This window comes from Brachycentrus maculatus, unplaced genomic scaffold, assembly GCF_059751285.1.
Source record: "Brachycentrus maculatus isolate JH-2025_06_01 unplaced genomic scaffold, ASM5975128v1 h1tg000198l, whole genome shotgun sequence".
Classification (NCBI taxonomy): Eukaryota; Metazoa; Arthropoda; class Insecta; order Trichoptera; family Brachycentridae; genus Brachycentrus; species Brachycentrus maculatus.
This window is the reverse complement of record NW_028280949.1, coordinates 92,412-320,751: the sequence shown is the minus strand read 5'-3', so window position 1 is coordinate 320,751 and position 228,340 is coordinate 92,412. Positions and strand designations below refer to the sequence as shown.

The 228,340-nt window shown below is 34.2% G+C and overlaps 7 protein-coding genes, 1 long non-coding RNA gene and 4 pseudogenes across 27 annotated transcripts; 5 read left to right on the top strand and 7 right to left on the bottom strand.

Moving 5' to 3' along the window:
• Positions 1-2,358: 2,358 nt before the first annotated feature.
• LOC148307526 (uncharacterized) lies at positions 2,359-7,188 on the bottom strand. Its single transcript, XM_088263299.1, has 3 exons — positions 7,003-7,188; positions 3,816-3,907; positions 2,359-2,578 (listed from the first exon to the last, which is right to left on the bottom strand). The coding sequence occupies exons 1-3, from the start codon at positions 7,033-7,035 to the stop codon at positions 2,461-2,463; spliced, it is 243 nt and encodes an 80-aa protein (XP_088119425.1). The 5' UTR covers positions 7,036-7,188; the 3' UTR covers positions 2,359-2,460.
• A 14,172-nt stretch (positions 7,189-21,360) lies between these two features.
• LOC148307525 (uncharacterized) lies at positions 21,361-25,029 on the bottom strand. Its single transcript, XM_088263328.1, has 2 exons — positions 24,860-25,029; positions 21,361-21,993 (listed from the first exon to the last, which is right to left on the bottom strand). The coding sequence occupies exons 1-2, from the start codon at positions 25,001-25,003 to the stop codon at positions 21,688-21,690; spliced, it is 450 nt and encodes a 149-aa protein (XP_088119454.1). The 5' UTR covers positions 25,004-25,029; the 3' UTR covers positions 21,361-21,687.
• A 9,016-nt stretch (positions 25,030-34,045) lies between these two features.
• Positions 34,046-44,611, bottom strand: shrb (charged multivesicular body protein shrub). The gene is made up of 6 exons (XM_088263327.1): positions 44,233-44,611; positions 42,277-42,454; positions 41,309-41,459; positions 39,478-39,583; positions 38,902-38,962; positions 34,046-35,218 (listed from the first exon to the last, which is right to left on the bottom strand). Exons 1-5 carry the CDS (start codon positions 44,411-44,413, stop codon positions 38,907-38,909), a joined length of 672 nt encoding a protein of 223 aa, XP_088119453.1. The 5' UTR covers positions 44,414-44,611; the 3' UTR covers positions 34,046-35,218; positions 38,902-38,906.
• A 1,120-nt stretch (positions 44,612-45,731) lies between these two features.
• Positions 45,732-49,090, top strand: LOC148307523 (uncharacterized). Its single transcript, XR_015837833.1, has 6 exons — positions 45,732-45,781; positions 45,860-45,940; positions 46,230-46,453; positions 47,192-47,281; positions 47,380-47,468; positions 47,613-49,090. It is a non-coding gene; the product is annotated as an uncharacterized LOC148307523 (long non-coding RNA).
• Positions 49,091-49,487: 397 nt separating this feature from the next.
• Positions 49,488-52,759, top strand: LOC148307522 (uncharacterized). Its single transcript, XM_088263326.1, has one exon. The coding sequence runs from the start codon at positions 49,727-49,729 to the stop codon at positions 50,207-50,209; it is 483 nt and encodes a 160-aa protein (XP_088119452.1). The 5' UTR covers positions 49,488-49,726; the 3' UTR covers positions 50,210-52,759.
• Positions 52,760-53,858: 1,099 nt separating this feature from the next.
• Positions 53,859-155,173, bottom strand: LOC148307521 (uncharacterized). Of its 2 annotated transcripts, none has more exons than XM_088263318.1 (3): positions 154,906-155,173; positions 56,782-61,614; positions 53,859-56,102 (listed from the first exon to the last, which is right to left on the bottom strand). In XM_088263318.1, exons 2-3 carry the CDS (start codon positions 61,612-61,614, stop codon positions 55,074-55,076), a joined length of 5,862 nt encoding a protein of 1,953 aa, XP_088119444.1. In that variant the 5' UTR covers positions 154,906-155,173; the 3' UTR covers positions 53,859-55,073. The 2 variants fall into 2 exon arrangements, with proteins under 2 accessions (XP_088119444.1, XP_088119445.1); XM_088263319.1 differs by lacking the exon at positions 154,906-155,173 and adding an exon at positions 140,666-140,716.
• Positions 155,174-158,604: 3,431 nt separating this feature from the next.
• Positions 158,605-227,455, top strand: LOC148307515 (vanin-like protein 2). Of its 8 annotated transcripts, XM_088263304.1 has the most exons (12): positions 186,600-186,659; positions 186,741-186,831; positions 201,334-201,433; positions 204,446-204,517; positions 209,545-209,664; positions 217,080-217,226; positions 217,637-217,809; positions 218,769-218,983; positions 221,089-221,283; positions 222,014-222,190; positions 225,121-225,262; positions 226,131-227,455. In XM_088263304.1, the coding sequence occupies exons 3-12, from the start codon at positions 201,368-201,370 to the stop codon at positions 226,573-226,575; spliced, it is 1,752 nt and encodes a 583-aa protein (XP_088119430.1). In that variant the 5' UTR covers positions 186,600-186,659; positions 186,741-186,831; positions 201,334-201,367; the 3' UTR covers positions 226,576-227,455. The 8 variants fall into 8 exon arrangements, with proteins under 8 accessions (XP_088119428.1, XP_088119434.1, XP_088119431.1 ...); XM_088263302.1 differs by lacking the exons at positions 186,600-186,659; positions 186,741-186,831 and adding an exon at positions 158,605-158,646; XM_088263305.1 differs by lacking the exons at positions 186,600-186,659; positions 186,741-186,831 and adding an exon at positions 158,769-158,783.
• LOC148307520 (phenoloxidase 2 pseudogene) lies at positions 162,733-166,352 on the bottom strand (annotated as a pseudogene). The gene has a single exon (XR_015837832.1). The product of XR_015837832.1 is annotated as a phenoloxidase 2 pseudogene (transcript).
• Positions 166,647-170,682, bottom strand: LOC148307519 (phenoloxidase 2 pseudogene; annotated as a pseudogene). The gene has a single exon (XR_015837831.1). The product of XR_015837831.1 is annotated as a phenoloxidase 2 pseudogene (transcript).
• On the bottom strand, positions 174,798-198,477 carry LOC148307516 (juvenile hormone epoxide hydrolase 2-like). 8 transcript variants are annotated; one of them, XM_088263315.1, is made up of 7 exons: positions 187,200-187,318; positions 183,201-183,278; positions 180,183-180,374; positions 177,667-178,056; positions 176,619-176,967; positions 176,013-176,247; positions 174,798-175,063 (listed from the first exon to the last, which is right to left on the bottom strand). In XM_088263315.1, the coding sequence occupies exons 2-7, from the start codon at positions 183,252-183,254 to the stop codon at positions 174,847-174,849; spliced, it is 1,437 nt and encodes a 478-aa protein (XP_088119441.1). In that variant the 5' UTR covers positions 183,255-183,278; positions 187,200-187,318; the 3' UTR covers positions 174,798-174,846. The 8 variants fall into 8 exon arrangements, with proteins under 8 accessions (XP_088119441.1, XP_088119435.1, XP_088119440.1 ...); XM_088263309.1 differs by lacking the exon at positions 187,200-187,318 and adding an exon at positions 186,939-186,996; XM_088263314.1 differs by lacking the exon at positions 187,200-187,318 and adding an exon at positions 184,162-184,515.
• Positions 188,583-194,133, top strand: LOC148307518 (phenoloxidase 2 pseudogene; annotated as a pseudogene). The gene has a single exon (XR_015837830.1). The product of XR_015837830.1 is annotated as a phenoloxidase 2 pseudogene (transcript).
• On the top strand, positions 195,659-198,010 carry LOC148307517 (phenoloxidase 2 pseudogene; annotated as a pseudogene). Its single transcript, XR_015837829.1, has one exon. The product of XR_015837829.1 is annotated as a phenoloxidase 2 pseudogene (transcript).
• Positions 227,456-228,340: the final 885 nt, after the last annotated feature.

Below are 228,340 nucleotides of genomic sequence, written 5' to 3'. Positions count from 1 at the left end.
TTAAAAGATTAAGAAAGTGTGTTGAGATGGTTTGGACATGTGGACCGAATGAGTAAAGAAAAATGATAGGTGAATGTAGTTGGACATAGGAGCGGAGGATGACCGAGGAAAAATTGACATGAATAAGTATTTCAAACACTTGTAATGGTCAAGTCAGGAGTTGGAATAATTTAAAAATCATAAATGGGAGGCTCGACAAAATTCTATTTCATATATACAGCAAGGCAGGGGTTAAAAACCATGATTTTATATTATTTTTCTGACAATATGAATCTAAATTTGACAAATTTGATCAGTGTATTATTATTAGAATTATCATTTTAATACACTATTTAAATTCATCAAATTAAAATTCATTTTGCGAGAAAACTTGTATAAAATAATGATTTTCAATCCCTGCATTATTGTTTATATAACTTTGTTATGTATACAACATTGCTTTGTATATTATAATGATAATAACATATAAGTTATACCTCCCACCAGTCTGATGATGTCGGTAACGACAAAACCCGGTCACTGATCAAATTTAAAAAAAGTAGAAATAACTAGGTGTTATTTTAATGTGTCGGGTTGTGGTCTCGTGGTTAGTGTTGCGAAGTCAAAGTTTCTCAGTTTCACTCACTCTACCACAATTTGATACCTATTTCTAATAATGAGCCGCCTAGGCTCACAGAAATAGTATAAAATTGAAACATTTGTGTAAATAATAAAAACACAATTTTTTCTTTTTAGAAAATATTCAATACTTGTTTTTAATTAATTATTTTTACCATGGAAAACAATATGAACATTTATCAGAATAATGAATGGTAGTTTAATGGGAAGAATGGTGTTCCTACAGTTATATAAATGAAGTTTCCATCTAATTTAATGACAATAGAAGTAACACGCTTGTTCAAGGGGTAATTAGAAATCTCCGTGAACAATGTAATTGATTATTTACTTTCATTTTCATCTACCTGCAGATTTAATCTAACAATAATTTTAATAACTAAAATCCACTTGAATGAAAAACCTTGGTAGTGTAATGGTTAGCATGTTTGCTACCATGCTAGAAGACCCGAGTTTGAATCCCGGGGGAGGGTCAAAATAAATTCACACTAATTTTTATTTCTGCTGGTCCAGTCTGCCGGCCAGTTATGGTCCGCCTCCGTGGTGTAATAGCTAGCGTGTTTATCTACCGTCCCGGAGGTCCGGGGTTTGATTCCCAGGGGGGGTCAAATAAATAAAAAATTACACTAATGTTTATTCAATATTATCCTGGACTGGTACCTTGAGCGGACGGCTGATCACCTTTCTTTCATGAGACGATCTAGAAAACACTGCGTTTATATGATGCAGTACCCTATGCACCATTAGAGTGCGGATGGTTTGATGAAGATAGAGAAGAATTATTATTTAATATTACCCTGGACTGGTACCTGAATCACAGGGTTGATCACCTTACCTTCGTGTTGGTAAAGATCCAGATATCATTGCATCAGTATGATGCAGTACCCTATGCATCATATTATACAGATAGGTTATAAGGTTAAGAAGGTAGGAAAGGAGAATGTGTAATAGCTAGGACTCTTGACACATTGTTGTCGGGCGATTTTCATCAACCCCGACCCTAATGATACCCTCAGTATACTAATCACAAGTAACCGCAACACCCAATTCCCATCTGTACAGTATTTTTTGGCATCTCTTGTGTTCTACCAAAAGTAAGCAAATAGATCACTTATAAGTCTCTCCTGCTGTCTACCAACAGTATGTAAAGACACTTTTAAGCGTTACCGCAAACAATGTATTAACACATTTTGGAGGGGTATTTTTTACACCTGCGAACCACTGGCAACGGGATTTCATAATTATGTACATATCGTGGTCGTACAGGAGAAAGTGACCAACTGACAAAACGTTAAATATTCAGGAGGGCCATTTAAGTCACTTTTACTTGGCAAGAAAATAAACATCAATGCAGTTAGTCATTTTTTATACTTCTAATTTATTATACTTCCATGTTTAAAATCCTTTGGGATTTTTTTCTGGGAAATATAAAGCTAGTAAGATATCAAATAGTCAATGATCACGTTATCCTGTATAACTACGATATATGTAGTTAAAACCTTAATAAGAACATTGGTACATCATATTCATACAAAAACATTGGATACTTCCCTCTTTTCTGCCTTTGAAATGAGGCCTGTGCAGAAGGTAAATATGCCCTTCCCGTCCTTAAGCATCAATCGATCGAACGGGTAGAAATACCTTTCCAGTCCTAAGTGTATAAAGGTTACATACTTATACTGGTTTGTGTTAATTGAACACTGTTAATATATACGAATCCCTATGAAATTAAAAACCGTGTCATCTGATATAAAAGATAGATTCATTTAATTCTTAACATATTTGGCATTTTATTTACAAAACATATAAAAAGGTCAGACTTATGATAATATATAAATTCTACAATCAATGGATTCCTTCTAGAGGGGTGTAGGTCTTGTATTGGTAAAGATCCGATCCTCCGTAGCCGTATAACAGTTTTCCTTTTCCGTTCTCATCGTAGTAAGGATAGCGATACTTTGGCCTGAAATAAAAAAAATACAAATATTTCAGTACATATTAATAATTTTGTTAGTATAGTGTAGTATGGAGTATTTTCACTCAGGAAGCAAGTAAGATTTAACTTAATTTAGATTTCACAGCAATTTGAGTGTGTCCTAATACCTGTACACAAATCTGGGTTATTTTACATTTTTGATTTCCAAAAATGTAAAATAACTCCTTAGTGATTCTCCATTTAAGGTGGTGCAAGATTATTAAATCTGGCATACAAATAAAAAGGTCATTGCTAAATAAAAGCTTTCTAAATCCAATCATAGATGGCTGTTGTAAACTCAATCACGGAACATGAGATTGATCATATACATACGTATGAGACTTCCAAAATTTGAGTAGTATGGTTGTCAATCATGGGTAAAATGGTGAATGTTACATGTGTGTAGAATGATCATTTAACCAGCCTATGACAGTTCGCAAGCCCTGTAAATACCCAGACTTCCATATTATTCTTCATCTTTGTTGAGATGTCAAAAAAGTTATGTAGATTTATTTTGCGTTTGTAAAAATTAATCGTTTCTCGCATCATTTTCATTTTCAACACTCGTATGTCATTTTAGTAAATTTTTGACATATTGCATCACGTATGCATTTTTAAGGCCAAGTATTAGTTAAGTCGCAGCTTAATTTTCTCTAATCCAGGTAACATTTTACGTAATTGATTTCTTTACTTAACCATTTGCCAGTTTATCCCTCACGTGACTCGGGCAAGGAGTTTGTGTTGCATTGATGAGTCCGAGTGCTGCTCGGGCAAATCGTATTCCAACTTGGTGGTATTGATTTGCCCGACCCAAATATATTTATGTATTTGTTTTTATTGACTAACCCGAGCGGTGTACGGGTAGTCCTGTTTCCAGTTGTTAGGTGATGATTTCCTGCACTGACCAATTTTTTAGCCGAAATTCGACTATTAGGTGGTTAAAACACCGTTTTTGTATTGAAATTTTTTTTTTGAGTTTTTCTTCTAAAATAAATATCTGGTTTTGAAAAGAAAAGAATTATTGAATGGTACAGGGGTAAAAAAAAAAATATGTTTTCTTTGTATTTTCTAAAAAAAAAATTAATTCCAAATACATATTTTTTTTATACCAACCTCTTGCGTGGTCGTTCGCATTCTGAAATTGAAATCTGAGAATTTCCCCTTTAAAAAGCTGGTAACAATACTATTTTTTTCTCCAACACATCAACAATTGAAATGGATCTACCTTTCAAAATACTGGAAGTTTGGAGCTCGCGGTGTAATGGTGGCATCCGTGCTGCTTATGGAGAATAAAAGCAGGAATGCAACCTGTAAATACTGAAGAAAAAAAATGTTTTAGCTTTTAGTTCATACATATTCAGCTTATAATAATAATAATACCTTTATAGGTAATAATTAATAAACGCATTTATGGTGTCCAGAGTCAATTATTGTAACGGTATACACAGGTCTACCAAACAATAAAATGACTCGACTGCAATTAGTGTTAAACGCTGCAGAAATTTATAAATTCAGTCACATCACCCCACTACTTCTTCAACTGCACTGGTTACGATTTCCCAAAAGGGTTGAGTATAAACTCTGTCCACTCATGTATAAAAATCAACACATATTCAGGTTATCTTAAAGTGCTGTGTATTCCAGACGGATTTGTTGATAGATGTCTTACTCTTTGATCGGCTATAACAACTGCTATGGGCAAAGTTATCTTACCAGCTCACTAAATTTGCTGTTGCAGGAAGATGGCGTGGAATGCTCTTCCACCAGCAGTTGGAAATAGTGAGAGTGAGATGATCTTTATAAATAAACTAGAAATGTATTTGTTTGGTAAATCATTTCCACTACATCCTTTCACCCATCACAGTGAAGCGCTCTTGAGGTAGTATTTTACGAAAATGGCTCTATATAAATTATGAAAAATATAACGTATTATTATTATTAACAAAAAATATATGGTATTCAGAGAAGTGGTTATTTACAAAATAAAAAGTGGTTTTAACTGGATGAGAGTAAAATAGAATGTTTTCATGGTTGACACTGCAACTTTACTAGAACCAATAACGAACAACAGAATATAAAAAGAAAATAACTAATTGTTTTAGTTATCAACATTTTCAATGCCACTTTTATTAAAAAAATAATACATACTTGCTTTAACACCATCGCTTAAGTTTATATATGAAAAGTGAATATTCCAAATTTGCTTTTTTTATATCCCAAAAATATTTCGAATTTCGGATCTTTCAACTTCGAAATACCAAGATTTTACTGTATTGTAAATTACGCTAAATGTCATTTAAATACGCCTGAATTACGGCAATTATCCGAGCAGATAAGCGTGTTATAAAAAATCAATAAGGCGTTTACCTCCAAATCTCACTTTGAAGATTTCCTTGACCGATATAACATCTTTGTATTTTTAATACATATATCGAAACAGTAACTCAATACAGTTAGAAATCAATTTAAATTTTCTCACAATAATGAATTAGCGATTAAAAATACGAAATTTCCCATGCTCTTTAAAATGTAAGCCAACGAAACTTTTTCAAGATGGCGTTTCGTTAAATTTAACGAAAATATGCTCTTCAACTTTACGCTAACTCAAGTATATAATCGTTATCTTGGAAAATTTATACTTCCTATTTATACACGTATGCATATTCCCGAACAGGGATTAAAGGCAATTGCTTTAAAATTGCCATTTAACTAAAACTTCATTGCCAAACAAAGAATCATTAAAGACAGTTTGGTGTTGCGTTCTATTCTCTTTGCCTACCCTTGCGGGTGGGTGATAGTTATTTAGTAGACAGGCGACTGCGAAACTGGCGTCGCGGGTTCGATTCCCGCCAATTTCAAAATAAATTTTAAAATATTTATTTTCAATTGGTCTGGGTATGTGTGATGTGTCTTTCACATTTACTCGTACTTTCCCTGTCCTAAGCATCCTACCTGCAGAAAAGCCTTTTAAAAAAATAGTGGTTCTGTGGGATAATCTTTCAAATAAAAAATCAAATAGTCTTGCAGATTTTTTTTAGTTATTGGTAATTTTCACACAGGTTTTTTGTTTACAAATAATTGACACTATTTTATTTTCTGAACAAGTAAAACGTGTTTTTCCGTGTGCCCTTTTTTATGTGGGACACTTTGGTGACATTTATGAACAGATAATAAAAATTCCTACTTGATTTTTCTGGGTTATCATGCCTATGCCACTTCCGCGAGCCACAATAACCCAGAAATGTATATTTGCAGCTTCCGTTATCTGCCCAGATGGACACCGAGACTCATCGTTAAACCGAAACGCAAATATACGTTGGTCTTGCAAATATTCAGACGGGAAATTTCAATTTTCAAACTAGTTTTTACTTGGCAAATACCACTATTTCTTATAATCTATTGCGATGCGTATATCGATGCATTCCACATCATTTTCAAACACCGTATGTGAAACTAAGTCTAAATTTTACAGTTGTGTCCTTGGGATGTGGAAGGTTGAAATGGGAGTAGGAGGTGTTTCTTATTTGTATCTTAAAAAAATGTTTTGTAAGTGGGAACATATGGTAGACAATACAGGGGAATCTTTGGGCATTGTCATATTTTCGGAATATTTTATGTTAAATATGCATTTTTTTGTTTATATTTAAAATGTTGTTATTATAATAAACTAAATAAAAAGTAGTAAAAATGGAAAAGAGAGAAAATAAAATGCACACATTTCTAATATGTTTCACAATGCTTATAAAGTATTGAATTTATAAAAAATCTATTAAACACAAACAGTAATCGAAAACATAAGACAACATGTCTAAAATTTTAAGTGACAGGAGCTGTCAATAAGCACGTTGTCCTCCATGAGCAATATGTAGTATTGCGTGTGTTGCTGTTAACGTTACACAGGTGGCGCTGCCATTGCAATAAATCGTGTGGTTTTCATAAGTTAAGTGTTTTTGTCACTGTAATATTTTTTTCAACATAACTTGTAGCGGAGGGATGATCACCTTTCCTTCATAGGTTAACGATCAAGATAACACTGTGTTTATATGATGCAGTGCCCTATGCACCATCAGGTGAGGATAAAGGTTTAAACAAGAAGATAATATAAATCAATATTCACCATGGTTTTTTAATATTCATCATGAATTTTTAATCTAAATATAATATAAAACAATATATATGTGGATTGAAAAAGCCCAAACGGGAGTCTAGGAAAGTGTAGGAAAATATTAGAAGAAGCCTACATCCAGCAGTAGAGAGACGGCTAACAAAGAAGAAGAAAATATATATCAGAATTTAACATACCTACATGTGTTTATGTAAAATTAAAATCGTGGATTACATAACGCATTTCTTGATAGAAATCACTAAACCTGCACATATAAAGTAATTTAAAATATTCAAGTATTACATACCGCCATTAATAAGAACAGTTTATTGGACGACATCTTATGTTGCTGGCACCCTTTAACGACAACTCAGAAAACGATAATGTTTATTTATATTTATATTATTTAACTCTCACACGTAATATATTCGATAACCTTACAAATTTGGTCGACGTGACGGTTGTCAGCGAACGCGAATTCTTTTCACAGACTAAACCGCTCCAACATACGAAATCTGAGGTCTGGAGTTGTGAAATCGTGTCAGTAACAAGGCTTAATTCAGAATGTTTAATCTTAAATAATAATGTAATCAAATGGTAGTGTAAATGATTAAATTTTTCTGTTCTGTGTCTTTGTATTGCTTTCATTTTCGAGCTTTATTTGTTTGGTGAGTACAATGGTGAGATCAACGCAGGGATTGAAAACCCGTTATTGTGCTTAATCTGAGTTCATCGAATTTATTTTCAACATTTTGAGTGTGTCCAAATACTTGTTCACAAAATCTGGATTATCTCCAATTACAGGAGTTATTTTCATATTATTTTTTGACATCTCATCAAAGATGAAGAAGAATATGGAAGTCTGTAATATAAGAGTTTCTGTTTAATAAAAAAGCTTCTTTACATCTCACCAATAGATGTCTCTAGTGAAGTTCCAGTGATTCAAGAACAAAGTTTCTAAATTGGACCACACTACTCAAATTTTTGGAAGTTCTATGTATATATATATATATATATATATATATATATATATATATATATATATATATATATATATATATATATATATATATATATATATATAAGGTAAGTGGCTATAATACTGACCTAGTTTTTGTCTTAAGCCGGTCCATATTTATAAAATATTTATTTAATATTAAAACGGCTTGATAATTTTTTAAATTTATTTTTATTTTTTAATGGGATAGTTTTATCCTTACAAAGTTAAAAAAATAATAGTCAAAAGTCAAGTGCATATATTAAAATCCACGCAATAAACAGTTAAAGGCTTTGTATTCAATACTGACCTATTCGAAATGGATTATTTCATAATACTGACTGCTGTTGCCCCTATTACTGACTATGAGTGAAAAAGACAACTCAATTCATATTTTAATATATTTTACCATATGTAAACTGGAGTAAGATATAAGTATTTGTAATGGAAATAAATGTAAAAGTAAGTACTTATGTGACAATTTATTATTTATTAAAAAAAACATATTGGTTAAACAAAATGTATTGTTAATGTATTTTTTTAAGCTCACTATAAATAAGTAATTCTGGAATGGAATAATTTCCTCTAGCATTTAGTCACACCGGTTCTGGAATTGTTTTTATGATTACTTCTTAAGTATACTATATAGTATCCTGTTTTTCTGGCACTTCCAGTTCAGGCATACCACGACCTTGATCAAAGCGGAACCATCCTTTTTGGGATTTATTACAATTCCTAAAAAATTCCCCTTCCTACTTTTACAATACAGGACTCATTTTATTTTAGTTTTTACGAGGAAGATTTTTTGAAGACCCTTGGTGATTTTCAGTTTTTTTTCTTCTTTTCTGCCACTTTATCTTCTGGCACACAGAGACTGCTTAACCTTTCCTGTCCAGAGTAAAAAAAAAACAATCCGCGGGTTCCGAAGGGGGTACTGGCAATACCCCAAGTAAAATGCTAAAAATACAGGTTTTTCACAAATTCGGCTAATTTCAAAATGTTTATTATGCTATTGTTATTCTATTTTTTCCATTTAAATTTGAATTTTCTGCAATAAACAATAATTTTCAAAAAAACATAGTTGTGAAGAAGTTCTCTACGGAAATGACATTCAATTCCGCCCAATGTTTAAGCATCACTGGACACTAGGCGCTTCGGCCGGAAACGATGCAAGCGAGAGGGGGTGAGGAGAGAAAGAGAGAGAGAGAAGCATACTACTCGGTACATACTAGCGGGTTTCTAATTTGTCGTATATTATGGTGAAAAAAAAAACAAAGAATGGTAAAAAAATCAGATAGCGAGAAACAATACAAAAATGACATTACGTTGTATGAACAGTTTGGACTTGGGTTTGGGAATATCTGTCCATCTGTAGCCTGATTTGGAAGTGAACGAATTTTCTTCATTTCTACTGTTGTCTACCATATGTACGGGCTTGACGCTGTTAGAGTCAGATTCATCAAGTTCTTGGATTATATAGTTATCTGAGTCGGCGTCGGAAGCATAATCTTTATTTTCTAACCCTAAATGGAATTCATCATCACTTATATACATACATCAGTGTCCGTATAGCTCAGAAGTTGCTCAATCATATCATCTGTCAATTATTTTCCACTCATTGTTAGGGTAAAGTAAATATTAAAATTATGACAATTTAATTAGTGTAAAAAGGTAGATATTTATAAAATAAATATGAAAATGCAATTGCACCAAGAAATTTCAGTAGATAATTTAAATTAATAATAATTCTTATTAGAAACGAATAAAAACACTCTGTATTTGCCAAATAACGTTGCGTATTGAGAACACGATTCACACGCGTGCAAATTTGGGGATCTACCGCCGATGGTTAAACTGTGGAGATAGATATAGCGCTAGTAAAGAAATTGATATCCCCTTCGGAACGGGACAGTTAAACGCTGTTAGAACATTTAAGATCGTGGGATTTGGAGGTTTACAAGGAGTAACCTCATTTGGGTGTGCAACATTAGAGCATGATGGTAGTGTGCCTGATATGTATATACATATATATATATATATATATATATATATATATATATATATATATATATATATATATATATATATATATATATATATATATATATATATATATATATATATATATATATATATATATATATATATATATATTTATATTTATATTCTACTAACCCTTATCCGCACCCGATGGTGCACTGCATCTGCACTGATGTTGTATTGACGCAGTGTTATCTCGATAGTTACTTACATGAAGGCAAGGTGATCACTCATGCGAGTATAGTGGAATCAGTTTATGTTTATAATAAACAAAGTTTTTTTTGTTGATATTATGTTAAAAAAGAAAAAATAAATTGTATTTTAACATAAGAAAAATCACAAAAAGATGGCTCAGAACGAAACTCCTTTTCTGAAATAGTATGTGTTTATAATACTGATCTAGATTCGTTTCTATTACTGACCGCTGAAACTATTTATTATAATTATAAAACCAAGCAAAAATATATAGGTCAGAATTAGGCCCCCATAATCCAAAAACTGTATGCTATCCAAAGCACGCAAGAAATTTACGTATTTAAGAATTTTCACAAATTTATGTAAACTTTAAAAATGCTCTCGTCTTACTCATTACTGACCTATAGGTCAGTAAAGGAAACTAATGAAATTTCGGGTGAATGTAATACTGACAACTTTTATTTTATAAATGTATTGTATTAATCATATGGTTATTTCACAAATACTTTGTTTTTTGTAAATTCAATACACTAAACTAACTAACACATATAAAATATTAGTAAATATCAATCATATAAAAATAATACACCTTTAAAATAAAACTTGAAAGATTAGGCTTGTCTGTTAAGGATTTTCCGTGTGCGCGCGCTACTTGCCAGATGTCCAAACTATAACTGATATTTCAAATATGAAAAATCAAAATATTGACTGTAAAACATTGTCATCACATAACACAAGCATGGCTGCAGTGTTGGTAATATTAAAAATTAGTAATAATTGAACCAGTGTCTTATTATCTGTTGTTTCTTTGAAATAGGTCAGCAATAGGGGCTAGGTCAGTTTTATAGACACTTACCTTATATATATATACATATATATATATATATATATATATATATATATATATATATATATATATATATATATATATATATATATATATATATATATATATATATATATATATATATATATATATATATATATATATATATATATATATATATATATATATATATATATATATACATAGAACTTCCAAAAATTTGAGTAGTGTGGTTGACAATAATGGGTAGAATTGGTGAATGTTACACGTGTGTAAAGTGATCACTTAAACCAGCCTATGACGGTCGTCAGCCCCGTAAATGCCCAGACTTCCATATTCTTCTTCATCTTTGATGAGATGTCAAAAAATAATTTTGAATTTATTTTCGTTTGTTGCTAGATTTTTACTATTATTTAAAAAAAATATATCATAGTCGATGATATAAGCAACAAATTTTCTTCAATACAAAAAAAAATTACACCAGTAAACATTATTTATCGCAACATTGGCAATTTTGACATAAATCATGTTTTGATAGAAGTCACGTCATAAATTATGTTTTTTATTGGTCGTATATATACGTCCATACTCCTGGAAAGGTTAATTTACTAGTGCTCCGCCGATAATACAGCGTGCGGCAGAGAAAAACCAAGATGGCGATTTATAAATTTATAAATAAAAAATTAATAAATATATCGCTCACTCCTTTCAAGAACGTCATAAATCAAAAACCTTGATTTTTCAGGAGAATGTTTTTAAAGTTGAAAAATATAATACAATGTATTAAAAATAAATATCAAGCCACTTATTAAACTTTTTACTGTGCAACAGATCTTTTTAGGTAAAAACTGAAGGTTTTTTCTCCATTTGAAAAATATTTAGTATATTTGAAAAAATAATTAAACAATACCTCTTCTTCAAAATGCAAAAACAACACTTTCTGCCCTGTAGCAGGTAAATATTAAGTTAAAAATATGCCTCTTTTGCTGGGATATAGTACATTTTCTGGGCATTCCGAAAACATGCAAAACTGAAAATTGACAATGTTTGATTTATGACGTTCTTGAAAGGAGTGAGCGATATATTTATAAATTTATGAAAGATTTATATATAATATATATAAAACCCTTATCCGCACCCCAACGGTGCATAGGGCACTGTGTCTTATAAACGCAGTGTTATCATGATCGTTTTACACATGAAGGAAAGGTGATCAGCCCTCCGCTTCAAGTACGAGTTCATGGTAATATTGAATAAATATTACAGTGAAAAAATTACTTATATTTATTTTTACCCCCCTTGGGAATCGAACTCGGGACCTCCAGAACGGTAGCCGAGCGTGCTGACCATTACACTACGGAGGCGGACAAATAAATCATAAAAAGTATAAAAATGCATTTTAAAAAAAAACTCACTCCTGGGCAGGTTAAAAAATTAAAGGAATACGTTTTATAAACATTTATAATGTGATAAGAAAAATGAACAGCAGGTTGAGCTCACCTGTGTAATAACAAGGCCCGTATAGAAAGTGAAAATGCCAGGAGGAAGGGGCAAAGCCTTGGTTTGAAGAAAAGGTATTTGAATGTTGGTAATCTTTTGTAGAGTGTCCATGTTTTATTATCAATTTTAATCAAAGTTACATTGTATGGCAAAATAATCAACATAGTTACATATACATAGTTTTTTTTACGCGCTACCTCACTAAGAGAGCAGATTGCTCGTGTTTAGAGAGGGAGTTCGCTTACAGGGTTTGTACATATATATAAGAAGTTAAAATAAGAAATAATAAATGGTAATCAAACGGGAGTTTGCCTTATATGTTTTTGTAAATCATTTTTGAAAGATTTTAAATTGATTATATTTTTTATTCTTGCAGGTAGTTTATTAAAATGTTTTATTCCTATAAATGCACTAGTACAGTATCTACTCAATGAATTAGGGCCACCCATTATTTTTTTGAATACTCTGAAATCTTTTGGATTATTATATTTATTTTACATAAATACTTTAAGTTTTCTATTGACATCTAATATCATGTATATTACCTTCAATAATATGTAAAATATACCTGGATTATTTAACCCTTTACAAAATTTCAAACCCTTTTTCTGAGAAAGGTCCCTAATTAGCACAGGTAGACAGATAGTTGAAAGTTCAAAAAATAGTCCTATCTCATTTATTAGTGAAGTTTCTTGAGTTCTGGTTGTTGTTTTGTTCAGAGAGGTTATATAGGTATCGTGTCTTGTGAAAAAAACTTAATTTATAATTTTAGTTCATAGAGTATATTTTTTTTTTTGTAAACACAAGTGTTTTTTTTGAAAAGGACGAAATGGGAAAAAGTAAAGACATTTCTGAGGAAAAAAAGTCTAGTGTTATAGTGCTACTGAAATTAGGAATACTATCTAATAGAGAAATTTCAAAAAAAGAAAACGTTTCTCGTCAAACAGTGGACAGAATTTCAAAATCAATAAAAAATCAGTCACCCGCCACCAGCAATCGGCGAAAGAACTGTCGTAGGATTAGAAAAACAACACCGAGGACTGATCGAAAAATCGTTCAAAGTGCCTTAGAAAACCGTAGTGCATCAGCAAAAACATTAAAAATAAAATTGGAAGAAGAGGGTATAAATATATCGGTATCAACACTGAGGCGACGTTTTTACGAAGTAAATCTGAAATGCAGGCGCCCTGTAAAAGTACCAAAATTGACACCACGAATGAAAGCAGATCGATTAAAATGGGCCAGGCTACATCGAAATTACTCGGTAGATGATTGGAAAAAGGTATTTATTTAAACTGAATTTTCAACATATCATTTTAGTAAATAAACTTATATATTTGAATTAAACTTAAATTTTCATTATTTTTCAGGTCATCTTTAGTGATGAGTGCCGGTTAGAAGCCGTGACAGAGAGCCGTCGATTCATCAGGAGAACACCAATGGAACGTTACAATGAGGCCTGTGTGGTAAAAGTTATCAAACACCCCCCTGCAACAATGATTTGGTCATGTATTATTAACAATTTACCTGGGCCGTTGTTTTTCGTGGAAGGAACAATGAACCAAAATTCCTATAAGCAGGTCCTCGAACGAATTTTATTGCCCTTCTACCACACTCGACCCAACAGAAGGTCCATACACCTTCATGCAGGATGGGGCACCTTGCCACCGGGCTAAATCAATAATAAAATTTTTGTCTAACAAAAATCTGCCTTTGCTCCCCTGGCCTGGAAATTCTCCGGACCTTAATCCTATAGAAAACGTATGGATCATGTTAAAAAATAAGGTATACTCATTTCCAAATCCGACAGTAGACTGTCTAAAAAAAAATATTCAAAAAATTTGGTCAGAAGACGAAGAAATAAAAAACATGATAAAACAGTGCATTTTAAGTATGCCAAAAAGAATTGAGGCAGTTATTTCTGCCAAAGGTGGAAATACTAAATACCAACTATATTTATATGAAAATATATGCATAATTTAAGCGTAATAAAGTGTTCATGTGTAAATAAAATTCAATGTTGTTTTATTCAAGGTTTTCTCTGAGTTATTCCTGTTTGAATTGAGAAATTGCGCGAAATTCTGCGTGGCCCTAATTCATTGAGTAGATACTGTATTATATTTTGGGGTCTTTAAGTTATTTTGTGATCTTGTATTTCTAAAAGATAATAAAGATAACATAGACGTTTATTTCATGGTGATAGCCCATTACTCTATTTATTGATGTGGCATCATGGTCATTTTGTTGTAAATATATCTATTTTAAAATTTAACGTTGAGTCTGTGTTGACACCACTGATTTTTATACTATATTTTGACAAGTGTTTTAATGCATTTAACTTCACACGGTTTAATAAAGACACAAGATATGGTGCCTTAATCGAGACGAACCATCTTTTTACATGAAGAGAATATGGAAAGCTGGCATTACAAGACTTACGACCTGCATTGGCTGGCTGAAGTGACCATTTTTTATTTATGAAATTTCCTCTTTTAAATCATATGAAAAACTTACTTTTATCTTCAATATTTTGGACCTTTTTCCTAAAATTTGTTAGATTCTAAACCCGTCTTTCTTTTTTCTTTCACCCTTTTACATCGCCTCCCTATAGAGCCTTTAATGGATCTTTGTCAGACGGGAGGAATATCTAATTTAACATACACAACCTATAAAGAATTGTATTTAGTATTAAACTCGTGAAGTGTTTATAACAGCCGATATAATCAATATTTTCATTTATCATTTTCATTTGGTAAATTCGCCTTCGAAAAAACGTTATTTTTGTAAGTTGGCAATGAATGACGTCACAGAAACGATGGAGTTATTTTAATGTTGGTGTCATTGCTAAATTATTGGCGGCTCTATTTGTCGATGTCTATGGTCCACCCTCCCACCCCCTCTCCCCTCATATTTGTATAACACAAATGGTAGTGTAGTGGTAAACAAACAATTCACACTACTACTGTTACAGCTCTATAAACCATAGACAATAAACCATTTGACGTCATAAAACGTTCAATGACGTATTTGATGACGTATGCGAACTCACAATTTTCCTTTTATTCAAATATCTAAAATTTTAAACTTTAATATCTCCCTTAGCTCCCAACAGATTACAATAAGAATGCTATCGATAGTCTTGTGATTTTTCATATTAATTTATTAGCCAATAATCCAACATCCTGACAAAGACCTGCGCACTGAGAAAGATTAGCTCTTAGGTCTGAAATAAGCACTGTGTAATTTGTATTAATTTACCCACAATTGGTTTAAAAGCATGGGTTTTTTTTCTACAGAAAATACATTTTCGTTTCTAATGCATGGTTACCAAATTGGAGGTAACTGTATTTCGATCGTACCAACATCCTCCACTTTCACTTCGGATTCATATTATTACCGACATCACCGTTTCCACCTGCTGCATACACTTCTGGTAGGTACTTGAATAACGCGGACACGAAAGGATTGAATTTTATCATATATAAAGAGCTACCTACTTTAATAAAGGTACCTAGTACCTACGTATCTTTTTTTCATTATGTAGGTAGGTACTCCCTAAAGACTAATAAGATAGATGTCCCTTACAATTTTTGAAAGTGTCTTGACATATCGCTCACTCCTTTCAACAACATCATATATCAAAAAACTTTCAAAAGATTTTTCAGGAGATCGTTTTTAAAGTTTAAAAATATACTAAAATGTATTAAAAATAAATATCAAGCCACTTGTTGAACTTTTTACTGTGCAACAGACCGTTTTAGGTAAAACCTGACTGTTTTTTCTCCATTTGAAAAATATTTTGTAGGTATATTTGAAAAAATACTTAAACAATACTTGTCTTCAAAATGCAAAAACAACACCTTCTACCCTGTAGCGGGTAAATATTCAAGGTGATCACTCCTGAGCATCAGGTACCAGTCCATACGATAATTTTTATCCAAATTTTACGATTGTCCCTTATTAAGGTACCTGCATTAAAAAAAGTCCCGTGGTCTAAGTTCAAAAATTGAAAATGACGAAATTTCTTCATAATAATGGTGCTAAATTTCAAAATAATAGTGATATTATGTATGTGTTACAGCTTACAGCCATTGTGTGCATAGAATTACTAATAAATACTGACGCAACTGGCAAATATCGGCGTTTTTACCTATCAACTCGGGATTACCACAGTAGATTTTAGGACATCGTTTGCGCGTCACATTTCCTTTTAGAATTCCTCGAAAGAACAACAAAAAAGAGCTCTCCTATTTCTTTTCCGCTTATGCCAACCCGTTTGAGTCGGGTTGTGGTCCCGTGGTTAGTGTCGCGGATTCTTGAAGTCAGAATTTCAGAGTTCGAATCCGCTCTATCGTGATTTAATACCTATTTTTAATGAGCCGCTGAGGCTCACAAAAATAATATAAACTTAAATTATTTTTGAAGTAATAAAAACACAATTATTTATGTTTAAAAAAATATAATTATACATGTTATCTAATCGTGATACGTGTTCGATTATGTTTATCGATGAATTATAATTTTCGGTTCCCAGGAAGGGGAAAAATAAATATTAGTGATTTTATTATGAGTAACGATCAAGATAACACTGCGTCAATATGATGCAGTGCCCTATGCACCATTGGGTGCGGGTGAAGAATGGGTTTGAAGAAGAATTGTAAAATTTACGACGGTAAGAACAACCCGTTAAAAAAGGGTTAGAAGCAAAAGAATTTCCAAGCAAAGGAGATTATTGTTTGCTAGGAATACGGAAAATGAATAATGTGTTTTGTTTTTTTTTTATGTATTAATTTTTAAATCAAATACAGATTATTTGAGTCTACTAAGTTGTAGTCCGCCTCCGTAGTGTAATGGTCAGCACGTTCGGCTACCGTTCTGGAGGTCCCGGGTTCGATTCTCAAGGGGGGTAAAATAAATATAAGTGATTTTTTCACTGTCATATTTATTCAATATTACCCTGGACTGGTACCTGAAGCGGAGGGCTGATCACCTTTCCTTCATGTGTAAACGATCAAGATAACACTGCGTTCATATGACGCAGTGCCCTATGCACCATTGGGGTGCGGGTAAGGGTTTTATTATTATTATGAGTTGTATTTTATTTAAAAAAAACACATAAAAGTTAATATTGTGACAATTGTTTCGCCTGCATTGCATTTTCATGGGATTTTCAAACGAATGTCTTCTGTGTTTCTGTGTTTGATTTAAAAATTTGTACATAAATTAAAATAGAGTTCTACAAATTAAACGCAAAATCAATAAATACATACTTTGTTAGTTGTTTTCGTTTCTAGATTAATAATTTTAACTCTGAAAATAACATATGTAATATTTTTTACATTTCTTGTAATGTTTGAAAGTAGTGACCTTTTTTGGTGTCAAGAACATTGTCTAGATCACGATTATACTTACTCCATTACTCTTTAGTTAACTGTAATCTTCTTCTTCTTCTTCTAGTAGGCCTTCTGACTTGTTTTTAAGAGGAGATATATATATATATATATATATATATATATATATATATATATATATATATATATATATATATATATATATATATATATATATATATATATATATATATATATATATATATATATATATATATATATATAAAACTAACTAACCATCACGCCGCTTCACCGCAGGGGTAGGGAGAGAGAATAGAACGCTACACCACTCTGTCTTTGCAAATAATCTTCGCCTCTTCAACGTTCATGCATTTCCTCATACATACCGAGATAAGTGTTTAAAATAAATAAAACATCTCATTTTAATGGTAAACATTGTTTTATTACGCACAAAAATTCTACATTAAAAATATGAATGTAATTTAAGTACTCTTTGTAAGAAATCATTAATACTTGTGTAAGACCACTTTTTAGTTTGCTAATGCAAATACGACTAGTTTCGAGAACATCTGCAGTTCTCAAAACTAGTGGAAAAATGGTCCTACTCAAGCGTTGTTTTAAATTTAATTATTTGAATAGTAATATTTTCATTTGGAATTTTAAAGCTCATTTTATAATAAATTTTATTTTCACGTCTTACAATAGTTTAATGTCTTTCTGTATCTTTTTCCTTTCTTTGTTTTAAGTTTAAGACCTTGTAAGGATATCGCTCACTCCTTTCAAGAACGTCATAAATCAAAAATCGTCAATTTTCAGTTGTGCATGTTTCCGTAATGCCCAGAAAATATACCATATCCCAGCTAAAGCAGCATATTTTTAACTTAATATTTACCTGCTACAGGGCAGAAAGTATTGTTTTTGCATTTTGAAGAAAAGGAATTGTTTGATTATTTTTTAAAAATACTAAATATTTTTTAAATGGAGAAAAAACCTTCAGGTTTTACCTAAAAAGATCTGTTGCACAGTAAAAAGTTCAGTAAGTGGCTTGATATTGATTTTTAATACGTTGTATTATATTTTTAAACTTTAAAAACGTTCTCCTGAAAAATCAAGTTTTTTTATTTATGACGTTCTTGAAAGGAGTGAGAGATGTATCAATTTAAATATGATTGACAACTAAACTACTCAAATTATGGATTTTCTTTATATATTCTTTAATTGAAAGATATCCAAAATTACATCTCAACAAAGATCAAAAAGAATATGGATTTTAGGGTAAAAAGTTGCACCGTAAAAAGTTCAATTAGTGGCTTGATATTTATTTTTAATACGTTGTATTATATTTTTAAACTTTAAAAACGTAAAAATCAAGTTTTTTGGTATATGACGTTGTTGAAAGGAGTGAGCGATATGCAAATTCTGTCTCAAACATTCGATTACATTGTCCTCAGCTATAAAATCGCAATAATAAGTTTTTAAAAAATGTAAAGAGGTTAGGAACGATCAAGAGATAAAATAGATTTGTTTACGGTTGAATTTATATGTTAATAATATTTGGTGTAAGGTAATCGGCTTTTCGTCACAGTAACAAGATAAAATATGTCAAGACATTTAAGAACACTTAATAAATTAAATCGATTTGGTTTGGGTCAATTAATTAATTAATTCTTTTTATTGTAAGCTCAGCTAGCTAATATTTTGAATATTGAAAGCATTAACTTTGTGGATCATATTGATATATTATTTCGAGAAATAAAAATACTTTGTGTTCTGATCCACTGACATTTTTATTAACCAACTAGTTTCGGCAACAACCTGTTGCCCTCTTCAGGGTTTAATTTATGACTAATGGGTTTAATTTATTACTTTGTGTTCTGATCCACTCACATTTTTACTAACCAACTAGTTTCGGTAACAACCTGTTGCCCTCTTCAGGGTTTAATTTATGACTAAACCCTGAAGAGGGCAACCGGTTGTTGCCGAAACTAGTTGGTTAATAAAAATGTGAGTGGATCAGAACACAAAGTATTTTTATTTCTCGAAATAATATATCAGCTAGCTAATTTTGTCCTAATTTGACAAAATACATTAAAAGAGTTTTTGAATCATATTTTTTAATAGCCTCAGAAAATTCTCCTTGCCTATTATGAACAAGGGTATATTTAGGTCATATGTCTTGAAAATTATAGTAAATGTGTTTAGTTAATAATAAATTAATAAGGTTGATCCCTAAAAAACAATACAATACAATAGATACAATGGATTCAATATCTTATATCAATCAAAAATTTTCACATGCCTCATTTATTTGTCTTATTAGTCTTGTCATATTTTCTAAATAAGATACCACTAATCTGATAGGTTTTTTTTTTTTAAATTGCATTATAAGAGTTTCAAAAAATAGCCATAAAAAGCGATGGGGAACTTCAAATGAAGAGTCTTGAAGAAAAGAAAAAATGGCAGCCCTATTAAATAATTCCAATATTTTTATTTGTTTACTTATTTGAACATATTACATACATAAGTCACATATATGTATATAATATCCCCGATGAGTAATTTCCTTTACTCATTTTGGAGACATGGGATTAACGTTAACAAGACTGAAAAAGAAATAAGAAAACACTGGGTAAAAAGTGAAATATAAAGCAATAAAATGTAGAGTAAATCGGCATAGAAAAAACATAAGGTAAGGAAGCATGTTTAAAGGAAAAAAAATATATAAAATATAATTTAATCACTGACACAAATATATTTCCATAATTTTTCTCAGTTCATTCATTTTTGATCCCTGATTGGGTTCTATTTTATATTTGTGGAGGTCCTCACCAAAACGTTACATTTCCATTATAAATTATTTTAAGTTATCAGGAATTCTAGCTTGTAAAATAGGTACGTTTTGGTACGATTTCATATTAGTTTAACACAGGATTCGTCACGTTTTGTAGCAACTTTAATTGAGATTTCGATAGCATACAGTAAACAGAACAGATTTGCATTTAAAGGATCTTTTTGTGCAATATTGGAAATATATTTTTTTTGGTGAGGACCTCCACATATCGCTCACTCCTTTCAACAACGTCATATATCAAAAATCGACCATTTTCAGTTGTGCATGTTTTCGGAATGCCCAGAAATGTACTATATCCCCAGCAAAAGAGGCATATTTTTAACTTAATATTTACCCGCTACAGGGCAGAAAGTGTTTTTTTTGCATTTTGAAGAAAGGTATTGTTTAATTATTTTGTTTTAAATATAATAAATATTTTTCAAATGAAAAAAAAAACATTCAGGTTTTACCTAAAAAGATCTGTTGCACAGTAAAAATTTCAATAAGTGGCTCGATATTTATTTTTAATACATTGTATTATATTTTAAAACTTTAAAAACGAGAGGTCCTGGTTCCAACTCTAATGTATGGAAGTGAAACATGGAGTTGGCAAAAGAAGGATGAAAGTAAACTGAATGCAGTCGAAATGCGATCTCTCAGAAGAATGTGCGACAAAAAGATGTATGATAGATGTTCGAATAGTGAAATAAGGAAGGAATGCAAAGCTGAGATAAGCATTATCGATAAAATTAAGAAAGGTGTGTTGAGATGGTTTAGACATGTAGAACGAATGAGTGAGGAAAGAACGGTTAAACAAATTTATGAGGCGAATGTAATTGGAAAAAGGAGCTGAGGAAGACCGAGAAAAACATGGCACGATCAGGTATGCCAAATACTTGAAAGTGGTCAGGTTAGGAGTCGTAACAATCGGCGGGTATGTATGAGGAGATGCATGAACGTGGAAGAGGAGAAGAATGTTTGCCAAGACAGAGTGGTGTGGCGTTCTATTCTCTCTGCCTACCCCTGCGGGGAAGCGGCGTGATGGTTAGTCAGTTAGTAGTTTTTTTTTTTAAAACGATCTCCTGAAAAATCAAGTTTTTGATATATGACGTTGTTGAAAAGAGTGAGCGATATGTCAGGCAGCAGGTTAATTTGGGTATAGGCAGTATATAGTAAGGAACTTAGTTGTGTTTATCGGCTCCACACACATGACAACAATTCAAATATATATTTAATTGGATGTCTATGGAAATCTATGGTCTATAATAATTAAGTCCCCCTAAATGGCCGCTGTCTCTTTTCCTTTGTTTCATCAGCCGTTCGTCGGCATTTCCGTCGATTCCCAAGCCTAATCTCTCTATGAGCTTCTCTCCCTTGTTCCCGTTGGTCTCTTCCCACAGTTTCCTTCTCTTGAGAGACACGTCCGGGTCGAACTTCCACGACGACGTCTGATGGAAGACTGGATAGCCCAAGAGATTGCTGTGCAGGAACTCCCGAACGCCGCCCAGTTGACAGTTTGCCACTTGGAACGTCGCTGACAGCAGCAGAACGGCGGCAAACTGAAATTTGAATTTTTGAAATTTTATTATAGTGATGTGTCGACAATAATTTCTATCGATTCCAAAATTTTAAGTGTCTACATATCGCTCACTTCTTTCAAGAACGTCATAAATCAAAAATCGTCAATTTTCAGTCGTGCATGTTTTCGGAATGCCCAGAAAATGTACTATATACCAGCAAAAGAGGCATATTTTTAACTTAATATTTACCCGCTACAGGACAGAAAGTGTTGTTTTTGCATTTTGAAGAAAAGGCGTTGTTTAATTATTTTTTTAAATAAACTGAATATTTTTCAAATGGAGAAAAAACCTTAAGGTTTTACCTAAAAAGATCTGTTGCACTGTAAAAAGTTCAATAAGTGGCTTGATATTTTATTTTTAAAAATAAGTTTAAACTTTGAAAACGTTCTCCTGAAAAATCAAGTTTTTTGATTTATGACGTTCTTGAAAGGAGTGAGCGATATTTGTTATTTGTTTTAAAAAATGTTTTTGGCAGATTATTTTTAATGATTTTTTTACTTTTTTATAACATTTTGAGTGTATATTAATACTTATTCACATATCTGGAATATATTATATCTAGATTATTATGTTTATATTCAATTAGGTTTTATTTTTTACATCTTTTTTAATAATTCTTATACTGTTCTTTGTCCGCCTCCGACGTGCAGTCATTAGCCCGTTTGACTTCCGTGCTAAAGGTTTCTAATTCGATTCTCAGGGAGGTCAAAATGAATATCAATGATTTTTCACTGAAATATATATTTAACATCACTGGTATCTGAAGCGCATAACTGATCACCTTGATCACCATTAAGTAAACATTGCGTCGTCGTTTAGTCCGCCTCCGTAGTGTAATGGTCAGCACGCTCGGCTACCCTTCTGGAGGTCCCGGGTTCGATTCCCAGGGGGGGTCAAATAAAAACAAGTGATTTTTTCACTCTAATATTTACTTAGTATTACTCTGGACTGGTACCTGAAGCGGAGGGCTGATCACCTTTTCTTCGTGTGTTAACGATCAAGATAACACTGCGTTTATATAATGCAGTGCCCTATGCACCATTGGGGTGCGGATAAGGGTTTTATTATATTATTACGTCCTGACAGAGTGCTCTAGGTACCATTAGGTACGTCAGTAAAATAATAATTGTTTATAAGTATATATTTTAAAAAAACTTTAGGATGTTTATTTTCAACGATAATCTTGACTATTGCATTTTTTGTTTATGAATACTAAGAGTACCTAATTAAATAGCATTATGCTTTATTCACGTGAAGCAAAAAATTAACAAAAAACCCCTCTTTATTAATCCATCTAAAAATGGCGGTCATTATAAGTACGAGTAAAAAAAAATTGTTTTAAGTTGAAAGAAGGACATCATTAATTTGATGGTAAAAAATAACACCTCCTCTTTTTATGTACGATATCTTAATCTTTGTGAAAACCCAGTATATTTATTTTCCTTTTGCGATAAAATGAATCGAGAAGTGTCGCCGACACTTTTTTATGTATTATAATAATTTGATATTTTTTATAGATTTCAATAGTTTTCCTGGGATCACTTATATCATTATGAACTATTAGATAGTTAAATATTACCTCATGCACTTAGTACTTACTAATTGCTATTTACATACTTTTAAATCACTTGGGTTTTAAATCATTATTCATTCCTATTAGTATTAAATGAGTTTCGGCACCTTTTCGCTTGCAAACAATTACTTTTTTTCGTAAAATAAAAAATATATACAAATGTATAAAGTCTAGATACTAAGAAAAGCGATTTGATATTTTATATATCTAAGTTTTATGTCCACAATATTAAAATATTAAATGAATAAGAGCGTTGTTTATTATTTAACATTGTTTATTATATATTCAATCTTTTTTCTCATTGTTACATTTTTTTATTTTAATGAAATACTTCGAACGGTTTTCGTAAAATAAAAATCGGCACGGGTAAACTCTGTAAAGGCACATTATTATAAATTATTATTTGTGATTACATTTAATATGTATGATGTAAAATAAATGAATGAACAAACGATGATTTTATAAATTTATTCTTTAGTACATAATGTAACACTCTCCTTAACGTTCATCGTTCACTTTGTGTAATACTACTTAACAATATTACTTCATAGCAACCGGTTTCGGATAACCATCCCATCAATTGTCTACATTGTATTTGTCTAGATGTCTTTGACCTGATGATGGAATGATTATTCAGAAACCGGTAGTCGTGAAGTAGTGTTTTTAAGTGGTAATACACAAAGTGACCAATGAATGAAAAGGAGGTACATTATATTACTATACCACGAAGTAAGAATGGTTTTTATTTACAAAATATATTAAAATAATGTAACTAAAATATATTCAAACAAAAATAATGCCATAGTATAAAAATTATGAAAATATAATGATTCGACATATGCGAAATCATTACAGTTTAATTGTATGTATATTTTTAAGACATTTATTTGTTAATTTTTTTTAAATAAAATCGTAGGAAAATAGAACATTTAATCAGTTTAATTTCTGCATATTTTTAAAACATGTATTTCTAAAATAATATTATTTCGTAGGAAAATATAAAGTATAATTAATTTGTTTTATGCGTATTTTAAAGCATTTATTTGTTTATTAAAATTTAAAATAATATCGTAGGAGAATATGACAAACGGTTTTTAATTTGTATTTAAAAATACCCGTATCAAAACAAAACAAAACATATTTTACTTTCTATTTCAGGCTTGAAATAAATTAATTAAACTTTGTTGTTTGGGTTCCAAGTCATTATACTGCATTATAATAAAACACTTCATTGAAAAATAATTTTATATTAATATTGTCTAAAATACTTACAAAGTATCTCCAAGTATACATTTTTAAATCTTTTAAACAACGCACAATTACTTTGGACGCACTCTTATTGGTCGCGTGACAAAGTGTAGGTAATACTACAATATATTCAGACTGAGCTTTCCCACTACATTTCCGCTGGGTCATTAGTATTTCACTTGTACACTCAAGGTGTACCTGTTACATCACTATTATATTACGGTATTCAGGTGAGTAGGTACTCGCGTACTACATTTTGATGGATATTAATGACATCTGTGAACAGCCTTAAAAGCTTTGTATGAAAAGAAACATTTGGCGCCATCTTGCACTCGGCGAGTGTTTTGCCTGGAATTTTCAATTATGAATTATGTATTTGAAATTATTATTTTTTTTTTATTTTTTAAAAGATATTAGAGATAGGTATTATACAGGTATTTTTAAGATATTAGAGATAGGTATCAAATTGTGGTAGAGTGGGTTCACATCGAGGAACTCTGACTTAAGAGTCCGCGACACTAACCACGTGACCACAACCCGACATAGTCATTTTAAGCATTAAAAGTAGGCATACGTTATAAAATTAAAAAGTTATTGTCTAAGTAGGGCCATGATAAGCGGTGTTGCATTAGCTGTAGCTAGATTTCAAATTCACCTGGACGTTAAGGAATTCAAAAAATCATCTTGCAGGCATATGACATGTATATTAATATTGATTTTTATTGACAACACCATATATTTAAATGAATTTTTTAAAAATGAGATAGAAATATGGAGGTCACACCATTTACGGGGCTAACGATCTGTCATTGGCTGATTTAAGTGGTCGCTTTTTTCAATTTTCACCCTGTTAAAAAAACTTATACTACTACTAATATATAGGTAGAGGAAATGAAGGAGTAATTTGGGAAGGTAGGTACAACAAACAAATTGCCTCATGAAAAAATGATATGCTTAGACTCTTGAAGACTGAGCATTTATAGGATTTACAACATGCCATTGGCTGGTTTAAGTGATCTCTTTATTTCATTTTCATTAAATACATTAAAAAAATTCTACTACTATTACGGAAAGGAAATAGAGGAGTTATAAAGGAAAGAAATTAGGACAAATATGGTATAGAGTTTCATAATGAATATTGTACACTTAAAACAAGCAGTTTCTTTATTCACAAAATTTTACAATATTTTTGAGTGTGTCCAAATTATTTTATCACAATAGCTGGATTCTTATTCTACTTTTGAGCTATTTATATCAAGATTTTTATCGACATCTCAACATAGATGAAGATGTCTTTAAACCATAGATTACGGGACATTTTATAATTTGCGACGGACATCCAATTTGTGGGGAGCACCGAGGCAAAATATGTAAAGAATGTGGTGACAACTACCATGTATCTCAATTTTTTCTGATATTTATATTTGTATTTTATTTAAAGTTCTCAAAAAACATGTAACACTTACTTTTTACTATGTTTTTAGTAAACATTTTTGGTAATATGTGAATTTCTCTTAATGTCGTACATTTTACGATAGTCACGTTTAAAGGTAGTCACAAGATAGTCACATTGAAACAAGTCCCATGGTCTAGGACTAAGTTGGTGATATGTGTCGCTTACTTTCAAAATCTACCATAAGATTTTAAAATAAATACTTTATCGGAATGCTAATTGTGAGTTTTATTGTTTAAAATACTTACATACTTGAAAACCCTGCTAAAAAATAATTAAAAACAGCGTTGTATTTCAAATTCCGCTATATTCATGGAACTTGCCTTCTGACCCACATCGGCCAATCAGAGAGCGGGGATAGGTTCAAAATTAAGATGACGTCATTATCGGTTTGTGTCTCGTGTTTTTTTTTTTAATTGAAAAAAAACTAATATTTTTTTAAAATTCTTTATTTCATAATATTTTATCTAAAGATAGACAAATCTTTTAAACATAAATGTTACCCAGAAAGTAGGCGACACATATGTAAGTCTGGGTAATTGTAAGGCTATATTTTAAATATTGAAAGCATTAACTTTGTGGATCATATTGATATATTATTTTGAGAAATAAAAAGACTTTGTTTTTTGATCCACTCACATTTTTATTAACCAACTAGTTTCGGCAACAACCTGTTGCCCTCTTCAGGGTTTAATTTATGACCAATCAGTCATAAATTAAACCCTGAAGAGGGCAACAGGTTGTTGCCGAAACTAGTTGGTTAGTAAAAATGTGAATGGATCAAAAAACAAAGTCTTTTTATTTCTCAAAATAATATAATTGTAAGGATGTTTAAATGTTCACTTTATGAACTCCGTAACATCAAATCTTGAATGTTACAGTGTATAAAATGATCACTTTAAACAGCCAGTGACACTTTGTAAGTCTTCTAAAATACCCACACATCCATATTTCCATCTCAATGCATACTGATACTGAGATACTGATCAAAATGTCAATTGAAATCTTTAATACATTTTTTGCTTGTGTTTTCTGAATACTACAAATTTATTGGATATTTTCACTAAGACACCGCATTGAACCTTTTAAGTTCGGCCATTGAATATCCTGCTCCAAGTGCTGCGATCAAATTTTCTCCCCGATATCCGTATGTTTTCTGAAAAGCAGGTGAAAGTTTGTCGGATTGGTACGGGTCAAACGGCATACCCCTGACTTCGGTATACCTCGGGTCTCCTACCATCAGATTCCTCCCGGTTCTTAAATACCTCCCAAGATTGAGAAAGTCCAACTGTTGTAGTGTTATCTGAGCCGTAGTCGAGTGGAGAATGAAGCACACTGGTAGTATCTGGAGAACATAATTTCATGAATAATTTTCAACAGAAGCATAAATAAGAATTAGTTTTTTTATTATTTTTTGACATCTCATCGAAGATGAAGAAGAATATGGAAGTCTGGCTATTTACAGTACTGACAACCGTAATAGGCTGGTTTAAGAGATCACTTTACACACGTGTAACATTCACCAATTCTACCCATTATTGACAACCACACTACTCAAATTCTTGGAAGTTCTATATATATGAACCAATTTAGAAATCTTGTTCATGAATCACTAGAACTTCACTAGAGACATCTATTGGTGAGATGTAAAGAAGCTTTTTATTAAACAGAAACTCTTATATTAGTATGTAAATTAGTTTGATGAAATGTCAAAAAATAATATGAAAATAACTCCTGTAATTGGAGATAATCCAGATTTTGTGAACAAGTATTTGGACACACTCAAAATGTTGTAAATTAGTTTTCTTATTTATTTTCATTCATTCAAAACCTTATCCGCACCCCAATGGTCCATAGGGCACTGCATCATATAAACGAAGTGTTATCTTGATCGTTAACACATGAAGAAAAGGTGATCAACCCTCCGCTTCAGGTACCAGTCCAGGGTAATATATATATATATACATATATACCTTCAGTGAAAAAACACTTATATTTTTTAGACCCCCCCCCTGGGAATCGAACCCGGGACCTCCAGAACAATAGCCGAGCGTGCTGACCATTACACTATGGAGCCAGACAAATTCTTATTTATTTAGAAGAATCAAGAGGAAGACCAAAAAATTATGGATGCTACAGAAAGATAAGATGATTCGAAGGCATGACCTAGGTGATATTGTATATGATAAAAAGAACCTACAACCTGAGGAAGAGAAGAGCTGACCGTTACAGTCTACAAAGACGATAAGTTGGGATGGAGCAAGAAAGAAAAGATATTCTCAATTTTTCATTGAATTTAAGTTATAGAATTCCATGACCTATTGTTATTATCATTTTTGATATCTTAACATAAATGAAAAATGGAAGCCTAGGTATACAGGGCTTACAACCTGTCATAGAATGTTTAAGTGATCATTTTACACACATGTAACATTCACCATTCTACCCATGATTGACCCACAGTACTCAAATTTTGGAGGTCAAACATATCGCTCACTCCTTTCATGAACGTCATAAATCAAAAAACTTGATTTTTCAGGAGAACTTTTTTAAAGTTTAAAAATATAATACAATGTATTAAAAATAAATATCAAGCCGCTTATTGAACTTTTTACTGTGCAACACATCTTTTTAGGTAAAACCTGAAGGTTTTTTCTCCATTTGAAAAATATTTAGTTTATTTAAGAATAAAAATAATTAATCAATACCTTTTCTTCAAAATGCAAAAACAATACTTTCTGCCCTGTAGCGGGTAAATATTAAGTTAAAAATATGCCCCTTTTACTGGGATATAGTATATTTTCTGGGCATTTCGAAAACATGCACAACTAAAAATTGACAATTTTTGATTCATGAAGTTCTGTAAAGGAGTGAGTGATATATGATCAATCTCGTGGCGTTCAATGATTGAGTTCACAACAGCCATCTATGATTGGATTCTGAAAACAAAGTGTAAAGTGATCACTTAACCAAATACTTGTTCACAAAGTTTAATTTATGTATTCCAGTTTCATTACGTATTTCAGTTATGTTTAACGTATCCAGTAAATAAAATTTGCACTGCATAGCCAACCCTAAAGTAGACGACTCTCGAGCGGACCACCAAAGAGACGGATTGACAGCTGGGAATCAACATCGCAGGAGGCTAACCCCTCTTAAAAACAGGCCACAAGGCCTACACCAAGAAGAAAAAGGAGATAAAATATGTATAGTCAGCTTGATTGTAAATAATAACATTAATTTATTTTACTTACCAAAATTAACAACTTCATTTTAGAATCACAAAATGATGAAATGATAATATATCCAGACAAGCTGCAAAGCAACACTGAATTGATAGTTGTAACAATTAAACTGAAAGTGAAACTGTCTTTGCAGTGAGGTTTACTTAGTATTCTGAACAAGTGTGTCCTGTTGTGTCAAATATTTATGAAGTAACATCCAAATACTTGCATAAGCGCCTATTAGTGCATGGAATTTTATTAGGTAGCTATTATTTCATAACATGAGGTCATGCAGTCATTAGCCGAACAACAGGGTCACATGAAGTAAGGATGACATTTTAAATGTTACATTTAAAGTGTTTTATGCTACAGATTTATTTATGTTCAGAAAGCGAGTGTCTTTTTGGTCGGTGGCAATTCTCTTTATGAATAAGCAGTATGTTTTCCGTAATACTAAAATCCCCTTGGTTCCGCAATATCAAAATACCTAAGCTTAATGTGTCCCTTCTGTGCAGGCTGAGGATCGGACATACTGTACTTGCATCCCACCTCAAAAAAATGAACATCCTAACTTGTTCATGCGCGTGTGAAGAGGAGAATGAGACTGCTGATCTCGTATTATTTAACTGCCCCTTACTCCCTAACCTTGAGTTCCTTCAGGACATACGCTCGGAGGGTTTGTCCTTCCCGCTGAATGTCCAGCACCTCTTATCAATGAACTCCCAAAATGACAATAGTGCGGTCACAAAGCACTTTAAAAAGTATGGCAAAAACGATTAATATCTTCAAGTAAAATCATTAAAAAACGTTTAAGTAAAATCATTATCATGTATTGAAAGGTGGCATGTATCACTCAATTTTGGGTGCTTTGCCAATTAAAAAAAAAGCAGTATGTTTAATGTAAGGTGTATAGTGTGTGCAAGGAAAGTGATGCTGATGAATGTTGGCAAATCTAAAGTCATGGTTTTTGAAAGAGATGAATGTAGATTTTGGTGTAAAATACAGTGAAACCCTTGAAATTTGAACTCTTTGGGGTTGTGGCCTGTTCACATTTGGGAAAGTTTGAATTAACCGGTATACATCACTTCGCCAAATGAAGACCATCGATTTTAAGTGAAAATATGTAGAGTAGCATTTGTGTGTGTTCCTTTTATATTTTTTTTTGTTCATTCAGCTCTAATGTTAATGAAGTACTATATGATATTGTTTCTTTTGAGGTATATGTACATTATTTGAAACTTTTTATATTTCAATATAATATTACAGTACTTGAGTAGCAATACAGGTGCTGTACACTTTGTTTTATTAACCTTTCCAGGAGTACAATAATTGATGTACGACTTTCTCTGGGAGTGGGTTCTTTTTACATGAATTTTTTTTGTTAATTCACGAAATCTATGCATAACGAAGATAGAAATTTTATTTATTGTGTCGGCATTAACTTTGTGGTAAGACATGTTAAATAATTAAAGAAAACACTTCGTTTTTTACCACTTGAGTTTTATTATAGACTACATGTTTCAGAAGTTAAACTTCCATCATTCAGGTCTGTATAATAACTAAAATATAAAATATTTCTATAAATAAGGAGAGAGGAAAGTAAGGGGAAGGGGTTAGTCAAGGAACGGAGTTTTCCTTTGTTTTCAAACTCCGTTCCTTGACTAACCCCTTCCCCTTACTTTCCTCTCTCCTTATTTATAGAAAAATTTTATATTTTAGTTATTATACAGACCTGAATGATGGAAGTTTAACTTCTGAAACATGTAGTCTATAATAAAACTCAAGTGGTAAAAAACGAAGTGTTTTCTTTAATTATTGTAAGATAGAAATTATTTCAAAAATAATAAATCTCAACATCTCATTTTTATATTTATGACAAAAAAACATACAAATATCCACGGATGACATTGCTATGCAAGTTACATCATACCAACTGACAGACGGACTTCGACGTTCATTAACGTCGATACTCCTTTGAGGAAAATTTTCACCGACATTCATTTACGTCCATACTCCCGGAAAGGTTAATGAGGTCATAAATAATAATTTTATGTGATATCTTCAGTATTTGCATGTTTTTCTTCAAAATCTTATTCAGATTTCCGAGGTTCCACTGTATTAGTGAATGGGAAAATTATGAAACATATATAGATGATTTTGTGTTTTTCAGATATACATTCTCTAGGATGGAAAGATTCAAATAAGAGTGAATGCTGGGTACAGCGTGAATGGTGTACTGAAATCAGTTATAGCAGATAAAAGCCTAACATCAAAAGCTAAACTGGCAATACACAATGGAGTCCTCGTACCAGCGCTAATGTTTAAAAGGGAAATGTGGAGTTGGCAAAAGAAGGATGAAAGTAAACTCAATGCAGTCGAAATGCGGTTTCTCAGACAAATGTGCGGGAAAACGATGTACGTTTCTAAAAATAAAACTGTATTTTTGCTGTTGTTACATATTACATCAATGCAGCAATTCTTATTACCTATTCTTCTCATTTTGAACTCTTGAACTTCTTGATACATCACCAAATTTACTATTCCCTTTACTTGTGAAAAATAACCTACTTAGGCTACCCTACTTTTCATTCTTCAATCATTCTACAATGTCAATGATATAAAATTGTCCAAAGTATAATAATTTTCAAAAGTAGCTATTCAGACACAATTCTCTACATAGGAGATTTCACCATTAAAAGACGATATATTTTTAAATATTTTTATTTATTTTATTTACTTACATCAAATATTTTTTTATCTATAAGCAACAATCAATATTGGAAAGCTCATATAATATACATTCTTTGTTAAGCAAAATAATGAAAAATCTCAAATCAAATGCGTCCAAAAAATGTCTCTAAAATTCCAGAAAAAAATCAAGCTGAAAACATACATATATTCTTCTCATTACCATTTAATATGAAGTGTGGAAATCCACATTAGATAATCTGAAGACAAGGTGATCAGTCTTACACTTCAAAGGTGATCAGTATTACACTTCATTGTCCACAACAGGGTAACATATTGACACAGCAAATGTACAAGGGCATAAAAGATACTGCATTAATTTTTTTTATTTATATTTACAAAGTTTACCTAATGGAGAGTGTGGACGAACCTTATCGTCTAAATGAAAGTAGTCCCAACGCAGCATATACGAGATAAGCTTATAATTCAAGAGAAAGAGGACTTGAAATGCCATCTGTGGAGTTCTACAAAAACTTTTTTAAATTTTTGGTCCAATATCTGTAATACTGGCTCCACAATTAATGAAAAAACCAATTACTTAGACTCACTGTTAGTTTTATAAGAAAAACTCCTCAAATACAGTACAGTTTACTTTATACTAACTCATTCCACAGATACAGTTTACTTCAGAAGAATTACTTCTCAAATACAGTTTACTTTACAAGAACTCACTCCTTAGATAGTTTACTTCAGATGAACTAGCTTCTCAAATACAGTTTACTTTTTAAGAATTCTCTCCTTAGATAGTTTACTTCAGAAGAACTCGCTTCGCAAATACAGTTTACTTTACAAGAACTCACGCCTTAGATACATTTTATTTCAGAAGAACTCACCCCTCAGATACATCTTACTCCGCAAGACTTCACTTGCCAAAAAGCTTAGATTAGATTATATTTTTACATCAATTTATCTAGTTTTGTGTGATGCTGATAATTTTTGCAATTATCTAAGATTGAGATGTGATTTTAAGCACTATTTGCCTCGTGAAATTGGTCAAAATTGACCATTTAATGGCGTTTTTTCCCTGTCCCTACAACGGTCAATATAGCACATACATGTTTAAGAGAAAAACCATAAATTGACCCAGCCAGGGGTCAAGCCGACTCCTCAAGAGCAGCTAAGGTTATCAAAAACATGGACCTACCTAAACAGCGCAACGCGAAGACATGATACACATTCTTAAGGCCTCAAAAATAAGGCATCTCATGATTTGTATTAAGAACAACATTAAAAAGTAAAATGTTTTATTAATTTAGTTATATTTTGGGTAAACAGCACAGTAACTAATAAATTAAAACATTTATGAATAAATTATAGGTTTTTTTTCATCAATAAAATAGGAAGAAGCGTATTCTAAATCGTTTCAAAACCAGTTGCATAGGTTGATGGAAGTTGGCACAATCGTATATCTTTAGTTAGTTCACCATTGTGCATTTGCGCTATGGAAAAAATATGTTAATTAATTCATAAAAGGGTACTTCCACTATTCACTGTTATCAGTAAGAATATAATATTTTGTTTTTATCAATTGAAAATCATGGAAAAACGGTAAAAGCATTAAAAATAATATATATTGAAAATAAATCCTGTAAAAATATGGTAACTATATAATCACATAGCAGCAGAGGTAAAACCATAGATTTATTAAGAAACATCTTTGAAAATAGGGCATAGACAATAATGGACAAGATCCAAAAAGATTTGTCTGCACAGTGTGAGAGGTGTTTTGGATAATATACACATTCTTAAAGTGGATTGGTAGGTACTTTTGTGTTGTTGTTGATGTTTTTATTTAAGGGAAATATTTGTTTCTGTATTATATTTGTGTTCTTAATAGAAGGTCGACAAGGTGTGGGCAGAAGACAGATCTCCTGGCTCCGGAATATGAGATGGGACGGGGATCAGAACTGTCAAGATGCTGTTTATAGCTGTCCAAGATAGGGACAATTAATCTCTAGTGTTAGTCGACTAAGGGGATCTGACATGGCACACAAAGAAGAAGATATTATAAATACAAATATTTCAATTTCATTCTATTGTCATGGGCCTAAGCAACCAATTACTAAAAATAGGAATGGAATTATGCAGAGTAGGCTAGAACCTAGAAACACTGGTTCAGAATCTGTAATACTAACCACGGGACCACAGCCATACTAGTGATAATTTAACTTGTATTTAGATACACCAATAAAATATGTATTACACGTAGTATCACTAATACTTAGACAAATGACATTCGTATTAACCCTTTCCGGTCCCCCAAAATTAAAAAAAATATATAGGTAGACAGTTACATTCCAATTGGAAAAAAAAACTTTTGTCCTCTGCTCCACATACTGTTGTAATAGATACGAGTGACAAAAATGTAAGCTTGGAATTGAAACAAATAATACTAATGATGAAAAAAATGTCGAATAACATCCGACATGGGACCTAAGAGGAAAAAATCGATGTCGAATGAGATTTGACATTGGACCAGTAAGGGTTAAGATTTAGTTTATAAAATCTTTTTTAAAAAGGTATAAGAAAAAAAACATAATATTTTTAAAACTGTTTGGAAATAAATATTATATTATGTGGTTAGTTACAATACAGTTTACCCTACACGAGCAAATTCCTTTTCTTCTTCATTCTGGAAACATTTGGTGGAAGCATTTATTGATACAAATGTTAGATCAACGATTTAATAATAAAAAAATATTTGAAAACAAAGTGACTTTCTTAAAACAATCATTAAGCTTATTGATTTAACTCCCATCCGTGTAAAAATAAAAGATTAAATAGTAGTTTTGTGTACGGAATATGTTTATGTACATTTAGTATTTGGAAATAAAAAAATACAAGGTATTTTTATTTGAAAACAACTTGGTATTAGACAGTTAAAGCGATATGATAATTTATAAAAAAAATAAAATAATAAAGATGGTAAAAATTCCTCGACAGATGAACACCGAGGATCTGAAAGAAAAAAAAACACATTTGAATTCATTTATATTTGAAGCACTAACTTCATTTTTTTGTGATTTTCCATTTTAAAATTAAAATGTAACTTTATTTTCTTCTTCTCCGTCTTAATCCTCATTGCTGAGGGTTGTGACCCTTGCAGAAGCAATGACTCTTCTCCAGTTATCCCTTGACTGCGCTGTTTGTAGCGCTCCAACCACTGAGGTGCCTGCTGCTGCCTTAATTTGATCAGTCCATCGTGTGGGGATCTTCCTCTCCCTCTCTTTCCCTCCAGGCTACCGATCACAACTAGTCGTTCCAGGCTAACCTCGTTGCCACGCGTAACGTGTCCAAAGAACTGGAGAATCCGTCGGGTACAGATATTGGCCAGATTCAAGCCATCCAAGCGTAGTTCAAACTTTATTTTAAATGAATATAAATATTTTAATAATAATAATATAATAAAAACCCTTATCCGCACCCCAATGGTGCATAGGGCACTGCTTCATATGAACACAGTGTTATCTTGATCGTTTACACACGAAGGAAAGGTGATCAGCCCTCCGCTTCAGGTACCAGTCCAGGGTAATATTGAATAAATATTACAGTGAAAAAATCACTAATATTTATTTGACCCCCCTGGGAATCGAACCCGGGACCTCCAGAACGGTAGCCGAGCGTGCTGACCATTACACTACAGAGGCGGACAAATAAATATTTTATTACAACTTAATTATAATGTCTACCGGTTTCGAAGCTAACAGCTTCTTTATCAAGACTGGTTAATACTAAAACACTATCTACTAAACAATATTCAAAATATTTTGACGGTTAAGGAAAGAAGCCTAGGTATATCTCAAGTGGCTTTATTTTTTTGTGTTGATTTGCAGTCACAGGCAAAAGGGATCAGGGATGAGGCGAAGAATGTTTGCAACGATATGTGGAACAAATGAGTAGATAAATAACAGTAAAACAAATTTATGTAGCGAATGTAGTTAAAAATTTATGTCGCGAAATAGGAGCAGAGGAACATCAAAGAATACTTGGCATGATCAAGTGTGTCAAATATTTGAAAGCGGTCGAGTCAGGAGTCTGAATAACTGGCGGGTATGTATGAGGGCATGCATTAATATGGAAAAAGCTAATAATGTTTGCAACGACAGATTGGTGTGGCATTCTATACTCTCTGCCTACCCTTGCGGTAAGCAGCGCAATGGTTAGTGAGTAAGGTTTTGTTTTTTTTTTTAATATTTCTTAGATCGTAAATAAATCGAACAAAGCATTGGATTTTATCTGGCTAGGAGACCAGAACATTGATACATTGCACAGCCTTTATTTAACTTGTAAACCATAAGTATTGACACCTAAATAAACAGAATGAAATACACAGTGCCTAATTGATAAACAAAACGTTACTTGGAAATGTGACAAATGATTTGAGCACACATCACAACAGTCTTTTAACCCTTAGTTCTGGAGTGCCGTGATAGAGGCAGCTAGAAAATAAAATCTTTCATTCAATATTTTTACTTTTAAATATTTTGACCAAAGCGGTACTAGGCCTGTTCAATTAATACGAAGACTGGCGTCATAAAACAAAATGTACTTTATTTAGAAGTTACAATACATGTCTGGGTCCCCTTCAAAGTATTCACCTTCCCGACGCACACACTTATCCCAACGGTGTTTCCACTCTTGGAAAAAGTCCTGGAACGCTTCTTTTGTTCACCTTCAGCACTTTTCTCGCTTTGTTTGTTTGTTAAGTTATTAAATTTTTAAATCTGACAATCTATAATTTCATTAACACACTAAGGACGGGAAGGGTATTTTTGCCTTCCCGGCCTCATTTCAAAGTCAGAAAAGAAGGAATTACATATTTAATGTTTTTATATGAATATTATGCACCAATCTCTTCCGTAAGGTCTTAACTATATGTACATAATTATCAAATCCCGTTGCCAGTAGTCTGCAGGCGTAAAAAACACACATCCCAAATCGCTCACTCCTTTCAAGAACGTCATTAATAAAAAGCCCTCAATTTTCATTTGTGCGTGTTTTCGGAATGCCAAGAAAATGTACTATATCCCAGCAAAAGAGGCATATTTTTAACTAAATATTTACCCGCTACAGGGCAGAAAGTGTAGTTTTTGCATTTTGAAGAAAAGGTGTTGTTTAATTATTTTTATAAATATACTAAATATTTTTCAAATGGAGAAAAAACCTTCAGGTTTTACCTAAAAAGATATGTTGTACAGTAAAAAGTTCAATAAGTGGCTTGATATTTATTTTGAATACATTGTATTATATTTTTAAACTTTAAAAACGTTCTCCTGAAAAATAAAGTTTTTTGATTTATGACGTTTTTGAAAGGAGTGAGCGAAATGTGTAATTATCTATAGCTTTGAAATTATCTATACAAATTCAATGTCATGAAAAAATATCATCACCATGACTAATTTATTTGACGAAATTCCTTATCTTTTCTGCGTTTTTAAAGGATTAACGATTTTCTATGCAAATAATGGTGTGTCATGTTATCATCAGTCGTAACCATTTATAAACATTCTGCTAGTTAAGTTTTGTAGAGATGGAAAGATTGATAAAGATATAGGAAGGGGAATGAATGCTGGGGACAAAGTTGATGGTGCACTGAATTCAGTTATAGCAAATGAAAATCTAACAGCGAATGCTAAACACAATGGAGCTGATGTATATAAGTGAAGCATGCAGTTGGCAAAAGAAGGATGAAAGTAGACTGTACGCAATTAAAATGTGATATCCCAGATGGATGTGTGAAAAAATGATGTATGATAGATGTTCGAATGGTGATATAAGGAAAGAATGCAAGGCTAAGATAGGCATCATTGATGAAATTAAAGATATGTTGAGATGGTTCGGGCATGTAGAACGAATGAATGAAGAAAGAACAGTGAAACAAAATTTATGAGGCAAATGTGGTTAGTAATAGAGGCAAAGGAAGACTGAGGAACACTTGGCATGATCAATATTTCAAAAACTTGAAACCGGTCGGGTCGTCAGGAATCTATACGAGAATAATCGGTGGAGAATAATAATATGTATGAAGAGATGCTTGAATGTGGATGAGGTGAAGATTGTGTGCAAAGACAGATTGGTGTGGCATTCTATTCTCTCTGCTCACCCCTACGAGGAAGTGACATGATGATTAGTTAGTTAATTAGACCATATCCGCTCCCTAGGTGGAGCATATGGAGTCCACAAACTGTCTCCAGGCTTTTCTGTCGGCTGCCAGCTCCCTTGCTTCCTCCCAAGTCAGATCCGCGTCCCGAAGTTCTGACGAGAACTGCCGACGAATTGTCAGCAGTGGTCGTCCTGGGCGGCGCGAACCTGATGCCTTGTAAAAGAGGCAAGCTTGATTAAGGCTCTCAGGAGGCATGCGGAGTACATGGCCAAGCCAACTGAATCGCCTTTTCTTGACGTCAGTTGTGACCAAGATTTGCTGCGTCCTACGCCTTATCTCTTCATTCCTCACAAAGTCAAACCACCGCACGCCTAAAATTCTCCGCAGACACCAGAAGCTCAGTACACGGCTGCTCTGGGCCCTTGTAAGGTGCCAGATTAGTTAGTTTGTGAATATATATTTTTAAAATTTGGTCCCTGTAGATTAAAAATATGTAAAAATCCCTCGGAAAATTAAACAAGGATTATTTTCAACTTACTCGTTTTACTGCGACCACATCTGTAGCTGTCTGAGGTCGGGATCATCCTCTTCCACAACAACTGAAAATATTTAAATACACATCAGTGAAATTTTGGCATAAATACAATACATATATTATTATTTTTATAACACATGAGAAAATAATTTTATTAAAAAAAGTATGTTATTTAAAAAAAATAGAAATGTGTCAATTGTTTATGGTTCTATCACTTGGCCATTAATGAACAAGCTCTATTTTTCCTCCAGATCACCCTCATAGCGACATCAATATCTAAAACCAGCAGTGACTTCCTGGTACTAACTTTTGATGAACAGATTGATTTCTAAATTAAGTTTTACTTGGTAAATACCACTATTTTTTTAATTCTATTGTTATACGTGTTTCGATGCGTTCCGCACCATTTTCAAACACCGGATGTGAAGCTAAATCTAAATTTTAGAGTTTTCCTTGGGACGTTGAAAGAAAAAGGGGTAGAAGCTGTTTCTTATTTCTATATTTATCTGGAAAATAACCCAACACAGGTGCATTAATAGCATCACATACTGAGATGGCGAATACATGTAAAACACAAACCTTTCTTGCTCGCTTTCGCTTTTGCAGCGGGGGCCAGTTCTCCAACCGGGACGTCTGGGAGCTCTTCTGTCTCTCCGACTCCCAACAATTCTTTGTCCAGTTCTTCCTGATAATGCAAATCAAATTTGAAATCATTATTAGTGTCAGAAATACGCAAGACTGTCCATGAACCGTGATTAGGATGTTGGGTGTGGCGTACGCGCCAGATGCGTACATCTAACGTTTCCCCTGGTATGAAAAACGCGCTAGGCGCACGTGGCTGATAATAATGTGTCAAATATCTTAAAAGTGTTATTGCTTAACCAGATCCACGCGGCTCGCATAACCGTATGTGTTTTAATAAAACATGTCCCATACGCGGCTGACATAACCATATGTGTTTTTACTTTGCTCCAAGTTTCGAACCTCAGTTCAACTTGGAGGGATTTTTTCATGGTGTGGAACTTTGGATAAAATAATACGTCAATCCTTGGCCTTATGATATCTGTTGAAATATCTGTCTAATAATTTTTAACATCACAAGGATAAATAAAAGAACAGATCCCTGATTTTTCTTGCGGTCGGTAATTAGTCCGCGCCATAATCGTGCCCTATATCTGTCTCACTCTCGACGCTACGCATCGCCAGTGGGTAAGAGTGACACACGATGCGTGCTTTGATTTATTTATGTTACTATGTGTATTATAGAGTACCAAAAAGGCGCAATGAATCCCATTGAACATTTTTGTTTAGGAAAATAAATCGTTTCTTAACTAAATACATGATAAAAGTAATCATTTTAAAAACGGCGAAATACCGCCGCGTACGGGCGTCTCTCAGGAACAAAGTTGACGCGGTTAAAAGGTTAATTTAAAGTATACCCTTACACTCTTAACATTATATTTTATGTCAGAATGTAGAAATAAAACACTTTTCTCGGTAAATACCACTATTTTCCAAATTAATAAAAAAAAATCATAGTTTGAATGCATTTAGCTTCATCATTTATAAATTATGACCGTAATTCTAGAATTAGGTTCAGGAAGAAGGATGGATACTCGTGTGGTGAGTTGAATTTCTGCCTGTGTTAAGGTGGGGACTGAACGGAGTATTTGGTCATAACATAACATTCTAACGTTGCTCGTGGCGAACATTCGACTATGGATGGAGCGCTCGGTTCACTGTACCGACTATACGAATGCTTGCATCGTAACGTGTTACGTTACGACGAAATGGCTCCGGTCCCACCATTAAGCTATTTAGAAAGTTCTCCTTCTCTGTTGTGAGCGGACACTGAAACTTATGGTTTGCATCCCCTATATCTTGTCCACATTCGCAATATGATATCTTATCATAATAACACGAATTCAGTTGCAGTTATACTGCAAAAAGGGTTGTCAGTATTCAAGACAAATGATACTCAACCCTTAGAGTGCGAACCGTCGATAGATTGACTCTCTATTAATGCGTATAAAGTGCAAGTGTAACTTTTTAATAAGTTAATAACATTTATAAATAACCACTTAAAAAATTTGCTGTGAATTTAACATTGAACTTTCTATTTTTTTAAGTAAAAGTTTTTTATTTCTACCACAAAATGTCAAATTCGTCAAGTAGTGATGATAAAAAGCAATTAGCAATTTATGCAAAATATGTGAAAATAAGCTCAGCACTATAAGGGTTAATTAGATATGGTTAAGTACTAAGGGAAATAAAAAATTATCAAACAATTATTAATAGGTACCGAAAGTTAAAAGGTAAAAATGGTATATTTTTATATCAGAAAACGTACTATTTAGGATGAATGGATGTGAAATATTAAAATTAGTGGATGGGTGGAGACGCTACTAACCTGTTCCAGCTCTTCCAACTCTTTCTCCAATTCGGATTCATCAATATCCTGTCCAAAGGCGACGGGGTTACTGATGGCATCACTGATCTCTCTGGCGACATCTTGTTGCTCCGCAATATCGTCCATCATGTCGTGTACTTGGTCAACATCCCTGAAAATAGAAAAATACATATATTAATATTAACACACTGTTGTCGGGCGGTTTTTCCATCAAACAGACCCTACTCAGATACTCAGACAGTCTGCTGCCTGACCCTCAATACACTAATCACAAGTAACCGCAAACCCAATTCCGATCTGTACAATGTTTTTTGGCGTCACTCGCACTCTACCAAAAGTAAGCAAATAGAACGCTTATAAGCGTCTCCCGCTCTCTACTAACAGTATGTAAAAGATGCTTTTACGCGTTTGTCGCAAATAATGAGTTAATAGTAATTCACAAAACTAACACAATATTAAGGACTTCCTGACACTTAAATCATACTGATAGAACTGAGTATTATTTTTGTAATGAGTCAAATTAAGCATTCTTTCATTTATTCTTATAACTGTTTTCATTACCAAAACATTTGTCAAAAACGTGTTAAATTATATATCTTGCGATGTTTTTAATATTAATGATGATATTACAATGGGATGAGTCTAAATTATTATTGGGAATGATAATTATGAATACATATATCTGCTTCGTTAAAATCTTTTTTTTTTTGGAATCTGAGCCCGCCATCCACCCGCAGCAGTTATAGAGTCCTGAGGGATTCTCTGTCGTTATTATTATTATAATAAATAGGAAGTCTCACATTAAAAATTGTATAATTTAACGGTAGTCTTCATATTATAATTGACAAGCAAATCAGTGATTCTAGCTGATCAGTGATGAATGAATAATAATAAATCGTGGTAAATTGCATGTTTTTCTTTAATTAAAATTGAGAAACGCTATAAGATATGGGGTGTCTCTGACTAACATGTGTTTGTGTGCGGCCTTCAGTGCGTCTGCTGCATTCTTCATGGTGGTAAGGACGGCCGTGTTGGTGTTGGCGCCCTCCAGCGCCTCCCGCTGCATCTCCACGGTGCTGAGCGTCCCATCGATCTGCTGCAGCTGCTTCTCGTATCTCTTCTTGCGCTTCAGGGCCTGGATTGCGGCTGTGACACAAACGTTCTGTTATTCATTAACCCTTTCAATGCCGGAAGGTATTAATATGGCCGTACCCAGCAGGCCGTGAATTTTTCAACAATAATAAAACCTAAAAAAACATATTTTTGTATACAGATATCGCTCACTCCTTTCAACAACGTCATTTATAAAAAAAAAAAAGATTTTTCAGGAGATCGTTTTTAAAGTTTAAAAATATAATAAAATGTATTAAAAATAAATATAAAGCCACTTATTGAACTTTTTACTGTGCAACAGATCTTTTTAGGTAAAACTTGAATGTTTTTTCTCCATTTGAAAAATATTTAGTATATTTAAAAACAAATATTAAACAATGCCTTTTCTTCAAAATGCAAAAACAACACTTTCTGCCCTGTAGCAGGTAAATGTTAAGTTATTAAAAAAAATATGCCGCTTTTGCTGGGATAAAGTACATTTTTTGGGCATTTAGAAAACATGTACAACTGAAAATTTACGATTTTTGATATATGACGTTGTTGAAAGGAGTGAGCGATATGTATACAGACAGGCGATTTGGCGTAGTTGGGTAGAAGCTCAACTATGAAACTGGCGTCGCGGGTTTGATTCCCGCCAATTGCAAAATGCATGCAAGAAATATTTATTTTTAATGGTCTGGGCATTTGTGATGTATTTTTCATATCTACCTTCCCTATCCTCACTATCCTACCTGCAGACAAGCTTCTAAAATAGAAGCTTTGGGGGTTATTCCTTTAAAAAGAAAAATAATGAAAACATACCAAATATATACACCGTGTGGCGTTTGAGCTGCCATTTACCCAGAAAAACAGTTTAAATATTCAGGGTTGTCACAACTTGATACAGAAAACACTTTTACTTATAAATATAATATTAATAATAAAACCCTCATCCGCACCCCAATGGTGCATAGGGCACTGCGTCATATAAACGCAGTGTTATCTTGATCGTTTACACATGAAGGAAAGGTGATCAGCCCTCCGCTTCAGGTACCAGTCCAGGGTAATATTGAATAAATATGACAGTGAAAAAATCACTTATATTTATTTTACCACCCTTGGGAATCGAACCCGGGACCTCCAGAACGGTAGCCGAGCGTGCTGACCATTACACTACGGAGGCGGACAGGCGGACTTATAAATATAGCAGAATATAACTGTGTCTATAAAAAATATTTATTTATTTATTTATTTATGTTAACTTAGATTAGAAAATAGTTAAAATAAATGTTAATATTGCGTGAAAATATAAAGTCATTTAAAAAAAACTGTAGTCCGTAACCCTGTATCAAAAACATGCATTTAAGCATTTTCCACAGTAGAAAACTTTTACGCCTTAAGTTTCTAGTCAGACAATAGAGAAAAATACATTGTAATATTTTTTGTAAAAAGGGCTGGTGGATTCGTATAAGAATTTCGAATGACAGCTGCACACTGCAGCTGTCACCCACAGCCAATAGAAAGTCACGAAAGAATATTTTTAGAAATCAAGATCATATTTGCCACAAAGTCTGTCGTACTCGCACTAAGCGCATACTGTTTACAAAATTTGACATCGTTAAATAAATCATGTCAAAATGACGTCATTTGATCGGTAAAAAATCACTCTTGCGAACAAGACAACGAAATTAAAAGTAAATTAGATCAAATTAACTTCTCTTGGACAAAATTGTACGATAATAAAACATGAAGGTCACATGGCGTATTAAATAATCGCTAAGGAATGAGGAAGGTATTTTTGACAGCAGGAACAAAAAAGTTCGTTTACTGACCCCGTTTATTTTTTGACGCGTTTTTCTTGGCTAATTTGATCTCCTCTTCTATTTTGGCTTCTAAAAATGTTTGTTTCTTAATTAGCATCTCTTCCGTGTCTCTTAATTTCTGTATTGCCTCTCCGGTTGTCATCGCCTTGTCCTCCTTCTTGCCTCCAAAAACTTTGGCGAAGAAACTCATTTTGAGGGATTGTTGTACACAATTACGCACTTAATATTTCTTCCGTTAGCGGGCGTGTTTTATCATCACTACAAGCGAACACGAAATCGCGATAAATGGACAATTTTTATAGCAAAATGTCCGGAATTACTGACAGATTTACGTTGAGCCCATGAAAATACAGATAGACGTCACAGTTCACAGAGAAATTTCAAGTATGCGTCACTTTAACGATGGCAGTGCTGCCATGTACTTAGGAATTAAGTATTGTTAGCCGTACAAAATGGTATCTACTCAAAAATATATCATTTTCAAAAACCGTTTTCAAAAAAAATGTAATTTTGGCTTTAAATTTTTTTTAAACATATATTTAAAGGGTCAAACATGTCTAATTGGGAATTTAATGATGTTCCGTTATAACGAACCTCATTGGATTTTTTTCTGGTATCGGAAGTTAAGTTTTTTTGGGTAGTAATGTAATATCACACGTTAACGTCAATAAAATAACAAATATATTCCCTGTACCCACATGCTTTCAAAGTCAATGGAATTAACTAGGTTAACTAAACGACCCCCTTTTTATTTCAAAAAGAATTCTGTTTGACTAAACACTTTACATTTTAACAATTTGATTTCTGTAACGTTACTTGTGTTGAAATCTAATAAAAAAGTTTACGTTTTCAATAAGTTCATCTCTCTCTCTGGTCTCAATCCTACGAATTGGTCAGTAGCAACAGATGACATCTCTTTCGCCATTCTCGCCTATTTTCGGAAGTCCTCTTCAGCTTCTTATACGACGAGCAGCCCATGTCTTCGTAAAAGTCGCTTAGGTATTCGCTGGCGGCGTCTATTCCTTCGATCGTCCCCTCTATTATAAGTTCATATGAATTATTAATAGCTCCGGCATAAAAAACACAAAAGTGTAATAATTGTATAAATAACAATTTACTTATTTAATTTATTTAAAAGGTTTAAATATTCTAAAATATTTTCGATAATGGGCAAAAACAAATAAACAAAATGCTTATTTTCAACAAAAAAAATCTTTTCAACCAGTTATATGATATTTTTTTGAAAATGGTATTACCAGCCTGTAATATCTCGCGGCCATCTTTGATTCCTGCAGTAAGAAGGGTATGAAGGGGAAAAAAATAAATTTTTCGACAGACCTTGCGCAGTAGCTATTTACCGAATGACGTATCCTTGGACCTAAATTGGCTAAATTATGACGTCATGCGCAGAACTAGACGAGTTTAAAAATACCTTCTATCATTTCAACTGTGGTTTACCCCCACCCCAACCATCAAAACATATGATTTCGGTAGGTAAACAAAACTTCACCAAGATGGCCGCTTTCCCGTCGGCTTGCGGACCGTTCCATTATCACGGGTATTTTTTTTGGAATCATTTGAAATAAAGTGGTTTATACAAATATTATTAGTTTATATCATCTCCGATCTGTTTCAGGTGTAAGATTTCAAGTAGGCATTCTATATCAATCCAAAAGGAATCCAAGTTTCACTGCCAAACAAATATTGTGCAAGAAACGTAAGTTTAAATTATTTGCTGATGTTTATCATTTCTGCATTATCACTTTCATTATGTTGTGTAACGTTAATATAATTTTTTTTATGATTATTTATAGGTTGTACGTAACTTTACATTGAAAGTAATCTTCAAAACTTCGTATATTTAATCTTGAATTCAACCGAATTTAGACGGCCATTTTAAACGTTTTCTACGCACTTCTTCAATTCTAAAACTATTCAAAATATTACATATTTATGTTATTATATTTTAATTGTAATGGTTTTTACAAATCTCTATTTTATTTCAGAGTGTATGGATAAGATTTCAACCAGGCATTCTACAATATATCAAAACGAATCATTTGTTTCGAGAATCCAAATCAAGAATTGATGTTTGATATACACATTTTCCCTGTGAACGAACGAAGGGATTTTATTTAAAATCAGTGCGCTAGATTTAAATTTATCACTAATTGGATCCTTCCTCAACCTGCCTCTGCCAAACGAGTATTCTTTAGCAACGAAATACGACGTAAGTTAATTATCTGTTGATGTTTATTATGCTTATTTTATTACCTTTTTTTTGTACAATGTTACAAGGAATATATATACAATGACAGATTTAAAAGGGTTTGAAGTTCCTGATTTCTATAGGACAAAACATAATAACAGTGCCGAAGTGGTGAGGAGGATGTTTTACAATGGGTAGTTGCAGTCATCAAGAAGTACTTCTACTTGTATCATGATTGAATGTGAAATAGCAGAAAAAGTGAACCTTAGAAAATATGATAAAAGCGAAGATAGCGAAGAAGAAACAACACTGCAAAAAATTATGTTATCAGTGTTAAGATCGCATCTCGATGATCCAATAACATTTATCAACTATTTGTCAGATAACGAAGTTCTACTATATTGTACGCATTTTCGTAATTTTAGAGGGTTGATTATAAAAAAAAGGTTGTTGTTTTTTAAAAGAGTGCAAACAAAACATTTCAAAGCAGGATTACTTAAAGCGTGTCGATATCAAACAGCAACATCACTTCACGACGAGTGTTTGAAGACAATATTTTTTTTTGAGTTTTGCATTGTTTATTTATATCTAAATACAGTGTTCATATTTTGAAGAAGAAAAAAATGTTAATTATAAACCTATTTTCTAACCTGTTCTCTCCAATTAGTCCATTTTATCGAGTTTTTATTTCTCATGCATGTATATAAATTCTTGTGGCTCTATTACATACCTAATATTAATTTAATTATATTCTTACAGCTCTTCGTTCCGAGTTATCTAGTGCTAGTGGAACTCTCTAATTATTATGACCAGCTAGCAGAGCCTCTTTGTTTACCCTTGAACCCTGGTGTATGTATCTTTTTCTTTGGTGGAATCATTTAATTTACTTCAATAATATTTTAAAATCAATGTATTATGTCTTGGTATTCATTAAGTAAATTTTTCAGCTCTTTATTCCGTGTTACCGAGTACTAGCAGAGCTATCCAATGGAATCAGCAGCTAGCAGACCCTTTTTATTAGCTACTGAACCCTGTGGTATGTATCTTCCCATTAATGTAATTATCAAATTTCTTATTCATTCATTCTCATACACACCTTTTAATATTATACACATTTCTGTGGAATTCTAAGTAAAAATATTTTACTTTTTTACATTTGATGCAATATATTTTATTTTAGGAGTACAGCCACCCGTTTTGTCAATTTTATTGGAGAATCGAGAGTTTCTAATCTGACTCCCAAGGAATCAAAAGCTGAACATGGGCGATGAAGACGAAGAAGCAACTTCGATATGTTCAAAAGAAATCGACAACATTTGAACAATGGCACAAGGCTGCTCGTAGATATAAAGAGGGGAAAGTATTAGTACAATACCTTTCGTTGTTAAATCTGATTCCTTATAGATTTATTAAATGTGAGATCAAACAATCGCATCGCCATAAAAGGTAGATGATATATCTGAAAAGATAAAGCTCTTGCTGTCGCTTTATATACAGAAGGACCTAAGGGCTACAGGTTACTGGCTAAACTCTGCTTTGCCTTCTCCAGTAACCATTAAAAAATAACTTTACTTAATTAGGCTGAAACCCGGCATTAATGACATATTATTTAACAATTTAAAAACAAAAGAATATGAAATTATATATTATTATGATATATCATAATAATGATAGATCAGTAAAAACTTGTAGCTGTTATATTTGATGAAATGAGTCCTCATGTAAATTTCAATTCACGAAATGGATTTATCGAAGTGCAATGTTTTCCGATCACACATTAACTATTAGGATAAAAGGGCTTTACACACCTTACAAGCAACCTCAATATTTTTCTTTTTTTTTAAAGTGGTGCTAAACATGCAGATCTGAAGGGTATTATACTAACTACAAAGAAATTTATTTTATTTGGCCTTAAGCCTATAGTTACTGTATATGATCAGGGTACCACTATGTTATTCTAAAATTGTTTAAATGAGGCCGATCTTATTTATTTATAACTAAAAGTACATTTCTATAATATATAGGTCCAAGAAAACTCTTTAGTATTCCTGGTGACTTTACAATTTGATATATGTATTTAACAAGATTTTTTTATTGATAAGAAACATAAATACAATATTTGGTAATGCCTTAAGCACTTTCGTTTAAAGTAATGCACATTAGTTGTAAACGAGTAGATTTAAACAAGAAGGCTTTTTGGGACCTAGTTTGAGGGTTTGAGCACTACACAGAATTTTACTGTCCGGCAGTCAGGTTAGCATGAAAAAACCGATGATTGGCTTGTGCACTTGTCCATCTTTCTCCGGATCGGTGCGCTCGATCGGTGCACGATCATGGTGCGCATGACTCGACCACTAAAGCTAAACCGTTAAAATCATTTTTATTTGCAATAACCGGACTGCCGAACAGTAAAATTCCGTGTAGTGCACAAGCGCCCCTAATGTGTGTGTAATTTTAAGTACAATAATAATTTTATATATTCCTGTAATATTGTAATTGATCCAGAAGGTTATTTATTTAATGAATTAGTTTTATCACAAATTGAAAATGCGGAGTTTTTTAGAGAACTAAGAGTTCTTCTAACAACTCGAGTATGTGATTGGTTCACCTTCTGGTTCAGACAAAGTATGGATATAATAAACCTTTTTACCAGCGAAATGATTTTTTCATTTTTCAATTTCATTGAATAATGTCAAAATCAATATAACCTAAATATGTCATTAACATAAAACTCTGTAAAATGCGTATTTTGCCATTTTCCTGAAAAGGCGGGAAAATGACAAAATGCATCTTACAGAGTTTCATGTCGATGGCATTTTTAGGTTATTTTGATTTTGACATTTGAACTTCTTCTTCCTTTTTGTCTCTTTAAGGCTGTTGAGTGCATCGATCAGCTGATTTTTCTGCGTAGGTTATTTTTTAGTGTGAATAGTGAGAATATTTAATTTTCTTGATTTTTTTCAACATGTATAATCATTTACCATACTAATTTGACTGAGATATCAATCTTTACTAGTATATAATCTTTGGGTATTACTATCATAGACAATTTTACTTGACAGCTGACACTTGGACGAAGTTTAAAAAAGTTAAAAACTGAGATTTATTTACTTGCTTTTAAATTTCAATAAATAGAATTTTCGACAAAAGAAAATACATAAAATACAAAATGCAAAATGGTGTATTGAAAAAATAAAGCTGATTTTTTCGAAGCCAACAGTACAATACAGCTTACTATAATATAGTGGCTCGATTTTTCCTGGCGTAAAAAAAATAAAAAAAATAAAAACAAAAATGGATGTGAAAATTACCAAGCATTTGAAATCTCTGGGGTGCAAATCCAACATGAGCATTGCACTGGCGTACCAAGTTTACATAGAACTTTTTGAGGTTAAATTGATGTACGACGTTGACTTTTCGTATAATACTGATTTAGAACTCGTATACCTGACTGCCAAGCCTTCTAAAAATGCGAGTACGCACATATTTGTGCCTTATTCCACCTCCAAAACATTGAATATCAAAACCGTTTGTAATTTACAAGATAAATTGTGTGAAAGCGGTAAAGACAAGTGTATTACTTTAGCTTGTGTCGAATCTGATTCTACGGTCGTTTTGTATTCTTTCACTAAAGGTCTTATTAATGTGCAGGATCCTGAATATTTGACAAGACATAAAACTAGGGAGGAGCGCAAAGATTTCCTGGATAATGAAATCAGGAAAAATAGATTCTCTATACTATTAGGGGCACATGCACAAAGTGTCATCGATGATTAACTGATTATTTTTAATAAATAGGCCATATAATTCTTCGCAAACAATCTTCGCCTCTTCCACATTCACGCATCTCCTCATACATACTTACTTACTTATAACCCTTATCCGCTCCCAATGGTGCATAGGGCACTGCACCGAATTGACGCAGTGTTATCTTGATCATACTTACATGAAGGCAACGTGATCACTCTTGCGCTTCAGGAACCAGTCCAGGGTAATATTAAATAAATATTACTGTGCAAAATCACTAATATTTATTTTCACCCCCCTGAGAATCGAACCCGAGACCTCCAGCACGGTAGCTAAACACGTTGACTATTACACTGTGGCAACCCACACATCTACTATGGCAACTCAAATTGAGTGAAATACCGAACACCCTACGGAGCCCGCAACGAGCGGAAACTAGCCCGTCACATTTCGTCACCGCCCGTCCTCCGATCGACACGTATTTCAACTGTTCTCATATTAGAATCACGCTATTATTCTTAAGTATTCCTTGATTGTAATTTTATAGAACTGAATAAATTTGTGTTAAAAGTAATCCGCTTTCATCTTGCTTCCCTTCTGTTAAATTAAATTGGTATTCAACTAGAAACCATAACACCACGGAGGCGGCCTCATACGTACCCGCCAATATTCCTCCTGACTTAACCTTCTTCTTCTTTTTGTAGATCCTAAGGATCTGTTTGTGCCTCCGCTTGTAGCTCTTGGCATGATGACTCCCAGCTGTCTTTCCACCTTTTCGACGGTCTGCCTGGGGGTCTGCGTCCTTCAGGGATTCCTTGAAGGGTGATACGTGGAAGTCTGTCATCTGACATTCTGTTTACATGATCATTCCAGTATCGCCTTCGTTGTCGTCCCCACCTCACAATATCCTCCGTCTTACACATGCTTAACTGATGATTTTTAATAAATAGGCTATAAAATTCTTTGCAAACAATCTTCGCCTCTTCCACGTTCATGCATATCCTCTTACATACCCACCGATTATTCAGACTCCTGACCTGACCACTTTGAAGTATTTAAAATACCTTATCATACACACCAAGTTTTCCTTGTCCAAATTGTTTCAACTTAATTTTTAATTTGTAGCGTATTGGAAGCTTGTAATATTATTGTTGGAAGGGACAAAGTAGAAAGTGATGTAATTAAAATAAAGTCCAGGTTTAATTATTTTATTGTAAAACCTTTATACTGTAAATTGTTATTGTATCTATTGTATGTAATGTATATAATCTAATAATTAAAAAAAAAAAAAAATTATTAACATTTAAGTATTTCAGCTCAACACAGGCCATGCCTAAACTGACCATTTATTTTTGCCACCAAAACGGGACATATACCAATTTTTATGTAATAGTGTGTTTATTTAAAAAGAATCATATTTTTTCATAGTTTTTATGTATTGATAAAAAGAAAAGGAATGTTGATATAGAAAAAAAGAGGAATAATTCATAAAAATATGAATGTTTTTTTGTTGTTTTATTGTTTATATAAAGAGTCGGCGGTCTTTATTAGTGCGAGTGTTTTAGCCTAGAATTTTCACTCATGAATTACATGAAATTATAGTAACTTTAAACATAAAGATTTACATCCACTCACAAGTAGGCATAGGCTATGAAACTTATAAAGTTGAAGCCTGAGTAGGGACATGATAAACGGTGTTGCATAAGCCGTAGCTAGATTTTAGAGTCACTTGGACGTTAGGTAATTAAAAAAATATATAATTAGTTAGTCTTTGCACATGACTCACCAGCCACCTGCTGTAGCCATATGCACCGAAATCTAGCTAGGATTTGTTCAGCAAAGTTGAAAAAAATGAAACGGTTATACTACAAACTATCGTTGATTTTTTGCAATTTTTTTTATTGTTAACGTGTGTTGCTCTTTTTTTGAAAACGGGACATTTCGACGTCCCGAAACTTTACTTGGGGACAACGGGACAGGCTTTCTAAAAACGGGACGGTCCCGTTCAAAACGGGACGTATGGTCACTTTAGCCATGCCTAAAGAGCCGTAATACATATCGTAAAAAAAATGTATGTATCTATGAAATAAATAAATACTGTCCACCTCCGTGGTTTAATGGTTAGCACGCTTGGCTACCGTACTGGAGGTCTCGGGTTCAATTCCCAGGGGGGTCAAATAAAAATAAGTGATTTTTCACTCTATTATTTATTCAATACTACCCTGGACTGGTACCTGAAGCGGAGGGCTGATCACCCTTCCTTCATGTGTTAACGATCAAGATAATACTGTGTTTATATGATGCAGTGCCCTATGCACCATCGGGTGCGGATGAGGGTTTGAAGAATATTGAAAAGAAAAAATCTTATTTACATTGCATATTATAATGTTTTGTATTTGGCTTTTTAGTCGCGTAATATAAATTAACATTTGATTTGTATGTATTTAATTTGCAGTGTTTTTTGCTGTAATTTGATGCATAATCATTGTCAACCTTTATAAAGTTCTATGATAATTATGTATATGTGTGTATTATTTAATATGTTTCTATGTATTTTTTGTTATTTTAATTGTTATATACATAAAAAATAAATAAATAAATGAGAATATATCTTTTATTCATAAGTTTCATTAAAAATCAAACATGATAAAAACCAAACATAATTCATTTCTTCTCTTCTCCGTCTTATTCCTCATTACTGAGGGTTGTGGCCCTTGTGGAGGCAATGACTCTTCTCCAGCTATCCCTTGACTGCGCTGCACGTAGCGCTCCAACCACCCAGGTGCCTGCTGCTGCCTTAACTTGATCGATCCATTGTGTGGGGATCTTCCTCTCCGTCTCTTCCCCTCCAGGCTACCGATCACAACCAGTCGTTCCAGGCTATTCTCATTGCCACGCGCAACGTGTCCAAGGAACTGAAGCATCCGTGTACAGATATTGGCCAGAGTCAAGCCATCCAAGTGTAGTTCCTGGCGAACGGACTCGTTGGTGCGTCTAGCTGTCCATGGAATTAGGAGCATACGCCTTCAATACCACATTTCGAAAGTGTGAATTTTTCTCCTTTCTGCTGCTTTTATGGTCCATGTTTCAGCAACATAGAGAAAAATGGAGTGTTTTGAATATTGAAAGCATTAACTTTGTGGATCATATTGATATATTATTTCGAGAAATAAAAATACTTTGTGTTCTGATCCACTCACATTGTGTGAGAACTCATCACACTCAAATGTGAGTGGATCAGAACACAAAGTATTTTTATTTCTCGAAATAATATAAAAATGGAGTGGACCAAACTCCTGACAATCTTTATCTTGGTGTTGTTAAAATTCATAGGGAAATCAATCTTATAGACCATGGGTCGGCAACCTTTTGTTGTAAAAGGGCCAAATATTTTTCATGGGGATCAGTGCGGGCCGCACTTGCAGTAGGTATACATACAATATTTATGTACAAATATTTTAGTTTTAAAAATAAAACGCTAAGTGTATATTTTAACGACATTTATTGTATTTAATAAAATCAATGAGATTCCCTTCGCTCCCTTTCTCGCTTCCTTTCACTCGATTGTGTGTAAATATCGTCCGTCATGTGCGTTGCGGCGAGAATCTCGCGGGCCGCACCAAGATGTCTCGCGGGCCGCAGGTTGCCGACCCATGTTATAGACAAATAAAACACAGAATTAAAACAAGAGTTGTTGTTTATTATATTTTTGTTTAAATATAAAATTAACACAATCTGTATAAAAATAAATTACAATTATCTTTAAGGTCCTTAATTATGGTACCTTTAAGTTACAGCTTAAAGTTCACAAAGATTCCATTAAAATTTAATTATTCTAGATTACTTAAATTTTATATACAATAATGTTAAGTACAGGGAGTATTAAAATTAGAGACTTGTGTCTTCTAAGTCAAGGTGATTTGGAAACGTAATTATCTAATTATTTATATTTGATATCAATCCGATACAAATGTTGCTTTATTTACAATTATAAAACTACAGAAAGATAGTCATTTTAAACTGAGTATTAAATAAATAAAGATGGGTCTGTCTTGTATTATCCGTAATACTGTAACGATTTGATGTTGGGATGTTTTTGCTAATTTTTATTTGGTCTTTGATGCTCTGATGGTATTTACCAAGTAAAACATTAATTAAAAATAGATAGATTTTGCCACAAAGTGACTGTCGAATCAATTAGTGAAATTCTTTTTATTATTTAAACATTAATGAAATGCGTGGAGCTTCAACATTGTGTAAAAAAAGAAGAATATTAATTAGTTACGTGAATTAATAAATAATTTTTGCAATTAAATTAGATAAAATGAAGCGACGGAAGAAACTCTCATTCATTCTTTGTTTTCATTCATTCATAACACTCAAAAAGACTTTTTACTAACGAATTGATTTTGGATGAATAACCGCGGTTATCCTTTTAAACATATCAGGCACTTGTAATTTCAACTAATCATTTCGACGTGCCCTACGTAAAGTGCTCTAAATACATTTTTGTCAATTTTGAGATATTTGGTGTATGTTATCAACTGACCGTTATCTACAAACATAAACAAACAAAAAAATATATTAAATAAATTACGCCTAGTTTTCAGGCGTATAAGACGCTATCTACATCAAATTTTCAAAATGAACTGAACTCCTAAGACGCTTGCTACTTAATTTTGACAAAGCATAAAGTTTTAAAACGATTTAATACATTATTTTATCGTGTTTTTGAATGTATAATACTTGTTTAGAATTTGAGATAAAACCGTTAATTAATAAAAAAGAATATGTTGAAAAATCTTCTAAGCTCTCTCCCGTAATATAACAGATTTGCAGATAGAGTACTTTACGTAGGGGCCGTCGATTTGTTCCTTACACTAGTCAAGGTTTATCATTGGTTGGGTTGAATTTTGAGGTCCTGGTTTTTCGTTTTGACGCATTTACCGCGATAGCAAATCTCAGTTTCTTGCGATACCTCTGACGTGACTGAAGTGCTGATGATTGATCTAGGATCCAGGAATTTGAAGTTTGATTTGTTTTCTTCCGTTACTTTTGGTTCTTCGCTTTGCGGAACAACTGTCTCGGTGATTTTTTCTTCTTCTTTTACGGATTCCGGTGTCGTACTAGGTTCTTCGGATTCTTTCATATTTTCAACCTCGGCTAGTATTTCTTCCATCGCTTCTGAGAAGCTCATGATTTCTTTCGGGTCTTTGTCATCTTCCTTCTTTTTCGGAATTTCGGTTGTTTGACTTTTGGGAATCTGTGTTGTAACAGTAGATTCTTCTTCTTGGGACTCGGTTTTATTGACCACAGTCTCTGTACTTTGCATTATAACATCCTCCATAAACTGTTCAAATGATTTCTTATCATCTTTAGATTCTGTTACATCTTCAACTTCCTCTGTTTCGTCTGCTAGTGTCGGTATAACTGTAGGACTCATTAATCTTTCTGTTTTCATTTCAAATACGGTTGTTTCTTCCTTGGGTGCTTCAGTTTGGACGGCCAGTTCATCAATATTTGGCAGATTTATTTCTTGATTAGTCACTTCCATTGCAATCAGATCTGGTACTGCTGTTTCTTGATCTACATCTTGGTTTTTAATATTTTCTGTTACCATTTCTTTGTCTTCGTAACTCGATAGCATTGTAGTTTGAGTTATTCTCATGCTTTCTGGTTGATACGAAACAGTAGTTTCGATGTCTTCCTTGGGTGTTGTAGTGGGGTAAGTAGTTTCGAGAGGTGTTTCTACTGTTTTTTCTTTATTTTGTTTCCTCGTTTTCTTTATATCATTATTTTTAACGAGTTCATTTCCTGAATTTTTGTAGAACTGCGATTCGGCCGTTTCAAACACATCTTTATTGACTGGTCGAACTTTGCGCCAGAAACCTCTGCGGCGTGGTTTTCTTACAGTTGTGCTTTCCTGAAATATGAAAACATGTCTTGTATTCAATTGCGGTAATGTTCATGAATAAATAAATTATTTTTTGACATCTCATCAAAGATGAAGAAAAATATGGAAGTCTGGGCATTTACGGGGCTGATGACCGTCATAGGCTTTAAGATTAATTTTTGATGAGATGTCAAAAAATAATATGAAATTAATTCCTGTAATTGGAGATAATCCAGATTTTGTGAACAAGTATTTGGACACACTCAAAATGTATGAAAATCAATTGTTAGCACTATGAACTGACTGAAGACTTTAAAATGTGGCTACATTGTAGAATGCTATACATTCCATGGTCCGATATGGTAAGAAACGCAAATGTGCTCCAAAGAGCAAGAACAGGGAGACAGTTGCTGACTGATATCAAGGTCCGAAAGGTGTCCTATCTGGGGCATGTGTTAATGCTAATCACGAAAGGTAAAAAATAGAGGGTCGACGAGGTGTGGGCAGAAGACAGATCTCCTGGCTCTAGAATATATGAGATTGTATGGGGATCAGGACAGTCAAGGCGCTGTTTAGAGCTGAACAAGACAAGGACAATAACTCTCAAGTGGTAGTCGACGACAGGGAGACCTGACATGACACAAATAGAAATAGAAGTTCATAAATAAATAATGGAATTTTAGAAAAGGAGTTGTTTATTATAACGCACCTCAATGACTTCTGGAGTAGTTTTGAAAGAGCGGTCCGCAAAGGTTGTCTGGCTCGTCGATGCTGTCGGTGGAACATCAGGCGAAGTGATTCTCCTAATCTCCGTGTCCAAATTTATATCTGAAAGATCTTTGGAGTGAATAATGGTTTCTGCTGTCGATTCTGGTGGAATTTCGCCTATCTCTCCGCCTTCGTGCTTCATCACCGCCACATAATCTTTGTTGTATTCATTTTCATCTTGCTCCTCTAAGTTTCTCATCACTTCCTCGAGGACACTTTCAAAAGTCGACGTAGCTTCTGAAATCTTTGAACTTTTCTCTCTACGCAAATCTGTTTTGGAAGTAGTAGGTATGTCATTCTTTGTTTCCTTGTTTAAATTATTACTTGCGGGTGTTACAGAAATCAGGACATCTTCGTAAGGATTTTTGGCAGTGATTATATCCGGTTCTTCCATATTGATTTTCGTACCATATTCAAAGTCTTCGGGTTTGAGAATATTAGGTATAACATTTGGGGTAAAAACTGGTTGGAACGAGTTGAACGAAAGTTTTGGCGACCATTGATTATCTACTTTTCCATCAGATTTGTACAGATAGTCAGTTTTTGAGGTGTCTTTGTATTCGACAAATTTAGGCCTGTGGATAGAATCGTACGTTTCTTGATCTTCATCATTTTCTGCGTTGTTTTGGTTTCTGTCTGACACGGGTGCGGGCCTTTTGAAGTATTGTTGAGTCGGTCGTCTGCCTCTGGAATATTTTTGCGATACTGTTCTTCTTGTTGAGATTGGCTCATCCGGAGAGCTGAATGCTTGTTGGGATTCTTCATCACTGTCCGCACCGCTGACTTCGATCTTCTCAGTAGTTGTTGGCCTAGCACGCGTGCGTTCGCGCACTCTTATCCTTTTATTTGCTGGCCTGGCAGTAGTCGACTGACTTTCTGTTGTAGTTTCTACGGAGGCAGCCGCAGTCGGTCTGATGGGTCTTCTCCTGATGAAATGATTCCTCTTTGTTGTCGGGGTAAAGTCGTCATTTTTTCCCGAGGGCGGGATTGCAGATGTAGATTCAGGAATGTATACAGGGTGCTTTGAGGTTGTAGGGCGAGAATCGGCTCTAAGCTGCGTTCTCTTCGATTTCAATTCTTCTTCAATCTCTTCGATTCTCATGGTAGTTCTACGATTGCTGAAGAGCGGTCTGTAGGTACTGGGGTTAACAGCAGATGACTTTTTGGATATGAAACTGTTTTCGGTAACAACTTCGGCTCTTTTGCTAGTTGCAAAGGAGTCTGAATTAATGGATTGGTATTCTTCTTCATTTTGTTTGTTCAAAGATTGAAGCAGTTTTGGGCGCTGACGCAGTTTGCTTCTAAATTTAGGAGCAGGCTCTTCAGTTACTGGTATCTCTGGGGAATATGTGGCTGTAGATACTGAACTCACGTCTATTTTAGTGATTTCTACATTTGTCATTGATTCTGTGTTTTGTTCGGTAACTGTCTCCGCTATTTCTTCATAGTGTGGACTCGAGCTGACTTGTACTCTCTGTGTCGAGCTATCTTGTTCCGGAGAGAAATTATTTAATGACGGTGTGCTCGGTTTATTTCCATTAATTTCAACATACAGTTCTGGTTTTGTGATATATTGTTCAGGTTCAGCTTGGAAAACCGCTTCATTTTGGTACACAAAAGGTGCTTCAGAGGATGACACTTCTTGGATGGAATATGGCCTTTGAGTATTGCTTGTAGTTTCGTATATTTTTATGTTTTCTTTATCACTCGCACTTCTCGGCATAGCTGTCGTTGTTCGAACTTCTAATGTGGTCCTTCTTTCAGATACGGTGACTGGATAATTTTGATGTAAAACATCTCTTTGGTACGCGATATTATCTTCTTCGGTCTTCACCTTCTTTTTAGGCACATAATCTGATCCTTCGGTAGCCTTGAAGTGCGTTCTCCCTCTCATCCTTATTCTGGTGTTTCTGCTGGCTGATGTTGGTCTCTCAGTTGGAGATTCGGTTGTCGTCTTGACTTCTGAGTCTTGAACTTTGCTACGGTTGTACTGCCTCGGTGAATGTTTCACCTGATCTCTAGAAGTTGTTCTTGCAGAATCGTAGTTACTTGTCGTTTCTACAGTGGATTCTGTCGTGGTAGATGTCGTCCTGGAGTTTTCCAATCTCGTGCGGAAAGTATTCGGTTTACGTTCTCGAATCGGAGTTCTCCTAGTCGTACTTCTGACGGTTGTCACATCTCCGTCGTCTGGTCTCGGAGTGGTCGACCTGGGACGTCCTCTGGAATGGATAGGTCTACGTCTGATTGTAGACTGAGTAGTTGTTGGAGCTGCAGTAGTGGTAGTGGTTGTTGTAGTCGTTGTAGGTGCATATATTTCCTCTGTAGTCGGGACCTCAGTTTCGTATTGATTTTCCTGAGTTACATCAAACTCTTCAGCTTCGGGACTAGTATATTGATTGACTTGCGAAAACGAGTCTTTTTGTTTGACTCTGTAGGTATCGTACTGTCCCGGTGATGACGATTCGGTAAATTGGGGCGCCTTGGTCTCGGTGATCGCTTTGGGGAAATTTTCAGTAATATACGGCCTAGGAGAATAGTCACTGATTGAAGAGACTCCAATGTTAGGCCTTTGTTGATTAGAGAATTGTGGATATTTCTGTTCCGGTTGAGCAAAGGCGTTGAATAAATGCTGATCAGTCAGTCCAGGCTGTCTGAAGTTGTTGTTATAATGTCTGATTTCGTTTCCTCGAACGCTCGTCCTGAAATCGGTGGGTTCGTAAGGATTTTTCAACGGGAATGCTTGGTTAATGGAGTAGGAGTTTTGAGACTCGTATTTAGGTGATGACGGGGGGAGAGGGGATGTTTGCTGTTGGGTTATAATATCTCTGTTTGTCGTGGTATATTTAGTGGGGGTTGAAAGATCTACAGCCGCATTAGTAATGTAGTGACCTTTGTTTTCGTAAACCGACGGTTTTGCGGAGTTTGTCGTGGGAGTGGTGTTTATATCTGGCGCCGGGAAGCTAAAGTAACTCACTGATGGTCTCGCCGAAGTGGAGAAGAATGCATTTTGAGGGGGGAAAACTGAACTGATAATGGTCGGTTCTGGGTTTCGAGTCGATTGCTGAGGTCTATACTGGTTGAATTGAGTATTTTCAAATCCAAAGTTCGGCTTGGATCCAGACTGAGTAGTTTGCTGAAAGTTATTTGGTCTCGGGGTCACTGAGGGGAAGAAGTTGAAGGAATTTTGTTCAGTTGGAATCGGTTCACGAACCGTGTTTCGGAAAGACTCCGTGGTCGGGTTGTATGAGAATGCGGAGTAAGAACTCGGAACGGTCGTTTGAAGAGTGCTAGCGGAGTCGATCATGAAAGGATTGACTATAACCGATCCTACGTGTGGTGCTGGGAAGGGGATTTTGGCAAAACCTTCCGGTGCCTTATAACTAAGAGGAGCAACAAAGAATGGCAATTGCATAACTTTGCGCTGGATTCTATTCCCATCAATACTGGATAAGTACGGAAGTTCAAATTTGGCATATTTTTCCGGCGCCCTCAAATTTGATGGCCCAATGAATACATCGGGAGCGTTGGGGATAATCGTATCTAAAACAGAAATACTCTTATATTCCTTGAGTGTTGATAAAACATCAGTCAGTTTTGGGTTTGTTTGACCCTTTCGAACTGTGAAAACTGCCAATGGTGGCTGATGGGCTTTCAACTTCTTGGATCTCGGTGTAGTGATCGACGGCGAAGGATAGGACTGAGTGAAAGGAAGTGCCGTTGGAGAGGAGGTTTGTTGATATTTTCCTTGTCTTTGATACTGATTTTGAAACGATCCTTGTAAATTCTGGGTATTTAAAGCTTGCTGCAAAAGATCTTGTTGAATGTTTTGCAATTGATTCTGCTGTCGTACATAACTCGGTGTAGTCGGAGCGAACAGTTGATTGATTTGAACGGGTGATCCGACAGAATCGACCAGATTATTCTGTTTTTGCGAGCTCTTTAAGAATTCTTTCACGTCAAACTTCTTGTTTTGAAGAGTCTCCAAAGGTACGTATAGAAGTTGAACTTCTTCTTTTTCCACTGTGGTCGCAGATGGAGTAGTAGGTTTTGGGTAGTTTGTCGAAGACCTGTCTGACATGACTGGAGGACTAGAAGGAACCGGTGAACTTTCTACAATTTTTTCTCTAAGGCTCGGAAGAGAAGGCTTTTCCACATTTGAGCCTAAAAATAACCCTGATACATTCTCTACTTTGTAACCGTCTACGTATCTCGGAGCGTCTTGCTTGACTGTATTTTCAACCGGCCTTTGGAAAGAGTTGATTTGCTTCGTTTGTTCATTGTTGACTCTGCTGTAAAACTGGTTGTTGATATTTTGAGGAGTCGGCTGTTGGAACTGTTCTTGGATGCTTTGATGGAAGTCATTGTAATCTTGAGCGCGAGGGATAAAACCCTGTGCTGACGGATTAAACCGACCTCGCAGCGTCAACTGTATCGGTTGGTTGATAGCATTCCCTTGGTTGATGAAGCCTTGCTCCGGGGCCGGCTGTAGGAAGATTTGCCTGGCCGCTTCTTGAGGGATGTAGTCTTGCTGGAAGTTTTCTGTCGGGTAGAAGTTGGAAGGCGGCAGAGGTTGGAACGGTGAGGGGAGATTCAGGACTCGCGGTGTCGCCTGGCGCTTGTTGACCGCCGAGGACTGCAGCGGGATCCAGTCGCTGTTCTCCCCGGTCAGCTGCCTCGACCAGGACTCGGCAGCTTCAGCCGAGATGACGAGGAAGATGAGGGCGGTTATGCTCCACATTATATTGGCGCCTCTCAACCGCGCCGTACGTGACATCTGAAAAGAAAACAACCATTATTATTTCCGATATTTAGATTAAACAAAATTTAAAACAAATGATTTTTGTCAGATTCGGTTGGGTTGAGTAAGGAATGTTTTTCTTTTTACAAATAATTCCCACTTTCCTCAAAAATAGAGGTGCAATTTAACTCCACCACGGGATTTGTTTCAACGTACCTTAATACGGGACTAAAATACGCGTAAAAAACTGAAATTTTATTGAAACATTTATAAAAAATAAGTGCAACATGTTTTTTAAGAACCTTATAAAATACGAAGATAAAATATCGGTAAAAAATTCAGATACATGCTAGTTGTCACTACATTCTTTACATATGTTGCCTCGGTGCTCCCCACGTAAATTTTATGATGTCCGTCGTAAATTTTACGAACGTCCCGTAATCTAGGGTTAAGTACCGCATTTTTATAAACGATATACAATAATAACACACAACCTTTTACAAGTCGATATTTTAAGAATATCGTGATGGATAATAAAATATAATAAGTCGGAAGAATTAAATTTATGCATAATTATTACAAGTTACCTTTGGAATACCCACGGGCATCGATAACATCAACTTTCTTCTTCTTCTAATTGTGCATAGGGCACTTCATCGCATGGACACAGTATTAAATTGATCGTTAATTATATGGAATCAAGGTAATCAGTCCTGCGCTTTAGGTACCTGTCTAGGGCAGGAGTTCTCAAACTTTTTTGACAGCGGAAACTTTTTGAAACACTATTTTATAATGGAGCCCTAAAAAGAGCCAATTTTGGTTTTTTAAGCATTATTTTATTTAATTTTTAAAATTAAAAGAGAAATATTTGTGTTTTTACTATTTACATAAATATTTCAATTTCATACTTTTTCTGTGAGCCTAAGCGGCTCATTATTAGAAATAGGTATCAAATTGTGGTAGAGTGGATTCGAACCGAGAAACTCTGACTCTGAGTGCGTGACACTAACCACGGGACCACAACCCGATAAAAAAATGGTTTTCATCGATCTACCAGTCTGTGGAGTTTTCTCTTCTGCGCATTTGCGCAATACTCCATTACTGTGAGTACCTATTTAATTTTCTCTAACGGAAAATAGGCATCTTCCGCATTGCCTCAACTCTGGGACATATTATGCACTCCTGGTCAATAATAAATTCAATTATCTAATAAGCCACCTCGTATTTGATCCACACGTTGCATAAGTGAATCGTATTACATGTTGACAGATTACATAACTCCTAGAGCTTATTTATTTGTCACACATTGATAATCAACTATCGGTATGGGACTCCATACATTGGGAGTGCGCAATTTTCAAGGGCGCGTTACGTTAAAGCCTAACTCCCATCAATAAAACTCAGTTTGCTTCCGGTAACGCATAGAGCGGGACGTTAGACCACGCCATTTTTTTTTTAAATAATTTATATGGAATTTATGTGTTTTTTGGTTTTTATATTTTTCTCTATATATTTTTTTTATAACTCATTACCTTTCAATAATTCTTTTCTTTTCAAGACCATATATTTATTTCGAAAAACTTATTTTTAGGCCTTAAATCCCAGTATTCGTTAAGTCGCAACTTAATTTTCTCTAAATCCAGGTAAAACATTTTACGTAATTTATTTTTTCTTAAAGTACCGTTTTTGCATTGAAATTATTTTTCACATTTACCTTCCCTATCCTTACTATCCTGCAGGCAAGCATCTAAATGTACATGTTTTGCGGGTCATTCCTTAAAAAACTTACTGATATAATTAACTCACATAAAATGTCTGCATGGGAAAAATCCTGAGATGAAGATCGGCAGCGAAATCAAGATTTACAAAACTTGTGTCCGACCCATCATGACGTATGGAATCCAAAGTAGAGTGGACACCGTTAGCACAAAAAACGCGCTTAGAGTGTCAGAAATGAAGACTCTAAAAAGCATGTATGGCAAAAGTCTTTGAGATAGAATAAAAAACGCCAGGATCAGGGAAATATGCGAGATCGAAGATGTCGTTAGGTGGGGAAGGCAACGAAGGAGACAATGGTATGCGCATGTGAGGAGAATGGAACCATCCAGACTCCCCCACATCGCACTGTACAGCTAACCCCATGGTAGACGACTCCCGGGTAGACCACTAAAGAGATGGGTTGATAGCTGGGAATCGACATCTCAGGAGGCTAATCTCTCGTAAAAACAAGCCACAAGGCCTACAACAAGATGAAAAAGAAGAGAAGAAGATATAAATGTCATTAATTTTGTACATATCATACAAACCTATGTCTTATTTATTAATAATTATTGACGAAATATTTAAGCAGGGGTGCTTGATCAAAAAAAGTTTAAGAATCTGTTGTGTGGAGTGATATTATGGGAACGGTTTCCAATAGTGTTATACGATTCTGTGCATTGTTCTCAGGGGTTTGCGGGCGATTAGCCTCAATATTGTATGCTAATTAATAGGCAGTTATAACGAGGTTGTCTGTTGTCTGACGGTCTCAATAAATATACCAAATACGTAATACCACTCTTAATAAATAATTCGCCATTTTAGCAGGAAATAGACGTAATTAAAACCTAATTAGAAATATCGGTGACGCAAAAGCCGGATAATAGGGGAAAATTTATTGTCTTTTCAAAAATTATTTATTGTGTTTTTATTAACAGCATTTTAAGTGTGTCCAAATACAGTGGAACCTTTCATGACGAGCACCTCGCATAACTAGCAAAAAAATGTTAAAAAGATGCTCCTTCGAACGACATTTTGCATAACTAGTTACAGAGAAAGGACGAATTCCTTTTTCACGACATTCTCTTGCGAGCTGGAACTTCCGCGCCAGTCACAACAAAAATTTTTTCACTTAACGAATAAGATTCTGGAACGAATTGTGTTTTTTTTAAAGGAATAACCCGCAATGCGTCTATTTTAGATGCTTGTCTGCAGGTAGGATAGTAAGGATAGGGAAGTTAAATGTGAAAAGCACATCACAAACACCCAGACCAATTAAAAATAAATCTTTCTTGAATTCACCCGAGCGATTCTCTATCTTATGTGGACGCAGTTAAAAAAGTATATGTAAGTAAACCAAGACACACACTCATAATATCATCAACTGATCCAAAAGACGATAGCAGCGAAATTGCCAAGGTCATAAAAACAAATATTAATGTATGTGAACTAGGCGTAGGTGTGGAAGAGTTCAGGAAAACTGCCAATAAAAAAATTATTATGAGTTGTGGAAGTAAAGAGGATAGTAAAACGCTTAAACAAGCCATTAACAAATCCACAAACAGTAAGATCAAAGTGGAAGAAGCTAATCAGAGGAAACCGTTGCTGATTTTTAAAAATGTTCTAAATGACACCAAAGAAGAAGATTTTATAAATTATTTGATAAAACAAAACAAACAGTCAAAAAGTATAAGTGAAACGGACATTAAAATTAAATACAAAAAACGCACTAGAAATGATCTATTATGTCATGTTGTTGCTGAAACTAATCCAACTATTTGGAAAGATCTTGTACAGGCGGAAAAGGTAAACATAGGATTCCAAAGAATCACGGTACAAGACGAGACGCCACTGGTGCAATGTTTACAGTGCCTAATGTACGGACATACTAGACGATTTTGTGAGCGCAAACTGACGTGCTCGTATTGTGCAGGGGAACATAAGGCGCAGGAATGCAAAAGCAAGCAAGATGCGGCGACATCGCCAAAATGTGTAAACTGTGCACAAGGTCTAAATGGGCACACGGCTTTCAGTGCGGAATGCCCGTTGAGGAAAAGGATGGAAAAAAGGGCGAGAGCAAAAATACAATATTGCTAATATTGACAATTGGTTATATGACTATATGGATGAGGCAGAAATAAGTAACCTGAAATACGAACGATCAACTTGTCTGAATAAATGGATTCAAAATACTCAGAGTAATAGTATCACGTGCATTCAATTAAACATAAGATCGCTTGCTAAATATTGGGATGAATTAAACGTTATTTTGAATAAATGTATAAATAATATTAACATTATTACTATATGCGAAATATCCATAAAAGAAACTGATATTAACTTATTTAATATTCAAGGATTCAATACTTTTTACTACTGCAGAAAAAAAAGAAAGGGTGGTGGAATTATTATTTATATAAAAAATAATATAATATTTACTCAAACAAAATATGATCTCGAAAGTGAGTATGAGTGCGTAGGGGGCACATTAACGTTAGAAAACAAAAAAACTTTTACTTTGTTGTCGATTTATAGGCCACCCAAAACGAATAAATTAATTTTCATCAACAAAATTGATAACCTGTTGAAAAATATTAAAGAAAAAGGAGATATAATATTTATTGGTGATATCAACATAAATTTGATGGACTCTAAGGATGCCGTTGTTATGACATATGAAAATATGATGGCATCACATGGCATGACAAGATGCACAAAGGACACAACTAGGGAAGCTGCCATACAACAGATCACGACTAGCTCGTGTTTGGACCATATTTATGTGCGTGATAGGGAGTGCGTACTACTACAAGCTTGTGTTCTGGAGTGCGCTATTGCTGACCACTACATGACTGCCGTCTCCATCTCTTCTTCCAGGAAAAAACAAGAAAGTAAACACGAACAGTATGTATACCTCGCGGAAAAAAATATCGATTTAAATATGAAGAAAATACAGTGGCATCTCTTATTAACGGAAACTGATCCAAGTATTCTTTATAATAAAATTAAAATATTCTTTAATGAAGTATACGAAAATAGCAAAATAACATTGAAGAGCAGAAAAGATAATAATACAGGAAGAAAAGCGTGGGTAAATCCTGATTTAATAGAAAAAATCAAAATAAGAGATATGTTATGGAGAAGATGGAAAAATTCACCAAAAAACACAAGGTTTCAAGAGCAATACAAACTGTATAGAAATAAAATTAATAAGATTATTTTGAAAACAAAAGCTGCGTATTACAATGAAAAATTTAAAAACTGCTATAGTAACATCAAAGCTACATGGAATGAAATAAACGTAGCGATGGGAAGAAAAAATAAAGCGGACTGTGACACTGTCTTAGAAAAATATTTTATGAAAACGAAGTCAGCTGTGGAAGTAGCCGAAGAGTTCGCAAATTTCTTCGAGGAGGGGGTTAATAGTCTAACTCATCAATGTGTAATTAAAACTAGCAAGATGGAACTCGATCATAGACCACACTCCATGTACTTGCCGAGAGCCAAGGTGCCCGAAATCGCAATTATTATAAAATCAATGAAAAACACAAAAACAACAGGTATAGATAACATTAGGATGTACGACATTAAAAAATATAATTTATTTCTAGCTCCTATTATAACTCACCTTATTAATTTAATAATGGACAGTGGTCAAATTCCAGACGAACTAAAATATAGTATAATAAGACCTATACATAAAGGAGGAGACCACTCATGCGTAAATAATTATAGACCAATTTCATTACTATCGTCAATTGAAAAAATTTTGGAGAAGTATGTATCGATTCATCTAGACGTATATTTGGAAAAATTTGAAATAACAGACAAGTATCAATTTGGATTTCAGAAGAAAAACAGTTGTGATGACCTGCTGCAAAAATTCTCCGATAAAATTAATTGTAGTTTAAATAACTTAAAGAACATTATTGTTATTTTCATAGATTTTACTAAAGCATTCGACACTATATGTCACGCAAAACTGGTCAGTATATTAGAATCAATAGGCATAAGGGGAAAATTGCTAAACTTCTTTAAAAATTATCTTACGGGGAGAAAAATGAAAATCAGAATCAAAAATGTTCTCAGTAAAGACAAAAAATATTTATCTGGAGTTCCACAAGGTTCGATTTTAGGACCAAAACTGTACATAATATATGTCTCACTGATGAAAAAAATATTTAAATATGTAAATAGATTTGTGTTCGCCGATGACACAGCTTTAGTCATAGAAAGTGAAAATCCATTAGAAGCTAAAGAAAAATTACAATATGATTTTAATCAGCTTTTAAAATGGGCGCATGATTTTGGACTCTTAATCAATTCAAAGAAAACTAAATGTATGTTTATTAGTTCACCTCACTTTGCAAACAAATTTGCACAGATAGGTAATATTATTGCGCACAATTTTGACTGTTTGCACAATAAAAAGCAACAAAATTGTAGTTGCGATAGGATTGAATTTGTGGGCGAATTTAAATATTTAGGTTTATGTATAGATAATAAGTTCAAATGGGATGCGCATATTATAAAACTCTGTGATCGTCTGCGGGCTCTAGGGAGTACTTTTTATAAGTTGTACTTTATCCTGCCTAAACCAACCTTAAAGATTATATACTGTTCTTTAGTAGAATCCTTAATAAGATATGGAATTAAGTCTTGGGGACATTCGACGAAAACAAATTTAAAAATGGTTCAAAATCTGCAATATTCCATAATCAAAAAAATTGTACCCAGTCATATATACAATCAAAGGGACAATCCAATCTTGTTATATAAACATTTAAAATTACTGCCGGTACGTGGAATATTGTGGATGAGTATCATCGTTGAGCAACAAACTAGACAAAAATATCAAAATCTTCTAGTACACAACCATGATACACGATTTACACAAAACGAAGGTCTGATAGTCCCAAGAATCAACAATAAATATGGAAGTCGAACACTGCAATATATCGTTCCGAACATTTTTAATTTGTTGCCGACGGATGTTAGAGGTCAAAATAAAAGATGGAACAAAGGCAAAATAAAGGAATGGGTAAATGATCAAGAGTTAATTTTATGAACATTGTAAAAAAGATTATATTGTTAATTTTTCTCCTTTTTTGTGTGTACATATTAGGTTAAAATGGTTAAAAAACAATAAAAAAATGTATGCAAAAAGAACTCCACCGACAAGACACACAAGGTGGCTTGGTGGGTCTCTGCAAAATAACTTTTTATTTTTATTTTTAATATATGTTAAAAATTGTGATTTATAAAAATAAATAAATTCCGACTCCTGATTTTGCAATTGGCGGGAATCGAACCCACGACGCCACGGCGCCTGCCATAATTTCTTGTTATGAGAGGTTTCAAATCTGGATTTTCTCCACTCCCAATGGTGCATAGGGCACTGCGTCGTATAACGCCGTGTTATCTTGATCGTTTACACATGAAGGAAAGGTGATCAGCCCTCCGCTTCAGGTACCAGTCCAGGGTAATATTGAATAAATATTACATGAATAAAATCACTTTTTTCATGTAATATTTATTCAATATTACATGATAATTCACAATATTTACTTGACCCCCCCCTGGGAATCGAACCCAGGACCTCCAGAATGGTAGCCGAGTGTGCTGAACATTACACTACGGAGGCAGACAAAAAGAAATATATATATATATATATATATATATATATATATATATATATATATATATATATATATATATATATATATATATATATATATATATATATACATATATATATATATATATATATATATATATTTATATATATATATATATATATATATATATATATAGATATACATATATATATATATATATATATATATATATATATATATATATATATATATATATATATATATATATATATATATATATATATAATATACACATGTATATAGTATTACGTATCTTCATACATGTTGATATACTGATGTAACAAAAAACACCTATGTAGGTACTTCTTTCTCAAGATTATGCAAGTGTTACAAATGCTTCTTTATTTAGTATTAGCTCTTTTACAAATTATTTCCGCGTTTGATTTAGTTAGGAGATAAGCAGTACTAGACTGCAATAGGTGAGCAGTATGTAATTCATTGTTTTGTTAAACACAACACATCCTTCAAAGTGGATATCTGATATTTTCGACCCCACCCGCTCCTAAATGGTGCAAAGGGTACTGTGTTGACTCGACACGATGTGTTACTAGTCGTGTTTACATTAATAAACTTTAAAAAAGTGGTAAAAAGGTGGGTACATTAGCAATGGTCTTGGATTCCTTTCATATACTAGTTCTTATTTGATAGATTTGGAAGTATTCCTGATATGCCACCAGTTGAGAAATTTTCAAAGCAGGCTCCATTTTTTAAAGTATCAATAGTTTGATCTGCCTACAACTAACTAACTACTTACCCCTTTCACTGCATACACTGGGACACTTCTAGAATCTTGGTGGTGGTTTCAAAAACTATTTATTTAGATTGGCAGTGACAGGGACATTGAAAGCTATTGAATGTAAAATACACAGTAAAATCGGGAGAAATTTCGTTTAAAATTTTCTATAATTTTCGCAAATTAGTTCATAAAAAATGCTTTTGCAAGAGAAGGTCTGTCAGGAAGCCTAGATGCTTCTGTGTCAGATCTGGGAATGCGGTTGGGACAGCTTTCAATGATCTGCCCAAACTTTTTAATATCACCATTAAAGATTATTTTAGAATATGTTGAGATCTTTATTATATATTTAAATTTCTCTCACGTAGCTGTAGATACAAAAAATATTCTGATAAAGAATTACATAAATATAGGTTCATTGAGTTATCGAAGCGTGTCAAAGCCTTCTTTAGCTGCAGAATGCATATATACATCTTATTATGTTGCCTATATTGTTTAAGTACAATCTTTCCGGCCAGTGATTTCTGTAACTGAACTGTTCATCGGACCGATCACTCAAGAATTGGTTCATTTTCCGGACTAGCTCTAAAACCCGTGATTTCCGTTATCGTGTATTTTAACGGCCCCACTGTTTTGAATTGCAAATATTTTGACGTATCGACTGCTCCGCTGAACAATACCATATGAATTCTAATTTATTTTTATTTATTCTGTAAATCAAGCAAATTAAAATCTTTTTATATTCAGTATTCTTCTTCCCGACTCCATCCAAACTTATCGTCTTATTAGACTATTGTTATTAGCTCTCCTCGTCCTCATGTTGTAGGTCCTACTATTATGGATAACGTCATCTAATTCATGCCTTCAAATCATGTTATCTTTCTGTAACATCCATGAATTCTTTGGTTTTCCTCGATATCTTTCGAAGAAGATCCATGGCGATTGCCTGGTTCATAATATGATCAGGTTTTCTGCGTCCTATGTGCCCATACCATATCAATTGCCTTTCCTCTACCTTACTATTGATGTCTGTTACACCCAGGCTCCCACAAATGCCTGAACTCTTAATTTTGTCTCCAAGAGACATTCCAGCTGACCTTTTTTTCTATATAATATTGTACGAGTATAATCAAATTACTTCGGAAAAATCTTGAAATTATATTTGTCGCAAAATGACATACGCCGAAACAATCATGTCCTACATCTAGCACTAGAGTTTGAGACATAATGTCGTACAATTCGTGGACTTCACCTAGCCGGAGCAATAACAACACGGCTGTCCAAACTTAAAACACAGTAAGGGAATTTTTTTTGTGGTACGTTTTTTTTGCATTTTTGGGCTAAGTACAATCAACTTCGTTCAAAAATGCAAAAAAAACGTGCTACAAAAAAATGTCCCTTACTGGGTTTTGAGTTTGGACAGCCGAACACTGCCAAAAGTAAAGTTATCTGTAGTAAGATCACATCTCGACGATCTAATAACACTCATTGACTTTTCGTCAGATAACGAAGTTCTACTATATTATACGCATTTTCGTTATTTTAGAGAGTTGAACAAATAAAACAGCAAAAATCAAAAGTTCAAACAAAACTTCCTTTTTCAAAGCAGTATTATCGAAAGTAAGCGCGTCGATATCAAACAGCAATGTCACTTCACGAGGACTGTCCGAAGACAATAAATAGAATTTTGTTTTTATTTTGTATTGTTTATTTATATCTAAATACAGTGATCATATTAAAGATTTTAAAAAAAATTTAAACCTATTTTTATAAAATGGACTTTTGGTTTCAATGGCAATCCGTTATATCAAGGTTTTACTGTATTATACGAGTATAATCAAATTGAATTTATATTTGAAGCACTAACTTTGTGATTTTCCATTTCATAATTAAAATGTAACTTCGTTTTAAAATCACTATAAATATTTTATTATAACTTAATTATAATGTCCACCGGTTTCGAAGCTAACCGCTTCTTTATCAAGACTGTTAACTTCGAAGTAATTATAAAGTAGGTTTCGAAGCTAACAGTCCTGACCAGTAGATATTATAATTAAGTTATAATAAAATATTTATAGTGATCTTAAAATAAAGTTTTATTTTAATTCATTCATTCATTCAAACCCTTATCCGCACCCCAATGGTGCATAGGGCACTGCATTACACAAACACAGTGTTATCTTGATCGTTATTAACACACGAAGGAAAGGTGATCGGCCCTCCGCTTCAGATACCAGTCCAGGGTAATATTGAATAAATATCACAGTGAAAAATCACTTATATTTATTTGACCCTCCCTGGGAATTGGACCCGAGATCTCTAGTACGGTAGCCGAGCGTGCTGACCATTACACTACGGAGGCGGACATTTTAATTATGTAATCAAATTAATTGGGTAAAATGGTGGAATTATATTTGTCTAAAAATGTTATACGCTGAAATTTCTGAATGATTGATCGTTGCCGTTTGTTCAACAAGCCAACTGTTTATTGGATGATTTATGTTGACATGGAATCGGTACTACACACACACACACACACACACACACACACACACACACACACACACACTCACCCCAACCAACATAAGAATAGCATTATCGGAGGATTTTTTTAATTGGCCATAGTTTGGTTAATTAATGTTGTATAATATATTGTTTTGGCTGTAAAAATCCCAAATAAAATAAAATAAAATAAAATAAAATAAAATTTTCTCTTTAGTAATATTTTATGGTCTGATGCCGGCTCAATAATACACTATCAACTTTTTTGGCGTTAGACATGTCGATATTTGTTCCGAATCGGACGATGATGCAGCACATTTTTCTGATATAATAATGTATGTAATAAGTTCTTTACACACTTTTCATTCATGCCGTAAGTAAGTTAACACAACATCTGTTTGATACGAGTATATTGGGTAATGCTATTGAACATGGAAGACCCATCATTATCATGTTCTCCTGGTATAATTATCCCAACATAATAGTACTATTGTTATGTAGCGGCAACGTTATGGGTTATTGAATTAAAACTATCATCACGCCGCTTCCCTACAGGGGTCTTCTTCTTCTACCGCACCCAATTTTCAATTTTTTTCAATTTCAATTTATTCAATAAAAAAATAATATATACATAACAAACAATATTCAAGGCGTATATATTAAAAGTAAAAGTAAGTAAGAAGACTTAAAGGTGTAGAAGAATCCCGCTTCGAAAAACTCCTTCGGACACATGGAACAGATCAATATCCAATGTGATATTGTTCAACATAGCGGTAGCTCTTCCTACAGGCATAACCATCGGCAGGTTGGTCCTGTGTATAGGAATGTGAAACAATCTATGCCGACGCTGTCTTAGGTAACTATCGAGAACATACAGACCAATGTTCCGGATAATTTCAGGATTATCGATCATACCGCGCAACAATCGATAAAAATGGGTAATTAAATACACATTCCTTCTAGTCTCTAAACTATTGTAGCCAAGCATACCCTGGAGAAACTGGGTCGGGTAGAGCCAAGGATAATAGCCGTACTCTCTCATGTAGAGATACCTCAAAAACTTCTTTTGAACTTTCTCTACCATAAGAGAGTACTTAAGCTCGTGTGGCCCCCAGATCATCGAGCCACTCTCGATGATCACCAATGATGCATAGGGCACTGCATCGTATAGAAGCAGTGTTATCTTGATCCTTAAATACACGAAGGAAAGGTGATCAGCCTTCCGCTTCAGGTACCAGTCCAGGGTCATATGAAATAAATATTACACTGAAAAATCGCTCATATTTATTTTGACCCTCCTGGGAATCGAACCTGGGACCTCCAGCGTGGTAGCCTGGCGCGCTAACCACTACACTATGGAGGCGGACTACACTACACTACAGGGGTAGGCAGAGAGAATAGAACACCACACTCTTCTTTCTTCTGTCTTTGCGAACAATTTTCGCATTTTCCATAACCATGCATTTCCTCATACGATTATTCCGACTCCTGATCTGATCCCGCCAAAGTATTTACAATACGAGATCATGCCATGTTTTCTTCGGTTTTTATCTGCTCCTAATTCCAAATACATTCGCCTCATAAAATTGTTTAACTATCCTTTCTTCACTCATTCGATTCACACTCCCAAACCATCTCCACACACCTTTCTTAATTTTATCGATAATGCTTATCAAAGCCTTTTATTCTTTCCTTTTTTACCATTCGAACATCTATCATACATCGTTTTGCCGTACACTCACCTGAGAGATCGCATTTCGACTGCATTCAGTCTACTTTCATCCTTCTTTATCAAACTCCATGCTTCAATTCCATACATTATGGTTAGGTTAGGTTAGATTACCAGGACTTCGTTGTATATTGCCAATTTAGCTTTCGCTGATAGGGTTTTATCTACTTCAACTTATTTCAGTGTACCATTCACTCTGTACTCAGAATTAAATCTCCTTTATATATCTTTAACAATCTTTCCTTCCCTAGAAAACATACATACCTCTCATATATCGACTCTTTGTATGCAAGGTCCGATTCTTTGATTAAATTCACACACTTGAGACCCGCCTGAAAACATAATTTTCAATTCTTCTTCGTCTATGTTGAGATGCCAAAAATCTTAAAATATACTAAAAGTGGAGATAATCCAGATTTGTGAAGAAGTATTTGGACACATTCAACATGTTGAAGTTAGAAAAGAACATCAGAACGTGTTTCGTGGTAAGTATAATAGAACGAAACCCAGAAAACGTATCATTGATTTTGTATGCCAATACGTTTATAATTACTAAAAATGGTTGTATTAAAACATTTAAAAAGTTGAAAAACAGCATTCTAGAGGAAATTAATGGAAATGAACATTATGCGCGATGAAAGGTATGGGAGAGTGTGCTACAAACGTGAATTGTACCTATTGGAAAATAATTAATACAAGTTTATTAAATACATTTTAAAAATGTTCGTTTTGGATGTAAAAAAGTTGATAGTTAATCATTGAGTCGGCATTGGATCAAAAAATAATAATATAATGACTTTTCAAAGTTTAATAATTAGAAATATTAACATAAATTGTATAACATTTTGAGTGTGTCCAAATACTTGTTCACAAAATCTGGATTATCTCTAATTACAGGAGTTATTTTCATATTATTTTTTATTTATTTTCATATTATTTTACATCTCACCAATAGATGTCTCTAGTGAAGTTCTAGTGATTCAAGAACAAGGTTTCTAAATTGGTTCATATATAAAGAACTTCCAAGAATTTGAGTAGTGTGGTTGTCAATAATGGGTAGAATTGGTGAATGTTACACGTGTGTAAAGTGATCACTTAAACCAGCCTATGACGGTCGTAAGCCCCGTAAATGCCCAGACTTCCATATTCTTCTTCATCTTTGATGAGATGTCAAAAAATAATATAAATTGTATACATTTAAAAATTAACTCTTGATCATTCACCCATTCCTTTCTTTTGCCTTTGTTCCATATTTTTTTTGAACTCTAACATCCGTCGGCAAAACATTAAAAATGTTCGGAACGATATATTGCAGTGTTCGACTCCCATAGTTATTGTCAATTCTTGGGACTATCAAACATATCGCTCACTCCTTTCAAGAACGTCATAAATCAAAAAATTGAATGAAATTGAGATCGTTTTTAAAGTTTTAAAATATAATACAATATATCAAAAATAAATATCAAGCCACGTATCGAACTTTTTACTGTGCAACAGATCTTTTTAGGTAAAACTTGAAGGTTTTTTCTCCATTTAAAAAATATTTTGTATATGTACAAAAATAATTAAACAATACCTTTTCTTCAAAATGCAAAAACAACACTTTCTGCCCTGCAGCGGGTAAATATTAAGTTAAAAATATGCCGCTTTTTGCTGGGATATAGTACATTTTCTGGGCATTTCGAAAACATGCACAACTGAAAATTGATGATTTTTATTTATGACGTTCTTTAAAGGAGTGAGCGATATAACAAATATAATTTTATGAGTTTTCCGAAGTAATTTGACAATAATTGTATAATATTACACAAAAAAATGGTCAGCTGGAGTGTCCCTTAGAGAAAAAATAAAGAGTTCACGCATTCATGGAAACCTGGGTGTAACAGACATCAATATTAAGGTAGAGGAAAGGCAATTGAGATGGTATGGGCACATAGGACGCAGAGAACCTGATCATATTTTGAACCAGGCAATCGCCATGGATCTTCCTCGAAAGACATCTAGAGGAAGACCAAAAAAATCATAGATGCTACAGAAAGATAAATGATTGATAAAATGAATGACAGGCCGTACATTACTGTTGAGAACATTTCCTATTTATGAGTACAAGCGCCATTGAGGTAGTATTTTACGAAAATGGCGATATATAAATTTTCCAAATTTATTATCATTATTATCTGTAGTTGTCGAAACTATTCGTGTTTACATTAATAAACTCAAAAAGTGGTAGTGTGCAAATATTTTATTTTTATATTTAAATTATCACGTTATTTCACAAATTTACTGCCGAATTAATAAATGACTGGATTTAGACCATGATTTTACCAATCTACTGATAAGACATTATATGTAATTAAGTTATAATAAAATATTTGTAGTGATCTTAAAATAAAGTTACATTTCAATTCATTCATTCATTCAAACCCTTTTCCGCACCCCAATGGTGCATAGGGCACTGCGTCATATAAACTCAGTGTTATCTTGATCGTTTACACATGAATGAAAGGTGATCAGCCCTCCGCTTCAGGTACCAGTCCAGGGTAATATTGAATAAATATTACTGTGAAAAAATCGCTTGTATTTATTTTACCCCCCTTGGGAATCGAACCCGGGACCTCCAGAACGGTAGCCGAGCGTGCTGACCATTACACTACGGAGGCGGACATAATAGTTAATGCAATTCCGAATCCACATATGTTAGCACATTGCGACTGGGCTGTACATATAAATTACAAGACGAAAGTGTCTATTACCTTTCTAATATCTTTTGATCTTATTTGATAGTTTATTGTTTCAAAAGGAAGTTGATCTAACATTAATAGTCGCTTCGGCACCGCTGGATATCGAAAATGGTCATTATTTTCACGTTTTTATCTAACGATCGCTTCATTGTATTTTTTTCCATTTCAAACGTGGCGCGTCACTATCGAAAGTGCTGGAGATTTGAAACTCTTCGTATTGTTGACGCACCCATTGCTAACTGAGTATTATGTGTTTTTTTTTTACATTTCTATGAAGCTTTAAAGGCACCGCGTGTGCTACTTAGGCTGGACCAATCACTATCGCTTTTCTTCAATTCAATGGCGTCATAATAGTAGAATCCTATAGCTATTTTATGGAGAATTTCTATTTTGGGAGAATAACTATTTTATGGAGAAAAACTATGATTTTTTTCGTATTTGACAACTGATAATTGTTAGACAATTAGAGTGGAATTTCAAGAACGCGACACGTTTATTGGGCACATTTCGTTACACGAGAGAGAAGATATGACGTAGAGAGGCTCAAATCAAGAACAAAAAATGTTTAAAAAAATTGGTTCGTATACCATAAATAGAACTACCAAGAATTTGAGTAGTGTGATTGTCAACATTGGGTAGAATTGGTGAATGTTACACGTGTTTCGTGATAAGTGATCACTTAAACCAGCCTATGACGGTCATCAGCCCCGTAAATGCCCAGACTTCCATATTCTTCTTCATCTTTGATGAAATGTCAATTTTTTTTTACTAACTAACTAACTAACCATCACGCCGCTTCCCCGCAGGGGTAGGCAGAGAAAATAGAACGCCACACCACTCTTTGCAAACATTATTCGCCTCTTAAAACGTTCATGCATCTCCTCATACATACCCGCCGATTGTTACGACTCCTAACCTGACCACTTTCAAGTATTTGGCATACCTGATCGCGCCATGTTTTTCTCGGTCTTCCTCTGCTTCTTTTCCCAATTACATTTATAATAATTTAAAAAAACGAATTATTTTTGGATCACTGAGTTATATTTTCAATTCAATTTCAATTTCAATTTTCAATTCAATTTATTTATTTATAGTTAACATACACATTACAAACTTAAATTTAAATCGTAAACATTAACAAAAATAGAAAATAAGCAAGAATACTATTGCTAAAAGTGTAGAAGAATCCCGCTTCGGAAAACTCCTTCAGACACATGGAACAGATCAACATCCAATGAGATATTGTTCAACAACTTCTATTGTATTTACATATTTTATAACGTCTGTTGTATTTAATAATAAAACCCTCATCCGCACCCCAATGGTGCATAGGGCACTGCTTCATATGAACACAGTGTTATCTTGATCGTTTACACACGAAGGGAAGGTGATCAGCCCTCCGCTTCAGGTACCAGTCCAGGGTAATATTGAATAAATATAACAGTGAAAAAATCACTTATATTTATTTGACCCCCCCTGGGAATCGAAGCCGGGACCTCCAGAACGGTAGCCGAGCGTGCTGACCATTACAAGTGATTTTTCACTGTCATATTTATTCAATATTACCCTGGACTGGTACCTGGAGCGGAGGGCTGATCACCTTTCCTTCATGTGTAAACTATTGAGAAAACGCTGCGTTTATATGAAGCAGTGCCCTATGCACCATTGGGGTGCGGTAATTTTTATTAATAGATGTTATTTTTTCAAAGTTATTTTTATATTTTAATAACTAAATACCCAATCAAAGGTCATATGACTCTTGTGAGGAAGCGATGTCCGTGTTTGCTCAGAGAATAAACAAAATGAAATAGAAAACTGGAAATATGAATATTGATTTGGCATTAGTCATGGATTAGGCAACACTTTCTCCGTTCCCATGGATTTGTAGGTCTCGGCCAGTCCTCGGTAGTCTATGGTATGCAGAATGTAGAGGAAGATACCGGCGCTGACCTTTGATACGTATATTGAGGTCAGATACATGCACACATGACGACTTCCGTGGCTTTCCTCCGAATATCCGGCCAGCCCACAGATATTAATATACAGAATAACGTCAAAGTTAAGCATCTTATCGACGTGACCTACGTAAAGTGCTCTAACTACATTTTTGTCAATTTTGAGATATTTGGTGTATGTTATCAACTGACCGTTATCTACAAATATAACCAAACAAAAAAAATATATATAAAATAAATGACGCCTAGTTTTCAGGCGTATAAGACGCTATCTACATCGAATTTTCGATATGAACTGAACTCCTCAAACGCTAACTACTTAATTTTGACGAAGCATAAAGTTTTAAAACGATTTAATACATTACTTTATCGTGTTTTTTAATGTATAATACTAGTTTAGAATTTCAGATAAAAACGTTAATCAATAAAAAAAATACGTTGAAAAAATCTTCTAAGCTCTCTCCTGTAAAGTGACAGATTTGCAGATAGAGTACTTTACGTAGGGGCCGTCGTTATTATACAGATGAGAACATCTCGTCTGTCCAAACTCAAAACACAGTAAGGGACATTTTTTTGTAGTACGTTTTTTTTGCATTTTTGTACTAAGTAGATTCTACTCAGCCCAAAAATGCAAAAAAAACGTACTACGAAAAAATGTCCCTTACTGTGTTTTAAGTTTGGACAGCCGATCTGTAGTTCTCGAAACTAGTCATGTTAATATTATTTTTTAACATCTCAACAAAGATGAAGAAGAATATGGAGGTCTGGGCATTTACGCAGCTTACGAGTGACATGGGCTGGTTTAAGTGATAACTTTACACACGTGTAACATTCATCAATTCTGCCCATGATTGATATCCACAATACTCAAATTCTTGGAAGTTCTATATACATATGATATTTTCCAAATGAAGAAAAAACCCTCAGGTTTTACCTTAAAAGATATGTTGCACAGTACAAAAGTCCAATAAGTGGCTTAATATTTATTTTTAATACATTTTATTATATTCTTAAAATTTAAAAACGTTCTCCTGAAAAATCAAGTTTTTTTTTATATAAGTATATAACGTTGTTGAAAGGAGTGAGCGATATATAACCTGTAATCTGTAAACCGCAAAATCGGTACCTATTCATATATTATTTAAATCAATTGGTATCAATGTCATTCACTTTTGCATGAATTATGTATAATGTAAATTATACATAATTCATGCAAAAGTGAATGACATTTTTAGTGTGCATACATGGCTTAATAAACTTTCCGTTATTATCATTGGAAGTGAAATTTGACAGCTTAAATTATTAAATCACCTTTAACTATGAACATAGACCGCATTACATATGAATTCATTATGATAAACACCTCAAACCGCAAATCAAAATTTGATTTCAAAATATTTTCATCAATGAAATATGATGACATCCCAACATAAATGAATATATCGTAGTCATACAGGAGAAAGTGACCAAGTGCATTTTTTTTTTCAAAAATGTGATCATTGACTATTTGATATCTTACTAGCTCAATATTGCCCTGAAAACATCCCACAGGATTTTAAACTTGGAAGTATAATATATTGACTTGTTAAAAATGACTAACTGCATTGATGTTTATTTTATTGCCAAGCAAAAGTGACTTAAATGGCCCTCCTGAACATTTTACGTTTTGTTAGTTGGTCACTTTTTCCTGTACGACAACGATATATGGACATCTGGGTTTACACGGCCAAGTGGTTAAAGTGATCATTTTACACACGTGTAACATTCACCGTTCTACCCAGGATTGACAACCACATTTCTCAAACTTTTGGAACCTCTATACATTCTTTAATTATGAATTTAAATAACAACTATCTACTTTTTTCCACACACATATTATTTCACCAGTTTCGTTGTTTCTGACATTATCAGACTGGTGGGAGGCTAGACAAAATATTTGTATACAACAAGACAGGGTTAGAAAACCATGATTTCATATATTTTTTCAGATAAAATGAATTTAAATTAAATTTAAGAAGTGTATTATAATAATACCTAATTACATTTAAGTTTTATATGTATATATATATATATATACATATATATATGTATATATATATATATATATATATATATATATATATATATATATATATATATATATATATATATATATATATATATATATATATATATATATATATATATATATATATATATATATATATATTTGGGAAAAATCAGTGCCTGTCAATAGAAAGTCTATGTGTCCGACTGCATAAAATAAGACTATATTATATTTTTTGTTAGTATTTTGTTTGTAATATCACACCCACAAATGTCAAACCGTCTAATCTAATATAATAAAATTGACTACAGTCATAAATATCGCGATGTAAGCTTCAATTATATGGGCTATTGGCGACAGATTACCAGTGGCCGTTACACCACATCGCGCTTATATGTAACGTTCTACCGCGAGAAAGTGTCGAGAAAAGTTCAAATTACCAAATTAACATAATATGTAGTACCCTGTCGTCAATTACGCATTGGAATTCTTGCGTAACGCGTCATCGTTCAATTCGGCGTACAGTTCAAACACGAGTGTCTTCAAATTAGTGTAAAATAGCGAGTGTTTTTGCCTATAATTTTCACTCATGAATTACATGAAATTATAGTAACTTTAAACATAAAGAGTAAATCCACTCACAAGTAGGCATAGGCTATGAAACTTTTAAAGTTGAAGCCTGAGTACGGACATGATAAACGGTGTTGCATAAGCCGTAGCTAGATTTCAGAGTCACTTGGAAGTTAGGTAATTCATAAGATAAAAAAAAAAATTGCGTAAAATAAGTATACTGAAATGATGTACAAACATACACCTATGGATAATACTTTTTTATTGTTCCCGGTCGAATCACCAGGACAATGGATCTTTGTCAGACGGGAGGAATATCTAATTTAACATACTCAACCTATGAAGGATTTTATTAGACTCGTTTTGTATTTATAACAGCCGATACAATTAATATTTTCTTTCATCATTTTCTTTTGGAAAATTCGCCTTCGTAAAAACGTTATTTTCGTAAGTTGGCAATGCATGACGTCACAGAAGCGATGGAGTTATTTTAATGTTGGTGTCTTTGCTAAATTATTGGCAGCTCTATTTGTTGATGTCTATGGTCCACCCTCCCCTCATATTTGTATAACACAAATGGTAATGTAGTGGTAAACAAACAATCCACACTACTACTATTACAGCTCTTTAAACCATAGACAATAAACCATATGACGTCATAAAACGTTCGATGACGGAATTTGATGATGTATGCGAAAGCACGTTTTTCGTTCTTTTCAAATATCTAAAGTTTTAACTTTAATATCTCCCTTAGTTCTCTCCAGATTTCAATAAGTATGTTATCGATAGTCTTGTGATTTTTCATGTTAATTTATTAGCCAATAATCCAACATCCTGATGAAGGCCTATTGAGACCTAAGCGCTTCCCACGAGTAGAACAAACTCTAAAAAAAGTTTCCATATTTATCGTTCATCAAAATTGGTCAACGATGAATATGGGGATTTTGTTGTTCTACTCGACATTATCAGCACTTGCATTGTAGGTCGATATTCATATGGTGGTGTGTCCCTATTTTCACATAATTTGTATTCTACTTGAGCTTTCATCTTTCCGTTTTCTCCTTTTCCTCCCTCCCGTCCCTCTTCCAGGTATTTATGCGAAGAAAATTGATTAAATTACATTAAAAAACACTTAAAACTGCACGAAATAAATTTTTAAAAGATGTCCACGTGCTGAAATAAAAAAAGAGACATCTTTCTTGCTGAAACACGTCCGCATTTTTCGTCATACTTGTGCCGAGTTTAATGTTATGTACACCTGCTTAAACCTGTTTGAGAGGTTCACTTTCTTTCTCGATATTGAGTATTTCTTTAAGCAAGAGTCGATGGGCAGTGGACATCCCCTCGGGACATACATGCATCTACGTACTCGCTGTGTGAACGCCGCATTGGAAAAACCAAGAGTCACCGATTGTTACGCAACGCAGAGAACAGACCTTAAAATGACATCAGATATAAATCATTTAAAAAAACATTTTTTTTTTTTAAATAATTTAAATTTGAGGCACTTACTTTGTGATTTTCCATTTTATAATTAAAATGTTACTTTGTTTTAAAATCACTGTAAATATTTTATTATAACTTAATTATAATGTCTACCGGTTTCGAAGCGAACCGCTACTTTATCAAGACTGATTAATACTATTATTATAAGTATTAATCAGTCTTGATAAAAAAGCGGTTAGCTTCGAAACCGGTAGACATTATAATTAAGTTATAATAAAATATTTATGGTGATTTTTAAAAAAAAGTTACACTTTAATTTTTTATATTTTATTTTTTACTCATGTAAAAGACATTTGTGGAGGGTATTAAATTGAAAATTAAGACACTTGTTTATTACCACTTGAGTATTATACTCGTATATGTGGAGGTCCTCACCCAAACGTTACATTTCCAATATAAATGATTTTAAGTAATCAGGAATCCTAGCTTGTAAAATTGTTACGTTTTGGTGCGATTTAGTGATTTCATATTGGTTTAACACAGGATTAGTCACGTTTTGTCGCAACGTTACTAAAGAATTCGATAGAATACAGAACAGATTTGCATTTAAAGGATTTCTTGTGCAATATTGGAAATGTAACTTTTTGATGAGGACCTCCACATTTATTTGAGCACTTACATAAAAACTTTTGACATTCTCCCAACATATGAGATAACAAATACTTATTCAAATCATAGTGCATAGGGCCCTGCATCAACGCAGAGTTATCTTGATCTTTAACATATGAAGGAAAGGTGATCAGCCGTCCGCTTCAGGTACCAGTCCAGGGTCATATTGAATAAATATTAGAGTAACAAATAAGTAGAATAAAAACACTGATATCTCTCTTTTTAGAAAAATAAAATAACATAACGTATTCATCGAAAAATTTCCCTTTTTCTTTCGAAGATTTATGCTTATTCCCGCCTTTTTAGCTGTCATCTCGCAAGACATGGCCGCCAGCGCCTGCGCAGTGCGCAGTGCGCAGTCTGCGAGGATCGGGTTTCGCGGAGAAAGTGGATATTATATACTGTGGTTATTATTATCATGGTTTACGTATGGGTGTGTGCGATTTTTTTCTTTAAAAAACGTTCGTTTTCACTGGCGAACAATCGCAATCACATCGCCATAAGGACATCCATATGTGTCTTTTTCTTTCAACCAAATACCTTACTTTCAGCAGCAGTAAAACTGTCAGCGGCGTGCATAGAGAATGGATAAATATCACGATGTGTGATTATTGGCTAATAAATTAATATGAAAAATCACAAGACTATCGGTAGCATTCTTATTGAAATCTGTAGAGAAATAAGGGATATATGAAGGTTTAAATTTTAGATATTTTTATAAAACGAAAAAAGTGCGTTCGCATACGTCATCAAATTTACGTCATCGAACGTTTTATGACATGGTTTATTGTCTATGGTTTATAGAGCTGTAATAGTAGTAGTGTGGATTGTTTGTTTACCACTACAATAACATGTGTGTTATACCCTGGACTGGTCCCTGAGTGATCACCTAGCCTTCATGTAAGTAGCGATTAAGATAACGCTGTGTCAATACGGTTCAGTGCCCTATGCACCATTGGGTGTGGATAAGGACTAGAAGAAGAAGAAGAGTATAAATGATGTGGGATATATCGCTCACTCCTTTCAAGAACGTCATAAATAAAAAAAATATATTTTTCAGGATAACATCTTTAATGTTACAAAATATACAATAACACAATGTATTAAAAATTAATATTAAGACACTTATTGAACTTTTTACTGTGTAACAGATTTTTTAAGTAAAACTTGAAGGTTTTTTGTCAATTTGAAAAATATTTAGTTTATTTAAAAAAATAATTTAACGATACCTTTTCATCAAAATGCAAAAACAACACTTTCTGCCCGTAGCGGGCAAATATTAAGTTAAAAATATGCCGCTTTTGCTGGGATATAGTACATTTTCTGGCCATTCCGAAAACATGCACAACTGAAAATTGACGATTTTTTATTTATGACGTTCTTGAAAGGAGTGAGCGATATGTGTTAAGGTCAATTCATATACAAAGTCAATGCCCCTGAACTATTTGAATTTACACATAGCAACACTGATGTTTATAAGTATATGTTTTTTTATTTCAAAAGTTGGGTCAGCCACAGTTTCACGTAAAAGTGTATCAGTAAAAGTCAGCGTTTTCAAACGTACGAAATTAATAATAGATAATCGCAATCTACTGCACGATTCAGAAAATCCATCGCAATTTTTGACACGGACTGGCTTAATTGGGACATAACTCAACAGCCCAGTATTATTATTAATGGGTAGGTACCTACCATAGACAAGAGCGAAATGGCATCTGGCCGAGGAAGTGAGATTTCTACATCTTCCATATATTTCCCGGAAAGAGGTGGGTACCTAAATACGATAAAAAACAAAAGCAAAAAACGCAATAAATATTAGATGGCTTGTTTTTAACCATTATTAATATTTAACTAACTAATTAAATACCGCTTATACAATGCCTGCATTGCTCCTATTCTCTTATACGGCTGTGAAACATGGCACCTTACAAAGGCCCAGAGTAGCCGTGGACTGAACTTCGAGAATAGGGGTTTGACTTTGTGAGGAATGAAGAGATAAGGCGTAGGACGCAGCAAATCTTGGTCACAACTGTCGTCAAGAAAAGGCGATTCAGTTGGCTTGGCCATGTATTCCGCATGCCTCCCGAGAGCCGCCATCGAGCTTGCCTCTTTTACAAGGCATCAGGTTCGCGCCGTCCAGGACAACCACTGCTGATTTGGGAGGATGCACAAGAACTGGCAGCCTGGAGACAGTTTGTGGACTCCATATGCTGCGTATAAGGAGCAGATATGATTAAAAAAGAAGAAGAACCAACTAACCATCACGCCGCTTCAATTAAATAATTATAAAAATACAAGTATGGAAGTGAAACATGGAGTTGGCAAAAGAAGGATGAAAGTAAACTGAATGCAATCGAAATGCGATCTCTCAGAAGAATGTCCGACAAAACGATGTATGATAGATGTGCGAATAGTGAAATAAGGAAGGAATGCAAAGCTGAGATAAGCATTATCGATAAAATTAAGAAATGTGTGTTGAGATGGTTTGGACATGTAGAACGAATGAGTGAGGAAAGAACGGTAAAACAAATTTATGAGGCGAACGTTAGTGAAAAAAAGAGCAGAGGAAGACCGAGAAAAACATGGCACGATCAGGTATGCCAAATACTTGAAAGTGGTCAGGTTAGGAGTCGTTACAATCGGCGGGTATGTATGAGGAGATGCATGAACGTGGAAGAAGCGAAGAATGTTTGCAAAGACAGAGTGGTGTGGCGTTCTATTCTCTCTGCCTACCCTTGCAGGGAAGCCGCGTGATGGTTAGTTAGTTAAAATACAATTTTATAAATTTGTTTATGGTTATCGATTTTCAAAAATTGTTCAGTTCATGCATCTACCAATTTTGGAAAAACCTTCTTTAGAACGCACTTGCATTTTAGAACGGCATCCATTCTATCACCGTTACAATTAACACCGCTAAGAGCAATTATAAAAAAAATAAGTAATGCAACGTGTAAAAGTATTTAATTAAAATAATCATTAAATAAACAATAAATTATTTACAAACAACTTTCATTGTCAAAGTCGCCTGAGAGTGTCGACAATTTATTTTAGAGTGTCATTGACCGTGAAGAGACCGCAGAGTTTATTGTCAACAACACTTTAGTTTTATTTTAACGATGTTGAAATTTGACATTTGTTGACGATTATCCGAGAAGAACTCGGATAAAAGAGAGCCAACCGCCTAACCCATTGGCAACGAGGACTTTTAGGGTTACTATGCTAGAAATACCACAATTTAAGCATACATAATTCAAAAGTAAAATGTGCTCGATAATTTACAAATAAGAATAGATAAATACAAATACGATAGATAAATACACTCCGTGCCATTATTAAAAAAAAATTGTATAATACGACTGGTTGAGTTGTGTTTGATTATTACACGACAAGTTTTGAAAACTACAGTTGTTTTCATCAACAGGTGATTTCAAAATAAATCGGGTATTTATTGAGGTGGATGGGGTATTAACTAGAGAAAGGGGAGTTTGTGAGAGTGTGGGACTTTGTTAAATGGGAACATACATAGATAATAATGGTGACGTATTTTAGAAAAGCGTTATGTTAATTACTGTTTTATCAGAATTAAATATTTTATGTCAATATATATATATATATATATATATATATATATATATATATATATATATATATATATATGTGTAATAAAATACCTAGGTACCTACCTATCGATTTTATTAAGTACTTACATATAGTACCTACATAAAGCAGATCTACCACCAGATGTCGCATGCGTCGCACTGAATGAACAAAAGACATCAGATAGAAAAATATAATATTATAAACTGTCAGAATCAGATAGATAGAAAAATATTGTAAAGATTAATTAAGAATAAACTTTTATCGTCGTTTCTTTAATTAAAAAGCAACACATTGTTTATTTTATTATTATACACCCACTTTACATATTATTTACACCCATTGAAAAAAAAAAAAAAAAAATATATATATATATATATATATATATATATATATATATATATATATATATATATATATATATATATATATATATATATATATATATATATATATATATATATATATACATATATATATATATATATATACATTATTACACTCAGTCACATAAAAAGCAAAGACATAAAGAATTCAGAAAATTTAGCTATACATAAAAAAAATATTCGGAATAAACGTAAAATCAAAAAATTCAATTACGCGGAACCTAGGTTAAAACAAAATTAAGTTGCGGGCTAACGACTGTCCTTTAAGACGTCCCTTAAGACTGTCCCTTAAAGACTGCCTAAAGAAAATTAAATTAAAATGAAACATATTTAGACGGACATAACATACCTACTTATATTCTATATATACCTATACAATATATGCCATCTCAATCATATATCTGTTTAAATATGCCACAGAGATACAATAATTAGTAGCACATGATCGATCGGCAGGTATGTGTATGCATATGTACATACATAATGGTATGGTAAGATCAAGGTGCGTTTCGACAAACACTTTCGATTTTTCTGAATAAATAAATACCCAAAGTAAACTTGCGAAATAACGTAATAACTCGTAGAAAGTTGGCGTGATGTAAATCGACACACAGATATGTGAAATTATACGACATATTTTCAAGTTTGCATACCATTTCATACCATTCGTTAGAGATTCCTAAGGCGGGACAATCGACAGCCCGCAACTTAATTTTCTCTGAACCCAGGTGACATTTCGCAAATATGAAGCCATTTATTGAACTTTTTATTGTGCAACAGATCTTTTTAGACAAAAACTGAAAGTTTTTTCTCCAATTGAAAAATATTTAGTTTATTTCAAAAAAATAATTAAAGAATACCTTTTCTTCAAAATGCAAAAACAACACTTTCTGCCTTGTAGCGGGTAAATATTAAGTTAAAAATATGCCTCTTTTGCTGGGTTATAGTACATTTTCTGGGCATTCCGAAAACATGCACAACTGAAAATTGACGATTTTTGATTTATGACGTTCTTGAAAGGAGTGAGCGATTTGACATACTTGAAATTTTAGCTTAAAACACCGTTTGTGTATTGAAAAAACTTTTCCTCCTAAATATAAAGGTTTTGAAAAAAAAACAGTTATTGAGAGGTTAGCAGTTAAACAAAAGATAAAAATTTGTTTTCTTAATAGATATTATAAATAAACTTATTTTTCGCCTCTTCCACGTTCATGCATCTCCTCATACATTCCCGCCGATTGTTTCGACTCCTTACCTGACTACTTTCAAGTATTTGGCATACCCGATCATGCCAAGTTTTTCTCGGTCTTCTTCTGTATTTCTTCCCTTATTTTTCCATGTATATATATATATATATATATATATATATATATATATATATATATATATATATATATATATATATATATATATATATATATATTATATATATATATATATATATATAAATATATATATATATACATACATACATACATATATATATATATATATATATATATATATAAGTATAAGTAATTTCTTTCCCTTCTAAGATTTTTTTAAAAAAAAATCTTTACACTACATACCTCCTTTTGTACTACATACCTCCTTATTGATCTGTTTCATCTATTTTCTTCTATTTTCTTATATTTGTCTAACCTCGCTACCATAAAAAGCTGATAAATATAAATATCTGAAGCTATAAATATAGAATGAAAAAAAATCTGAAAACGAAGATCGAAGGTAATTAAAAACCTTATGAACAGTGTATGAATTTATTTGCATGTACTCGTATATCTAGAATTATTGAAGTACCCATTGGTAACAAAGTTTTTTTTAAGGTAACGTAGGATCCACTTAGTAAGATAGGTTTTACACTATTTGTCTGACTTTAACTTAGTCAATTATGACCTCAATGCAATTGAGCGTTAGTTTTTACAGTCACGACTTCCTTCAGACTGTGAACACAACATTCGAGATGATAATGAAATATTCAAGTTCACTGTGTTCTTCGCTTGCTATCCTTAACGCTAACACTTTCTCCTTCGCGTGGTTTAATAGTTTATTAATAAATAATCACAATAAAGTGTGTTCCACAAGTGGCAATTTACATCTTCGTGATAAAACCTCTCGCTATCTGATTTCTAAAATGTTTTACACGATCTGCTGCCATGGGCTCGCTTCTTCATTAGATACCCACATAAACAAATTCAACGAATATTAATCCAATCAAACTGCGAAATTAATATTCTTCATTGATCAAAAATGCGCATTATCTTGTAGCAAGAGCACGCACTTAAGTTTTTGAAATTAGCATCATGGCACCGAAGATGCTAGACTATGAAACTGGCATCGCGACGCGTCGGAGGTTCGATTCCCACCAATTTTAAAAAAACGATTAAAGAAATATAGAGATTTTTTAAAATAAAACAACTTTATTTTAACCACTTTTTATTAGGACACTTTATCCAACCGGTTTCGACAAGAACCTTGTCATCATCAGGTTTTATGTACTAAATTCTAAAACATTGAAATACTCATAGTTAATTAAATATTTTTTTAACCATATTTTCATATGGAGTACGGAGTGCGTGGAAGTTTTTGGTAAGGGAAGGATAATTATCGCCTTATATATAAATCAGACAAAGAAATTGTATGGCATTATAACAAAAAAATTTAAACAATATTTATTATTATTTAAAACGTGTCTATATAAGTATATTCATTTAAAAAAAAACTAATTTAAGTTTTACTTATTAAATATCACTATTTCTTAAAATCTATTGTGACACGTGTTTTTATGCATTCCGCATCATTTTCAAAAACAGTTTCTAAGTAAAACTTAAATTAAAAATGATAGATTAAATAAGATAGATTAAAAAAATGATGATAGATTTAATGGATATCAAAGCTCCATACATTTAAATATTGAAAAAATATACAAAAAATACTATTATATATTTTATTATATAACATTAAACCACGAGAGTAAGTCCCTTTCCAAGCACAAGAGCACAGACTCTTTTATGGAGAGGCACAGCGAACCGAAATATAAAAGTTCTCCATATGTATAAATGATATAAATGTATTATGTTATAAATAAAAATGTAAATATATTAAATGAATAAAAAAAAAAGAATTTACCACAAAGTGACTGCCGAATCAATTAATGAAGAAAAAAAAAACAAAATATTTTAAAAACTATTTAGGGAGACGTGGTAGCATAAAGTTTGAAAACTGTTGGTCTACAGCAGTGATTCCCAAAGTGGTCTATATCGACCCCCAGGGGTCTATGACAACTTGCAAGGGGTCTATGTTTTAATTTGAATTTAAAATATAAATGTATAAAATCTAACATGTGTGGTTCAAAGTGAGTAACACTACATATACCGGCTGTCAAAAATACATTTGAAGTTAATGAATTTGATAAAAATCAATATCAGGTAAGGCAAGGGGTCTACGAGATAAAAGAGTTTGGGAACCTCTGGTCTACAGGAAACACAATGTATAATGAACATCCGGAAAATGAGCGAAAAAAAATGTAGTCATAACAATTTGTGAACCCGGTGTTACTTTCAAATGTTTCGTATATTTGTTAGAATGTGTTTGTATTGTTGCAACAGAAGTATAAAATAATCTGTTGCATAATCCAGGTGTGAACATTAGCGAGGTATTCTTAAATACGTAACAAAGGTGAGAACTCGCAAATATATACTCTACACAGCTTTAAAATTAAATTTTAAGACTGCTAACCCCTTCTCGTCGAAGTGTATTTTTATTTTTAAATGATGAAATTCATGAACAACATTTTAAGTGTGTCCAAATACTTGTTTACAAAATCTGGATTATCTCCAATTACAGGAGTTATTTTCATATTATTTTTAACATCTCATCAAAGATGAAGAAGAATATGGAAGTCTGGGTATTTACGGGGCTGAAATGCCCAGACTTCGATATTCTTCTTCATCTTTGATGAGATGTTAAAAATTAATTCATGAAAATGCAATGGTAAAAAAAAATAAAAATAAAACGAAGTGCCTTTCATACATTTTTTGCGACAAAATGTTAATATCAACTAATTTATTTCGTTTTTTTTGGCAAAATTTGGAGAGTGTCCTAAAACATCACAAATATGAATTATCTCCGCTTAGGAGTTATTTTTTAAATTATTTTTTGACATCCTCATTCCACCATAGATACCTGTTTTGAACGAAAAAAAATAACATTTTTGCCATCTCAAAATAGATTAAAAGGAATATGAAAATGTGGGCGTTTTACAGGGCTTACGATCGTTTCGAAGATTCAGACTTTGCATACAAATGGAAGGACATTTTGCTTAATAAAAGCTTTCACGATTCCAGCATAGATGGCTGTTGTGAACTCGTGTATACTGTGTCACGGGTTAATATATTTAGAAGTTCCAAAGTTGAGTAGTGTGGTTGTCAATCAACAAGTATTTGGACACACTCAAAATGTTGTAAATAAATTAACTGGTCAAATTATAAGCTTAAATAAATATTAGTATGTAACCACTCACCATATATGCACTAGGTGCATGTTTAACCTCAGCTCGTAACGCATGTTTGTGCTGAAAACCTTTTATGCATGTTGTGTATTTTTACGTGTGTAAATAGTGCTATGGTAGTGTAGGGTAGTATTGTTTGCATGCTGTGCTAGTGATTGTCCCGACGAAGAGACGGGTACGTCTCGAAACCGGTAGACATAAAAATCTCGGTGAGTGGTTTTTTGTAAAAAATTAAGTAAAATTGACTAACCACAAAGTAAATGCTTTAAATATGAATAATATTGGGAATGATAAAAAAAAAATTAAATTATTTTGTAGCGTCTCTTAAGTATATGAATATAATCAAGATGCCTCATACCACCATAAATGTCCCTCCTAAAATCTATTGAATTCTAGAACTGTATTTCGAGTTTATTCAATATATCTAGAAGTTACAAAACTTAAGTAGTGTGGTTGTCAATAATGGGTAGAATTGGTGAATGTTACACTTGTGTAAAATGATCACTTAACCAGCGAGTGTTTTAGCCTAGAATTTTCACTCATGAATTACATGAAATTAGAGTAACTTTAAACATAAAGAGTAAATCCACTCACGAGTAGGTATAGGCTATGAAACTTAAAAAGTTGAAACCTAAGTAGGGTCATGATAAGCGGTTTGCATAAGCCGTGGCTAGATTCCAGAGTCACTAGAACGTTAGGTAATTAAAAAAAAAATCAGTTAACCAAGCCTATGACGGTCGTAAGCCCTGTAAATGCCCACACTTTCAAATTCTTCTTCACCTATGTTGAGATGTCAAAATGTTAATTTATTTCGTTTTATATTAGCTAGAACACTGATATTCTTGTCAATAAGCTTGTCAATTTATATATAAAGACTGCCGTTAAATTGTACAATTTATAATGTGGGACTTCCTATTAATTATAACGATAATAACGAACCGGATATACGTATTCATATCCGTTAATATTGATGTTTAATTAAGGCCGGGAGGCTTAAAAAATAATTAACAATTTAACTTTTATTTATCATATCAGACACTGGATTATTCACCCTATGGATGACATCAAAATATTTTTTTTGTTTTTTTACAAAATACATATTTAAATAATATAAAATAGTTAGTAAATATACAAAATATTTTAAATGTAACGTTTCTACCTCTCTAATAAAGTAGATACTTGTGTTTAGAGAGGGAGTTCGTTTTACAAGCATTCTTTTTTTTTTATAAACAATTACTACTACTACTACTACTACCATCACGCCGTTTCCCCGCAGGGGTAGGCAGAGAGGATGGAACGCCACACTCTTCTGTCCTGACATACACTCCTCGCCTCCTTCACATCCATACATCTAGTCATACATGCCCTCCGATTACGCAGACTTTTGACACCGCCAGATTTTAGGTTCTGATTGATCTGATCGTGCCAAGTCTTTTTCGGTCGTCCACGTTCTGTTTTCCCTCTCACATTCGCCACATATATTTTCTTAGTCATTCTCTCGCTATCCATTCGCCTCACGTGTCCATACCACCGCAAAGAACTCTTCCTAATCTTTTCAATTATTCCTCGTTCAGCCTTACATTCCTTTCTTATATCGTCGTTTTTAATTTTTATAAACAAAGTAAATTAAAAATTTAAAAATTTAAAAAATCTTTGGTATGAAGTCTAGGTAGGAGTGCGTCTTATATGTTTTAATATTTAGTTTTAAAGGTTTGATAATTTTTTGTAGATTTTAAGTTTTCCGGAAGTTTATTAAAGTTATTTTACCTACGTAAATATAATGATTTAACGCTGCTGTTGCTTTACATCTGTGCCATATTAAATTATTAGAAAATCTAGAGTTCGTGAATTTTGCACTTCAGTTGTTTTTTCTTTAAATGTTTGTTATTGATAGAGGCTTTATTAAAAATTTCTTCAACTACTGGTACATTAAGTTGTCAAATACTAATTATAGGTGTCTTAGCTTGGTATGAAACATCTAACGTTAATGAAAGAAGATCGGGTTGTGGTCCCGTTGTTAGTGTCGCGGATATAAGTCAGAGTGTCTCGGTTCGGACCAACTCTTCTACAATTCGATACCTATTCTAAAAGGAGCCGCTTAGGCTCATAAAAATAGTATGAAATTGAAATATTTGTGTAAATAATAAAAACACTAATATTTCTCTTTTTTTTTTAAATAAAAAAAAATAAAGATGCGTTAATAACGCGAGTAAAAGGTATATAGGTTTATTATTTTAAATTAAACGTTTTACAAACCAAATTGGATGCCTTAGCAAATAAAATTGGACGTTTTATTGTATTTTATAAATAAAGTTATAATTTAAAAAATGTTTAGCTCTGAAACCTTTCGTTTTTTATACCATTAACCATTTATAGATTGAACAACCGCAGCGACACTACACATCCCTGTTTAACACATTTAATCAAGTTGAAAATATTTTTTTTTACATCTCATCATTTCTTCATCTTTGATGAGACGTCAAAAAATAATATGAAAATGTAATTGGAGATAATCCACATTTTGTGAACAAGTATTAGGACCCACTCAAAATGTTGAGGTTTTACTAAAGGTTTAAGCTAGTTTATTAAGGTCTAGTTTATGAAACAAGTTCTTAGTTTCTACCCCTCTCTATCAAAAACCAGGGTTTTTGATGTCTTCTGATATTCAATCATTTTCATTTTAAATCGCACAACTCCTGTCTTTTCTTTTAACTGCACCACAAAGCTCCTTTTTGACCTTCCTTTTCATCTCCTTCCTTCTGTTTTCCAATATATCTCTAACCCTATAAGTCATAGTGTAGTTTGTGCTACCTTAAAGGACTATAGACCTCGATCTATACATATAGTATAATGAAAAAGCAGAAAAAAAGCATTTTTACCAGTAGGTAAGTTTTACCTGAATCGTGACAATCAGAATGTTGTATGGAAATCATGGTATACTGTCTTAACTAACCTGAAACAAAATAGAAAATAATTATTAATTTTTGCACTCAAAACACATATTTTATTATATTTTATGTTTTATACATAATAGACAAAAAAGATGAAATATAAAGTTGTTTGAATAATCCAGTTATCAATAGTATTGTTGAATTTTTAAGCTTCATTATCGAACACTGTCTTTGATAATTATATTGAATGCATCGAAACACGCACTGAAACACATTTTAATCAAATTTAAAATGGCTAGATATCACCACAAAGTAACTGACAAATCAAATAATTAAGTATTTTTAACGTTTAACTTGTCGTAGGGATAAAAATGGAAAATAAATATTGAAATAAACATTATTTTTTGACATCTCAACATAGCTGAAGAAAAATATGGAAGTCTGGGCATTTACGGGGCTTACGACCGTCATAGGCTGGTTGGTTTAAGTGATCACACTTTACACACGTGTAACATTCACAAATTCTACCGATGATTGAAAACCACGCTACTCAAATTCTTTATATATGAAACATAGTGCTTGAATCAATAGAATTTCAATAGAAACATCTATTGCTGAGATGAAAGAAGCTATTTATTGAGCAGAAACTCTTTCATTTGTATGTGAGGACCGAATCCTAGATTATAACCACATACATTTCCTGTCCTTTCCTTTTCTTCTTTTCCTATCACTGCCATCTCCTTTTCTCTTTATCCCATCCTTGTCTCATGTCTCTTCCTTTATATAGACTCTTATGCATAGTTGTGAAGAACTATAATTGGTACTCATGATTTTATTTTTTGTATTCTGTATGTATCATATATTGTAACTGTTGTTCTTCCTTCCAATAAAATAAAATTAAAAAATAAAAATAAAAAAATACATGAGAAAATATCATTTTCATTTAGGCCCCGTAAATGCCCAGACTTGCATATTCTTCTTCATCTATGTTGAGATGTCAAAAAATAATATGAAAAATAAGTACTATAATTGGAGATAATCCAGATTTGTAAACAAGTATTTGGACACACTCAAAATGTTGTAAATTGATATAAATATTAAAAGAAGATTGATTTCGACCGTATATACTATGTACTCGTATATGGGTGTGTGTGAGAGAGTTTGTGTGTGTGTGTGTGTGTGTGTGTGTGTGTGTGTGTGTGTGTGTGTGTGTGTGTGTGTGTGTGTGTGTGTGTGTGTGTGTGTGTGTGTGTGTGTGTGTGTGTGTGTGTGTGTGTGTGTGTGTGTAAATAATTTACTCAGTTAATAAATTACTTTCGAGTTCTACCAATCACAAATAATATCAATCAATCAAATGTATTCGTTTGGAAAATTGATATGAAATATTAATATTTATTATGTTTCCGGATTTAAATTAAATTAAATTAATTCACTTGTGACCTTATTTTTCATCTGAGTCTTCTTCGTCTCACACTTTCACTAAAGAAAAAGTGTAAAATCTTGAAAAAAACACGTTTTTCATAATAAAAATAAACATTTGTCGCTGTGCTATATTAATTAAGCATACTTAAATTATCATTTCTAATTAAATGTTTTAATGAAACTAGAAAATATTTTTATGGTGTTAACTCTAAATGTTAAGCTATTTTTTTTAAAAGTTTATATTTACACCTGTTGATGAGAATATCTGTAGTTCTTGAAACTAGTCATGGTACAAAAATAAACTCAAAAGTGGTCTCATATAACGCTCACTCCTTTCAAGAACGTCATATATCAAAAATCGTCAATTTTCAGTTGTGCATGTTTTCGGAATGCCCAAAAAATATACTATATCCCAGCAAAAGCGGCATATTTTTCACTTAATATTTACCCGCTACAGGGCAGAAAGTGTTGTTTTTGCATTTTGAAGAAAAGGTTTTGTTTTTTTTTTTTTTTAAATATCCTTAATATTTTTCAAATGGAGAAAAAACCATCAGGTTTTACCTAAAAAGATCTGTTGCACAGTAAAAAGTTCAGTAAGTGGCTTGATATTTATTTTTAATACATTGTATAATATTTTTAAACTTTAAAAACGATCAACGACTTTCGGCTTTTAACGAACACCACCTTCCCCAATTATTTCGTTATATCGAGGTTTTACTATATTTTTCAAAAGGCCAATCTGGCACAGAAATGGAAGTCTATAATCGGACACGAAAAAAAAACTTGATATACCGGACACGAGGTTGCCAATTTGATGGACTTTTACTCACCAAACTGTTCGGATAAGATCTTTTTTGCAATGTTTTACACACTGAGCTTAATTTATCTACCATCCGGCAGTCACCCCAGTTATAGAATTCAAGTTTAAGACCATACTAGCTAATAACACTATTCAAGTTACCGATCGTGACGCGTGAAAAGCCTGAATTATGAATTCAACTAGATTTTTTTTACCTAACGATAATTGGAACATGTTGTACAGAAACCATCCAATCCACAAATTGTCATACTGGATTTTTTAAAAGATTAACTTGTAAAACATCTATTTCAGAGACTGCAGAAAGGATAACAAGGATTCTTTTAAATCCTTATCCGCACATCGATGGTGCATAGGGCACTGCATCATATAAACATAGTGTTACCTGCCGTGATCAGCCCTCCGCTTCAGGTATCACTCCAGGGCAATATTGAATAAATATATTAGAGTGAAAAAATCACTTATACTTATTTGACCCCCCCCCTGGGAATTGAACCCGGGACCTTCAGTACGGTAGCCGAGCGGGCTGACCATTACACTACGAAGGCGGACAAATAAGGTAGGGGATGACAAATATAAAGTAAGGATAAGGAAGGTTAATGTGAAAAAACTAACCTTCCCTATCCTCGGCTGTCCAAACTTAAAACACAGTAAAGGACATTTTTTTGTAGTACGTTTTTTTTGCATTTTTGGACTAAGTAGCATCTACTTAGTCCAAAAATGCAAAAAAAAACATACTACAAAAATGTCCCTTACTGTGTTTTGAGTTTGGACAGCCGTCCTTGCAAACATTCACATCAATTGAAAATAAATCTTTCTGGAATTTATTTTGCGATCGGCGGGAATCGAGCTCGCGACGTTAGTTTCGCAGTCGACGTCTACCCAACAACGCCACAGAGCCTGTATAACGTAGTTGCTCAGTTAATAATTGCACATTTTGAGTGTGTCCAAATTGCTTACAACTCTGGGTTTTCTACATTTATTAATTATTTTTACATTTTGTCAATGAAATGAAATGAAGACTCTACGACCCATTGCAGGCCTAACACTTCGCGACAGAGTAAGAAACTCAGATATAAGAAAAATCTGCGATGTTGAAGATGTTGTGCGATGGGGAAGAGAAAGAAAACGTTTCTGGAGAGATCATGTGAGAAGAGCGAGTTCGGATCGAGTGGTGAGGGTGGCAGCGGACAGCATCATAGGCGGGATCAGACCCCCAGGAAGACCACCTAAACGATGGAATGATAGCTGGTCTTCCACCTCCCAGGAGCGACCCGAGAATGACAGGACCTAGTCCTAAAAGAAGAAGAAGAAGAAAAAGACATTTTGTCATCTCAACATAGATGAAGAAGAATATGTAAATCTGGGTAGATACCCCATACTTCCAAATTGTGGCTTGGATGATTTCCGCATAGCATGGTCCAATTGTTTTGAAATGAACGTTCAAACTCAGTAAGAATTTCATAAGTAAGCTATATAGTTAAAACCAATCATGAATTTATTAATAACACTGGTTTATTCGTTCAATGAATATTGGAAAAATATATACTCATATGTAAGTTCAAGGCCATTTGAGACCCATTGTAAATCATAATTAAAGCAGTTGTAAATTATAATTAAAGCAGTTGTAAATAACAATTTATGGTAACCATTTTTCAGGTACCAGTCCAGGGTAATATTGAATAAATATTAGAGTGAAAAAATCACTTATACAATTTGTTGACTGTAAGAAGATGTAAATATATAAATACAATGAAACCTCTATCTATCGTTTTTAAAGGGACCTATTAAATTAAACTATGAATGCGGGAAAACAATGAATGCGGGATTAAGAGGTCAATACGCAAAAAGATACGACCCAATAAAGATACCGTCCTCGTAATCTGAAATTCTAAGAAGAATACATGTTTCAGATGCAAATGTATTTATTTAAAAAAATACAAACCTGAATAAAAAAAAATTTAAACTTTTGTTTTTTAACTGTTTTATTTTCGTAAGTCAATATATATGTAAGTATATTTTTCGCTTTGCAAATAGTATTTTTTTCAGCATCGGTTATTGAATATGCGCTGTAGAAAGTTTTCTTTCAAAGACTGTGCACGCTCCTGGAAATCCAGGTACAGGCAGCGGCTCCTTTTCATCAATTTCGACCTCTCCTGCTATCGGTTACACAAGCTTTCGATAGTTTCTATCCCATACGTTGCCGTTGAATGTAAGAAAATTGGAAATACACACACACACATATATATATATATATATATATATATATATATATATATATATATATATATATATATATATATATATATATATATATATATATATATATATATATATATATAATATATATATATATATATATATATATATATATATATATATATATATATATATATATATATATATATATATAATATATATATATATATATATATATATATATATATATATATATATATATATATATATATATATATATATATATATATATATATATATATATATATATATATATATATATATATATATATATATATATATATATATATATATATATATATATATATATAATATATATATATATATATATATATATATATATATATATATATATATATATATATATATATATATATATATATATATATATATATATATATATATATATATATATATATATATATATATATATATATATATATATATATATATATATATATATATATATATTTATATATCGATGATGTAAATAATAGTTTATTACTTCTTCTTCTTCTTCTTTTAGGACTAGGTCCTGTCATTCTTGGGTCGCTCCTGGGAGGTGGAAGACCAGCTATCCTTCCATCGTTTAGGTGGTCTTCCTGGGGGTCTGATCCCGCCTATGCTGCTGTCCGCTGCCACCCTCACCACTCGATCCGAACTCGCTCTTCTCACATGATCTCTCCAAAAACGTCTTCATTCTCTTCCCCATCGCACAACATCTTCAACACCGCAGATTTATCTTATATCTGAGTTTCTAACTCTGTCGCGAAGTGTTAGGCCTGCAATGGGTCCTAAAGTCTTCATTTCCGATGTCCTGAGAAGGCTTTTTGTTCTCCCGGTGTCGGCTCTTGTTTCCGTGCCGTATGTCGAGATCGTTCTTACGCAGGTTTTATAGATCCTCACCTTACTCTCTTTCAGCATGTATTTGCTTCTCTACACAAAATGTTTTAAACATCCACTATAGTTTATTACTTAAGAAATAAAAATAATAAAAATCTAATACTAGACGTATGACGTGATTATCATGACCTCTATAAATTGTTTACATGCGGCGGCACTTGAATTTAAGCATTGAGTTTTTATTTATTTTTTTTCATTTTACCGGATTTTCGTCTGTTTATATCCAACGTTTGTTAAATACAGGTCCGTTATGTCGAGGTTTTACTGTAATTGGGTGTAATTAAAAATCTCAGCATTTTCTTAGTTAGCTGAGAGAAAGGTTCTGAATCTTTATTATCCAAAAATGACTTGCTTTTTCCGCGATCACTTAATTAATTAAAACTTTATCAATTTTTTTTATCACCTTTACAGCTTTTTAAAATGTAGAAAGTTTAGTGTGTTTGAATACATTAATTCCTTCTTTAGGTGTACGAGTGTCTAATATTTAGAGCGTACGGAGATTACAATAATTTTAATTTCGTTTCAACTCCAATCTTAGTTGCATATACCATTCCGAGAGCCGAGAAATGATTCTACATATCGCTCACTCTTTTGAAGAACGTCATAAATCAAAAATCATCCATTTTCAGTTGGGCATGTTTTCGGAATGCCAAGAAAATGTACTATATCCCAGCAAAAGAGGTATATTTTTAACTTAATATTTACCCGCTACAGGGCAGAAAGTGTTGTTTTTGCATTTTAAAGAAAAGATATTGTTTAATTATTTTTTTTAAATTTACTAAATATTTTTCAAATGGAGAGAAAACCTTCAGGTTTTACCTAAAAAGATATGTTGCACAGTAAAAAGTTCAATAAGTGGCTTGATATTTATTTTTAATACATTGTATTATATTTTTAAACTTTAACAACGTTCTTCTGAAAAATCAAGTTTTTTGATTTATGTCGTTCTTGAAATGAGTGAGCGATATACGAGTATGTATACTACATAGAGATTACAAGGTGTTCCGTAAATATAACTCACCAACTAACAAACAAGACATCACACCGTTTCTCCGCAGGGATAGGCAGGGTGAATAGAACGCCACACCACTCTGTCTTTGCAAACAATCTGCACCTTTCTACAGTCATGCATCTCCTCATACATACGCCACTCCACATACATTCTCACAGCTGACCTGACCATCGTGCGATTTTTTTTTCGATCTTCCTCTGCTTCTATTGTACTGTCAACTAGCTACATTCTTCTTATCTTTTATCCGTACCTAATGGTGCATAGGACACTGCATCGTACCGACGCAGTGTTATCTTAATCGTTACTTACATGAAGGCAAGATGATCACTCCTGGGCTTCGGGGACCAGTCCAGGGCAATATTAAATATATATTATAGTGTAAAATCATCCCCTCCCTTAGGAATCGAACCCGAGACCTCCATCTCGGTAGCTGAACACGCTAACCAGTACATCACGGAGGCGCACTAGTTACATATGCCACATAAATAAGTTTTACCGTCCTTTCTTCGTTTTTATTGACTTTGTGTTTTGATATTCTGAAAGGTCATAACCAAAGTTCCAGAATACACTGTAGTTTTTTTTAACAATTGCAACACTAGGTTGAGATATGTTGTGATAATTGTGGCAACGCATGCGTGTAGAATGTGTCACTTTTTATTAAACAAGGCGATGAAAACAGTTATCGTGAAGCATAAGGTACAACCACAAACTAAGATTTAAAAAATGGTATGTAAATAAATTGAAGCGAGAACTCGGTATTCGATAGTTGGACGAAAATTGAGCGTGAAATTTTAAGGAAGCGTCACGTTTATCAGACACATTTCGTTACAAGAAAGAGAAGAAAGATATAGTGAAAGAGATAGAGAGCTGTACATTCTGACGCCACAAGAGTGGAACAAAAGAGAGCGACGTATACACAACGATACGAAGCGATTGAATAGGATAATGTCACTCGGGAACGCGTTGTAGATGCCCACGTTATATGCTTTATCGGTAGTGTAAAGGCAAAGGGGTATATCTGTCTCAGACCAAATTCTACAGGAGAGCAAAAACAAATTTGTGAAACTAAATATTTTGTTCGGATGGCATATGAACATATCTTAATAAAACTAAATAAGTATTGCAACTACAGCTTTATCCTTTTGCTAGATTATGTAATACACTATTTTAGACATTTTGTGGAACAAACTTATAAAATGAAAAATTTGACAGAAATACCCGTTTGCCATTACACTACCGATATATATGAACAGGTGAGGTATCACACGTTAATATACGAGTAAATTAATTTTCTTCTTCTTGGCTCCATCCCATTTTATCGTCTTTGTAGACTGTTGGGGTCAGCTCTACTCGTCCTCAGGTTGTAGGACTGTTCTCCTCTGTCGTGGACAACGTCACCGAGGCCATGCCTTCAAATCATGTTATCTTTCTGTTTGTTTAGTCTTCCTCTAGATGTCTTTCGAGGAAGATCCATGGCGATTGCCTGGTTCACAATATGATCAGGTTCTCTGCGTCTTATGTGCCCATACCATCTCAATTGCCTCTCCTCTACCATACTATTGATGTCTGTTATTCCCAGGCTTCCACGATTGCGTGAACTCTTTATTTAAGGGACACTCCCGCTGACCATTTTTTATGTGTTATATTATACGCGTATGGCCAAATTACTTGGGAAAGATCATGGAATTATAATTGTCCTAATTCCATACGGCAAAACGTCTTTATATTATTATTTTATGGTCCAATGCCGACTCAATGATTTACTGTCAACTTTTTTTATATCTAAAACGAATCATTTATCAATATATTTAATATTATACTTGGAAAATAATTAACTTGTATTAATTATTCTCCAAGATATATATATATATATATATATATATATATATATATATATATATATATATATATATATATATATGACGTGGTAATATTTTTCTTTATAAATTGGGTGTAAATAATATGTAAAGTGGGTGTATAATAATAAAATAAACAATGTGTTGCTTTGTAATTAAAGTTTATAATTAATGCTTATTCTTAATTTATCTTTATAATATTTTTCTATCTATCTATCTGATTCTGACAGTTCAGAATATTATCTTCTCTATCGGATCTCTTTTGTTTAATTCTGTGCGACGCATGCGACATCTGGTGGTAGAACTGTTTTATGTAGGTACTATTTGTAAGTACTTAATAAAATGTATAGGTAGGTACCTAGTTATTTTATTACATATATATATATATATATATATATATATATATATATATATATATATATATATATATATATATATATATATATATATATATATATATATATATATATATATATATATATATATATACATATATATATATATATATATATATATGTATATATATATATATATATATATATATATATATTTATATATATATATATATATATATATATATTATAAGTTGATTCACTGCATACATACCACATTCTTCACACAAGGACTATTCTATTTCTGTTATGCCCACATTACAGAAATTACGTAAATTGCAAAGGACAAATTTTTATTATTCACCATTTCTTAGTGTGAAAAGCGAAACACACTTTCGCAAGACGTGATTCTTACTGCTAGCCTACGATGGGAAATTGCGGAATTTTAGAAATTCTTCACTTAGTAAAATATGCATCCAGCATTTTACTGCTAATACTATTTTAAATGCAATCTAAATTAATTACTACCACTTAAGGCTGGTAGAATAATTATTTAGGTTTATCGTAAGTTAAGAGGGGAGTCATCAAGAGACTCGACATGTCGGTAATTTCTACAGGTCCGCCTCCGTAGTGTTGGTCAGCACGCTCGGCTACCGTACTAGAGGTCCTGGGTTCGATTCCTATAGGGAAAGGGGGACAAAAAAAACCCTGTATATATCGCTCACTCCTTTCAATAACGTCAAAAAACGTGACTTTTCAGTAGAACGTTCCTAAAGTTTAAGAATAAAATTAAATGTATTAAAAATAAATATTAAGCCACTTACTGAACTTTTTACTGTGTAACAGATCTTTTTAGGTAAAACCTGAATGTTTTTTCTCAATTTGAAAAATATTGAGTGTATTTAAAAATATAAAAAAAACAATACATTTTCTTCAAAATGCAAAAACAACACTTTCTGCCCCGTACCTGGTAAATATTAAGTTAAAAACATGCCGCTTTTTCTGGGATATAGTACATTTTCTGGGCATTCCGAAAACATGCTCAACTTAAAATTGTCGATTTTTGATATATGACGTTGTTGAAAGGAGTGAGCGATATGTATATATTCAAATTTAAAAAATATATATAGACTCTTAACGTTTTTAAGTAACCGTGGTCCGCTAGTGAAGTACCCTGCGTTAGTGCTGTGCCAGTTCGCCATTCTAAAACATCAAACTGGGGCAAATAGTAATCTTGTCACTCGGCGACCACTTGGTCTACTGTCCACAATACAGCGGATTATATCTCCGTGTTGACAATAATCGCTTGTGGCAAGATTAAAAAAACTATTTGTAGTGATAGTAAAGTTTATAAGTGTGTAAAAGTAAACAGCAAACATTTCTTGAATGTTTTTCGCAGATACATTGTGGCACATTTTATAAACTTGAAACAAATTTTTTTTAACCTCTTTTTTATTATTAGTACACCTTGACCTACCGGTTTCGACAAGAACCTTGTCATCATCAGGGTTTATTAAATCCTAAAACATTAAAAACATTAACATACTCATAATTAATTACATTCCCGTACCAAAAACTTCCACACATTCCGTAAAAATTCTAAATGTTATTTTTGTTATTTAAAAAAAATTCAATTATATTTAGAATTTTTACGAGTGTGTGGAAGTTTTTGGTAAGGGAATGTAATTAATTATGAGTATGTTAATGTTTTTAATGTTTTGGAATTTAATAAACCATGATGATGACAAGGTTCTTGTCGAAATCGGTAGGTTAAAGTGTACTAATAATAAAAAAGTGGTTGAAACTAAGTTGTTTATAAATTTTATAAACAGCAAACATGTTAATACGGGTTTCTGCTCAATCATTGATGTTGCCGAGAACTCACGTATGAAAGAAAGTGTCAGTTTATAGGGTGATAGGATTGGTCAACGATGAATATGAATTTTTTTATGTATGTATAGATACACACACAAACATACTATATTTAGAACAGCTCGCTATAAAATGCTTTTAAGAACTTCCACTTCCAAATAAGAATATATTTATATAATTTCATACGTTTGTGTGATGTTTTGTTTATTTATAACTAAAAACAATGCTCATATTTTCATTGAAAAGTCTATTTATTTATTTTCAAGTCACAATCTTTATTCAGAGTACCTGTCCTTCGAACTAATTATGCGCGGAGTTTACCTATGTTTCGAATGGCTAGCGAGCACAACTCATGTTTTAGCCAATTCGACATTTTCAATTGCGGAAAATCTGTGTTGAAAGTCGAATGGTGAGCATATTTTCCTCTCAGGATCTTTAAAAACTATGCTCCTCTGCATTGTATGTATGTCCCTACTAGAATCAACATCACACACACACACACTCTTACACACTTCACACATGCACGTTTTCTCTCATAAATACATGTTCATTTGCTAGATCTACACTAAATATTTTGTACTAATCTTTATGTTTCTGTGGTTAACTATAATTGGCTTGTTTAACGTATATCTTATAATGTTTTGTTCTACATATCGCTCACTCCTTTCAACAACGTCATAAATCAAAAATCGTCAATTTTCAGTTGTGCATGTTTTCGGAATGCCCAGAAAATGTACTAAATTCTTGCAAAATATGCACATTTTCAACTTAATATTTACCCGCTACAGGGCAGAAAGTGTTGTTTTTGCATTTTGAAGAAAAGGAATTTTTATTTATTTTTAAATAAACTAGTTATTTTTCAAATGGAGAAAAAACCTCCAGGTTTAATCTAAAAAGATCAGTTGCACAGTAAAAAGTTAAATAAGTGGCTTGATACTTATTTAAAAAAAAATTGTATTATATTTTTAAACTTTAAAAACGTTCTCCTGAAAAATCAAGTTTTTTGATTTATGACATTCTTAAAAGGAGTGACTGATATGTTGCCGTTGTTACCCCAAATAAATTTATGTATAAAAAATAAAAAATAAATAAAATAAATACTTTGATGAGAAAAACGGTTAAAACTAAGTTGTTTTATTTTATAAAGTTTATAAAATGTGCCGCAAAGTATCTGCGAAAAACATTCAAGAAAAAAAATAATAAATAAAATATTAACCTTTTTTATACGTATAACTAACATTCGGATTTAACGAACACCCCTCCCCCCAAAGTAGTCCGTTATATCAAGGTTGTACTATACTTACAATAGGATGGTATATTTTTTTTTTTTTTTTTTTTTTTAACTCTTTATTCCAGCTTGACTAAGTGGTGGGTGCAATACTTAGTCAGCCATATATGTTTTACAACATTTTATTTAAACAATGAAATTAGAAATAAGAAGGAAATAAGAAATTGAAAGAAATATTAAAAAATAAAAATAAAATAAAATAAAAATAAAAATAAAAATAAAAATAATAATAAATTTGGAGAGATGTAGACGAAAATTAGCTCGCTGGCAAACGCAGCACTGCGCTCCAATGCCGCCACATGTCCAGCCCCCATCTGTGCTCCACAAGCCGCTTTATGATGAGGTTGGAGCTCTTCATCAGCCTCTCCCGGAAGCCTGCCACTCGGTGCCTTAACAGGCCATCCCAATGTGGTAGGCGTGCTGTGGCAAACATACCACTCGCGCTGCAGTGTCGGGGTAACTTCATTAAAGCTCTGTAGCCGTTATTGTAGCATATTTTCATGCTCTTTAAGCTTCGTTGTGTAACCTTACACCATAGTTCGCTGCCGTATTGCTGCGTACACAACACTTGGAACAGTCTATTTTTTACCTGCGCGGAGCAGTGGGCAAAGCGGCGTGTCAGCATATTGGACCGCACGCAATGAGCACGATACTGGCGCTTGATGTCCTCATCATCCGCACAGTTCTCCTGTAGGATATGTCCCAAATACTTGAAGCTACTTACCCGCTTAACTTCTTGTCCATTTATAGTTATGGGCGGTACCTTTAATGAGTAATTTTTGGGTTTAAATACCACAAGCTCACATTTTTTGGCGTTGTACTCTAGGCCGTTTTCTGTGGCATAACATTCACAAATGGCAATAAGTTTACGTAGGCCAGCTATCGATGGTGCCATCAGGACCATATCATCGGCGTATGAGATGGCATTCACTCTCCCTCCTCCTATGGAGCATCCCGCATTTACTTGGTTTAACCTATCATGTAATGCATCCACGTAAAGGTTAAATAGGCTAGGAGATGTGATTCCACCTTGTTTGAGTCCTCGCTGAGCTTTAAACGGAGTTGAGGTTTCGGTCCCCCATTTTACTCTATAAATGAGATTTTCGTTCCAGTTTTTTAACATGCATTTCGTCGTAGGACATTCAATTGATTTTTGTATTTTTTCTTCCAAAATGTGATGTACTACTGTATCATATGCTTTCCTGAGATCCATAAAACAGGCATATACTGGCGTATTTCGGCGCACATATATATTTATAGTATTTTTAACAGCGAAGACAGCTGTGTCCGTTCCCGATCCTTTTTTAAAACCAAATTGGTTGTCGGTCGTTTTTAGGTTTTCAACAGCTTTCTCCATCATTATGTTTTCTATGGTTTTTGCCGCCATGGTGGAAATCGCTATTGGCCTGTAATTTTCTTTTTCTGTTAAATTTCCCATAGGATTTTTTGCAATAGGTATAATTATTGACGTACACAGAGACTCAGGTATGAACGAGTGCCGGAACATTGCTGTGAAAGCTAGCGCCCACAGTACGTGTATTCTCGCGCTAGCATATCTAAGGTACTCAGCACAAATTTCGTCTCCTCCGGCGGCTTTATTACATTTCAGTGACCTAATGGCAGTCTGGATTTCCTTCACTTGTATAATGCAGGGACTCAGTGGATGCATATTGTTAGCATTATTATTGTAAATATTACAATTTTCCGCACTTCCTGTTTTCTCATACATTGAACTGAAGTGGGCTTTCCATAGTTCGCTGATTTTTCCGTCACCCGTTATGTTATCAATTTCTGTGGGTCTTGTAGCTTTGGACGATCTCATTTTATTTGTTTGTTTCCAGAACATTTTGAAATCAGCAGTAAGCATATTCTTTGCCAATATATCGGCTTGTATCTGTTTTTTATTCTTCACCACCGTGCGTAGATTTGTTTTGAAAATACTTCGCGTTTCCGCTCTCCTCTGGGCAACTGGTCCTGTAGACGGTTTTCCCTCTATGAGCCACGCTTTGAAGGCATTTCGTGCATTAATATGGCTTTGTTTTACTTGCTCATTCCATCCTGGAATGTTTCCTGAATTTTGTTTTCCGCTTTTGGGCCCCCCTGCATTCACTTTAAATGCAAGTTGTGCGGCATTTCGCATAGCTTTTATCGTACTTTCGTAAAATTCTTTAATAATGAATTTATGATGTGGGTTTATACACTGTTCACATGTTAAAGCTTCGTAAGGAATTATTATTTTCTTAAAGAGCGACTCTGTCTTATCGTGGTATTTCTTCAGTTGTATTTGACTGTATTTGTTCCAATTAATTTTTTCCTCATTTATTTGAGTATTACTTTTAGATGTATATTTACACTTCATCTCCACTTGTATGTGTAGTGGAAAATGGTCGGACATCTGTTGGTTGTCGTCAATATGGATATTTGTGATCCGCTGTTCGAGCGTACTGGATATTATACAATGGTCCAACCAAGAGGTAGTATTATGCGCCTCACTGAAGAACGTAAAGGAGCTGATGTCGAGTTTTTTCACGTCATAGATACTATACTCGTTTTCCTGAGAAAAGGCATCTAATTCCTCCATGAATCTACTGTGTATGGGCGCATTGAAATCTCCCATACAAATTAACTCATTCACTTGAGTTTCATCTACGATAGCTGTAACTCGGCTCAAGATGTCCACAAAGACAGGCAGGTTTTCGTTGCAACATACTGGCATATAAACATTTACCAATAGAGTGACTCCGTGGCTATGTTGTATGGTTATTGCCGCCATCCGATCGTCACCACATTCGATAATAGTTACATTAGCAATTTGCTTCCTTACCAGTATGGCTACGCCTCCGTGTGGTCTTCCCTGGATTATTTCCTCGGAAGAGTTCATTGCTGATGTTCCAGTGGCCAGAAACTCCTCGTGGATACTATTCAGGAAGTTTAAGTCGTCCTTCATCAACCAGGTTTCTTGTAGGAGAAGAATGTCAACATTGTTGCAAATTTCGTGTATACCCGGTGCTATGCGATGTACTGATTTACAGTTGTAGGAACATATTCTAATGGAATTGTTCATGATGAAATATTAGTTTTTTTTTCGCTATAAAAAAATCGTCGTACAAAAGAGTACTGTGGCCAAATATCTCCGTTTAGTGTGGTACTATACATGGATTCAGGAACTCCTATTTTAAAAGTCTTATAATCACCCGATTTTGTTTGTAACTCCTCACATTTATGAACGTCCACATCTTTTGTTTTCAGAAAGTCAATGATCATCTCACAATTCGTTTCTAGACTTAATCTCGATACCACTAAATATTTAACATTTTCTATTGCCTTAAGCCCAGACGAGACATTACTGCCTCGTATGGCGTTTTTATTTTTGAATTTTGGGCGTTTATTATCGTTATTATTGGAGTTATTTTTACTCTTTGCATTTTTAACGATTGTCCACTGGCTAGAAGATTCAGTAATATTATTTACATTTTGAGTTTTGTTTTTAGTGACATCTGTCAATTCATTTCCAACTATTTCGCTATAGAGCGTTGGTGGCTTTGGGTCGCTGTTCACAGATGGCGTTATCTCTTTGTTCGGTATGAATTTTTCATGCTGTCTCCTACCTACATTATGGTGGTCGTTTACGTTATGTTGACGTTTAATTTCTGCCACTTCACATTTCAGAGATTGGATCGATTCCGAATTCTTTGGCGTTTCAATGTTTAACTTATGGATTTCGTTCTTAAGATATGTTAACTCTCTAAGTAGAGAACTCACATCGATATAGTCAAACGTGATGGGAGGCAGTCTATTGATGTTTAGCACAGCGAATTTGGGCAGAGTATCTGGGTCTGTCTCTCTCAGAATTTTAATAATATCGTTGATATTACGTTTCTTCTTACCTTCGCCCACTCTTCTGGTTTGTGCAGCAGGCACGTAGGTTATTAAGATTGCCTTTGCGGCATCTATTTCGTCTTCCTTGAAGAATTCACAAAGTTGGCACAAACTGACTTCGTCCATAACATCCATTTTCTGCTGGATAAAGGCCAACACCTCGTTCACCACAATTCCACAAGAACATCGCGACGTCTTGTCGTTCATTTTCATGTAATTGTTTTTGTTTTTACTCGTAAAAATAACTTTTATTTATTGATTTCGCGGGACGATAAAATAATACGTGTTGTGTACGCCATCTACCGACCGATATATGTACTATATGTCATTGTTTAAACACGAACAGTTGACATTTGAACAAAGATGCGGATATAGTTTTTTTTTAATCATTTCGTATCTATTACAAATAGCCATCAGATTCCTTTTCAAGAAGACAGAGATAAGTAGGTAGAGATGGAATCGCGATCAAATTCGTGATGCGACAATTTCACCATAAAAACTTAGCAAAGAAAAGCGAGCATCAGATCGGCGTAACAATGTTTCAACGGATCAACTAAACCGGAGCATTAGAGACGTTTTTTTAACGCAAATGTTGAACTTAATATCATTTCTCACGATCAACGCGCAGTGCTGGATTTGGAAAATAGATTGAAAAACCAAATTATTGAGAAGTTTAACCGTTTAACTTTTTTTTTCTTAATTGTATAAGTACATACATGGTTGTGTATGGACATGCAGATAAGATAAGACGACAATGTCATCTTATCTTATCTATCATGTTGTGATCAAATGTCAAACACTTACGCGCGTCCCGGTGTTGGGTAGTCACTACACAATAAAAAAATAGCAATTTTAAAACGGAAAAATACGGATATTCATACCTAATCCCCTTCATTAATTATAAATAAAGTAAAAAAATTATAGTAATTTAGATTTATTTGCTGAAAACATTAAAAAACCATCTGGCAATGCTCACGGAACAAGCATAGGTCCTCTCAAGTTGGAAGCTCAAGAGCTACTGCCGAGTGCCGGAGCCGAGAGCCGGAGGAAAACTGAGAACATTGAGCTTTGAGCTCCTCGCCTTTGCACAGTGCAAGTATGCAAGAGTGAGATGCGAATATAGTGCCACGCTTCCCGCACGCTCTTCACGCGCTGTTTATACGCGAATTTGTATCCGATATTCACAAAATACCCCCGATGTACCCGATTAATTCTGATTATTATTTTTTTTTAAATAAATGCATAAATATGCCATGGAGGTATACCTAAAATCTTAGCCTTGCATTTATTATTTTTATAGAGATATTGATGGTTATTAGAAGCAATGTGTACTAGGTACACAACACCGGGAAGGGAGGGTTGATTACTTTTTATTGGTACTTTCAAATTTTGATTTTAAAAGTACCAATAAAAAGTGTTAAAAAACAAAGTCGGTTTATTTTATAACGTTTGTAATTTTATTTTATTATTTATCATGGAGTCCAACCGGCCCTGTTCAAAGCTATTTAGATATCAAAGTGTGACAGTATTTATTTAGATTAAACAAGTGCTCAAAATACATCCGTAAAGAAAAACTATAGATCTATTACAACTTTTTTACAACAAACGAAGGTTAGTTACATTGTAAAAAGTGTCATATTTGATCATTAACCATTAAGAGGCACCGGCGCATACACATTGTATACGAATGTTGATCTTTTAACTGTATGTAGTATGAAAATGATGTAATTTATTTTATTGATTAATAAAATTTTGGGTGTGAACAAATTCTTGTTCAAAAATCTGGGTAGGAGTTATTTTTTTAATATTTGTGATATCTCGACAAAGATGAAGAAGAATATGGAAGTGTGGATAATTACAGGGCTTGCGACCTGTCATAGGGTGGTTTAAATGCTCATTTTACTAGATTTATATTATCCACTGACACTTCGTGATGGAATTGCATTTTTAATTTATTATTAGATTAAAACCAATATTTTTAGCTTTTCCACTTTTTTATTTGACCAGCGACCGGGTTTCGTCGTTACCGACATCATCAGACCAGTCTGATGATGCTCATTTTACGTGTAACATTTACCAATTCTACCCACGATTGACAACAGCACTACTAAAATTTTCGGAGCTGATGTTGTATATTTACGACATTTTTAGTGTGTCCAAATACTTGTTCACAAAATCTGGATTATTTCCAATTACAGGAGTTATTTTCATATTATTTTTTGACATCTCATCAAAGATGAAGAAGAATATGGAAGTCTGGGCATTTACGGGGCTGACGACCGTCATAGGCTGGTTTAAGTGATCACTTTACACAGTTAAAATGTTGTAAATAAATTATCTGGTCAAATTATAAGCTTAAAATTAAAAGACATCAGAAAGAAAAAATAGAATATTCTGAAGTGTCAGAATCAGATGGATAGATAGAAAAATATTATAAAGATAAATTAAGAATAAACTTTAATTACAAAGCAACACATTGTTTATTTTATTATTATACACCCACTTTACATATTATTTACACCCAATTTACGAAGGAAAATATTACCACGTTATACATATATATATATATATATATATATATATATATATATATATATATATATATATATATATATATATATATATATATATATATATATATATATATATATATATATATATATATATATATATATATATATATATATATATATATATATATATATATATATATATATATATATATATATATATATATATATATATATTTATATATATATATATATAAATATATATATATATATATATATATATATATATATATATATATATATATATATATGTATATATATATATATTATATATATATATATATATATATATATATATATATATATATATATATATATATATATATATATATATATATATATATATATATATATATATATATATATATATATATATATATATATATATATATATATATATATATATTTATATATTTATATATATATATTAGAAATTGTTATATTACCATACCACAAAGTTAACAATGCTATTAACGCAAAAAATATAAATAAATACAACTCAAGTGGTAAAAAACGAGTGTTCTTTTAAATTTCATCACGTTTTACTACAAAATGAATGCCGAAACAATAAATAAGGTATAAATGTTCACTGATAAAAACAATTGAATTAAGTCACTATATTTAGTAATTAATCAACTTCAATGGGTATCTTGAATCTTAATGCAATAAATCCTGTAAACAATGTTTTCTTTAATTATTGGTCAGAAAAAGATTGCGACGATTGATATTCTTGTGAGTTCATACAATCAATTATGCAAAAACAAAATATTGCATTGTTTATTGAATTTTATGTATTTTTGTGTATTGTTAATTGAAATGTTTTATAATCTGAGAAAAAAAATCTGTAAAAACCTTCATTCACTTTTTAATGATTTGGGTTCTAACAATCAAAATACATTGTAATAATAAAATAGGATTTAAGCGGAGATGGAGAGAGGGAAAAAATAATAACAATTTTCAACTGAAATTAAGAAACATTTTGAGTGTGTCCAAATACTCGTTCACAAAATCTGGATTATCTCCAATTACAGGAGATATTTTCATATAATTTATTGAAAAAAAAAAAAAAAAATTATATGAAAATATCTCCTGTAATTGGAGATAATCCAGATTTTGTGAACAAGTATTTGGATACACTCAAAATGTTGTAAATAAATTATCTGGTCAAATTATAAGCTTAATAATAAAAATGAAAATGGTATTTTCTGGCGTTTCTCATGTGTGTGATTATAATCCAGGATTCGGATCTCACATACTAATATAAGAGTTTCTGCTTAATAAAAAGCTTCTTTACATCTCACCAATAGATGTCTCTAGTGAAGTTCTAGTGATTCAAGAACAAGGTTTCTAAATTAGTTCATATATATAGAACTTCCAAGAATTTGAGTAGTGTGGTTGTCAATAATGGGTAGAATTGGTGAATGTTACACGTGTGTAAAGTGATCACTTAAACCAGCCTATGACGGTCGTCAGCCCCGTAAATGCCCAGACTTCCATATTCTTCTTCATCTTTGATGAGATGTCAAAAAATTATATGAAATTAAGAAAAATGAAAAATGAATTTCATTAATTGATTCGGCAGTCACCTTGTGTATTAAACATACCGTGACACCGTATAAACATACCGCGTTTGAAAATGATTCTAACCAATACCATTATTAATACCAAAAATAACATTATTTCTTCATAATCTATTCGGCTGTCCAAATTCAAAACACAGTAGGAGACTTTTTTTTGTAGCTTTTTTTTTTGCATTTTTTGACTAAGTAGATTCTACTTAGTCCAAAAATGCATAAAAACCGTACTGCAAAAAAATGTCCCTTACTGTGTTTTAAGTTTGGACAGCCGTATTGTGACAGTGTATTCCGCATCATTTTTAAACACCGTATAAAAATACAGTGTTTGAAGATGATTCGGAATGCATCAACACACGTGTCAAAACAGATTTTAAGAAATATTCGTATTTGCAAAGTAAAACTAAAATTAAAAATAAAATAAGTCAAAGGTTTTAAGAAATCTTTAAAAAATCATTGAGCGATCAGAAAAAAACAATACTACTGGATAGAAAATTCATCAAAATAGATATTTTTACTGCTAATTTATTATTATTTGGACATCTCAAAATACATGAGGAATAATATAAAATATAATTTATATTTGAAGCAATAAGTGATTTTCCATTTTATAATTAAAATTTAACTTTGTTTTAAAATCACTATAAATATTTTATTTTAACTAAAGTATAATGTCTACCGGTATCGAAGCTAACCGCTTCTTTATCAAGTATTCATCAGTCTTGATAAAGAAGCGGTTAGCTTCGAAACTGGTACACAATTTAATTAAGTTTTAATAAAATATTCAAAGTGATTTTACATTTTATTATAATAATATAAAAGTCTAGGTTTCCCGGAACGTTCTTCTCAGACATCCTCGGCCTCTAATCACCGTAAAAGTTTAACCATTCGTAAAATGATACAATAATTATTAAATAATTTAATGGTAGCATTGTTTACACTGTTAAAACATAAATTTTATTGTTCTTTTTGTCTCAGGTATGCGAATTTGTGATTCTCAAGGCTGTTTTTAGGCAATATACTCTACTATTTTATGAAAAGCAACAATAATTGAATAATATGTACGTCATATAGCTCACTCTTTTCAACAACGTCATATATATATTAAAAATCGACAATTTCAGTTGTGCATGTTTTCGGAATGCCCAGAAAATGTACTATATCACAGCAAAAGCGGTATATTTTTAACTTAATATTTACCCGCTACAGGCAAAAAGTGTTGTTTTTGCATTTTGAGGAAAAGGTATTGTTTAATTATTTTTTAAATATACTAAACATTTTTTAAATGGAGAAAAAACATTCATCAAATGTTTTTTCTCCATTTGTAAAATAATAAAATATTTTTAAAAAAAATTATAAAACAATACCTTTTCTTCAAAATGCAAAAACAACACTTTCTGACACGTAGCGGGTAATATTGAGTTAAAAATGTGCCGCTTTTGCTAGGATATAGTACATTTTCTGGGCATTCCGAAAACATGCACAACTGAAAATCAACGATTTTTGATAAATGACGTTGTTGAAAGGAGTGAGCGATTAGTGTTACGAGAAGATTTCCACGATCTTTGCCTAAAATGATATTTTCTTTCCTTTACAGGTAGATTTTGTTCCTTTCCATCCACACACTTCTCCCGGGTAATGTGTTTGCGTATTACTAAGACGAGCAGCCAAGCAAGAAGCAGATTGAGTGGACTGACTCCGAACTCATTAGTATTTACGGTCTGATAAGCGTGGCTCTGCGGTTTTACCGAGGAATGGTATTTTTTTACAAGATTTATCTCTTTTATTATAGCTCTAACCCACTTACTGACTAACTGACGTCACGTTCCGTTCAATACTGACTTACTTTTGACAACGATGAATGAACGATGGAGCAACCCGATTGAAATGCGTGCTGTTATAGAAACTATATTCCATCTCCGTTTATCATACACACACATACACATTTATATTTATACATATATATGTAAATCAAATATCTACAGATTTGATTAAATACATATAGTACCGACTCTCAATATTGTGACAGTCGGTAAAGCAGATCGCGCAAATCTACCACCAGACGCGCATGCGTCGCACTGAATAAACAAAAAACCTCAGATAGTAAAATATATTATATTGGGTGAACTGTCATATTGTATTCAATTTATAAAATATTAAATAAGAATAAGCTTTTATTGTCGTTTCTTTAATTACATACCAACACATTGTTTATTTTATTATTGTACACCCACTAATTTACAAAGCATACTACCACGTTATTTTTATATATATATATATATATATATATATATATATATATATATATATATATATATATATAAAAATATATATATTTATATATATATATATATATATATATATATATATATATATATATATATATATATATATATATATATATATATATATATATATATATATATATATTTATATATATTTTTATATATTTATATATATTTATATATATATACAATATAATTTTGCTTTGTAATTAAAAAAAAACACAATAAATGTTTTTCATATATATGATTTATGATTTATGTTGACATGGAATAGGTACTACACACACACACACACACACACACACACACACACACACACACACACACACACACAAACACATACACACATACACACACACACATACACACACACACACTCACCCCAACCAACATAACTTTCATAAGAATAGCATTATCGGAGGATTTTTTTAACTGGCCATAGTTTTGTTAATGTTGTATAATATATTGTTTTGGCTGTAAAAATCCCAAATAAAATTTAAAAAAATAAAAAATAACAATCTTCTACAATTCATATATTATATCACACTTTCACCAAACATTATATTTTTTCATCTGAAGTCTCTTGTTTTGCCCTGTGCGAAGGTCTTTGTCAGATCCGCACTTCTCTGTGGCTCCGAATGCTGGACGATGTATAATACCTACTCTAGGCAACTAGAAACTGCTGAAATGCGAATGCTTAGGTGGTCAGCTGGAGTGTCTCTTAGAGACAATATAAACATTTCAAGCATTCGAGGAAGCCTGGGTGTAACAGACATCAATAGTAAGATGAAAGAAAGGCAATTGAGATGGAATGGGCATATATGATGCAGAGAAACTGATCATATTATGAACCAGGCAATCGCCATGGATCTTCCTTGTTTTAGAAGAAGATCAAAGAATTCATGGATGCTGCTGAAAGATAACATGATTCGAAGGCATGGCCTGTAGACTTTGTCCATGACAGAAGGACCTACAACCTGAGAACTAGGAGAGCTGACTCCAACAGTCTACAAAGACGATAAGTTGGGATGGATCTAAGAAGAAGAATGTAGTAACGTACAAATTAGTATTTTTTACAGTGTATGGAGTAATAGATCTTTGAAACACCGTGTACGTACGCGTCTTTAATTTCCTGTATGTAAAAGCATTAAATATTGGCCAATTGTAAGTACCGATTTGCGATTGGGAAATTAGATTAGAAAACTTAATACTAATAGTACATTTTAGACCGGATACGGAACTATGTTATGTATTGTAGATATATTGGGAAATGTAATTATACGAATACTTCTTTTTGGTGATATTACTATTGATTTAATTATACATGTTACTTATGTAACCCGTATGATAGTAAGGAGACTTTCTACGTTTCATTATTTTATAATTTTTAATCCTTTTTCTGTGATAACGAAATAAGTTTAAAACGTATCCCTGTGAAAAATTTTCGATGTATCATTTTTAATTCAATTTATTTATTTCAATTGATATATAGATTACAAACTATAAAAAGTTTAAAATAAATTAAAATAAAATATATGCAAGAACTATTGCTAAAGGTGTAGATGAATCCCGCTTCGGAAAACTCCTTCAGACACATGGAACAGATCAATATCCAATGAGATGTTGTTCAACATAGCGGTAGCTCTTCCTTCAGGCATAATCATCGGCAGGTTGGTCCTGTGTATAGGAATGTGAAACAATCTATGTCGACGCTCTCTTAGGTAACTATAATTGTGTGGGCCTTGTGACCAGTTTTTAAGAGGGATTAGCCTCCCGCGATGACGATTCCCAGCTGTCAATCCATCTCTTTGATGGTCTGTTCGGAAGTCTTTTACCTCGGTTTTGGCCATTCAATGCAATGTGGGGGAGTCTGGATGGTTCCATTCTCCTCACATGCGCATACCATTGTCTCATTCGTTGCCTTCCCCACCTAACGACATCTTCGATCTCGCATATTTTCCTGATCCTGGCATAACTTATTCTATCTCGAATAAGTTAATATTAGTAACCACAAAGTAAATGCTTTAAATATTTATTATATTGGGTATATATAGCATGATTTAATTAGTATTAATAAAAGAGTTTCTGCTAAACAAAAAGCTTCTTGTCATCTCACCAATAGATGTTTCTAGTGAAGTTCTAGTGATTCAAGAACAATGTTTCAAAATTGGTTCAAATATATAGAGCTTTCCAGAATTTAAGTAGTGATGTAGTCAATAATGCGTAGAATTGGTGAATGTTACACGTGTGTAAAGTGATCACTTAAAGCAGCCTATGGAGGTCGTCACCCCCGTAAATGCCCAGACTTCCATATTCTTCTTCATCTTTGATGAGGTGTCAAAAAATAATAGTGACAGTGTTATCTTGACAGATAATATGCTCCTTACGTCTTTATTTCTGAACGTCACTGTAGTCTGTAAAGGTATCAGGTTCGTTTAAAACTAAGCAAGTATAGTATGATTTCATTATACTTTTAGGTGCGATACATCGATAAGATAAATCTTGTAAATGTGAATGGTAAAAGTCAAGGGCGTATAGACAAACGTGACACATTGCAAAAACCATGTGACACGAGATAATTGGAGCAAATGAATTAGGTAATAGAGCAACTATTTTAAGGGAGCTGTCAGTCGTGAAATGAATCACTTCTATGTCGATATTCGTAATAAGGCTAGCCCAAGGAAACATGGATATGTATTTACAACATTTTGAGTGTGTTCAAATACTTGTTCACAAATCTGGATTATCTCCAATTATAGGAGTTATTTTTATATTCTTTTTTGACATCTCATCAAAGATGAAGAAGAATATATTACTATATATAATACTAAGAATATATAATATAATACTAAAAATCAATCTCGTATTTTAACATTAAAAATAAATTAAAATGGAGTTTTGCAAATTTAACGCATAATCCATAAATAAATATTTATTTTTTTTGACATCTCATCAAAGATGAAGAAAAATATGGAGGTCTGGGTATTTACGGGGCTGACGACCGTCATAGGCTGGTTTGAGTGATCACTTTACACACGTGTAACATTCACCAATTCTACTCATTATTGACAACCACACTTCTCAAATTCTTGGAAGTTCTGTATACATGAACCAATTAAAAACCTTGTTCTTGAATCACTTGAACTTCACTAGAGACATCTATTGGTGAGATGTATTGAAGCTTCCGGCATTAACTCCTATAATTGGAGATAACCGTGATTTGTGAACAAGTATTTGGACACACTCGAAATGTCGTAAGCAATATATTTCATACTTAACATTTCTAATGGCAGAGAGCATGCTTCTTGACTGCAGCTGTTATCTAGCGAAATTCCAACGACAATAATGACGCCATTGTTAGCTTCCTCGCTACAGTCACGAAAGAAGAGTGATGAAGTATGAATAATAAGTCAATCACGTCGGAGAAAGGTCAGTTAATCCACGAATAATGAACGATTATTGACTTTTGTTATGTCACAAGTCGTTACGATAAATTACTAGACCTGGACACGTGAAAATAATCTTAATATTTCTACTCAAAGGTTTGCTTTCTTAGCTGCGACAGACGCTCCCATTTGCGAATGAAGGGATTATACGATATCGCTCATTCCTTTCAAGAACTAAAAATCAAAAAACTTGATTTTTCAGGATAACGTTTTTAAACTTTAAAAATATAATGCAATGTATTAAAAATAAATATCAAGCCACTTATTGAACTTTTTACTGTGCAACAGATCTTTTTAGGTAAAACCTGAAGGTTTTTTCTCCATTTGAAAAATATTTAGTATATTTAAAAAAAATTATAAAACAATACCTTTTCTTAAAAATGCAAAAATAACACTTTCTGCCCTGCAGCGGGTAAATATTAAGTTTAAAATATGCCTCTTTTGCTGGGATAAAGCATTTTCTGGACATTCCGAAAACATGCACAACTGAAAATTGACGATTTTTTATTTATGACATTCTGGAAAGGAGTGAGTGATATGTTAACCCTACTACTACTACCATTACCATCACGCCGTTTCCCCAAGGTGTAGGTAGAGAGGATGGAAAGCCACACTTTTCTGTCCTGACATGCATACACTCTTTGCTTCCTTCACATCCATATATCTAGTCATACATACATTCCCTCCGATTACGCATATTTTTAAAACCACCAGATTTTAGATTCTGATTGATCTGATCGAATTTATATTATCCACTGACACTTCGTGATGGAATTGCATTTTTAATATATAATTAGATTAAAACCAATATTTTTAGCTTTTCCACTTTTTTATTTTATCAGCGACCGGGTTTCGTCGTTACCGACATCATCAGACCAGTCTGATGATGTCGGTAACGACGAAACCCGGTCGCTGGTCAAATAAAAAAAAGTGGAAAAGCTAAAAATATTGGTTTTAATCTAATAATATATTGATCTGATCGAAGTCTTTTTCGGCCTGCCTCGTTCTGTTCTCCCGCTCACATTCGCCGAACATTTTCTTTTAGTCATTCTCTTGTTATCCATTCGCTCCACATGTCCATACCGCCTTAATCTTTTCAATCTTTTAATCTTCTTCTTAATCTTTTCAACTACCCCTTGTTTAACCTTACATTCCTTTCTTATATCTTAATTTTTAATTCTATGTGTTAACTCAAATATACAAATTTAATGCGTGACCGGTTACGCGAGAAGCCGCACGTGTTGTCCACGCATAATTTTATTTCGAAAACTAACTAACTAACCATCACGCCGCTTCCCGCAGGGGTAGGCAGAGAGAATAGAACGCCACACCACTCTGTCTTTGCAAACATTCTTCGCCTCTTCCACGATCATGCATCTCCTCATACATACCCGCCGATTATTACGACTGACCATTTTCAAGTACCTATTATATTTGGTATAACTGATCGTGTTATGTTTTTCTCGGACTTCCTCTGCTCCTTTTTCCAATCACATTCGCCTCATTTGTTTTACCATTCTTTCCTCACTCATTCGTTCTACATGTCGAAACCATCTCAACACACCTTTCTTAATTTTTTCGATTTTCTCAGCTTTGCATTCATTCCTTTATTTTGAATATATTTTGAAATTTAGCGAATTGTGATTTTTCATTTTTTAAACTCCTTACCTTACAATAACTTATTTGTGTTCAAAACCGTATATTTATTTCGAAGAAAAAACCTCTTTTATCTGTGCGTCTGACGCTCGCTACTATCGCTGATAAGAATGCCAACCATTAATCCAGTTATATAATAAAAACATCGTATTGTGTCTAACGCAACAAACGATAATCGTTAAGACTTCTTTCATTCCTAGAAATGAAGTCCTTACGTAAGTATTTTTTTTAATGGCGTACTTTATAATATCTTTTGAATGTCAACATTTAAGTAATCATTAAGATCCGGTGTCCTATGCACCATCATTAATAGATTTATATTATCCACTGACACTTCGTGATGGAATTGCATTTTTAATTTATTATTAGATTAAAACCAATATTTTTAGCTTTTCCACTTTTTTATTTGACCAGCGACCGGGTTTCGTCGTTACAGACATCATCAGACTGGTCTGATAAACCAGTCTGATGATGTCTGTAACGACGAAACCCGGTCGCTGGTCAAATAAAAAAGTGGAAAAGCTAAAAATATTGGTTTTAATCTAATAATACACCATCATTAGGTCGAGAAGAAGGTGTTGCATGGCTCAACCTTGGATTACACAAAATGCCGAACCCTCTTCTAGTGGAACGGAAGATCTGTTGACGATAGTCAGCAGGTCATAAGGATAAATTAGTGTGGGCCAATCAGGAGCAATTGCTCATTGCTGGGAAAAAACCACGACTATACTTATTATAACGTTGCATTTTCTCCTTATTTCACAATTCGAACACCTATCATACATCGTTTTGCCGCACATTCGTTTGAAAGATGGGTTTCGACTGTATTAAGTCTACTTTTATCTTCTTTTTGTCTGAAAGATGGAATTTCGACTGCTTTCAGTTTACTTTCATCCTCCTTTTGTTTAAAAGATGGCATTTTGACTGCATTCAGTCTACTTTCATCCTCCTTTTTCTGAAAAATGGAATTTCGACTACATTCAGTTTACTTTCATCCCCCTTTTGTCTGAAAGATGGCATTTCGACTGCATTCAGTCTACATTCATCCTCCTTTTATCTGAATAATGGAATTTCGACTGCTTTCAGTTTACTTTCATCCTCCTTTTGTCTAAAAGATGGCATTTCGACTGCATTCAGTCTACTTTCATCCTCCTTTTATCTGAATAATGGAATTTCGACTGCATTCAGACTACTTTCATCCTCCTTTTGCCATCTCCACGTTTCACTTCCATAAATTACGAAAATGACGCTACATAAATTATCTAAAATTATTATTTTAACTTGTTTCGAAGGTCGGTTCATGACTGATTTCTTGTAATTGCGAATTCCAATACCATTAGGTATTTCTATGACGAATCCAAACGTCCTTCAATTACATAATTACTAACTTTGGAAATCATTCAGGTCTTAGAATTTCGTCACGAAGCTGATTCACCGTGACAGTTGCCCGTGGGTGAAAATATCTAAATTAAGGTTATAGGTGTCTCAACTTGATATCAAAACATCTTCTTCTTCGTGGGTTACAACTTGTGTGATGATTGGTTTGCTTTTGTTCACCATTCGACTTTTCAACACAGATTTTCCGCAATTAAAAATGTCAACATGGCTAAAACATGAGTTGTGCTCGCTATCCATTCGAAACATAGGTGAACTCCGCACATAATAAGTTGGAAGGTCAGGTACTCTGAATAAAGATTGTGACGTGTGACGGGTACGGTAGCCGGGTATATTATACGTTATTTCGGAAGTCAAAACCGGACTATCGATACGTTCACTTATTATATCCTGGAGGATTCCCATATCCAATAACAAACGACGATTTTCAAGACTGTGTAATTGGTATTTTTTACAAGAAGATATATAGTTTAAGTCTGCTATCCAGCTTCTCTAATTGAGATTACGTATGAATCTCCCCTGATTTTTTTCGATTCTTTGTTTAAAAGTAACATAATGGGGAGACCATACACAGGAGGCATATACTTTACATATCGCTCACTCCTTTCAAGAACGTCATAAATCAAAAAACTTGATTCTTCAGGAGAACGTTTTTAAAGTTTAAAAATATAACACAATGTATTAAAAATAAATATCAAGCCACTTATTGAACTTTTTACTGTGCAACAGATCTTTTTAGGTAAAACCTGAAGGATTTTCTCCATTTGAAAAATATTTTATATATCTAAAAAATAATCAAACAACACCTTTTCTTCAAAATGCAAAAACAACATTTTCTGCCCTGTAGCGGGTAAATATTAAGTTAAAAATATGCCTCTTTTGCTGGAACATAGTACATTTACTGGGCATTCCGAAAACATGCATAACTGAAAATTGTCGATTTTTGATTTATGACGTTCTTGAAAGGAGTGAGCGATATGTTTAGTTGTCCAATATGTAGTATTAATATTCTAAATAAAAGTATCTACTCATTATTTCGTAACTCTTAAATCTCATCATATTGACGCAAAGTATTCTTCACACATTCTTGTTATGTTATATTCGGCTATTCAATACGCACTCGACAAAATGATAGATTACATTTTTTGTTGTGTTTAATTGCATCATAAATAATAGGACAATGATAATTTACGACTTCCAACATCTCGTGGGAATTTCGTAGAGAAAATAAATAAATTATCAGTTATGGTTTCTAGTTGAATACCACTTTAATTTATCAGAAGGGAAGCAAGATGAAAGCGGATTACTTTTAACATAAATTTATTTAGTTCTATCAAATTACAATCAAGAAAATACTTAAGGATAATCGCGTGACTCTAATATGAGAACAGTTGAAGTACGTGTTGATCTGTGGACGAGTGGCGACGAAGAGTGGTGGGGTCGCCCGTTCCGTTCTTTTCTGGTCTCGTGAAGGTAGCTCGCTACGTTGAGCTTGAGTTGCCATATTCGATGTACATTATGTGTGAAGGTTGCCACACAGTCTACTGCGGTATACATATACATGGGCGATATAATGAAAAGTAAAGACCTAAAAATAAATGTTATATTTCTATTCAAATTAATAAAAAGTGTAGGGAAAACTCTTCTAATACCGTCCGACAGCTCGAAGATTTGAAATATCATACTTGTATTTTAAAAGCATTGTTTACTTTGTGGTATGGTAGTATGACACTCTCCTTATCGTTATAAAATAAAACTGAAACATTGTTTAACCCCTTTTATTTTTGGTCCTTTTTTCTTCTGGTTTCGACAAGCACCTTGTTACCTTCTGGGATAGATATGCACTGTATCCATCTCATCTACAAATAAGTACCAAAAAGTGGTTATAAACAAAGATTGAGGTTTATTTTGTTACGTTTATTATATGTGCCACTAAGCATCAGCAAAAAAAAATCTCCTCGTCATTCATCATTCACATTGTAAAGTAACTTTTAATAACTCAACTTCAAGACCACTGGTCCCTCATAAGGTCAACTATTGTGTTTTTGTTCCATAATGTAGTAATTATTAACAGTTTTTAGCCGAGTAATCTCTAAAAACCATTTATAATATATATTTTTAAGCGTATAGATCTCCCTCATACTTTTCACCACTATTTTTGTACTGATGTGATTAATACTAATATATCTGAAAATTAATGTCACCAATCTCAAAATTCTTCGCCATATACTGTCCAAAATATATACCATCAAATATTAACAAAATCAATTTAAAATATAGTCCAAAAATACAAAATTAACTTACCCAAAGGTGACTTATAGAATAATACTTAAAATAAAATCCAAATTTCTATATTGTGTCTGCTTACCTGAAAAAAATGAGAAATGCACAATTAATTTCAAACTTTAAAATTAGGACTCATCGATTTAGGACAAAAAAAACACACAAGTACCTACCTAAAAATATCACATGTATATCATTCGTGATATTGTAATTTTAGACGGATGGTTCCAAGTAATGAATCTATGAATTTACCCAAGCTCGTAACACGTAGGAACACTGCTGACCTTATTTTCCTTTATATTTTTTTTTAAATAATTATGTAGATTGCCCAGAGATTTTATCACTTATGCAGACCAGAAACAAAACATTATTTAAAATCCCTAAAATGTATACCAAGTCCCACCAAAATTCATATTTAAATCGAACCTGCGATATGTTCAATGTAATGCTTAATGAAATAGACATCAATAATGTTTCCTTAAAATGGTTTAAGAGATTTGAATATTCTGTTAGTTTTCCAATGAGTAAATAAACATGTATATATAGATTTAAGTTCCTTTTTCATTTAGCACATGATCGCTAGCTTTTTACTTTTTTACTTTGTCATCTTTTTTATGTTTAAGTTTTAATTTAAAAAAAAAAAAAAATTGCTCACTGAGAGTCAAGTATTTTTTTGTATTTTTTTTTGTATTTAAATTAAGTTTTTTGTATTTTGTATTAACTAAATATACTTAGAAACCTATACCCTTATACCCTGTACTATGACTATTTATTTTGTATACCCACACACAGGCCGTGCTTTTGTGGGATCTTTTTTGTATTCATTTTTATCTTTTATAAATATTTTTTGTTTTTGAATTTATGTAATGCAAAAGAATTTTAAATAAAGAAAAAAAAATGAACAATTTATAAATGAAAATAAGAGAAATATAATTCATAAACATTCGAGGACCTAAGCTGGTTTATAGTTCTCTGTCAGATACGACCGATCCGGCGCTAGAAGCTGTCCGACTATACAAGACCTCCCCCTACCAATCACGCACTAATCACATCATAGCCTGACTAATTTCGACGCCAACTTACAAATATGTCAGCTGTCAATTACTTAGAAGAATTTCTGTTGAGTAATATTACTCATTCACATTTTTCACCAGCCGTTTATGAAAAACTCTCAGTTCTGTGATCTTAGTTCTGATCTTGACACGCATTTGCAAGTTTATTCACATGAGAGTTGCCATGTTAACACATCTGAGTGAGAGACAATGGTGCACTCGACTCGACTCGAGTGCAATTTCCCAATGACACACATATGATTTTACGTGCATAATTGCATTCACAACATTGCCTGTGGTTCAAACCAATCTTATAACATATGTACACAAGTAAACCAACTAGGTAGAGGAAAGGCAATTGAGATGGTATGGACACATAGGACGCAGAGAACCTGATCATACTGTGAACCAGGCAATCGCCATGGATCTTCCTAAAAGACATCTAGAGGAAGACCAAACAAACATGATTTGAAGGCAGGCCTAGGTGACGTTATCCATGACAGAAGAGCCTACAGCCTGAGGACGAGGAGAGCTGACCCCAGCAGTCTACAAAGACGATAAGTTGGGATGGAGCCAAGAAGAAGAATATTAATATATGGCTCACTCCTTTCAACAACATATATCAAAAAACTTGATTTTCCAGGAGACCGTTTTTAAAGTTTAAAAATATAATACAATGTTTTAAAAATTAATATCAAGCCAATTATCAAATTTTTCAATGCGTGACAAATCTTTTTAAGTTAAACCTGAATGTTTTTTCTCCATTTGAAAAATATTTAAAAAAAATATTTTACAATACCTTTTCTTCAAAATGCAAAACAACACTTTCTGCCCTGTAGCGGGTAAATATTAAGTTAAAAATATGCCGCTTTTGCTGGGATTAGTACATTTTCTAGACATTCAGAAAACATGCACAACTGGAAATTGTCGATTTTCGATTTATGACGTTTTTTAAAAGAGTGAGCGAAATGTCAAATACGACTGACGTACAATGTCATTTGCAAAAATTAAAACATCTTCTGATAGGATGATTCATTTTGCGCCACCCTGTAGTATCGTGAATAACTTTGATTTATCCATGCGATCTGACCTTCTTGTAACAATTTATGTTAGTTGAATTCAAAGAAACCTGTTAATTATTATTAAATACTTGTCAAAACCTAATGTCTCCTTAGTATCAGTGATTACTAATATTGTCATTGTCTAATAGGACTTCTGTAGTGGGCCGTGTCGTAAATCATCCAATGAAACATGGACTTACGTAACATTTACCAGCGGAGAGATCCGTAGGCTATTTTAATAATAAAATTTAATATATTGCCTTACCGTGCAGTATACCACACACGTAATTTGAATTGTTTAAAGACCAATACGTAAACATGCCGCAGATTTTCATTAAAACTTAACATAAAGTCGTAAATTTATTTTATAATTGGAAATGCGAAGTTTATATACAGTGAAATCAATTGCGTTTCTGTCAATTTTACTAATATAGGCAAGATTTTCCGAATATAGGCAAGATTTTCTAAAGCGCCCGCTTTAGAATTTAAATTATTTTTTTAATTGAAAATTTATTAGAACCTAAAAAGATCTGTTGCACAGTAAAAAGTTCAATAAGTGGCTTGATATTTATTTTGTAAACATTTTATTTTATTTTGAAACTTAAAAAACGATCTCCTGAAAAATCAAGTTGTTTGATATATGGCGTTGTTAAAAGGAGTGAGCGATTTGTGAACTTGAAAGCTGCAGTGGTATTCCGAGTGAAGTGAATTTAATGAAATGCAGATGGCTCCTAAAGTAAATTATGACCTATAATTTCTGAATAACCGAGTCAAAATATCTGCTTGTAAATATTTACCCACTAAACAAAAAGTATTTAAGAACGTGTGCTCTTTGTATTTGACTTTTGAAATATAGCGATAAATATTTTAAAACACTGAACAGCATTTTGCAATTATGTAAAAATAAATGTCATAAAAATAATATATTCGCGTTTTTTAAACATTTTCTTTGCATTAAGTCATTATTAACAGCATTTTTATAAAAAAAAATAACTAACTAACTATCACGCCACTTCCCCGCAGGGGTAAGCAGAGAGAATATAACGCCACACAACTCTGTCTTTGCAAACATTCTTCACCTCTTCCATATTCATGCATTTCCTCACACATCCCCGACGATTATTACGACTCCTGACCTGAACACATTCAAGTATTTGGCATACCTGACAGTGCTAATTTTTTCTCGGTCTTCCTCTGCTCCGTTTTCTAATTACATTCGCCTCATTAATTTGTTTTACCGTTCTTTAAGCATTTTTATTTTGAAGGTAATTTTTCGTTTTACAACACTTCAAGTCGCTCAAATTTTTGATTTAACGTCGCCATCTTGATTTTTCTCTTGCACACTATTTTATCGACAGAATACTGTTAAAATCACAATTTAAAATTTAAAGTAATACATTTCTTAACATTTATTATTTTCTTATTTTACGGAGTTTGTGGAAGTTTTTGGTAAGGGAATGTAATTGAGTAGGTAATTTAATGTTTTAGAATTTAACAAACCCTGATGATGAAAAGGTTCTTGTCGAAACTGGTAGGTTAAAAAGTGTACTGATAGTAAAAAAAGTGGTTAAAACAAAGTTGTTTAATTTTATAAATAATACATTTCCTTTACATATTAGTAAAGGCTTGGAATTCTATAACTGTCTACAAAAAAAAAACAGATTGCAATTGATTTTTAAATTGTGAGTTTCAAGGATATAAATAAATATATATACGTGGGTGTACACACGCCCTCCGACAATATAAAAATTTCAAAATGATGACACTTTAAGTAGGTAGTTTTCGTTTGTTATTGAAATACAACATGAAAGTCATAGACCTCCTACCTACGTTTTTTCTATAAATAATAATCTTAAGTAATATAAAAATTGGTAAAAAATATACATATAATATGTATGTGTGAACAAAAAACATTGAAATTTGCCACGTGAATTATGATTACTTTGTACTTTCAAACCATGTATACTTTTTCACCAATTCTACCCATTATTGACAACCACACTACTCAAAATCTTGGAAGTTCTATCTACTTATATGAACCAATTTAGAAACCTTGTTCTTGAATCACTAGAACTTCACTAGAGACATCTATTGGTGAGATGTAAATATGGTATTTCTTTTTTATTTACAAACAAAATAATAATAGAAAATAAAAATAACAATTAATATAAAATATCATAGTTTACACAAGTGTATTAAGCGATCACTTAAGCCAGCCAAATGCCAGGTCATTAGCCCTAGGATGCTCAGACTTCCATATTCCTTCATTTAAAAAATGATGTTTCATCTGAAATTGAGACATCTATAATATTGTCATCCATAGGGTGAATATATGTCTTCCGTATGGTGAATAATCCAGTGTTTTATAAAATAAATAAATAAAAGATAAATTGTAAATAATATTTATAATTTAAACACCTATTACTTGGCCAATTACTAACAAATGATGACACTGGCCAACAATTTACAACTTTTATTTTGTAACTGGCATGAAAATACCTGATCTTTATGCACTTTGCATAGCTGAATTAAAAAACGAAAGCAAAAAAAATTTAGCACGTCGGATTTTTTAGTTATGGATATTTTAAATTCTGATATTTACTTAAGTATATCTTATTATTTATGTATAATTATATATAAACATACAGTATAATGCTAACATATTCAATATATTTCCACTGTTACTTCATAATTATCAATCCTTTTTTTTAATCCCTTAGACCTTAGACTAAAGCATGTTTAGATACCAACCACTATTACGGTTTGTCCGCCTCCGTAGTGTAATGGTGGTCCCGGGTTCGATTCCCAGGGGGGGTAAAATAAATATAAGTGATTTTTTCACTGTAATATGTATTTATTTAATATTACCATGGACTGGTACCTGAAGCGGAGGGCTGATCACCCTTCCTTCATGTGTAAACGATCAAGATAACACTGCGTTTATATGACACAGTGCCCTATGCACCATTGGGGTGCGGATAAGGGTTTTATTATTATATTATATTACGGTTTCAACGTATGGGGTCCATACAAACAATAATATGACTAACATCAAAACTTGACGTGATACAAGCTTGTCACAATATAGACTTTGAATAAGAACGATTAACTTAGTCCAAATCAGTCATCGAAATTTCAGTTACAAAATCATTGTTGGCCAGTGTAATCAGAAATATAAATGTTTTTCTATGGCTAAGATGATCATGACCCAGAAAGAAAAATGATAAGCTTTCTTCTATTTGGAACGCCCGCCTTTTTCTATGGTAATTCGAATTCGTTTAAAATAATCCAAAATGTCCGCAATTTTGACAGCCGTAACGAAACACAAAAAATGATTCGCAAATTATTTTAAATACAGTTATTTGAACGTGAAACTGGCATTCGTGTTAAAAGTATGGAGATTTGAATCAATCCGTGTTATTATATATCTCAAACGGCTCTTAGAATATAAATAATAAAACTTTAGTTTGGCATCTAAATTTATTTTCGACCGTTAGTTTTTCGTTCACTTTCTATCACTTTTAAGTTAATTGTTTGATAGTATCTTTTTTATATACCTACATTCATTATATTATACTTTCTTTGATTAACGCTTTGGAAAAGTATGCACACACCATTTTAACTGCTCAAAGGAATAACGTATTAAACATTCTCCATATAAGAGTATAAAACTCCATTTAGTATATATTTTTTCCACTTCCGTAGGTAGTGGTTAGAGCGTTTGACTACCATGCTGAGGGTCCCGGATTTGATTTCAGAGAAAGTGGTAGTCATACAACCGATAATATCCGTATTCGATCTTAAATTAACCAGCTGCCTGACATATCACTCACTCCTTTCAACAACGTCATATATCAAAAATCGTCAATTTTCAGTTGTGCATGTTTTCGGAATGCACAAAAAATGTACTATATCCCAGCAAAAGCGGCATAATTTTAACTTAATATTTACCCGCTACAGGGCAAAAAGACTGGTTTTTGCATTTTGAAGAAAAGGTATTGTTAAATAATTTTTTGAACATACTAAATATTTTTCAAATGGTGAAACAACATTCAGGATTTACCTAAAAAGATCTGTTGCGCAGTAAAAAAATCAATAAGTGGCTTGATATTTATTTTTAATACATTACATTATATTTTTAAACTTTAAAACGATCTCCTGAAAAGTTTTTTATTATTATATGTGACGTTGTTGAAAGGAGTGAGCGATATATAAAATGGAACCCAGTCAGGGATCCAAAATGAATTAACTGAAAAAAAATACTTTATGGAAAGATATTTGTGTTAATGATAAGTAATATTTTATCATTTGTTTCCTTTTAACATACTATTAGCTTATGTTTTTATATGCCTATTTACTAGGCTAGTTTATTGTTTTATATTTTTAATTTTGCCCCGTGTTTTCATATTTGTTTTTCAGTCTTATTAACCTCAACCCCATGTCTCAAAATAAGTAATGGAAATTACTCATCGGGAATATTATACGAATATATGTGACTTACGTATGTTATTCGTTTAAAAAATATATATAATATGTAGGTAGGTACAACATACAATACTATTTTGTCATTTGAAACGCATACGTGTTTGGTATATAAAATCGCGATAATTAAACACTACGTATGGCAAGGAAGTATGTCAGAGGAGATAAAAAAAAGACGAAGAATTCAAGTATTATTTGTGGAAAATGGAAAATCGACCTTACTTAGCGCCGGTTCGTTTAACGCTTCATATTGGCACGCATTATCCGAACTAAGCGGGGTATTACTATATCATTTCCCTTCGGGTGTGTCTAGACGCTAGGCCCGAGACAGTCGATATGTCAGGACCAAATGACTTATTGCTTGTGGCGTATGCAAATAAATTTGTTGAACATTATCGTGTCTGCTTACGAGTGTGGCCAATTATATGCTAATATGCAGAACAACAGCCGACTATTGTGAAACATCCGGATAGTGTAGGATTCACAATAGGCCGTGTTTTCCGTGACAGCGGTGACAATGGGAAGAGATTGACGTAGAATGGTGGGGAGGTGATGGACGGTGACGAATAAGAAGAGATTATCACGAAATATCAACAAGAAAAAAGTGTTTTCACAAGATAAAATAGTACTGTATCTATTATATATTTAAATATATATTTATATATATATATTTATATATATATATATATATGTATATATATATATATATATATATATATATATATATATATATATATATATATATATATATATATATATATATATATATATATATATATATATATATATATATATATATATATATATATATATATATATATATATATATATATATATATATATATATATATATATATATATATATATATATATATATATATATATATATATATATATATATATATATATATATATATATACCTATAAATCATTCATATTTCATACCAATGTTCCCTTTGTGCCCATTTTCTTTTCAAGTGTTTAAGTACCTACCGCGATTTTTCATAAAACAAGCGATTTTTGAAAAAATCTCGGTAGGTACTAAAATACTTGGATACTTTTGCCTAACGTCATATAGCCATAAAACAAGTGATTCTAATATTTTTGAATTTCAATTCGAAAAGCGGATCCTATACGATCCTACGCCTTATCTTTTCATTCCTAACAAAGTCAAACCACCGCACCGCACGCCTTAAATTCTCCGCAGACACGTATTCTCAAAGCATCGAAGTATAAAAAATAAGCAAAGTATAAAATAAACATTCTTATGTATGTAGTTTATTTCTTCTACTTTTTGACATTTTTCCACGTAGAAATTCACGTGTATCGCATCGTGTACACGTGTGTCCGAATTACAACCTACAAAAAGATGAATGAAGTGAAAGTACAGTATATATAAAACCTAATTTTATACTTTATACTATTAAATCGTCTTTACATTTGAATTCTTTAATTTTCCTCAACTTTCCAAACATTTTTTTGTTGTTTGTTCAACATTTTTGTATTCAGTCACCGCTATTTCGAAACGATTACTAAACACAAGTATGTAATTAGTGTACGTCTTTTTATAACGAACAAATGGCTTCTTACTAATCCAGACGAATCAGACATGAACCTCAAAATATATTTAAAAATAATAATTTTGGAAAGTGTCCTCACAAAAGTCCCATCAAGTGTCTAGGAACACATTTGAGGATTTTTTTAGATGGGAGTTGCATTTTTCTTTGATATTGCTTTTTATATACAAGATTTGTGGATACAACATTTTGAGTGTGTCCAAATACTTGTTCACAAAATCTGGATTATCTCCAATTACAGGAGTTATTTTCATATTATTTTTTGACATCTCATCAAAGATGAAGAAGAATATGGAAGTCTGGGCATTTACGGGGCTGACGACCGTCATAGGCTGGTTTAAGTGATCACTTTACACACGTGTAACATTCACCAATTCTACCCATTATTGACAACCACACTACTCAAATTCTTGGAAGTTCTATATATATATGAACCAATTTAGAAACCTTGTTCATGAATCACTAGAACTTCACTAGAGACATCTACTAAATGCCCAGACTTCCATATTCTTCTTCATCTTTGATGAGATAAAATAAAATAAAATAAAATAAAAATAGATATATAGATCTTGTTTCTTCTAATCTTAATTTCTTCTAACTTGAAAAAAAAGATGTTTTATTTTGTTCTGTGTTGGGAACAGGAGGGATATTAAAAGCTGTCCTACAGCATTCCCAGATCTGATACAGAAGCATCTAGGCTTCCTGACAGACCTTCTCTTGCAAAGCAATTTTTTATTGTCAATATTATTAATATTTAAAGCATTTAATTTGTGGTAAGTCATTTTACTTATTTATTTTTTTACAAAAAAAAATGTAATATTAGTATATAACCACTCACCGCGATTTTTATATGATATCTGATTATTTTTTAAGTTGCGAAATTTTAGTTTCACATTTTCAACAGGAGGGATAATCTATCCAATGTGACGGCCAATCAGGAACTTGTCAGCATTTGCTCATTGCTGGGAGGAAACCACGTAAAACTCCTCAGGAGAAGCCGGACTGTTGACTGTCGTTAACAGGCTTTCTTTGATATATGAACAAATCAATTTATTGTTAAATGAAACAAAAGATATGATAGAATAAAAAAAACACTTATTTTCTAGTTTTTCCCACGTGAATTTTATTTGATCAGTAACCAAGTTTCATCGTAACCGACGTCATCATACTGGTCGGTTACGACGAAACCCGGTTGCTGTTCAAATAAAATTTACATGGAAAAAACTACAAAATAGTTGTTTTTTTATTCTATAAAATGCAGTACAACAAAGAAATGTCAGTACAAAATTTAAATCTAATGTAATACAAGACAAATAGGAGAATTATTTATTTCATTTTTTAATATCAATCAAATATTGATGCTGTAAACCGTCTCTGATTCACTGCCGAGATGATAAATCGTAAGAAAAAAATCATTGGAATTTGGACAACTTTTTTTTATTCAAATTCTTACCGTGAATAATTTCGACAAGCCACTTTCTCTATATTATTCACTTATGCGACAAGGAACAGTGGTTTCAAAGATATTTTAACATATTCATCAATTGAGATTGATTGGTACAGCGATCTCTTGTGAGTATTTAGTCCGTTGCACAATACGGCAGATACAGCCCTGCCCACACTGTTCGATGACAAAAACACACTTATAACTTATTCAAGGTCTTGTGACCACGCATTCTGGCATTTAGTTAACTCTCGAATGGGCATGAGGGTATTTTTAACACCAAATAATGATTAGTTTAAATATGTATTTAATTTTTTATTTGCTTGTGTCTAAATATACTGTTATTTTATTATTATTAGTACCAGGATTTATTTTCCAAGTAACGCGGTGGAAAGGCGTTCTGGCACCTTTTCCCACGGATATATAATACAATATTTTAAATTTTCCAAATCAATTAGACAAAACAATGTTTGTGCTTACGTAATTACATTATATATTTACATAATTCATCAAAATAGTAAAATATGTTATTGGAATGTATATATATATATATATATATATATATATATATATATATATATATATATATATATATATATATATATATATATATATATATATATATATATAAATATATATATGTATATATATATATATATATATATATATATTATATATATATATATATATATATATATATATATATATATATATATATATATATATATATATATATTGATATGTATATATACATACATACATTATCAGTTCTAAAATTACATTATTATTTATTAGGATTAGCGATGTTACAGTAAATTTTAATAAACGTTTCACTGAATTTTTTTTTTCGAAGTAGAAAAATGGAAAACTTAAAATATAATAAAATAAACGATTATTTGATTGCTAATGTGTGCCCTTTGTTCTTTTTGTCGCCAGCTTCTGTGCATGTATTTTTATGTTTGATCTGACGTTGGAGCATGCGATATATATCCATGAGAAAAACATTTATTTCCCAAGTCCAAGTCGAACCCATCGAAGATGGAATATATTACTGTTTTGGTGAAACTAAATAACTCATACTCGATAGTAAAAACATAAGGCGTTGCAAAGTCCTATGGCAAAATTTGCATGTTGAAAAATCATTAATGGTGAACACTCATTTTTAAGACAAAAAAGAGGTAGCAAAACCTATTAGAATGTAGATCTAGATACTAAAATATTCAACCGGTTTCAAATCTGAATTATTTAATCGCGAAGGTCATGGAAACTGCGGACGTGAGTGGATTCATAAAAACAACAACATTTGCTTCTTGTTTATACTTCAGAAAACAATTGTTTATGTTTCCTCTCATTTTAACTTCGTTTTAAAAAATAATAATGAAAATTTTGACGAATATATATTTATTTATTGTAACTGCAGACCGTTGGTAGAATATTATTTTTGACATCTCATCAATGATGAAGAATAGGAATCAAAATGATTACAAGAGATGAAAAAAAGCTTTTTATTTAGCAGAAACTCTTATATTACTACGTGAGATCCGAATCCTGGATTATTATCACATACATGAGAAACGCCAGAAAATATCATTTTAATTTTTATTATTTTAGCTTTTTATTTGACCAGTTAGTTGGTTGAATTACATATTGAATCTTTGGGTAATATATCCAAAATTAAACACGGTTATTGAATTTAGTTCTATTTTAATTTGCATATATATGCTAATATTTGACGCATTTCGTCTTATTAAGACATTATCTGGTTTGTTTGATAATGTCCTAATAAGACGAAACGCGTCACGTATTATCAAATATATGTAAATAAAAGTAGAATTCAATCCAATAACCGTGATTAGTTTTGGATATATTACACAAAGATTCAATATGGATTCTACCAACTAACTGGTCAAATAATAAACTAAAATAATAAAAATAAAAATGATATTTTCTGGCGTTTCTCAAGCAGAAGAATTGAATATCGAATTTTCTCGTTTAGTTTAAATACATCTGAGTATTGATCTTCATACATCTTGTGAGAACGAAGTTCATAAAGAAAACCATTAAATAAATAAAGACAAGGGTTCTTGGTATGTGAAAGTAGCACTTAAACGTTTATTTAAGTGCTAACACAGCTCTCGAAGCACGGAACTTAACGATAATATTATTATTTGCGAAAGGAGAAGCAGACTTCAATTCGATGTTTAAGGCAAATCTTTCGAGAGGCATTGGGCATTCCAGAATCGTCTTCACTGTTTTTAAAAGAATAACCCGCAAAGCTTCTATTAGAGACTTGTCTGTAGGTAGGATAGTAAGGATAGAGAAGGTAAATGGGAAAAATACATCACATACCCAGACCAATTGAAAAAAAATATTTCTTGAATTTTCTTGAATTTCTGTCTTCCCCATCTGACTATATCCTCCGTACTAAACATATTCCCAATTTTCGTGTTTCTTATTCGGCGGTCTCTTAACGTGTTTCCGGTAATGTACCTCAATGCTCTAATTCATTCTTTACCATTCCATCTTTAGGTCTACAGTTGACCTGATGGCGGAGTAATTATTCCGAAAGTGGTAATCATAAAGTGGTCTTTTTAAGTGGTATTATACATATATGAATGATGAATGATAAGGAGAGTGATAACAATATTCTGTTTCATATTATTTTTTGACATCTCATCAAAGATGAAGAAGAATATGGAAATCTGGGCATTTACGGGGCTGACGACCATCTTAGGCTGGTTTAAGTGATCACTTTAGACACTTGTAACATTCACCAATTCTACCCATTATTGACAACCACAGTACTCAAATTCACTAGATTTCGTGAACAAGTATTTGGACGTTGTAAATATTCTGTTTATTCAATATTTACACTATCATTGATGCTTCGATTGATGATACTCAGTGGCGTGCACAGATAATTCATTAGGGTAGGCAGTAAAAGTAGGTTGTAAGGTAAGCTGGTACTGCTAAGTAAGGTAGGGTTAGTAATGGTTGCGTTTTTATGTCAGTATTTTTATGTCAGGTAAGTTATGATAGGCACTGCTTTTCTGCCTGTATGAAAGGCACGCCCCTGGTGATATTAATGTTAATGGTTTGTGATAGCAAAAATATGAAACATATTTATGCCCGTGATTCGATATTTTCGAGATAATGAGAAAACATTGTATCTATTTAATTATGTTATAGATCAGTTGGTTTTGTTGAAAAAAAATGAGCAAATGAATGTATTTGTATAATTTATATTTGAAGCACTAACTTTGTGATTTTCCATTTTATAATTAAAATGTAACTTTGTTTTAAAATCACTTTAAATATTTTATTATACTTAATTATAATGTCTACTGGTTTCGGAGCTAACCGCTTCTTTATCAAGACTAGATAATATCATAAAATTAAAATAAAACTTTGTTTTAAAATCACTATAAATATTTTATTATACTTAATTATAATGTCTACTGGTTTCGAAGCTAACCGCTTCTTTATCAAGACTAGATAATATCATATAATTAAAATAAAACTTTGTTTTAAAATCACTATAAATATTTTATTATAACTTGATTATAATGTCTACCGGTTTCGAAGCTAACCGCTTCTTTATCAAGACTGTATTTGTGTGCGAAATATTATATATTTTAAATTAATAAAATATTCAAATTAATCTACAAAAACATTTTAATCGTTCACCCGCCTCCATAATGTCGCGAAAAGGCGGACTGGTAATGAAATATTATATTTGACTGTCTGACATTTCCAACGTTAAAATATTGATCACATAGCGCTTTTTAAGATAATGCTTTCAATCCAGCATATATTATACATCAAAATAGAGGAAGACTGAAATACACTTGGCGTTATAAAGAAGTTGAATTATTTGGGCGTGGACGATTTAGGAGTCGGAATAATAGGCTTGTATAAGGTATGAGGAGATTGATGAATATTTTAGAGGCGAAGAATGTATGCAAGACTGTGAAAAACAGATGAAAGAAAGTAGTCAATTAGATATTCATAGATAGATGGTCATACAATATTTTTTATTTTCTTTATTTGATACATAATTTTTCTTATAAAATATAATACCAACTTAGAGGCGAAGATTGTTATCAAAGATATATTGGTATGGCGTTCTATTCTTATTCATTAAGGTATGCATGACGAAATGCATAAACGTGGAAAAGGCGAAGAGTGTTTGCAAAGACAGAATGGTGTGGCGTTCTATTATCTCTGCCTACGCCTGCGGGAAGCGGCTTGATGGTTAGTTAGTTATTCATTAGTAGTAATAATGATTTCACTCGCTTTTATACAACATACATATGAAACAATCAAGTATTTTTTTAAAACAAAAATGTTCCCGGAACTCACTTCATGTCAAGCTTTTTACTAAAAAAATATATTGTTATATCTTTTAAGTATTACTTACAATACTATATTATGACGAATTTTATAAATAAAGATTATAATTACGTTAGCACAGACAATTTAAAAGACAAATTAAATATTTTGAACAATAAAAATAAACATCTCGCTCACTCCTTTCAAGAACGTCATAAATCGAAAAACTTGATTTTTCAGGAGAACGTTTTAAAAGTTTAAAAATATAATACAATTTTTTTAAAAATAAATATCAAGACACTTATTGAACTTTTTACTGTGCAACAGTTCTTTTTAGGTAAACTGAAGGTTTTTTCTCCGTTCGAAAAATATTTAGCATATTTAAAAAAAATTAAACAAAACCTTTTCTTCAAAATGCAAAAACAACACTTTCTGCCCTGTAGCGGGTAAATATTAAGTTAAAAATATGCCACATTTGCTGGGATATAGTACATTTTCTAGACATTCCGAAAACATGCACAACTGAAAATTGTCGATTTTTGATTTATGACGTTCTTGAAAGGAGTGAGCGATCTGTGAAAAAGGATGCTGGAACGCCGTTTCACCGTGTTACACGCGATACAGTTTATTTATTATTTATTTTTATTATTTTTTAAATTATGTTTTTTTTTTGTATATCATTATGTTGTTGACTCCTGAATTAAATAAGTCTGGTTTGGTTTTTTTCTCAAAATAATATAGCAATATGATCCTTTCAATATTCAAAACATAAATAACTCGACACTGGCTAGAACACCCAAGAAGCGTGAAAAGCCATTAAAAAGAAGAAGAAAAGATTCCTGAATTAATGAATTTACGACAAAACTTGACATCGACAGCTTAATTACTACCACAAAATTGTTATGTAATGTCATAAATACGATTTATAGTGTAATTATTTTGGTATGCATAACAAACTTTATTATCAGCACACTTGATATTTAATAGTTATATTTATATAAAAGTCACTGGCCGATTAATGTACCCAATAATCGATCAAGATAATAAAATTGGCAAAATATCAAACAAGTTTGTCACGTACCTATTTTTTGTTGGGAACAAGATACTTCCGTTCTCTGCAGGTAACAGCTTTGGGTTCTTGGACCAACTGTCTAATAGAACTTAGATGAATCTGTTGATGCTACTGCCCACTAACATACCATGCAAGGGATAGTCAACATTTTAACCTTCACTTTTTTACAACATTTTGAGTGTGTCCAGATACTTGTTCACAAAATCTGGATTATCTCCAATTTCAGGAGTTATTTTCATATTATTTTTTGACATCTCATCCAAGATGAAGAAGAATATGGAAGTCTGGGTATTTACGGGGCTGACGACCGTCATAGGCTGGTTTACGTGAACACTTTACACACGTGTAACATTCACCAATTCTACCCATTATTGACAACCACACTACTCAAATTCTTGGTTCTATATATATGAACCAATTTAGAAAACTTGTTCTTGAATCAATAGAACTTCACTAGAGACATCTTTTGGTGAGATGTAAAGAAGCTTTTTATTAAGCAGAAACTCTTCACTTTTTTCATTAAATAGTTCGGTAGTCACTTTGTATAATAGTAATTAATTTAAATTTTACTTAAAACATTTTAAATGTGTCCAAATACTTTTTCGCAAATCTGGATTATCTCCGATTAGGAGTTATTTTCCTGATTGGAGATAATCCCGATTGTGAACAAGTATTTGGACACACTCAAAATGCTGTAAATAAACTGGTGAAATTATAAGCTAAAATAATATAATGTAAATAACATTTTATAGCGTTTCTCATATATGTCATATATCAAGGATTCGGACCTCACATACTAATTAAAGAGTTTCTGCTCAATACTAATCTCATTTACTACTACATATTTTATTTTACACCCAGATCTAAATTCATCTCTCATTCGGATTTGTCAACAAACCAAACGAATTTGGATCAGCAAACCGCAGACCATAGGAGAGGTCACATCGCTCACTTCTTTCAAGAACGTCATAAATCAAAAATCGTCAATTTTCAGTTATGCATGTTTTCAAAATGCCCAGAAAATGTACTATATCCCAGCAAAAGAGGCATATTTTTAACTTAATATTTACCTGCTATAGGGCAGAAAATGTTGTTTTTGCATTTTGAAGAAAAGGTATTGTTTAATTATTATTTTTTTTAAAACTAAATATTTTTTAAATGGAGAAAAAACCTTCAGGTTTTGCCTAAAAAGATCTGTTGCACAGTAAAAAGTTCAAAAAGTGGATTGATATTTATTTTTAATACATTGTGTTATGTTTTTAAACTTTAAAAACATTCTCACGAAAAATCTAGTTTTTTTATTTATGACGTTCTTGAAAGGAGTGAGCGACATGTCTGTTAACGTCCGATTTTCAAAAAAAGTGTACATTAAATAATTGTTTTGTTTTTCAGAAAATACATAGAAATAAAAATAAACCTTTAACTTTCAACTCTTTTCTTTTCAAAACCATAAATCATATTTATTTCGATGAAATAAATATATGGTTTATAAGGCAAGGCCTTGTGAAGCTGTGAACGTTTCACTTTTCAATGGTTTAGGTCCTCTGGTACAGGTAGAATAAATATGGAGAGATAATAATCTGTTTTCACTTTTTTATACGAAGGCGAGTGTAGAGGATTCAGTGTTCCTGTTACAAACAGGTTTCGTGCTTAGCGCGCGTCTCGATCTAAAGTATGAACCGACTTTGTAATGAGAAATTTCTTTTGTTGACTCATTCCCACAATCAAAGTGCATGCAGACGCATATTTCTAACATTAAGTGCATCCTATCTTTATATTTTCAGACATATCTTCCACCATAAACTCTTTTATTTATTGTTTCAGCATTCACTTTGTGGTACGACATAATTAAATTATGATTAAAACACTTAAATATAAAAACCATAGCTTTATTTTACTAAAAATTAGTTTCTCACGAAAAAAAATTAATTGCTTTGAAATTTTTACTGAACGTTGCATTCGAATACGCGCATGTTTTTATAAATACTTGTGACAAGTAAAAACATATTTATTTTAAATAGCATTTTTATCCTTATAGCAGCGCCGTCTGTTGAACGCATTAGCGACGCTGATTTCGATTCCATTGTTGTTTGATACATTCTTTATATAAATACATATACATATGTTTTATGTCAAATAAATACTGGAATCAAATTAAATTGATTTTTTCACTGTAATACTTGAAAAGAAAATGGGCACAAAGGGAACATTGGTATGAAATATAAATGATTTTTAAGTTTAAATGAAAATTAGTTGGTAAAAAAGAATTAAGCATTAGTGAAAATTAAGATGTATATAGTTTGAGAATAAAATTTTAAAAGTTGAATATTTCAAATAACACAACAAAAATCATCTTCACAATTCGTTTGACAATTCGCAACACACAGAATTATGTTGTGTTGAAATCGTAGAGTACAAGAGACTTGCAAAATTGACTTTTCTAATTCAGAGGTTATGTTTAGTTATGCGTGCTATAAAAATGATATAACTCCGTTGTGTTAACTTTGATTTGCCTCATCTTTACATAAGGAAGTTAACAATGGAACGGAACAGCGAGTGGTAAGTCACTCAGTTCCGTTCCCACGAAATAACATTAACGCGTTATGTGCGAAGGTTTAAATTTAAAGCCTTTTTAACAACATTTTGAGTGAGTCCAAATATGTACTTGTTCACAACTTTCGATTATCTCCAATTATAGGAGTTATTTTTCATATTACTTTTTTATCCCTCAACATAAATGAATAAGTATTTGGATACACTCAAAATGTTAATAAATTATCTGGTCAAATTATAAGCAAAAATAAAAGATAAAATAAAAAATAATGAAAGGGATATTTTCTGGCGTTTCTTATGTATATGATTATAATCCAGGATTCGGACCTCACATACAAATATAAGATTTTTATGCTCAATAAAAAACTTCTTCATCTCACCAATAGTTGTCTATTGTGAAAATTCTATTGATTATTGTACAATGTTTCGAAATTGATTCGTATAAACAGAAATTCCGAGAATTTGAGTAGTTTGGTTGTCAATTAAGGGTAGAATTTGTGATTGTTACACGTGTGAAAAGTGATCACTTAAACCAGCCTATGACGGTCGTAATCCCCGTAAATGCCCAGTCCTCCATATTCTTCTTCTCCATCTATGTTGAGATGTCAAAAAATAATATCCATAATGAGTTTGTCGTGATGGCCGATTATGTCGTATCTAACAGGCGGGTATGTATGAGGTATGAGGAGATGCATTAATGTGGAAGAGGTGAAATTTTTGTAAGAAAGATTTGTGTAGCGTTTTATGCTCTCTGCCTACCCTAGTGGTTAAGCGGTGCGACGGTTAGTTAGCAAGTGTAGATAGTTAGTAAGTGTAATAGCTTTACTTTTATAATAGACTAATTGTACCCGCCCATGCGTTGCATGGCTTAGTGTGGTAAAATGGAAAAGACAAAATATGTAGGTACAGCAATTAGACAAAACAATGTTTGTGCTTACGTAATTACGATATATCTTTATATAATTCATAAAAATGATAAAATATGGTATTGTAATGAATATTTAAATGATATTTGAATACAAATCTTGACATGAAGTGATTTCCGGGATCTGTATAAAAGTGAGTCAAGTTATTTTTCAGATAAGGTTCATTTATGATCGAAATATGTAATATATCTACGTACATATGTTCTTGAATATTCTTCGACTATAGTTCAGAGAAGACTTCTAGCACTAATCTAAATAATCACTACTAACCCAACTACCCATTTAGCAAATAGGTTAATAAGTGAACAATTTTCAAGGTCGTATTTGAATTACCTTTTCATGTCTAACTCTTCATAGTCTATTGAGACCAGAGTATAGTGAATGCACTGACATACTCCTATTGAACTGTTACGCTTGCATTCTCTTTATACTCCTCGTACTTATGCACTCCCGATCAACCGCTATGAGCAGAGAGATCTTAGTCGATTCCAAGCGAAGTAATCGCTTTAACTACGAAGTGTTGGCACTCATAAAATAATTATTTAGGCATGATACTGGACGCTAAATTGATCTTTGACAATCATATGAACTTCATAGTCTCCAAAGCCAACCGCACGTTAGGTTTTATTTTTGGATAAGAACATGCAAGCCTTTTCGAGATATCAATACTATAAAAACCCTGTATTATGCTTATATTAGAACATTAAGAGCATCCTTGAATATGGATACCAGGTGTGGAATCCTAGTTATGAAATCTATAAACGAATAAATGTCGGTTAATGGTCCCTTGGTTAGTGTCGCGAACTCTCGAGTCAGAGTTTCTAGGTTTAAGGAGCCGCTAAGGCTCACAAAAATAGTATGAAATAGGAGTATTTTTGTAAATAATAACATTTAAGAAGTATTTTTGAAGTCATTCATTCCATAGTCCTACATTTATGTGGAAAAAACTATATTGTTATTTTATCATATAAAATGCAGTTCCACAAAGATGTGTTAGTACAAAACTTAAATCCAATAAAAAGTAAATGTAGTAAATGGACGAAGAAGGCAAAAAGAGAACTGCATTAGAAGGAGTATTTTCATCTTGAAGTCTTCACCGACGTGGAAGAGATCAATAACCGAGAAGATACGGTCGACCAGGGAGGCTATCTTCATCTCTTCTTCACCAGGGACGCCGTCTTCGATCTCCCATTGTTTTCATTTAAGCGGTTTATAACATACTCTTATCATCGTTCGACTTGTATCCGGTCTCCATTCAACATGTGTAATTATAGGCCTAGTATTAATTTATTCTTATCCTCCGTGGCGTAATGATTAGCGTGTTTAGCGAGGTCCTAGGTACGATTCCCAGGCGGGGCGGGGAATAAATAATAGTGATTTAACGCTATAATATTTTGTTTTGAATATTGAAAGCATTGAATAGCAGGTAATAAATTAAACCCTGAAGAGGGCAACAGGTCGTTGCCGAAACTAGTTGGTTAGTAAAAATGTGAGTGGATCAGAACACAAAGTATTTTTATCTCTCGAAATAATATACTATATTATTTATTTAATATTACCATGGACTGAAGCGCACGAGTGATCATCTTGCCTTCGTGTAAGTATCGATCAAGATAAGACTGCATAAATACGATGCAGTGCCCTATGCACCATTGGGTGCGAATAATGGTTAGAAGAGAAAGATATTTAAAAACTAATCATCATAAAAAATATGGAGGGTAAACAAATATTTTGATAAATAAAGTTACCTATATTATTTTATTGACATCTCAACATAGATCAAGAAGAGTATGGAATTCTGGGCATTAACGGGGCTTCATTTGCCCATACTTCCATATTCTTCTTCATCTATGTTGAGATGTTAAAAAATGCATATAAAAAGAATAACTCCTATAATTGGAGATAATCCCGATTTGTGAACAAGTATCTGGACATCTTAAAATGTTGTAAATAAAGAAAGTTAATGATAAAACGAACAAAAATGATAATTTTTCTTGACATGTTTGCTTAGCTAAGTACATTGTAAACCCACGAGGCAGCATATAAGCCCTGTCACACATACACACATTACCTCGACAATTTGACCGCAATCTGGTTTACTTAGTAAATTTACAAGAATTTATGTATATACTTAATGTTTTTTTATGTTTTTTTTTTAATGTTTATTACATAGTTGTCTTAGAATATTCTCCTTGCCTATTATGTACAAAGATTTATAGCATATTTAGTTTATATGTCCGTCTCCGTAGTGTAATGGTCAGCACGCTCGGCCGTTCTGGAGGTCCCCGGTTCGATTCCCAGGGGGGTCAAATGAATTTAAGTGATTTTTACACTGTAATATTTATTCAGTATTACCCTGGACTGGTACCTGAAGCGGAGGGCTGATCACCTTTTCTTCGTGTGTTAACAAGATTACACTGTGTTTGTATAATGCAGTGCCCTATGCACCATTGGGGTGCGGATAAGGGCTAAATAGTTTTTATGTCTTAAAAATTATATTGGATGTGTTTAGTTCGTAATAAATAATAATAAAATGAATAAGGTTGATCCCTAAAAACAGTATTTCATTTATTTTTATATTCTACGTAATCTATCTTAATTTCTGTTTTTTTTTTGTAAAAGGCAGAAATGCCGTAAATAAATAAACACTAAATATACAACAATACAACAGACACAATGAATTCAATATACTAAATTAATCACGATTTGTCACATGGCTAATTTATTGGTCTTATTCGTCTTGTCATATTTTCTAAACAACTACTACTACTATAACCATCACGCCATTTCCCCTGCAGGGGTAGGCAGAAAGGATTGAACGCCACACTCTTCTGTCCTGACATACACTCCTCGCCTTCTTCACATCCAAACATCTAGTCATACATCCCTCACACCTTTCAAGAACCTCATAAATCAAAAATCGTCAATAAATCAAAAATATATAACACTCTCCTTGTCATTCACCAAAGTGAAGAAATCGCTCACTCTTTTCAACAACATCATAGATCAAAAAACTTGATTTTCAGGAGAACGTTTTTAAAGTTTAAAAATATAATACAATGTATTAAAAATAAATATCAAGCCACCTATTGAACTTTTTATTGTGCAACAGATCTTTTTAGGTAAAACCTGAAGGTTTTTTCTCCATTTGAAAAATATTAAGTTTATTTTTTAAAAAAAATTAAACAATACCTTTTCTTCAAAATGCAAAAACAACACTTTCTGCCTTATAGCGGGCAAATATTAAGTTAAAAATATGCCTCTTTTGCTGGGATATAGTACATTTTCTGGGCATTCCGAAAACACGCACAACTGAAAATTGACGATTTTTGATTTATGACGTTCTTGAAAGGTGTGAGCGATATGCCCTCCGGTTCTGATTGATCTGATCGTGCCAAGTTTTTTTCGGCCGTCTTCGTTCTATTTTCCCGCTTTTCTAAACAAGACACCACTAAATCCGATAGATCTTTATGTCCTATTGTGTCATCAATTTTTGTCAGCTGAATACTTTCTATGAGTGAATGCCACCTGAGAGCATCAACCCCTCATGTGTCTTCTTCCAACCCCGAGGATTCCGGCGCCCCGGAAGGCCGCTGACGACCATTCACCAACTATACTTAGCGGAACTTCGAGACGCCAGACTGACCTGGGAGGAAGCCAAGGAGATGGCGCGTGACAGAGTGACTTGGAGACGTCTCGTGTTGGCCATATTGCTCACTCCTTTCAAGAACGTCATAAATCAAAAAACATGATTTTTCAGGAGAACATTTTTAAAGTTTAAAAATATAAAACAATGTGTTAAAAATAAATATTAAGCCACTTGTTAAACTTTTTTACTGTACAACATATCTTTTAAGGCTAAACCTGAAGGATTTTTCTCTATTTGAAAAATAGCTAGTTTATTTTTAAAAAAATATTAAACAATACCTTTTCTTCAAAATGCAAAAACAACACTTCCTGCCCTGTAGAGGGTAAATATTAAGTTATAAATATGGCTCTTTTGCTGGGATATAGTACATTTTCTGGGCATTCCGAAAACATGCACAACTGAAAATTGACGATTTTTGATTTATTACGTTCTTGAAAGGAGTGAGCGATATACCCCCTTATGGAGTGAACATGGAAAGAAGAAGAAGAAGAATACCTTCTTTTGCACACTCTGTTTTCAATTTAAATCTTTCTTTTTTTACTCTGTTGCGAGATTAGCATTTAGTCTACGCTAATCAAATCTGTTATGTGCGTGTTGCTGGCTGTGCGTGATTCGCCCGCAGAAATGAGTTGAATACTCTGTGCGAAAGTGCATTAGAAACTGGTGTAGAGATATATATGAAATAATTATTTATTATTAGCGGTCAGGTTTGCGATCTGACGTTTCGAGGAATATTAGTGTAATTACCAAACTAGGGAAACTTGCTTCAAAATCTAGGTCTGCGTATCGATAAAAGTGTAATTTGTTTATTTATACAGCGCCAGCACTCTAATCCGAACGCTCCGTAATCCGAACGCGCTATAATCCGAACGATGCCAGTTTGTAAAAATTCCAAAATCAACATAATCATCAACTGGGCTGAGGAAGTCGTGAATGTGATTATAATATTTTACACGTGATTATAAAATTTTCAGTGTGTCCAAATACTTGTTCACAAATCTGGATCATCTCCAAGTAGGAGATATTTTTAACATTTTTTTCTTCATCTTAACACACACAGTATTGTGGTTGTCAATAATGAGTAGAATTGATGAATGTTACGCTGTGTAAAGTGATCACTTAACCAAGCCAACGACGGTCGTAAGTCCTGTAAATGCCCAGGCCATATTCGTCTTCATCTATGAGATGTCTTTAAATATTATGAAAAATAACTGCTATAATTGGAGATAATAAAGATTTGTGAACAAGTATTTGGACATACTCAAAATGCTGTAACCTCTTTTATGTTAAATTAATTTTAAAACGCAAAATTGATACACGTTCTGCAGATAGGTACTTAGTTGAAACTGTTTCATCTCGATTTTAATGCGATTTTTATCCGTAAAAGTTTTTCTCCCATTCGGATTTTATTCGAGGCATTAAAATATTATAAATTCATTAGAAATCGTGTATTTTGACAGGTGAATATGTCTCGCTGATTGTATAAATTTGAGGTGCGGTTGTATTCATATCGAAGAAGACTACATTAGTATGTAAATGTTACGAAATATAAGAAAGTGGCCATAGAATTATCTTACGAGTGCAGAAATTTTGACTGTGTAGTGTGGGTGAGAGTGATCTCTTGCCAGATATGATACTATATATTTAAGAGCACATCTGACAAGAGTCTACTAGATAAAATAAGGAACACCAGATACACAGGGCTGAATAAAAGCCAGCAAACACGGAATTTAATCACCGGCTGGCTGCCGGAGAGGCCTCTACACGCCCGATTTTTTTGAAAAAAAAAATGGTTTTTTGTTTTTGTTTTTAAGAATATGTATTGAAAATAATATTTTTATAAGAAAAATCACTCCTTACCTTTCAATAACTCTATTTTTTTCAAAGCCATATATTTATTTCGACAAAAACTAATTTTTTCAATACAAAAACGGTGTTTTTTAAAAAAAAATACGTCAAATGTTACCTGGGTTTAAAAAAACTTAAATTGCTTTTTAACGTATGTGGGACCTTAACCAACCTAAAACTTTTTATTTCTTCTTCATCAACACTGATATGTCAAAAATGTCTTATATGCAGGGCTTTTTTATGTAATGCGGTGGAACGTTCTGACACCTTTTTTCACAGATTTTTGTTTAATTTTCACCATCAATTAGACCAGGGGTTCCCAATCTTTCTCAGCCCGCGGCGCACTTACAAGTTTAGTATTTTGTCACGGCGCCCTACTTTAGTAAGGTATTTGGAAAAGACAATGTGACTATATAGGTATATACATATATTATAGTCGAAAAAAAAGGTAGGTACCTACAATAATAGTAGTCGGGTAGAAAGATGCTAGCTCTAAAAAAAGAAATTGTTGCTTTATAGGTACCAGAGAATATTTGTGGTTTTGGATAATGATAGAGGATCGACTCACGGCGCCCCTCTTTACTTTGTGCGGCGCACACTTTGGGAACCCCTGAATTAGACGAAACAATGTTTGCGCTTACGTAATTACAATCTATATTTATATAATTGGTCAAAATGATAGGAAAATTGCTTTAAATTTCATTTAGATGATATTTGAAAATATTTTTTTTGAGTGTTTTTTTGTTGTTGCTCACAAATCTGGATTATCTCAAAATATAGGAGTTTCTGCTCAATAAAAAGCTTTTTTAATCTAACCAATAGATGTCTCTAGACAAATTCTAGTGACTCAAGCACAATATTTCCAAATTGTATCACTTAAACCGGGCTATGACGGTCGTAAGCCCCGTAAATGCCCAGAATTCCATATTCTTCTCCACTTATGTATGTCAAGATGTCAAAAAATACTATTTAATATATTTTGTTTTAGTAAAAAGCTTGACATGAAGTAAGTTTTGACCTTTTTCTTTTAAAAAATGCCCTGGCTATATGTATTTTAGTTTTTTGTAGTTCTTTTAGTAATTTTTGATCTATTTATCTCAACTAAGTCAATTGTCTTTGAAACAGAAACGTTTCTCTTTCAATGCGCGGTCTCTGCTTCATTATTTGACTTCTCTTGTCTTTTATTCCTTTTTGATTATCATTGCTTCCAGTTTTCCATCATTACACGTATTCGTAGATAATCAACCATCTCAGATTATACTCGTCCCATTAATTTTCTTAACGCCATCTAGATTTCTCTCCACTTCGTACCGCACTACATTACTCTTTACCATGTATAACGGTGTGCACCACACGAGTGATGTTGGTTTATAGCATGGGTGGCCAACCTTTTCAGCAGCCGGGCCTAACTAACTAACTAACTAACCATCATGCCGCTTCCCCGCAGGGGTAGGCAGAGAGAATAGAACGCCACACCACTCTGTCTTTGCAAACATTCTTCGCCTCTTCCACGTTCATGCATCTCCTCATACATACCCGCCGATTGTTACGACTCCTAACCTGACCACTTTCAAGTATTTGGCATACCTGATCGTGCCATGTTTTTATCGGTCTTCCTCTGCTCTTTTTTCCACTTACATTCGCCACGTAAATTTGTTTTACCGTTCTTTCCTCACTCATTCGTACTACATGTCCAAACCATCTTAACACACCTTTCTTAATTTTATCGATAATGCTTATCCCAGCTTTGCATTCCTTCCTTATTTCACTATTCGCAAATCTTTCATTCATCGTTTTGTCGCACATTCTTCTGAGAGATCGCATTTCGACTGCATTCAGTTTACTTTCATCCTTCTTTTGCCAACTCCATGTTTCACTTATTGTTTTTTAAGAAGATATAACAAAAATGAGAGTCAAACATATTTATTAGATTAGAGTCGGGCAATATTGAAAGTAATAATAAAAAATAAACAAAATTAAAAAAAAAATTTAGTGAGACGTCTGATTTTGTTCGTCTGAACTGTTTCGTTGATAACGATTCACCTTGTTGATTCACGCAAACAGTTTGCCAAATGCTTCAAATCAAACAATTTTGTCACGGGTCGTGATTGTTCGTTAAAACGGATATTGGTATATAGAAGAAATTGTCGCGATAGTGAGATACTTCCATATATGGGATATGATACGAACTACGGACGATGGAATTTTCAATTTCAATTTCAATTTATTTAATAAAAAAAATAATATATACATAACTAACAATACTCAAGGCGTATATATTATAATAAAAGTAAGCATGACTTAAAGGTGTAGAAGAATCCCGCTTCGGAAAACTCCTTCGGACACATGGAACAGATCAATATCCAATGTGATATTATTCAACATAGCGGTAGCTCTTCCTACAGGCATAACCATCGGCAGGTTGGTCCTGTGTATAGGAATGTGAAACAATCTATGCCGACGCTGTCTTAGGTAACTATCGGGAACATACAGATCAATGCTCTGGATAATTTTAGGATTATCGATCATACCGATCGATGTTCTTTTGGTGGTTTTATGTACACTCAAAGAAAAAAATGTGTGATATGCTCCGCGGGCCGCAAGAAGTCACCCGGCGGGCGGGCATGCGGCCCGCGGACCGCGGGTTGGCCACCCTTGGTTTATAGCAAGAAATCAAATTTGATCTAAAATACGAATTATGTCGACTACCGGAGGCCGACAAATTCGTTATACGAAACGCATTTTCCTAAGACATGTTGAAAAAAAATGTCCGCCTCCGTAGTTTAACGGTCAGCACGCTCGGCTACCGTTCCGGAGGTCCCCAGTTCAATTCCCAGGGGGTTAAATAAATTAAAGTGATGTTTTCACCCTAATTTATTTAATATTACCCTTAACTGGTACCTGAGGCGGAGGGCTGATCACCTTTTCTTCATGTGTTAACGATCAAGATATCACTGTGTTTATATGATACAGTGCCCTATGCACCATCGGATGCGGATAAGGGTTTGAAGATAAGAGTATCACTACCTACTACTTTCTGCTATTTATTAGATAATTGAGTAGAATAATATAACAACTAATTTTTTATTAATGTAATTTTTTCCCATATGAATTTTATTTGACAAGCAACCGGGTTTCGTCGTTACCGACATCATCAGACTGGTCTGATTTATACTGAAATTCTATATTTATTCTAAAAACAAATAAAAATCCTAAATACATTATTTACAAAAATCGGGCGTGAGCAGACATGTGACCTCTCCAGTGGTCTCCGGTGGAATGAATGCGACTTAACGAATGCTGTGCTTTAAGCAAAAAATTAATGTGTGCTATATGTTACCTGGGATTAAATAAAATTAAGTTGCGGGCTATGAATTATCCCGCCTTTGAAAAAAAATATGATTTAAAAAAAAAATGTATTTTTTTTCAAACCCTTATCCACACCGATGATGCATAGGGCACTGCTAATATAAACGCAGCGTTATCTTGATCATTAATACATGAAGGAAAGGTGATCAGCCCTCCGCTTCAGGTACCAGTCCAGGATACTATTTAATAAACATTAAAGTGAAAAAATCACTTAATATTTATTTGACCCCCTCCTGAGAATCGAACCCGAGACCTCCAGAGCGGTAGCCGAGCGTGCTGACCATTGCACTACGGAGGCGGACAAAATTTTATTGTATAATAAAAATAAATGAGAGTACTTTTTTAATTAGTGGGTTTGACTACATTAAGAGAGTACTATCTATCTAATATCTGTAGAAAGTAGTTTTACTTAGTTACCGGACTAATTAATTCTTAAAAGATAATATTAAAAGTTTATTTTAATGTCTTAATCATAACCTACATACATTAAAACACTTTTACTATGTTTAAAATTTTCGTCCGCCTCCGTAGTGTAATGGTCAGCACGCTCAACTACCGTATTGGAGATCTCGGGTTCGATTTCCAGAGGGGTGGGATCAAATAAATGTAAGTGATTTTTTCACTTAAATATTTATTCATCATTACCCTGGACTGGTACCTGAAGCGGAGGGCTGATCACCTTTCCTTCGTGTATTTAACGATCAAAAAAACACTACTTCTATTCGATGCAGTGCCCTATGCACCATTGGGTGCAGATAAGGGTTAGAAGAATGTTTAAACTTTATTGACGGCTTTTCCCTGTCTCTGAAGCGCAGGAATGGACACCTTGCGTTCATGTAAGTAAAGATCAAGATAGCACTGCATCGATACGATGCAGTTCCCTATGCACCATTGGGTAAGGGAATGAACACCTTGCGTTCATGTAAGTAAAGATCAAGATAACACTGCATCAATACGATGCAGTTCCCTATGCACCATTGGGTAAGGGTATTGGATAAGGGCTAGAAGAAAATATGAATACATTATTTTTTATTCGGGCGTGAAGTGACGACCGACTCTCAGCGCAGCTGGACGCTTTATGAATTATCACAACGATTGTGCGAGTAACAAAGAGGTGAAAAAGTCATGCATTTTGTAAATTACACCATACGTATTAAAGCAAAAAATATATTTTTACTGGAACGTACGTATTACATTCTTTAAAAAATATTTCTTTATAAAATATATCAAGGAAAGAAAAATCTATTAATTGATTCGCCAGTCAATCTGGAAATTATGCGATAGATATCAAAATGTGTCGGGTTGTGGTCCCGTGGTAAGTGTCGCTGACTCTTGAGTCAGAGTTCTTGGTTCGAACAAACTTCGGTACAACAATTTGATACCTATTTCTAAAAATAAGCCGCTTAGACCCACAGAAATAATATAAAATTGAATTATTTTTGTAAATAATAAAAAATACAAATATTTATCTTTTTAATAAATAAAATAATATAAATACGTATCAAAACAGATTTCAAGACACAGTGGTGATTGCTAAGAGAAATTTAAAATAAATAGTAAAGATCATTCCTTAAATGCTTGTGATTTGTTGCATTTTGTTGCGAAATAGTGGTATTTACCAAGTAAAATTTAATGGTCAGCACGCTCGGCTAATTTATTGGGGGTCCCAGGTTCGATTCCCAAGAGGGGGTCAAATATTTATTTGATTTTCCACTCCAATATTTATTCAATATCACCCTGGCCTGGTACCTGAAGCGGAGGGCTGATCACCTTTCCTTTATGTGTTAACGATCAAGATAACACTGCGTTTATATGATGCAGTGCCCTATGCACCATCGGGTTCGGATAAGGGTTTGAAGAAGAAAAATATATTATTTTTAATGAAACAAAAAAAAACGACTTACCTTATTTTCTTTGATGAACCCCTGGTCGAATATTTAGTTGATTTTGTACCAATTCACAAAAATACCGGCAAGACGCACCACCGCCAACAAGGATTATATATTAAAAAATATAAAATAAGATAAAAGTCTATAAAATCACACACATTTTTGTATAAAAACAAAAAAAATCGTAGTGTCACTTTTATTATACTTTTGACTCAGCCCTCTTCAAGCGTCTAGGGGAGAGTCGACAACAGAACTGCGCACTCCGGTTTGTTTCGAGAAAGTGAATCGGTGGTCTGACTGCGGTCTGTGTACAGCTCGCCTAGCTTGAGCGAGTGTTTGGGGGGCTAGAACGCAGATTGGTGTCGTCGGTATGTCGGTATGGGATGACAAATGCCGAGTTGATCGAGAAATATTTTGAAAGAATTTATATTTTGCCTTGTTAGTATTCGTTTTGGTTATTTAAAAAAATGTTCATTTATTATTTGTGTTCCAGTCTTGTTAACCTTAATCCCATGTCCCAAAATGAGAAATAGAAATTACTCATCGGGAATATTATATGTATAAGTATATGATTTATGTACGTAATATGTTTTTGAAATAAATAAACAAATGAATATCGGTAATAACACTGGTCAACGATTTACAACTTTTATGTATTTTGTAACTGGCATGAAAATACCTGATCTTTATGCACTTTGCATAGCTGAATTCGAAAAACGAAAGCAAAATAACGTAGCACGCCAGATTTTTTTAGTTATGGATATTTTTAATTTTGATATTGACTAAAGTTTGTCTTATTATTTACGTATAAATATATATATAAACATATAATGCTAACATATTCAATATATTTCCACTGTTACTCCAGAATTATTAATATTTTTTTTAATCCCTTAGACCTTAGACTAAAACATGTCTAGATACCAACTACTATTACGGTTTCAACGTGTGAGGTCCATACAAACAATAATATGACTGTAACATAAAAATTTTACGTGATACAAGCTTGTCACCATATAAACTTTGAATAAGAACGATTGACTTAGTCCAAAACAGTCATCGAAAATTCAGTTACAAAATCATTGTTGGCCAGTGTAATCGATTTAAAAAATGTCCAGGATGCGCTTGATACCTTCATTGAAACGTATATTAAATCGTGGGTATACAGGGTCGTAAAATAGTATGTATAAGGGTTTGAAAATAATGATGAGATGCCTGAATGTAATGTAAAAAGATAAAAATATATATATGATATAAAATGAGTTTAAAAAATAGTTTATGTTAAATGTAATAATCTAAGCTAAATAAAGAAATAAAAAATAAAAAATACTGGCAAAAACATTAGCTCTGAAATCCCTGTTATTTAAAGCTTTACTAAACTTATATTCGAATTTATTTTAAAAAACCACATACGACATTTTAAACTTCTTAGTGTATTTTGCTAGTTTATAGAACGTTGAAAACATTATAATGCTGCACAGCAAGTCAAAATATTATATTTTCGAGTTAACGTTTTTTGCCAGTACACCTACGATATAATCTGTTCATTTTATAATGATATTATATAAATATATAATTAATATTTATTTTAATATGTAAACTTATGTTGCATTATATTGCTGTAATAGTATAAAATTATTTCCTTATATTGTGCACGTAAAAGCCTTTCAGGCGTATGTACCAATAAATAATAATAAAATCCCGGGAAAGGTCCCGAAACACGCTAAAAAAATTAAATATCATTTAAATATTCATTCCAATAACATATTTTACCATTTTGATAAATTATGTAAATATTGATTGTAATTACGTAAGCACTAACATTCTTTCTTTCTTTATTTAAAATTCTTTTGCATTACATAAATTCAAAAACAAAAAATATTTATAAAAAATAAAAATGAATACAAAAAAAGATCCCACAAAGGCATGGCCTGTGTGTGGGTATACAAAATAAATAGTCATAGTACAGGGTATAAGGGTATAGGTTTCTAAGTATAATTAGTTAATACAAAATACAGAAAACTTAATTTAAATACAAAAAAAAATACTTGACTCTCAGTGAGCAATTTTTTTTTTTAATTAAAACTTAAACATAAAAAAAGATGACAAAGTAAAAAAGTAAAAAGCTAGCGATCATGTGCTAAATGAAAAAGGAACTTAAATCTGTCTCTTTTATAAATAATCTAAGCAAATTTTTAAATTTACACGAACTTAGGGAATTAACATCTAACAAATAGTCTTTGTGGAATAAGTTGAACAGTTTTGGAGCTATGAAAAATGAGTGTCTTTGCGCAAGTCTGGATTTACAAAAAGGGATTTCTAATAAATTATTAATTCGTTGGCTAGATCTATTATTATTTTTAGGAAATAAATGTTGGCGCAAATAAACATATTTTAGACACTGTTGGCAAAAGATTTCTCGTAATAATATAAAAATAAATATATCAATAAATATATATAATAATAAAATTAAAATAAATATATCCTTGAAAAAGGTGCCGGAATGCCGTTCCACCGCGTTATATGAAAAAAGCCCTGATAATAATAATAATAATAATAAAATAATTTATTTAAACACAAACAAATACAAAATATTTAGGGTGAGAAAATATCCTACTTCTTCATTTTATAAAACGCATGTTAATTTATTAAAAAACGTAACTTGATGGAAAAAAATAGACGTATTCACACAATTTATTATTGTTGCGATCATTTAAATAAATAATAAATTATGTACGCTGAAAATACAATTTTATTATTAGGCTCTCACGGAGGTGTACATAACATATCATTTCATATATATTTATATAGTCAAACCACGATACAACGGACCTCTATTTAACAAACTTCGAATATAACGGACGAAAAATCTGGTCTTAAATATTATTCTAATCTATCAAAAAAAAAAAATAAAAGTATCTTATTTGGTATATGTGAGTTGTAAAATTTGAGAAGTGTGATTGTCAATCACGGGTAGATCGGTGAATGTTACAGTGATTCACTTAAACTAGCCTAAGACAGGTTGTAAGCCTTGTAAATACCCAGACTTCCATATTCTTCTTCATCTATGTTGAGATATAAAAAAAACATCTATAATAGTATTGTTTTCACTTATTGATGACCTGCACTGACAATTTTTATCAAAATGAATTGACGTGACAATATGAATTCCTGTGATAACAGGAAAAGTTTATACTCTGGATTCGAACCAGGGTCTTCTGATGTCCGTTAAGATGCTCTTGTTCTCTGAGCTAAACAGTCCTAACCTTCACCTAAACCGAGAAATTGAGGAAAGTCCATTTGTAAAAGTAGTCAACACCCTCTAGCGACGACCAAGAAGTCTAACCACCTTTGTATGTCCTAAGACCCAGAACGGGTGAAAAGCTTTCACAAACCGACTGAAGATGGCGGTATGAGATACTTTCCATATATTTTTTAATGTATTACGCAATCTATATATATAAAAAAAAAAGTAAATGTTTGTTCAAAATCTTATATATCTCATGATATATCCAATTGAAATATCAGTGAGGGCCACTTTTGTATTTTTTTATTATGTGTATGATGAAATATAAATAAATAAATACCAATAAGGGTGGTGACTGACCGGAGCCATTTCCGAACCGGCCCGCTGTACTAACTATACGAATGCTCGCATCGTAACGTGTTACGCTACGATGCGAGCATTCGTATAGTCAGTACAGCGGGCCGAGCGCTTCATCCATAATCGGAGCGACGTTACGACGAAATGCTCCGGTGAGTCATCACCCTAATATAAATAAATTTTGTTTAGTTTTAAGTGTGTAAATAGTGCTATTGGTTGCATGCTGTAATAGTGATTGTCCTGACGAAGAGACGGGTACGTCTCGAAACCGTTAGACATAAAAATCTCGGTGAGTGGTCATGTACTAATATTACTACCATTATTGAAAAAAAAATAAGTAAAAATAAATACCTACAGCATATTTGTCTTCATCTATGTTGAGATGTCAAAAATTTTATAAAATAACTCCTAAGCGGAGATAATCCAGATTTGTGAACAAGTATTTGGACACTCAAAATGTCAAATTGATATGATTGGTTGTGGTTCCTATTTATTTTATTTTTTTGTACTTGAGTTGTGTCCACAACACTTCTATCTTCAAATCTATGGTAAATCTAGGAACTAGAACTGTCAAAATAATTTAACCTTAATTTTTTTCTTCACACAATTAATGTGTTTTTTTTTATATTTTATAATTTTGGTGTGATCGACAGACAAGAAAGCACGTTAACCATATAGTAAAGATAACTTTAACTGGTTATACCGCCATTAGGTGGGACAAAGTTGGCCTTGGTCGAAAAATGTCTATAAAACGTTTGCGATGCCGCAAATTCGCCCCTTCATAGCGCCTGCTCGCCTCACTTGAACAAAAATTGTTTTATTGTGATATCTTGGCTACGCCACAATTCTCACTTTTTTTACAGAACTCTATTTGTCTCGTCCAATGATTACTGAACGCTGAGACTGCTATTTGACCAGAAAAAATAGTTGTTTTTGTTTTCGTTAAGTTCTTAACAAAATGATTGACGACAGGTTCCAAAGTATTGCGTAGTTAACGCACAATTAGAGAGTCTGTGGTCTGGGGATGCAACGAGTGGCCGCTGACAACTGGTTTTTCATTAGATTGTGTCGGGTTGTGGTCCCGTGGTTAGTGTCACGGAAAGTCAAAGTTTCTCGGTTCGAACCCACTCTACCACAATTTGATACCTATTTCTAATAATGAGCCGCTTAGGCTCACAGAAATAGTATGAAATTGAAATATATGTGTAAATAATAAAAACACAAATATAAATATTTTTCTTTTTTGATAAAAAAAAATGATTAGTAAGAGTAGTTTCATTACTGAGTTATTTACTAGTTTCAGAATAAAATAACAACTATACACTGGTCACACCCAGTCTGATGATGTCGGTTACGATGAAACCCGGTTGCTGGTCAAATAAAATTTATGTGGAAAAAACTATAAAGTTGTTATTTTATTGTATAAAATACAGTTTTACCAAGAAATATCGGCACAAACGTTACTAGTTTTATATAGTAGTGTACTAAATACACCTTTAACCTTCTCCTCCCGGTGATATGTATTTATTATAACTCGACTTTTCAAATGAGAATATCAATATAAAATATAATAGATACGGGCTCAGAATTTTTGTATTCCTCTGTAATATAGTCATATATTACATGAAAGTATTATAATATAATATTTATTGTTTCGGCATTAACTTTGTGGTAAGACATGTTACAATGATTAAAGAAAACACTTGTTTTTTACCACACAACATACAATATACAACATAATTTTACAACACAAAATATACAACAATACAACAGACACAATGAATTCAATATACTAAATCAATCAAGATTTGTCACATTGCTTATATATTTGTCTTATTCGTCTAGTCATATTTTCTAAACAACTACTACCACTATTACCATCACGCCGTTTCACTGCAGGGGTAGGCAGAACGGATTGAACGCCACACTCTTCTGTCCTGACATACACTCCTCGCCTCCTTCACATCCAAACATCTAGTCATACATCCCTCACACCTTTCAAGAACGTCATAAATCAAAAATCGTCAATAAATAAAAAATATCTAACACTCTCCTTGTCATTCATCAAAGTGAAGAAATCGCTCACTCCTTTCAACAGCATCATAGATCAAAAAACTTGATTTTCAGGAGAACGTTTTTAAAGTTTAAAAATATAATATAATGTATTAAAAATAAATATCAAGCCACTTATTGAACTTTTTACTGTGCAACAGATGTTTTTAGGTAAAACCAGAAGGTTTTTTCTCCATTTGAAAAATATTTAATATATTTAAAAAAATAATTAAACAATACATTTTCTTCAAAATGCAAAAACAACATTTTCTGCCCTGTAGCGGGTAAATATTAAGTTAAAAATATGCCGCTTTTGCTGGGATATAGTACATTTTCTGGGCATTCCGAAAACATGCACAACTGAAAATTGACGATTTTTGATTTATGACGTTCTTGAAAGGAGTGAGCGATATGTTATTATACAGACCTGAATGATGAAAGTTCAACTTCTGAAACATGTCGTCTTTAATAAAACTCAAGTGGTAAAAAACAAGCGTTTTCTTTAATTTTTATTTATTTTATTTATTTATTTGAACTTTTTGTACAATGCTTTTTGCTATAAAGCAATATCTTCCAACCAACCAGACAGACAGAACAGACTAGTGTGAACGATCTAGGCTTGTACCTTTTGATGTCTGTTAGAAATTAGTGGGGAGATAATGCTTGAACAGGTTAAGACAAGGATAAGAAAAAAGAAAAACAAAGAAACATAAGAGAGCATAATTACAAATTAAGTGAAAAATTTAATCATTGTATTATAATATAAAGTGAGAAAATAAGGAATAAAACTACCAAAACACAAATGTTTCTCATTGTTTGAGCGCGTGCCGTTGCTGTGTGTATACGCGCATGTCGTTGCAAGCTTAGTAGTGCCAGGGGGGGTCGACTCGTAAACGTCAGATTGTTCAAAAAACGACCAGAAAATGACGAGACACACTAATACACTAACAAAAACACCAAAACGGGAACGAAAAATACGAGATACCAACAAGTTGTTCAAATATTTCAAATAAATATATACAGACTATGGTTATAGACAATTATCGATAGAAAAATAGAAATCCGTCTATGAAGAACTTCATAATATTGAGTATTATGCCAAAGTTAAAGTTAAATTTTGCGTATGAAAGTGTAGTTTTTCTTACTTAACACAACGCTCCCTTGAATTTCTGCAGCACCCCCCAAATGCAAAAAAATTAAAAACGCCTAGCCAGACTTCCAAAACGCCCACAAAGGGGCGCTGGCACCCCCGTTAAGAAACATAACTTCAGAAAGTGGTGGGCACTCCTTCCGCCCTTTTAAAATATTGTATTTTCTAGAATTTTAAATATAATATAGTAATTTGAAAATTCTATCGTTTTTGTTTTTGTTGAAAAGCCTTATATTTATACATAGTTTGGGATAATAATTTCAAAAAAGTTACCATTACCATTTACCATTGTAAGGCTGAGTTGAGTAACCATTATTAATCGCCTGAATTCTTTTTATAATTGTCGCGTTTTAGCCGTGACCTTTCTATTTTTGTTTACACTGAAATAAATAAATTTAGATAGTGAAATATCTTCTTTGTAATATTAATATTATAATTTTGAAAATATGTAATACAACAAATTTCAATATAAATACCATTTAACCTGAAAAATGAATGATAAATATTTCGGCGGGTGGATTTGACATTCAGCCGCGGCGAAGTCACGCCCAGCCGGGAGCTTAGTACTTCTAGCCGTTTACGTCACTTCCGGCCACTGGCGAATATCACTTCCAGCCATAAAAAATCGAGGTAGTTGGCGGTCTTTATATAAAATAGTTAGTCTGTGGTAGTGCGCAGACCGTCGTATTCAACGGTCGTGTCGCTACTCTAGCTATTATGCCTATTTACGATGTCTTTTCTCATTTTCAGATAATTATCAGAGCTAACATTATTACATTTAAATACAACATTTTGAGTGTGTCCAAATACTTGTTCACAAAATCTGGATTATCTCCAATTACAGGAGTTATTTTCATATTATTTTTTGACATCTCATCGAAGATGAAGAAGAATATGGAAGTCTGTAATATAAGAGTTTCTGTTTAATAAAAAAGCTTCTTTACATCTCACCAATAGATGTCTCTAGTGAAGTTCTAGTGATTCAAGAACAAGGTTTCTAAATTGGGTCATATATAAAGAACTTCCAAGAATTTGAGTAGTGTGGTTGTCAATAATGGGTAGAATTGGTGAATGTTACACGTGTGTAAAGTGATCACTTAAACCAGCCAATGACGGTCGTCAGCCCCGTAAATGCCCAGACTTCCATATTCTTCTTCATCTTTGATGAGATGTCAAAAAATAATATTACATTTAAACTTCAACTATGGTCAATAAAAGGAACATTTAGGAATATTCACATTTTTCCCATTTTTAACCGGTTAACTGCCGGCAGGTACATGTATGGCGGTACCCAGCACGCCGCAAATTTTACAACAAAAATAAAACCTTCTAAACATATTATTATTAAAAATGTATTAACGTTTATTTATAAAACTTGCCAAATAAATGAAGAGCGCGCCAGTCGTTCAGTCATTTATCCATAATCATAAAATTAATTGTTCATGGTGCAGGGTTGTCACAAAATTTGTCATAGAAAATATGAAAACTAAATTATATGTCAAAAGTAATTGTTTATGTTAGTTTAATATTAAAAGTATACACACACACACACACTTTGATTTTAAAAAATTAAAATTAAAAATCATCAGAATCGACACTAAAATCACTGTCATCAGATTCGGCAGTGACGGCAACTCGGGGACTATTGGACAGCCCTGAGTGCCATTAGTTGTTCGGACGACAAAGCTCTCTTTAATTTACGTTTAAAGTGGTAAAAACAAATTCTGTTTCAATTCTAAGTACGCAAAAATATTCACAATAGATGTCACTATGCGTTCAATATATTTGTACATTTTAAATAATTGATTTTCTTTACTAAAAGCCCATTTAAAACGGCGCGTCTTAAGACGTAATTTTTGTATGAGCGGCGCTCCGTTCACAGAAAATTATGCGTCTTAAGACGCTTTTGGCAGTTTACCGGTTAATACACTGAATCACAGAGAAAGCAATAGAAGTAATGCTAAAAACAACATTTTTTTGTTTAATTTTTAATAGTAAAAATAAAATTTTAGGAAATCACATTCCACGGTTTTAAATGTTCACTCCCACACGGCGACTCAAATTATCATTTGGTACGACTGAATATGCGGAACTGGCTGGATCCTGGCGCAGAACGGTATGATCTGTGAACAGTATTATCACTTCTTGCGCTGTCATGTTCGGTGTGAGGAAATCCTTCAAAGTCTTCACGCCATCTCCCCCCACGCGATCAAATGGGAATCCCATAGCCCGCTTGTCGGGGTACATCTTATCCATTATCCCGCAAAAGCTGTCGGCGTCGTTGCAAACGCCGCTCGTGTCTTGGATGATTTTGTCATCCTCGTAGTTGGAAACCATCGCAAACAGTTCAAACGGCATTCCGTTGGTGGTTCCTTTGGGAATCAACATGTGCTGTGGCCAGCCGCAGCCACAGAAGTTGTATTGTTCTAGATGCTTTCCGTCCAGGGGCCGATGAGCTTCCAAATTGCGGAATGTCCTCTCGTAAGGAATCGTCAGCGAAGAATCGTCGGACTTGCGCGATATCACGTTCAAACCCGGCTTCAGCGGGACCTTGAACTTGTCCATTTCGATCGCCATGAGTCTTTGGTCTTCGAAATCCATTATACGACCTTTGTCGTCGAATTTGGGCAGCAGGAAAATGCGCATCATTCCATATGCCTGTACGTTTTTGGCGTTGTTTATTTTGATGGTGTAAATGAATGGTATGTGTTGCAAATGCGTAAAGCGGACCAGTAATGGACCGTGCGGTGCGAAATCTAATCCCCTAGACATATCCACATCGCTCTGCTCCCAAAACGTGTGTAACTCATTAGCCGGTTTCTTGGAAGCCGTAACGCTCAATTCGGTTATAGTGATGCCGGTGTATTGGAGCTGGGAATTGTTATACCGAGGTAGTTTACTCTTGTGAGTCAAAAATATATCGTTTACGAACACGTGCCAGCGATAAAATATAGGATCTCTCATCGCCGTTGCGGTGTCTCCCATGACGCTAAAGCTTTCCAAAAATCTGCCGTCGGGATCGTGGCAGAACGCTATGAAGAGATGCCCTACGTTATGCAGATCGCCGTAAGTGTTTTTATCCGGTGACAGTATCGATGCTTCGACCGTGTTTCCCAAAATGTCGATCCCTTTGACTTCGTCCAAGGGTATTTCCTTTCCTTCAGAGTTGACGACGAATCCTTTCTCGACCGCTTCCTTGATTTTCCCCACCCAGTATTCTAGGACTTCCAACTTTAAACTGAACTTGTCGTTGCTACGATCTATGTCTTGTAGTGTCGTTTTGATGAAGCGGGGAGGCCAAGAGCGGCTCGCCAATGCCGCTGTCAGTTTCGGAAAGTATCCTTCAACTATACTTTCCCTCAAGCTGCTAAAGCTGACCACTTTGGGTAGTCCGTTGCTGAAGCGGTCTGCGTTATATCTGTTGATGATCTGATGGTGCATGTAGTAGAAGAGTTCGCCGCGCCTGTCCTTGGCCACCATGGAGATATCCTTGGCTTCGGCGGGATAAACCAGATGCCAGTGCCAATGGTGAAGATTGACTCCGATGTCTTCGCGGAAATACGCGACAACTTGTTCCGGCTCCTTGGAATTGGCAGTGAGATCGGACGGTATGATGATGGGCTCCCTCGAGCCGTCCGGAATGATAATGGCCTCTTGACGAGCCAGCATCATAATTTTACTATCTATAAACTTTCCGGGGAAACAGACTAAGAAGTTGGGAACGTCCACTTCTCTCGTGTCCTTCCTGTGAATCAAGGCTACGGACAGAGCGTAGTTGAACAAATAGGGGTTGAGCCTTTCTCTGCAGTACACCGCTATGGAGGTCAGGTCCTGAGGATCTCTAGCTGCCATGAAGATCTCTATTAACTTAGTGGCGCCATCTCTGTGCTTCTGCAGGAACACGCTGAAGCTTTCAGTTCTCGAAATGCAAAGCGGAACGGAGAGATCGGGAATGCTGGTATTCTTCACGGTGATGGTCTTGACTCCCTTCTTGGAAAACCTTTTTCTCAACTTGAGAGCCATACCTCTGTGCCTCCTTTTGAGGAAACCATCCGGGATATCGAATGCGAATGAAGCATTTTCACCTTTGGGCATGAAAATGGGTTCCGTGGGGCGATCGAACATAAGAGGTATAGCCTCGGCATTAAACGACATGACTGCAGCTCTGTCGATAAGTTACTCTAACCGCGAGCGATACTCTTTTAATGGAGTGAGAAAGACTATTATCTCTTTTAAACCCTACATTAGTGTAGTGCCTTGTGCATTCATAGAAGAAAAAAAATAGATAAATGTATGGTTTATTATTATGTTGCAAATATCCGGAACATTCTGTGGTTTCCACTGTGCAACTTAGTCTAGCATGTTTTGCAAGGAAATTATACAATTATATTTCCTTTCCTATTATTGCAACGTATGCTGTTTATCAGTAACTGAATAACAATTATATTTGAAATTTATTTATAAACTATTTAACAAAAAAACATTTTTCTGTGCCAAATAAACCATAATTATTTGCTTAGGTTATCATTCGCTGCTACATAGGGATACTTGGATACATGAAAATAAAAAAATATGTATCACTCTTCTTATCATTCATCGTTATCTGTAATGCCACTCAAAAAACGAAGAATCGTAAGGAGAGAGTCATATTGCTGTATCACAAAGCTATTCGAATAAATACTTTATATTTATTTATTTCGTAATAATTTTTTTTTAATGAAAATATTAAACATGATTATATTTGCATACATAAATATAAATATACATGGAAATACATCACTATTTTATTAAAATTAAACACTTGAATGTACCACTTTAATGAGTTTTATTTATATATATGACTAGTTTCAAAAACGACAGATGTTTTCATTTTCTGGTACAAATTAAAACTAACCAGAAGATGAAAACATCATCTTCCGTTAATGCTGAAACAATAAAGAAATACATCACAAACATCAAAAGTAATTTATTGAATAAATTTTACAACTGGCAGGAATCAGACCAAAACTTCTGGCTGATCTCAATGGTATTGCTTCATCAAGCTACATTTTCTTTCTTAAAAAATCTCCTGAAGAAACTGCTCCTCCTCTTTTTGATTCTGTTGGCAGCAGTGGGTGTCTTATCAACCACTTGCGAAGTTGTCGGAACTGGACCCGGCCTAGGCACCGTGCGATTGGTGAATACAACTTTAACTTCTTGCAATATCATGTTGGGAGTAAGAAAATCTTTCATCGTTTCAACGCCCTCCCTTCCCACTCGGTCAAACGGATACCCCATGGATTGTTTATCCGGATATTTACCATCTAAAACTCCGCAATAGCTGGAAAATTTACAAGTTTCACCCGAATCTGGAACGACTACATCATCCGAGTAGTTTGAAACCATCGCAAATAGATCGACGGGGAATCCACTTTCAGTTCCTTTGGGTATCAACATGTACTGAGGCCATCCGCATCCGCAATAATTAAACTGCTGTAACGCATTGTAATTTTTGATGTCCGGAGTATCTTCATTTAAGGTTTCGAATGTCGTATCGTAAGGAACGGTCACGGACGAATCCAGGGATTTACGAGTTATAGTATTTACTCCGGGGTCGAGCTGAACTTTGAATTTGTCTACTTCGATCATGACCTTCCTCTGCTCATTGTAAGTTAACCTTTGGCCTTTATCGTCAAACTGTTGCCCTAGGAATATCCTCATCGTTCCTAAGACCGGGACTTGGTTAGAATTCTTAACCTGAATGTTATACGTGAAGTCTTGGTGTTGCAAGTGCGTGAATGTAATCAGTAGCGGACCGTGTTCGGCAAAATCTAGACCTCGCGAAGCATCCACAGTGCTCTCTTCCCAAAAGGTATACAGTTCATTCACAGTTTTGTTCGGAACCGTCACAGATATTTGTTCGATTTGAACATCAGGGTATTGAAGCCGAGAAAGATTATATTGAGGGAGTGTATCTTTGTGCATCATGTATAAATCATTAATAAATGTGTGCCAACGAAAAAACACGGGATCTCTAACTGCGGTCGCTTGATCGCCCATCACTCCTGCGCCTTCCAGGAATCTACCGTCCGGATCGTGACAATACGCAATCATAATGTGACCCATATTGTGTAAATTTCCGTATATCTCTCTGTTAGGGGATAAAATCGTAGCTTCTACGATATTACCCAAAATGTCGATTCCTTTGTCTTCGTCTAAAGGTATGCGGGTTCCTGTGGAATCGACCACATATCCGTCTCTGATTGCATTTTTTATGGCTTCGGTCCATGTTTCTAGATCTTCTATTTTTACGTCGAGTTCATCGGACGGTCGATTGACCCACTTTAAGTAATAGTTGACGAAGCGCGGAGGCCACGAACGCGACGCGTTGGTATCCACGAGTTTAGAAAAGTATCCTTCGGATATGATGTCTCTAAAATTGTCAAAAGCGACCGCTTTCGCGAGCCCATTGCACATTCGTTCTGCATTGTACCTGTTGACCATCTGTTGGTGCATGTAGTAGAACAGTTCGCCTCGTCTGTCCTTTGCGACTATCTTCTTGATGTGGCCTTTGGTGTCTCCCGGATAAACCAGGTGCCAATGCCAGTGGTGGAGATTGATTCCGATGTCTTCGCGGAAGTAGGCGACGGCTTGTTCCGGCTCTTCAGGGGTGGCCGTGAACTCGGGCGGCACATCGACTGGCTCTCTCAGAGCCGGAGGAAAGGTCCCGACCTCGCTTCGGACCAAAGAATATGTTTTCCCGCTCAAGAACTTTCCGGGAAAGCAACTGAAAAAATTTGGTATGACCACATTTCTCGTGTCGGCCCGGTGCAGCAGCGCGACCGACAAGGCGTAGTTGAACATGTAAGGGTTCACTCGCTCTCGCGAGTACGCCGCTAGAGATGCCAAGTGGTCCGGATCCTTCGCCCTCATGAAAATATCCACTAACTCGATAGCGCCTTTCGTATGAGTCGGCATGAGAAAAGAAAAATTTTCATTTCTCGATAGGACCTGCGGCAAAGTAAGGTTGGGATAATCGGTATGCTTTATCGTGATTATATTTCTCTTCTCCTTCAGTGTGACCTGTTTCAAGTTCTCCGCAAGGGGGAGGTGCCTACTTTGATGAAATCCTTCCGGTAAATCAAATATCCAAGATCCGTTTCTGCCTTTCGGCATGTAAAGTGGTTCCATGGGGCGGTCGAACAAAAGCGATAATGCTATACTAGTCTGAGCCGAAGACATGTTTTGAGCCATTTTACTTGCGAATAACCCCGAAGCACTTTAAAACTGAAGTAAAATAGCTAACAAGATTTTTTTTAAACTTTCTATTTATAGCCAAAGAAAAAGAGATCGAAATATGCGCTTAGCGATAAGATATACAGGGTGGTCTAAAGTTTTCGGGATTTAAATAATTTATTTATTTTGAGAAAGAAGAGGATAGTTATTACTTTGGTAAAGCAGCAACCCTCGGCATTAAGTAAACAGCTCATCAAAAGGGTCTAGAGTTGTAAGTACTTGGGAAAGTGTATGGCAGAAATCCAGTCTTCATAAAGAATTGGGAGTGCGTTAAGGATTCGCGGGACTGCTTTCAACGGTATTAAGGCTTATTTATTGTAACTGCAGGCAGTTGGTAGAATTCCATTTTATATTTTTGGGTAAAATATCCAAAATTAAACAAGGTTATTGGATTGAACTCTACTTTTATTCAAAATATATGACAATCTTCTGTGCAGGCTTAAAATACTGTACTGGCATCCCACCTAAAAAATTAATATCCTAGCTTGTTCTTTATGCGCGTGTGAAGAGGAGGATGAGACTGCTGATCACGTACTATTCAACTGTCCTTTACTCCCTAACCTTGAGTTCCTTCAGGATATTCGCTCGGAGGGTTTATCCTTCCTGCTGAATGTCCAGCACCTCTTATCGATGAACTCTCAAAAAGTCAATGGTGTGGTCATAAAGCACTTTAAAAAGTATGGCAAAAACGTTTGAGTAAGTTGTATGATTCAAGTTAATTTACTAGTAATGAAAGGTGGCATGTATCACTCAATTTCGGGTGCTTTGCCAATAAATAAATAAAAAATATATAAGATAATATGTCGCTCACTCCTGTCAAGAACGTCATAAATCAAAAAACTTTATTTTTCAAGAGAACGTTTTTAAAGTTTAAAAATATAATACAATGTATTCAAAATAAATATCAAGCAACTTATTGAACTTTTTACTGTGCAACAGATCTTTTTGGGTAAAACCTGAAGGTTTTTTCTCTATTTGAAAAATATTAAGTACATTTAAAAAAATAATTAAACAATACCTTTTCTTCAAAATTCAAAAACAACACTACCTGCCGTGTTGCGGGTAAATATAAAGTTAAAAATATGCCTCTTTCTCTGGGATATAGAACATTTTCTGGGCATTCTGAAAACATGCTCAACTGAAAATTGACGATTTTTGATTTATGACGTTCTTGAAAGGAGTGAGCGATGTCTTATGACATTATCAAAAACTCATGAATTATATAGGTATGAAAGTATGAAGGCTGTCTGAAGGCCGGAACATAACTTGGTGAAGACCAAATGCTGCCTGCATTGTACCTATTCTCCAATACAACTGTGAAACGCGACACCTTTCAAAGGTCGGGAACATAGTACTCTTATCTTTGAGAATAGGTATTTATACAATTTTAGGCGGTATGGATTCCAGAAATAGGAACTTAGAAATTAAGCATAGGATACAGAGTTTATCCACCATAGATGTCTCTAGTGATCTTTCGCATACTGTGTTTCTGGTATTGGTCTTCATTGATCAATATTTCTAGAAGTTTCAACAATTTGAATAGTGTGGTTGACAATTATACAATAAAATATATACCCACACATAGGCCATGCCTTGTGGGATATTTTTTCTGTGTTAATATATTGTAATATATTGTGAAATGCAATTTTTTTAAATAAATAAACAAAATCGACCAATATTAAAATGTTAAAAACATTCACCCTGTATTTTATTTCATGTTTTTATCGGTTAATTCTTATGTAAGCATTACTAGCAAATATTAATACATCTTTTCGTAGAAAAATAATAAACTGTGAGCGTTTTTTATTATATAATAATGACTAACAGCAAATATGAGGTGCGTTTAAGTGCTATTTATATATTTTTTAAATCGTGAACCCTAATTTACTTTTGAGTACATTTTATTAAAAAAAGGACTATATATTTTAGAGGCTTGTCTGCGGTCAGATAGGTAGGAAAATGAAGGTCGATTTGAAAAAATACATCGCAAACACCCAGACCAATTTTAAAAAAATATATTTTTCATTACTTTTGGAATTTCTCGAATGTTTTTTGCAAATACTTTGTGTCACATTTTGTTAACTTTATAAAATAAAACAACTTTGTTTTGTATTTTTTTTTTTGACACTCAACATAGATAAAGAAGAATATGGAATTCTGAACACTTCCGGGACTTCCGTGATAGGCTGGTTTAAGTGATCACTTTACACACGTATAACATTCACCAATTCTACCCATGATTGACAACCACACTACTCGAGTTCTCGAAACTTCTAAATATATTGATCAAATTCCAAACATAGTATTTGAAATCATTAGAATTTTACTAGATACATCTTAAATATATTGATCAAATTCGAAACATAGTTTTTTAATTCACTAGAGACATATTAAATATATTGATCAAATTCGATACATAGTGTTAGAATTCACTAGGGACATATTAAATATATTGATCGAATTCGAAACATAGTGTTTGAATTCACTAGAATTTTACTAGAGACGTCTTTCATATATTGATCAAATTCGAAACATAGTGCTTGAATTCACTAGAATTTCACTAGAGATAATTCTAGAGGGATAAAAGTTAGGAATCTTTCCATTGGTTGCCCATCCACTGATGACACATATCTAACAATCGCCGTCAACCAAGCCACATGTGATATATGTAATGTAAAATCTACTGATAAGCTGAAACATTAGCACTTCTCAAATCATCAAAAATTGATTAGCGTATCAGATTATCCCTTTGAATACCAAGACTTTTGAAGTTATTATGCTAGAAATTACCCTGGACTGGTGACTTCTACTTATTTATTACTCTAGTATTTATTCAATATGACTCTGGACTGGTACCTGAAGCGGAGGGCTGATCACCTTTCCTTCATGTGTTGACGATTGAGATAACACTGCGTTTATATGATGCAGTGCCTTATACACCATTGGGTTGCGGATAGAGGTTTGAATGAAAATGCTAGAAATACCGCAATTTAAACATGACTAATTAAAAAGTAAAATGTATACGTTAACACATTGACTGCCACGGAAATTTTCAGAATTCCGGTCTAAAAAGCCAATTTTATTAAATCATAAAATATTATTAAATCTCTAATTATAGTACATAGTTATATTTTCTGCATATTTATTAATAAATTATCTGTTTATGTAAGCCAGCATTGATTTTTAGTTCTCTTCCCATGCGTCATCTATCCATATTAGCACTTATGTATTAAGAATTTTGATTAAGATGGACAGACCAAATAAAGGAATTAACCGGATCCTCGCTAAACGCTGCCATCAAGTTGGCCCAGGACCGGGAAGAATGGAGAGGACTTGTGCACCAAGTGCCTGACATTCCAGAAGACCACGACACTCAGCATTGAGCAAGAAGATGAAGATGAAGATGATTAAGAATTTTAACATAGCTGCACGAATATAGCAAATAAACACAGTACGAGATAACTTGTAGTCGGCGTCCTAGCAAAGAACGCAATCTATGAACTATCTTGTAGTTAGCAGTCAACGTGTTAATTTATAAACAACATTTTGAGTGTGTCCAAATACTTGTTCACAGAATCTGGATTATCTCCAATTACAGGAGTTATTTTCATATTATTTTTTGACATCTCATCAAAGATGAAGAAGAATATGGAAGTCTGGCTGACGACTATCATAGGTTGGTTTAAGTGATCACTTTAGACAAAGTGTCTCTAGTGAAGTTCTAGTGATTCAAGAATTATGTTTCAATATTGGTTCATATTTATATAACTTCCAATAATTTGAGTTGTGTGATTGTCAATAATGGGTAGAATTGGTTAATGTTACACGTGTTTTATCTCCGGCGCGATGAAAATATCTATCTAAATATTTAAATAAATGTAAGCAATGTTATAAAAAATCACTAACTAAATGAATAACAAGTAAATGCTGCTAGGTTAATGTCCACCTCCTTTTTATGATGTATGCATAACACTAATGATCAAATGACCAGCCGATATAATTGCCGCCATCCGGTGTTGAAAGAAATAAAGTAGGGGTGCGAGTAATCAACAAATAATTATTTTTTAAATTTTTTTAGTTGTGCAATGTATGTATTATATATTTTTTCAATTAAAAGTATATTTTTATTAACCTTAGCGTGTAAAAATTATATTTAAAAAAAAAATATCACAGCTTTGTTTTCACGGAAACAAAATTGATTTAATGTGCTTTGTTTTTCTCGTTTCTCTTAAAGTATTTTTGTAATATCACAAATAATTCTAAGACATAAATGATCATGTAATTGTAAATATCGAAGTATAACTTAAAAATCAATATATGAATTTCAAATTTTTGCACAACCCTGAAAGAATCCCCATCACACTGTCCAAAATGTACCTGATGTTTTTATAAATCATAAGGACAGATCCAGTATTTCTCCCTAGAGTACCAGAAGCCGATATATCAGATTTTGGTAACCAAAGGGTTTTTAATTCCATTACAAATTGTTTTCGACAAATTTGTTACACTCAACATTTTGAATATGTCCAAATACTTGTTCACAAATCTAAATTATCTCCAATTATAGGAGTTATTTTTCATTTTATTTTCATTTATATAAAACTTCCAAGAATTTGAGTAGTGTGGTTGTCAATAATGAGTAGAATTGGTGAATGTTACATGTGTGTAAAGTGATCTAAACCAGCTTATGACGGTCGTAAGCCCCGTTAATGCCCAGACTTCCATATTCTTCTTCGTCTTTGATGAGATATAAAAAAAAATTGCTACACATTCACAACCAAAATTACAAAACATTATTCATATGATGTTTTAAAAAGGGATCAAACTGGGCAAGAGGCTCAGAAATTCCAAAATAATTATGAGAAAAATATTACGGCTATCAATTTTGCAGCCTCAATAATTTTGTGGCCCAACCTACAGCTTATTTATTTAGCTATATGTAAATACTGCGCTGGTCTACTCAACTATGCTGATGCAATATTTACTCTTAGTCGAATACTCATTTATTTATTTTCTTTTATGTACATAACAATTTTTATCATATATTACAGAAAACATGTGCAGTAAGAGCGTTTGTGAACTACACGGAATTTCACGCTATAGGTGGTTAATTTTTAAATTGTATTTTACATTTTAACCAGCGGAAAAGACTGAACTGAGTCATATTCTTCTTCATCTTTGAGTGAGTTCCATATTCTTCTTCATCTTTGATGAGATGTCAAAAAAATAATATGAAAATAACTCCTGTAATTGGAGACAATCCAGATTTTGTGAACAAGTATTTGGACACACTCAAAATGTTGTAAATAAATTATCTGGTCAAATTATAAGCTTAATAATAAAAATGAAAATGGTATTTTCTGGCGTTTCTCATGTGTGTGATTATAATCCAGGATTCGGATCTCACATACTAATATAAGAGTTTCTGCTTAGTAAAAAGCTTCTTTACATCTCACCAATAGATGCCTCTATTGAAGTTCTAGTGATTCAAGAACAAGGTTTCTAAATTGGTTAATATATATAGAACTTCCAAGAATTTGAGTAGTGTGGTTGTCAATAATGGGTAGAATTGGTGAATATTACACGTGTGTAAAGTGATCACTTAAACCAGCCTATGACGGTCGTCAGCCCCGTAAATGCCCAGACTTCCATATTCTTCTTCATCTTTGATGAGATGTCAAAAAAATAATATGAACTGAGTCATTTAAAATCAAAATACCATTTAAAAACATTAACCCCCTACAACGTTCCCATTGATAAACGCGGTACCTATCTCAACGTTAAAGGGCGGTTTACTGTATATAAAAATATATATATATTAAAAAATTTTATATTGTTATAAAAATATATATTTTCACTTATTTGTTGTTACAATTTATTTCTTATTTTTATGATATTCCTCAAACTTCTTGACAGCTGAGAATATGTCTTCCGACAAGAGTTCTGGTTCTTCAAAAGCTGCAAAATGTCCGCCCCGCGGCATTTCCGTGCTTTGCAAGAGGTTGACAAACTTGTCACGCAACTGAGCGTCCGTCATATATACAATTTCATTAGGAAATTTAGCTGCAGCCATGGGCACTGTGGTTGGTATACTAGAAGAAATAGAAAATATGTTAAAACATCTCACTTGTGCCCAATATTTTCTTAAATGTTGAATTTAACCTCATAGCACGGTGAATGTTAAAATATAAAGTGATCTCAAACCTCCTATGCGTTTATGGCGCACAGTTTCAGATACCTTCGATAATGCCCAATGTATAATTGGCACACAGTTTCTGATACCTTCGATAATGCCCAATGCGTATTTTGCACACAGTTTCTGATACCTTCGATAATGCCCAATGCGTATTTGGCACACAGTTTCAGATACCTTTGATAATGCCCAATGCGTATTTTGCACACTGTTTCAGATACCTTCGATAATAACCAATGCGTAAATGGCACACAGTTTCTGATACCTTCGATAATGCCCAATGTGTATTTGACACAGAATTTCTGACATTGTGGCATTCGAAATTAAAATATCAATTTCTACAAAACGTTTTCTTAACATTTTAAACGCCGTGGGGAGCATTGGAGACCTTGCCTATGTTGGACTGCAGCGCCATGGTGAGCACCAGTAACCTCAATCAAGAGCTATATTCAAAATGCTTTAACTTTGGTCCCCAACGTCAATTCAAAAAGGGAAATTAACTAAATACATTATATTATTTTTTGACATCTCATCAAAGATGAAGAAGAATATGGAAGTCTGGGCATTTACGGGGCTTAATGCTTTTATGCCCAGACTTCCATATTCTTCTTCATCTTTGATGAGATGTCAAAAAATAATATGAAAATAACTCCTGTAATTTGAGATAATCCAGATTTTGTGAACAAGTATTTGGACACACTCAAAATGTTGTAAATACATTATATTATTAAAATACGTAAATTACCATAAAGTTTTTTTTTGTGAATTTCAAAATTAACGAATTTTAGTATTGGTGTTTAACGTGTTAATAGGCGCGGCGGGACGGATCAAAAAATATGATTACTTACGAATCTATTTTATTGGCAAACGCGGCCTTGTTCATGGATTCTGCATATATTCTGGCGGCGGTCGTGGCGGAATTGGAGACCCAGTAAATCATGAGATTGTCTATTAGCTCCGTGTAAGTGAACTTTTTGGTTAGACCTCCGTCATCTGACTTCTTGAATTGCGGGCTAGTGGCCGTCGCGAACTTCTCCAGGATATATGCGGCAAGGCCCGCAGGAGAGTCACCAATACCGAGACCTGAAGTAAAAAAAAAATGCATCCATTCACAAAAATGTAAAGTTAAATTAAAATAGTAGTTAAAACACCCAAGTTGTTAGAATATAAATACAGTAGAACCTCTCACAATGAGCGTGATTCGTTCCAGAATCTTACTTGTCAAGCTAAACACTCGTTAAGCAAAACATTTTTGTTTTTACTAGCGCGTAAGTCCCGGCTCACAACTGAATTTCCGAAAAACCGCCTGACAAAATTGTTTTAAAACCAGGCCACAAGGCTTACACCAAGAAGAAAAAGAAAAATTTATCGCAGTGGGGGCTGATATGCCGCACGAAACACATTTTTGGAGCTCTGTGACCATATGTGTTACCAGGAATGTCATATGTGCTTACCAACTGTATCAGGTTTTGTAGCTTGCAAGTGAAAGTACCCTGTCTCCTTCAACATTTCCGCGAACCTCCTTTTCAACGGGTAGACCTTGTGAATGGCATTCTTATTCACGAACATGGACGGCCACACACTGCCAATCAGCATCCTGAGGTTGGCTTTCATGGAGGAGACATTCGGCATGTTGCTATGGTAGCCCAGGATGGTATCGGGGTACAGGGTGGCCATGCCGCTTGAGATTATGGACCCCCAGTCTCCGCCCTGGATGTAGTACTGCTTGTGCCCCAATCGCTCCATCAGGTTGGTCATCACCGCACCCATTTGCAATGCGCCCAGCCCAGCTTTGGATGCAGCCTAAAAAGACCACTCTCCTTATCATTTTATTTTATTTTTCATTTTATTTAAGGAATAACCCGCAAAGTACCTACTTTAATAAGCTTATCTGCAGCTAGGATAGTAAGGATTAGGAAGGTAAATGTGAAAAATACATCACCAACACCCAGACCAATTGAAAATAAATCTTTCTTAAATGTATTTTGCAATTTGCGAGAATCGAACCCCCTACCCCAGTTTCGCAGCAAAGGGTCTATCCAACTACGCCACGGCGCCTGTCTTCATCGTTCACTTTGTGTAATATCACTTAAAAACAGTACTTCATGACTACTGGTTCTTAAATAATTACTCCATCATCAGGTCAAATGAAGACTAATGCGAAATTGCTACGGTCTCACAGATCACAGATCTACAGATCACATTATCTCTCTTCAGCCTTCTTCTTGTGTCCAGTATTGAACAAAAGCCTCCCTTTTGGACTTCCTCAGTTCTCTGTTAGACGCGACTCTTTTCCAATGCAGGCCTGCCACTTTCAACTATCCTAATATCATCACAACAGTACTGAAAAATAAAAAAAGGTATATCAGGAAGACACAGTGAAGCAGGGGGCGCGGGAATGACAAGAACACTGTTGTTTTCCAGGAAATATCATATTGCCGTAGTAATTTTTACGATACTTTAGTATTCAAGGGTTATATATAAAAAGTAAGTTATTTTTACCTCCGAGAATCCAAATCCAGGGAGGCTCGGTACCACCACCTCAAACACAAAGTCCACATTCTGTTTCGGAGTTGTCAGCATCGGAATAATTTTGTAAAACTCCCTCACAGACCCTGGCCAGCCGTGCAAAATCAACAATGGCAACACCTTCACGCCTTTTGGCGCTTCCGGTTTGATGTGAATAAAATGCATATCCAATCCTTGGATGTTTGTTTTGAAATGGGGGAACTGATTCAAAAACTCTTCCCTCTTTTCAAACTCGTAACTGTTTGACCAGTAGTTGACAACGTCCTTCAACGCGTCGTGATTGAATCCATATTCAAATCCAACGTGTTCTAAAGGTTTGGAATACCTAGTTTTGCTCAATCTCTCTTTTAAATCTGACACCATCTGGAAAAAGGGTTTTTTTAAGGCTTGGAACACTAATATATGAATGTGGAACATTAATATATATGAATGGTAAAATACTTTATGAATTTTACCCAACTGTTGTATTTCATCACAATTGTGGATGCCACAATAGAGGGCATACAACCTGGCAATGGTTGGGTTAAGCAATCACTTTACACACTGTGTAACGTTCACCATTGTGCCAGATCGTAAGCCGGCCGATGCCAGGCCCTGTCAATGCCCAGACTCCCATATTCTCATATAAAAAGATGTAGCATCTCTTCTGAGAAATCCGTTTACATGATATTAATATATATAATACAGTAGACTCTTGATTTACTGAGATTTAAATAGCAAGCAGCTAAACTAGAATGTTGAAAAATTCCTAAAAGACATGTTTTTTCTTACAAATCCAATATACACAAATCAGTATTGCGCATTTGATTAATAAAGTAAATAACAACACAACATGGTTGAGAGTTGTTTTGTTCTCCGTAAACAAATTTCATAATTATTTTATTATAATTTATCTCGCTTATTATGTACTCGTCCGCCTCCGTAGTGTAATGGTCAGCACGCTCGGCTACCGTTCTGGAGGTCCCGGGTTCGATTCCCGAGGGGGGTAAAATAAATATAAGTAATATTTATTCAATATTATTACCCTGGACTGGTACCTGAAGCGGAGGGCTGATCACCTTTCCTTCATGTGTAAACGATCAAGATAACACTGCGTTTATATGACGCAGTGCCCTATGCATCATTGGGTTGCGGATAAGGGTTCTATTATTATTAATACATTATGTACAAGGTATATAGATCATTGAGTGGATTTTTGTATCTTAAAAACTAAATAAAGATGTTTTATTCAAATCTGTGTTGGGAACAGGAGGGATAATCTAGTGTTGGCCAATCAGGAATTTCTCAGCATTTTGTCAATGCTGGGAGGAAACCAGGTAAAACTCATTAGGAGAAAGAGAACTGTTGACTGTCATCAACAGATCTTCCGTTCCACTAGAAGAGGGTTCGGCATTTTGTGTTCTAGCTTGGTTTATGGTACCAATGTCCTTCATTATTTTTATCATGTATGATACCACCTCTTAAAACAATTATCAATCTTGTCCTATATTGGATTTTTTGAACCAATCATAATAAGAGCTAACAACTACCCTTGAGATAAAGAAATCGAAGATTTGCAAACGTGTGCATCTCTGGCATATTTCTAAATTCTGATATAAAAAACTTTAGCTGTAATAAAATATAAACCGAGAAAAATTAACAAATACTATCAAGATGGTACTTTTTAATTCCCTCGAGTACTTGATTTTATCTAATTAATTACTATTTATCTTGATTACTGGCAACTCTTTTTGCAGTGTAATCATGACTACATTCATGACTTTATGACAAGGCTATAGAGGGGTGGGCTAAAGGAAATTCTCCCTCTTTTTACTAGTAATATTTACTCCCTCTTTGGTTCCCTGATCGTGTAAATCTTGTAATCGTCCAATCATTATCTATCCCAATTGAACAAAAAATGATTTCACACATCGCTCACTCCTTTCAAGAACGTCATAAATCAAAAAAGTTGATTATTCAGGAGAACGTTTTTAAAGTTTAAAAGTACAACACAATGTATTAAAAATAAGTATCAAACCACTTATTGAACTTTTTACATCTTTTTAGGTAAAACCTGAAGGTTTTTTTTTCCATTTGAAAAATATTTAATATATTTAAAAAAATAATTAAACAATACCTTTTCTTCAAAATGCAAAAACAACATTTTCTACCCTGTAGCGGGTAAATATTAAGTTAAAAATATGCCGCTTTTGCTGGAATATAGTACATTTTCTGAGCATTCCGAAAACAAGCACAACTGAAAATTGTCGATTTTTTATTTATGATGTTCTTGAAAGGAGTGCGCGATATGTATATACAGCAGGACCTCTATCATCCAAACCCCCTCTAATATAAATACCTCTGTAAATCAAATGTCCACTCGTCCCTATATAATGTACTATACATTTTCTGGGCATTTCGAAAACATCCACAACTGAAAATTGACGATTTTTTATTTATGACGTTCTTGAAAGGAGTGAGCGATATATATAATTGCCAATTTGACTTACTTCTGGGGTGAATTTGATTTTAAAGGGTCTAATACTGGTATCAAAGGAAGCGGGTGGCTTTCCAGGACCCCAATACTGATCTCTTGAAATATTTGGGAGTGGAGGTATCTTAAACATTCTCTGGACTTTGAATCCAAACCAAACTGTTGCCATAAGACTCCCATAGCCGATTATTTTTGATCCAGTCACCATCTGAAATCATTAAAAATATAAAAAATAGGGTAAACAAACCGAGTGGTCATGGGAGAAACAATAATTTATTTACAACATTTTGAGTGTGTCCAAATACTTTACAAATCTGGATTATCTCCAATTATAGGAGTTTTTATCATATTATTTTTTGACATCTCATTAAAGATGAAGAGGAATATGGAAGTCTGGGCATTTAGGCAGCTGACGACCGTCATACTTCACACACTAATAAAAGAGTTTCTGCTCAATAAAAAGCTTCTTTTCATCTCACCAATAGATGTCTCTAGTGAAGTTCTAGTGATTCAAGGACAATGTTTCAAAATTGTTTCATATATATAGAATTTCCAAGAATTTGAGTAGTGTTGTTGTCAATAATGGGTAGAATTTGTGAATGTTACACATACGTAAAGTTATCACTTAAACCATCCTATGATAGTCGTAAGACCTGTAAATGCCCAGACTTCCATATTCGTCTTCATCTATGTTGAGATGTCAAACAATAATATGATAAATAACTCCTATAATTGGAGATAATCCAGATTTGAGAACAATTACAATGACACACTCAATATGTTGTAAATCATTTATTTATTTGTTTTTTTCATTTTATGTCTGTAACAAAATTAACATCAATTAAAATATTTCTTTAATCAATAACATATAAACATACATATTGAAGCAGATACAAAACACATACATATAATACACAAAAGATTCAAAATACATGAAACACATCAAACAAAACCTTACACATACCTGTTTTCAGTGGCGTGCACAGAGTTTTTAATCAAGGTAGGCAGTAGGGTTGGGAAAGGATAAGGCATAGTAGGCACTGGACGTGTTTTTATATGGAACACGAATAATCCAGGGTAGGCGCTGCTTTTCTACCTATATAGAATGCACGCCTCTGCTTCTTTCGGTCAAAAGTACTTTGATTATTATGCAATAAAGTTGTACGACCTGCTTCCATTATCAATAAGTCATTAAAAAGGAAACTAAGTATAAAAGAGCTATTCATTAATGGATAATGGAAGTATGTAGATCTGAAATAGATCACATGATTCGGCCATGTTGAATTTGATTGCATCCCTACGACCATGTCAATACAGTGAATACAATAGACAATAGCGACCCAAAAACATGTGCTTACTCTACTTTATATTTGTGCAATTTATTAACTAAACTTCATAAAAAAATATCCTTGCAGTAAAAAACACATAGCATTATTAAACTTTATGGAGTACAGGGGCAATTTTAAAACCCCAAAATACGCTAGCTCGCATCTACTACGTTGAGAAAGTTGGGGCTTGTGCGCCCGCGCACCTTGCCGCCCTCATGGAGTACCTAGCTGCCAAGGTGTTGGAAATGCCGATCAATGCCTCCAATGACAACAAGAAGACCAGCATTACCTCCGCCATCTGCAGTTGAATATCCATAATGACGGGACCTTAACAAGCTGCGCTCTGGCATTACCATTACACAGTGAGGCGTCCTTTCCAACATCTTGGCCATGCTCCAGCCCAAGAAGACCGAGAAGAAAGCGCAACAATACGGCGCCTCCACTTTCCTGCCTTCAGACTCAGCCGATTGACGACGTTTTTCATTAATATATTTTTTGAATTTTCTCTCATTATCATTTTCATATCATAATCCATACCTGTATAAGCGCCCTTGAGGTAGTTTTTTACGGAAATGGCGCTATATAAATCAAATCATCCAAGATTATTATTATTATTATTATATATCATATAAGTATTGTAAAATGTGCCCTCGGCACTTTTTCTTTTTCACTTCGGCATTTCTTGTGTTATTGTAATTGTAATTACTTATGTGTATGTTGAAATAAATAAATATACACATACCTACAAGCAAATATGCTCTTTATGTTTAAAGTTACTATAATTTCATGTAATTCATGAGTGAAAATTCTAGGTAAAAACACTTGCTACCAGCAAAGTAACAGTTTCCCATTGAGTGATTCATTGTCTATGATTTTTTTGACATCTCAACATAAATGAAGAAGAATATGGAAGTCTGTGAATATGATCCAGGAATCGGACCTCACATACAAATGTAAAAGTTTCTGCTTAATAATCCCGCCATAGATGTCTCTAGTGAAGTCTCGCACACTGTGTTTCGAGTTTGATCAATATATCTAGAAGTTTCAAGAATTTGTATAGTGTGGTTGTTAATCATGGGTAGAATTGGTGAATGTTGACGGTCTTAAGCCCGTAAATGCCAAGACTTCCATATTCATCTTCATGTATGTTGAGATGTCAAAAAAATAATGCAAAAATAAACACTTAATTGGAGATAATCCATATTTGTAAAAAAGTATTTGGATTCAAAATATTGTCACTAATAATTAATTATTTTATTTAATTGCGTCAAAATATTTAATTTGCTGCCCGAAACCATTAAGAATTCCAGTAGTGATCATATCTTTAAGAACAGTGTCCGTCGATGGTTGCTTCTCGTTGGAAGGGACAAGGTAGAAAGTGAATTATTTAAAGTCCAGGTGTAATTATTTTATTGTAAAACCTTTATACTGTAAATTGTTATTGTATCTATTGTATGTAATGTATGTAAACTAATAATTTTAAAAAAAATAAAACAAATAATAATAAATTTAAAAAAATTGTATTAACATGCATGTATTTGTAAAATTGTATTAACACAGGCCATGCCTAAAGAGCCGTAATTCATATAGTAAAAAAATGTATGTATCTATGAAATGAAATAAATAAATAAAAATAAATAACTGTTTACAAAACAAAAGCAATTTCCCATGCCAACATACACAATAATAACTTAATAAATACTAACCATGAAATTAAAAATGCCATCAATCAAGGAGCAAAGGCCACAAATGAGTTCCATTTATTTTCCACCGGCTAATGTTACCTAGGTATGTATAAAATAAACCATTGGTAAACAAAAGTATGTATATACAAAATACAGTTTCAAGTATCTTTATTACAATTGTGATAACTTATCTATATATTTACTTATTTAGTTTTCATTTGAGATAATCAGGGATCATTGATCAAAAGATAATTATTTTAAATTCAATTTTAGGTAGACTATCCACATCGTACTTATCTATGCCTAGTAAAATACTGATATCGCAGTCATACAGGAGAAAGTGACCAAGTGTATTTTTTACAAAAACGTGATCATTGACTGTTTGATATTTTACTAGCTTAATCTTGCCCTGAAAAAAATCCCAAACGATTTTAAACTTGTAAGTATAATATATTGACTTGTTAAAAATGACTAACTTGCATTGATGTTTATTTTCTTGCCAAGCAAAAGTGACTTAAATGGCCCTCCTGAACATTTTACGTTTTGTTAGTTGGTCACTTTCTCCTGTACGACTACGATATACATATTGCTCACTCCTTTCAACAACGTCATATATCAAAGAACTTTTTTCAGGAGATCGTTTTTAAAGTTCTAAAATGTAACACAATGTATTAAAAATAAATATCAAGCCACTTATTGAACTTTTTACTGTGCAACAGATCTTTTTAGGTAAAACCTGAATGTTTTATCTCCATTTGAAAAATATTCAGTTTATTTAAAAAAAATAATTAAACAATACCTTTTCTTCAAAATGCAAAAGCAACACTTTCTGCCCTGTAGCGGGTAGATATTATGTTAAAAACATGCCGCTATTGCTGGGATATAGTACGTTTTCTGGGCATTCCGAAAACACGAACAACTGAAAATTGTCGATTTTTGATATATGACGTTGTTGAAAGGAGTGAGCAACATGTATGCATACTTTGTGTACATGACGCATCAGTGTGTTAGTAATTATGGATCCCCTGATTAGTTGAAGATGATCAAACACTTGTTTGTTTCTCTTTTGGAAAATATGGTGACCACATGATTCCGTAGATTATAGTCTAGGTGTAAAGTCTATTAATCCTACTGATATTATAAGCGTACATTTATAATTTACTGCTATATATTTAATCTAAAAATACAATAATTTGGCAACACGCACTCCTACTAATTATATTATGTATTATAAGTGGACGTTTGTAATTTTGTGCTATATACAAATATAAAATACAAAAACTCGCCAACGCACGCGAACACAGAATCACGGTGATCACAGTCTAAACTTTATACCAATGGTGGCCAACCCGCGGCCCGCAGGCCGCATGCAGCCCGCGGAGAAAATCACACATTTTTCCTTAAGTGTACATAAAACCACCAAAACAACATTCCATCGTGCGTAGTTCGTATCATATCCCATATATGGGAGTATTTCACTATCCTGACAATTTCAAGACCCATAATGGCGTCAAGTAGTAAAGACGTTGGACTAAAGAAGAGAAGAGTAACAGAAGAACTGAGAAGTTTAAAGACAGATAGACTATAAACTATTTTTTCGAGGGAATTTAAAACAAAGCCAGCATGCCTGATATGCAATGATTCTGTTTCTATCTTGAAAAGGTATAACATTAAACGGCATTACGAAGCTAAACATGCAAATAAGTTTAAAAAGTACCTAATAAATTTGTCTTCATTTATATATATATATATATATATATATATATATATATATATATATATATATATATATATATATATATATATATATATACATATTTATATATATATATATATATATATTTTTAAACCCTTATCCACACCCCAATGGTGCATAGGGCACTGCTTCATATAAACGCAGTGTTATCTCAATCGTTTACACATGAAGGAAAGGTGATCAGCCCTCCGCTTCAGGTACCAGTCCAGGATTATATTGAATAAATATTACAGTGTAAAAATCACTTATATTTATTGAACCCCCCTGGGAATCGAACCCGGGACCTCCAGAACGGTAGCCAAGCGTGCTGACTATTACACTACGGAGGCGAACAAATATATATATATATATATATATATATATATATATATATATATATATATATATATATATATATATATATATATATATATATATATATATATATATATATATTTATATATATATATATATATATATATATATATATATATATATATATATATATATATTTATATATATATATATATATATATCTCATTTCTAAAATCTGGCCCGGCTACTGTAAATGTTGACCACCCATGCTTTAGACTGTGATGTCTAAAGTCTACTTATCCTACTACAAAGGCTAACTAATTGTATAAAGACTGTCGACTCCGTCCAAAATCCAGTTTTATTAATTTTATTCATATTATTTATTGATATAAAATTGGCTGTTGCAAGTAGGAAAAATTATTATTAAACGAAAATACTTTTCCAAGCGACCCATTTTTTTGTTTTTAGATCAATGTTTGCAGTTAAAATATTTAGTTTGAATTTAACATACGTCAAAAGCAGTTAAAAAATGCTTTGCAAAATGACATCAGATCCTAAATTACCCTAGAAAACAGTGTAACTGAAAAATGATGTATTTATACTTACTATACTTTTCTTATGGACCATTGATAGTTTTAAAAGTAGTTTATTTTTTATTCTGTATAAAATTTCAGTGTAATGAACAGTTTTCCTTTTTCTTTGTACCAAATTTAGTAATTTTAAATAAATCATTGGTACTCATATGCACAATATATGTATGTTTATGTAATTGTATACATGCACTTATGTATATATTATTTTTGAATAAATTTTGGCACTTAGGGACTATTTTATTTTTTATTATTTATTTTACTATATTAATAAGATAATTTTCATAAATCATTTGTCTTTCACCGAGAAACATTTACAGTAGAAAATATTGTTATCCTGAAACTACAGAGTAAGCGTTTAATTCGCAAGAAAATGTTTTAAAAATTAAAACTAGTAAACACCGCGTCGATTTCATGCGATGCCCTATGCACCATTTGGGGTTTGATAGGGGCCAGAAAAATGATAAAGGATATTTTAAACTATGACACTAATGCTTAAAAACTAACTTAAGAAATAATAAAAAATAAAAGTGTCTTCAGTAGAAAGCAACTAGACTCTGGCTGGAATATTCTTGAAGTGTTCAAAGTAATAAATAAAGAAATAATAATAATTTTGCGACTGATATTTTATTTGATATTCGCTCATTTGCTGTTAAAAAACATTTGAACAAATTAATACATAGTTGTTTTACAATGATGGGTAAAATATGATAGTAAAATATTGATGAAGTTTTTTTTTTCAAATATTTTTGACAGCGAACGAACGAACGTCAAAATGCCAGTCGCAAAAAAAAACATTGAGACGCGAAGCTGCGAAAGACCGACGCCCAAAAAATCTAGGTATACAAACTGATATTTAAAATCAAAACAAAATATGATTTTGTGAAGTTGCTAACAATTAATTTGTTAGTCTGTGTGTAGTTCTTTCTTATTATAGCTGTTCATTTGCGTGTTATTTTGTAAAAGAAATGTGCATGTCATAAACTTTTTTTGCCGCATAACCCAAACAACAGTAAGTATCAGTTGATATAAATATATGTATTTTTAAACAAAATTAGTGTTAGGTGACATGATTATCTTTAAATTTAAGCAAATATTGAGAAATACAAACATTCGTACCTTTTGACAGATGTTACACCGGCGGCAGACTGTTTAGAGTAAACAATATCCAATAACTAAATAGTAAACTTCTCCCGTGTGATTATATACAAAAATGTGCAGATATTTTAATAGCACTTCGTACCGTTGTTTATCTTATCTCTATTGACTAATCGTTGTGGATTTTGAGTACTTATTAAATCGAACAAACTACTATATAACTAGTTAAAAACATCAGTTACAAAAAACGCGCCACGAAATATTTCATATAAAAAACATAACCTTTTAATTTCTTTATAGGGTCCAATTAACCTAGAATTTGTTTGTTTTTTTATTCAATTTGTGAATATTATCTCCGTTAATTCTCTTTGTTCTTATCGCAAAAAATATAATACAAGACTAACCGCGAAAAACACGTTACAAGTTGCCGCCGACTCGCCGGCTGATAAAAATGCCGCCATGAAAAATTTGCTATCATAAAACGTAGCGAGTGTTTTTGCCCGCAATTTTCACTCATGAATTATGGGAAATTATAGTAACTTTGAACAAAAAATGTAAATCCACACGCATGAAGAAAAAAGGAGTGATTTAAAAAAAAATAAATATATTTATTAGTTGTCTTAGAAAATTAATGTCCTTGCCAGCTCAAAATTGTCCATGCACAAGGATTTATAGCATATTTAGTTTATATGTCTTAAAAAATGATAGTGGATGTGTATAGTTAAAAATAAATGAATAAGCTTGATCTCTTAAAACAGTTTTTATTTATTTATTTATTTCATAGACACATAATTTTTTTTTTACTATATGTATTACGGCTCTTTATGCATGGCCTGTGTTGAGCCGAAATACTTAAACGTTAACACAATTTTTTATTTTTATTATTATATGTTTTTTTGTTAATAAGATTAGATACATTACATACAATAGATGCAATAACAATTTACAGTATAAAGGTTTTACAATAAAATAATTACACCTGGACTTTAATTAATTCACTTTCTACCTTGTCCCTTCCAACGAGAAGCAACCATCAACGGACACTGTTCTTAAAGACATGTTTACTACTGGAATTCTTAATGATTACGGGCAGCCAATTAAATCTCTTTGGCGCAAGGAATGAAAAAGTTTTATGCGCAAAATTTGTTTTAACGGATGGGCCAACATAGTTTACATTTAATGCTGCCCGGGTTCGAATATTTTGTTGAGTTCTTACCTTATCCATTTTATTCCAAAAGTGAATCAATGCTTCTTTCATGAACAGTTGCCGTATGTCTAGGACCATGTAGCTTCTAAATAGTTTTATATTATCCATTGACACTTCGTGATGGAATTGCATTTTTAATTTATTATTAGATTAAAACCAATATTTTTAGCTTTTCCACTTTTTTATTTGACCAGCGACCGTGTTTCGTCGTTACCGACATCATCAGACTGGTGAGAGGCTATACAAATTGTTATGTTATATATAAAAGAAGGCAGGAGTTGATAACCATGATTATCAAATCATGGTTATCAACTCCTGCCTTCTTTTATATATAACATAACAATTTGTATAGCCTCTCACCAGTCTGATGATGTCGGTAACGACGAAACCCGGTCGCTGGTCAAATAAAAAAGTGGAAAAGCTAAAAATATTGGTTTTAATCTAATAATAAATTCTAAATAGTTCTTTGGATGGGTGTGTCAATACAATACAATAGATTCAATGAATTCAATATTCTATATCAATCAAGATTTGTCACATAGCTCATTTGTTTGTCTTATTCATCTTGTCATATTTTGTAAATATCGCTCACTCCTTTCAAGAACGTCATAAATCAAAAAACTTGATTTTTCAGGAGAATGTTTTAAAAGTTTAAAAATATAATAGAATGTATTAAAAATAAATATCAAGCCACTTATTGAACTTTTTACTGTGCAACAGATCTTTTTAGGCAAAACCTGAAGGTTTTTTCTCCATTTGAAAAATATTTAGTTTATTTAAAAAAAAATATTAAACAATACCTTTTGTTCAAAATACAAAAACAACATGTTCTGCCCTGTAGCGGGTAAATATTAAGTTAAAAATATGCCGCTTTTGCTGGGATATAGTACATTTTCTGGGCATTCCGAAAACATGCACAACTGAAAATTGATGATTTTTGATTTATGACGTTCTTGAAAGGAGTGAGCGATATTCCCTATTGCCTCATCGACAGACTAGTATATTACAATGTAATCAATTTGTATATAAAACCACAAGATTACATCAATGTAATTGTATTTTTATATTATTCATATTGCACAAGTCACCATTCGCACTCCAAAGAGTTTAAAAAGACATTTACGGCGATTTAAGAAGACATACTAGTATTCGCTCTCTCACAAATCCTTTTACATTGGTAAAGAAATTAGGCAAAATGGCAGATACAAAAATAAATATATTGCACTTGTTCGATCGCCCGACCGAACCCGTCTTCATAGCCAAGGGGGAAAGCAAAACCATCTTTGAAATTCCGGCTGATTATTTAACCGACAACTACAAAAATATTGGGATCGATGTGGCCACTCGTTTCGATATCGCGGGCGGAAATAAAGTAACTGTGGCCAACATCACTCTCCCGGACTTGACTGTTCCTCTACAACTGGGAAGAAGGGAAAACTTTTCTCTCTTCTTCCCTAAACACAGGGTTATATCCGCTAAACTCATCGACATCTTCATGGAAATGAGAAATGTAGACGATCTAATGTCCGCCGCTGTTTACTGCCGCGATCGGGTCAACCCGTATCTCTTCAACTACGCTCTGTCCGTTGCTTTACTTCATAGGCCGGACACGCGAGAACTTCCGCTACCGAACTTTATAGAGACGTTCCCCGGAAAGTTCTTGGACAGCGGAGTGTTCGGCAGGGCCAGGGAAGTGGCTAACGTCGTTCCGGAAGGCTCCAGAGCTCCGATCGTGATTCCGCGGGACTTCACGGCTTCCGACCTCGACCCCGAGCACCGCGTGGCATACTTCAGGGAAGATATCGGCATCAACCTACACCACTGGCATTGGCATCTCGTGTATCCCTTCAACGCAAACGATCGGAGCATCGTGGCCAAAGACAGAAGAGGGGAACTGTTTTACTACATGCACCAGCAAGTCGTCGCTAGATACAACTTCGAGAGGCTGAGCAACCGCCTTCCTCGGGCGACGCGATTCAACAACCAGAGAGTTCCGATCATAGAAGGATACTTTCCCAAAATGGACTTGCTTGTCGCTAGTCGATCCTGGCCCCCGAGGTTTACGAATACCGTACTGAGCGATATAAACCGACCTGCTGATCAACTTCGCCAGGATATTTCCGAATTGGAACTGTGGATCGATCGCTTCAGGGGGGCCATCGAGCAAGGTTTCGTCAACGATAGTAGGGGAGAAAGAATCCAACTCACGGAACAGGACGGTATTGACATTTTGGGTAACGTAATGGAATCCTCTATTCTTACCCCTAATCGAGATTTTTACGGCGATATACATAACATGGGTCACGTTTTAATCGCCCTGTGTCACGATCCGGACAACAGATTCTTAGAAACCTTCGCCGTTATGGGAGACTCAGCCACAGCCATGAGAGATCCTATATTTTACCGTTGGCACGCATTCATCGACGATTTGTTCCAGCTCCACAAACGGAGACTTCCTCGCTACACTGTAGAGAGACTCTCATTCCCTAATGTCGCCGTGACAGGGCTCCAGATCGAAGTTCCGGGAAGTCAACCGAACCAACTGCAGACGTTTTGGCAACAAAGCGACATTGACCTGTCTCGGGGCCTGGACTTCGCTCCTCAAGGGTCGGTCTTCGCTCGTTTCACGCACTTGCAACACATGCCCTTCAACTTCAGGATCCAAGTGGCCAACGCCTCTCCCAATCAGCGATTGGGAACCGTCCGTCTATTCATGGCTCCGCGTTTAGACGAACGAGGAGTTCCATTCCCCTTCAACGAGCAGAGGCTGATGATGATCGAATTGGATAGATTCCGGGTGAACTTGCGGCAAGGTAGAAATTTGATCATCCGAGGTTCGGACGAGTCTTCGGTCACAATTCCTTATGAAAGAACATTCCGGAATTTGGATGCCAATCGTCCTGTAGGCGGGGCTCAGCTAGAAGCCTTTAACTTCTGCGGCTGCGGTTGGCCTCAGCATATGCTCATCCCCAAAGGCACGGCTCGGGGAATGATAGTCGATCTATTTGCGATGGTCTCCAACTACGAGAGTGACAGAGTGAACCAGGATGTCAATGGACTTTGTAACGACGCAGATAGCTATTGCGGTATCCGCGATAGGCGATACCCCGACAGACAGTCCATGGGCTTCCCGTTTGACAGGGAGGCCAGACCCGGAGTGACCACACTGGCCCAGTTCATAACTCCAAACATGCGTGTTCAGGAAGTGACCATAACGTTCACAGATCGCACTGTCGTTCGAGCGCAGGCTCCCCAACCAAATAGCACCACGGCTGCTTAGTGCAAGCAGTCACGCCAACCTCCGTACAACAAGGATTCACTTATCTTCTTCTTCTTTTTATGGCTTTTCACCTTTCTAATATTATAATAATATAATATAATATAAAAAATAGTATGATATACATATTTAAAAAAAAAAACGTAGCTACAATTAAAAAAGATGTTAGTAGAAAGTTGTCATTAATTCCTGTCCTTTCCTTCTCCTTCCTGCAAAATCATACCATACCCTTACCCTTTTACTCCCTTCCTCACACACACACACACTCTTTTTTTAAAAAATTTTATCTAGTGATGTTTTTGATCATTTTTATTATAATATAAATGTGGAATTGTGTAATTGGCTTTCTTTTTTTTTATGAATGCAACTATTTTTTAATATATACTTTTACTTAATGTAAAGCTGTACAATTTCCAAATAAATAAAATTAAATAATATTACTCCTATAGTTGGAGATAATCCAGATTTGTGGACAAGTATTTGGACACACTCAAAATGTTGTAAATTTTAAGGAGAGTGTTATTGTCAAGTTCTTTCGTATTTACTCTTTTTAGATTTGAATTTAACCTTTCCGGGAGTATGTACGTAAATGAATGTCGGTGCGAATTTTCCTCAAAGGAGTATCAACGTTACTGAACGTCGAAGTCTATCTGTCAGTTGGTATGATGTAATTTGAATACTAATGACATCTGTGGATATTTGTATTTAACTTTGTCATAAAATGAAACCTAGAGATGGTGAGCTTTATCTTTTATTAAAATTGTTCTTACATAATTTCTATCTTTAAAATGCAAATATTTTATTTAAAAAAAATACATATTTAATGTAAAAAAAAACCATTCCCCAGAGAAAGTCGGACATCTTTTGTTTCGGCCAAAATCTGTGTATTTTTCAGAATAATTTATGTATTAAAATAGTATTAATAAATGTACGCGAGAAGAACAAAGAGACGCAGTTCATCGACTTATTTTTTGTTTATAATATTGTCCCCACCACGTGTAGCTCCTTTAAAATCGTATATAAGGGGTGGCGGACAAAATTTTGTGCGCTCAGATTAAATAATATTCAAAACGTGTATACGCCGCGCTCGCTCTGTTTTTATATTGGTGTCGCTTTGTTCTTCTCGCCTTAAGAGGTTGGATTTTTCGATATATTTGTGACCCTATGTTCTTATAACTTTGTGATTTTTTAATAAATAAAAGATTGTCTTCATTTGCGCGTTTCCGTCTTCCTAATCAAAAGTGATCCAGTACCGTTAGCAGTAACATCTTTTTTGCAGTTTTTTCGTTGCTGTTGCCTTATAGCACTTATTTTTACTTTATTGCTCTTCTCAACTGGTACATCTTATAGCTGTTTATGTTTTTTTTATTTTTTTTATTTACTTTAGCTGTAAATTAAGTCTGTCTTATTAACCTTCTTAACTTTTGCTATATTTTTATTCTTGCTGTTTACTTTTAACTCATTTAACATTTCGCTCACTCCTTTCAAGAACGTCATAAATCAAATTTTCATTTGTGCATGTTTTCAGAATGTCCAGAAAATGTACTATATCCCAGCAAAAGCCGCATATTTTTAGCTTAATGTTAGCTTTACCCGCTACAGGGCAGAAAGTGTTGTTTTTGCATTTTAAAGAAAAGGTATTATTCAATTATTTTTTTAAATATACCTGAGAACCTGGTCATATTGTGAACCAGGCAATCGCTATGGATCTACCTCGAATAAAATCTAGAGGACGACCAAAGAATTTAAAAAGTCTACCAAACAATTCGCTCACTCCTTTCAACAACGTCATATATCAAAAATCCTCAGTTTTCAGTTGTGCATGTTTTTGGAATGCCAAGAAAATTTAATATATCCCAGCAAAAGCGGCATATTTTTAACTGTATATTTACCCGCTACAGGGCAGAAAGTGTTGTTTTTGCATTTTGAAGAAAAGGTATTGTTTAATTATTTTTTCAAATATACTAAAAAATTTTAAAATGGAGAAAAAACCTTCAGGTTTTACCTACAAAGATCTGTTGCACAGTAAAAAGTTCAATAAGTGGCTTGGTATTTATTTTTAATACATTGTATTATATTTTTAAACTTTAAAAACGTTCTCCTGAAAAATCAAGTTTTTTGATTTATGACGTTCTTGAAAGGAGTGAGCGATTTGTGAAATTTTGTAATTGGAATGTTACAATCACCTGTTTTATTTGTTATTCATTATTGTAAATGTATTTATGTTAATGTTCTTTTAAATTTCTAAATAAATCAATTATTGTACTCCTGGAAAGGTTAAAATATTGGTTTTCCTGTTAGTGGGGTTAGTTTGATTTCAATTCAAACCCTTATCCACACCCCAATGGTGCATAGGGCACTGCATTATACAAACACAGTATTATCTTGATCGTTAACACACGAAGGAAAGGTGATCAGCCCTCCGCTTCAGGTACCAGTCCAGGGTAATATTGAATGAATATTAGAGTGAAAAAATCACTTAAATTCATTTGACCCCCCCTGGGAATCGAACCCGGGACCTCCAGAACGGTAGCCGAGCGTGCTGACCATTACACTACGGAGGCAGACAAGTTAGTTGGCAAGAAGTTAGTTTGATTAGGGAGTTATTTTCACTTATAATAATATTTGGCTATTTTATACAATATATCGCCATTTTTATACAATATTGTCTCGAGGGTGCTTATACTTGAATCCTTGTTGTTTCGAAGTTTTAACATTTTTGTACAAACTGATGTTTCCTAACCTGGCTTACCTCTTTTGTAATTTGAATCATAAATAAATAACTATTTTTGAAAATTTGTTTTTTTTTTCTTATTTATTTCTCGTGTCGTAAATTATTCAGTATTAGAAAAAGAAAAATGACACAAATATATTTAAAAAATAAAAACTAATCTTTTTTAAATACTTGAGAGTGTGTCCATTTTTTCCCCAAATCTGGATTAGCCCCACTTTAGAGTTATTCATATCTTTTTTTTATATTGATATCTCTAACGATGAAGAAGATGAACATGGAAGTCTGGACATTTACAGGGCTTGTTCAATATCGAGATAACTTTGCATTGTCAATTTTAATATAATAAATAATACTTTAAGTATTTAAATACAGAGCTTTAAATATTTGGAAACCAAGTTCTTCAGTAACCCTCCTACAGATATAGAGAAATTGAAGATATTAAAATGCAAAAAAAATCATTTAACCGCCCTACACATACGAACGTACGTGATACATTTAATTTTTTCCGCACCATTGCACTAACCCTGTGCCAAAAACATTTAATGGAAATATTTAAGAGAAAGGTAATACGCTAACGAAAAAGTACATCAGTTCCAATAAAAAAACACCTACTATAGTATTTTTGGGTAATATATCCAAAATAAAACAAGGTTTTTGTTGGATTGAATTCTACATTTAATTATGTATATCTTAATACGTGACGCGTTTTGTCTTCTTAGGACATTATCAAACACTAAATAATAAATGTTAATAAAATCAAACATTTATTATTTAGTGTTTGATAATGTCCTAAGAAGACAAAACGCGTCACGTATTAAGATATACATAATTAAATGTAGAATTCAATCCAACAAAAACCTTGTTTTATTTTGATATATTACCCAACAATTCAATATGGAATTCTACCAACTGTCTGCAATTACAATAAATAACCTATTATGGTAACAAAATATCTGTTTTCATAATTATGCAGAAAAAAAGATAATTTTTTTCTACAGAACTAACTCAGAAAATAACCCGGAGGTAAAAGGTGGTTAAAAAAAAAACAAAAAAATAATTATAATAAAAAAATAATGTATACTACCAACAAACATACCAAGTCTCTCTCTCCAAGCACAAGAGTTTAGTCTCTTTATTGGAGAGTTGTAAAAGTTGAAATGTCCAGAAAATGAATTAAAATTATTTAAAAAAAAATTGTAACCATATTAAATTAAATAAAAAAAATACATATTTATGACCACAAATTTCGCAGTAAACACGCAAAGGAAATCCTATTTCAATTGCCACATATTTTCCTTAGTCTACATTGTTGCATATTACAATGTATGTATATTTTCATTGGAAACTTTGTAACTATTTTTGTCCATCCAAAAACCACTTTTCTAGTAATTAATAGATAAATATTACAATATCGCTGTCCCACTCGTGTTGTTTTGCACTAAGTACGACAGTAGATGTTGAATTTATAAGGAAAATCTTGAATTAAAATGATTCTAGTGGTACTGAGGGTTTAGGAGAGAAAACTGTGTTTTGAAACACAATGTCGAGTTCGTGGAAAAAAATCACGATGTTGTTCGATAGACCCGGCGAGCCTATTTTTATCCCGAAAGAAAATGAGGTGTTCCAAGTGCCGGACAATTTTATCAGTGAAAAATATACGCGAATGATGCCCGAGCTAAGAAAAAGTATGGATTTCGATAATAAACAGCCAATCAGCGTCAAGAACATCTCTCTTCCTAACCTCTCCGTTCCGATGAGGCTGAAAAAGGATGAGAATTTCTCGTTGTTCATTCCGAACCACCGAGCCCTGGCGGGGTGTTTGCTGGACATATTTATGAAAGCGAAGACTTTAGAAGATTTTGTATCCATAGCTGTTTATTGTCACGATAGGCTCAATCCTTTTCTGTACAACTACGCCTTGTCTGTCGCGGTCCTACACCGCCCGGACACTAGAGGAATAAACATCCCGAACCTCGCGCAAACCTTCCCGGGCAAGTTCATAGACAGCGGGGTGTTCTCCCGGGCGCGGAAGGAAGCCGCGCTCGTTCCGGAACATCTGAGATCTCCCATAGTGATCGACAAGTACTTCACGGCCAGCGCCCGGGAGCCCGAACAAGGAGTGGCCTACTTCAGGGAAGACATCGGCATCAACCTTCACCACTGGCATTGGCACTTGGTGTACCCGTTCGCTTCTCTGGACAAAAGCATCGTCGCTAAAGATCGCAGGGGAGAGCTGTTCTTCTACATGCATCACCAGATCCTCGCCAGGTACAACGCTTCTCGGCTCTGCAGCAACCTCCCCCGCGTCAAAAGTCTGAGCAATCTGAGAGAGCCGATCCCCGAGGCGTATTTTCCCAAGCTGCACATGCAAATAGCCAGCCGTCACTGGCCGCCGCGCTTCATGAACACGTACCTCAGCGACATAGATAGACCTAACGACTATCTCGTTCTCGCCATACAAGACATAGAGCATTGGGCCAGCAACATCAGGTCCGCTATAGACGACGGGTATCTCATGGACTCTAATGGGAATACGATACCCATCATGAACAGCAACGGTATAAATCTATTAGGAGACACAATAGAGTCCACTATCCTCTCCCCGAACAAGGATCTCTACGGTGACTTGCACAACTTAGGGCACGCATTGATATCCATCTGCCACGACCCCACCAACAGATTTCTGGAGTCGTACTCCATAATGGGAGATACCGCGGTATCCATGAGAGATCCCGTATTTTATCGCTGGCACAGTTTCATCAATGACATACTGCTCTATCACAAAGGAAAGCTGCCTCCATACACCTCGAATCAACTCACTTTCAAAGACATAACGATAGACAACGTGCAAGCCAAAGTCTCGAATAACCCTCCTAACAATCTCAGAACCTTCTGGCAGCATAGCGATGTTGATATGTCTAGGGGTTTGGATTTCTCGCCGCGTGGACCTATATACGTCCGTTTCACGCATCTACAGCACGACGCTTTTACATACACTATCAAAGTTACAAACAAGTCCTCCACGCCTCTAATGGGAACCGCGCGTATATTCCTATCCCCGATGTTTGACGAAAACGGCAGAAGGATGCCCTTCAACGAGCAGAGACTGTTCATGATAGAGATGGACCGATTCAAAGTGACTTTGAATAAAGGCGCCAATGTTATAACGCGGAAATCTATAGATTCTTCCGTTACCATACCATACGATAAAACTTTCCGAAGTCTGGATGTCAATCGACCCCCCGAATCCGGGAAAGAGATCCAGCAGTTCAACTACTGCGGATGCGGCTGGCCTCACCACATGCTCTTGCCTAAAGGCACTGCACAAGGGACACTTTACGATCTGTTTGTTATGATCTCCAATTACCAGGATGACAAAGTTTTGCAGGATATGAACAATGTTAAAAATATGGACGCCGATAGCTTCTGCGGGATACAGGATAAGAAGTATCCAGACAAGCAAGCCATGGGATTTCCTCTGGACCGTATTGGGAGACCCGGAGTGGAAACCCTAGCCGACTTCTTGACTCCGAACATGTTTGTGCAGCCTATAACCATTACATTCAATGAACAGAGCATTCACAATGAAAAATACTACCATGTCATCAATACTAAAAAAATGACTAATCCTGATGACTGAACAATATAGTATTTATATAATTTATAGTTAAAATATAACTTTGTCTTAAAATCACTATAAATATTTTATTATAACTTAATTATAGTGATTTCTAAACAATATTTTAATTATAAAATGGAAAATCACAAAGGTCTTGCTTCAAATATAAATTATATTAATACTATTTATTGATTCGGCACTAACTTTGTGGAATGACTTGTTGATTATTTCAAATATTAAATACTTAATACCACTTATTGTGTTTCATTTTATTACACGACTAGTTTTGAAAACTACAGATGTTTTCATCAACACGTGAAAATGCATTGTTTGTTTGACAACATCCATAGTTTTCTAAACTAGTAATGATTTTGTGACGGGCGGCATGGCTTAGTTGAGTAGACGCTGGACTATGAAACTGGCATTGCGGGTTTCAATCCTGCTGATTGCAAAATAAATTCAAGAAATATTTATTTTTCATTGGTCTCGGTGTTTGTGAAGTATTTTTCACATTTACCTTCCCTATCCTTACTATCCTACTTGAAGACAAGCCTCTAAAATAATAGCTTTGCAAGTTGTTCCTTTTAAAAATAAAAAGTGGTCTTACGCAAGTGTCCGCCTCCGTAGTGTAATAGTCAGCACGCTCGGCTACCGTTCTGTAGGTCCCGGGTTCGATTCCCAGGGGGGGTAAATTAAATATAAGTGATTTTTTCACTGTTATATTTATTCAATATTACCCTGGACTGGTACCTGAAGCGGAGGGCTGATCACCTTTCCTTCATGCGTAAACGATCAAGATAACACTGCGTTTATATGATGCAGTGCCCTATGCACCATCGGGGTGCGGATAAGGGTTTTATTATTATTACTTACGCAAGTGTTTTATTTTTATATTTAGACTTTTAGGTATGCACCAATACACTGACGGAATATAATATTACTCTTACTCTGCGAATTGCTGTATGTGAATGTGAATTGTTATCAATTTGTGTGCCTTACGCGTGTCTCTCGTATGACTTGAGATTAGTGGTCCCCTGTGGGGTCTACTGATAACCTCATTGGGGAAAAATGAACAATTTGGTATCAGGAAACACGTTAATTTGTTACATATCTCTAGTTTTGTATGGAAGTGACAAGGCGACATCGGTAGACTGTAAGAATGAGAAAAACACGTGGCTATTTCTCAGTCACTACGGATGATATCGACGGCCCCTACGTTACTGTATCTGCAAATCTGTCACTTTAATCTGTTACCCGTCCCAGTTTTTCCAGGGTATGCTTGGCTACAATAGTTTAGAGACTAGAAGGAATGTGTATTTGATTACGCATTTTTATCGATTGTTGCGCGGTATGATGGATAATCCTGAAATTATCCGGAGCATTGGTCTGTATGTTCCCGATAGTTACCTAAGACAGCGTCGGCATAGATTGTTTCACATTCCTATACACAGGACCAACCTGCCGATGGTTATGCCTGTAGGAAGAGCTACCGCTATGTTGGATATTTGGATATTGATCTGTTCCATGTGTCCGAAGGAGTTTTCCGAAGCGGGATTCTTCTACACCTTTAAGTCTTCTTACTTACTTTTACTTTTAATATATACGCCTTGAATATTGTTTGTTATGTATATTTTTTTTTATTTTTTTTTTATTTTTTATTCTTGTTAGGGCATTATCAAACGAATGTCACGACATTCGTTTGATAATGCCCTAACAAGGCGAAACAATTGTCACAATATAATTTTTTATGTGTTTTTTGTTAATAAAATACAACTTAGTAGACTCAAAAAATCTGTGTTTGATTTAAAATTAATACATAAATTAAAATGGAGTTCTACAAATTAAACGCCAAGTCAATAAATAAATAAAAAATGAAAATATTATTTTTTTATTGAATAAATTGAATTGAATTGAATTGAATTGAATTTACAGGAGAGAGCTTAGAAGATTTTTTCAACGTATTCTTTTTTATCAATTAACGGTTTTATCTGAAATTCTAAACTAGTATTATTCATTCAAAAACACTATAAAATAATATTAAATCGTTTTAAAACTTTATGCTTTGTCAAAATTAAGTACTTAGCATTTTAGGAGTTCAGTTCATTTCGAAAATTTGATGTAGATAGCGTCTTATACGCCTGAAAACTAGGCGTAATTTATTTTTTATAATTTTTTGTTTGTTTATATTTGTAGATAACATACTCCAAATATTTAAAAATTGACAAAAATGTAGTTAGAGCACTTTACGTAGGGCACGTCGATAAATAAATATATGCATACATATACAGCACGACTTCTTTAATTCGAACCCTGAAAATTTACCCTCTGTTCGGACTAGCGGAGCATTCGGATTACAGTATAGAGAATCTGTAGGGTATTTTTATCAAATAAAACAACATACTGATGTATGATGAAAATTTTAATTGGTTTTTTCAACTATTTTTAAAGATATAAAATGTTCTGGTTAGTCGAGATTTATTTAATGATAAGTAAAAAGCTTTGATCTTAATTTATGTAAAAACATCATTGTGGTATGGTAATATAATACTCTCATCATTCATCATTCACTTTGTGTGATACCACTTTTAAAAAAATAATTGTATTTCACAAAGTGGAAAAAAAGTGGTATTACAAAAAATGGGAAATGATAAAATGACAAATATAGTAGATGAAAATTTCAGTTAGTGGTAATATAACATAACTAACATTTTGTCACCTCTGTATGTAATGGTTAGCGTGTTTAGCTACCGGCTGGAGGACCCGAGTTCAATTCCCTGGGGGGGGTGAAAATAAATATTAGTGATTTTACACTCTATTTTATTTTATATATTTTATATATGTATAATATTACCGTGGACTGGTCCTAGAAACTCAGGAGTGATCACCTTGCTTTCAGAAGTAACAATCAAGAAAACACTGCGTCAATACGATACAGTGCCCTATGGACCATTGGGTGCGGATATAGTTTAGAAGGGTGTCGGGTTGTGGCCCCGTGGTTAGTGTCGCGGACTCTTGAGTCAGAGTTTCTCGGTTCGAACCCACTCTACCACAATTTGATACCTATTTCTAATAATGAGCCGCTGAATCTCACAGAAATAGTATGAAATTAAAGTATTTTTGTAAATAATAAAAACACAAATGTTTATCTTATAATTTAAAATAATTCATTCATTCGAACCCTTATCCGGACCCCAATGGTGCATAGGGCACCGCGTCATATAAACGCAGTGTTATCTCGATCGTTAACACACGAAGGAAAGGTGATCAGCCCTCCACTTCAGGTACCAGTCCAGGGTAATATTAAATAAATATTAGAGTGAAAAAAATCACTTATATTTATTAGACCCCCCTCTGGGAATCGAACCCGAATTTTTAATAATAAAAATAATTATTATTAAAAATAATAATAATAATAATTTTGCAAAAAAGTTCAAAAAGTAAAAATTGATGTTTTTAAGCCAAATTGGCCTGACATCCCCTCTCTAATGTACTCAATACTGTGTTCATGTTTATTCCTCATACATTGATAACAATGTTTTTACCTATGGATAATTCAGTTTTGGTATAATCTCTCCACAGACAACAACCGCTGGTGAAATCTGACTGCAGTAAGATGGCTCATTCCATGTGGATTCTACAAGTATTATCCATTATATCGGTGATCAATTTCTCCGAGCAGGTGAGAAATGCATCTTATAATTTTTTTCTTAACCCTTTACTCAATTTTCCCGTAGCATGAAAAATGGGCCTTTGCAGATTTGCATGTACAATAATGGGCCTTTGCAGATTTGTCTGTTTCCAGTACGGCCAAAAATGAGCCTTTGCAGACTTTTCCATTACTATTACGGGCAAAATGTAATGGGCCTTTGCAGATTTGCTTGTCCAATAATGGGCCTTTGCAGATTAGTCTGTTCCTAGTACGGCCAAAAATGAGCCTTTGCAGACTTTTCCATTCCTATTACGGGCAAAATGTAATGGGCCTTTGAAGATTTGTCTGTTCCTAGTACGGCCAAAAAATGAGCCTTTGCAGACTTTTCCATTCCTTTTACAGGCAAAACGTAATGGGCCTTTGCAGATTTGTCTTTTCCTAGTACTGTTGGGTAATATATCCAAAATTAAACAAGGTTTGTCGGATTGAATTATACATTTATCTATGTATATGTTAATATGTGACGCGTTTCGTCTTCTTAAGAAATTAACATATCAAACACTCGCTTGAATGTTTGATAATGTCTTAAGAAGACGAAACGCGTCACGTATTAACATATACATAAATAAATGTAGGATTCAACAAACCTTGTTTAATTTTTGATATATTACCCAACAGTTCAATATGGTATTCTACCAACTGTCTGCAGTGACAATAAATATGTCCCTAGTACGACCAAAAAATTAGCCTTTGCAGACTTTTCCATTCCTTTTGCGGGCAAAATTTAATGGGCCTTTGCAGATTTGTCTGTTCCTAGTATTACCAAAAAATGAGCCTTTGCAGACTTTTCCATTCCTACTACGGGCAAAATGTAATGGGCCTTTGCAGATTTGCCACCCTGTTTCAGAAATAGCTCAAACTAATTTTGCCTTAGTAATGGCATTATTAGTAAATTAAATCAGCGTTATGGGCTAGAAATAATAGATGGAAAACCTCTGTGTATCTAAGAAATGTTTTAAAATTAACTCTCTTAGTTTAAATGTAAAAAATGAAAAGTAACAGGCCCATACAACGTAACCGCTATAGTGTAATACGAATATATGTATTTTATTATAAATTTCTTGGCTAATCCGAATTTTTCCAAATCCGAACAGGCCACAGTTAACCCAATTACCTTGGATTACCAGGATTACACTGCAACGTAATTACACAATAAATAATTAACTAAAACAATTCAATATCTTAGTATTGTTTTTTTAAAACACTATCCATTTTGCTAAATCAAAGAGTTATTGACCTCTTCATTTAAATTTGTAATTATGACTTATTTTGTGATTCATTATTTTTTTTAAATTCAGACACCTATAACCTTTCTTGAACTTGACTATTTTCTGATAGGTTTGCATAAAAATATCGGCATTATCAAGCGATGCATATAAATTGATAAGAAAATCATTTGTCGAATATTGCCTAGCAACTGGGCAACTTGACTTGTGTTTTCAAGCGTTTCTACAAGCGAAAAGTATTTTAAAAAATAATAATCTACATAAATAATAAAAACATTAATGCAGAAGGTCTTCTTATTCTTCTTCTTCTTGGTGTAGGCCATGGGTGGGCAACATTTTCAGTACCCGAGCCAGATTTTAGAAATGAGATTTCCTAACGGGCCGTAAAACAAAATTTATTTTGTTATTCAAAGCAAACAAAATATTAGGTGCTAGTAAGTAATTTATTAGGTGCTTTTTTAACTTATTTGCATGTTTAGCCTAGTAATGCTGTTTAATGTTATAATTTTTCAAGATAGAAATAGAATGATTGCATATCAGGCATGTTGGCTTTGTTTTAAACTCTGTTACTCTTCTCTTCTTTAGTCCGACGTCTTTACTACTTGACGCCATTATGGGTCTTGAAATTGTCAGGATAGTGAGATACTCCCATATATGGGATATGATACGGACTACGCACGATGGAATGTTTTACTAAGGAAATACCAATATTTCTTAAAATCTACTGTGACACGTGTTTCGATGCATTCTGCATCATTTTCAAACACCGTATAGAATGCATCGAAACACGTGTTACAGTAGATTTTGAGAAATAGTGGTATTCACTAAGTAAAACATTAATTAAAAATGGGTAGATTATACCACAAAGTGACTGCCGAATCAATAAATGAACCATGAATTATGTTTAAAAATAATTCATATTCCCTGATTCTTGTTTTGAATTTTCAGGAAGTCTTACCAATGTACGAACTTCCACAGTCGCAGTTTAATTTATATATGACACTGTTGTCTAATATTTTGATTTTAAAATTTTCTATTCAAATTATTTTTTGTGTAAAATGCTGGTTTTATACTATCAGGAAATTTTTTCAGTTAATTAATGTGATGTTTTATTTATGTAAATGATTCTTTTCCACTTGGTTTTTACATTTTCACTATCGCCCGAGTAAACAAAGGTTTTAGTTAAATTATTTTTTAAAATAAAATAACAACTCTGTAATTTTTTCCAAATTAATTTTATTTGACCAGCAACCGGATATTGTCGTAACATCATCAGGCTGATGATGTTGGTTACGACGAAACCCGGTTGCTGGTTAAATAAAAATAATGTGGAAAAAAATTACATAGTTGTTATTTTATTCTATAAAATGTAGTGCCGCCAAGAAATGTCAGTACAAAACTTAAATTATTGTTATTTTTACAGGCCCATATTGCGTATCGTTTTTTGTTTATAACCGTTATTGCATGCGATTTGTTTAAGTGTATTAATTTCTCGGTTGAATTTACTCTTATTTAATGGGATTTGTAGTGCTCTATGGATCATGGAATTGAAGCTAGCCAGACTTGGGAAATGGGCTGAAAAAGGGGGAATTATAGTATCCGCATGTGTAGGTTTTTGGTATACATCAAAACTGATTTTTCTATCAATTATTTCTAAATCAAGATCCATGAAATTTATATGTTTACCTCTGTTGTTTTCTATGGCAAACTGTATTTTATCATTAAATCTTTTTCTTCTTCCATGTTCGCTCCCTAGGTGGAGCATACGGCCAACACGAGTCGTCTCCAAGTCACTCTGTCACGCGCCAACTCCTTGGCTTCCTCCCAGGTCAGTCCGGCGTCTCGAAGTTCCGCTGAGTATAGTCGGTGAATGGTCGTCAGCGGCCTTCCGGGGCGCCGGAATCCTCGGGGTTGGAAGAAGAGACATGAGGGGTTGATGCCCTCAGGTGGCATTCTAAGGATATGTCCCAACCATGTCCACCTTCTTCTCTTCGGGACTTCCAGTATGAGGGGCTGTTGAGTTCTTCTCCTCACATCGTCATTCCTGACCAAGTCATACCACTTTATACCCAGTATTCGCCTCAGGCATCTATTTTCAAAACTTGCTAGTTTCTTGCTTTGAGCTTTGGTGAATTTATAATTTGATTTATCATTAAATATATCGTATTAATAAAGTTCTAATTTATGTGTAATGGTCAGCACGCTCGGCTACCGTTCTGGAGGTCCCGGGTTCGATTCCCAAGGGGGGTAAAATAAATATAAGTGATTTTTTCACTGTCATATTTATTCAATATTACCCTGGACTGGTACCTGAAGCGGAGGGCTGATCACCTTTCCTTCGTGTGTACACGATCAAGATAACACTGCGTTTATATGACGCAGTGCCCTATGCACCAATGGGGTGCGGATAAGGGTTTTATTATTATATTTATTATTAAAAAAAAACAATACATATTAATAAAAAATGTTTGAGATTCCACTGCAATAGGTTGTCGCAAGATCATTGCACAAATTGTAAGCATGCGGAATGGAAATTATAGATCATTTTCAGATAAACAAGCATTGTTTCCAAACTGACTGACAAGGTCATTGTTATACCGTGCATGGTAGGTGAATCGTCAATCATTATGTCGTTACATTTCATTATTTGTTTGATTTATTCATCACTTTTTATTATAATAATAGGCCATCTTAGAGACATTGTATTTTATATATAAAAATAAAACCCTTATCCGCACCCGAATGGTGCATAGGGCACTGTGTCATATAAACGCAGTGTTATCTTGATCGTTTTTACACATGAAGGAAAGGTGATCAGCCCTCCGCTTCAGGTACCAGTCCGTGGTAATGTAGAATAAATATTATAGTGAAAAAATCACTTATATTTATTTTACCCCCCTTGGGAATCGAACCCGGGACCTCCAGAACGGTAGCCGAGCGTGCTGACCATTACACTACGGAGGCGGACATATACATAAATTTTTATTATAATAATAGGCCATCTTAGAGACATTGTATTTTAAGTAGGTACAAAAATATAAGTGATTTTTTCACTGTAATATTTATTCAATATTACCCTGGACTGGTACCTGAAACGAAGGGCTGATAGATAATCAAGATAACACTGCGTTCATATGATGCAGTGCCCTATGCACCATTAAGGTGCGGATAAGGGTTTGAATGAATGAAAACAAATAAACAGTGCATGTCAGAAGTTAAACTTCTTTCTAAAAAAGATTTTTTTAAGGTATGAAGGGCTTTCTTCAAACATAAAATGTCCCAGAACTCACATTATGTCAAGCTTTTTACTAAAACAATTTTTATTCAAATGTCATTTAAATAAAATTTGAGGCGACTTTTCCTATCATTTTGACGAATTATATAAATATAGATTGTAATTACGTAATCGCAAACATTGTTTCGTAAAAAATCTGTGAAAAAGGTGCCGGAACGCCATTCCACTGCATTACATAGAAAATATCATTATATCGTAGCTATCATTTTATTTTATGTTTTAATTTTAAATCAAACAGATTTTTTGAGTCTACTAAATTTGTGTTTGATTTAAAATTAATACATGAATTAAAATGGATTTGTAGAAATTAAACGCCAAATTAATAAATCATTTCATTTTATTGTTTATTAACTTTACGAGTTTTCTTTGTAAGGATATACGTAGGGTAGCTATATCATTTTATTTTATTGTTTATTAAGATTATGAGTTTTCTTTGTAAGAATGTTTTTCAATATATATGTATATATTCCGCTCCCATATTTATTTAATATCACCCCAAGTGGTTCGTAAAGCAATGATCACATTGCCTTCATGTAAATAACAAAATAACACTGCGTCAATATGATGCAGTGCCCTGTACACCACTGGGTTGCGGATAAGGGTATGAAGAATAAAAATAATTCAGTTTCTGCTAAATAAAAAAGCTTCTTTTCATCTCAACAATAGATGTCTCTAGTGAAGTTCTAATGAAGTTCTAACAATGTTTCGAAATTGGTTCATATATATAGAACTTCTGAGAATTCGAATAGTGTGGTTGTCAATAATGGGTAGAATTGTTGAACACGTGTGTAAAGTGATCGCTTAAACCAGCCTATGACAGTCGTCAGCCCCGTAAATGCCCAGACTTCCATATTCTTCGTCATCTTTGATGAGATGTCAAAAATAATATGAAAAATAACTCCTAGAATTGGAGATAATCCAGATTTGTGAACAAGTATTTGGACACACTCAAAATGTTGTAAATAAATTGTTTTATTTTATAAGTTACCATATATTTTCTAGTGGAGGCTTAGCAAAAACAGCATTTCAAATATGAAGATCTGCAAATTATACATCGAGATAATGTTCCGCTTGCGTAAATGATATTTTTTTTTTGTATATTAACTGACTTTAATGAACTGACATTAATAAGATAAAAAATAATTACGCAAGATAAAATTAATCTCCCAAAATGCATGGCAGACTCATGCTACTATCATGTCAGGTCAATGTATTCATAATAATAATCAGAGATTAACGTGTGCACTGAATTTGATGACAGGTGATGCAATTATTTGTTTTATAGTAAAACCTAAAAAAGTTTCTATTTAAGTTTTAAAAAATTACTTAAAATTTTCAATACTACAACTGATTGTAAGATATAAATGATCATATAATTCTAAACATCAATGTATAATTTAAAAAATATATTATGTATGGTAAAATTTTACTCAACCCTGAAGGAATCCCTAACATCATCATCATATCAGCCCGTTGAGGTCCACTGCTGGACAAAGGCCCCCTTCCGCCTCCACTCCTCCCGATCCTGCGCCGTCCCCATCCACTGTCTTCCAGCAAACTTCCTGATGTCGTCCACCCATCTCATCGGTGGACGTCCTTGAGGCCTCTGGTTCCTCGGTCTCCACACCAGAACGCGTTTCGTCCATCTGTCGTCGGTCATTCTGGCTAACATACTGTCCAAAATGTCATTTTACCACTCTGTTCTACTACCACACTAACATACTGTTCAAATCTGATGTAAAAAAAAGCATGGATATAAAGGCGGAGACTGACCGGAGCATTTCGTCGTAACATCGCTCGCGGCGAGCATCCGAAACTGGATGGAAGGCTCGGCTCAGTGTACTGATTGCCTGAATGCTCGTATCGTAACGTGTTACGACGAAATGCTCCGGTCAGTCTCCGCCACACGTAACACGTTACAATGCGAGCATTCAGGCAATCAGTACACCGAGCCGAGCGCTCCATCCATAGTTTCGGATGCTCGGTGATGCTCGCCGCGAGCGATGTTACGACGTTATGTTACGACGAAATGCTCCGGTCAGTCTCCAACTTAAGACAGATCTTATATCCATGCTCTTGCATGTACCAAAATTCATTTTTAAATCGAGCCTGCGATATGTGAGATGCAATGCTTATGAAAAAGACATCAATAATGTTTCTTTTATTCATTTTATTTTTATTTTAAAAGGAGTAACCTGCAAAGCGTCTATTTTATATGCTTGTCTGTAGGTAGGATAGCAAGGATAGGGAACGTAAATGTGAAAAATACATCACAAACACCCAGACCAATTGAAAATAAATCTTTGTTGAATTCATTTTGAATTGGCGGGAATCGAACCCGCGACGCCAGTTTCGCAGTCGAGCGTCTGCCCAACTACGCCACGGTGCCTGTCTAAAACATTTTAAGAGAAATATTGTTGATGTTTATTTGACTATTTGATTATTTGATAAAGAAATGTAAGTTATAATATTTTATACTTTATAGTTATGTACATGACAGTTTTTTTTAAGATTACATTTAAGCGAAAACCTGTAACTGGAATTTCAATTCATTATATTTTGTAAATATTCTGTTGGTTATCCAATAAATAAATAAATTTACAACATTTTGAGTGTGTCCAAATACTTGTTCACAAAATCTGGATTATCTCCAATTACAGGAGTTATTTTCATATTATTTTTTGACATCTCATCAAAGATGAAGAAGAATATGGAAGTCTGGGCATTTACGGGGCTGACGACCATCATAGGCTGGTTTAAGTGATCACTTTACACACATTTTTATAATCCAGGATTCGGACCTCACATACTATTATAAGAGTTTTTGCTTAATAAAAACCTTCTTTACATCTCACCAATAGATGTCTCTAGTGAAGTTCTAGTGATTCAAGAACAAGGTTTCTAAATTGGTTCATATATATATATATATATATATATAGAACTTCCAAGAATTGGTAGAATTGGTGAATGTTACAAGTGTGTAAAGTGATCACTTAAACCAGCCTATGACAGTCGTCAGCCCCCTAAATGCCCAGACTTCCATATTCTTCTTCATCTTTGATGGGATGTCAAAAAATAATATGAAAATAAATAAATCTTCTTGTAAGAGAAGAATAAATCTTCTTTGTGTCGGGTTGTGGTCCGGTGGTTAGTGTCGTGGACTCTCGAGTTAGAGTTTCTCAGTTCGAACCCGCTCTACCACGATTTGATACATATTTCTAATAATGAGCCGCTTAGGCTCACAGAAATAGTATGAAATTAAAGTATTTTTGTAAATAATAAAAACACAAATGTTTATCTTACTGTAATTAAAAACAATTAATTCATTCGAACCTTTATCCGCACCCCAATGGTGCATAGGGCACTATTGGGGTGCGTATTATAGTGCGTAAGTATTTTTGGAAATAAATTTTTTTTTTCAAAAAAAAAATGTTATGTTCCCTTGGACTCTCTCCTCTCATATCCAGATCCAACCATATTTCTTTTATTGACTATGGTTTTGATAAAAATTATTATAAACACAGACAAATTATTTACTTTTGTTGTTTTTTTTTTTTCAGTCCACCTACAAGGCTTCAGTGGTAGAGTATGCTGTAAAACAACCTGCATCTGACATAGAGGAATATATAGCCAATAACGTAGAGAACTATGTGAGTTACATCAAGAAGGCTGGATCTCAGGTAACTATAGTTACAATCTTTTTAAATCTATATGTGCCAGGAGGTATTAGTAACGCTGTTCCCGGTAGGCTGTAACATTTTAAGAAGAGTAAAACCTAACAATTTTTTTGTTTGTTTATATATTTAACGGATTCACTTTGGCTGTCCAAACTTAAAACATAGTAAGGAACATTATTTTTGTAGCACGTTTTTTTTTGCATTTTTGGACTAAGTAGAATCTACTTAGTCCAAAAATGCAAAAAAAAACATACTACAAAAAAAATATCCCTTACTGCGTTTTGAGTTTGGACAGCCCACTTGCGTCAGATACAAATTGTATTAAAAATTACTATGTAATGGGTAGTTTTATACATTTTCAAAAAAAATCATTGTATTTTTTTAAATGGACATAAATTTTAAACTAGTAGGATTTAAAAAATAAATCAATGCAAAAAAAAATGTACTACAAAAAAAAATATCCCTTACTGCGTTTTGAGTTTGGACAGCCGACTTGCGTCAGATAAAATTGTATTGAAAATTACTATGTAATGGGTAGTTTTATACATTATCAAAAAAAATCATTGTTTTTTAAAAATGGACATAAATTTTAAACTAGTAGGATTTTAAAAACAAAAATTTTAGAATCTACTTAGTCCAAAAATGCAAAAAAAAACGTGCTTCAAAAAAAATATCCCTTACTGCGTTTTGAGTTTGGACAGCCGACTTGCGTCAGATACAAATTGTATTAAAAATTACTATGTAATGGGTAGTTTTATACATTTTCAAAAAAAAACATTGTTTTTTTAAAATGGACATAAATTTTAAACTAGTAGGATTTTAAAAACAAAAATTTCAGAGATGAATCTTTATAACCTGAAGGATTTAAATATAATATTTTTTTGAAGGTTCAAAATCTGTGTATTATATTCAAGGCCATATGTTATTTTATTCTGGTTAATAATATCCTTCTTTTGGGGTCTGTGGGCAAAATCTTAAAGTAATATTGCTCTGATCGATTTTTTATATATTCAAAGTATGTCAAACGTAAAAATTGGAAAAAATCATATTAACATTGTACTTAGGATGGGAAGGGTATTTTTACCTTCTGCGCTGACCTCATTTCAAAGTCAGAATAGAAGGAATTATCCAATGTTTTTATATGAATATTTTATACTAATCTCTTTTGTAACCGGCGTGGGTTACGGGCGATGACTCTCAAAAATGTACACGCCTGGCCTTCTTCGGAATCTCCCAACTATGCCACCGTTGTAAGGGGTGACGTTCCAGACGGCCCCGCCGTACCGAGTTACCGAGTAAGCTGGATACGGACGGAGGTGAATGGATGTATGAGCCGGGAAGAGCGGGCACTGAACCGACAAGTCAACCTCAATAGCCCTGATAAGGGCTTTCCGAAACTGGTCCGTGAATCGGTATAATGAGGCGAAGCGGTCCAGGCTGGCGGCGCGGCGAGTAGTCCAAGGAGCGGGAGCGGAGAAATGAAACACAGGTTTCAACAGTCACACCAGAACTAGTTTATTCTCTCAAAATGCGCCCTCTATATACCCGGCCGTGATCGCGTACTGCCCGACAGTGGGAAAGTACAGCCAATCAGCGGCCGGGGGAGAGAGACAGCCATATCTCTGTCTCTCTCTAATGGGCACCGGACGGGCTACACTTTTATACCGTACCGGTGCCGTTCCAACAGTTCAACAATTACAAGTCATATTTATGCTATATAATATCCGTAATATCTATTTATTCTACATATTTATTTACTCATCCTTACTTATATCTAATACATTCCTAAAATACATGTAAAATCGGTACAATTCCTAGAGGCCCTTCTTCGGGCCGCGTTCCGACGGGCGACCGTCTCGCCCGCCGCCAGGCGGCTGGAATTCCTTTTCAGGGCCGCCGCACGGGGTGTGCGATCTGTCCGTAACACTCCCCCCGTGCAGCTGGCCTGCACCAAAATTCCCTGGGACTGATTGCACGTACTTCTCCCTTATCACGCCGATGGTGATGATTGTGGCCCGTTCAGCGTGGTCTCTCGGCAGCATCCTCGCGTCACCAGAGACACCAGGCCGCGACTCGCCCTGATGGAGTCGCCTTCCGGGTCACAACGCCAGACTGGAGAAGTCTGGGCTTGAGGTGATGCTTCGCGTCACGTCCAGTGATCAGCATCCTTGTCATCCTTCCAGAGTCATCCGGCCGCATCCATACTCGGGCGGAGACATCTGGCTGCGACTTGTCATCTAAGTCGCCTTGGTTTTCATATTACATTTGCCAGGCTGGCATCGCCTGGGCTTGAGTTGATGCTCCGCGTCACATCATGTGATCACCCGGCAGCATCCTTGTACGGCCAAAGTCATCCGGCCACATCCATAATCGGGCGGAGACGTTTGGCTGCGACTCGTCCTTCGTGAAGTCGCCTTGATTCCCCAGCATCCTTACCAGAGTCATCCGGCCGCAACCTTGTTCGGGCGGAGACGTCCGGCTACGACTTGTCCTAAGTCGCCTAAGTTCCGGAATTCTCACCGGAACCGCATGTGCCAGGCTGGCGTCGCCTGGGCTTCAATTGATGCTCCGCGTCACATCCTTGTGATCACCCGGCAGCATCTTCGTACGACCAGAGTCGTCCAGCCGCAATCGTTCGGGTGGAGACGTCTGGCTGCGACTTATCCTGAGTTTCCTAAGTCGCCTAAGCTCCGGTATTCCCACCGGAACCGCAGGGGCCAGGCTGGCGTCGCCTGGACTTTGAAGTGATGCTCCGCGTCACGTACATATAGTGATCACCCGGCAGCATCCATGCCAGAGTCATCCGGCCGCAACCTCGTTTGGGCGGAGACGTCTGGCTGCGACTTATCTTAGTTTCCTAAGTCGCCTAAGTTCCAGAATCCTCACCGGAACCGCGAGTGCCAGGCAAGCGTCACCTGGGCTTGAATTGATGCTCCGCGTCACATCTTTGTGATCACCCGGCAGCATCCTTGCCAGAGTCGTCCGGCCGCAACCATTCGGGCGGAGACATCTGGCTGCGACTTGTCTTGAGTTTCCTAAGTCGCCTAAGCTCCGGTATTCCCACCGGAACCGCAGGGGCCAGGCTGGCGTCGCCTGGACTTTGAAGTGATGCTCCGCGTCACGTACATATAGTGATCACCCGGCAGCATCCATGTACTGCCAGAGTCGTCCAGCCGCAATCGTTCGGGTGGAGACGTCTGGCTGCGACTTATCTTAGTTTCCTAAGTCGCCTAAGTTTCGGAACTCTCATGGAACCGCAGGTGCCAGGCAAGCGTCGCCTGGGCTTCAGTTGATGCTCCGCGTCACATCCTTGTGATCACCCGGCAGCATCCTTGCCAGAGTCGTCCGGCCGCGACCATTCGGGCGGAGACATCTGGCTGCGACTTGTCTTGAGTTTCCTAAGTCGCCTAAGCTCCGAACTTCCCGTCGGAACCGCATTACATATGCCAGGCTAGAATCGCCTGGGCTTGAAGTGATGCTCCGCGTCACGTGCTTGTGATCACCCGGCAGCATCCATGTGTGGCCATGAGTCATCCAGCCACAATCATTCAGGTGGAGACGTCTGGCCGCGACTTTCCCTTAATGTCGCCTTGGTTCCGAATTTCCCATCGGAACCGCATTAAGCGGGCTACAAGGCCGCGACTCTTCCGAGAGTCGCATTGGTTCCAAACTACCTGTTGGAACCGCATAAGTTTCCTGGCCGTCAGGCCACGACCCCTCTGTGAGTCGCCTTAGTTCCGAACTTTCCGTCGGAACCGTATGAAGTGTGCTACCGGGCCGCGACTTGTCCGAGAGTCGCTCCGGATTTCCCATCGGAACCGCATCAGGCGGCAAATCGTCTCGGGCCCGCAGCGACCCCGCCTTCCCATGATTAGGCGGTCGCTGCGTGGTAGCCTTCGCTGTTCTTGCACGCGTATTCGCCGCGCGGCTTCTTTCCTTTGATACTCCCAGGGAGTCGATTGCGCACATTTGCGCCTGTAGTACTCCGTCCGCGGAGTCATTCCCCTTCACTTTGGGGCGTCCGTACGTGACCGGTCCCAGTGCGGTCACTATAGTCAGCTGACCGTCCCTTTGAAGCACTGGGGTGTCGATCGGGAACATTAGAGACGCGTTGTCGAGGCCGATAAGCAACTGCGGCTTGATAACGCCTCCGGTCTGCGCGAGCGCGCCACCTTCACGAACAAGATCCAAGTCCTTAATGGTCCTCGCCCTGATCTCGAATTCCCCGTTTTGTTCATTTTCCAAAGTCACCGTTACACGCTGTGACCTGTATGTGTTGCCTCGTCCACACGCGCCTTTGATTATCAGATTCTCGGCTATCCCTGTAGCACCAATTGCGCGGGCGACGCCCTCCTCCAGGAGGGTTACAGATGCAGCCTCGTCCATCAAGGCGAACACTTTTGCGGTCCCCCGTGGTCCCTTCAGAGTGATCGGCAACACTTTGAAGGTGACCGGGACCTCACCGTCATTTATCCACAACACCTGCGCACTGTCCACAGCGTCCTCACTTTCATCTTCCACAACACTGTCCGTGCGGAAGGAGTGCAGGATCCTATTGTGGTGTTTTCCGCATACATCACAACTTCTCGCTTCACAATTTGGCACCTTGTGCCCTGATTCCAAACACTGGTAACACAGTTTGGACGACCGCACAAAGTCCCAGCGGTCATCCACGGTTTTCTTCTCGAACCGTTTGCATCGGCGTATGTTATGCCCGTTGGCCTTACAAAATACGCATTCCTTATCACTTGTTGTGTCGCGCGTCGCAAACACGTGATACCTCGGCTCGACGCGTCGAGCGTTCTCGCGGCGGGCGGGCTCGGCGCACTTGTCGCGCTGACCCGCGCGCTCCTTGTCTCTGTTCCTCGCCACCATTCTGAACAGACCTCCGTGGCGCGTGATGCCGGCGGTGATCTCGTCAAGCCAAGCGGCGAGATCGTAGATACTGCTCCTCGTTTCGCGGCGGCGATCGCGGAACCAATCCCACCGGAGTTGCGTCGGCATCTTGGCAACCATCTCCGCTAGCAGCTGCGGGTTGTCGAGATAGCAAGCGTCCATCCCGTCCACGGTGGTGATGACGTTGCGTATCGAAACCGCAAAATCCACGACTGCTTCGTCCGCGGGGTGGTCGGCGAGACTCGGCATCCTCCGGGCGTCTTCCAGTATCTGCGCGATGATGAGTGTCGGGCTGCCGAAGGCGTCCTCCAGCGTCCGCAATATTTCCGACACGTTGCGCGGATACAGTAGCAGGCCTGCTACCATGTGACGCGCACGCCCTTCCAGTGCGCGCGCCAATCTTCCGATGTTGTCAGCGTCCCCTATCCCCCATCTCTCAGTAGATTGGAGATATGCCGCGTTGAAGCGGCGCCATTCCCTCGGGTCTCCGCTGAACTTGGGCAACTCCGGCGGCTGCCCCGACCATCGAAAGTAGTCCCCGCCTCGGGGTGAGGGCTCCGCGTAGATTGCTCTTCCGTCATCTCTGCGGTGCCGTTCGTCCGGTCGAGCTCTGTCGACCCATTCGCGTACCGGGTAGCGATCGCGTTCGTCCGGTGCGCGCCAACGCAAGCCAGAGGTTTCCAAACGCCTCGGCTCCGCGTTGCCAGTAGGCGCCGGGCCATGTCCCCCGGGCGCTTCTCCTCTGTGGCCGGTCAGTTCGTCCCGCGATTCCCCAGCGAATCGCGTAGGTTCCGGATCCAACACCGGAACCGGTAGAGCTGCGGCCGATGTCCTGAATCCCGTTCTGGGCTGATTGGCGGCGTCGTCCTGCCGCGTTCGTAGGTGGGTGGATTGTTCGACACCCGCGATAACCTCCCCCCCTGGGGAGCTTACGTTAGCTGCTGTGCACTTCGACAACAGCTCACGGAGTTGCTGGAACTGCCTCTCGTTGCTGGCGGCTAGCTCCGCCATCTGGCGGCGCAAGTCGCTACTCGTATCAGTCCGGACTGAACTGACAGAGTCCCGATCCTCCTCACGGCGCTGCTCTTCGGGCTCCATGGCGACGTTGCGTCCCGATCTCAGGGATGCAGGCATCGTAGCTGGAGACTGCGTTGAAGGATCCGGCTCGAAGGACCAAAATGTAACCGGCGTGGGTTACGTGCGATGACTCTCAAAAATGTACACGCCTGGCCTTCTTCGGAATCTCCCAACTATGCCACCGTTGTAAGGGGTGACGTTCCAGACGGCCCCGCCGTACCGAGTTACCGAGTAAGCTGGATACGGACGGAGGTGAATGGATGTATGAGCCGGGAAGAGCGGGCACTGAACCGACAAGTCAACCTCAATAGCCCTGATAAGGGCTTTCCGAAACTGGTCCGTGAATCGGTATAATGAGGCGAAGCGGTCCAGGCTGGCGGCGCGGCGAGTAGTCCAAGGAGCGGGAGCGGAGAAATGAAACACAGGTTTCAACAGTCACACCAGAACTAGTTTATTCTCTCAAAATGCGCCCTCTATATACCCGGCCGTGATCGCGTACTGCCCGACAGTGGGAAAGTACAGCCAATCAGCGGCCGGGGGAGAGAGACAGCCATATCTCTGTCTCTCTCTAATGGGCACCGGACGGGCTACACTTTTATACCGTACCGGTGCCGTTCCAACAGTTCAACAATTACAAGTCATATTTATGCTATATAATATCCGTAATATCTATTTATTCTACATATTTATTTACTCATCCTTACTTATATCTAATACATTCCTAAAATACATGTAAAATCGGTACAATTCCTAGAGGCCCTTCTTCGGGCCGCGTTCCGACGGGCGACCGTCTCGCCCGCCGCCAGGCGGCTGGAATTCCTTTTCAGGGCCGCCGCACGGGGTGTGCGATCTGTCCGTAACATCTTTATTAAGGCCTTAACTACAGGCCACCTTATGTGTGTGTAGCGGATTGCTACGTTGGGGGGGCCATTTATAGCGTGTTGCTATTGTCTGATGGCACGTGAAAGAATCACGTGTTGGTTACTGAGAAGGGAAGCCAGAAAAGGATATTTAAAGAATTCTTACTTACAGATCGTTTATGTATCTAAGCGCGTACACTGCAATTACTATTGATAATTACTAAAAATACTTAATCTAATGAATTTATGAACTATGGAAGTAAAAATGTGAAGCTAGATAAACACGTCCGCTATGGACAAACGGTGTAGGCGAATCTCGTCCTCTTCTCTTCGGTTGGCCGCGATCGTTGATTTCGTTCAAGAATCTCCGTAGCGAATTCGCCATGTTCGTATTTTTCAGCGGTGCCAATTTGGCGGTGTAGCTAGACGCCTACAACCATATGTTCATAATGATCAAATCCTGACGCCAGCGGTCCGCAGGTGTAAAAAATACCTATCCGAAATGTGTTTATTATTTTTTAAGATCTGTTTTAGATTTGTTTAAAATCCTTTGAATGTAAATAAAGTTCTGCTTATTATTTTCAGGCAACGGACATAATTGTGTTCCCGGAATGTACCCTGAACAATGGTTTCACTCCGAACAGGAATCAAACCATAGAATATGCCTTCATTGTACCGAATCCGACGGAAGATATTGCTCCCTGTGATTTTAAAAATGGCAAATTTCATGAGGTAATTACGCAATAATTCAGTACAGAGTTTATTAAACAGACCCGCTTTTGCTATACATTCAACATATCTTAATATTATAAAAATAAATGACTGAAGATGGAAAAAGATCTATGTATATATCGCTCACTCCTTTCAACGACGTCATATATCAAAAATTGTCAATTTTCAGTTGTGCATATTTTTTAAATGCCCAGAAAATGTACTATATCCCAACAAAAGCGGCATATTCTTAACTTAATATTTACCCGCTACAATAGTGTTTTAAGTTTGGACAGCCGAATTACTGATGTGTTATGGCTAGGAATGGGAAGTGTTCTTTCTTGCAAAGAACGAAGTGATAGACCATGACCTGAGAGGTATAATATTCATGTGCATTGTGCAATTATGTTCAATTTATATATAAATTGCAGGCGCTGGTAGGAATATCCTGTCAGGCGAGATCTTCCAAAGTCTATGTGGTGATCAATGTATCGGAGAAACAGAAGTGTTCAGGCGGTGAGGAGGCGAGGCAGTGTTCTGCAGATGGATACAACCTTTACAACACCAATGTGGTATTCAATAGAGATGGGAAAATCGTATCCAAGTGAGTTCCTACCTATTGATTTATTCCAAACCTCGGGGTGAAGTGTGCAGACCTCTGAGGTTCATATGGCTTCAAAATTGTTTAGGCATTCACTTTGTGAACCTGATTATAAATATAAATTATAAATATAACACTTTTTTTATCACTTGAGTATTATATGAGGTCTGTTCGATAAGTATTGCAAATTTTGAATTTCCGCGGGCTACAATCAATCTGTCAGAAACGTCCGAATTTGTGGAAGAATAAAAATTGGCTTTTTCATGATAACACCCCTGCTCACACACTGTTGCTTTTGGGCGAATTTTTGGCCAAAAACAACACATTTATAATGCAGCAGCCTCCGTTTTCCTAAGATCTGGCCCCTTGTGATTTTTCTTGACGAGACTGAAAAGATGACGCTACGCTACGATTGAGGAGACAAGGACAAGGGCATTGAAGAAGGAGCTGAACAAGATCACAGATAATGAATTTTTTGATTTTAATGCTTCTAGAATTGGGAAAAACGTTGGCACCAGTGTATAATATCTGGTGAGGATTACTTTAATAGGAACAAAATAGATATTCATGAATAAATAAATAGTTTTTGAAAAAACACAAAATTCGCAACACTTTTTGAGCAGACCTCGTATTTCAACAACTAGTTTCGGAAGCTACAGATGCTTCCATCTACGGGTTTGAATATAAACTGTGATTGTATTCAAATCTCTTTTTAATTGAATTTTGGCATTAAAATTGTATATTTATATGCATCTTTATTCCGAATCATATACATACATTATATAAAATACAAAGAATAAATTCCAAAAATTTATAAAATCCACCACTGCCATTTATAGGTAACTCTTTATGTATTATTTTTTGCATATTTATAAAGTGTCCTATGCACCATTGGGTGCAGTTAAGGGTGAGAAGAAGAAAAATCCTGCTAATAATTGCTATGAACCCGTTTCATCTTGCAGATATCGGAAAACTCATCTGTTTGGAGAGATATTATTCAACACGACGCGGGTTCCCGAAGTTGAAACGTTCAGTACGGACTTCAATGTCACATTCGGCCACCTTATCTGCTTCGATATGATGTTCGACCAGCCGGCCATGTCACTGCTGCTAGAGAAAGGCGTCAAGAATGTGGTCGTGTCCATGATGTGGTATTCGGAACTGCCCTTCCTTACTGGTGAGATTAACCTTTAGATGTTCATGCGGCGCTTGCAATAAGGGTAGCGGCCTGCCCAAGCATTTTTGAGAAATATTTGAGGGACTTGCTACGCATATTGTTATAAAAATAAGTATCCTTTCACGAACGTCATAAATCAAAAATCTTCAATTTTTAGTTGTGCATGTTTTCGGAATGCCCAGAAAATGTACTATATCCCAGCAAATGAGGCATATTTTTGACTTAATATTTACCCGCTACAGGGCAGAAAGTGTTGTTTTTGCATTTTGAAGAAAAGGTATTGTTTAATTATTTTTTTAAATCTACTAAATATTTTTCAAATGGAGAAAAAACCTTCAGGTTTTACCTAAAAAGATCTGCTGCACAGTAAAAAGTTCAATAAGTGGCTTGATATTTATTTTTAATACATTTCATTATATTTTTTAACTTTAAAAACGTTCTCCTGAAAAATCAAGTTTTTTGATTTATGATGTTCTTGAAAGGAGTAAGCGATATCTCTAAAATTAGTCATCTTATTTAGGTAAAATAAAAAGATTTTTCATAATTTACAATGCTTTATTTGTAATTTTTCACATTTTATATAATTACACATTGAAGTTATAGAATAAAAACATTAAAATAAATAAAAAATACTCAATCTAAACCGATTACAACCGCCCAGTTCAGAAGATGGCGAAAAAGTGACCTACGTAGATTATGTGTTTTACTAAGAGGACCGTAATAAAGCACCTTTACTTAGTAAAACAACTCACTCCCAAGAGTCAATCTTGTAATGCAGGTATAAAAACTAATATTACGCAACATGATTAAAATATTTATCGAAACCAAAAATCTATGATGGATCGGTATCTCTTTGGGGGGGTGGTGAAGAAGAAGACGACGGTATTGAATAGGTGATTGGTCAAAAGAGGCTACAAGAGGCGGTGCAGTGTAGCGATGACGTGGCTGCGTCGTAGGGGTGTTGTAGCGGCGTAGATGGACTGTCGGGCTGACCGGAGTATCTTCGTGATGTTGACGAGGGTGCTGGACTAGAGATCGTAGCGAGGTCTGGATGCGGTGTTCTCGTGACGACGTCGGTAGATGGGTGTCGACTGTATGATGGTACTGGCTACGTTCCCAGTGTAGGAGTGAGAGGTCGATCTTCGTAGTCGCGCTCCCGGTGGAGGAATGAGATATGGAGGCAGATGCTGTTCCCCTTTTATATGGTTTGGGAACTCTTTGTTCCTATGTCTTGGTTGATAATCAAAGTCCGTTGACATGTTAGTCAAAACAAATCGCAATGGGACGTGTGCAAACCATTGTTCCCGGTCACTGCCTCTTTTGTTTTGCATAGTTGCAGTGATTGACTTCTGAGAATTCGCTCTTGTTAGCAGTCGGGTCGACTGGCTTGCTGACCGCTACATCTCAAAGACATTACTTACCTAAGCTCATATTCATATTTCGAATACTATTATCACAAATCAGTGTAATCCAATAGCAAATTGCATCACAATCACTGTTCCTGTAAGGGACTGGTGGGCATTGAGCTACGTGAATCCATGGACCCTTAAAGCAGTGTTCCGCAAACTTTTTCTGTTCAAGGTACACCTGCCAAATCAAGAATTTTTAGAGGGACACCACAGAAAAAATCAATGTTTATTTAAAATTTATTTATTATTAAAATTAATATAATCTGAAAACATATACACCATTTGATGTTTAACGGGAATTGTGAGCCCCCCCCAGAGGTAGGCAGAGAGGCTAGAACGCAATACCACTCTGTCCTTGCAAACATTCTTCGCCTCTTCCACATTCATGCATCTCCTCATACATACCCGGCGATTGTTTCGACTCCTAACCTGACCACTTTCAAGTATTTTCAAGGTCTTCCTCTACTCCTTTTTCCAATTACATCCGCCTCGTAAATATGTTTTACCGTTCTTTCCTCACTCATTCGTTCTACATGACCAAACCATCTCAACACACCTTTCTTAATTTTATCGATAATGCTTGTCTCAGCTTTGCATTCCTTCCTTATTTCACTATTCGAACATCTATCATGCATCGTTTTGTCGCACATTCTTCTGAGAGTTAATGCTAGTAAAAATATTTAATTTTCTTGTCAGCTGTTCAATTCCAAGAGTCCTGGTCGCACAGCTACAACGTGAACCTCCTGGTGGCCGGAGCCAACAGTCCTCACTCGGGATCCGGGGGAAGTGGAATATACTCCGGAGAGCGGGGGGCCCTGAGCGCGTTCATAACGGGCCGCGCCGGCGACAGGCTGCTCACGGCCACCCTGGACGGCGATCTGGAAACTCCAGGTGAATTAACACACTATCTGCGGGACGGGTAATTTTACCTTTTCACTCGACTAATCGTAAATTGCGTGTAAGTTATTTTACACATGACTTTTGCGGCATCTTTTGTTCTCATATCGATGTATACAGTATGGTTAAATGTTATCACTCCTTTTAAGAGATGTTTATCTCTATTATGAGCGCGAATCCGCCCGCAGATAGTGTGTTTAGTGAATTAAAATCACATTTTATAAGAATTTCAGGTTTTTCGTAATTTTTTACCATGTTGACATATTTGATATACATATAGACATATTATTTTTTGACATTTCATCAATGATGAAGAGGAATATGGAAGTCTGGGCATTTACGGGACTGACGACCGTCAAAGGCTGGTTTGAGTGATCACTTTGCACACGTGTAACATTCACCAATTCTACCTATCATTGACAACCAAACTACTCAAATTCTTGGAAGCTCTATATATATGAACCAATTTTGAAACATTGTTCTTGAATCACTAGAACTTCACTAGAGACATCTATTGGTGAGATGAAAAGAAGCTTTTGATGAGATTTCAACAAATAATATGAAAAATATTCCTTTAATTGGAGATAATCCAGATTTGTGAACAAGTATTTCAACACACTCAAAATGTTGTAAATTAATTATTGTACTCCCGGAAGGTCAACTTGAATACCTCTTTTTATCTTTGTAATGTACATATTTCAAGCTCCATTTATTATTTTGTTAGTGCAACAGGAGACACATATGGAAAGCATTAAATCTCAGGACATGAGCCTGTTGCGGGACAACCTAGAAGCTTATTCCTGGGAACCTATCAATATGAATTCGGAAGACGGAAGCTCCGTACACATTTGCCACAATGATCTGTGTTGCAATATATACACAAAGGTGTCTGTCAAAAATGGTAAGGAAATATTGAATTAAGGTCCATACTCACAAAAATAAAATTCAATTAGCTTCCGGCAATGCTTAGAGCCGGATGTCAGGTCACAATCATTTTTTTTAGAATACATATTAGATTTTTTATTTCTTAAGAATATTATCTAAATTATATTGTATACCCACACACAGGCCATGCCTTGGTGGGATCTTTTTTTGTATTTATATTTTATTCATATTTTTTTGTATTTGAATTGATGTCATGTTTGTATAATGCAAAAGAATTTAAAATAAAGGAAGAAAAAAAAATGTATTGAAAAAATATTTTAACTTTTTTTTTGACTCCTTACTTTTCAGTAACTCTTTTCTTTTCAAAACCACATATTTATTTAGAAGAATTTTTTTTTTTCAATACAAAAACAGTGTTTTAAGCAACAAAAAAAAACGATTACATCAAATGTTACCAGGGTTTAAAGAAAATTAAGTTGCTATTTAACTAATACTAGGCCTTAATAAGGAAAATTACTTTATTTAATAGATTTCTGATTGCTGTATCGAGAGTGATCACCTTCTTAGCTCAAAGACAGTATAGACATATCGCTTACTCCTTTCAAGAACGTCATAAATCAAAAAACTTGATTTTTCAAGACGACGTTTTTAAAGTTTACAAATATAATACAATGTATTAAAATAAATATGTACCAAGCCACTTCTTGAACTTTTTACTGTGCAACAGATCTTTTTAGGTAAAACCTGAAGGTTCTTTCTCCATTTGAAAAATATTTAGTATATTTAAAAAAATAATTAAACAATACCTTTTCTTTAAAATGCAAAAACAACACTTTCTGCCCTGTAGCGGGTAAATATTAAGTTAAAAATATGCCGCTTTTGCTGGGATGTAGTACATTTTCTGGGCATTCCGAAAACACGCGCAACTGAAAATTTACGATTTTTGATTTATGACGTTCTTGAAAGGAGTGAGCGATATTGGTACAGCAATTTGTAGCCAAATGCCTGAATCGTGGAAGGGTGAAGGTACTGTAAAGCCAAGAAGATTGATGGCTTCATCTTTTTGTGGAATTGGTTTGGGGAATGTAGAGGAATTTTTCGAGGAGTGAATCTTGAGTTCCGGGTGATTACTCCCAATCATTTTACAAGTATCAGCTTGCTACAGGTGTATAGGTCTGCCTCCATAGTGTAATGGTCAGCACGCTCGGCTACCGTTCTGGAGGTCCCGGGTTCGATTCCCAGGGGGGTCGAATAAATATAAGTGATTTTTTCACTGTAATATTTATTGAATATTACCCTGGACTGGTACCTAAAGCGGAGGGCTGATCACCTTTCCTTCGTGTGTAAACGATCAAGATAACACTGTGTTCACATAAAGCAGTGCCCTATGCACCATTGGGGTGCGGATAAGGGTTTTATTATTATTACAGGTGTATCAACTTGTGGCGAACCAAGCATTTATCATTTTTAAATGAAAGAAGATGGAGGTCTGACCATCCCGGGGCTTATGACCTGGCATTTGGCTGGCTTAACTGATGCACTTGTGTAACATTCACCATTCTGTCCATTATTTAACCCTTACTGGTCCAATGTCGAATCTCATTCGACATTAATTTTTTGCTCTTAGGTTCCATGTCGGATGTTATTCTACATTTTTTCATAATTAGTATTATTTATTTAAATTCCAAGCTTACATTTTTGTCACTCGTATCTATTACAACAGTATGGTGGAGCAGAGGACAAAAGATTGTTTTCCAATTGGAATGTAACTGTCTACATAGATTTTTTTTTAATTTTGGGGGACCGGAAAGGTTTAACATACATTTTACATAAATTTTTTAAAGACTACATGATTTAAATATTTTTAAAACACTTGTATAAAAACAGTTTTGAGTTTATAAATAAACGTGACTACTTTTGAGAGCATCTGTAGTTCTCGAAACCAGTCATGTTCACATTAACACTTACCACTCTGTAGGCCAGACATTCTGGCACGTATGGTTCTAGTAGGCAGCTCCGTGGGCTACAATGTCTGGCCCGGCGCTAGTATAACTTTAATCACTGATTTCTCTATCACCCAAGTATATTCTACCAAAAAATATTTCAGATAAATACAGTTGATCTTAATTAACATGGTCATACGAATTGCCAGACAGAGTGTCCCAAAATTAGGGAACGAAAATATTTATTTTAATGGTAGAAAAACGTCGCATTTTTTTGATCAGAGTAGCTAATCAGTAATGAGAAAAAATAGTTAGAGTGGAAAGGGTTAATAAACTCAAAAAGTGGTCTTATACAAGTGTCTTATCTTTATAAATAAAGTGACAGACTGCTTAGCTTGTTTGGTAGAGCAGCAAACGCAACATCGCAAGAACCCAGGTTTGAATCCCAAAGTAGTTACTTTTTCAATAGATATTGTTCCATACTGTACTAATTATTTCTAACTAACTAACTAACCATAACGCCGCTTTCTGCAGGGGTAGGCAGAGAGAATAGAACGCCACTCCACTCTGTCTTTGCAAACATTCTTCGCCTCTTGTGGAAGAACGTGGGTTCATGCATCTCATACATTACTTTATTTTACTTATAACCCTTATCCGCACCCAACGGTGCATAGGGCACTGCATCGAATCGACACATCTTGATTATTACTCACATGAAGGCAAGGTGATCACTCTTGCGCTTCAGGTACCAGTCCAGGGTAATATTAAATAAATATTACAGTGTAAAATCACTAATATTTATTTTCACCCCCCTGGGAATCCAAGCCGGGACCTCCAGCACGGTAGCTAAACACGCTGACCATTACACCATGGAGGCAGACCCACTGATTATTACGACTCCTCACCTGACCGCTTTAAACGCGCCTAATTATTTCCTCCATTAAAAATTTATTTATGTCACCTTTTTGTTTACTTTTATACATGGTTTTAATTTAATTTTTAGTCAATCCCAACGAGGAGAGCTACAAGTATATGGCAGTCGCGTTTGACGGCGTTCGCTCATTCTACGAAGTAACCACGGGCGGAATACAAACTTGCGGACTGATCGCTTGCACCGGAAATACTATTTCTACTTGCGGCAGAATGTGAGTTTATTGTCTCTTTCAATTGCAAAATCTGAACTTGACACATTGTATTTTGTATATTAAAAGCATTGTTAACTTTGTGGTATGGTAATACATATCGCTCACTCCTTTCAAGAACATCATAAATAAAAAATCGTCAATTTTCAGTTGTGCATGTTTTTGGAATGCCCAGAAAATGTACTATATCCCAGCAAAAGCGGCATATTTTTAACTTAATATTTACCCGCTACAGGGCAGAAAGTGTTGTTTTTGCATTTTGAAGAAAAGGTATTGTTTAATTAATTTTTTAAAAATACAAAATGTTTTTCAAATGGAGAAAAAACATTCAGGTTTTACCTGTTGCACAGTAAAAAGTTCAATGATATGAAATTTATTTTTAATACATTGTTTTATATTTTTAAACTTTATAATAATAATAATAAAACCCTCATCCGCACCCCAATGGTGCATAGGGCACTGTGTCATATAAATGCAGTGTTATCTTGATCGTTGATACATGAAGGAAAGGTGATCAGCCCTCCGCTTCAGGTACCAGTCCATGGTAATTTTGAATAAATATTACAGTGAAAAAATCACTTATATTTATTTTACCCCCCTTGGGAATCGAACCCGGGACCTCCAGAACGGTAGCTGAGCGTGCTGACCATTACACTACGGAGGCGGACTTTAAACTTTAAAAACTGGTAAATCATATGGTTTTTTGATATTTGACGTTCTTGAAAGGAGTGAGCGATATCATACATCGTTTTGCCACACATTCGTCTGTGAGATCGCATTTCGACTGCATTCAGTCGAATGGGGCTCTTTTGGTACATCCTGATGACTCTTCTCGTTAATAAATTCTTTGTTATTTTCTATTTTATTTCAGGTTTCCCAATAAGTTGAACAGTGATACTGAATTCCAAGAAATATCCATTTCCGCAACATTTAGAAGAACAAACACGAGACAATTTCCCGTTTCTCTGAAGACCAATTTGTTGCCGCTCTCTTCCCATCAAATATCTTACCAAGACAAAGACTCTATCTACAGCAGCGAGTTCTCCGACGTCACTATGAAACTAAATGCAAAAACTAGCGACTTAATTACGTTTGCCATTTTCGGCAGAGATTTCTCAAAGGATGGATCACTCCCTTCAGCCGATTCTGCGAACACAATGGACAAACTTTTGTCAGCACGACCTTTGGAAATGAAAGCGATATACGAACAAAACGGAACGGCTCTAAAGGATGACGAAAGTCTGATGGATTATTTGATTTTTAAATTACAGATCTTGTTATTTGTGATTTCGGTTTATTGCTTGGAGCAAATATAAAATTCACCATCGCATTACGTACCTACAATAGTAAATTGAAACAAGATTAAATCTTATTTCAATGAAAGTCTAGTTTTTTAAATTTAATTAAGACAATATTAGTTATAAAGTCTATATAATAGGCTATAGGATACGCTGATCTGGATTCTTTATTTCTGAGGCCTTTAAAAAGTTTATAATCTTCTTCTTTTTGTAGATCCTAGGGATTTGTTTGTGCCTCCGCATGTCGCTCTTGGGATGTCGACTCCCAGCTGTCTTTCCATCTTTTCGGAGGTCTGCCTGGGGGTCTGTGTCCTTCAGGGTTGCCTTGGAGGGCGATACGTGGAAGTCTGTCATTCTGTTTATATGTTCCTTACAGTATCGCCTTCGTTGTCGTCCCCACCTCACCTCAAGTTTATAATCATTCTCCTTATTGTGCCACTCCATTCTGAAGGTTAACGATCATCGTTGTAATTTTTAGTTTGTCTGCAGTCGCCCTAAACAGCGACTCGGTGCTATAGTGGAACCACTCTCTCAAGTTTTTAAGCCAGGATATACGTCTTTTTTCCTATGCTGCGCTTATCTTCCAGTTATCTTGTAATATAATTTATATGTATTACTTTGTATTTTTCTCCCCCGCCATAAAATGGCAAAATTACTCTTACTTTATAGTGTCTATAGACTTTGCTCTTGCGTCTTAACCTTTCCGGGAGGACTCAAATCCTCGAATTAAGAGTTCGAATTACGGTAAATTTTCCTAAAACGAGTATCGACATGAATAAACGTCGAAGTCTGTCTTCAGTTGGTATGATGTAACGTGTATAGCAATGACATCTGTGGATCTTTGTATGTAATCTTGACATAAAATAAAACCTAGACATGGTAGTTATTTTTTTTTTTTTTACATAATATTTCAATCTTTATAATACATAGATTTCGTGAAGAAAAAAAAATTCATGGTAAAAAGAACCCACTCCCCAGATGAAGTCAGACATCAATTATTGTACTCCCGGAAAGGTTAAAACATCTTGGTTTTAAACTCTCATCCCCTGATATTTTAGGTTTTCTTCTGTATCACCACATGTGGAATGCTTCTTATGAATCTCCGTTGTGGTTAGCTACAAGGGTGAGAGTCCTCAGTTGGCTTTCAAAACCATAGAGAAAAGATTGCATTATGTCCGATTAACACAATCGAAGCGAGAAAACAAGATATTTTCCTTCTTTTAATTTTCTTTTGGCACACAACTAGAACGCACCTGCCATCTTTTCTTTTCAGATTTTCTCGTTTGCCAACGAGTACTACTTGTATATGCGTAGGTACCGGTACCTGCATGCAGTCATATTTGTAAATTGTTTTTGCTTGCATTTACAATAAACACTACGTTATGGAGTAATTTTAAATTACCTAGTTTTCGTAACATACTATAATTTGTTTATTTTTAGTTAATAATTTTGCATTTATATTATATCACTGTTAAATTTAGATCTAATCTTTCAATTTTATCTGTGATATAATTAGTTTTTAGTATTGTATAAGCATGTACATAATATTAAAATTTTAATAAAAACTTTTTCACCCAATTGTTATATTCTTACTCCAAAAATTAAGTTGCAATGTCTTTCTGCATTCCGTCAAATATATCTCACTCCTATATCCACGAATTCGACTTTGTGAAGAATGAAGAGATAAGGTGTAGGACGCAGCAAATCTTGGTCACAACTGTCGTCAAGAAGAGGCGATTCAGTTGGCTTGGCCATGTACTCCGCATGCCCCCCGAGAGCCGCC

What these genes read in the sequence shown, in the direction of transcription:
- LOC148307516 (XM_088263315.1), bottom strand. Translation starts at nt 183,254, where the DNA reads ATGGAACTCATTTGTGGCCTTTGCTCCTTGATTGATGGCATTTTTAAT. An exon ending in CTGGATTTGGATTCTCGGAG is followed by an intron (nt 176,968 to 177,666) that starts GTAAAAATAACT and finishes TGGTCTTTTTAG; the next exon opens with GCTGCATCCAAAGCTGGGCT. An exon ending in TACAAAACCTGATACAGTTG is followed by an intron (nt 176,248 to 176,618) that starts GTAAGCACATAT and finishes TTTTTACTTCAG; the next exon opens with GTCTCGGTATTGGTGACTCT.
- LOC148307526 (XM_088263299.1), bottom strand. Translation starts at nt 7,035, where the DNA reads ATGTCGTCCAATAAACTGTTCTTATTAATGGCG. An exon ending in AACTGTTCTTATTAATGGCG is followed by an intron (nt 3,908 to 7,002) that starts GTATGTAATACT and finishes TTTTTTCTTCAG; the next exon opens with TATTTACAGGTTGCATTCCT. An exon ending in AACTTCCAGTATTTTGAAAG is followed by an intron (nt 2,579 to 3,815) that starts GTAGATCCATTT and finishes TTTTTATTTCAG; the next exon opens with GCCAAAGTATCGCTATCCTT.
- LOC148307521 (XM_088263318.1), bottom strand. Translation starts at nt 61,614, where the DNA reads ATGTCACGTACGGCGCGGTTGAGAGGCGCCAATATAATGTGGAGCATA. An exon ending in CTACTCCAGAAGTCATTGAG is followed by an intron (nt 56,103 to 56,781) that starts GTGCGTTATAAT and finishes TTCATATTTCAG; the next exon opens with GAAAGCACAACTGTAAGAAA.
- LOC148307525 (XM_088263328.1), bottom strand. Translation starts at nt 25,003, where the DNA reads ATGACCCAGCGGAAATGTAGTGGGAAAGCTCAGTCTGAATATATTGTA. An exon ending in TGTATACTTGGAGATACTTT is followed by an intron (nt 21,994 to 24,859) that starts GTAAGTATTTTA and finishes TTCAAATTTCAG; the next exon opens with TTTGCCGCCGTTCTGCTGCT.
- LOC148307522 (XM_088263326.1), top strand. Translation starts at nt 49,727, where the DNA reads ATGGATGTGAAAATTACCAAGCATTTGAAATCTCTGGGGTGCAAATCC.
- shrb (XM_088263327.1), bottom strand. Translation starts at nt 44,413, where the DNA reads ATGAGTTTCTTCGCCAAAGTTTTTGGAGGCAAGAAGGAGGACAAGGCG. An exon ending in AAGGCCGCACACAAACACAT is followed by an intron (nt 41,460 to 42,276) that starts GTTAGTCAGAGA and finishes TTCTATTTTCAG; the next exon opens with GGATGTTGACCAAGTACACG. An exon ending in AGCGAAAGCGAGCAAGAAAG is followed by an intron (nt 38,963 to 39,477) that starts GTTTGTGTTTTA and finishes AAATATTTTCAG; the next exon opens with TTGTTGTGGAAGAGGATGAT.
- LOC148307515 (XM_088263300.1), top strand. Translation starts at nt 186,544, where the DNA reads ATGAAGTTTTTTTTTTCAAATATTTTTGACAGCGAACGAACGAACGTC. An exon ending in TCAAGAAGGCTGGATCTCAG is followed by an intron (nt 209,665 to 217,079) that starts GTAACTATAGTT and finishes TATTATTTTCAG; the next exon opens with GCAACGGACATAATTGTGTT. An exon ending in GATGGGAAAATCGTATCCAA is followed by an intron (nt 217,810 to 218,768) that starts GTGAGTTCCTAC and finishes TTCATCTTGCAG; the next exon opens with ATATCGGAAAACTCATCTGT.